General features: G+C 38.7%; 4 protein-coding genes and 1 non-coding gene across 19 annotated transcripts; 1 reads left to right on the top strand and 4 right to left on the bottom strand.

The window, feature by feature from the left end:
* Positions 1-3891: 3891 nt before the first annotated feature.
* Positions 3892-19044, top strand: CCNE2 (cyclin E2). Of its 4 annotated transcripts, none has more exons than XM_078441576.2 (12): positions 3892-5991; positions 7185-7224; positions 7322-7421; positions 7501-7554; positions 8491-8642; positions 9746-9881; positions 12297-12443; positions 13471-13566; positions 14848-14982; positions 16557-16668; positions 17146-17303; positions 17678-19044. In XM_078441576.2, the coding sequence occupies exons 2-12, from the start codon at positions 7211-7213 to the stop codon at positions 17789-17791; spliced, it is 1218 nt and encodes a 405-aa protein (XP_078297702.1). In that variant the 5' UTR covers positions 3892-5991; positions 7185-7210; the 3' UTR covers positions 17792-19044. The 4 variants fall into 4 exon arrangements, with proteins under 4 accessions (XP_078297702.1, XP_060466912.1, XP_078297703.1 ...); XM_060610929.3 differs by having other exon boundaries at positions 7319-7421; XM_078441577.2 differs by lacking the exon at positions 3892-5991 and adding an exon at positions 6061-6236.
* Positions 19045-19077: 33 nt separating this feature from the next.
* On the bottom strand, positions 19078-71533 carry INTS8 (integrator complex subunit 8). Of its 2 annotated transcripts, XM_060610926.3 has the most exons (27): positions 71242-71533; positions 69738-69912; positions 67172-67312; positions 66774-66845; positions 65798-65849; positions 63642-63824; positions 59566-59673; positions 58041-58196; positions 56465-56565; positions 55886-56027; positions 51051-51121; positions 50523-50698; positions 48527-48660; positions 47190-47300; positions 42293-42494; positions 38473-38594; positions 33819-34003; positions 33377-33410; positions 31839-31895; positions 31662-31723; positions 28960-29078; positions 28026-28129; positions 27228-27278; positions 25199-25272; positions 25054-25118; positions 24878-24921; positions 19078-19271 (listed from the first exon to the last, which is right to left on the bottom strand). In XM_060610926.3, exons 1-27 carry the CDS (start codon positions 71369-71371, stop codon positions 19155-19157), a joined length of 2988 nt encoding a protein of 995 aa, XP_060466909.1. In that variant the 5' UTR covers positions 71372-71533; the 3' UTR covers positions 19078-19154. The 2 variants fall into 2 exon arrangements, with proteins under 2 accessions (XP_060466909.1, XP_078297701.1); XM_078441575.2 differs by lacking the exon at positions 59566-59673.
* Positions 71534-92750: 21217 nt separating this feature from the next.
* Positions 92751-160921, bottom strand: DPY19L4 (dpy-19 like 4). Of its 6 annotated transcripts, none has more exons than XM_078441815.2 (19): positions 160806-160921; positions 156465-156575; positions 147915-148039; positions 145618-145708; positions 144665-144786; positions 144416-144561; positions 134539-134662; positions 130752-130886; positions 127686-127817; positions 127491-127589; positions 126982-127055; positions 121083-121241; positions 120302-120421; positions 114488-114608; positions 111920-111976; positions 107819-107901; positions 103748-103880; positions 96611-96769; positions 92751-96350 (listed from the first exon to the last, which is right to left on the bottom strand). In XM_078441815.2, exons 1-19 carry the CDS (start codon positions 160819-160821, stop codon positions 96186-96188), a joined length of 2172 nt encoding a protein of 723 aa, XP_078297941.1. In that variant the 5' UTR covers positions 160822-160921; the 3' UTR covers positions 92751-96185. The 6 variants fall into 6 exon arrangements, with proteins under 6 accessions (XP_078297941.1, XP_078297944.1, XP_078297942.1 ...); XM_078441818.2 differs by having other exon boundaries at positions 145681-145708; XM_078441816.2 differs by lacking the exon at positions 111920-111976.
* Positions 160922-168651: 7730 nt separating this feature from the next.
* On the bottom strand, positions 168652-168841 carry LOC144615149 (U2 spliceosomal RNA). The gene has a single exon (XR_013553635.2). It is a non-coding gene; the product is annotated as a U2 spliceosomal RNA (small nuclear RNA).
* Positions 168842-173136: 4295 nt separating this feature from the next.
* Positions 173137-238251, bottom strand: ESRP1 (epithelial splicing regulatory protein 1). Of its 6 annotated transcripts, none has more exons than XM_078441941.1 (16): positions 237733-238251; positions 237091-237219; positions 235720-235833; positions 232578-232692; positions 219367-219465; positions 219175-219229; positions 217649-217759; positions 217406-217538; positions 217269-217311; positions 214326-214627; positions 211006-211224; positions 208598-208784; positions 204350-204488; positions 188996-189146; positions 184464-184573; positions 173137-174313 (listed from the first exon to the last, which is right to left on the bottom strand). In XM_078441941.1, exons 1-15 carry the CDS (start codon positions 237862-237864, stop codon positions 184499-184501), a joined length of 2004 nt encoding a protein of 667 aa, XP_078298067.1. In that variant the 5' UTR covers positions 237865-238251; the 3' UTR covers positions 173137-174313; positions 184464-184498. The 6 variants fall into 6 exon arrangements, with proteins under 6 accessions (XP_078298067.1, XP_078298066.1, XP_078298071.1 ...); XM_078441940.1 differs by having other exon boundaries at positions 204350-204518; positions 237733-238228; XM_078441945.1 differs by having other exon boundaries at positions 204350-204518; positions 208586-208784; positions 237733-237906.
* Between the last annotated feature and the right edge of the window lie 1164 nt (positions 238252-239415).

Below are 239415 nucleotides of genomic sequence, written 5' to 3'. Positions count from 1 at the left end.
GATACAGTGGAATACTACTCAGCAATAAAAAGAAAGTAATGATATATGCAGTAGCATGGATGAAAGTCAAAAACGTGTTAAATGAAAGGAGTCACACAAGAATATATATGTGTGTTGGGAATGCAAGCTAGTGCGGCCACTCTGGAAAACAATATGGAGGTTCCTCAAAAAACTAAAAATAGAGCTACCCTACGAGCCAGCAATTGCACTACTAGGCATTTACCCAAGGGATACAGATGTGCTTTTTCCAAGGGACACATGCACCCCCATGTTTATAGCAGCACTATCAACAATAGCCAAAGTATGGAAAGAGCCCAAATGTCCATCAATGGATGAATGGATAAAGAAGACGTGGTACATACATGCAATGGACTATTAGTCAGCAATCAAAAAGAATGAAATCTTGCCATTTGCAACTACGTGGATGGAACTGGAGGGTATTATGCTAAGTGAAATTAGAGAAAGACAAAAATCATATGACTTCACTCATATGAGGACTTTAAGAGACAAAACAGATGAGCATAAGGGAAGGGAAACAAAAATAATATAAAAACGGGGACAAAACAGAAGAGACTCATAAATATGGAGAACAAACTGAGGGTTGCTGGAGGGGTCGTGGGAGGGCGGATGGGCTAAATGGGTAAGGGGAACTAAGGAATCTACTCCTGAAGTCATTGTTGTACTATATGCTAACTAATTTGGATGCAAATTTAAAAAAAAATTAATATATATGTGTGATTCCATATGTGTATGTATTTATACACATATAATACAATTTATATATAATATGAAGTTCTATTACAGAGCTAGTAAAACCAATCTATGGTGGAAAAAAATCACAACAGTGGCTCCCTAATGGTGGTAGGTGGAAATGGGCATTGCCAGGGAAAGGAAGCTTCCGGGGGATGATGGTAATGTTTTATAACTTGACAGGAGTTTGTGTAACACAAGTGTATCCATGAAGAATGTATAGTTAGCATTTGTACTTTTCATCGACAGTAAGTTTTATCTCAAAAAACTAAACAAATATTGAATTCTGCTAATGCTATGTATGCATACTAAAGTATTTGAGGGGAAGTATACTGATATCTCCAGTTTTGTTGGAAATGCATGAAAAAATAAGGTGGAATAATGGATGGATAGAGGTATGGACAGACGGAAAGAATCTGTGATAAAGTAAGCGCAGCAAAATATTGATGGGATTTAGGTGGGGGGCATATGGCTATTCATTATAAATTCCTTTCAACTTTAATGGATATTTTTAAATTTCATAATAAAATACAGGGGAAAATTTTAACATTTAACCCGTCCAAAACCAACTCCTAATTTCATCCTGCCCTAAAACTGCTCCTCCCTTCATCTACCCAGCCCAGCACCAGTAAATGACAGTCACTCAGCTAGCTGTTCACTCTTGAGCTGTCCCTGTCCCATTCATCAAATCCATCACTACATCCTTTCTGCTATACTTTCAATATACATCCTGAATGCAACCACCTTTCATCACCTTGCCACCCTAGCCTGTTCCAAGCTGTCACTAGCTCTCACCTGGGTCACTCCAGTCCACTCACTCCTCTCCCTGCTGGCATCTCTTCTCCACACAGCAGTCCCATGGGTCATTTTTAAATGGGAGCATTTAAAATGCTGCCTTTCCTCCCTCTCTCACTACATTCCAGCCATACTCACTTCCTTGTCCATTAAATAAGCCAAGGTCCCCTGGACTTCCTGTTCCCCTGCCTGGAATGTTCTTCCTCCTTACCTGCATGGCTGCTTCTCTCACTTCACAGTTCTCAGATCAAATGTCACACCAAGAAGTGTTCACTGAACTTGTATCTAATGTAGCAACTCACATCACATCCCTTATGCTGTTTTTTTCTTACTTCTTATTACTGCTACGTGTTTGTTTTCTATTCCCCCACCCCTGCCCACACACACACACACACACAACTAGAATTAAGCTCCAAGGGGGCAGTGATTTTTGCTTCACTACTGTGTCCTAGTGTTTGTTGAATTACTGAAATGGATAAAATGTCACCTCCTGAGTCCTTCCCAGATCACTTCCTACCTCCTACAGCTTAATAGTCTCCTCTGTCATATTCTGTTTTTTTCTTTTCTATATTGCTTAATGATAATTATTTGCTACACATTTATTCTGTCCCCCACCCCAGTAGATATATGAGCTCTTACAGATAGGGGCGATTTCTTAATTGTCATGTCCCCAGTAGTTAACAGAACAGTGTCTGGCCCTGAGCAGGCTGATCCACCCTGCATCCACCTGCCAACTTCAACCTCAACCTAGAGCTTCTGGATTTCTAACTGCCCTGTTTATCTCTGTTCTTTCTCTGCACTGTGGAGTATCACAAATCTTGCAGGCCTGAACCGACCATCTCTAAAGGGCTCTAGCTTCCACACCTTAAGATGCCTCTCTTCTCCCCCCAGACCTCTAGCAGGTAGCCAAAGGCAGCTCTCACAGAGCCAGGCTCTCTCTGTCTACTCTCACAGATACCAGATCATGAAGTCAGACACTTAACCCACCAAGCCACCCAGGTGCCCCTGAATCTAAAAACTTCTAAAAAAGAGTTGATTAATTTTCTAAAAACCTTATTATTCATTGGGAACAATTCTACCATCCATCACTCTAGCCTTAGAGAATTAAAGTTCTATAATGGGATATCCTATGCATAACTCAATTCAGTATTTACCAAGGTCCTCTTTGTATGCCTCTGAACTGCTGGGTAGCTGCTAGAAAAAGATGAACAAAACAAAATTCAAGGACTAGTTGGAGATAAAAGACATTTTCATAGGTAATTATTGTCCTGTGAGGTGAGCAGAACTGAAGAGCACAGAGGCAGGGATTTGGAAAGGTTTCACAGAAGGTACGGCAAAGAAAGGCATAGAAGCAAGAAATAAGTGGGCTGGGCCTGATTTTTTTAAACCTGTGCTTCTAAAAACCTTTGTTTTCTCCCTGTTTTTTCCTGAAAATGAAAGCACTGTAGAGGCCACTACTTTATTTACTATGGTATTTTAACTTTGCATGAACCATGGGGGAAAATACTTCAGAAAATGCTCAAATTTCTAAAATTATTACATGTATGTATGAAAGAATTTCATACACTTCAAAGTGAATTTTAAAACTAGGGTCAGTGGGAAAAGAGGGAGCTAAAGGAATGTGTAAAAATATGAAACAAAGAGGGGCACCTGGGTGGCTCAGTCGGTTGGGCTTCCGACTTCAGCTCAGGTCATGATCTCACACTCTGTAAGTTCGAGCCCAGCGTTGGTCTCTGTGCTGACAGCTCAGAGCCTGGAGCCTGCTTCAGATTCTGTGTCTCCCTCTCTCTCTGCTCCTCCCCTGCTCATGCTCTCTCTCTGTCTCAAAAATAAATAAAAAACATTAAAAAAAAATATGAAACAAAGATAACATATTGAAAGATGATGTCTATGGGGCCTGGCTGACTCAGTCAGAAGAGTGTGGGACTCTTGATCTCTGGGTCCTGAGTTCAAGCCCCCCTTGAGTGTAGAGATTAAGTTAATTAATAAAACTAAAAAAAAAAAAAAAAAACAAAAACAAAAACAAAAAAACGATGTCTAAAGTAACTACCTAAAAGGACAACTACATGAACAAAACTCTGGGAAACAGCAATTTTATAATTCAGCTTTCTGTGTTATTCAGGATCCTTCAAACTCAATTTCTACAGGTGTAAACGAGTAAGGGAGGTGGACAGGTGAGCAAAGAGCACTGAGCATGTGCTCTGTGACAGTTACATACACAAGAGAGGGTCTCTAATACATTATCAAACGTAACCTTTAAAAAGAGCCTTGAAATGGGTGCCTTCTATCTTTTCCAGAGAAAATCCATGCTCAGAGGAATTCAGTAACTTGCAACAGAGCAGGGCTGGAATCTGGATCCATCTGAAAGGTAAACTCACCTTCTTTTTAATCCCACTTAACTATTGGTCAGGTACTTGTAACATGGCAGAATTCACCCTGTTGGTTTCCAGACAAAGCAGTCTTGAGATGGCTTCTAATTTCTCCTTTACTATGACTGTACTCTATTCACTTCCTAGTCAAGGGCACTTACCAAAGTACACTTCTAATTACAGTCTTGTTTACGGGTAATATATTAATTAGCCCAGTGCTGAGCATACAATACATACACCAAAGTTAATCCTACAAATATTAATCGACGTACCTAGTTTTCTGTACATTTTATCAAATTCATTCATTTAGGCCACACCAGTTTTGCTTATGTCAAGGTAACACATTTGTTGGAAGACCTCCCCTTTCTTACTATCTCTAAGCTTTACACCGAAAGTGTTTTGAGGTGACTGCGAAAGGGAGGCAACTCCTCCCCTAACGAGAGCGCCATCAGAAGCATTATAAATGGTATCAAGCTTCTGGGCACTGACAAGATTCTGGGCCTCTCCTAATTCTATGGCACCTGAGGCAAGAAAGGCTCTTACTATTTCCTCAGGCATAAAGACGGGAGAAAAAGAATTACTTTGCCGGGGTCCCAAGGCTGTCGCATGAGTAAGAATCCAAAAGGAAAGCGTGAAAAAGAGTTGGCCTTGCGGGCCCAAAACCCCGCAGAGCAGCCGTTATTTCCAGGCTCCGCCGAACAGGCGGAGCGGCACAAAGGGCGCGGGGCGGGGGTGCGGGAGGGGTCCCGGCCGCCGCCTCCTGGTGCATCTCGGGAAGGGCTCCCGCCTGGGCCGCGCCGCAGCGCCAGCCTCGGCACCTGGGTCTCCCCGGCCCTACCCCGGCGGCTCGCGCCGGGCCAGGGCAAAGCACCCAACCTGGTCGCTCAGCGTCCGGCCCGAGCTGCCGCGAGTTCCAAGGAGCCTGCGCTCGGCTCCTCCACCGCGGGGGTCTTTGTTCCCGTAGGCGTCCCCGCCCCACTGCTCCCGCCGCAAAACCTGTTTGCGAAGTATCAACGGCATGTCCTGCTGGGAGATGTCCAGTCTTGGGTCGCGATGGAGCGGGGCGGTAATAAGGGCAACGAGGGTTCCCCCAGGTTTAGCCATGGGGGTAGGTGGGAAGAGAACGAAACGCGTCGGGCCCGCCTCCTGCCATTATAGTACGGAGGCGGGCGGCTCCCTCCCGCGCGGGCAACTCGCGCGGGCTCCGCAGGGCGCGCTGGCGGCGGCGGGGCGGGGCCGGCCGGACGGGCCCCGGGCGGGCACGTGGTGGGGCAGTTTTCCCGGTCAGACCCCAGAGAGCTGTGGGGTGGAATCCCGCCCCCGGCCCTGCTCTTGAGAGACATTTTACTTTTGGGGAACCCCGGAACTGCAGGTCCGGTAGGCAGGAAAGGAGGGTGAAGCCTAGCGCGAGCGTTTCCTGCGCGCGGGGACTTCGCAGTGGGAATCCGCCTGGCAGAGGCAGGGCGGCGGAGTGCAGAGAGACCCACCCCCGGGAGGCAACCGGGTTGGCGGAGCAGGGAGCGGGAAAACAGGGTTGATACGAACCTCTTCCGTCGGCGGGCTGGAGCAAAGTGCAAGACAGACATCCCTGAGTTTGGCTGTCCTGGGGCGCCACGGCTGGCCCCGGTGGTCCCAGACCCGACGGGCGGCGCGGAGACACACGTGGCTAGCCGTGCGCCCGGCTGTGTTTACATTCTGCAGCCTCTCCACGTTGTGCTGCCGTCCTCGCCTCCCATTGGCCAGTTCGGCAGCCAAAGTGGCGCTCCTCCCTCAGGGGCGGGTCCTCCTGGTCCCGGCGTCTCATCCGCAATAACCGGGTTCCTTGAACACTTAGCGGCACAGCCACAGAGCACCACAGGATGGCCACTTCCTGGCTACTCTGTGCTCACCCATGTCGCCTCCACCTGGTCGTAAGCCGGGATTGAGCCGCTGCCCGACACCGAAGGGATCCGGGAGTTGAGGGCGGGAGGGAATTGGAAACTACTGGCGGGAGACGCGGAAGCAGGGCGGTGGGGAGCCGAACCTTGGAGGAGGGCCCTCTGAGAGACTCCCTCCCGCCGCCAGGCATCGCAGGCAGGTGAAGTGGAGAGCAGGTGAACGCGAACTGAGGGCCTAGGCTAGCAGGCCCTTGGCCTCTCGGGGTGGGCGGGCGCGGACTGAGAGCAGGGCGCGGCGCGCGGGCCTGCGGGGCGGGCGCGCGGGAGAGGGGAGCGCGCAGTCCGGAGGTGTCAGTCTGAGGCGCATGCGTGCGGGGCGGGCCCGGCCTGGCCTATATATTGGGTTGGCGCCGGCGCCAGCTGAGGAGCGGTAGCGGGTCTAGCGGTGAGGAGCTGCTGGGCGTAGGGAGGAGTGAGGGAGGAGAGAAAGCCCCCAGGGCCGATTCTTCCCGCGGGCGGGAGCCTGCGGGAGGAAATATGGGAAGGCTGAGAATTAGGCGGCTGGGGGGTCGGGAGGATGGCTCCCCGCGTTCCGTTCCTGTCAGGATCTTTGGCAGGGGGCCGGGGAAGTGGCGGGGGTGGAGGGCTGCCCGAAGGGGAGGCCAAGGAAAATACCCTCATTGCAGGGGCTTCTCCCTCCCACCCTCGTTAGGGGAGCTCTACCGCGCGATAGAGGATCGGGGTCTGGGTCCCCTTCCCGGAGAGAAAACCTCCCCGACCAGCCCAGTTTTCCCCTTTCTTTAACTCGCTTTCCTTCGCTCCCACCCCTTATCTGGAGTCGGGGTCCCAGTGCCCCTCCAAGCGACAGGCAGGGCCCAGTGGGGCTGGGAAGGAGGGAACGGAGACTGAAGGACGTGACACAAGTCTCAGTTCCCTCCTCCCCCTGCTTCCCCGCCACCGCCGCTCTCCAAATTGGCGCGGAACCGGCTTCTCCACAGCGTTTCGCCTCCACAACCCCCTCTCTCTCCGCTGCTTGTCCAGGATGGAAGGGGGGGGACGTGGGGGCGCTGCCCAGGCCCCTCTAGGGGTTATGGGAGAGAGGACGGAGGGCGCAGAAAAGACCCATTTGGGGGAGATCTCCCTCCTTGCTGGGGGTGCTTTGTAAATTCTCAAAGACACTCGCGTCCCGACTGTACGTTCAGTTGAGACGCAGGCATGTGTCCAAAATTAATCCCGTGAAATAACCATTGTAGTGCGTAAGACAGCACGGTGAAATGACTCAGGCCACCTCCTGAAGGACTCAGCTGTAACCCCTGAATGAGCATCTGACTGGCACCTGGGAGAATATGGGTGACAAAATATTTGACTCTCATTTTTCCTCTCTCCTCTCCAGAGCTTTCACACACCTGAAAGAAGAGAATGTCAAGACGCAGGTAACATTATTTGTCTTGTAGATGTGTTTAAAAGTTAGCTGCTGCGTTTGAAACTCTTGACTTATAAAACTTCCTTTTAAAAAATTCACTGTAGTAGCCGTTTACAAGCTAAGCAGCAGCAGCAACCCCAGCCCAGCCAGACGGATTCCCCTCCAGAAGCCCAGATAATTCAGGCCAAGAAGAGAAAAACAGCCCAGGTGAGTTAAGGGGAGAGGGAGGAGAGAAGAACTTCTTTGCTGGGACTTTAGTTTAACAGTGGTCTTTTCTATTTTCCAGGATGTCAAAAAAAGAAAAGAGGAGGTCACCAAGAGACATCAGTATGAGATTAGGGTAATGCAGAACTGGACTGGGGGGGGGGGGGGAGTTGGGTGAAACGAATGCAGGATAAATAAAAATTGAATTGCGTTATTGCTGTGCAACAGAAAGATACCTCTGACACTTACTCGGAATGACCCGAGGTCAGCAGGAAGGTGCTGACCTTTAGGTGGTTTGTATGTGCCTAAATCCTACTACAGCTGCAGAATAAGTTTGCCTTGAAGCAGCTGGTTCCTCTTTGTAAATCCCTCCCTCTTGGAATCGCCTGGTGCACCAGGGCCCGCCTAATCTGTCCAATGTACTGCTCTTTGTTCCCTCTCTGGCTAGTGGAGGGTCCTAATAGCTGCTCCTTTGGGCATGAATAGGATGTGAAGTCACTGACAGACTGGCACCCAGCCCCTTGCTACCCATTCTGTGTGTGGTACAGAGAACACTAGAGACGTGGTTCTCTTTGAAACCAGCATTGGTTGGGGAAAGGGTCCTTTAAATATTAAACTAATTGACTTTGGTTGATTCCATTTTTAAGGTTTTGCCTTATAGTACTCTGAAGTATGGGAGCAGGCTTAAAGGGTTGGGGGGTAGGGATGAGGGAGGAGCTTTTTATAAAACAAGGTGCCCTTGCTACTATTGTAAAAAGGGAAGAACTTCAGTTTTTTAATCTTGAAAGTGATAAGTGACCACAGATGGATTTTTATTCCTCTCCTCCCCCAATGCCGAATGTCTTGTATTTTCAGAATTATATTGTTTTCTAAAACACCCCACCTGTTAAAACTGTTTGAAGATCAGTAGGAGCTGTATGGCTTATTTATAAAATGTCAACTAGATTATCAGCAATGTTAACGATGGTGTTTGGGAAGAACTATAGTCGGTTTAGAGATATTAGCTTCTATTTATGAAAGATCCAAGACAAAAAGGTGATTTTCTATTGCACAAATTCTTCTTTAATGACAGAATTGTTGGCCACCTGTATTATCTGGAGGGATCAGTCCTTGTATAATCATTGAAACACCCCACAAAGAAATAGGAACAAGTGACTTCTCCAGATTTACAAATTACAGATTTAAAAATCTTTTTATTAATCCTTCACCTTTGCCTGATTTAAGGTAAGAATATTTTTTTGAATTTAATGTCAATTAAAATTGTACTAATTTAATATATTGTACTATTTTGAGTCCTATTTTGCCTTCACTATAAAAACATACAAAAATTGCTCTGATATTTATGCATGTATTATTTTGAGAATACTTTGCTGTTCACAAAGGATATGGGTGTTTAAAATACTGATTTTTTTAATTTATTTTCATTTCTTTGAATACCGCAAGCCTCATTAGAAGAGCTGAACACCTTTAAAAAAATTTTTTTAACATTTATTTTTGAGACACAGAAGACAGAGCACAAATGGGGGAGGGGCAGGCAGAGACGGGGGAAGACACAGAATTCGAAGCAGGCTCCTGGCTCTGAGCTGTCAGCACAGAGCCTGATGCGGGGCTCGAACTCACAAACTGTGAGATCATGACCTGAGCCACAGTCACTTAACCAACTGAGCCACCTAGGTGCCCCCTCCCCCACTAAAAAAATCCAAAACTTTTTTTAACATTTATTTTGAGAGCTTGGAGCGAGACTGAGCATGAGTGGGGGAGAGGAGCTGAACACCTTTTAAATGGAGTTTAAATGATTTTTCTAAATTAAGATGGAAGCATTTTAACATACAACATTTTCATTTGATGTATCAACCGTATTTACTTCTTACCAAGCTTAGTAAGGTCTATATGTTTTTTAGTTAATGAATAGGACTAAGAGGTACAGCTTATACAAAGCACATAGTGTAGTATTATTTGGCTCTATATGCAAATTAGTGGACTAAGACATTTAAATTTGCCAACCTTCCCCTTCACTATACTCTGCCAGCCTCCACCACTTTAGGTGATTCTACTATTGATGATCTGTTTGGAGATGATGAGATTTGTCTCTACTGGGATTATATGCTTAAATATTTAAAATTTCAGTGTTGCTCTGGGGAAAGTACTCTTGAAGTCTAGTCTAAGTTCTTGCTGTATAATTTCAAGCCTCTGTTTTTTCATGCTAAAGAACTGGTTTCTAAAGAGCTCCTTTCAAGTTCTAATTGAAAGTTGGATTTCAGTGTCTGAAAATTTATGTTGTATATTATGTAGGTCACATAGTGATTCTTTTCTACCCCTTTCCATAGTTGGGGATGCTCAAATGATGTTTGGCTAAACATGCTAAAAAAAGAGACTAGATATGTTCATGACAAACATTTTGAAGTTCTGCATTCTGACCTGGAACCACAGATGAGGTCAATACTTCTAGACTGGCTTTTAGAGGTATGTTCCATTAATACCTTTCTCTCTGTAGGATGGAAAAATATTTAAGATGTAAATGTGCTTTTCAGGTGCCCTTGGTATATTATTCATGGCCAGCAGCAAATATTTTTGGGGGGTCCTTACTGTAGTTGATGGTACCAAAATGGCAAATGTCTACTTTGTGAGAGTAAAATCCTAACACAGCCACTACATCCCATATAACCCAAACCCAATTAGGAATTCCTGGTACCTGTTAGTATTGCTGTGTACCAGGCACTAGGTGCTGAGGATAATCAAGATGAACAGAATATGTAATTGACAAGGTTTTACATTCTGCTATACAAAGTGAAGAACCAGGACTAAGCTTCAGGGCCCTCAGAAGTCCTTTTCTGCATCACCAGAATCCAAATTATGATTTGGGATCTTGATTTCTAAGTCCTAAATAAGGAGGCTTTAAATATCCAGAAGTACCAAGCCCTCTATGCTCAATTGTTTCCCTTTATTATATACTTTTATTCCTTTCAGAAATACACTGTACCATTAATCTAAAGGAATTACAGTGATTTTGAAGTCCCTAAAGATCTATGCCCAAAACGTTCTCTTGTTTAAGCCCATTCCCATTCTTTGGATAATAATTCCAAGAATTTACTTGTGTTGATAACAAACCTATTTTCCTCCAGCCCTTGGATATTTGTTCTGTAGTCTCCCTGTGTTTAAGATAGAAATGAAGCATTCTAAGGGAGAAATACTCGGCTTTTTGGTGCAACAACGCAAGAGTAAATCTCAGAAGCTATCAGAAAAGTTTTTCAAAAAGGACTATAAAATGGTGTTCTTTGCAGTCAGGTTATCTTATCTCTTACTCTGGAAGACAAGATTATATTTCAATCATATGGGTACAAGAAGGTGGTTGGGTTTTGACTTTTGGGAGTACCTAGTGATCATGGAAGCAACCTAAACACAATCATACAGATTTTTAATTTTTTTCCTTTTTGTTACATTGACTTTTTATCCAATCTGAATTGGATTGGACTGTCCAAACTTATTGCTATTTTCCCTTAAATAGGATTATATGCAAAACTGGGTAGAATAAACAGAGTAGAGCATTACATTCTTTTTCTTAGTATATCTTTTCAGTCTAGAAACATAAAGATAGGTTAAATGTTACCATAATAGTTTAAAGGAGAAAAATCATCAAGTCTCAATAGATGTGAAAGACATTTTTTGAAATTCAGTTTCTATTCCTCATTTCAAAATATGTAGTAAACTAAGAGATTTCCTAAACACATTATTAGAACTCATGTATTTCAGGGCTCCTGAGTGACTCAGTTGGTTATGTATCTGACTCCTAACTTCAGCTCAGGTCATGATCTCACGGTTTGTGAGATTGAGCCCCGAATCGGGCTCTGCACTGACAGCCTGAAGCCTGCTTGGGATCCCTCTCTCTGCCCCTCCCCTGCTCGTACACGTACGTGCTCCTTCTCAAAATAAATGAACATTAAAAACAATAACAAAACCCTCCTGTATTTCTATCCCTGTTTTCTCATCCTCAAAATGGGGATAATGGTCACTTTCTGGAGTTATTTTGAGAATTTAAAGCTTTGCCTTTAATAAGTGTGGAAATGACAGACATTGTTTATTATTAAGAACAGTAGTGAAACATTTGGGAAATTCCCAGTACAGTCAGAAACAAGGGATGTGATCAAGACTTTATATGTCACCAATGTTGTTCATCCAGTTTTTGTCTATAAAAATTCTTAGCCAATGCAGTAAAACATGGAAAAAAGAAGTTAAAAAAATATTAAAGGGAAAGGTTATTTTGTCGTTAAAGGTCTGCCTAGAACAGTGAAGACCATCATTTAGGGCTGTTAGAATTAAAAATATAAACTAAGCATGAGAACTTACCCATTTATCAGCAATAAACAGGAAATTAATAGAAAAGTTTGCTCACGGTCAGTAAAAATGTAAATGAATCTGGGAATAAAGTCCATGTGGGGCAAAAAAATAAAACAATAAAACTAGTAAATGAGGATGGTAATAGATTCTTTTTATCCTATTAGTACATGTTAACATCTGTCTCCCTCCTCGCCCTTGCCCAATCTCAGCTTTGATATCCTAAAAAACAAAGTTGGGCTTAAAATTTCAGGGGCACCTGGGTGGCTCAGTCCGTTAAGCCTCTGACTCTGGATTTTGGCTCAGGTCCTGATTTCACACTTTGTGAGTTCGAGCCCTGCATCAGGCTCTGGCGCTGACAACACAGAGCCTGCTTGGGATTCTCTCTCTACCCACCCTCCCACTCCACTCCTACCCGCTCCCCCCCACCACTAAAATAAACATTTAAAAAAAAAAAGTATTCTAAAGACTGGTATGTTAGGATCTAACTTTCTAATTTGAAGAAATTCATCAAATGATGATGTAAATATTTGGATCCTTCTCTAGGTATGTGAAGTATACACACTTCATAGAGAAACATTTTACCTCGCACAAGACTTTTTTGACAGATTTATGTTGACACAAAAGGATATAAATAAAAATATGCTTCAGCTCATTGGAATTACCTCATTATTCATTGCTTCCAAACTTGAGGTAAGTTCTCAAAGTTTATCCACAGATAGATTTACCTTAAACTCTTTTTACATCACATCAATCCCTACAACTTTGGATATGAACTCTAAGATAAGTGGATTTATTTTTCCCCTAAAACATTTTTTGAACATTCTTGATTTGTATGGAGGGATAAATATACTTCCTTTTGTAGTATCTGAGCCTATTCTAAGTGTCTGGTTTAGATTCTGGAAATGTAATGTAGGCAAATAGTCCATGTCTCATTCTGCCAAACAAAATATACCAGTGTGGTCCCAATACATAATTATGGCACTTGGATTCAATAGAATGGTCTTTGAAAACTAACTGACCAATCAAATGAAATAAATAGCTCTGCTGGGTTAGAATAATGGTCTCTATCTGTGTCTGCTGGCAGTGCCAGGATAGAAAGCAACTCTTTTCTGGCCTGAGGTTTTCCTTCACACAATCTCCATCTGGTTTTCTTAAACAATGTATTTTGGATTATCATAATTTCTTTTGAGATTTTTGAAACCTTTATCATCTTGAGGGCAGGAGGAGGACTGTGAAACATGCCTTAATTTCCTTGAATTTATTTTTTTCTTCCATATTTTTGTTCTGAGCTTTAAGGGCTATCTCCCAATCCTGCCAAATTTGGTGAATAATTTTATATTTAGTCTACCCTTCTCTGGAATTCAACTGTGTTTCAGGTAGCTTTCTAGACTGAAATCTTGATTTTTAGCCTGTTCTCATCTGTAACAGGCCTCTCTTCTACTCTGATCATTCTATTTGTTCTCTGGACTGTTCAGACCGACCTAATATTCTAGTTGCTTATTAACTGAAATTCAAGATCAAGCCTATGAAAATAAGTTTCAATGTAGTTGGCTAATTTCACCTCCTACATCTGAGAAACGTATCATTACTAAGATTTAAAATCACTTTATGAAGCTGTCCTTAAAAACAAAGCCTGTTAAGTGGTTTCTGTAGAATTCTTTTTGTTTTAATCTCGGTCTCAACTACACCTAATGTTTTTTTAAAATCCATTTCAAAGGAAATCTATGCTCCTAAGCTCCAAGAGTTTGCTTATGTCACTGATGGTGCCTGCAGTGAAGAGGATATCTTAAGAATGGAACTTATTATATTAAAGGTATTAAGTGATTCTAGTTGCAGTTTTAGTAACTTAACAGCTACTCAATCTCAAAGAACACACTGTAAGTAGTCAAAACAGATTTCATTCAGCATTAAGATCCAGTTCAAAGAGGTTAATAATGCATCAATATATTGACAATGGTATGGATAAATGGGGGTGGGGGGGAGAATTTACTTAAGCTGTAGACCATTTTTCTGTGTCTTTCAAGTTTTCTATAATGAGAATATACTGCTTTAAAAGTGATTAAGGAAATGCTTTGAAAAGTATAATTACCATACCATGTGTATGTATCAATGAATTCCAACAGTGACACTCAAATATTCTGATTTTCCCCTCTTCCAACAGAGAATGAGAATTATTTCACTGCCTTTTTTCCTTTCTATATGCCAAAAAGGACTATTAAGCAAAATGGTGGAGAAAAAAATCCAAAAGGTGTTTAATCAGGCTCTGAATTAGAGTAAAGGCTGAGTGTTAGCTACTAGAAAGTATGTTATTAAATTTGGACATCATAACTTTGTATACAGGACACACAAGAAAACACGACTTTCATTTACTGTGTTGTAAATTACAAATTTATGTCTTCTAAATTATGCTTACAGTCTGTAAACATTCATATTGATAGCTCTATTAGAATGGGATCTTGCTGGCATGTTGATATTGTTCTAACAATAAACTTACTCAGATTCAGACGTGAAGCACAGTATGAGGATGTAAAGAGAAGACGGAATTCTCTGCAATACTCTCTTGTTCTCCCCTAATTACTTTAGACTGCTTGTAAATGGTAAAGTCCCAAAGCTCATGAAGGAACAGATATGATACATTAAGATTTGCCTTTTTTGTTTTGAACTTTTACATTTTGACCGGAGCCATTAAAGATCATGGAAAGAAAAAGTCTAGATCAGTTTTTGGAAGATCTGAATGGAATTCGCTTTGTTCACTGAATATAATTTTAAAATGGCAGTTTCAATAAAGTAGAGAATAGATTTGGAAGACCAGGGGCTGCAAGAAATGAGAAAAGAAGGAATGAATATTAGGCTCAATGAGCTTATTAAGTTAAGATAGAGAATAAAAAAGGGAACTAGATTAATAAACTGTAAAATATAAGCAGCTTTACATTTTGAAGTATCTATAAGTACTTTTAATAAAATAAGGGTCAGAATAAAATTCCTAGAATAGGCCTAAAGCAGAAAGCTTTTAAAGGACTACTAGTAAATTAGCTATATATTACAGTGTATATATACTTACATTTACTAACAGGTGTTTTCATACTATTAACAGGCTTTAAAATGGGAACTCTGTCCTGTAACAGTCATCTCCTGGCTAAATCTCTTCCTCCAAGTTGATGCTCTTAAAGATGCTCCTAAAGTTCTTCTACCTCAGTATTCTCAGGAAAAGTTCATTCAAATAGCTCAGGTATTTTCACTGCAGATATGCTAATGTTTATTGTAACTGTTTAGTGCATTTACAGTCTTAAATAAATTATACAACAAAAATCGTAATGAATTAAATTCACTCCTTAATTGACTAGAACAAAACTGCTGATGCATAAAATTCTGTTCCCAGTATTTACATTGCTTAATAATTCTAGAGAACAGACTTTAAACTTTCAGTTTAAATGTATTATGAGTACTCTTCATTCTTTAGGGGTTTAAAGTAGAGTGTTAAATACCTCTTTTTGGTATTTAGCAGCCAGCTGTCTTTAGTATGATAGGAAATTATTCTGTATGATAATCTTATCCTCATATTTGAACACACTGTACCTATTTTATACATTAGAATTAAGATTAGTTATAACATTTTTAAAAAATCTAATTTCAAATTATGCTTTTGTAGGCCAACATAGCAAATGTTCTTTCCTGCTTGCTTCTCGTATGTATCTTAAAGGTTGCTGTACTACCATATATAAGTGAGAAAAATCTATGTTCGAATTCTATGTAGAATATGAAAAGCTTACATAAGAAACTGAAGGAACTGTGGTATTTTGGGTTGGGTTTTAAATAACCTAGGTTGAAATTTAATTTGTATTTTAAATCTAGTAAACACCTTATGAACTAAAACTGAATTAGAATTGGTTCATTTTGTAAAACTTTCTAATGAGGGCTTATTTTTTGTCAGAATTGCCAGCATCCTAAAGTATCATAAGCAGCTATCCCCTTTTGATAGAGAACAAAAATTTGATAAGCTAATAATTACTATTTCTACATTGTTTATTTCTAACTCTTCTCATGTTTCTACCTTCTGGACAATGGGAGCAAACATAATTTGTTTATTCCATGGACAGTATTACCTTAGCCTCTGAAATCTAGCCCTTTTACACAATTCTACTATACTCTTTATTACCTAGATTATATTGCCTTTTAAATAATCTCACTGTTTAGATTACAGTAAAGCAGATACACAGAAGGGAACATGTTTCTAAAGGATCATTCTTAAAATGTATCTTTCCTGATTTAAAATGTTCCAATAATTTCAGTAATCAGAACTAAATTTACAGACCCTTTATGATCTAATCTAGGCTAATCTATGATCTAATCTGTGCCTCTCTACCTACGCCCCTCTCCCTTTTAAAATAAGGAATGAAGGAAAGGAATTCCTTTGTTCTGAACTAGAGGTCCCAAGGGAAAGTAATATTTCATTTATCTTTGCAAATGCTATTCCCTACACCTAGAATACTCTCTACCTCCCAATCTTCGTGGCTACTGCGTCTTTTAAGATTTCAGCAGCACAGGTCTTCCCCACTCTGGATTAGGTGCCTTTCCTACTGCTACACACCACGCTGCATCATAACAATCCTTGCCTATTCACTTCCTGGCTTGAGCCACCACTCTGAAGGAAATTATCTTTGGATCCCTGTAGTTTTAGCAATTCTTGGCACATGGGTCCACATCATAAGTACTCTAAAATTATAGCTGACTGATCTTTAGTAGCAACATTGATTACTCATCCTTTCTCCTAATTACATGTACGTTTGCTTTTTCCTTTGCTAGCTTCTAGATCTGTGTATTCTAGCCATCGACTCATTAGAATTCCAGTACAGAATCCTGGCTGCCGCTGCCTTGTGCCATTTTACCTCTATTGAAGTGGTTAAGAAAGCCTCAGGTAAGGCACTATATTTTGTTATCTTCTTACATGTTCACAAGGGACTATTAATTTATCAACTTTAGCTTCCTATTAAACAGTTTAAAATTTTAATGGAAAACATTAGGTTAGCAATTACCTTCTCTTTTGTTAGAAGTCCTTCCTCATCTTCAGTATATATCCATAAACAAAAAATAAGGTCAAATGGAATTTAAATCCGTTTGAAGTCAGTCAGCTTGGTCACTGCCCTGCTTTAAGAGTTCTTTGGGTTTTGACAACTTCAGTTTCATATGTAGAAGGTACGGGTTAAGAAGCTCTAAGTCTTTTTCTCCCACAAAATAAGTCACCTTATGAACAGTTATTAGAAGGCCAAAATCCAATTCTAAGAAGTTAAAGCAGATTAGCACTCTCAAATTATCTTTAAAATCGGAAGGACAAGCCAATATATTGACAATTTCTCTTGTAACCTTCACATTTTCCTAACTTTCCTCTATCTAGGTTTGGAATGGGACAACATTTCTGAATGTGTAGACTGGATGGTGCCTTTTGCCAGTGTAGTAAAAAGTACTAATCCTGTGAAGCTGAAGATTTTTAAGAAGATTTCTATGGAAGACAGACACAATATCCAGACACATACAAATTATCTGGCTATGCTGGTATGTTTCTTGTGGGGCTTTTCATTTTATATCTAGTAAGTTACTGAAACTAATAAGGATACTAGAAATACTTTAGGGCAGTGATACAAGATAGAAAGCTCTAATGGGCACACTGATGTCACAGCAAAATTTGTAGAATGTCTCAAGATTAATGCCAGTAGTCCAAGTAAGAGTTTTTAAAAATACAGCTATATTCAGTTCAAACTGTTGCAACCTCTAGAATAGGACTAGTCATGCTTGCAAAGACATAAAGAGACCATTTCATGAGGTCTAAGTAGTCTCAAATTAATATCCAAGTCTGATTTGACTTTGTTTTACTCTATCAGTGCTTTACCTTACCTGTTAATCTCTGCATGATTTCTTCACATGTATAGGATGAAGTAAATTATGTAAACACCTTTCAAAAGGGGGGACAGTTGTCACCAGTGTGCAGTGGAGGCATTATGACACCACCGAAGAGCACTGAAAAACCACCAGGAAAATACTAACGAAGGTTAACTAAGCAAACAAGTTGGAATTGACCATTGGTAGAATTTCCTAGAACTGAACTACTAAAGTTTTCAGGAAAATAGTGCTATGACTATCCTAGCCAATTCAGAAGTTTCACTGCCATTCTTCGATTTTAAAAAACCACTTAAAATTGGCATTAAGGAAGAAATTCCTACATTAGCTGTTTAAACAGCAGGACTTGTTTACAAAGATGACTTCATTCCCAAGGTGACTGGATAGAAGATAGCCACGCTTTATGCCATAATTTTTTTTTTTTAATCCAGTATTACTGTGTTACCTTGATAAACTAAGAATTTTATCATTGGAGTTTTAGACTAGGTAAGTGCCACCTTAAAGGCGACATTGAGTAATACAATACTTTGAATCTAGTTTTTAGATTCTCAAAATTCATATTGTCTTGACTAGTGCAATTTGGTTTTTGAAAATAAAATTTAAACTTGTTTACAAAGATTTAGTTTTGTAATAAGGTGACTAATTTATCTACAGCTACTGTAGCAAGCTATTATAAAACTTGAATTTTTACAAAAGGTGAACTTTAATCTGTTTTTTATTTCATCTGCCTTGCCATAACATTTTTTAATCAGTAAGGCTTAAATGAACATGGTGTTTAAACTGTGGTCTAAACAGGGGGAATACCAAAGAAATTTTAAACAAGATAAATGTGTAGCTCCTACTTTGGGCTTTGACACAGAGGTTGCTTTATAATGACTTTTTGTACATCACAATTTAAGTGAAAAAGTACACTTTCAACCTATTTATATGAGAAAGTCACTTTACTAACTCCAAGACATCCCTAAGGATTTTTTCTTAATTTAGTGTGACTAAGACTTTATTTATGTTTGCAAAACTGTTAAGGTCGTTTTTAAATTCCTACACTGAGTTAAGGACAAAGTGATAAAGCTTAACACTTGGCCTAAACTTCTGTTTTCATAAGGCAGAAAAAGTAGTAAATGTATACTGACTCCTAGATTATTTATTAAAAACAAAACAAAACCCTGACGTAAGAACTTGCTGTGTATAGACTAGCTACTTCTACATATTTTAGTTTGTTTTTAATGAAATTTCAACCTCGAAAGTGGGTCTAGTTAGAAAACAAAGCATACCAGATTGCTAGTTTATTCTCTTACTGGATACATGAATCTCTTCTTTTGAAGAAATTATAAATTTAAGCTGTGGTTATGGTATGAAGTCTTCTGTACAGTTTTTGTTTTTAAATTGTTTCAGTATTTTGTCTGAAAAGAAAACACCACTAAATGTGTAAATATGTATTATATAATCTAATACTGTTTATTTTTAGCCCATTGTTTAAAAAATAAAAATTAAAAATTTTTAACTAACTGTTTAAAAGTAAAGTTTTGCCATTGCTTGGAGAAACTTTTTTTTCCTTCTCTGCGCTGCCAGCTGTAACACTTCTTCTGGGTTGCTTGCGTTCAATTCTGTCTGACCGATGGCTTTGATCTTCCAAAACAGAAAGGTGATGTTATTACAGGTGTGGTCAAAAACAAAGTCTTGCTAGTATACATAATACAAAACTACCTACATGCTAACAAAGTCAACTGTAAATGATGGGAGGTGTAGAAGAAATTAACAAAGACAGACTCAGAGCCACTCTTAAAGATCAAATGCCTAGCCACTGTTCATGGAATTACAGTAGGTTCCCCCTTATCTGAAGTCCAGCATGGTCCAGAAGATGATCCTCCTCCTAACAGGTCTCAGAGTCCAAAGTAATCTAATGCTTTACCGCAATGCCTACATCATTCACCTCACATCATCCCAAGAAGAGGGAGTACAATATTTTGATATTTGTAATAATATTTGTAACATTTGTAACAATATTTTTAATAATTTATTACATAAATATCTATATATAGGGTTCAGTACTCCCTATGGTTTCAGGCATCCACCTGGGTCTTACAACATATCCCCTGTGGATAAGAAAAGACTATCTACAGGAACATTAATTCATGTAAGTTTATTTGACTAAAAATACCAGCAAATAAGCTCTACATATCATCCAACACATTTTTACAGTTAATTAACGCTCCTACAAAATAGTTTGAAAAATCAAAATTCATGTTCCAGGAAAGGCTTTACTTTTTTAATATGCAAAAACAGGTAGTTGCTCAGCATTATGATAGCCTATATAAGTGGTTCATTTCTTTCATAATTAGAATACCTCAGCCTACTAAAAATCTATAGTATAATCTGCCAAAGAGCATTTTGTTAGAATGTATTTTAGGATCTTAGAATTACCTTTAGATTAAAAGGCAATCTACATCTTTAGATAAAAAAAGAAAGAAGCCCAGGGGTGCCTGGATTGCTCAGATGGTTAAGTATCCAACTCCTGGTGTCAGGTCATTATCTCACAGTTCAGGAGTTCCAACCCCATGTGGGGCTCCACACTGACAATGTGGAGCCTATGGGGATTCTCTCTCAAATAAATCATGTATTTTTTAAAAAGAAACCCTATTATAACTTCTTTAAACAACAAAGACTAACCGTCAACACCGTTTCAACATGAAGGAGTGCATGTGGAAAAACCTAGTCATAGGGTATATGACTAAAGAATGATTTCCAACAGATAAAATAACACAAAGATGACTGGCTATAAAAATCCAAAGTATAAGACAGAAGTTGGAATTGGAGCCAGAGATTTGAGAGAAATAATGTACACTGTGGGTAGTTAAACCCATGAGTGGATGAGACTACCTAGAGAGAACGTAGGGCAATCTGAAAATAACCAAAGGACTAAACTCTGAGGAAACCAAGATTAAGGGGGAGACAGAGGGAGATGCTCATGAAGAAAAGGACAGAAGAAAAGGCAGAAGAGTCAGTGAAAAAAATTGAGAGAAAATAATGTCAGGGAAGCCAAAGGAATAAAGAATTTTAAGAAGTGAGATGTCAACAGGATAAAGACTGAAAAGCATCCACAGACTTTGATATTGGTGATCCTTGAGAGAACTGTTAAGAGTGATAACAGCAGAAGTCAAATTACAATGGGTCGAGAGCTTCACAGAACTGGGCAGAGAAGGGACAAGGGAAGTAGAGGTACAGTCAAGGATGAAATAGTTTATAAGCTATGGGAGAGGCTGACAATACAGGAGAGGAGACAACTAATTAATGGTCACTGAACAGGTTGAATCAAAAGCCTAAAAACTTGCCTTCATCAAGGAGTAACATTACCAACAATAGTCAAACTATGGAGAGGGCCCAAATGTCCATTGACTAATGGACAAAGATAATGGTGTCTGTGTGTGTGTGTGTGTGTGTATACACGTGCACGCACACACACACATACATATATATACATACACACACACACAGATATACATATATACGTACAATGGAATAATCGGCCATCAAAAAGAATGAAATCTTGCTATTTGCAACGACACAGAGCTAAACTGTATTATGCTAAGTGAAATCAGAGGAAAAATGCAACAGGATTTCACTCATATGTGGAATTTAAGAAAAACAGATGAATATAAGGGAGGGGAAGAAAAAAAAGGGAAACCATAAGAGACTCTCTTTTTTTTTTTTTAAGTTTATTTTGAGGGGGGGAGGGGCAGAGAGAGCAAAAGAGAGAATCCCAAGCAGGCTCAACACTGTCCACGCAGAGTCTGATGTAGGGCTCAATCTCATGAGCTGCAAGATCATGACTTGAGCCAAAATCAAGAGGCAGGTGCTTAACCAACTAAGCCATCCAAGCACCCCAACCATAAGAGACTCTTAACAATAGAGAACAAACTAAGGTTTGCTGGAGGGAGGTGGGTGGGAGGTGGGCTTAGATGGGTGATGGGTATTAAGGAGAGCCTTGCTGGGTGTTGTATGTAAGTGATGAATCACTGAATTCTACCCCTGAAACCAATATTGCATGTATGTTAATTAGAATTCAAATAAAAATTTGGGGGGAAAAAATATACGTACCTCTATGTTTATGTTTATAGCAGCATTATCTATAATAGCCCAATTAAGGAAACAGCCCAGTGTCCATTGACTGATGAATGGATAAAGATGATGTGGTATGTGTGCATATGTGTGTGTGTGTGTGTATGTATATGTGTACATACATATACGTATATGTATACATGTGTGTGTGTATATATATATGTATAATACAATGGAATATTAGCCATAAAGAATGAAATCTTGCCATTTGCAATGATGTGGATGCAGCTAGAGAGTAATATGCTTAGTGAAATAAATCAAAGATAAATACCATACGAAATACCTCACATGTGAAATTTAAGATACAAAACAAATGATCAGAGGGAAAATAGGGAAAAGAGAGAGAGGCAAACCAAGACACAGACTCTTAATTATAGCAAACGGATGGCTACCAGAGGAAAGGTGGGTGAGGGATGGGTAAAAAAGATGGGGATTACGGAGTGCACTTACTGTGATGAGTTCATTATACACCTGAAGATAATATTACATTGTATGTTAACTAAGTTGAATTTAAGTAACTTAAAAAACCAAATACCCTTTCCTCCCTTAATAAATTTCCTTTAAAAAAAAAAAAAAAAAGTAACATAACCTCCTACTAAGAGTACACTTAACAATGAGCACAGAGGTAGAATTTTAAGGAGGGATTTGAAGCTGGTACTTATAAGGCCACAATTCCCAAAACTACAACTCCCATGTGGACAGGAGCTGATAGTCTTTTCTGGTCTATTCCAAACACAGGCAAGGAAGTACGGAACAGGGAGAAAGGAGAGGGGGCTGAACACAGGAAATGTCTAAAATAGTCCCTGAAAAGAAAGCAGACCACTGACTGCTGGCCCATAACACAAAAGAGATAAGAAGCCAGCTAAGCTTTGAGACCATGGTTTGGTAATGGCACCACAGTTTATATGGTGGCAGGATTTTTTCCAACCAAACTCAGTGGCTCGGGGAAAAAAGCAAAATTTTTGAGCCGATTCAGGATTGGAATATTTCCAGGTGAAATGAAAGACAAAAATGCAAAGATGCTGAATATACATTTTTTTTCACATTTTACTTATTTAAGTAATCTCTACACCCAGTGTGGGGCTTGAACCCACGACCCCAAGATTAGCACACTCCAAGTGAGCCAGCCAGGTGCCCCAAAATGCTGAAAATATTGACCAAAGGGTAGTTTTGACAGTCAGTCATAGATAAGCAGGGGTTCCCAAACCTGGTTTGTCATAATCAGAACTGGCTGGGAAACTTAAAATTTGGATTCCAAGACCTTATCTCAGACCAGCGGAATCCGCACCTCTTGATAGTGTACACATAGGTATTTGCCATATTCAAAGTGAGTAGGGAAGGAAGGGAAGCTGGGAAGGGGCTGACAGACTGGGGAAAAATTGGTCATTAACCTGAATATCTCACTGACCATGAGGAACATGGGAGCCAGGAAGTAAGAGAAGGATAAATTACTGGCAGATGGATCTTAGGTAGAACAATTCTGACAATAAGACACGGCTATGGGTGTGGGTGGCTGATGCTAAGTAAAGGTAACAATCAAACTTGGAAAGCTATGGATAAGGATGTTGGGTAAATAATCACGTATATTTTGATGCATGTGGAGGAATAACCAGTAGCTTGGTTAGATGACCTACTAAAGAGACAAGTGTAAACTTTTAAGGAGAAAGGGCTTAAAATGATACAAGTAGAGACGGTCTGGAAATAGCACTGGAGACGTGACAACTTCAGTATGCCTACCAGCTGTGGATAAGCTGGAAATGGAGAATGACTTGCCTCCAATCAAGTAGGCTGGCTTCATGTTCTTTTTCCTTTTGATTTTTAAAAAACATACTATTATTTTCCCCCTCCAAATAATGCCCATACAACTTAGTCCATGCAGAAAGCTTTAAAAGATATACAATAGCACATAATTTTGTTAGCATGAGCGAAAGCAACAAGAAAAATTATCTGTGGTGATACTGATGCAGCAAGTATTAGTCAAGTAAAAATGGCCATAAATTTATAATGCTTTGGGGCGCCTGGGTGGCTCAGTCCGTTAAGCACCTGACTCCTGATTTCGGCTCAGGTCATGATCTTACGGTTTGTGAGTTTGAGCCCCGTGTTGGGCTCTGCGCTGACAGTGTGGAGCCTGCTTGGTATTCTTTCTCTCCCTCTCTCTCTAAATAAACACTAAAAAATTTTAGAATACTTTGGCTTATAAGTCAAACTTAAAAACAGATAACTCACCTATCAATAACTACTGAGCATCTATAATGTGCCAGGCACCATTCTAGGTATCAGCTATGACAAAGCCAAGTTTTTGGTGGGGAAACAGCCAATAAATTAGCAAATATATAGTATGTCAGATGTAAATCAGAAGTATAATGGAGGACATTTTCAAAAGGGAAATGAGAAAAAGAGTGTTGGAGGAAAAAGGGTAGAGAAAGACATGGCTATTTTATAAGATGCTCAGGAAATGATCACTAAGATGACATTTTTTTTTTTTTAATTTCTTCTTTTTAAACATTTATTTTTGAGAGAGAGAGAGCGAGCGAGCACGAGCAGGGGAGGGACAGAGAGACAGAGGGAGACACAGAATCTGAAGCCGGTTCCAGACTCTGAGCTGTCAGCACAGAGCCCAACGTGGGGCTCAAACCCATGAACTGTGAGATCATGACCTGAGTGGAAGACTAAGATGACATTCCAGGAGACCTGAGGGAAGTTAAAGAATGTTTATAGAAAATAAAATTTCAAAGGCCCTTCAGGTGGTGAATGTTTTCAGCATGTTCAAAGAACAATAGGGCTAATAGCGTAACAAAAGTTAGCAAGAAAGTCGGATGGACAGCTAGAGGTCATATGCAGGCTTGTAAACTATTATAAAGACTTTGAGATTATAGGAGATGGGAAACCATTCAAAGGTTTGGAGCAGAGAGAGGATGTGATCCAATATTTTAAAATAAAAGAGAGATAAAGCTCTAGATGAAAATAGGTCTGTTAAAAAGCAAACACTGATAACCAAAATCTGGCAGTAACTAGGCATACAAAATCTTTTTTTGGGGGGGTGGGGGGGTCCAAATCTTAACGACAGTTTAAAATCAGGGAAATTAAGTGTATTACTGAAAAAAGGCATAACTTACCGCAATTTGTCTTTTATCAGTTTCTCCTCTTTTATGATGAAGATCTAAACAAATCAGTTAAGAATAAATCTGATATTATTAAGTACCATGACAAAATCTCAACTGTTTATTTACAGTACTTTTTTAATTTACAGAAGTGAACTATCCTAATATCACATATGTTGATGGAAGGATACAGGTCAAGTATTCCAAAATGGTAACGTCCCATATGTAGTCATAGTAGGAGTCCATAGCATCATGACTGAAAAACAGATTTTAGTTACTTCCTCTTTATTAAGCAGAAAAATTTCAACTTCATTTTATTTTAAAAATCATTCATACCTGTTTTGTTCCTGCAATGATTTAAAGGCTGTTTTGTAGTCAATTTCTCTGAGGAACTGACATAAGATTGCCACCTACATAAACAAAGAAAATGATTTAACGTAACCAGTGTCAACAAGGACTCTCCTGATTTGGGAGGCCTAATTTTTTTTTTTTTTTTTAAGTTTATTTCTCTTAGTAATCTGTACACCCAGCATGGGTTTGGCTCTTTTGACTGAGCCAGCCAGGTGCCCCCGGGAAGGGAAATTTTTAATGATTCTTACATCAAGAACACACTAAAGAGGGCTGGCAGATCATACTGAGTAGATCAGCTCATAATTATGGATCCCATCTAATTTTTAATTGCAAAAACCTTTACATATGCATCTGACCATTTAAAAAAATTTTTTAATGTTTATTTTTGAGAGGAAAGAGACAGACTGCAAGTGGGGAAGGAGCAAAGAGAAAGGGAGACACAGAATCTGAAGCAGGCTTCACGCTCTGAGCCGTCAGCACAGAGCCCGACACAGGGCTCGAGCTCACACACCAGGAGATCACGACCTGAGTCAAAATCAGATGCTTAACCGACTGAGCTACCCAGGTGCCCCTGTCTGCCCAAGTTTTAAATGAATGATCTAAATCATAAATTTTTAGAGCTTTGTCCATTTTAAAAGCCCATTCAAAAAACTAAAAGGAATGGAAAACTGCGAAACAAAAGTATTACATAATGCCTTTCAAGGACATACAGAACCTGCAATCAGACCTGTCACAGCTAGTCCATTTCTCCACCCTCAGTCTCTGGCAACTGCTAATCTACATTCTGATTATAGATTTGCCTGTTCTGGACATTTCATATGCATGAAATCATAACAAGGCCATGTGTATCTGGCTTTTTTTCACTCAACCTAATACTTCCAAGATTCACCCCTGTTGTAGCATGTATCGGCACTTCATTTGTTTCTCTGGCTAAATAATATTCCACCGTAGGATCTACCAAATTTTATTTATCCATTCCTCAACTGATGGACATCTGGGTTATTTCAACTTTTTGGCTATTATGAGTAATGCTACTGTGAACATTCGTGTGCAAATTTTTCTGTGGACATGTTTTCAATTTTCTTGGTTACAAACCTAGGGATGGAACTGTTAGGTCTAGGTCACATGGTAATTTTATGCTTAAATTTGAGGAACTGCCAAATCGTTTGGCAGGTCATGCCATTTTATATTCCTACCAGCAACGTATGAAGGTTACAATTTCTCCACACCTTCACCAATACTGGTTACTATTTTTTTTAAGTTTATCTTCAGAGAGAGAGAGAGAGTGTGGCTGCACGAGTCGGGGAGGGGCAGAGGGAGAGACAGAATCCCAAGCCGGCTCTGTGCCATCAGCACAGAGTGCGACATGGGGCTTGAACCCACGAGCCATGATTATCATGACGTGAGCTGAGATCAAGAGTTGGATACTTAAGTGACTGAGCCACCAAGGCGCCTGCCTTTCAATCACAGCCATTCCATTAAGTGTGAAGTAGTACCTCATGTGGTGCTGATTTGTATTTCCCTAGTGACTCACATGCATATCGACTCTTAAATATTAAAAAAAAAAAACCCACACACCTTAAAAATGCTTCTTTTCCATTTAGAAGGTTCTAAGACCAATGTTTTCTAATTCATACTTTCATTTTAGTTAAAATTTCCTAGAAAAAAAATTAAGGGGTGCCTGGGTGGCTCTGTTGGTTAAGCATCCGACTCTTGGTTTTGGCTCTCTGGTCATGATCTCATGGTTTCATAAATTTGAGCCCCACACTGGGCTCTGGGCTGACAGTGTGGAGGCGGCTTGGGATTCTCTCTGCCCCTCCCCTACTCACACTGCTTCTCTCTCAAAATAAATTAAAAAACTAAAAAAAAAAAAAATTTAATATGCCAAATTCTTAAACACCGTAAACTTAAGCAATTATGGTAAAGAAAATAAAGGCGATTTCCCAGTCCAATGCTTTATATTTACTGCAAATTCCAATATACATGAAAATAAACCAACATATCATAAACTAACCTGTGTGTGGCAATTCAGCAAAGAACAGCATTTTATCATTCGTTTTATTACCTACAAAAACAAATCCTGATTATTTTCAAAAACTAGTTAACACCAGTTGTAACCAATGCACTGCTCTGATGTGGAATGGCAACAGTGGTGAAAACTGTGCGTATGTGGGAACAGCAGGTATAAAAAACTCCGCTTTTTGCTCAATTTTGCTGTGAATCTAAAAATGCGCTGAAAAATAGAATTTTTAATTAAAAATAACACATTACTAAAATATTTAAGATCTAACTTAAAAGCCACGTATTATAATCTACCATTTAATAGATTCTGACACCGATGGCATAAAACAGAGGAAAGAGTGATACGTATAAAAGAAAATGAAATAAATTTGAGATTTAGGAGATAGAATCACTGTCTTAAAGGCTGAATGGATTTCAGTGAGAGCCATCATAAAGAAAAGAGGATACTGAGGATTTGGGCTTGGTCAACTTAAATGGCTGAAGAAGGTGTTTGGTATTTTGGCGTGTGTGTGTGTGTGTGTGTGTGTGTGTTTTCACGTATGTGAGAAAAGGGCATCAGGAGGGAGACTGTAAAGTAAAATGCTGAAATCAGTTTTGGACAGGTTGAGTTTTAGGTGTTTTGAGAAATCAAAGCAGCAATGATCTATGGGCACTGGAAATATGGAGAGCAATCAGGTCTAGAGCATTCAATTTACCACATATATGGAAATGAATCAGCTCACCCAAAAGGGGCCTGGGAAAAAGGAACATGTAAAGGTAGACAAGAAAGAGAGCCCACGAGACAACTTACCTGGTCTGTATAAACATCAGGAGGCACAGCCTTATTGAAGAAATCAGAACACACGGCTCCTGCCTGTAGGTAATAGTGAAGAGCTGCCGAATACTGGTTTGTTGCTGAAGAAGAAAATAATAGAGAATGACCTAACATTAGACATAACGGCCGGAAAGACAAACATGGACTCTTTTGTGAAGAGCAGGGTATGATTACTTCATGAGTTGACAAAAGCAGATTCAAACCACAGGGCTAGGGATAACACTTATCTGGGACAACACAGAAAAACCACATTTTTTAAAACTACTTTAAAAGAAGTAATATATTCCTTGCTTTCTAAAACTGATGAGCCAAAAATTTAGCACAGACTTCTTGTCAAACTTAGTACTGGAGGTATTTGTTTCCCAAATGCCCATACTAGAAACATACCTGAATTTTCTGACGTAGTTTAGAATCAGTAAATCTATTTTAAACATAGATATTAAGATCTTGATAACAAATTCTTTGGAGGATCAGGATGAAAATGAGCATTAAAATTGGCAATTTTCAGGGGCACCTAGGTGGCTCAGTCGGTGGAGCATTCGACTATTTTGGCTCAGGTCATCATCTCATGGTTCGTGGAAACAAGCCCCGTGTTGGGCTCTGCACTGAGTGTGGAGCCTGCATGAATTCTCTCTTGCCCTCTCTCTCTCTGCCCTGCCCCTTCCCCACTCACACACACACACTCTCTCAAAATAAATAAACTTAAAAAAAAAAAACGTAGTCAACATAAAAATTCGAAGTATCTGAACCAAAGGCACAATACAGAAAATGAATATATAGCAATGTATCTAGGTAGAATAGACATCAAAAACAAGACCAGTTTAATAACTATTAGGAAAAATATGTATTTATTTTCACTTCTAAAAGTGCTACAAAAACAAAATGCAAAACAACCATACATCTCACTTACCAAAATAAATGTCTGCCTGAATAATTAACCAGGAATGGTTGTTTGGACTTATACTGAGGGCATACCGAACTAGCTCTTTCACTGTGATTGCCACAGCTTCAAAGTCCACTGACTGGAGGCTTAAAAAAAAAAAAAAAAGACAACGAACATTAATCTCTATTTTGCAACTTCAAATTCCATGCACATTTATTAAAAACAAAAAGAGTTAGCCAAAATTTAAGTGACCATAAATATAATGCCAATTATTAGTAAAAGTAGTTTATTAAAACTATAACAGCTGAGTCCAGGAAGTATGAAGTGTGATAAGCTTCACTTTTTATAAGAAGTTGAAAACAAATCTGATTTTTGTTTCCTTTTTTCCACCCAAATGTCACTCTTAAAGGGCCTGAATACTAACAATACTATGCAGCCTCGAGTCCACCTTATGACTTCTAGTGAGAATAACAAAGTCCCCTGGATTAGAGGCTTCACTTGGCCCTCACAGGGTCGGGGGCTACCTGTGGCAAGGGTACCACTTGAGTATATTCAAGTGCCTGTAAAGAAGCAGAGGAGGGGAGGGAACGGGGCCAGCCGCTGTGAGCCTCGTTAAACCTGGAAGTCCTGTGATACAGAAGTAGAGGATGGAGCTGTAAGGATAAAAGCCAGCCCAGCACACAAGAAACAAAGCTCACAGTGCCTATCTCCCAGAAGCAGTAAGGCACAGAGGTAGAGAACGAAGGCTCTGGATTCAGACACATAAAAGGTTCAAGTCCTAGCTCTGTCGCTTACAAGGTGAACTTGGACAAAGTCCTCCTGTTGCCTCAGAGTTAGATCTAACCATAATTCACCAATGTTCCCAGTGTAGTGGGAACAGAACTGTGGTATTATTAGCAAATACTCAATTATTCATTTACAGCTAAATGAGTTAAATTGGTTTGTGATTTTATAGAAATTTATAAAATGTTAACAAGAATTCGATCTACATATCAAACAACTGATCTTAACATAGTAATGCTCAATCCATACCATTCTCACACTATTCTTAGAGTTAATAAAAACTCGTGCTCAAGAGAAATACTTTTTCTTTTCAAACATTTAGTCACATTTTCTCTGTGTCAACTTACATTAAAGTAACTTTATCACGAAGGTAACAGTTAAGCCTATTACAAGCCAGTCCTTATAAACACCTACCTTGGAAACGTATTATTTTATTTAATCCTCACAAATCTGAGGTAGATACTCTTCTTATATCCATTTAATAAATGAGGAAACTAGCAAAGAAAGCAACTTATACAGGGTTTGATAGCAGGTAAGTGAAGAAGAGGCTGGGACTCAAACTCCACCAATCTAGCTCAGAGCCTCTATGGTAAACTATTCTTTTGCCTCATTTATAAACACACACTGAAAATCAACCATTGGGATAAAGAAGCAACACCCCAGAGATGCTACCAACCATCAGTTAGGCAGAAGGATCTCTATCTGATTTTTGGACTGCTATGTAACATACTAAATATTACAGAAAAACCTGCAGTCAGAGAACCTGGCTGGCCCTGTCAGTAGAGCACGTGACTCTTCTCATTTGTAAATTTGAGCCCCATCATGGGTGTAGAGATTACTTAAAAATAAAATCTTAAAAAGAAATCTGCAGTTACAATGTCATTTAGGATGCACATTTGCTTCTGAAGCATGGTGATCCTTTGGGAAACAAGCCTCAATATGAGGTCACTCACTCACTTTTAACCTTCCAAGCCTCTATAGGAGATGCACAACTGCTTTCAATCTCTAGGATTAAGATGAAAGCAAATTTACTCTCATTCTATTGCCTGCTTATCTACCTACTAAAATTTTTTCTTCTTCAAAGATGCCACTAAGGGCAATAAAATAAGGCCTAGTCCTGCCCTTCAGGCACAAAGTAAAAAAAAAAAAAAAATTGGGGGTAGGGAGGATAGGAAAAGTAACTTTTAGGAGGGAAGAAATGGGACTCTTGAATGAGAAGTTGCTATGTGTAGGAAAAGAAATATGTAAATGGTTTCTTCTTCCAGAAAAAGAACGTTTTCTTCTCCCCATATTACTGTGCTTTTCAGGAGATGAAAGAAAGAGGGAATATTTCTTAAAGTATCCAAGAACTTCTTAGTAACTAAAAGGGGTTGGGACCCTCTGACAGTCACAGTGTTAGAAGAGACCTACAAAGAATAATTATAAAGAAGTCATTTTGGGGACGCCTGGGTTAAACAGCCGACTCCTGGTTTTGGCTCAAGTCATGACCTCACAATTCACCAATCCTGCATCAGGCTCCACACTGACCTGTGCTGACAGCACAGAGCCTGCTTGGGATTCTCCCTGCTCTCTGTCCCTCCCCCACATGCACACTATCTCTCAAAATAAACTTTTTTTATTGATGCCCTTTTCATATAGGTATTTATAAAAGAGGTAAGATGAAGGAACCCTAACAGAAGATCGTTTTTGCCTCGATGCTCTAACTCTACCCACTGACAAGTCATCAGGACCACTTAGGGATCTTTTGTTCAACTTAAGGCTGGTGTACCTTAGCTCTTAGAGTTATGCCTTATTCATTTTTAAGAAATAATTACTGCAACAGAGAAATGAAGTTGGCTGTAGAATCCTTATAGATTGCAGCCTTTTAGTGAAATTATTCAAGATTATCTATATCAGGATGATCTCTAAATACATAAAAGATAAATTCAAGCTATAATACTTCTTACTTTGGGATGGAGGATGGCCAAATAGAAATGTGTTCAGCTGTAATATCGTTCACGATGTCCTCCTAAAAAAAAAAAAAAAAAAAAAAAAAAAAAAAAAAAAAAGTGATTTTTAAGTTGATTTTTTTTTAAAGGAAATTTCTTTTTAAAATTTTTTTAATGAAATTATGAAATACTGACCCGAACATTGTGAAGTTTCACAAAGAGTGATAAAATAATAGTCAAAACCAAAGGTTCCTATGAGAAAGAAAATACAGAATCATTAAATATTATATATATTTAACATTCCTCCTGTCAACCTCAGGGATACCAAGGATTTTTTTTTTTTTTTTTTTAATGTTTATTTTTGAGAGAGACAGTGTGAGCGGCGGTGGGGCAGAGAGAGGGGGAGACACAGAATCTGGAAGTAGGCTCCAGAACCTGAGCCAAAGTTAAATGCTTAACCAACTGAGCCCCTCCAGGTGCCCCCACCCCACAAAGTCAAAAGACTTTCTGTCAAAAGACTCTAGGGAGCCTGGGTGGTTCAGTCAGTTAAAAGTCCAACTTCAGCTCAGGTCTTGATCTCACGGTTCAGAAGTTCAAGCCCTGTATCAGGCTCTGTGCTGTCAGCACAGAGCCTGTTTCAGATTCTGTCTCCCTCTCTGTCTCTCCCCCACTTAGCCAGCATGCACACGCACTCACTCTCTCAAAAAGACATTTAAAAAAAGATTCTTTCACTTTTGAAATCTACCATCTGCTTTAGTTTAAAGCGCACACCACAGGGGCGCCTGGGTGGCTCAGTCGGTTGGGCGTCCGACTTCGGCTCAGGTCACGATCTCACGGTCCGTGAGTTCGAGCCCCGCGTCGGGCTCTGGGCTGATGGCTCAGGAGCCTGGAGCCTGCTTCCGATTCTGTGTCTCCCTCTCTCTGCCCCTCCCCCGTTCATGCTGTGTCTCTGTCTCAAAAATAAATTTAAAAAAAACATTAAAGAAAAAAAAAATAAAGCGCACACTACAGGTCAACTTTATTTTTAATCTCATGAAAGAAGTCACAGCACACAATTACACAAAAATTAGCATATTTAGGTGACTGGTTTATGGTGCTCAACTCCTCAAATGACTTTTGAAATTGAGTAAATACATCTCTTTCCAATTAGTACTTCCAGCTAGCTCTAAAAAAATCAAATTTTTATTCCTTAAAATAATACTTAAAGGATGGAATCTAGGTTACGTCAGTAAATAAGTGTAACATTAATCCTATCATCAAAAATTAAGGCTAGGCTTCACACATCCTGCCCTATTATGAAAACTTCCTTAAAATTAAAAAAATACCTCCTTTGGGGCACCTGGGTGCCTCAGTCAAGCGTCTGACTCTTGGTTTCAGCTCAGGTCATGATCTCAGTGTTTCATGAGTTTGAGCCCCGTGTCAGGCTCTGCTCTCACAGTGCAGAGCATGCTTGGGATTCTGTCTCCCTCTCTCTCTGCCCCTCCCCCACTCGTGCAGTCTGTCTCTCTCAAAACAAACTTAAAAAAAAAAAAAACCTAATTATTCACTAACACATGTTAAGATAAATGCAAAATAAACCTCTCCATTTAGACCATCCCATCTTCAGAAATGATCACTGAAGATAATGAGCACATCATACAGAGAGAGCACTTAAACAACCAGCATTTAAGCACTCAATATTTTCAGTCATATTTTACAAAAATGAGAATTAGATAACTTTTAATGAAACTTACCCGTAATTTTTTGATAAAAGAAAGTAGTTCACTCCTACAAAAAACAAATTTTGTACATATTTACTATCAGAAATTAAAAAGAAAGTAAATTACAGGTGAAGGTTTATACCTAACTCTCCAATTCTGCATGTATGAAAGAGTATAACATTCTATTGTCATAATAACCTAATACAATTTCTTCTGTCTTAATCACATATGACTTCTTCAGTACTATGCAATCATAGACATCAACGACTTTGAACTCCAGTAGATATTAAATGGTTAACAATCTCTTAAAATAACATATAAATAAGAGGTATTTCCAAAGGTGGCCATGTTAGTCCATCAGAGATCAGCACCAGAGAACTCTTACACTGTCCATCTTTAGGATATACAAGAATAATGGTAGATGTTCTTGAAACAGTACAAACTGAGTACAAAAAATAAACTGATAGAAACGTACCGGTACATTATACCTAATGTAGATTCCCTCTGCTTTATTAAACTAACTCTGCCATCATTTCCTCGTTTGTGTTGACTGGATACACTACAGATCTGAACAACAACTTCCCAAAGGTCTTTAGCAGTCCGTCTACTTTCTTTAGGGCCTGGAAGTTCTTTGCATGTAGCTGCTAAAAGCTGTCCAAGCTGTAACACGACAAACAGAAAATACACAAAAGATAATCTGTAATATACGTGTAAGTTCTATTTTAAGGTGCACTTGAAGAAAGGATAGTGGCCCAAACATACCAACACGTATGTTATGCTATACCTTCCATCCAACCATGGAGGAATTTAAAGTTCACTGTCTAACAGACTGGAATCTGACTGGGGAAGAGGATGCTCTGGTTCTGCCACATTATAAAGCTGTTTCCTTCAATAAAAGTCTAATCAGGGCAAAAACAAGTATAGTCTAATAAGAACAAAACTGAGACAATGCAAAGAGGTATGTGATTTATTAAGAGTGTGTGTGGGAGGGGCACCTAGCTAGTAAATAGTATGATCCCACTTAAGAAGGGGGCAGGGTATGTGGTGTATGTAATGGGAAGTATATATACACACACAATGTTAACTGTGGTAAAAGCCCAGAGGTGCAATTAAAATAGTGCTTTAACTTTACACACACTGTAATCATTTAAAAAAAAGTTGTGGTGGGGGAGGTGGTGCAGCTGGGTGGCTCAGTCAGTTAAGCATCTGACTTGGGCTCGGGTCATGATCTCACAGTTTGTGAGTTCAAGCCCCACGTCAGGCTCTGTGCTGACAGCTCAGAGTCTGGAGCCTACTTCCGATTCTGTGTCTTATTCTCTCTCTGCCCTTTTCCCACTTGTGCTCTCTCTCAAAAATAAATAAATGTAAAAAAAAAATTTTTTTAATAAAAATAAATTTAAAAAATTCTTTTTTAATGAAAAATAAGGGGAGAAATCTGGAAACTGAAGTTGGCAGAATAAGGGAATAAGATGTGGAACCACCTTTCTCTAAGAAAAATGGGAGCAACTGGGGATGGAGTTACTGATGTGAGGAAGAAGGAAGGAAGGACAGCTTACTGAAAGTGAATGATCTGAATAAAGGCGACTTTAAAAGGACCAAAAATGCTGGAAGAACACACAAATAAAAGAGTGGAAGGGCTAAAAGCAAAAGGCAGAGAAAAGACAGGCCCAAAATGCAGAGGAAAAAAACAGGCTTATGTCAAATTCAGTGTTTCTCTCTGTAATTTCAAAACAAAAGAGGGCCCCTCTATCCTTTGTTCATATTAACTCTTATACATCATTGCTCTTTTCAACAGTGAAGCGGCAAAGATCATTTCAAGTCCATCAGGAAAGCCCAGATCCCTAACTGGACCTAGAAAACATTCATAAGGAGGTCCCCATCACCTCAGGTAACTTCTTTAAGGAGGCAGCAGTATTATGACAAAGATGAAAACTGATACTTTTCCCTATTTTTTATAATAAAAAATTACAAACATGGAAAACTTGAAGAATTCAGTAATATCTGTATATTGGACTTACTGTGAATATTCTACTGTATTTACTTTATATACCTACATATGCTCTTTGTTAATAAGCCGCAGACACCACACCTCATCCCTAAAGACTTTACTATGTATCTTCTAAGGGCTAGAAGATTCTCCTGCGTAACCATAACTCCATGATCACACCTAAGAAAATTTATAACACTCGTGCTTTCTAAAGGTAGTAAAAACAATGTGAAAACCCTAGCTGTGCTATGTGAATGTGTTTTCTGTGCTGACAGCTCAGAGCTGCTGCCTGCTTCAGATTGTCTCTGGCTCTCTCTGCCCCTCCCCCATTGGTGCTCTGTCTCTAAAATAAATAAACATTAAAAAAAAAAAAAAACACAATTAAAAAAAAAAAAATTTCATCTTGCATGCCTACTGAATACAAGTCTGCTCCATCAACTAAGACCACCATATATGCAGCTATTTACTGTAGTGCAATACAGGGCTAGAGTAGCTCCTTGTCTCCATTCATTTTCTGTTGTTAAGAATCACATGCTTGGTTGAGGTCACTGCACTAATTTACTTAAAAGTAAGAATTTTCAGAAGTTTTAGGCCCCAGGGGCATCTGGCCAGCTCAGAAAAAAACCTATGACTTGATCTCAGGGTCCTTGAGTTTGAGCCCCACACGGGGTATAGAGATTACTTTAAAAAAAAGAAAAGAAAAGGAAAGAAAAAAGTCTTAGGCCCCTCGAAGTCAACTGAATTCCACAAACATTCTTAAGCATCTACTATGTGTGGACATCAGATAAAGCACTGAGAATATAAAAAGTAACTGTCCTCAAGAAGCTCACTGTTCTATAAGAAGACAAGTGAAAAATAACTTATTACATAGTGTAAGTGCAACAAAAATATATGCCTCCCCAAAAGTAGCAGGACTACTTAGTAGCACAGTTCAAAGGTAACAAAGGAGAAAGTGATTTACTCCTTTGCAGAGAAAGAAATAAGGCTAAGCTTCCAAGAAACCACACCAACAGGCAAAAGTGGGAAGGGCATCCCGGCTAAGTGATTCACAGGACATGCTCAAGTGCAGAAGCAGAGAAAGCATCCTGCATAGAGAGCTGTGAGTAATGTGGAACCACGAGCACAGAACAGCAGGACAAGGAGGAAGAGAGAGCAAACAGAGGAAGAAGCACCTGCACCTTAAAAGGCCTTGGAGGCTACATTACAAACTTTGGTCTTTATCTGATATTACTACTATTACCACCGAGCTCCATAAATCCTGTGCTTTTTCCGATATGCTAGCTACACTGCCTCCTATCCTGATCCAAAGGGGAGACTATACAGTTCTGTGTTATTTCAAAAGGTCATATTTTAGCTACATGTTTAAGATTTTTCCCTTTCCTTTTGTGATTACAGAATATTCAAATAAGTCAGAAAATAAAATGGAAAATAAACTGATTAAAACCACCTACTATTCCACTATCCAGAGATGGTAACTGTTAACATCCTTATAAACTTTTCCCTATGCATATGTATATGCATTCCACGCCAAATTCCAAGTTTGGAAATTGCTCCAAATTATAGCATTTCCAAAACACGATCCCTTACTCTAGACCTCTTTCTCTGATTCCTTTTTCCCTGACATAAACAAGGGAGCACAGGGCCAAACTAGGAAAGGGGACACATAAACCCTAACCAGATAAGATGATGAAATACTTCAATGACTCTTCAGCAAGGTCACCACATATCCTTCCTCCTTTTGGGCGAGATCAGGGGGCTACAGGAAGCAGTGACATAACCCAGCCAAAGTTCAGGCAACTTCCAGCACAGTATCTCGTACCCTTCCACACTGCAGGCCCTGAAACACGCACCCAGCCCTGCTGGTGCACAGCTCCACAGAATTCATTGCTGAGAAAAGCAAAGAAAAGCTACTGTACGGTCCTAATGCTGAACAACAAGCTATGATCCTAAGTGGAAATTACTGTCTTGGAACAAAATGGTTCTTTCATCTGAGGGTTTAGCAAAGACCAAGACTACTGGGCATAATCAAGACAAGTATCCCAGATAGGAGGAACTCACATTTCAGAAAATTCAGTGAAAAAACAGATCTAATCCAATGTCTAAAATTCCAAAGAGAAGGATGATTCAAGTTATGAGATAAATTTTGTGAACAATTATAGAGAAGACAAAAAGGAGTAAAAATACAAAAGAAATCAGCAAATCTTCAAAGGGCTGAAATGAAATGATCTCATTTTTTTAAAGGACATATAGGAAATTAGGAGGAAAAAACAAATAACCAAAACAAATGTAAAACAGGGAGTCTTGCAAGAGTTCTCAGATAACCATTGACTGAAGAGACTATGTACTAAAGGTAAGAGGAGATAAACATAAAGCATACAAGCAATAAGGAAATCTGAAAAACCAAACGTACACACAAAGAAATGTTAAATCACTACATGTTTTTTTTTGTTTTTTGTTTGTTTTGTTTTGTTTTAACTGAAGACCAGAAAGGGAGAAAAGTCCACTGCTTGTTCAGGTACACATAATATTAACACATGACAAACATAGTCTTAGGGGAAAATTCAAGTTTCTGTTTTTATTTTCTCCATCCAGAAACATTTTCAGTTGCACAAGAGAGATATAATTAAGAAAGGTGAATAAACAACTCACCACCAATTCACTGAATGGATTCTTTCATTTGGGTGTAATTACTAACAAACATTTACATGACCAAGGACCACGCACAAATCGAGAGGAGGAAATAAGCTCTAAGGAAGGGTCAGGTGCTCAGATGGAAAAAAGCTGGAAGTGCACCCCTCACATGCAGGTACACCCATGTATTCCAGAGGTTAACACTAGAGTTTGATTATACTGATCAAAACAAGAAGAGAACTAACCTCTCACTAGCTTACGGTTATACCAAAATGTCCGTTAACTAATTTTTGTTTGCATTCTCATGAACTACTGGACATTGAAAAAAATATCAGAGGGCAAACCCAAGCACCCAAATTATCTCAAACTATACTATTAACCACACACCAACAAACATTTGTCCCATCTTCCATTGTATCATAGAAATTGGACAAGTTGCCTTAGTATAGATCTAAAGAAACAGGTACAATGATCTCATCCTAATAATCCTTTTAGATTAAACACAAATTACCTTTACATATGGATTACTCTGAAGCAGAAATGCGGGAACTTGCAGTGTAAGGTACTCATTTTCCCTCCAGTTTAACATAAAAGCAACACATTCCTCAGCTATAACTTGACGAAGAGGAATATCTAAAAAGACAAAGAAAATAGTTGGAATTACCATCATAACATTAAAACAGAACAAAGCAAACATGTACTCAGATTTCAGTTGAACAAATTAAAAACAACAGTTACAGATGAAACAACAGAAAAATTCTAATGTTTTATACTTTTCTTTAGAAAGTTAAGGTTTCTCAGGGTGCCTGCGTGGTTCAGTCAGTTAAGCATCTGACTTTGCCTCAGGTCAGAGTTTGAGGCCCGTTTGGGATTCTGTGCTGACAGCTCAGAGCCTGGAGCCCGCTTCAGATTCTGTGTCTCCCCTCTCTGTGGCCCTCCCCCACTCTCTCTCTCTCTCAAAAATAAATAAAATGTTAAAAATTTTTTTTAAAAAGTTAAGTTTTCCCAACAACAGACTGAATGGTCCCTACTATTTACTAATTAACAAACTCACCTACTAAGAATACTTTACACTCTCTTGTGGAAGTCCGCGTTACCTGTCCTCTATAAAATTTGTAACCCAAATGAGCAGAGAATAAACACACAAAACAAGTATGATGGTACAGTATAAACTTTTAGCACATTTAGAGCACAGAAATAGCTATACCATATAATAAAACTAACAAATCTGAGTGAATGTATCATTTTAAATATTTCTTCTGATTAAAATGTAATAATAAGCATTCTATGAAATCATTTACTTTCAAAAAATATTTACTGTACCAAAAACATTTTTAGTTTTCAATTTTTTTAACATTTATTTTTGTGAAAGAAAGAGCGCACGCGTGCACGCATGGGGGAGTAGCAGAGAGAGGGAGACAGAGGATCCGAAGCCGACCCAGCACTGTGAGCAAAGAGCCAGATGTGGGGCTTAAAGTCACGAACCTTGAGATCATGACCTGGGCCGAAATCAAGAATCAGCTGCTTAACCGACTAAGCCACCCAGGCACCCCAGAAACAATTTTAAGCAAAAGTAATGAGAAAAAAAAAAAAATCACTCAGAACTTTTGGACCAAAAAAAAAAAAAAAAAAAAAGTTTCGCACATCGTTTCCTTTGAAACAAATAAATATACCTTAGTATTAAATATGTTGCAAATTTTTGTAGCTCAAAGTACATAATATTCAGGTTTAAACATACTTCAGCAAAAAGAAAAATCCCAAAGAATGCTAAATAACAACGTTCACTTGAAATAGGGAGAGCTATTAAACTTCTTAGGTAAATATATTTTGTTTAGTCTTTCTAAAAAAGAAAAAAAAAACTGCCTATGGCTATTTGTTTACATCTCACCTTACCCAAAACAGGATTTGCAACGACAAAGACAGGCATAGGAACACAGCAAAACAAAATATACTATTTGCATCACCTTCAAGAACAAAGACAGAAGTGAAACTGGTATCTCTAACACATGCAGGTCATTGAGTTCTTTACATTTTGCCAAAGGTAGACCACACAGCATTTGACTCCAAGGCTTCATTTATTCACCCACATTCCCCATTAATAATACAGCAATGGTTTGGATTTTTTGTTAATTTTAATTTTTTTCAATCTTTTTTTTTTTTTTCCCCATAAAGTGTATTTTGAGAGAGAGAGCATCAGCAGGGGAGGGGCAGAGAGGGGGGACAGAGTCCCAAGTAGGTTCCATGCTACCAGCGCAGAGTCCCATGCAGGGCTTGATCTCAATGACCGTGAGATCAGACTTGACCCGAAACCAAGTGTTGGAAGCTTAACCAACTGAGTCACCTAGACGCCCTTAATTTTTTTTTTTTTTTTTTAAGAGAGAGAGAGAACGACTGCACCCGTGTGCAGGGGAAGGGCAGAAGGAGAGAGAGAATGTTAGCAGGCTCCACACCCAGCATGGAGCCTGATAGGGGGTTCAATCCCATGAACCATGAGATCATGACTTGAGCTGAAATCAGACACTTAACGAACTGAGCCCCCAGGTGCCCTTTTTTATTTTTTGAGGGAGCATGAGTGGGGGAGGGTACAGCAACAATTCTTAAAGATAAATCAGAATCTAGGGAGAATTCTGATACAGCCTGAGAAGCAATGATTTGGAGATTAAACTTCCCTTTAAGCATCTGCAATATACAATTCATCATCTCTACCAGGCCTAGAATTCAAATTTGCTGAAATCCAAGGAACATAACTAAGACACGTGTCTCAACACAAAGTTACCTTTTAGTACAAAGTATTAAAAGTTAGGGAATTTCTCCCAAAAGACATCAGTGGTTTTAGAATAATCAATCTAAATAATTAATTTAGAAGAAGTAGCCCTTATTTATAAATGAAGGTTGGATTTGTTGTCAATGAAGACCACTTCCTCTTCTTTTGGATGCCTGGGTGGCTCAGTGTTAAGTGTCCAACTTCAGCTCAGGTCATGATCTCATTGTTCATGAGTTCGAGCCCCACATAAAGGACTGCTTGTCGCTGTAAACATGGAGCCTGCTTTGGATCCTCTGTCCCCCTCTCTCTCTGTGCCCACCCCCTCCCTCATGCTCTCTCAAAAATAAACACACACACACAAAAAGATCACTTCCTGTTCCTGATAGTAGAGCCAGACCAAGCCACGTTAACACCCTCTGTCTTTTACAGAACGTATGCATTTAATTTGATCAAAATCAGCCCAGTATCACCAGGGAACAATTTTTTTCCCTAAAAAGAGAGGGAGGAGGTGATGGCAGATAACACCTTTTTGCACCCCTCCCTTATCCTGACCCATGGTTGTAATTTCTGCTAGAAATCAGAATGTATTAACAATTAACTTACTCCAAAAGACCCAAGAGGGCCAGTGGCCATTTCTGCTTTGACACATTACTAGCACCTTCCGCTACACTTCAATTTTACTGCTTACAGCTTTAAATGTGTATAGTATGATTTAATTACTCTAAAACATGTAAAATTAAGAAACTACTTTAAGTAAGATTTACATACAACAGAGATAATTTTTATAAGCCCTTTTCATAATGGCATATTTATACTTAGAGCTGGACACACAAGGTTTGTTCCTGAAGTGACAATTGAGTTCCTGACACAGTGGCAACCATTCTGATTATTTCTATGATAGTAATGAGGAATTAAACTTTCAATCTGTACTTTCAATGACATTTTGATTCTTTAACAAAGTATCTTAAAACTGCAATATAATTTTGTAATGTGTTGAACAGTGTCCCCTCAAAATTCATTTCCACCTAAGACCTCAGAGTTTCCTCACTTGACAACAGGACCTTCACATATCTACTTAGTTAAGATGAAATCATACTGAATTAGCACACACCCTAAATCCAATAACTGGTGCCTTTGTAAGACACACACACACTCACACTCTCACTCCCTGAGAAGGCCACGTAACAAAGGAGGCAGAGATGGGAGTGAATAAAAGATTGCTGGGAGCCACCTGAAGCTAGAAGGCTTCTTCCCCAGAGCCTTCAGAGGGAGCATGGCCATGCTGACACCTTGATTTCAGATCTCTGGCCTTCAAAAGTATAAGAGAATAAATTTCTGCTGTTTTCATCATCTAGCTTGTGGTACTTTGTTATGGAAATTCTTGGAAATGAATAGTTTCCTACATTATCCTCAATGTTCTCAAGTGAACTCCACGACAGATTTCTGTTTTAGGAGAGAGGTAACTTTTTTATAGATGGCAAAAAGTCAAGCAAATGTTTTTTTTAGATTCTTCCCCACAATTACCTGAGTACTGTATTTCTGAACTTTGGCTTTGTGAAAGTCTTACCAGGAAGCCTCATTTCCAGATATCCTCGCACCCTACTAATAAGATCAGAAGGAGGTCTCTCTCCTGACTGCCCTGTTCCAGCTTCATGCGTATGAATATCCAAAAGCAGCATCTCATTCAGCATGACCTGACGGAGTTTTGGCGAGAACTCTGTTACCAACTCCAAACAAGCAGCAAACAACTGTTTGGCGTGGGAAAAGTCCTAGAGAAAGAAAGAAATCACTGGATTGCTTTTCCTCTGGAATCGAAAAATGTGCATCTTTGTGAGAACGGAGCAAAGAGAAGGAGGATTAATTTAAATGGTTAACACCGGATCTTGGAAAGAGGCCAGATTATCTTTATCATCTGTGTCACTGATTTATTCCAATACTTAATTCTTTTGTAGTCTAAAAAAAAAATCCGTGGAATTTAAGAAACAAAAGAGATGAACACAGGGGAAGCGAAGGAAAAATAAGATAAAAACAGAGAGGGAGGCAAACCATATGAGACTCTTAAATACAGAGAACAAACTGAAGGTTGCTGGAAGGGAGGTAGGCAGGGGATGGGTTAAATGGGTGATGGGGATTAAGGAAGGCACTTGCTGGGATGAACATCTGGGGTTATATGGAAGTGATGAATCACTGGGTTCTACTCCTGAAACCAATACTATACGTGAGCCTAGGGGATACGACATTGCTCAATGCCCTCTTAAAAAGTTTTATATAATATTCACTTCCTGATATAAGTGGTATGTTAACTAATTTGAATTTAAATAATTTTTTAAAAATATCCAATAAACAGCATAAAAATATGCTGTATTATCAAACTAGTTTTATATAAATGGTAAAACCAAAAAAACTTTCACATAATTATATACACATCACATACATACATTTTATATAAGCTACACATATTACATATACATAATGTATATTATATACCTATATGCCTATCTTATACATACGAGCCATACGTGTTATATACATATATAGAATACACATAAATTATACATCTTCTATACATACGTATACACAAAATCCATATAGATTCCATGACAAGTACCCTTCTATACCTAACCTATCAAGAATTGGATCTTATACTCTTCAACAAGGTTTTACATTCTAGAAAAATTTTTTAATGTTTATTTTTGAAAGAGAGAGCATGAATGGGGAAGGGCAGAGACAGAGGGAGACACAGAATCTAAAGTAGGCTTCAGGCTCTGAGCTGTCAGCACAGAGCCCAATGCTCGAACCCACAAACCGGGAGATGATGACCTGAGCCAAAGTCAGACGTTTCGCTGACTGAGCCACCCGGGCACCCCAACAAGGTTTTACATTCTAAAATCTCTGTACACGACCTTAGTCCACATAATTGACTAAAAAATCAAACTCACTACAATCCAATCCCTTTCTTACACGTCCGCTTCTAATTTCTCCGAAGAGCAGTCTTTGTTCGTTCTCTCTCCCTCCCCACAGTTTTCTCCTTTACTCCTACCCCCATCACGATGAAGAAATAGCTCCCACTAAACAAAGACCTTCTAACTGTTCAACTGACTAAACACTCTTTAGTTATCTTACAGAACCCAGGGGCTGCATCCCTGTGCTGCCCACTCCCTTGTGCCTGACATTCTCTCTATTCCCCTGGCTATCACGACTCCACCTGTGTCTGGTCCTCATACCCATCCTGCCACTGTTTCTGGGACACAATGTCGTATCCCCTAGGCTCTGTATATTCTCCCTGGGTGATCTCTGATGTCTCCCAAATCTCTATATCTAGCCCAGACCATTTCCCAAGCTTCAGGCTGTTTCCAACTGCAGGCCCAAACTAAACATTTTAAAATGGATAATCAGTCCTTCAAAAATGTTTTTCTACATATTCACAAGCTGGCAGAAACCTAAGCAGAAATCTGAACATCTCTCTCCATTCTTTTCTCCCTCTTGCCTTCCACAGCACATGAGGAAACAATCAATTCTAGATTTTACCTTCTTAACATCTGTCTGTTCACTTCTACCCTAACACTTGTGCCACTTACTAGCTGTGTGACCTCAATTTATTACCTTTGAGTCTCTGATTTTTCACCTATAAAACTGAGCTAACACCTTCTACACAGTTGTGTGTGTGACCAATAAGTCAAAGAATAAATATATAAGAAAACTGCAGAACAGTCTCCATGCTCAATAAATGTTAGTTATTTTAGGGGTGGAAGGAGAAAAGGGGCTAATGGCATGCCCCATTATAAACTTTTCAACAGCTCACTACTGTCTAGAGCTGTACGTTCCAATATGGTAGCCATGAGCTACATGTGCCTACTGAGCATGTGAATTGTGACCAGTCCAAACTGGGAGGTGCTCTGAGCATAAAACACTGGATTTTGAGTGAAAACCTAGCACACCCATTTAAAAAAAAAAAACAAAACTCAATAATTTTTATATTGCTTATTTGTTGAAACAATAGTTTAGATATAGTGAGTTCAAATGTATTAAAATCACTTTTGTACTTCTAAAAATGTGGCTACAAGAAAATCATAAATTACATATGTGGCTTGCATGGCACTTCCACTGGACAGTACTGGTCTAGAAATAGTGCTCAAACTTTAGCATGCATCAGAAATTACCTGGAGGGCTTATTAAAACAAACTGCTGTGCCCCATCTGCAGTTTCTGATTCAGTAGGTCTAAGTGGGGTCCAACATTTTGCGTTTCTAACAAGTTCCCAAATATAGCCAATGCTGCTAGTGTGGGGGTCAGACTTTGAGAACCTCTGGTTTACAGCACTATCTACAAAAGGTTCTTTGTTCAACGCCCTCTCAAAAAGTTTTATATAATATTCACTTCCTGATATAAATTTTTAAGCTTAGAAGTAATTTTGGAGGGATGCCTGGGTGGTTCAGTCATTTAAGCATCCATCTCTTGATTTTGGTTCATGATCTCACGGTTCATGGGATCAAGCCCCATATCGGGCTCCTCGCCAGCAGCTCAGAACTTGCTTGGAATTCTCTCTCTCTGCCCCAACCCCGTACACATGCACTCTCCTGCTGTCTCACAAAATAAACTTTAGAAAATAATAACAATAAATAAAAAGCATTGTTTTAGGAAGAGTTTAAGGAGATGCTAAAGTGTAGTACAAATACTTTTTGAATAATGAACTACATTATTTTTATTTTAAAATACACATGCCTTTAGGGATAGATCTAACAAAATACATGCAAGATTTGTATGCTGAAAATTACCGAACTTAACAAGATAAGGACATAAATAAATAGAGGCCTAAATAAATGAAGACCTATACCAAGTTCATGGACTGAAAGACATAATATTGTTATCAATTGTCTCCAAATTGATTTATAGATTCATTGCGATCTGAATCAAAATCCCAGCAGGCTTTTTTTTTTTTTTTCCCAGTAAATACCGAAAAGCTGATTCTAAAATTTATATTAAAAAAGCCAAGGGGAGGGGCACTTGGCTGGCTCAGTTGGTAGAACATGCCAATCTTCATCTCAAGGTTATAAATTTGTATAAACTCTACACATTTGGTGTAGAGTTTACTTAAATAAAATCTTAAAAATAAATGAGAAAGCAAAAGACCTAGACTAGCCAAAATCATTTGCAAAGGAAGCCTTGACAGCACTTGGTTTCAAAACTTACTATAAAGCTAAAATATGGCCCCCCTTTTTTTTTTAAATATTTAGAGAGAGAGAGAATGAAAAAGAGAATGAGAGAGAATGAGAAAGAGAGAGAATGTGAGAGAGAGCAAGAGCGAGCAGGGAGGGGCAGAGAGATAGAATCCCAAGCAGGCTCCACACTCCATTCGGGGCCAACACAGGGCTCCATCTCAGGACAAGGTCATGACCTGAGCTGAAATCAAGAGTTAGACGCTTAACCGACTGAGACACCCAAGCACCTCTCCCTCCACCTTTTTAAAGTAAGCTAGAAAAGGGCAATTGTGAAAAAAGAACGGAATGTGAAAAGGAAAAACAACAGGACACATGAACCATAAAGAGTTTTTCAGGCAGATCAATTTTAGGAAAGACAAGAAAAAAGGCTGGATACCGCTTCCCTTAAAACTGTAATGTCTAATGGGCACTGAGGAGAGCACTTGTTGGGATGAGCACTTTGTGTTGTATGTATCCCAATTTGACAATAAATTATATCTAACAAAACCAAACAAACTGTGATGTCTACACACTTGACTTCTAGCTAGAAGAGTGCTCATCTAGAAAAACCAACCACCTTAGCAATGCTCACGGGGTCTGTACAGGCTACATCTTATTTCCCCTTCTAGCCTCACTTACCAAATGATACTCTTAACATCAGCTTACTGCTTCCGGTCCCCTTGTATACCATCCTATTTCTTATCTTTGAGCTTTTCCACATGGTGCCATTCCCCCCCTTTACCTCGCTAACTTATTCATGCTTCGGGCTTTAGTGCAGGATTTCTGCTGGAACTAAATTTGGAAATGCTATTAACCTGCCTATAGAATTTACTATACTATTACTCGTGCAATTTTACCATCTTGTATCATTTAACATTTCACTTAGGTCTCAACTTCCCAAACAGTTACAAACTCCTTGTGTAAAATAAACTACAAAAGTAATCTTAAGGGATTTTGTTTTGTTCTTACAGCCTGGAACACAATTTTACTAAGTTAATCCTAAAAGATACACTAAATAATTTTCATGGTCTCAAGGAATGGAGCAGTATCTGTATATCCAAGACCACTTTGGTACAGTTGTGAGGGTAGAGGAAAAAGAACCAAAACACCTTTTAAAATATCCTTTAAGAGCAGGGAGAAAAGACCCTTTAGGCCTAGGGCTGTATTTTTAAGATCAAGGAAAATATAGGAGATTCTGATTCCTGGGTTTCACGATAAAATTGATAAAGCATATTTTAACCAGTAATTGACATATGCTTTTACTCACCTTAACAGTACTGCAGTGTAAACCTTTGGCCAACAGAATGTAAACCAAATCTCTTGTTAAATTGTCTTTAATTCCCAGGATGACCCCACTATAAACAGAAGGTACTTCCCACTAGAAGAAATAAAAATACATAAATACACATGCACACAATACACACACAGAAAGCCAAATCTAGAGAAGAATCTTTCAATCATCTTCAATCACATTTAAAATAATCATGCAAAGATCACTTTCACAGAAAAAGGAAAATGACAGCTCTAATGAAATGTTAATCAAAACAGACATATTCACTATAAGCCAGTAATAAATTAAATGGGTTGGAACTTTCTAAAGGATAGTCCACAGGAAAAAAGAAGGAAAAAAAGCACGAGGACTATATATTAACTTATGTGATCCTCACCACAACACTATGAAGTAGGTACTATTAACCTCATTTTACAGATAAGAAAAGTGAAGCACACAGATGTCAAATTAACTTGCGCAAGATTGATTATACAGCTAATAAGTATAGAGGCTGGGATTGAAACTCAGGCATTCAGATCAGAACTCCCTCTATGCTATTCTACTTCATCTATAAAATGAGCACTAACAATGTCAACACTAATGATGCCCAACACTAATGTTCAGAGAAATTTTTCATTTCACTGCACTTTTGTGTTCAAATCCCATAAAATATACATGAATGCCCGGCTGCTTTTCTCCTACATTTTCAGCAGAGCGGTACGCAGTGAGTTAGAAGTACCGCCATACTTCTCTCCTGCATACACGGACTCTTTCCCTGTAGCTTTAGCTCCGTTCCACTGAAATGGTGTTCGAAAAGCTATCTTCATCCGCACTTTGCATGCAGGAAAGGTTTTAAACACATAACTTCAGAATCAGGTAAATACATTAGCTGGGAATTTTTAAATGAACAGGTAAAGCCAGAAATGCCCTATAAAAAAGTTTTAATGAATCGGTTCCAACCTTTAGGTTTTAGACTTCAAGAGGGCATTAATAAAAACAAAAATACTCTATAAACACATAGGAAGTAGCAGCTACAGACTGCGTAAATATACCTTATACATACACTTACAGCTGTATTTAAAATATATGGAGATGCCACGACAATATAACAAACTTATTTTTAGAGGTTACGGATTTAAAAGTATCCTTTTTGACATTTTGTATTTTCTCCAACAATGGATGTTCAAAGTGTAATTATTGTCATGTAAAGGTCCTAATATTGTTGACAAATAGGGGTCTTTATTCTTAAGAAGTTCAGGGAATAACTCTTCTATTAAATTACATCAGAAAAAAAGAGTAACTTTCTTATCTGCTGTTGACAAAGCGTTTCTAACCTTGTTAGACACTGTCCAGAACTGGCGCTCTGAAGTCATACCATGTAATTCAATTAAAATCTGTCGAATCCTCCAGGGATCCACTGACAATATCAGCTGATGCTCCAACTGACCAATGTTGACACTTGCTGAGGCTAAGAAAGAAAGATTTGTTTCAATATGACAATTCAAAGGAATCCTACAAATATAAGAATAATTTGTTGAAATTGTGTTTAAGTATTTTATCTATAAGTGAAATACCACTCTCATCTTGAGAACTCAATATAGAGAATTTAATATAGTATAAATTATATATTAATTTTATCCTCACATAGAAAAATGTAACAATATGTATTAGGTCTGCATTTAATAAAGATGACACTATAAACGAAGACAAAAATTAGTAGTAACTGGGGGGCGCCTAGGTGGCTCAGCTGGTTACGGGTCTGATTCTTGATTTCAGCTCAGACCATGATCCCAGGGTTGTGGAATCAAGCCTTGCATCGGGCTGTAGGCTGACAGTGCGGGCCTGCTTGGGATTCCCTCTCCCCCTCCCTCTGCCCCTCCCCTGCTCACTCAAAATAAATAAATAAACTTAAAAAAATAAAATCAGTAACTGGCTATAGAAAGAACTAGGTGGGCTACATGGAAAAATTCACTTATGTAGATAGTCTCCTACTTTCAAACATAATGTGTTAACAAAAGCATGTATAAATATATTTTCATTTTAATAAATATTCTCTCAGTCACCCCCCCCCCCCACTCATGCTTGCTCTCAAAAATAACCAAACGTTAAAAAAAAAAAAAAAAATTTTTTTTAAAGGGTGGGGAGGGAACCTCGCGGGCTCAGTCAGTTAAGCGCCTGATTTCGGCTCAGGTCATAATCTCATCGTTTGTGGGTTCGAGCCCCACATTGGTGCTGAAAACTCGGAGCCTAGAGCCTGCTTTGGATTCTGTACCTCCCTCTCTCTGGCTCTCCCCCACGTGCGCTCTGTCTCCCTTCCCCTCCTCAAAAATAAACATTAAAAAAAAATTTTAAACAAACCCTAAAAATGTTTTTTAAAGGGAGAGGAAGAGAAGGAGGGACTGCCTTCCCAGAGAAACCAAAAAGATCATTAAAATCCCTAATTACAACTCAACTTTCAGATAGTCTTCATTAATCCATCCCCAGCATTTTAGGTCTAATGTCATTTTCCTTTACAACTGGTCAACCAGTTTAAATGTAGCGAGGTTCACAGCAGCTACAACTCTGTTTTGTTAAACTGACTGAATTCGGTCTCATTTATATTAAGCTCTAAAGCTTGTGTTTCTTATTAACAAATAGCACTACGTTTTCTACTTGTATTTGTAAAATAAAAGCAAAAAGAAAAAAAAAAATCATCAAAAAAACAAGGTAACAAATGGCAATGTTGCCCAAGTGGAAGCTTAGCCAGCAGATCACAGTGATGCAGGCTCAAATCCATGAAAGCCTGTACTTTCCCTGAGTCTCAGGACTCCCCTCCTAGCTCTTAATTGTTTTTAATTTTGAAAAAAATTTAATGTTTATTTATTTTTGAGAAGGGGGGGGAGGGCAGAGAGAGAGGGAGACACAGAATCTGAAGCAGGCTCCAGGCTGAGCTGTCAGCACAGAGCCCGACAAGGGTCTCAAACTCATAAACCACGAGATCAAGACCTGAGCTGAAATCAGATGTTTAACCAACTGAGCCACCCAGGCACCCCTCCCAGCTCTCATTTTACCTCCAAGAATGTATCAGCAATAGAACCTTGGTCTATTTTCACCAACTAAAACTTTTGTATATCTAGGCCTCAATCTCCATTAAACACAGACTGAGCAGCATCCCAGCACTTCACTGCTTAGACAGAAATAGGACTACAGAAGACTGGTAAATTTCAAATTAATTATGGACATAAACATAAACTAAAACACATGAGAGGGCATCCTCAAATACACTGAGGGGCGAATATAACAGAAGTGCAAAATGTGCCAACATTTTTGCTAGCAGACTAGAGAGCTAACCTGGGATATCATAAAATGAAGTTACAGGTTTAATGCACAGATTTACTCTAGGGGATCGCTTCCTCATCTGATCAACAAGTAGCTTTCGTTCTTCATCTTTCAACAATGTAATGAAAAGCTCATGTGAAGAAATCATGAAAACATACTGCAGATCTTCCAACCCCAGACACACATTCCTAGATCAGTAAAAATAGTGTAAAACAAAAAAAGTTTATAATTTAGTTTGGGAAAAACAATCATATTAACGAATCTTTATTAATAAGCCATTTAACAAGCTACCATTTCATAAACTATGTAACAAAATTTGAAACAGATTTAAAAATTTTTTGGTCCTAAAATTGTGATGTCCATGTCACGATACACAAAAAGAGTAACAGAATTCTAAATTTTGTGTCACTATACAAATCTGAACTTAACTGGCTCTCAAATGACTGCCTATTTATAAGACATGCAGGACAAACACAAAAAGTAACAAAAGTTATTTTTCTCAGAGGACTAAATTCACATTAAGGAGAAAAGGGCACTTACTTTAGAAAAGCAGCCATGTTTCCTTTCAAAGAATCTGAAGCTTTTTCTAAATTTATTGATCTTGAACACACCTAGGAATTTGAGTAATTTTTATTTGAATACTGGCACTTTTAAAAATGCACGCTACAGTCAGAAAAGCTTCGATTTAAAAACAACCAAATATTCCTTCTTCACCCACCTATCAATCACAGATTTAGTTCAGTAATTTAAAAGATGAGACTGTGAATTAAGAATCATCATGGGGAAAGGGAGTGGAATGTGATCATTTCAACAACTGCTGTCATTTCTATGAAATAAAGAAGCAGCTATCTAGAATGGTATAGAGTTCTCCCAGAATGTATAAAGTACACTAACCAATTATATGAGGTGATGAACTCTGCAGCAGCTCCAGTCAGAAAAGTGAGAGAAGATTCATCTTAGAGAACTGAAGGATACGTAATGGCTAATGTACATAGACCCAACAATTAAGAGTAACCAAGGTTTTAAAATAACCAGTGAAATGAAAAGAATAACAGAAACTAGTCATGGAAATATTAGTTATTTACAAATAACAGTCTCGTAATATTCTGAGTTTATTCATCAGATTAGGATTTCTCCCATAGATTACTTACAAGAAGCCAAAATAAAGCAATAAGTATCAAAGTCCCTAACCTAAGGAAATTGTCAAATATTCTCTAACATGTTAACATAAAAAAATAAATCCTAGAATGTTCACAGCCGCATTATTCGTAATAGTCAAGAAGTGGAAATAACCCTAAAGCCCATCAACTGATGGATACACAAAATGAACAATGAATAGTATATCCACTTAATGGAGTATTATTCAGTCATAAAAAATGAAGCACTAATACATGCTATAACACGGATGAACCTTGAAAACATTTAGTAAAGAGCCAGCAAAAACAAAAACAAAAACAAAACACCACCTATATTTTTGTTTATATGAAATGCCCAGCATAGGCAACAGGCAAATCTAGAGACACAAAAGTGGATCCGTAGATGCCTGAGGTTAAGGGACTAGGAGAAAATGAGGGACAACTGCTAACAGGTAAGAGATTTTGTTGTGGGGTAGAAGAGGGAGGATGAAAATGTTCTAAAACTGAGGTGGTGGCTGTACAAATCAAGGCACACACTAAAACATCACTGGATTGTACACTTTATTTTTTTTAATTAAAAACAATTTTTTTAATGTTTATTTGTGAGAGAGAAAGAGAGAGACAACAAACGAACACGGGGGAAAGGCAGAGACCAAGGGAGACACAGAATCTGAAGCAGGCTCCAGGTTCTGAGCCATCAGCACAGAGCCCAATGCAAGGCTCAAACTCACGAACCACGAAATTATGAGCTGAGACAAAATTGGAAATTCAACTGACTGAACCACCTAGGCACCCTGGGTTGTACACTTTAAATGGGTAAACAGTATGATATGTGAACTATACCTCAATGAAACTGTTACTAAAAGGAAAAAAAAATTGTAATTTTTAAATAAAGTACCATACTCAGAAAGAGTATTGTAAAAGTACTATGTTCAAATGAACAGGTTACCCTAATAGCATATATCACATCTGAGCATCTTGATGTATAAAATATTTACACTGTAATAATTGTGCTCCACACTATAAATTAATATTAATGATCGTAATACTAATAAGTAATAATATTAATAATACCCAAATATGCTTTTGTAACAACTTATTCATACATAGTGATGCACTGTAAACATGTCATGAAACAAAGGGAATAGGTGTTACTTTTAATAAGCGATAGAACAAATGTTAATTAAGCTCAATTCTTTACTTAGAACATGAAATAGGGGACATCTTTATGAATGCTGTAAACATTAAAAAAAACTTAATAAATATTTAGATTAAGTGTGCAAATTCTTTTTTTTGATCAGTTATTGTTTTCATTTCTTATGATTTTATTACTTTTCAATTTAATTTATTGTCAAACGGCTAACATACAGTGTGTAACATGTGCTCTTGGTTTTTGGGGTAGATTCCTGTAGTTCATCACTTACAACACCCACTGGCACTTGCTCATCCCAACAAGGGTTCTCCTCACTGCCCAGCACCCATTTTCCTCTCTCTCCTATCCCCCGCATCAACCCTCAGTTTGTTCTCTGTATTTAAGAGTCTCTTATAGTTTGCCTTAAGTGGACAAATTCTTATAAAACCTCTTAAAACTAATCAGGAAAAATATACTACCTCTCTGCCCCTCCCCTGCTTGTGCTCTCTCTCACTCGCTCTCTCAAAAATAAACTTAAAAAAGAAAAAAAAGCTTAGCACAGTAGTTGGAAACAAAATCATTACACAAAATTCAATTCTACCTCTATGCCAATGCATAAATTACTTTCATTTTCAAGTTCATAAACCAAAAAAGACTTCTATGGAAAAAATTCTAAAGCTCTGAAGGACATCAAACAATGTCTAAATAAATGAAGAACTGTACCAGTTCACAAAATTCTCAATACTATGAAGATACTAACTTTTCTCAAACTGGTTTTTAAACATTACATAGCTTCAAACAAAAATCCAACAGGCTTATTTGTGGAACTTGACAATTTGAGTCTATGCAAAGAAAATGCAAAGGATAAGCATAAACCAATACAACTTTGAAAAACAAGGCTTATGTTGTTATCATGACAGGGATGCTGACCTGTGAACAAACAGAAAAGTGGTACAGAACAGATCCCAGTAACAGGCCCACACATGCATGGACACCTGGCATTCCATAGAGGTAAAGCACTGCAGAGCAGTAGGGAAAAAAAAGCCTTCCAAAATAGTGGTACTGGACGGGCCCCTGGGTGGCTCAGTCGCTTACGCGTCCGACTCTTGATTTTGGCTCGGGTTCACAAGATCAAGTCTGCATCGGGCTGTGTGATGACTGTGCGAAGCCTGCTTGGGATTCTCTCCCTCTCTGCCCCTCACCCATGTACGTGCATACTCTCTCTTAAAAATAAACTTAAAACAAAACAAAAAAAACTGGCGCTGGAAGAAATGGATAGTCATAGGAGAAAAAAATGACACCAGACCATCTACTTCACATGATACACAAAAACCAACTATAAGTGGATTAAAGACCTAAATGTGAAAGGAAGGCTAAGCTACAAAGCTTTTAGAAGATATAACACTATCTTCATGACCACAGGATAGGAAGCTTCCTTAAACAAGAGAGAGTTCACTAATCTTTTCCTTTATGGGAAAGACTGATAAATTTTATTATACTAAAATTAAGAGTTTTTAAAGCAATATAAAGAAAGTTAAAAGAGAAGTCAAACTCAGAGAAGATACCTGCAGTATTCAAAATCAGTAAGGGACAAAATACACAAAGAACTTGTACCAAAAAAAGACAAAAACAGACAATCCAAAAGAAAAAACGAGGCATTTCACTTGGAACAGGTACCTCAAAAGACAAAATTCATTATGAGCAAAAAGTGAAAGAAATGCTGCTAAGTTCCTTAGTAATAAGAGAAATGGAATTTGAAATCTTAATGACCTCATAGGTAAATTTGACAATACCAAGTGTTGACAAGGATGGTGACCAATGCATGCTGGCGACAAAAACACTGATATTAAGAAGTAATGTTAGAGATATATTTTCTGTAGACATCTGATACATGTGTACACCAAGATATACATAATGTTCCAAGCAGCAAAATAGCCATTTACATTATGTAAACAACATAAATGTCATAAGAACGGATGAATTGCACAATAGTCATGTTGTAACACAACAATGAAAAAAATCAAACTATAAATGCATACAACTTGGAAAAAAAGCTCATAAACCTGTTTAGTGAAGGAAAATTAAAAAAGTATTTTGTATGCTTTTATATCAAGTTCAAAACAAAGAATATTCCTTAAGGATGCAAAGGTGATACAAGTACAAAGAAAAACAAGGAAATGATCACAAAAGGCAGGACAGTGATTTTCTGAAGCAGAGATGGAGAGGGTTTAGTAAAGAGCATTAAAAAAAAAGGACTTCTAGAGGGTTTCCTGGCTGGCTCAGTCAGTGGAACATGTGACTCTTAGTCTCAGGGATGTAAGTTCGAGCCCCCACATTGGGTATAGTGATTATTTAAAAATAAAATCCTTAAAAAAAAAAAAAAAAAAAAAAGGACTTCTAGAATGTTGACAATATAATATTTTTGAAACTAAGTGATATTAACTATGCTTATGTATTTCTCTCAGTATCTTTTATATTAAAACAGTTAAAGACAGACATCAAAAAACCCAACAGAAACACAGATTCTGGAGCTCACAGGAGAGGTCAGAATTATAATTTGGGAATGTTCAAAAAACAGATGACTGAAGCTTTAATGTTTATTTATTTCTGAGAGAGACTGAGACAGAATGCGAGTAGGGGAGGGGCAGAGAAAGAGGGAGACAGAATCCGAAGCAGGCTCCAGGCTCCGAGCTCCCAGCTGTCAGCACAGAGCCCGATGCGAGGCTCGAACTCATGAGCTGTGAGATCATGACCTGAGCCGAAGTCGGGTGCCCAACCGACTGAGCCACCCAGGCGCCCCTGATGACTGAAGCTTTAAATGAGAATAAAAAATGATATGAGAAGATGAGTGCACCAAAAACAGAACTACTGTAAACAGAAACACTAAAGAGAGAGCAAAAGAGGTCTTGATGAAGGATGAAGGAAAACGCAGTAACAGAGAACGAGCAAAGAGCTCTGGCAGAAGAGAAGGTTGGAGAGTCTGTAAGCAGTATCAACTATTAGCAAGTCAGATGAAGACAGAAAAGAGGGCACTAGATTTGGCAACTAAGAGGTCACTGGTAAGCTTACAGCAAAATTACAAATCAAAAAGGGAAAAAATGTCTTACCTCAAGAAGAAAGTCTATTTTCTCTTTATTAGGTCTAAGAAATAGCTGGTTAAATTGAACACTAATCGTTCTACCTTCCAATATATCACGGACTGTGTTACAGGCACAGACTTTAAAACAGATTTCATCTAGAGCTTCATTTCTGTAGAATACAAAAGTAGATCTACTAATACATTCTCTTTAATAAAAAAAAAAAGTAAGGTACATTTCACAAAACCAAAATCACTCACTAGAATGAGTTATTTATTCTTGAGAGGTAAGAGTTTAGGTTATTCAGGCACACACGGGGTGGGGGGGTAGCGCAGAAAAGGAAAGTTTTTAATCTGTCAAGGGACAATTAAACTCCAGATTAGGTAACAGAATCAAATTCCACTGATTTCTGTCCCCCAAATGCTTTTACTAAGGATCAGATAAACATTAAAGTGGCTCTTCTGGCTATGTTAATTTCCCATATACTAACAAAGATGAAAGTACTGTCACAGATTTACAGGTGATTTGGAGGTCTATTGTTATACACCCAAAATGCATTTGCTCTTTTATTCAAAAATAAGAAGGTAGTTCTTCAATTTACTTACTTACCCCTGTTGAGCTTTCTGAAAGAGTTCCCTTAGTACTGACTGCCGGAACTGGACAGGTAAACTGAAGGTTAAGTTATCTTCAATAAAAATCTTTACTACATCCTACAACACAAGACATAAAATTGTATCCAATTCAAAAATCATGGCGAAGCTTGTTTACTTTAAAAGTCTTCCCAAAAAGAAAAAAAAGTCTTTCTACAATGGAAAATATATATTGAAGAAAATCATGAAAGTAACTTACTACAAAACTCTTTTCTAAAATATTAAAATGAAAATTGAGGGTAAAAATCTCACCTGCCCCCCAACCCTGCCTTTTTAAATTGAAGACCACAGACCAAAAATGAGAGGTGAAGAATCAATCGATAAGAGGAAATTCAAGGGGCGCCTGGGTGGCTCAGTCGGTTAAGCATCCAACTTCAGCTCAGGTCATGATCTCATGGTTCGGGAGTTCAAGACCCTCATCGGGCTCTGTGCTGACAGCTCAGGGCCTGGAGCCTGCTTTGGATTCTGGGTCTTCCTCTCTCTCTGCCCCTACCCCACTCACTCTCTCGCCCAAAAATAAATAAATATTTAAAAATTAAAAAAAAATTTTTTTTTCTTAGAAATAAAGATAGGCTGTAGCTTTGTCATTTCATGACTCCTACTTTGAGTGAAGTAACATGAAGGCACTATTCATTTTCTAGCATGAAGGCTTTCTGATAAAGATTTCAAAAGTACAAGTTTTTTTTTAACATTTAAAAAAATTAAAAACATTTTTTTAATATTTATATATTTTTGAGAGAGAGACAGAGAGAGAGAGAGACAGAGAGAGAGAGAGAGAGAGACAGACATAGAATCTGAAGCAGGCTCCAGGCTCTGAGCTATCAGCACAGAGCCCGACATGAGGCTCAAACTCACGAACCATGAGATCATGACCTGAGCTGAAGTCAAACACTTAACTCACTGAGCCACCCAGGTGCCCCTCAAAAGTACAATTTCTAATTCCCAGTAATTTTCATTACAAACCTAAAAATATATATCCACAGAAGGCAATGAACATAAACAGATTAATTTAAGTGTTTTCCATGGGTAAAAATCGAGACGATAACCAGGCTCACTGGTAAAGCAGTCTCTAGAATAGACCATCCAAACCTACAAATATCGCTTTGCTCATTTTTACCCCCAGTCTTACAGTGGCTAATAAGGCTGGGCTACAAAAGCCACACTTTCAAGTCAGACACCAGACTTAAGGCTCCATAAAACTAACAATTCTTTACCTGTAATTTTAAAAGTTAAAAGTCCTGCTTACAGTTTCTTGAAGAATTTACTTAACACAGGTAAATTCTATACCTTCAAGAAAAATTATCAATAATGACTCAACATCTCTATAGTACACTGCTTAGACTTTATAACTTGTCACTTGATTCTCCTAAGACCTATGAAATGGGGTAATTATTACCATTTTATAGGCCAATCTGACAGTTTTACATGCCCCAAATCACACAACTGGTAAATGGCGATGCCAGAATTTAAAATGAGTTCTGTCTGTCTTCCAAAGCTTTCCAAGCACCCTATTACTTCCCCATCAGATATCTTACCTGATAGTTGCCAGATCTCAAACAAATATGGACTTGACTATATGGTGTCAACTGTTGAGATGTACTATCAGAAGAAGGTACAAGAACATCACACGCTTGACAATAGCCCGCTAACCGCTTCTCATCTATGGTACAATGAAGAGATAATGAACCTATCTGTAAAGTAAGAGGTATACATCATTATCCATCAATGTAACAGAAAACAATAGTATAGTACCCATTCAATGCATTTTAACAGTACAATAAAATGTAATGGAAAATTCAGGGCTGGAAGTACCATAAAAAATGAAAAAGTTGAAAGTTTAGAGCAAGGGTCAGCAAACTATTGTTCACAGGCATTTGGCCTGTGGCCTATTTTTATACAGCCTTTGAGCTGAGAATCATACTTAAGGTTGTAAAGGGGAAAAAACATAGTAACAAATGAGATTATGCAACATAAACTGCATACAGCCCACAAAGCCTAAAATATCTACTATTTGGTCCTTTACCAAAAAGCCTGCAGACTTCAGGCTAACATACAAAAGGTAAACATCATCATCAAAGTATGTATAACAATTTAGACATTAAAAAAGAGTGAACACTGTTTAAAACAAGCTTAAAACATTTAAAAATATGTAAGAACAGAGCAAATCTGATGAGCTGCCTGGGCAAAGTAAAATGTGGATTCCCAAAAAATCTAGAATAGATTTAAAGCAAATCTCTTGAGCATTTAATCAATTTTTCTGAAAAGGAGAGACTGAAGTGGGAGTTTTTCTAGGCACCAAACAAAAACCTAGTTACATATTTTAAAATTCAGTTGTCAGAATCATAAGAAGAAAAATGCAAGTGATAAACATATGAAAAGCTCACCTTTACCAGGAATTAAGGAAATGTAAATGTGTTAAAGTTCGTGTATTTCACCCACCAAATTAGCAATTGGAGGAAAAAAACAAAAACAAAAAAACCCTCACTGCTGATCGGAGTACCGAGAGAAATGTACCTGGAAAGCAATTTGGTTTTATGTTTCACAGCCTTTACAAAATTACTGACATGATGATTACTGACATTACAATTTACTGACATGATGATTCTACTTGTAGGAATTTAACTTGAGAGCATCTTAAAACCAAAAAAAGTCTTACGCTTGGAGACAGAAATATTATAGCTTTATGATAAATAAAAACAGTAAACATAAATGCCCAAACATTAGAGAAATGAAGTAAATCACAGCACATCTACATGAAGATCTTTAAATGTCTATTCAAAGATTTAAGCATGATAACAATATAGTATATATAGTTAATATAACCTTAACTGTATAAAAACAAAGACTGAAACCTGGAAGAAAATAAGCTAAAATGGCAAAAGGGGTAATTACTAGGCAGCAGTAATACAGATTTTCAAAATGCTTTTGGTACTTTCTAAAACTTGCCAAATGTACCACAATGAACATTTGTTTTTTTAATCATCAGAAAAATTAAACCCAAAAACATATATCGACTCTTTTAAGAACTAAATATTATGTGCCTGTTATCACTGTATTTACCTCTGTAATTAGTTCTTTGGTTCTAAAAAATTTTTCTCTGGCATTTTCATAAACAGCTGCATTTGTAGAGCCTTGCTGGAAGTATGCTGCACCCAAATCATAACACACCTAAAATGGTAATGAATACCAATTTGCTTAGTAAATTTTCATGAACTGAAGAGCTAACAAAACTCGAAATTATGTTTATCTCAGCAAAACACTAGTACATATACAGGAAAAAAACTGTATTTCAGCAAGCAATGGAATAGTCAATGTTCTTAGTCACAAGCAACAGAATCCAGTGGACTGATTTAAGGAGAAAACAGATTTAAATGGTAAGATTTAGGGTGGCCCAAGGATCGACCTTTGGAAACAAAAGGGCAAGGGAGGCAAAGAGCCAAGATAAGAGCCAAAACTGACCTAGTGAGTGCTGCGGTCATCTCAACACTGGACTCTTATCACCTGCAGCCACCAGCACTACATGCCAAGAGCAGCAGCTAGCTATACTCTTGCTCAGGCTGCCCCTGTCAACTAGATTTTACTGTCACCGTTGCTGCTACTCAACATCACGACGGATTCTCTATCATCTATGCTTCTTTCAAAGTGGGGGAGAGTAACTGCCTGGCCAGAGTGAACACTGAGAAAAATCTGAATTAATGACAATGAAAGGATAGAAAAAGACAACTAAAAAAGTACTAATAGAATTTGTGAATTTCTGGGACACCTGGTTGGCTCAGTTGATAGGGCATGCGACTCTTGATCTCAGGGTCATGAGTCTGAGCCCCATGATGGGTGTGGAGCCTACTTAAAAAAAAAAAAAATTGTGTATTTCTTCAAGAACCTTCTTCAATCGATGCCTAGACTCACTAAATGCAGAATTCAAGGACTCAGATTGTTTAATTCAACTTGAACATTTTATGGACAGGAATAAAGCTCAGAAGTGACAATGTCTGCTAAAAGGCATATAACCAAGTACTGGCAGAGCCCAGGCTCGAACCCAGATCCCTAAGGCTCCTAATATCCTGCCTCAAAAGTTTATTCTACACAGTGCTGACAGATCTGACTTTCTTAAAAAGTCTTCAAATTATCCCAAGTAGGATAAAATTCAAACCCCTTGGGCCCGATCTTTAACGATCTCAGAATCTGGACTAACTTCTCTCTTCAAAACTCTCTATTCTCCTCTATTTCAACCACACCAGTCTTCTCAATTCCCAATTCTTATCAGATCCTGGAAATAAACTTCACTCCCTATCTCTTATTTCCATCTACATCAAACCAGTCTTAGCAAAAACAGATACTTATTCCTCCTCTAAACTTCTAACCTCTAACAGTCTGATACACATCACAGAACTACTCTTTACTGATATGTATCATATATACACATTCTGTCCTCTTGAGCTAATCAAGATGAATTCTTCTCAGCCTGTAGGATACTGCTTCTTACTATTTAGTCCACATTAAATGTGTGGCTGATTTTCATTCTAGAGTGCTTCCTCCCATCTGGATCAAAGGGTGAGAAAGAAAAGAAAGAAAAGAAAGAAAGGAAGGAAGAAAAGAAAGACAAAGAGAAAAAGAAAAGAAAGAAAGAAAGAAAGAAAAGAAAAGAAAGAAAGAAAAAGAATATACAGGTATTTATACACACACAGACATTACAGTTACATGTAATTCCCCTTTCCAGGCACACAGTACAAGATACCAAAAAGGTATTTTCAAGTATCACTACACTAACATTAAAACAAGGGTTTTTTTTGTGTTTTTTTTTTCAGTTTTTTTTTTTTTAATTTTTTTTTTAACGTTTATTTATTTTTGAGACAGAGAGAGAGACAGAGCATGAACGGGGGAGGATCAGAGAGAGGAAGACACAGAACCTGAAACAGGCTCCAGGCTCTGAGCTGTCAGCACAGAGCCCGACGCGGGGCTCGAACTCACGGACCGTGAGATCATGACCTGAGCCGAAGTCGGCCGCTTAACCGACTGAGCCACCCAGGCGCCCCTCAGATTTCTTTTTTAAGAAATCTCTATACCCAAAGTGGGCCTCCAACTTACAACTCTGAGATCAAGAGTCAAATGCTTTACCAACTGAGCCAGCCAAGCACCCCCATTAAAACAAGTTTAAATTTTAGGCATGCCCGGCTGGCTCCATACAGCATGTAACTCCTGATCTCAGGGTATGAGTTTGAGCCCCACATAAATACATAAAACAAGTTTAAATTCTATAATTAAGAGGTAGTTAATAAGTTAAAACAAACAAAAAGCCTGATAACAAAGTTGCCCTGACAGCAAATATTTTCGCTTTTACTGGGAAAAGAATTCAAAGATTTTCCTTTAGAATCAGGTAAATTTTAGTAATGTAAAGAATGTGCTTTAAATATTAACGTGCTGGGAAATAAGTATTGCTACTAATTTGCCATTCAAGGCACAGAATTAGGACTCAGCTATATAATTAAGAAAGTATTTGAGGGGCGCCTGGGTGGCTCAGTCGGTTAAGCGGCCGACTTCGGCTCAGGTCATGATCTCGCGCTCCGTGAGTTCGAGCTCCGCGTCGGGCTCTGTGCTGACAGCTCAGAGCCTGAAGCCTGTTTCAGATTCTGTGTCTCCCTCTCTCTGACCCTCCCCCATTCATGCTCTGTCTCTCTCTGTCTCAAAAATAAATAAACGTTAAAAAAAAAATTTTTTTTAAATAAAAAAAAAAGAAAGTATTTGATAGTTTACCTAGCACACTGAGATGTTTTATTAACAGCTGTTTTGTTTTTCAGATTGTATCACCCACTAGATAGTGAAAATCAGAAACATCACCAATTATTTTTAAATAGACTCTGTGACTACAATATAGTACCATAAACCCTCTTATACGTAAGTTCCACTATTTAAAGATATTCCCAAATGTCAATTCTCATTACTCCTATTCCAACTGTGACTGCCATCTCATCAGGTACTGAAAAAATGATTATCTTCAACTCTACAACCAGCTAATCTGAAAAGGCACCTCCCAACACGTTGTCATAGCTACTTCTGCCCATTTCAGGAATGGGAAACAGTGACTGAAGAAATCAGCAGGTGCCTGGATGGCTCAGTTAGTTAAGCGTCCTACTCTTGATTCTGGCTCAAGTCATGAACTCACGGTCCGTGGAATCGAGCCCCACAACAGGATCTGTGCTATCAGCGCAGAGCTGATTGGAATTCTCTTTCTCTCACCTGCCCCTCTCCTACATGTGCACTCTCAAAAGAAATAAATACACTTAAAAAAAGAAATCACGCAAGGGGTGCTTGGCTGGCTTAGTCGGTAGAACACGTGACTCTTGATCTCAGGGTTGTGAGCTCAAGCCCCACTTTGGGGGCAGAATTTACTTTAATTATTAATTTACTTAAAAAAAGAACTGCCTGTTTAAAAACAGAAGATGACGCGCCAACTCCCACAAAGAAGAGAATACAGAATATAAAACACACTATCTTCGTGGCCCTTTTTACGCAGTTTTTGAATATTTTAAAATTTGTTGTACCTAAGGTTCTCTGCTAGAAAGTGAGGAAGATGCAAAATACACGTTAAAATAGAGAGAGATTTCAGAGAGTTTACAATCCAGCGGAGAAAAAGACAACACAAATACGCAGTATCTCACAATAATATCAACTGAAAGCTTTCAAAGGAACTAGAGCCCAGAGTTACAGAACCACCTTCAATGAAGACCCTTGAAAAACTAGTTATTTTCTCTAGGGGCCAACATTTTTCAAAGTCTAGCATAGTATTTGTTTTGGGGTTCAGGGGTTTTTTTTGGTTTAATTATCTAACAATATGAATGAACTGTAGAATTGTTTACATACTCACTGCATTCTCAGTATTCAGAGTCTGTCTCTTAAACACAATTGGGAAACTATCTCAGAGACCATAAATCAAATGAAATTTCCCTTCCATTTCTTTCAGGAAAATTTCAAGTGAAGTCATAAAATTTACAAATTAATTATGAGTCAAAATTTTAATAGCATCTTAAGTCAAAAATCAAAAAGACAAAGGGAGGAATTCTAATTAAAAATACTAGAATGACCTCATGTAAGATTTTCCAAAACTTTGCCATGCATTGATTGAATATTGAAATAAGTACCTGGCACTGCATCTCCTCAGTTCTGATTTTCAATCCAGCAGTAGAACTCTCAGTTTCTCCATTTACCATGCCTGGCTCCATTGCCAACAAATCTAGTGTTCTCATTGTGTGGACATAAAGATCCTTGTCTAATTTAAGGGCTGCCTCTAGTACCAAAATAGAATCAGAAGCTTGCTCTTTTAGCTACAAAAATTCAATAAACAAATTATTAAAATACAAACATCACAGAAAACTAACCAAAATATATACACCGGACACTCAATAACTTGGTGTACTAAGCTATTAAAAAAATTTAACACAGCAAGAGTGCAATTAAATCTGTTGAAATAGTTAAATTTTTAAAAATACAGTAAAAGTTCCTATTTAGAAATTAGAAAATACAAAGTAGAAAAGGTACCTTTTTATTTTTTTTACAAAACAAGATAAAAGTGCTCTAAAGATTTGCTTCCACTGATTTATTCAAGAAATGTTTATATGCATCAATGTGTCAGCCACCGTTTAAGTAGGCACTAGTAACAAAAATAAAATGATGCAGGGTTTTTTTTCTCCACATTCAAAATACTACAGCATAATGGGGCGCCTCGGTGGCTCAGTCGGTTAAGGGTCCTGGACTCTCGATTATAGCTCAGGCCATGATCTCGTGGTTGTGAGTCAAGCCCTGCATCAGGCTCTGTGCTGACAGAGGCTCTCTCCCTCTCTCTCTGCCCCTCTACTTGCTCTATGTCTCACAAAAAATATAAATAAGCATTCAAAATACTACAGCACATTAACTTTATATAAATACAGAATGTTTCTCTCCTCTCCCAGCCCCTAGACTTTACACAGTGTTTCTGGTGCACTGTAGGGGTCATGGAATTACAGAGATCATTTTTAAATTATGGAAACTCCCACATTTCCACTTTTATATTAACTACATTAAAAAAATAACTGCTATAGGGGTGCCTGGGTGTCTCAGTCGGTTGGGCGTCCAACTCCCGGTTTTGGCTCAGGTCATAATCTTCCGGGTTTATGAGATCAAGCCCTGTGTGAGGCTCTGCGCTGACAGCATGGAGCCTGCATGGGATTCTCTATCTCCCTCTCTCTGCCCCTCCGTTGCTCACACTTTCTCTCTCAAAACAAGTTAACTTAAAAAAATTCTTTTAAACAATAACTACTGTATTTTTGTGACTGCAAAGTAATTTTTTTTAATTTTTTTTGTGTTTATTTAGTTTTTGAGAGACAGAGAGGATGCGTGGTGGAGAGGCAGAGAGACGGGGAGACACAGAATAGGAAGCAGGCTCCAGGTTCTGAGCTGTCAGCACAGAGCCTGATGCGGGGCTCGAACTCACAGACCAGGAGATCATGACCTGAGCCGAAGTTGGACACTCAACCGACTGAGCCACCCAGGCGCCCCTGCAAAAATAATTTTAAAATATAATACATGTGGGGGGGGGGGGGGGGAGGGGAAAGTGGCTGATGGGCATGGAGGAGGGCACCTGTTGGGATGAGCACTGGGTGTTATATGGAAACCAATTTGACAATAAATTTCATAAAATAAAAAAATAAAATAACATAAAATAGAATAACATAAAATAGAATAACATAACAAAATAAAATAACATAACATAAAATAACATAACATAAAATAACATAAAACAACAAAATAAGATAAAATAACATAACATAAAATAACATAAAATAACGTAAAATAAAATAACGTAAAATAAAATAAAACATAACATAAAGTAAAATAAAACATAACATAAAATAACATAACATAAAATAACATAAAGTAAAATAAAATCACAAAACATAAAACAACAGAACATAAAATAACAACATAAAATAAAATAACATAAAATAAAGTTTTGTTGTAAAGAAAAATAAAATAAAATCTGTTAATTGTAAAATTTTGGGGAAAAAATATGAAGATATCATCTGTAACTGTGATTTCTCTTATCTGCTAAAGTATAAAAATTGAACAACAGAATTGGTGGTAAAGCACTACACTGAAAAGCTGTATGATTTACAATTGTTACCAAACTATGTTCTAACAATAAAAACCTATACATCACTGCTTCCAGACCCTGCCAACTTTTGCATATCTAAGGTTAGAGGAAGCATGTGAACATGCTCTGAATGCACCCAAGAAATGTGTAACTGATGCTGATACTCACTACTTTCAAAATATTTTCTGTTAGTTCTTTCTCCTGTTGCATCTGATTCATGCTAAAAGAGAAAAGATTGAGAAGTATTTAACATTTTTCAAGACTAAAAATTCTTAACTTCAGAGCATCATTCTTCAAAATGAGGCAGAATTTAAATAAAAATGTTAATACTACTTCTTTTCACTCTTGAAAAAACAAAAACTCAATTATGATGTTCATTTACCATTATTTTTTCATTTGCTTTGTGTTGAAAAAACAAAAACAAAACCCTCAATATAAGACTAAACCTTATTGGCAGCAAAAGCTCATTTCTATCAAGTTAGAAACTATGCTCTCTAGCTCCAAATTTGGGTAAGCTGCTAACCTAGAATTTAAGAATTAGGTTTAGGGGTGCCTGAGTGGCTCAGTTGGTTAAGCATCCAACTTTGGCTCAGGTTCACGTCCTCGTGGTCCACGGATTTGAGCCCCATGTCAGACTGTGCTGAAGCTCAGAGCCTGGAGCCTACTTCAAATTCTGTGTCTCCTTTTCTGTCTCTGCTCCTCCCCTGCCCGTGCGCTCTCAAAAATAAACGTTAAAAAAAATTATAAGAATTAGGTTTAAAACTCCACAGATGATAACTCTGGTAATTTTTCGTATTCTAAACTAATTTTACATATTAAAACAATTTCCCTACATACAGAACAAATATATCTTCATGTAAATTAAATGAAAAAAATCGTAATACTTTGGAGCAGGGGAATTAACACTAAGATGAAAGGCACAAGTCACAATGCATTCCTTTTTCCAGAGCTCTCTACTATAGATATCCAGAGCATTGCCTGATTCTGTCACCCTTCTAACTCCCCAAACCTACCTGCACGTAGGCCTTGTGCCCTCCTCTAACTCTACTCCTTCGGTACCAGAGGTTATTAAAAACATGCAAATAAAATTTTTTTAATTCTGATGACAAAAAGTGTCAACCAAGGGTCCCATCTGCCGACTTACACACTTAACTGAGGAGGTCCAGGTTTGGCCTGCTTGACAGGAAAACTGCTTTGAACAATTGTCCTAATTGCCCTGAAGGACAGACAAGAAAAAGAAAATTTAACACACTGCAAATGTCACTTAAATTATTTTTTAAGTACTACTTAGAACATTTGTTATTATAAATTAGCTGAACTTTCAATCGATATGAATAAAACCTTCATAAATCATCCACATTTTTATCAGAATGCTTTTCTCATATATGCAGTCATAATTTTCTCTACCATCAGACTCCCAGTTTCCAAGATCCTCCAAGAGCTCTCCAGGGTATAGGGGACCCTTAAAAGCACATCCCTGAAAGCCAGAGGGCAATTACACACAGGCTGCCCAACACATTTGAGGTCTATGAAAAAATTTACCATCTGTTGTAGAGAAGGATAGCCATGGCAGTGGTCGGAGGTAAAGTGGCCAGATCCATATCCACGTGCTTTGTCCCAGGAGGAACTTTACTGATGCACAGCAGTTCATTTAGCAGCATATTCAATACTGGAACAGACAAACTTAAAGAAACAAAAGGTACACATCTGCATAAGAAGCATAAAATACACAATTCAGTATTTTCACTGAAAATAATTACATTGTTAAAGGACTAAATCTGAGGCTATTTTATTAATCTGTCTCAACAACTTGTATGAAAATATTAAATTTCAGGGGTGCCTGGGTGGCTCAGTTGGTTAAGCATCCAACTCCTGATTTCAGCTCAGGTCATGATCTCAAGCATGGTTCATGAGATCAAGCCCTGCATTGCCTGCTTGGGATTCTTGCTCCCTCTCTGCCTCCAAATGAACCTTTAAAAAAATACTACGTTTTTAAAGATTTTTAAAATTTTCTTTATGAAAACAACTAAAACATACACAAAAGCAGTCAGAATATAATGAACCCCCATGTGCCCATCATCTAGTTTCAACAATTATGGACTGATGGCTAATATGCTTTCATCTCTACTCTTGCTCACTTCCTCCCCTTCCCATACTATCATAAAGCAAATTTTTAACATTAAATCATTTCTTCCCTGTTTCAGAATTGATCTCAAAAAATTAATTCAACAGTGGCACGTGGCTGGCTCAGTCAGAAGGGCATGCAACTTGATCTTGGGGTTGTGAGTTTAAGCCCCACGTTGGGTGCAGAGTTTACTTAAATAAAACTTTTAAAACATTAACTCAATATAGTCACTGTATTAATTTCACATCTAAATATATTTCAGTTGGGGGTGCCTGGGTAGCTCAGTTAAGCTTCTGACTTCAGCACAGATCATGATATCACAGTTTATGAGTTCGAGCCCCACACAGGGCTCTCTGCTGTCAGCACAGAGCCTGCTTCAGATCCTCTGTCCCTTTCTCTCTCTCTCTCCTCTGCTTGTTCTCTCTCTCAAAAAAATAAGTAAAAATAAACTTAGAAAGTCTTATGGGGCATCTGGGTGGCTCAGTTAGTTAAGCGTCCAACTTCAGCTCAGGTCATGATCTCAAGGTTTATGTGTTCAAGCCCTGCATCGGGTTGTCTGCTGTCAGCACAGAGCCAGCTTCAGATCCTGTCCTCCTCTCTATCTGCCCCTCCCCCCACACACACATTCTTTCTCAAAAATAAACATTAAAAAATTTTGAAATACCTTACAAAAAGTTTTCAGTTGCTTATCAAATATCTCAGTGTTCAATTTCCAACTGCATCATATACATCATACTTTTTGGGTCCACATTACTACCTCTTGACAGGCCTCAAGTCTATTAATGTATAGCCTCACCTTAGATTAAAAAATTCTTTAATCTGGAGAAGGGTGGTGAAAACCAAGTGTTTAAACACTACCAGTGAGAACGTGAACTAGTACAACTCTCTTGGAATGCAATCTGGCAGTATACATCATGGGATTTAAAAATGTTTATACCACCTGAGTCAGCAACTTAATAATCTGTACTAAGGATGTAACCAAAAACTCACATGAAATTTAATGACAAAGGTATTTAAGGCTCTGTGATTTATTAAAATTGAAAAGTAGAAACAAACTGAACATCAATGGAAGACAGTTAATTATCCATATGACGGAATTATCTCCAAAAAACAAAATGGGGAAATGTTCATGTTACTGTTATATGGGAAAAAAAGAAACAAAGAAATCACAACAGTGTATATAGGTTAGGGTATGATCACAACTTTGTTTAAAAATATAGGAAGAAGGGTGCCTGGCTGGCTGTCAGTAAAGCATCCAACTACCGATCTCAGGGTTAGGAGTTTGGACCCCACAGTGGGTATAAAGAGTACTTCTAAAAAATAGAGAGAAAAACAACAAAAACTACACAAAAACGTTAAAAATACTTGTCTCCCTCCTCTATTATTTCTGATTTCTGAATTTTACAAGGTACTTTTTTTTTTTGTTTTTTTAAGTAGGCTCCATGCCCAGTGTGGAGCCCAATGTGGGGCTTGAACTCATGACCCTAAAAGCAAGACCTGAGCTGAGATCAAGAGTCAGATGCTTAACCATCTGAGCCACCCAGATGCCCTTACAAGGAGTTCTTTTAAAATTGTGAGGGGGTGCTTGGATGGCTCAGTGTGTTGAGCATCCAACTCGATTTTGGCTCAGGTCATGGTCCCAGCGTCATGGGATCGAGCCCCACATCAGGCTCTGTGCTGACAGCTCGGAGCCTGGAGCCTGCTTCAGATTCTGACTCCGTCTCTCTCTGAGCCTCCCCTGCTTGTGCGCTCTCTCTCAAAAATAAACAAATTAAAAAAAAAAAAAAAAAATGAAAAGGTGATTTAAATTCACATAACATTCAAATACTTTTTTATACCTTTTGAAAAACAGGTGCATATATTACCAGGAACATACAGAAATAGAAGTTGCATTTTAGGGCTGGTATCAGAAAAGCATATATAAAAATAAAACAAAAAATCTAAATAGTATTTCAAAATAAATTTCTTTTAAATCTTGAATACCTTTTCTCTAATATGTCTAAGTCCCACTTCAGATGTGCAGCAACTTTAAGAGCAAGTAGCTTTAAAATACGATTTCTCTTGTTATCAGGTGGAGGCTGCACCTGGTTTTGTTCATTTACTGAAGGTTTGGAAGCCTGTTCCAAAAACTGAACAATAAGTTGAACTGGTGCAGGATCTAGGGTTTAAAAGAAAATAAATTTAACTTTAACTTTCAATTACAAAGATGCGAAAGGTTTCACTATACTGGCTTTTGGCCACAAAAAAAATCCCAACAGCTGTGTAGTTATGATGACTAAGGAATATGATTTATAAGAGTGCTTAGGGATTACATGAAAGATCAGGAAGGGTGGTAAGTAAGGAGGAAGGGTGGTACGTAAGGAGGAAGGGTGGTACGTAAGGAGAAAGGGTTAACAGAATCATGAAGAAGAAAACACTTTAGAAGTAAGAACATGATGACTATAGATTTCCAGTTTAGCAAATAACCAATATCAATTAGAGGAAAGAGAACAGAGATGTCATCTTTGGAATTACTGTTTTAACAATTAGTGCGACCTGCATCAAATTACCTCTCTGCACCTGTTTCCATCAATGCAAATAGAGAATACCACCACCTACCTGTGATTATGAACACCGAATTAAATGAGATAACAGATGTGAAGTATTAAGCATGGCACCCAGAACATTCAATAAATATGAAAAGCAAAGAATTAAAGGAACATAACATCATACAGGTGGTTAAACTGCTTGAATGAAACCACTAAAACTTCTCCCACAGTTGTCTCCATCAGTTAAGGCTAACATAGATTCAACAAGCTACATCTGGATTTGAACTGTATCAGCAAAATACTATTCAAGAAACTTACCTGGTCATACCAGTACCTCTTTCCAGAAATGCCTGCCGTTTCTCTCCTTCTCTAACAGCACCCACTAATTGGGATATTAATCATGATCATCATTAAACAACCATGTTACAAATGTATAACATTCCCTGCTCTCGGAGGTTTTCTCCTTTTAATTTATAGACCAACTTGGGGGAAAAAAATAATTAGGAGTCGGTAAAATCCCCTCGTTGAGAAACAAAACATTTAAATAAGAACCTAAAATATAAAGAATTAGCATCATGATCAGCACTAGAACAGCAATTACTCTCCGTCTCTAAATTGATCACAGCCCGGAGTTCCGTAGGGGTGTGTCAGATCCAGCCTCCCGGACGCACTCAATCTCACAAGACCACCTCAAAGGAGCTAAAACCGCAAACGGTAAAAGGACCAAAGGGGAGGGAAGCGGGAGGGCCTTTGTTTTGCGTTTTTAAACCCTTCCCGGCGGTGCCCCCGCACTGGGAGGCTTAATGTTTAGCGAGGGAACCCCGCCAGAGCTTGGCTCGAATTCGCGCCTCCTGGGCCCCCCAGCTATGTGGCCGAGGAGGCGCGGGTCCTGAGAGCCCGGCGAGCCAGGTGCCGGTGGACGGGTCCCGCTTCCCTCCGGGTGTAGGCGCCGCGCTTACCCGGGCAGGGCTTGCGCAGATGTTTCTCCAGCAGCGACTCCTCTAGCAGGAACTCGAACCAGCAGGTCTGCGGCGGGGTGCAGGGCCGGCTGGAGGTGGCTGCCTCCCGGTCCGCCGCCTCCGCGCTCATCCTGCCCCCGCCGCCGGTACCCCCAGGGACGCTTCCCGGCTCCAACCTGACACTCGGTCGCGTACCACTAGCCGGCGATTTGCGGAACCTCCGCGGGCGAGGCCCAGCTCAGAGCGTCTCGGAAACCCACACAACCCAAAATGGCGGCGGGGCCCAGCCTGAGCTGAGGGGACTAAGCCCGCCTCCTTGCGCCAGCGCCGCGCCTCCGGACCAATCGTTGTTCGATTTGTAGAGAAAGAGGGCGGGGCCAATCCGTAAATAACGCCTCGTCCTGGTTGCCATAGGAGACATCTAGCAAAGAAGCTGGATCGCCAGTGGAGTTTCCCCTTTTCCTGGGGGATTCTCAGCGAGAAAATGGAACAGTCTCATCTAGGATTACAGTGGACCTCGATGTCCTCATAAAAGACAGCGAACACACTACATGTTTAAACGTGATCCAGACAAAGCTTGTCTTCTTCGGTGCTTTAATTTCCCTATTTCCATTTTCTAGATTTCTTTGCACTTAGGTCCTCTAGGCGGAGGCGCCCTGCTGTCTTGGGCACCTGCGCCCCAATCCCCTTCCTCGAAGGATGAGAATGATGGCCCAGCTTTTCTGTTATTTTTCAGGACCATCTCTCAATATTTAGCGCCTAATTAATCCTTTTGATATACCAGCTAGGGATATTGTTAACCCCATTTTACTTTTACCTCCATTTTGTAATGTTCTTGTGTTTTTTAATTACCAATTAAAAGAGGAAAAAGTGTATTCAAAGATGGTGCACACGCCCTAAGAGTGTGGACTCTAGGTTAAGCTATTTAACCTCGCTGGACCTTTGTTTCCATATTTGTGCTTTATTTTAGGATTGATAAGAAAATTCAAGGCGGAGCTTGAGATAATACAGGTAAATGAATTAACATAGTTCAGCTTTTTAGACAAGACCTGGCATCTAGAAGCATTGATAAATATTACCTGATCTCATATAGTGCTGTTTTTGCAAATTATTGCAAATTATAAAAAAATTATACAAGAGTCTAATTTTCTCCCATAAACAAACTCATTACACACCTTTTAACCAATGAAGAAACTGAGGTTTCAGAGTTATCATTTGCCCAAGATTTCCCAACAAAGAAGGGGCTAAACCACAGCTTTGATGAACTTTCAGTTGTACCCAGGCTGCTTCCAGCATAGGATAGCAAGGATAAGATCAATCACTTATGGTCTTTTCCAGAATGAAGAAGGAAGGCATTCACAAGTTTTAAGAAAAATAAATGGAAGTAACTCCTCCCTAAGTGAAAGTAAATCCAAATGCTTCAGTGGCAATCATTGCCTTATTCTCTTCCTGCTCAGTCCTCTTTCTGGGCTGTGTGCTGCGTCTCCTCTTTCATTTTAGTGTTCCCTGGGTCCTGTGCCTTGCCCTCTTCTAACTATAGAAGCCATCCCTGGGTCACTCCCCCCCAACTCCTGCAATTCTGTCCTAGCCTCTAAAGAAATCATGTATTAGACTAATAAAAGCCTGGAGACTAAGAAGATACCAATAGGGAGATTAAAAAGTTATTTTCATGGAAGATTTGGTGTGTTTTACTCAGGCATAAAAAGATGAGGGGAGAAAGGATGGATCCCATGTTCCCCACTCCAGTGAAAAGGGTAGATTACCTATGTCTCGATCCTTTATCAGTATAGTGAATAGCTAAGGGACAGGTTTGAAATTCATGTTGGAAATGTTTGAATATGCATCACTTGCGGGGTGTCAGAATGGAAATGTCCAGAGGGTACTGAATTTTAGATAACTAGTATATAGGAAAAAAAAATCTAAGAGTATCACCCGCTCATTTGTGAACTCAGTATATGTGGACACTGATTTATGCATTGTCTTAGTCTATCTAGGCTGCTATAACAAAATACCATAAACTGAATGGCTTGTAAACAACAGAAATGTATTTCTCACAGTTCTAGAGACTCAGAGTCCAAGATCAGGGTGCCAATATGGTTAAGTTCTAGTAACAACCCTCTTCTGGAGTGTAGACTACCGATTTCTCATGGTATCCTCAATTGGCAAATCAGAAAGGGAGCAAGTTCTTTCAGAAGGGCACTAATCTCACTCACTCATCTCAATCAGATGAACTCATCTAATCCTAATTATTTCCCAAATAAAGGTCCTGCCTACTAATACCATCAGTTAGGTGGTAGAGTTTCAACATTTCAACATATGAATGTTGGGAGCGCAAACATTCAGTCCCTAATATGCATATTCTCTTATTCAAGCCCTGTGAGGTGGGTTTCATTATCATCTTCTTTTTCAGGTGATAAAACAGGCACAGAGATATTTTTTAAAACAGTTCCCAATTTAAGCAGCATGACCTCAGAGACTGAAATCTTACCCCATGCACCAAATATATACCTCTCTAAGAAAAGACCAAAAAAAAAAAAAAAAAAAAAAAAAAAAAAAACCCAAAAACAAAAACCCAGGCCAATAGAAAACTGGGCTGAGGTCAGGAAAATGCAATCTACAAAAGAAGATATATGAATCCCAGATAAACACTGAATGAAATATTCAGGCTCATCAACAATCAATAAGCAGAGTTTGAAAAGTTAATTGACATGATTGCAGATTCCAAACTGCAACTAACCTTCTTTTTTTTTTTTTTTTTTTTTAATGTTTATTTATTTGAGAGAGACACACATACAAGGAGGGGCGGAGAGAGGAAGAGAGAGAATCCCAGGCAGGCTCTGGGCTGACAGCTCAAACCCACAAACCATGAGATCATGACCTGAGCCAAAATCAAGAGTTGGATGCTTAACTGACTAAGCCAAGAAACCACTTTTCTTGAGTTTTGGTGTAGTGTCAAAGAAGAAAATCCATAATTATCTGAAAAGACTCTTTTTTTTTTTAATTAATTTATTTTTTTTAACGTTTATTTATTTTTGAGACAGAGAGAGACAGAGCATGAACGGGGGAGGGTTAGAGAGAGAGGGAGACACAGAATCCGAAACAGGCTCCAGGCTCTGAGCTGTCAGCACAGAGCCCGACGCGGGGCTCGAACCCACGAACTGTGAGATCGTGACCTGAGCTGAAGTCGGACCCTCAGCCGACCGAGCCACCCAGGCGCCCCTGAAAAGACTCTTAATGAGAGTCCATTTTCAAAAAAAAAGTTTTAAGTAAGTTCTGTGTTCAACATGGGGCTCGAACTCATGATCCCAACGTCAAGAGTTGCACGCTCTACCAACTAAACCAGGCAGGCACCCAAAAATATTCCTTTTTCAACTACCTATCTATGTGAAGCTGGATTTTCTTCATATATTTCTACCAAAAGGACACATAGTACTAGTTTGGTACAAAAGCAGATATAAGAACCCACTGATTTCTATACATGAGAAAGAGATTAGCAAAAGTGTAAAACAAAGCCATCTTCTTACCAGATTTTTTAATGAAAATAAAGTTATTTTGTATAAACTTATGTCAACATATAATAGGCTTATTTTTTTCATTATTTTTATTTATTATCCATTATTTATTTATTTTAATTCCATTATTTATTATTTATTATTTATTATATATTTATTATATTAACATTATTTATTTATTTTAATTCCAGTGTAGTTAACACACATTGTTATGTTAATTTCAGGTGTACAAAATTATGATTCAACAGACTTTTTTATCTAAATTTTTAAAAAATGTTTATTTATTTTTGAGAGAGAAGAGACACAGAGTGCCAGAGAGAGGGAGACAGAATTTGAAGCAGGTTCCAGGCTGTGAGCTGTCAGCACATAGCCTGACGTGGACTGGAACTCAAAAATGGTGAGATCAGACCTGAGCCGAAGTTGGACGCTTAACTGACTGAGCTACCCAGGTGCCCCAACAGATTTTTATTTTTAATGAATTCAGGATCCCCAGCTCCATTGGGCCATGCCACCATTTTGGATTGTGTGGGTGTCCAGGATGTCCTAAACCTGGCCTTCATCCCTAGATCCCTGAGGTTTTTAAAGGAATTAAATATATTTTTTAAATATTTATTTTTATTTTTGAGAGAGAGAGAGAGAGAGGGAGAGAGGGTGAGAGTGGGGGAGGGGCAGAGACAAAGGAAGACAGATGATCCAAAGCAGGCTCCATGTTGTCAGCACAAGGGCCAATGCAAGGCTTGAACTCACAAACTGTGAGATCATGACCTGAGCCGAAGTCAGACACTTAACTGACTGAGCCACCCAGGTGCCCCAAGAATTAAATTTTGTTTTAATTTCTCAATTTTAGTTTTTAATATGGTAAATATCAATAGACATAGCTCATAAATAAAGGCTCTTTATCAGTTATGAAACAGGCACTGTGCCAAGTATTTCACACACACCATCTCATCTAAGCCTCATAACAACCACACAATAAAAAGGTACTATTAATAGTACTATGCCCACCTTATAAATGAGAAAACAGTGTCTCAGAGGAGTTAAGTGACTTGCCCAGTATCATACACCTATTTAGTGGTAAAATAGGGATTTGTGTCCCTGTTTTATCTGATCGCAGAGTCCAAACTTACCATTCCATCAAAAAGATATCTTGCTGTTGACTTTTTTGTTTTTTAAATAGTCATAAGCCTACGAAAAAGTTGCAAGAATAATATAAAGAACTCTTACACCCCCTTTGCCCAGATGTCTCAGTTGTTAATATCTTACCACATTTTCTCCATCACCCTCTCTCTACAACCCCTCTGTGTATCACCCTGCTTCCTTAGATACCAACTTATCTTCATTTGGCCAGGCCTGCCCCAGTTTTAACAGTGAAAATCCTACATCCCAGCACCTCCTTCCCCTCCTTCCGGACAAACCCTAGCATTAGGCATGTTGCCTGTGCAACAGCACCCCCTCACTTTGCTTCCGGTTGCTTGGGTGCTGGGGGCTGCCATCTCTACTTGGAGAAGGAAGATGGGAAGTAAAAGGAGGATGGGAAGAGAAGCCTGTAGTTAATTATTAATTAAGCAAAGGGCCTGAAAGGTGCCAGAGTGCTTAACTCTAGCTAGAATAAGGGAAAATCACAAATTCAATGGTTCCAGACTTAGTAATATCATAAGCATGAGTGAAATTCTAGCAAACATTTTTATAATGATCATTATGTAATTACAGAACACCTTGCAAGGTTCATATGCTGTCTGTGTTCAACAATTATTCAAGTAGGAGTCTCTGTTTTATGCTGGTAATAAACTGCAGTACCTGGCCATAGTCTCCTCTTCCTTCCTTAGGAGAGTTTAAAGTATTTTCCCTTACATCCTCCCAGCATTCTGATTCTTCAGGTAGGTCACAAACTCTTCCCTTCTGAAATTTGGGCCACTGACAACACAGCATAGGAAACTAGAGCTGCAATGAAAAAAAAAAATGCATAGAGATATTATTACTGTTATGCAACCTAAAGATGAAGATGTTTTTTACATCATCTGAGAATCACATCAGTAAAAATCAATTTGAATTCAGTTCAGATGTTTAACTTTTTTTTTTTTTTAAATTTTAACGTTTGTTTATTTTTGAAAGACAGAGAGAGACAGATCATCAGCAGGGGAGGGGCAGAGAGAGAGGGAGACATAGAATCCGAAGCAGGCTCCAGGCTCTGAGCTGTCAGTACAGAGCCTGACACGGGGCTTGAACTCATGGACCGGGAGATCATAGCCTGAGCCGAAGTCGGATGCTTTACTGACTGAGCCACCCAGGCGCCCCACATACTTAATATTTTTTAAAAAGCAAATGCACTACAATTCAATATGAGCAGCTAATTTAAAACTTTATTCAATAAGTATCTTGGGGATGGGGCATCTGGATGGCTCAGTCGTAGAATACACAACTCTCATCAAGAGTTCAAGCCCCACGTTGGGCATAGAAGTTACTTTAAAACAGTGTTTTGTTGGTGTAAAGAACTATGTTAATGGTTACACTGCCATCTTGTGGCCTTTGGGGGTAGTGTCCATATCTACCGGTTGTACTAGATCACCTTTTCCTGATACTTCCCAGCGTGAAAGAAAGAAATATGACAGGAGGCTTATGCTTGGAAGTTATCTATTCCTTACATAAGCTGTCTGGCTACATCTAACTGAATCACATCTTCAAAGAAAGATAATGAGTCCTTTAGCTATCAAAAATTACTTCCTTATGCTTCTATTTATTTCCTCTAGGGACTTTGGACCAAGTAGACACCCTATTAGACGCTGCCATAACACTGCATGTCCTCATTCTGGCCCTCAACTCATCTTCTTGCAATTAATTAGCAGCCTAACTTCCCTGTTAGACTCTAAGCTCCTGGGAGGTGGGGCAGGGAGGAGCAGGAGAGTGGTTGCAGTGTTCACCTAGGTCAGTCCTTGGCACATAACAGGCACCCAATAAATACTTACTAAATAAATAGTTTGATTGAACATGTAGCACCTACATTTCACATGCATGCAAACAGTATAAGCCAGAACTATAAACCTTTACTTAATCTCTCCTTTATCTGACCTACACCTTTACTAATTGCTCCTAAGATATGATTCACTGCTGTGGTCTATGTTTTACAAACAGCAGTGAACTTAAAGCTCTTAGAAGGCAGTGTTCATGTCATAAACTTCTGTCTTTGTAATACTCTTACAAAATTTCTAGCTGAATGGATAACTGAATGTAGACCCTATTCACTTAAGAAAAGGAATGGGTTTGGGGCACCTGGGTGGCTCAGTCATTTAAGCGTCCAACTTCGGCCTAGGTCATGATCTCACAGTTTGTGGGTTCAAGCCCTGCATTGGGCTCTGTGCTGACAGCTCATAGCCCGGAGCCTGCTTCAGATTCTGTGTCTCACTCTGTCTCTGCCCCTCCCCTGCTCACACTTTATCTCTCTCTCAAAAAGTAAAATAAACATTAAAAAATTAAAAAAATAAATAAAAATATTAAAAAATAATAAAAAAGAGAAAAAAAGAAAAATATTCTCAGCCACATTCAACAAGCTTGAAGTTCACTGTGCCCAATAAACAACAAAATCCACAATGAACCTTCTACAAAAAAAATAATTCACTTTGTCATTCCAGCAAAACCAGAACTGCCAGAATTCCTTCAGATACTTCTCTGTGTATGGCTTTTCTTGTGTTTTCTAAGTAATCTCTACTCCTTCATATGCTTCTTTGGGAGCCACGTGACCTCGTGACCTCGTGACCTCGGTCTGGAGGCAAGGTCAGCAGTGAGGCAGGAAAGAAGAGTACTCATGCTTTCTCCAAGCCCACACGGTGAAAAGGATTTCGTGTGGCAGACAGAGGAGTAGCAACCAGTTGTGATGTGTACCTGCCCACGCGCTCGGTGAACTCCCAATTCTTGCTGTCCAGAGGCAAGCTCTTTCAGTGAGCTGCACACCATGTGTGCAACTTACATTACAAGAGAAAAACAAAGGGCTGGGGACGAGGATCCACCAGACTGTCATGGGGAACTAGAAACCTCCATGCTGGAATAATTCCAACCCAGCAGCGCTATCACCAAGAGCCATGTCCCTTTTGCAAATCTTGGCCCTAACTAGGAGCAGGGCACGTGTTCTTTTGGTGACTTCTGTGCTGATAATAGAAGCAGGTCACTTCTGGGACCCTGACAGTCCCAGTGGTGTTCCCTCCCAAGAACGCCTGGGAGAACCAGGGACAGTCAAGTCTCCAAAAGCAGGCCGTCCATTGGCTGGTCAGCCGGCTGCCACATGCCTTCAATGCATGCACTAAGAGGCTCAGAGACTAACACTAGCTTGTGGTGGGCACTGAACCTGGAAGATCATAAGGATGAGGGGTTGGAAGCAGTCATCTCTGATCAGAGGAAGCAGGTCTACAGAGAAAATTGAATGCAGCAGACATACAAAGAGAAGCAGAGATAAGACACCAAGTTTAACTCCAATGAGAAAGAGTAGGTAACTGCTTGAAGATTTTTTAAAAAGTTTATTTAAGTAATCTCTACACCCGTGATGCTCAAACTCATGGCCCTAAGATCAAGAGTTGTCTGCTCTTTTTTTATTGTTTTTTTTTGCTTTTAATGTTTATTTCTTGAGAGAGACACACAGACAGAGACAGAGCAGAGCAGGGGAGGGGCAGAGAAAGAGGGAGACACAGAATCTGAAGCAGGCTCCAGGCTCCGAGCTGGCAGACAGAGCCTGATGCGGGCCTCAACCTCAGGAACCACGAGATCATAACTTGAAACAAAGTTGGACCCTCAACGGACTGAGCCCCCAGTTGTCCCAAGAGTCACCCGCTCTTCTGACTGAGCCAGCCAGGTGCACCTTGAAGATTTTTTTAGTATACATTTCAGGCCTATTGCTGGGTATAGAATTAGAGATTCTGAGCAGTTTTGTTCCTACCCTGAGTTTCCTGTCCTCAGATTCCTGGAGATTTGTTTCTTTCCATGACCACGACAGTTTCTGTTCTTTGTAATCCCTAAAACTCTGGCATACCTCACCGTTGCCAACTCCCAGTGTCGGAAATTCCATCATGAGAATCCTGTCACATCTGTCATCCATCTCCACAAGGCATTCATTGGACAATGCTGCCTGTCACAGCACACATGTGCACAACGCGTCTCAACCAATAGGACGGATGGTGTTGCCTCTGAGGACTGTGACGTATTCCTTGTTTTCAAGAGTCCAATTCCTAACTGAATATAAGACTCGTCTTATTGCCACAACATAGCAGTTCCTAAATGCCGATATAATAAACTTAATTAGATAGTATTAATATTACAACAACAAAATTCGCATAGGAATTCCTAGAACAATGGGGCGCCTGGGTGGCTCAGTCAGTTAAGCATCCACATGGGCTCAGGTCATGATCTCATGGTTCCTGAGTTTGAGCCCCACGTCGGGCTTTCTGCTGTCAGCACAGAGCCTGCTTGGCATTCTCTCTCCTCCTCTCTCTCTGCCCCTCCCCTGCTCACTCGAGCTCTCTCTTTCTCTCTAAATAAATAAACAAATCAATCAATAAATAGTAGGAGGTTTTAAATTGTGTTTCCTAGGGTTTGAAGTATGATCCAGCAGGATCTGCCTGGGAATACTCAAATCTCACTGACCAGCTGTGTTCACCTTCTCCTTTAAATGAACACAGTGAAAGAGACTGGCTCTCTAGACTGCATTCTCAAAGGGGTGATATCAGACCCAAAGGGGTGACAACCGGTCTTTGGAGGGGTATCAAGTTCTCTTTTTATGTGAAAACTACAATATACATTTAGCACATAAACAGACATGCAGTTTATGTCTGTTTTTTTGGAATGTAGGAGTTGGAATGCAGTTTTTTTGGAATGGGGCAGGCCATTCCAAAAAAGATACCTAAAAAGGCTTCCTAGAGGGCCATAAAAAGAACAAGAAGTTGAGAAACATTTGTTTAGACTCAAGCTAAATCCTGAGTTTTCCACATGGAATGGGATGGAGTAGAGAACATTAAACGAGATTGAAGCTGAAATTTCAATTCTGGATTCAGTTCTGGCACAGATGTGGAAAGTTGAGCAAATCAATCTCTCTGAACCTCTATTTTGAACCTCTGTTTCTGAACATCATTTCTAAAATGAGGAGAACAATGACTTTTACAGGGGCTCCTGAGTGGCTCAGTCAATTAAGTGTCCGACTTTGGCTCAGGTCATGATCTCACAGTTCATGAATTTGAGCCTGTATCAGGCTCTGTGCTGACAGCCCAGAGCCTGGAGCCTGCTTCCGATTCTGTCTCTATCTCTCTCTGCTCTCTCTCAAATATAAATAAACATTTAAAAAATTTTTTAAAAAGCAATGACTTTTATAGAGTTGTCATCTGGATCAAATAAAATTATGGATATCACTGTGCTTTGCCCTCATTCTTAAGCCCTTTCCTCTACCTTTCTGACATGCCATTGCCCTCAGGATCCATAGTATGGACAGTAACTACTAAGGTATTAGGACCAGCATCTTCTAAAAATATTATATAACTAAAGGAAAGAAGTATGTTTGAATACCATCATGAGTTTTGCAGTAAGGGCAGGAATTAGTCAGTTTCAACTATAAAATGAGCTAATTTACTATTATAGGCTACGTTCCTTTGGGCATTTGAGATTTTTGGAAAAACTATTCTGAGCAGAATTTTACAATTTTATAGAAGTTCTTGTTTAATTACCAATGATACAATTTACAAAGTTCATTCATTCATTCATTCATTCATCCACCTTGTCCTAAAAGGATTTAAAAGTGGCCTCATTCTCCAACATGTCACATATGGTCTGTTCACAAGCCCCTTAAGGCTACTGAGAGTACTAACCCCTTCCATGTACCTGTGGATACAATTCTATATCATCCAAGGACTTCCTGTGCTTAAAAAAGAAGCATTCACTACTATTTGTGCTTTGTTGCTCACACGGTTGAATCTACATATGTAATAAACACATTTGAAAATTAATTTTTCTTAAATACTTAAATATTGGTTACAAGTTCATCTCATCAAAATGTGAACTACAAAATAGGGAAAAAAAGAATGTAAACTACTATTAACAAATTTAGCGTGACTGGTTCAAATATATTAAAAAGCAGTCAAACACACAAGAATTACAAAATGTATTACTCCTTACACTTAAATCTATTCTGAAATATTAGCATCATTCTTCTAATTAATTTCTTCATTTTCCCCCTATATGCCTTCCTAGGGTGACAATACTTGTTTTGCTACCTTGCTGAGTTATAGTAACACTTACTTCACTTTCCTCCTGGGGTTATAGGAATCGAAATACACAGAAGGAAAAGGGAGGTCACAGGTTTGAGGATGGGACCCAGATTGAGTTGCCTTTTCTTAGATGACTGAAATGCAAGCTACAATCATCTGGGTCCATTTTTATATTGGCCTTTGCTTGCTCATAAGACTTTTAAGCTTAATACCTTTCTCACAGGATATGTGTAGATATGTACATATACAACCATTTATTTATTTACACAAACTGATATCTTCCTTGAAATGAGAAGTTTCCAACAAACTTTGCACTATCCACCATTCTGGGTACGCTGTTTGCATCAATGCAAATTTATTTATGCTTCAATAATATCTCATGGTCTGTAGGATTATTTAGACTTCCCCTCCCGGGAGATGTGAATTTGGCACAATTAACGCCCTCTTGCGGACATTAGTTGACCCGTCATCTTTGAACGCTGCCTTCTTTTTGTGACCGCCAGTAAGGATCAGTGCTTCCTTTTCTTGATGTAGGTTCTGCTATTTTCTGGGATTAATCTATATATCAAATCTATGACATCGTTTATTATAAGATGCATCCGACTTTTAGAGAAGTTAAAATGTGGAACAATGTGCATTTTAGAATCATTAAATTATGATCTTGAATTTTTCTAGTTCCTCATATTCATTCTTCTTAACAGAAAGAGTATATAGCTATACATGACAGTCATCAACTTAATAGAAGAAATGGAATACCTGTATATTAACAGTCCCTTATTTATTTAAACAACGCAGGTTATCCTACTACAATCACATCCTGTCACATCCATTTTTCTTTGATATCACAACTGCCAAATTGTACACTTTGTATTGACTTTCCCGTTTGAGGATCATGATGAACTTTGGCCTATTATAGAAGTTTTTCAGCTTACTAAATTTACTATTTTCTTACTGATGTTCAGTAATTTGTGCTGAATTACATTTCTATTAGGCGATGCTAATCTAGCTCCATCTTGATTTTTCCCCCTCCCTCGGGTGTGAAATTAATTACCAGGAGTCCTTATTCCTTTGTTGCAGAAAACATTTTAAAAACCAAATTGGAATGAGGAGTGCCTGGCTGATTCAATTGGTGGAACGTGCAACTCTTGACTTTGGGGCTGTAAGTTCAAGCTCCACATTGGGTGGTAGAGATTACTTAAAAATAAAATCTTAAGGGACACCTGGGTGGCTCAGTCGGTTGAGCGTCTGATTCTTGATTTCAACTCAGGTCATGGTTCATGATCTCATGGTTTGTGCAATCAAGCCCCACATCGGGCTCTGTGCTGAATAAATAAGTAAGCATTAAAAAAATTTTTTTTTAAATATTGGACTGTTGATTCTACTTTTTTTTAGACAACAAGGTTTAATCAGTCATGATACATTTCCATTATCTCAATTGTATTTAGCCAGAAAAGATCAGTGTTAGTTCTTCAGAGCCTCCTCCCCACCTGAAAAAAAATTTTAATGGGCATTTTCAAGTATTGATATCTATAGCAATATTGTACAGTTTTATTTTTCTAAAATTTTTATAATGTTTTGTTGCTTTTTTTAACGTCTTATTTTTTATTTTATTTTATTTTTATTTTATTTATTTTTTTTTTTTTAATTTTTTTTAAAAAAATTTTTTTTTTCAACGTTTATTTTATTTTTGGGACAGAGAGAGACAGAGCATGAACGGGGGAGGGACAGAGAGAGAGGGAGACACAGAATCGGAAACAGGCTCCAGGCTCCGAGCCATCAGCCCAGAGCCCGACGCGGGGCTCGAACTCACGGACCGTGAGATCGTGACCTGGCTGAAGTCGGACGCTTAACCGACTGCGCCACCCAGGTGCCCCTTATTTTTTATTTTTGAGAGAGAGACAGAGCTTGAGCCGGGCAGGGACCCAGATAGGGAGACACAGAATCCAAAGCAGGCTCCAGGCTCTGAGCTGTTAGCACAGAGCCGAATGCAGGGCTCGAACTCATGAACCGTGAGATCATGACCTGGGCCAGAGTTGGACGCTTAACCAACTGAGCCACCCAGGCACCTCTGTTGCTTTTTAAATTACAAAATCAATACATGTTTATGGCATCAAACTTAGCAAACGCAGAGAAGTGAAAAGAAGGAATTACCTATTGCCAATAATTCTACCACTTTGCCATTATCAACATTTTGATGTGCAAGTAGTCTTTGCTTTGCACACTAGTGCAGAACCATAGGTACAAACATGCAAGCTGAAATGATGCAAAAGTGATCTCAACAATCAATGGAAATAGTTACTATTGTTCCATGATCTTTAATTTTTAAAACTTTGAAAAATCTTGCCAGAGCATTAAAAACTCTCTAACTGGTGGTTATAAATGAGCAGGGAAGTAAAAGAATGGAAAAAGTAACATTTATTTAAACATTTAAACTATAAACATTAAAAACATTGGGAATTAAAGCATTTTATTTCTCCATTAAAAAACTTATCAAAAGTAGGGTTGCCTGGGTGGCTCAGTCAGTTAAGCGTCTGACTTCAGCTCAGGTCATGATCTCACGGTTCCTGAGTTTGAGCCCCATATCGAGCTCTGTGCTGACAGCTCAGAGCCTGGAGCCTGCTTCAGATTCTGTGTCTCCCTCTCTCTCTGCCCCTCTCCTGCTCCTGCTCATGCTCTCTCTCTTTCTCAAAAATAAATAAACATTAAAAAAAATAAAAAAACTTATCAAAAGTAGTTTCAGCAGTGCTTGTCTTCTCATCATATAATTCACCATATGGAGCAAGCATGTATTCTATTTTCACTAATTCTCATATCCCTTTCTAAGTTAGGATCAGCTTTTGTAATTTTATCTTTTGTGTTTTCAATGTCATGAACTATCTCTGAGAACTCCTTTAACATTAAGGGTTTGGGTTTTTTTTGTTGTTGTTTTGGGTTTTTTTGGCTACTGTGACTTCCTCTGGGACATCATCATCTTTCTCATTTATATCAATATATTCACGAAGCTCCTTTGGCAGCATATCTGGAGTCTCTGAACAGTGGCAGTGTTGACACAGCCACGTTTAGATATTTATTCTATAACTTTATCTACATTTGGTTCAAATTTCATTCAAACATTATCATTTGGTTTCTTTGGTGTACTTTTAAAAAATATATTTATTTACTTATTTTTGAGAGAGAGAAAGAGATGGGGGTGGGGAGATAGAGAATTCCAAGTGGGCTCCATACTGCCAGTGCAGAGTCCGATGCAGGGCTGGACCTCACAAACCGTAGGATCGTGGCCTATGCCGAAATCAAGAGTCGGTTGCTTAACTGACCAAGCCACCCAAGCAACCCTCTTTGGTGTACCTTTATCTTCGGCCAGTTCCTTCTTTCAATTACCCATTTCTGTAAAATGTCACCTAGGTTTGTCACTGGGAGACAAAGAGGCAACATCATCACATGCTTTGCTGTGTGTAAACTGAAAAACAGATGTGCAGTTACCAGTCACAGATTTCGAAAGAAGTGACTGTGACAGGTATCTCTTATTCACATACCGCCTTGTGGTACTTTATGCAATCAGTTACTATACCATCATGTGAAATTTGAACCGTATTGTTGAAGGACTGGTGCTAACTAAACCATGGTAGTTGACATCACTGCTTATCAGAATGATGCAAAGCAAGGAAAGCCTACATATCGTTCCAGTCTTTTCTATTCAACTGTATGCATACTTTTTAAAAATCGGATCATCTTTGTGGCATATATAATAAATTGGCTCAACATCACTCATCCTAATGACCTACTACTGGCTTCGTAGGAAATCTAAAGTCTACATTTCTCAGATTCCCATCTAGAGCTCTGCATGTGACCTAAGGTCTAAGTAGAGGCTGTAAATTTTGTTCTAGAATAGTTCCATGGTGTGATTTTGTTTTTCCTGCCTATCTTTTTCTCAGTGTTCCTGAAAGCCTCCTTAGGCCGTAACACTACAGTAGTTAATACAGTGTGGTATTGGTGAAAGAATAGACGAATAGATCAATGGGACAGAATAGAGACGCACATATAATATAGTCAACTGCTCTTTGACAAAGAAGCAAAGACAACTCAATAGAGCAAAGATAGGTTTTTCAATAAGTGGTGCTGGAATATCCACATGCAAAGAAACAAACAAAAAACAAATATAGTAACAGACCTTACATACTTCACAAAAATTAACTTGAAATGGATCACAGGCCTAAGTGTAAAACACAGAATTATAAAACATCTAGAAGACAACATAGGAGAATACTAGATGACCTTGGGTATAGTGATGACTTTTTAGATAAAATACCAAAGGCACAATCCATGCAAGTAATAGTTGATAAGCTGAACTTCATTAAAATTAAAAACTTCTGCCCCGTGAAAGGCAATGTCAAGTAAATGAGAAGACAAGCCACAGACTGGGAGGAAATATTTGCAAAAGATGTATTTGATAAAGGACTGTTAATTTATACATGGAATTCTGCCCTCAGGAGAAATGATTTAATCAGAGCCTGACTGATCAGGGAGAAGGGAACTATCCAACCCCAGCCCACTCTAGCCATCCTGTCCCACCTAACTGGGAGTAAAATGAGAAGCACTTGTGAAGTTCACAGTCTAGAGCCACAGGCTCACTAAAAAACCAGGACCTGATCATAGGACTACAGAATGCCCCCCCTTCCCCCACCGTACTACTATACCAAAAGCCTATTTACAGCAATTCCTTTTACCCAGAGTATGCCTGCTTATCAAGAACAAATTACAAGACATACTCAAAGGCAAATAGCACAGTTTGGAGAGACAGAGCAAGCATTAGAACCAGACATAGGAGGGATGTTGGAATTATCTATAACTTAAAGGAATTTAAAACAACTATGATTATTATGCTAAGGGCTCTAGTGGGTAGACAGCATGCAAGAACAGATAAGCAATGTAAGCAGAGAGATGAAAACCCTAAGATAAAAACAAAAGAAATGCTAGAGATCAAAAATACTGTAACAGGGGCCCCTAGGTGGCTCAGTTAAGCGTCGGACTCTTGATTTTGGCTCAGGTCATGATCTCTCAGTTCGTGAAATGGAGCTCCAAGTTGGGCTCTGTGCTGACAATGTGGAATTCTCTCCCTTTCTCTGCTCCTCCCCACCCTTGCATGTGTGTGCACACTCTCAAAATAAATAAACATTTAAAAAATACTGTAACAAAACTGGAGAATGTCTTTGATGGACTTATAGGTCATTACTTGGTCCAATACACTTAGATTTTATTTAATAAGCCGATTTATAGTGTTAACTTTTGCAGAATTAATTTCAAATGCAATATTTAATGGTTTTATTTTAAAATTTTTTAAGTTTATTTATTTTTGAGAGAGAGTGTGTGTGCACAAGTAGGGAGGGGCAGAGAGAAAGAGAGACAGAATCCCAAGCAGGCTCTGCACCATCAGTGCAAAGCCCGATGCGGGGCTCGAATTTATGAACTGCAAGACCTGAGCTAAGATCAAGGGTCAGTCGCTTAACTGACTGCGTCATCCAGGCACCCCAATATTTAATGATTTTAAAGGATAATACTGAATAGGAGCTGTGAAAGTGCTAATATTGCATTGATATTCAGAAAATAATAGCTTAAATTTATAAAACACTTGCTATGTGGCAGGAATTGAAACTTTTACTTTTATATATATATATATATATATATATATATATATATGTATATATATATATATACTTTTTTTAATATACTTTTTTTACTTTTTTTAATATATATATGTATATATATATATATATATATACACACACACACACACATTTTTTTTTTTTTGAGAGAGAGAGGGCACTAGTGATGGAGGGGCAGAGAAAGAAAGAGGGAGAATCCCACGATGGGGGGAGGGAGAGGGAGAGGGAGAGGGAGAGGGAGAGGGAGAGGGAGAGGGAGAGGGAGAGGGAGAGGGAGAGGGAGAGGGAGAGGGAGAGGGAGAGGGAGAGGGAGAGGGAGAGGGAGAGGGAGAGGGAGAGGGAGAGGGAGAGGGAGAGGGAGAGGGAGAGGGAGAGGGAGAGGGAGAGGGAGAGGGAGAGGGAGAGGGAGAGGGAGAGGGAGAGGGAGAGGGAGAGGGAGAGGGAGAGGGAGAGGGAGAGGGAGAGGGAGAGGGAGAGGGAGAGGGAGAGGGAGAGGGAGAGGGAGAGGGAGAGGGAGAGGGAGAGGGAGAGGGAGAGGGAGAGGGAGAGGGAGAGGGAGAGGGAGAGGGAGAGGGAGAGAAAAGCAGGGCTCACCTGATGCAGGGTTTGAGCTCACCGAAGTGGGACTTGAATTCACAAACTGTGAAATCATGACCTGAGCCGAAGTCAAATGCTTAACAACTGAGCCACCCAGGTGCCTAAACATTTTTAAAAGTTTATTTATTTATTTTGAGAGGCGGAGTAGCTCTGTATTCTTGGCTGCACCCACCTGGAGTAGATTTGCCATCATTCTGAGCTGAGAGGAGCAGAGAACAAGGGAGAGAGAGACTCACAAGCAGGCTCTGCACTGCCAGTAGGGACAATTATTTTTTTAAAAAAACAACCATTTAAAATCTCTGGGAATTGGGGGCACCTGGGTGGCTCAGTCAGTTAAGCGTCCGACTTCAGCTCAGGTCACGATCTCGTGGTCCGTGAGTTCGAGCCCCGCGTCAGGATCTGGGCTGATGGCTCAGAGCCTGGAGCCTGCTTCCGATTCTGTGTCTCCCTCTCTCTCTGCCCCTCCCCCGTTCATGCTCTGTCTCTCTCTGTCTCAAAAATAAATAAAACGTTAAAAAAAAAAATTTAAAAAAAAAATAAAATCTCTGGAAATTGACCTAAAGACATATGGCAAATGAAGAAATATTTATTCAAAAAAACCTACTAAAACATGGTAAGAACAGCCACAGTCTGTAGCATTTGAACCCATGGGGCATTTGAACTACCATCCCCCCACTGTCCCCTCCCAGCTCAGAATGATGGCAAATCTACTCCAGGTGGGTACAGCCAAGAACCAGGGCTACCTCTCCCACTCAGTGCCCCATCACCCTGGGAGAGGCAGGCCACCGGAATTTCCCACTTCTCCAAGCCATGTGTTGTAAAGGCTGAATTCCAAGCAAGTGAGGCCGAAAGGTGGGCTACCTTCTTTCACCTGTTGACACAACTTGAACAAACCTTGTAGAATCTCTAAAAGTAAGAAAGAATTTTATCTGAGCCCAAGTTAGGACAGCCGTCCAGGAAACACACTCTTTACAGGGAAGGTGTTCGGGAGAATGAAGTTCACAGGGTTATATACTTTTTCACAACCTGTAAAAGTGCAAAAGACTATATAGATTTGCATATAGGCAGGAATCATAAGTTGCAGTGTAAAGGAATGCAGGAAGTAGAAACACTGATCAATAGATACCTCAAGGACGAGATGGCTTTCCTTTAGGCTACTCATTCACAAAGCAGATGTACAATGCGTGCACGGAAGGCCACAAATCAGGCTTTTGGTTTGAAGAAAGTTTATATACAGTCATGTTTACTTAAAAGGAAATCTAAAATGGCTTCCCTTGTATATCGGGCCTTTAGAGAGTTTTTCTCATGTCACACCTGATCCCCACTCTTAAGAGTAGGGACTCTAACTCAGGCATGACACACTGGCCATTCTCATCCCAGCTAACGTGTAGAGTGGTTTCCAAATTGGGAGTCAAGACCAGAGAGCCTATCATCCCCACCCAGAAGCCTGCTCCTCAAGTAGGAGTACCACACAGACCCACAATTCTGCCTATACTACCAGCTACAGAGCTGTGGCTTAGGGGTTTTTGCCCACGGAGAAAACCAGGATGTAAAACAGAGAACTCCACCGCTATCCCCAAAGGAATACACTTTATGTGAAACAGTGAATGTGAACACTTTATGTGAATACACTTTATGTGAAACTTTATGTGTAGGGAAGTTCAAGCCTAAGGGTACTCAAAACAACAGATTTTGGTAGAAAGCAGTTAAGAAGCCGGTAGCTTCATAAAAGATACAAGCTAAATCAGATCACAAAGTTTACCAGAGGCAAGGAGAGAGACAGCAAACAGCCTTCCTGGCATTAGAACAAACCATAATCATTGACCACCCTCCCCATTACCCCTTCAAAGTAGACAGGATTTAATTAGATCAGGTTGTGGCATAATTTATGCCCCAGGGTATTGTTTTCAACGTTTTTTTTTTTTTTTTTTTTTTTTATTTTTGGGACAGAGAGAGACAGAGCATGAACGGGGGAGGGGCAGAGAGAGAGGGAGACACAGAATCGGAAACAGGCTCCAGGCTCCGAGCCATCAGCCCAGAGCCTGACGCGGGGCTCGAACTCACAGACCGCGAGATCGTGACCTGGCTGAAGTCGGACGCTTAACCGACTGCGCCACCCAGGCGCCCCCCCAGGGTATTGTTTTCAACAATAGAACAATCAGAGGAGAATTAGTGAAGTTTCACAACTGAATAAACATCAAGGAAAGAGACAGTATGGATCCCTGCTAAAACCACCGTCAGGGTGACTACGTATAATCAAGGCAGTGTTGTCCGAGGACCAACATCAGAGGCCCCATAATGTGTAGAAAACAGACATCACTAAAATAGTCCATCCAACACCAAGGAAAACACCAAACCAACTATAAGAACTGGCTCCAGGGGATGGGGGATTAGGGGGTAGGGAAACCAACATCCACTGTTACTATAAACAGAGAATATCAATAGAGATGGAAATTATACACACAAATGGAAATTCAGAAAGGTTCAAAAGTAGATTTGAATTGACAGAATTAGCAGACTTGTAGGTACCTTGATAGAGATTACGCAATTCAAAGAGCAAAGAGAAAACAATGGAAAAAAAAAACAAAACAAAACAAAAAACAAAAAAAACACACAACTGAACAGAACCTCAAAGAAATGTGGGTCATTATTAAACACACCAACACAGGTATAATAGGAATATAAGAAGTTCCAAACTTGATTTAAAGGAAATTCTTTTTTTTTAAATTTTTTAAAAATGTTTATTTATTTTTGAGACAGAGAGAGACAGAGTGCAAGTGGGGGAGGGGCAGAGAGAGAGGGAGACACAGAATCTGAAACAGGCTCCAGGCTCTGAGCGGTCAGCACAGAGCCCGACGCGGGGCTCGAACCCACGGACTGTGAGATCATGACCTGAGCCGAAGTCGGACGCTCAACCGACTGAGCCACCCAGGCGCCCCAAGGAAATTCTTAATGTATACAACCAAGAAGCTCAACAAACTCCAAGTAGGATACATGCAAGAGCTACTTCAAACACATCATAGTAAAAATGCTTTATCAGTATCAAATGTGATTAACAATGCAATCAAAATTAAAAGCATTTGTGCTTCAAAGGACACTATCAAGGAAGTGAGGCAAACCCACTGAATGTAAGGTAATATTTCCAAATCATCTATCTTATGAGGAATTTATATCTAGAATATATAAAGACCTTTACAATTCAATAATATAGACAACCCAATTTAAAAATGGGCAAAGAATCTGAATGAACATTACTCCAAAGAAAATATACATATAGCCAGTAAGCACATGAAAATATGCTCAACTTCATTAGCCATGATGGAAATGTGGGTTAAAACCACAATAATATACCACTTCACATCAAGTAGGATGGCTACAATCAAGAAGCAAGGTAATAAGCAAGTGCTGAAAAGGATAGGAAGAAATTGGAAACCTCACACATTATTGGAGGGATGGTTAAACTGGTACCGCCATTTTGAAAATCACTCTGACAGTTCCTCACTATAGTTCTAATAGAACCCAGAAATTCTCCTAGACATATACTCAAGAAAAATGAAAACATATATCCACCCCCAAATTTTTACACGAGTGTTCACAGTATTGTTCATAATAGCCAAAAAGTGGAAACCCAAATGTCCGACAACCGATGAACGTATGAACAAAATGTGGTATATCCATCCATCTATGTGAAATGTCCAGAATGTACAAATATAGAGACAGAAAGTATATTACTAAGGATTGCCTAAGAATAGAGTGGTTAGGGGTGATAGCCAAAAGGTTTGGGGTTTCTTTCTGAGGTAATAAAAATATTCTAAACCTGTGGCGATAAGTGCACAATTCAATACTAAAAACTGATCAATTATACACTTTAAATGGGTGAACTGTGTGGTACATAAATTATATCCCAATAAAGCTACAACAAAAAAGATAGAAATAAGAGACAACTTAAAATTCTAAAAAGAGTTTTATTATAGAAACAAAACAAGGAGTGTAATTAAGCATGAAATAAATAATTTCGTTCTTGATAAAAGTATATTTAATGTTACAAAATCTGAAGTAAACTAGTTTATAACCCAACTCTTTTAAAGGATTTCTATTTATTGAAATTAACTTTTATTCTTTTGGAAAGATGTAACAGTTACAAGAGGAACACATTTAATCTGGTATACATTGTTATAGGTACTATGACTCAGAAGTCAACATACATAAAAGCAGCTGTATTCATCTTTGCTAAATAGCTGTACAAAGCTATTCACTTAAAATATTAAAAAGTTGTTTATGAGATATTTCAAGTTTGGATAAGTTTGGAATGCATGTTTCTATCTGATACCATTATTCCACTAAATACAGTGGTCAGAAGTTTAGTGTATCTCTTATAGAACTGCACATATGATTACAGAAGCCAAGATTAAAATTTTGCAAATTCTAAGAGACATAAACAAGTGATTCAAAGGTGACTTTATGCTAAATTCAGCAAATCTGATTCTTCATTGCCCCTTTTTTCAACAGAAAACAAGTATAATTTTAGAAACCCTAATAGATGGAAAATAGTTGAGTTAAATATATTCTTTGCAATTTTCACATCTAATTTTACTTAAAGTGTTAACTCTAAACATTCAAAAAGCTAATAACGAGCCATTATTTCAATAAGAATTGTTTAACTTTACTTGCAACTTTTCAAAGTTGTAATTTTAATACATACTGGGATCTAAAACTATTAGCAAATGGCAACAATAGAGACTATATATTTAAAAAGTGGACAATTGAAGTGAGAATATATTGAGATGTACAGGAAGTAGTTATTTGCTTTACAAAAAGTTCTTAAATATACAGAATAATTCATAACACGTGATGTTTAAATATTCATGCATTTAAAATAAATCTACCAAAAAGATTGACCTACATACAACTTTTAGAAACCCCACCAATTTTATAAAGAGAGGCACTACTTTTTATCTATCCACTAAAGGCAATAAAATGTTTTAACAGTTCAAAAACAGGGTGAAAAAACAGTTGATTTCTCAAAAACAAAACAGTTTTAGTAAGATGGCTATCACTGTGCCCTTCAAGAAATTAAGAACCTATTTTTTTAAAGCCTATTTTCCAGCCCCAACTTGTAACACACTTTGACCTCCATTTCTGCTTTTCCTTAAACCAATCTGGAGTGTATGGAAGAGTGCCACAACATTGAGGCTCTGCGCAGTTTGGGTTAATGTTCTGAAGAAATATGCTGTCCATATACACAAAAAGTAATGAAGAAAACAGTCAGTTCTAAAGTATAATGCATACTTCCTAGGCTGTAAAACCCCACCAGTCTAACAAAAAGCACCAAGATGCCAAAGTGGGAAAAAATATAAACCAGCACAGAGTCAATATCATAAACCATATCAATTAAGTTTTATTTGTTAGACTGTTTGGCATTTGGGAAGCTAAATAAATTAATTTAGCAGGCTAAAAATCCCATCGCTACCCTTACCAAAGATTTGCTTATTAACGAATTAAAGTCAATACTAAAAATAGCCTAGTGAGGAATTTTTCTCTGTGCTTAATGATGAGGAAACAGATACGAAATTATAGAAAAAAGTAGATAATATTTTTTGAAAATAAAAAGTAAAGAGAAATAAAGAAGTTAAGGCACTTATTTCCATGGTTTTGCAACATCAAGGGCAAAGTATGTTTTGTATTTCTTTGAGAAATTCCTTTCATCCTAAAACCGTAAACTTTGCTCCTTTCATAGGTTTTTATAACCTATGAAAATCTAACAACTGTAAGTTACCCAAATGGAATTACTTACAGAACTTTTAATCAGTTTTTACCCTACAAATAAGCAAGGAAATTAATAAAATGTTCCTCAAAGTTTCCTACTACTAGTTTTAACTATAATTAAAATAGAAGCTAATCTCTTGTATCCAATATTATTACTTCTATAATAAAGCTCACATTTTCCTTTTCAACTGATGCTGAATGAACAACTTATCATTTAAAAAATTAAATTAAAAGCTTCTCCAAATCAATTTTATTTAAGAAATAAATAAATTTGCTTTGGCAGAATCAAAAGCAACTCACTAATATGTTTATGTCAAAAGCCAAAACAAAGTAAAAAAACACACATCAAAATGAATTCAGCATATTTGATAATATAAATCAATACAAATTCAATTAAATATTTCACGCTACATAGGTTATTCTATTTCCCTTTCAACATATGCAAGCTAACCCTGAAGTTACATTGTTTTACATGCTCTAATCACAAGGACTACCAGGTGACCCTTTGCTATGTACTTAGGTAACCAGAGTAATATTTTCATAAGGCTTGAAGTTCAGTACTAATGACTCACTATTAAGACGTGCAGAGAACCTGAAATGCCCTGCCTTGAAATATGTTAATTGTCAAAAATTATATAAAAGCATGAAATGAGAACCAAATAAAACTAGTACACCAGATATATGACACTGCCATCAAACAATTAATTCTGAAGCTCTAAAAAAGCAAAGCATTCTCAAGCTAGTCTAAGAGTGCATGTGCTTTTGCACTTAAAAAAAAAAAAAAAAAAAAGCCCCACATATATATACCCGAAAATAAGGATAATGAAAAGATGCTCCCTTCTAAAGTAGTAATTCAGAGTATTGAAACTGCAATTTTTACAACACTCTAACAAGTGAAAATTTTAAAAATCTATTCACTAAACATATGCATAAGGTAAAACTAAACATGCATCCCATCTTATTAAAATGATACATCTATCCTGAATCTCTTTATATGCCCCAATGAATCATTTAAGAATTTCTTTTAATAAATGATTAAAAATACAAAACATTTAACCTAAAGGAACGTAGCATTTAGACTGTGAAACTGTGTTGTGAATTTTATTAGAATTGTCATTTTGTTCTTAATGTTGAAGACTGTACTATAGTTTCATAAATAACAGCATTTGTGTTTTATGGTAAACATATCTGCATGCAGAAGTATGTTTAATAGCCTCTGCCCCATCTCAGGAAATTGTTCGTTTTAGTGTTGTCATTTTAGTCATTAATATCAGAATATTCTCATTCTGATAAAAACTTAATTTTTTATTTAATACGTCAGTAGAAAATATGTGAATAGACTGTATACCCCATTGTACCCCTTTAAAAACCTGAACATTCTTTTAAATGTTTCAAAAAATATTTAGGTAACAAGAGTTACACTGTTTTATCATGATTAAATTGGTATTAAATTTATGGGTATAAGTGAAAAAAGCTAACCACTTAATAGTCATAAAATAATAAAATGCAATATTGTGTCCTCTATATTACTAAGAAAGTGCACATTTATATAAGCAGCAGGTGAGGAGAGCAGTATCATGGAAAATCTGGATATATCTTTATATATATCCTTCAAAATCATGTTCCTTTACACAATTTACACATTTTAATTTAAATGTCACATATTTTCAGCTAACATTTAAATTAATTTTTATTGTAATATTTCAATTCTATTATAAACCATGAAATACCTTCAGAAACTGCCTCAAGGGTAAGAAGAGTTCTTTCCTTCTAGTCTATAATTATGACATTAAATGGAATATTTATTAAATGTTATGTCTGAGAAATATACTCTGACCTTGAACATATTCAAATTCAAGACCTATGTTATGACAGAATGAAGATTTATGAGGGCAATTTTATAATAATTGAAAAGATAAAGTATTCAAAGACCATGTAATGATAAGGAAAACACCTGACTGGAATATTGTGGCAGATTTGACATTTTACCAAAGGACAGTAATGCTTGATGTTCTATTCTCGCAGAACTCTGGATCCAGTTAACAGCAGGAGGGGAAAAGCAGCAGCAACATTTCAAATGTCCATCCTCTGATTTCCAAAAGACACCATGTAAGTAGAAGAAAATCACATTTTACTTCAAGTGATATGTCTTTGAAATGAAGACTCTGCTATTTTCAAGACTGAAAGGATATCACAGTGTTGATTTTATATACAAAGTAGGATCTGTTCCAGTATACTCTAGTGAAGTAATTCACATATGGAGAATAGTTAATTTTGACTTCATGACAAAATCGCCCATATTTTGAATAGGTCAACTTGTCACCTTCTTCGCAAACCACCTGTCAAAAGGTATGAAACACCATATTAAAAAGTGTCAGGTCACGATCTCACAGTTTGTGAGTTTGAGCCCTGCATTGGGCTCTGCGCTGATGGCGTGAAACCTGCTTGGGATTTTGTCTCTCCTCTCTGCCCCTCCCCCGCTTGGGCGTGCTTGCTCTCTCTTTCAAAATAAAAAAATAAACTTTAAAAAGAGTAAGATTAAACTAAACTAAAAAGTCATTTTTGTCAAAAATATTTAACTTTTCAAATGATTACTTACGTGGCCATTTGCAATGTCTAATAAATCTTTAACCCTACAGCCTCTCATGGTTCCCACCTCATTGCAGATAGCATCCTCTACAATTAGGTAATTAGCCTTGTAGGATGTCAGTATTTTATAAATATCTTCAGCAGATCGCTTTGAATAGATTTGATAGATCTGGAAGAATATAATTAAAACAGTGATGTCAAAACATTTAAAATGTATTATTTGAAACTACACATTGAGCATCTACTATTATTTGGTATAAAGCACTATCTATGGAAAATAAAGATATTCACTAAGCCTTGATTCCTGCCCTTAGGAAGCTTATATTCATAATTCATTCACTTGCCACTGAATATCTTCTCTGGAGAAATGTCCATTCAAGTCCTTTGGCCATTTCCCCCCAGCTTTATTGAAATATAAGTGACATACAATGTTGTGCAAGTTGAAGGTGTATAACCTGTGGATTTGACCCACTTAAATATTGCAAAATGATTACCATTACAACATTAGCTGCCACCTCCACTGTGTCACATAATTACCATTTCTTTTTTCTGGTGAGAAAATTTAAGATTTACTCTCTCAGCAACTTTCAAGTATGTAATATAGTATTATTAACTATAATCACCATACTGTAACATCAGATCCCCAGAACTTATTCATCTCATGACTGGAAGTTTGTACACTTTGACCAACAACTCCTCCTTCCCCTATCCTCTAGCCCCTGGTAACCACCACTCTACTCTCTATGAGTTTGGCTTGTTTAGATTCCATATGTAAATGATAATCAGAGTATTTGTCTTTATCTGACTTATTTCACTTAGCAATGGGCTTTGCCCATTTCTTAACTGACTTGTCTTTTTATTATTGAATTATAATAGTTCCTTTAATCTTATACCACATACAGTGTATTTTATACTCACTTATACATGAAATAAAGTTAGTAAGGTTAAACATAGTTTGACCACTGTTACAAAATACTAAATAAACAAGAATGCTTAAAACTCCTGTCTTGATTCCATGGTATTTTCCATTACAATTTTGCTGAACTTATAAGATAATAAGTTCTGGATCTATTAAATAATAAGCTTGTTCAGTTTTTCTGAGATGCTAACATTGGACTAGCTCTTGTTACAAAATACAAAATAACAGAATCACAAATGTTAGGCCAAAAGTATCACATGCTATTGTCCTGGAAATACTGAGATTTGATATCTAGATTGGACAAGATCCCAACCTATTTGATACTCAGCAGCCACCTCCTACATGTTATGATTGCTGTCATTCCAGCACCTTCAGGTCCAATGTCCACCAATATGATAGAGGTACTTACTGATATTCCGTGGTACACAGAATGTTAATAAATGCTTCTCTTTGCTAAATAGGTTTCAATGGAAATATTTCTATCCAGCCTATATCTATTTATTGTTTTCCACATACATTTTTTACTTACTTTTAAATTTTAAGAAGCTGTAACACACTCATGGGGCATTAAAAAAAAAAATACTTCTAGGGGCGCCTGGGTGGTTCAGTTGGTTAAGCGTCTGCTTGATTTCAGCTTAGGTCATGATCTCTTGGTTTGTGAGGTAGAGCCCCACATTGGGTTCTGTGCAGACAGCATGGAGCCTGCTTGGGATTCTCTTTCTCCCTCTCTCTGCCCCTCCCCCCCCCCATAATCTCTCTCTCTCTCTCTCTCTCTCTCTCTCTCTCTCTCTCTCAAAATAAATAAATAAACATTTTTTAAACATACACACAAGAAAACCACTTCTATGCAATGGCAACAACACAGGGTTTCTCGATCTAAGTACTATTGACATTTTGGGCTAGAGAATTCTTTGTTGGGACAGAGGATGACTGTTCTGTGTAGTGCTGGATGTTCAGCAGTATTCCTGGTCCCTACCCACTAGATGCCTGAAGAATTCCTCCTACAGTTGTGACAATCAATATGTCTCCAGACATTGCCAAATGTCCCTTAGGAGCATAATAGTCTCAGGTTTGAGAATTACTGGCCTAGGAATTATACAAAGATTAGTCACAGGTCATGAATTATAGATAGAATGCAATTCAAATGATATGGTCTCATTTATGGAGTCTGATTTGAATTTCAGTTTAACAACAAATTTATTCAGTCAGTACTTGCTGTGCACTAGACAGCAAAGAGAAAGACAAAGTTCTGAAAAGAAACATGGTTCCTATTCTCATAGTTAAGTCACATAAAACATAAAACTCTAAAGTGTTTAAATTTAACTAGAACCTAATTAAAAGTCTGACCTAATTATAAGTGATTCTGAAATTCTGTATTAGGAAAAGACCAATCATAAGACAACAAAAAAACGAAAAAAAAAAAAAAAGTTCAGGAATATGCTATATACATCTACATTCTAGGCGACTGTACCTTTTCAAAATGCAGCAAATACTAGACAAAGGCAGCTGTTGTCTCTCAGGTAAATCACACCCAGATAGATCTCCTCATCTCTGAACTCTCCCCTGCTTCAATCTGTTCTTTCTGCTGTGACCATAATTAACTCTCTAAAATAGATCTAAGCATTCCATTCCCAGGCTTATTAAAGGTCTCTGATAACTCCCAAATGCCTCAAGGGTAAGTCTAAATCCTTCAGCACGACATTCCAGGTCCTTTAGAATTTGGCCCTAGTTTATTTTTTTAGTTTCATGGCTATACAAATTTCATGGCTCATGTCATTTTTCATCCTGGAATCAATGCATTCTTTTTCCAACCATGTTTCTACTAGTCCTTCAAAGCCCAGATCAAGCCAATGTCTTTTATGAAGACTTGGATTTGTAGAGGCAGAATGGATTGTTCCTGCCTTTTTTTTTTTTTTTAAAGAAGGCTCCATGCCTAATGTGGAGCTTGACCTCACGACCCTGAGGTCAAGAGTCACATGTTCTACAGACTGAGCCAGACAGGTGCCCCAATTATTCCTGCTTTTGCGCTCCTCTTTGTACTTTCTATGTTTCTATGTGTGTGCAAATACAATTTAATAGTAAATCAGAACATAATAACTAATATTTAAGTCTTACTATGTTTCAGGCATAGTGCATTATCTCATTTAATTGCTAAATAGGTTTCAATGGAAATATTTCTATCCAGCCTGTATCTATTTATTGTTTTTCACATACATTTTTTACTTACTTTAAATTTTAAGAAGCTGTAACACACTCATGGGGCATTAAAAAAAAATACTTCTAGGGGAGGCTGGGTGGCTCAGTAAGTTAAGCATCTGACTTTGGCTCAGGTCATGATCTCACAGCTAGTGGGTTCGAGCCCCACATCAGGTTTTGTACTGACAGCTCAGAGCTTGGAACCTGCTTCAGATTCTGTGTCTCCCTCTCTCTGCCCCTCCCCGGCTCATTATCTATCCCTCTCTCAAAAATAAGTAAACATTAAAAAAAAAGAAATGCCAGGGACCTTGTCTCCACCCCACCTTTAAAATTTTTTTTCTGTATTAGGGCACCTGGGTGGCTCACTCATTTAAGCATCCCGACTCACAACCAGAAGATAAGAACTTATTATAATAACCAGATTCAGAAATTTGCTCAAAATTGAAGAAATTAAAGAAAACACAAATAAAAGGAAAGATATTCTGTGCTCATGAACTGGAAGAATGTTAAAATGTCCATACCACTTAAAGCCACCTACAGATTCAGTGCAATTCCTATCAAAATTCCAATGGCATTTTTCATAGAAATAGAACAAACAATCCTAAAATCTGTATAGAACCACAAAAGACCCTGAATAGTCAGAGCAATCTTGAGAAAAAACAAAGCTGGAAGAATCATGTTTCCTAACTACAAACTATATGACAAAGCTATAGTAATCCAAACAGTATGGTATCAGGATAAAAACAGACATATGGGGCACCTGGGTGGCTGAGTCGGTTAAGTGTCCAACTCTTGATCTCAGCTCAGGTCATGATCTCACAATTCATGAAATTGACTGTGCTGACAGTGCGGAGGCTGCTTAGGGTTCTCTCTCCCTCTACCCCTCCCCCACCCTCTCTCAAAATAAATAAATAAACTTTAAAAACAAAAACAGATACATAGATCAGTGGAAGGAAACAGCCCAGAAATAAACCCACACATACACAGTCAATTAATTTACAACAGAGGAGTCAAAACAATACAATGGGAAAAGGACAATCTCTTCAATAAATGATGTCAGAAAACTGCACAGCCACACGCAAAAGAATGAAACTGCACTACTATCGTACAGCACACACAAAACTTAACTCAAATGGATTAAAGACTTGAATGTAAGACCTGAAACCATAAAACTTCTAGAAGGAAACACAGGTGATAAGCTCTTTGATAATGGTCTTGGCGATTATTTTTTTGGATTTGACAGCAAAAGTGGAGGCAACAAAAGCAAAAATAAACAATTGGGACTACATCAAACTAAAAAACTTCTGCACAGAAAGAAAACCATCAACAAAATGAAGAGGCAACCTACTGAATGGGAGAAAATATTTGCAAAACACATATCTGATAAGAGGTTAACACCCAAAATATATAAAGAGCTCATACAGCTCAATAAGAGAAAAAAAATCTGATTAAAAAGTGGGCAAATTATCTAAATAGACATTGTTCCAAAATAGACATACAGATGGCAAACAGGTACATGAGAGGTGCTCAACATCATTCACCATCACAGAGATGCAAATCAAAACCGTAAAGAGATATTACCTCACAGCTGTTAGAATGGGTACTATCAAAAAGGCAAGAAATGAGAAATGCTGGCGAGAATGTGGAGAAAAGGGAACCCTTGTACTGGGGATGGGAAGGTAAAGTGATATAGCCACTATGGAAAACAGTATGAAGCGTTCATCAAGAACTTAAAAATGAAACTACCATATCATCCAAAAATTCCACTTCTGGGTATTTATCCAAAGGAAATGGAAACACTAATTCAAAGAGATATATGCACATCCATGTTTACTGCAGCATTATTTATAAAAGCCAACATATGGAAACAACCTGAATGTCCATCAGTGGATGAATAGATAAAATGTAGTATATGCGTGTGTGTGTATTTATAAATAGGAAATTATTCAGCCATAAGAAAGGATGAAATCTTGCCATTTGCAACAATATGGATGACCTTGGGATGCCTCGCTGGCTCAGTCAGAAGAACATGTGTCTCTTGATCTTGGGGGTATGAATTCGGGCCCCAGACTGGGTGTAGAGATTAGTACTTAAATGAATAAAGCTTAAACACACACACACACACACACACGGATGGACCTTGAGGATATTATACTAAGTGAAGTAAGTCACACAGAAGGGCAAATACTGTAGGATCTCACTTATATGTGGAATCTGAAAGCAAAACCAAAACCAACCAAACTCACAGATACAGAGAACAGACTGGTGGTTGCCAGAGGTGGGGGTGGGAGGTGGGTAAAATGGGTGAAGGGAGTCAAAAGCTACAAACTTCCAGTTATAAAATGTATGTCATAGAGACCTAATGTAGAGCATAGTGACATAGTTAGTAACACCGTACTGCACATTTAAAAGGTGCTAAGAAAGTAGATCTTAAAAGTTCTCATCATGAGAAAAAATTTTTTATAGCTATGTATGTTGATGGATGTTAACTGGACTTAATGTGGTAATCATTTTGTAATATACAAATATCAAATCATTACATCGTACACATGAAATTAATATAATGTTATATGTCAATTACACCTCAATTATTTATTTATTGTAAAAATTTTTTAACCATATTTTTTAAGGTTTTTTTATTTTGAGAGAGAGTGAGAGAGCAGGGGAGGGGCATAGAGAGAGGGGCACAGGGGATCTGAAGTAGCTCTGTGCTGACAGCAGAGAGTCCAATGTGGGGCCTGAACTTACAAACTGTGAAATCATGGCCTGAGCTGAGTCAGACACTTAACTGACTCAACCACTCAGGCACACCTATACCTCAATTTTTTTAAAAAGGCATTGTGTGGGGCGCCTGGGTGACTCAGTCGGTTCAACATCCGACATCAGCTTAGGTCATGATCTCATGGTTTGTGAGTTCGAGCCCTGCATGGGGGACTGCGCTGACAGTTCAGAGCCTGGAGCCTGCTTCAGATTCTGTGTCTCCTTCTTTCTCTGCCCCTCCCCCACTCATGCTCTGTATCTCTCTGTTCTCAGAAATGAATAAACATTAAAAAAAAAATTTTTTTAAATAAAACAGGAATTGTGGAAATACAAAAAAAAGGGGGGGCGGTGGTTCCTGGCTGGCTCAGTTGGTAAAGCATATGACTCTTGATCTCAGGGTTTTAAGTTTGAGCCCCAAGATAGGTATAGAGATCAGAAGTGTTGAATCACTACATTGTACACTTTAAACTAACATTACACCGTATGTTAACTAACTGGAATTTAAATAAAAACTTAAAAAATAATCTTAAAAAAAAGGAAAACAAACTTGTTCAAGGTCACAGAGCTAGCACATGGCAAGAGTAGCATTTGAATCCAGGTATTCTAATTCCAGAGTCGTCTTCTTACAGTTTAAATTCTATATTGCTATATTACCTCCTTAGCTTACAGCATACTTAAAAACTACATAAAATTCTCTCAAACTGAAAAACAGAATATTTGGAATTTAGGTTCAGTTGGTCACTGCTTCCAGATATGAAGTTAACATTTACATCTGGACCAGTCAAAATAATACATTCTATTGTATTATTAGATATTGTAATGTTATACTAAGTTATTAATAACAGCCCATACTGAAAAATAAACCACAGTGAGACAGAACTTTAGCTTGGAAATACAAAGTGTATCAAGACATTAACTGACAGTCTGCCTGCCTTCGGTAATTTGATTCAGAACAATCATATTTTCCAAAGAATGTTTCTCTTTGTGAAATATTACATATGAGTTCCCTTGAAACTTTGTGGAAAATTAAATGTTTCTCCTAGAAACTTATCAATACCATTCATAAAATAAAGAACTTAGTATTTTAATTTTGGCTCTCCTCTTGGTTAAATATATTACACAGCTTTTCAAAGACTAATGCTAATAATCAACTCTTTCTAAAATTGTTTGGATTTTCCTAGCTAACCAGGAACACATGCATCATTACAGAGCTATACTAAAATAGAAGAGGGATGTTTAAAAGATTTAAATGTGTAATCTAAAATGCCTTACATTTTCATTTCTCTTGAGAAGATCATCATCATTGTAAAGAGGTAAGCTGGTCACCATCCATCCCGTGCATAATTTAATCGCACCCATTAACTGTGGACTCCCTGCAAACACAGCTGCAACTGGAGCTTGCCTTCTGTAAAGAAACATAAAGATTTACACACTGAGAAGGTAAGTGTACTATTTAGATCAATGATTTATATCAACTATGAAACAGCAGGCAACTCAATCATGTATTGTATACTTGAATTTCTAAATCAGCATTTGTTTCATTTATGAATTCAAAAAAAATAAGCACCTACTACGTGCCAGGAACTATTTTGAATGCTGAAAAATGGAAAAAAAATTTTAAGTTTTATTTTCATTTTTAAATTTATTTTGAGAGAGTGAGAAAGAACTTGAGAGCAAGTGGGGGTGAGGCAGAGAGACAGGAAGAGAGAGAATCCCAAGCAGACTCCATGCTGTCTGTGCAGAGCCTGACATGGGGCTCAATCCCATGAACCATGAGATCATGACCTGAGCCAAAATGAAGAGTCGGGATGCTTAAATGAGTGAGCCACCCAGGTGCCCTAACACAGAAAAAAAATTTAAAGGTGGGGTGGAGACAAGGTCCCTGGCATTTCTTTTTTTTTAATTAAAAAAAAATTTTTTTAATGTTTACTTATTTTTGAGAGAGGGATAGATAATGAGCCGGGGAGGGGCAGAGAGAGGGAGACACAGAATCTGAAGCAGGTTCCAAGCTCTGAGTTGTCAGCACAAAACCTGATGCGGGGCTCAAACGCATGAGCTATGAGATCATGACCTGAGCCAAAGTCAGACACTTAACCGACTGAGCCACCCAGGCACCCCAAGGTTCCTGGCTTTTGAGAGAGATGGGAAGGATATAGGCCAGGTGGTAATACTACTACTAAAAAATAATGCAGGGTATATATAATGACAGGAATTTACTACTTTATATAGTGTAATCAATTCAATGGTGACAGTGTGAATTCTCAAATTTATCCTTCTGAAAATATTAACCACCACAACCCAAATCTTTCCCAATCCATCCATCTCCTGCTTCTTCCCTACGTTTACCATGTACCTGTCTGCAGATAACACATGTAGGACTTCTCCACTTTGAACGATGATCCAAAGCCCCAGAAAGATGCCACTTACAAGACTAGGAAACCTAAAAGCAGATCCCAAAGGGTTGCTCCAATGTCTTCACTAACCAATCCAACCAATTCAACATTCAGCATCCACTTACTACATGCCAGAGTCAATGCCAAGCTCTGGAAATAAAAGATGGCACACAGCCACTGTCTTCAGGGAGCACCCAGTAATGGGGAAACAAACATGAAACAGGATGATTATACCACAGTAATATATAGAACTGCCTGATGTACAATGTCCAATGTTCAAGCCCCTATGCTTAAAAATAATGTGATAAATCACACACCCAGATTTAACTTCATCTTTTGTTAATGACAATGCAAAGCTATATAGTCAGTGTCCTACAATGGTAATCACAATTCACAAAAAATATTAATAGGCAATAAAGGTGATCTAAAGAAAACAATTTTTATACATATGAAATGTGTATTTACAGTAACAAAACCTTGTAATAACACCAATTTTCATTTCTATAAACCTATTCCTCATTTATAAAAACATTTTTGTCTCCCCCCCCATATTTTCCTGTTTTTTCATAGTGTTTCATTTTTTCATGTTTTATTTTCTCCTTCTATGTCTTAAACATTTTTCAGTGTAGTTATTTCATAGTGTCTACCCACAGGGTAGACTAGTTGTAAAATGGCTGCAATGATTCTTACCTCATACCTATGCTCTCAGAGCAAACAGTGGTCCTGGTCATGTGACTCGCTTTGGCCAACAGAACAGAAACATAATGTGAGCAGAAACTTTTAAAATGTTTGACATTGAGATTTGTCCTCTCTTGCTACTCTTAAGAACTCTATAACCACTATCTTCTAAATGAGCCCAGGCTACCTGAGCTGGATAATGAGAGGCCTGTGGCCAAGTCAATTCCATTCCCCCAGGTGATACCTACCCAACCTTTAGACATGTGAGAGAGGCCATGCCTGACCACTCAGTCCCAGAGCAGCTAGCCCAGACCAGAAGACTCTTCCCCAACCCCCACTCACTGACTGCCAAAATAGTGAAAAATAAGAAATGTTTATTATTTGCAGCCACTAACTTTTGTGGTAGTCTATTATGCAGCAGAAACCAACTCACATAAATTTTATTATCAGAAATTTCTAGAGCTCTGGAGCACATGGCTGGCATAGTCAGAAGAGCATGTGACTCTTGATGTCAGGGTCATACTGGGTATAGAGTTTACTTCAGTAAGTAAGTAAATAAACTAAAAAAAAAAAAGAAAGAAAAAGAAAAATTGTTAGAGATCTAATTCTGCTGTTTATCACAAACAACAGCTGATCTCACTGTGTTAGACTGTTTTGTCATGTGTTTTTTAATTTTAGAGCTCATCTTCATGAAGTCCTATTTGTGGAAACCTGTGTAGCCTGGGTTGAGAATATATCAGACACTCTAAACCACACAGGACCACTTTTTATGATAATTTTTTGACTGGGAGTTTCTTGGATTAGACAAGTATAATTTCAAACTGCAAACCTGTGTAAATTCAGATCCACTGCTGCAAATTCAGAGGAGAGACTTTTGTTTGACTAATAGCTAAGGCCAAGGAAGATATGCTTTCCCTACTACTGGATGGCTATTTTGTGGGTCTATTCTATCACTGATAGTGTAGTCCTCTGAGTGTCCCTTAGTCATATGTGTGTGTTGAGAGAGGGAAAACGGGGTCTCAATTGCAATTCCCTGTATCCATAGGCCAAAGACCATATCTTCTGTCCTGTGTGGGTTTTAACATACGCATGGCTATTAGGGGCGCCTGGATGGCTCAGTCAGTTGAGTGGCCGGCTTCGGTTCAGATTCATGATCTCACGGTCCGTGGATTTGAGCCCCAGGTTGGGCTCTGAGCTGGCAGCTTGGAGCCTGGAACCTGCTTTGGATTCTGTGTCTCCCTCTCTCTCTGTTCCTTCCCTGCTCACATTCTGTCTCTCTCTCTCTCAAAAATAAATAAAGATTAAAAAATTTAAAAATAAATAAAATAAAATATGTATGGCTATTAAAATTAAAATCTTAAATTTTGGTAAACTTCGTTAACAAGACTAGCAGTCCACCACTTATCCAACCCAGGGTAAAAGAAACAACCTCTTGACTATCTAAATAAAGGAATATTTGTTTCTTTATATTCTACATTTCTAGGTATAGCATAGAAAGAGTCTCAAATCTCAAACTTATCAATGCTATATATATTAGCTTTTTATTTCTTTAAGTAAGGGGCTTGAACTCACAATCCAGAGATCAAGAATCACATGCTCTTTTTTTTAAAGTTTATTTATTTATTTTTGAGAGAGAGAGTGCGCACGCTTGTGAGCAGGGGAGCAGCAGAGAGAGAATCCCAAGCAGGCTCTGTGCTGTCAGTGCAGAACCCAACACTGGGCTCAATCTCATGACTGTGAGATCATGAACTGAGCTGAAATCAAGAGTCAGACACTTAACTGACTGAGCCACCCACGCGCCCTGAGTCACATGCTCTGACTGAGCTAGCCAGGTGCCCCTGAATGCTACTTTCTTTTTTTTTAAGTTTATTTTTGAGACGGAGAGCGAACGTGCACACATGAACAGGGGAGGGGCAGAAAGAGAGAGGGAGCCAGAGAATCCCAAGCAGGCTCCAAACTGTAAGCGCAGAGCCCAATAGCAGGGCTTGAACCCACAAACCATGAGACCATGACCGGAGCTGAAATCAAGAGTCAAATGCTTAACCATCTAAGCTACCCAGGTGACCTAATGCTGTATTTCCAATGGAGAGAAGTTCAATTAGAAAATCAGAATTATAAGTCAATCAAAAACTAAATATCCCTAAAAGCATGGGGCAAAATTCCAAGTTTTATGAGAACAATTTGGAAAAGGATTAATTTATTATTTCCCCTGAATTGATGAGATAGCATGCAACAATTGTTTAACAAAAGTGTTAAGCAGTTCAATTCTTACTTTATCCAGGTCATAAGTTCCACTGTATCTGGGTCATAAAATTCTTGTAGTTCCATTAGTTCTGTCATTAATCTTGGAAAAAACTAAAATGCAAAACAAAATTCCCAAAAAGTATGTGTAAGTACCCAAAAAGTTCAAAACTGCTCCAGAGTATTTACTACGAGACTAACGTAAGACAAACAATATTATAACATCATTCTCATGGAAAAAATATCATGGATCTTTTTACTTTCTTTCATTGAGCTGCTCATTCTTCTCAGTCCAAATAATCTAAATAATCTATTTTATGGTTAATTTACTGCCTAGACTCAATAGTTTTATCATTACCAAACAATCATCAGTTTCATCTTTCAGGAACACACAATTAATTTAACAGGTTTATTGGCAATTAGTTTCGTGTTATACTACAATAAAGGATTTATATTATTTTATAAATATTCATATTTTGGAGTTGCCAAAACACTTTTCTTTTAATTCCAGTGTAGTTAACATACAGTATTATATTCATTTCAGGTGTACAATATACTGATTAAACAATTCCCTATATTACTCAGTGCTCATCAAGATAAGTGCATGTGTGTGTATTATATATATATAATATATATATTATATATATATATTACATATACACACACACACCATATCTTCTTTAGCCAATCATATATCAATGGACAATTCCCTATATTACTCAGTGCTCATCAAGATAAGTGTGTGTGTATATTATACATATATATTATTATATATAATACACACACACACACATACCATATCTTCTTTAGCCATTCATCTATCAATGGACACTTAGGCTGTTTCCATAATTTAGCTATTGTAAATAATGCTACAATAAACATAGGGGTGCATGTATCACTCTGAATTAGTGTTTTTGTATTCTTTGGGTAAATAGCTGGTAGTGCAATTGCTGGATCATAAGGTAGTTCTATTTTTAATTATTTGAGGAACCTCTATACTGTCTTCCACAGTGGCTGTACAATTTGCATTCCCACAAACAGTGCATGAGTGTTTCTATTTCTCCATATCCTCACTAACACTTGGTTTTTTATTTTTGGTTTTTTAGTTTTTTTTTTTTTTATGTTTATTCATTTTTGAAAGACAGAGAGAGAACACAAGCAGGGGTGGGGCAGAGAGAGAGGGACACACAATCTGAAGCAGCACAGAGCCCGATGCGGGGCTCGAACTCACGAACGGTGAGATCATGACCTGAGCCAAAGCCAGACGTTCAACCGACTGAGCCACCCAGGCGCCCCTTTAGTTTTTTTTTTAAGTTTATTTATTTACATTGAGAGAGAGAGAGAGAGAGAGAGAGAGAGAGAGAGAGAGAGAGAAAGGCAGAGAGAGAATCCTAAGCAGGCTCTGCACTGTCAGTGTGGAGCCCAATGTGGAGCTCAAACTCACAAACCGTGAGATCCAGACCTGAGCAGAAGAGTCATGCGCTCAACCGACTGAGCCAACCAGGTGTCTCTGTAATTTTTATTTTAGCTCTTCTGACCAGTGTGAGATGGTATCTCATTATGGTTTTGATTTGCATTTTTCTGATGATGAGTGATGCTAAGCATCTTTTCACGTGTCTATTAGCCATCTGTATATCTTCTTTGGAGAATTATGTCTTCTGCCCATTTTTAAATTGGATTATTTGTTTTTTAGGTGTTGAGTTGTATCAGTTCTTTATATATTTTGGATACGAACCCCTTATCAGATATGTCATTTGCAAACGTCTTCTCCCATTCAGTAGATTGTCCTTTTGTTTTGTTGATTGTTTCTTTTGCTGTTCAGAAGCTCGCTATTTTGGTGTAGTCCCAAATAATTTATTTTTACTTTTGTTTCCTTTGTCTCAGGAAACATACCTAGAAAAATGTTGCTATGGCCAATGTCAGAGTAATTAATACTTGTGTTCTCTTCTAGGATTTTTATGATTTCGGGTCTCACATTTAGGTCCTCAGTCCATTTTGAGTTTATTTTTGTGTATGGTGTAAGAAAGTGGTCCAGTTTCATTGTATTGTATGTAGCTGTCTAGTCTTCCCAACAGCATTTGTTGAAGACTGTCCTTTTCCCATTGCATATGCTTGCCTCCTTTGTTGAAGATTAATTGACCATACAATTGTAGATTTATTTCTAGGCTTTCTATTCTGTTCCATTGATCTATGCGTTTATTTTTGTGCCAGTACCATACTGTTTTGATTACTATAGCTATGTAATATAACTTGAAGTCTGGGGTCATGATACTTTCAGTTTTGCTTTCCAAGATTGCTTTGGCTATTTGGGGTCTTTTTTGGTTCCATACAAATTTTAGGAATGTCTGTTCTAATTCTACTGGTATTTTGATACAGATTGCATTAATTGTGTAGATTGCTTTGGGTAATATAGACATTTTAACAATATTTGTTCTTGTGTTTTTTTTTAATAAGTTTATTTTTATTTTGAGAGAGATAGAGCCAAGCAGGGGAGGGACACAGAAAGAGAGAGAGAGAGAGAGAGAGAGAGAGAGAGAGAGAGAGAGAGAGAGAGAGAGAGAGAATATCTCACACAGGCTTTATGCCATCAGCGCAGAGCCTGATGCAGTGCTCAAACTCACAAACTGTGAGACCATGACCTGAGCCAAACTCAAGTCAGATGCTTAACCCCCTGAGCCGCCCAGGTGCCCCCAATATTTGTTTGTCTAATCCATGAGCATGTGACATCTTTCCATTTCTTTGTGTTGTCTTCAATTTCTTTCATCAGGTTTTATCGTTTTCAGAGTACAGATCTTTCATCTCTTTGGTTAGGTTTATTCCTAGGTATCTTATTATTTTTGGTACAATTGTAAATGGGATTGTTTTCTTAATTTCTTTCTGCTGTTTAACTTCTCTTTCTTTCTCATATTTATTTATTTTGAGAGAGAGAGAGAGGATGAATGAGGGAGGCTCAGACAGAGAGGAAGAGAGAGAATCCCAAGTAGGCTCCGTGCTGACAGCGAGGAGCCCAATGTGGGGCTCAATCCCACAAACCATGAGATCATGACCTGAGCTGAAATCAAGAGTTGGGACGCATAACCAACTACGCCACCCAGGTGTCCCTTTTTTTTTCATTTTCACGAATGTGAAATCATGACCTGAGCCAAATCAAGAGTCAGACACTAAACCCACTGAGCCACCCAGGTGCTCCAATAGAGTTTCCTATATATAATATCACGTCATCTGCAAATAACAAAAGTTTTACTTCTTTACCAATGTGGATGCCTTTTATTCCTTTCTTTGGTCTGACTGCTATGGACTTCTAACTTCCAGTACTATGTTGAATAAAAGTGGTGAGAGTGGATATCCTTCTTTTGGTCCTGACCTTAGAAGAATACCTCTGTTTTTCAATACTGAGTATGATGTTAGTTGTGGGTTTTTCATTACAAAATGCTTTTTAATAAATTTTTTTTTAACATTTATTTATTTTTGAGAGAGACAGAGACAGAGTGTGAGCGGGAGAGGGGCAGAGAGAGAGAGGGAGACACAGAATCTGAAGCAGGTTCCAGGCTCTGAGTTGTCAGCACAGAGCCTGATGCAGGGCTCAAACTCATGAACCGCGAGATCATTACCTGAGCTGAAGTCGAACGCCCAAACTGACAGAGCTACCCAAGCACCCCCCAAATTGCTTTTTAATATTATCACCTATTTATTCAGTAATGTCCTTTGCCAATTATAAACTGAATTAGTAACAGAATTAGACTGTAGAAAACTGAGGGGCGCCTAGGTTTATAGGACTGAGCCCTGCGATGGGCTCCCCACTAAAGGCGTGGAGCTTGCTTGGGATTCTCTCTCTCTGTCTGCCCTATTCGCACACACATGCACATGCTCTCTCTCAAAATAAATAAATAAACATTTAAATATAAATAAATAAATAAATAAATAAGGAAACCACAGAAAATTGCATCATGTGGCATTCTAAAAATGTTTTAACTCTTGTATTGTGTTCCTAATGGTAAAAAATTAGGCATACTAAGAATATCACACTTTATTTGGTTAGAATAGTATCTCAATATAAATATGCTACACACATGTAAATTTATCACTACCTTGTAAAGTACATTTTCATAATATAAAAACCTGTTTTTCTTACCTCTTTCCATAAGCTGAGACCTATTATAGTGGGCACAGCCATGCTCAGAATAAGAGCCTAAAATATTAAAACAAAAATGATTGTGGATACATTTCAGAATGTACTGGAGGTACTAGACATTGACTCCATGATCAATCACAGATTCTTAGAGTTATAAAATTTCAGAGAAACTGAAGTCAATGTGGAACCTAGGTTCACAGAGTGAAATGGGTGAAGATTAACGAATTTAAGACATATTAAGCAGGAGATAAAGTGAGACATACATATTTACTATATAAATTTAAGGCAGAACAGAAAAAAGGTAACACTTATGGTAGTATTTCAAATAATAAATCAATATTTGACAATTCTGCCAGGAATTTAAGTTATGAAGAGCTTAAAAGGACACTGCACTGTGCTACCTAAACAGCTAGCAACAAAAAGGCAATGAATTAACACAAGAAAAACACCAATACATATCAATATGCAAGTATGCTAAAACAAGAACATATAAATTCCTCTGGAAAAAGACCGGCAAAACACAACATGACTATTACTAAAGATAATTATTCATCATCCCTTTGCCAAAACCTGTTCTTCCTATTGTCCTATGTCTGTAACCCTATTTTGGTAACCCTAAAATCCACAGTCACACAAACTAGAGAACTAGGAAATATCTATGATTTCTCTCTCCATACTAATGAAGCACCAAGTCTCACTAACCTTCTTTTCTAATTTTTTTCATTCCAGTATAGCATAGTATTAAGTGAATAGACCCCAGAGTCAGAAAAACCTGGGTGTAAATCATGATTTCCACATTTATAAGCTATGTGATCTCAAGCAAGTTATTTAACCAGATTAACCCTTAGTTTCTTTGTCTATAAAATACAGACAATAAAACTTAGCTGCTAGGGCCTTTGTAAGCATTGAATAGCACATAAAGTATTTTATAACAGTACCCGACACGTGGTGAACACTCAATATATTGAAGCTTTTATCACTTCCATTCACCATGGCCAGTACCTTACCTTCTTGGCTTGAATTTGTCACCCTCAAGTCTATCCTTCAAAGAATTATAAGTGTGAACTGAGAGAAAACAGAAGACTGACTCTCTCACACTCACACATAAACATTTCAATGATTTTTCTACTGCCTATAGGATAAGACCAAGTGTTACAGCATGATATTCAAAGGCCTCCATGACCTTACACGTCTTGAATTCCCCAATCTCATTTCTTGACCACTCTTATCTCACATTTTATGTGCCAAGAAAAGTAATTATATCATGCTTTTTCTTTGCCACTGTTTTTATTCCCTTTGATTACAACATGTTCTTTGCCTATCTATGTTTATTCCTTCTACCATGAATGCCCACCCTTTCCTTCCCATCCATCCAAGTAATAATTTATCATCTTTCAAATTTCAGATTGAAAAGTCTTTGAATCCCTAACAAGACTGAATTAAGTAGCTCTACTCTGTGTTCTAACAGTACCCTGTCAATACTTATTATTTTTATGAATAGGAGACTGTAATCTACCTGATGAAATTAATTTGCATTGTAAGCTCACTGCACATAGCAGGCACAGTGAAAATGTTGTATTCACACTGAAAACATACAATAGTTTGCCTGGGTGGCTCAGGTGGTTAAGCAGTTAAGTGTCCCACTCCTGATTTTGGTTCAGGTCATGATCTCACAATTTGTGGAATTGAGCCCCACATTGGGCTCTATGCTGACAGTGCAAAGCCTGCTTGGGATTCTCTCTCTCCCTCTCTCTGCCCCTCTCCTGCTCGTTCTCTCGCTCTCAAAAATTAAATTAAAAAAACAAAACCAAAAAAAAAATTTGTTTAAACAATAAAAAAGAAAACATATAATAGTTCCACATCAAATCAAGAATGATATTATAAAAATTCTTTTTTTATTTTATTTTTTAATGTTTCATTATTTATTTTTGAGAGACAGAGCACAAACAGGGGAAGGGCAGAGAGAGAGAGGGAGACACAGAATCCGAAGCAGGCTCCAGGCTCTGAGCTGCAAGCACAGAGCCTGACTGGGGGCCAAACTCACAAACGATGAGATCATGACCTGAGCTGAAGTCAGATGCCCAACCGCTCAAAATTAGTTCTTTTTTAATAAATTTTTTAAAAGTTTATTTATTTTGAGAGAGAGAAAGAGTGCATGCAAGCAGGGGAGGGGCAGAGAGAGAGAGAAGGAGAGAGACAGAATACCAAGCAGGTTCCACACTGGCGGCACAAAGCCCAATGTGGGGCTTGATCTCATAAACCGTGAGGTCATGACCTGAACTGAATGAAACCAAGAGTCACACACTCAACCAACTGAACCACCCAGGTGCCCCTAAAAATTAATTCTTGATAGCCTCTAACATTATTGATTCACTCGTATTTTTACCTTCTATTTTACTTATCTGCATTTAAATCAGAAATTCTAAAAAAAATTTTTTCCCCAGGATCTCTTTTTCACTTGTAAGTCATAATATCCTTTACTCACACCATTTCAATTGTATCCAATGTAGTTTCCATTGTGTAATTGAAAGAGAAACAAGTACTTAACACAAAATAACATTGACTCACCAATAATACTGGGTGTACTGTTCGTAATCGAAGCCACTTGAAAAGTGTCATCCAAAGTTCAGGAGAACATACACCAAATGCTGCTAACATGCATACATAAGGAGTCCAGAGGTATTTCAAGCTAGAAAAGAATGGGAGTCACATATCAGATATCCCATGAACATCATTACTATCTAATTTCTCTTTTTTTAAAGATTTCATTTTTTTAAGTAATTTCTGCACCCAATGTGGGGTTCAAACTCATAACCCCAAGATCAAGAGTCACATGCTCCACTGACTGAGCCAGCCAGGCACTCCCATTTCTCTTTTCTCAGTTCTTTCCTACTACCCATGAAAATACCACATGTTAAGGGAAAATGAAAAGCTTAGCCTCTAACTTTCAGCAACAGATTGTTATTCATTTCTTAAATAATCAAGAAAACATGCAGGTTACTAAAATGAAGATGAAATAAGAGCATTAATATAGATGAGAGTGTAGTAAGGTTGTACTCTTGGAGAAAATATAAACTGCTATACTTTTCCAGAAGGCAATTTGGCAAAATCTATAAAAATTTTTTTTTAAGTTTTTAGTTTCGGTTTGTTTCATGTTTATTTATTTTTGAGAGGGAGAGAGCAAGCATGCAAGCAGGAGAGGGGCAGAAAGAAAAAGAGAGAGAGAATCCCAAGCAGGCTGTGCACTGCCAGAGCCCGACAACAGGCTTGAACCCGCAAGACATGACTTGAGCTGAAATCAAGAGTTGGACGCTTAACCGACTGAGCCACCCAGGCACCCCAAAACCTATAAAAATTTTAAGTACTCCAAGACAACCCCATTTCTAGTAAGTTAGTCAACAGATATATTGGTATATGTATATAAAGATACAAAGGTTTTAACTGCAGTATGTTGTTTTAGTAGAAAAAAAACTAGAAACCTGTCCTTCAGTAGGTATTAAATAGTTATGAAAAACATAAAAGCAAAATGTAAAATTGCATTTTACATTTTACTATATACTACTATATACATTTTACTACATACTGCTACCCTAGCTTTTTGGTGATTTAAAAAAACGTAGGGGAACCCGGCTGGCTCAGTTGGTGGAGCATGCAGCTCTTAATCTCAGCGTTGTAAGTTTGAGCCCCATGTTGGGTATAGAGATTACTTAAAAATAAAATCTTAAGAAAAATGAAAACTGACTTGGACTTTGACAGAAGTAGCGTATGTATATATAGAATACATATTGCTAAGACAAAGGAACTGTATTAGTTTCCTCTGGTCAACCAATATTTCCTCCTAATTACCCCCATTCCTGCTATTCTTCAAGTCCCCCAGAATCAAAACTAGAGTCTGGTTTAGAACTCCAGGAGACACCATTCACATTGAATTATATGTACATAACATTCCCTGGAACACCAACTTCCTGCTCTAGAGATTAGACCACTATGTCCAGTCCAATGATTTCTCTGCATCTATCTCTTCCTTACCATTTTATTGCAACAGCCTGATAATTAACATCTCTACCTTTTGTTTGTTTTTTAGTAATCTCTGTATCCTATGTGGGGCTTGAACTTATAGCCCCAAGAACAAGAGTTGAATACTCTTCCCACTGAGTCAGCCAGGTGCCCTAACATCTCTACCTTTAGACTCTCTTTCAGCCAAATGCCAGATGAACCTTCTTCAAACATAATTACAAGACACTTTTTGTTATAGTCTCTAGTGGTTCCCCAGAATCTACTGAAATAAATGAAAACTCATCTAAATTTCAGGCCCCTCAAAAATATGGTGTTGATGCACCTTTTCAGTTTTTCTCCTAGGACTTCCCTAAATATGATTAGTGTTCTAGCCAGAGTTTGCATAACAATCTCAAGTGTTCCATTCCATAATGCACATAAGTTTCTCCTTCTTGATACAAGCCCATCCATCCTCATCTAGTGCTGCCTTAGGCTCTGATACCCTTTATAGCCAGACCCCTTGAGGTCCATGCTTACTACTTCTTCCTGCCTTCTACTCTCTGATTATGTACTCCTTTAAAAACTCCTTTGACTTCTGAGTTGCAATTCCTCCTAAAGTCCCTCTGCCACAGTCCCTACTGCTACTTACTCAGTTTCCAATTCCCAAATATTTTAGTTTTGGCCCCTTTCCTCCATCTCTATGGCTACTCTTTTCTATATTCTATTATGACACCTTCTTAACCAGCTTGTCTTCCTTTAATCTTGTTTTCCTCAATTATTGCTGCCAGAGAGATCTTACTAAAAACAAATCTGATATAACATTTTTGTTTATTTCTGAAAGACAGAGAGAGAGAGAGAGAGAGAGAGAGAGAGAATGAATCCCAAGCAGGCTCTGCACTGTCATTGCAGAGTGCAATGTGGGGCTTGAACCCACGAACTGTGAGATCATGACCTGAGTTGAAACTAGGCATCGGATGCTTAACCAACTGAGCCACCTAAGCACCCCTGACATTTATTCTGTCCAGATTATTACACACACACAAACACACAAGAAAATGAACAGCCTGGCCAACCTCTATTTATCTCTGAAGGCTGTTGCCCCATTTAGGAAATCTTCCTTAAATTGACTTCCTCTGTCCACCCTCTACAACTGAGTTAGTACCTCTCCTCTTGAGTGATTAAAGCACCCTTTGTATACCTTTCTCATAGTACTTACTTTATTCTAACTCTTGGTTTACTTACTCTTTGAAACAAAAGAGTAGATTTTGTATTTCTTTAATCCCTACTGCCTACTTAATAGAGTGCTTGGCACATTCTGGGTGACTATGCTTATTATTTGCATGAACAGGTGGTCACAGTATTACAGGCCTAGTGAATAAATTAAAGAAGTAAAGATGAGTGAAAGAATAATGCATATTACATGTTCAAAAACAGGATCTTGAACTTAAAATGGTAGATCCAACAATGAAGAACGGTGAGGATAATAAAATGTTCTTCTGCAGAGAGAAATAAAACTGAGAGAGTACAAAGGGGGGAAAAAGGTAACCCATGCACCAAAATTCTAGTACTACAAGGCAATGAGATGAGAATCAAAACATGAATCACTTAGAATATTCATGGTTTAACACATTTCTTCATCCTACTTACTAGGCATTATGGAATGCTAACTATTAGTGTGAACCACCATTCTCACTTAATGTTTCAGTAAAAGATTCCCATTGGTCAGGGGTTTGGCAGTCTGATAAAGTGTACGGATGACTTATAAGAAAATGGTTTTATTTTTTTTAAGTTTATTTATTTAAGAGAGAGCATGCATGTGTGCGAGCGGGGAAGAGGCAGAGAGAGAGGGAGAGAGAATCCCAAGCAGGTTCCTTGCCATCAGCGTGGAGCCTAATGCAGGTCTCGAACCCGCAAACCATGAAATCATGACCTGAGCCAAAATCAAGAGTCAGTCGGTTAACCAACTGAGTCTTCCAGATGCCCCAAGAAAATGTTTTTATTTATTTATTTTTTTAATTTTTTTTTTTTTTAACGTTTATTTATTTTTGAGACAGGGAGAGACAGCATGAATGGGGGAGGGTCAGAGAGAGAGGGAGACACAGAATCCGAAACAGGCTGCAGGCTCTGAGCTGTCAGCACAGAGCCCGACGCAGGGTTCAAACTCACGGACCGTGAGATCATGACCTGAGCCGAAGTCGGACGCTTAACCGACTGAGCCACCCAGGCGCCCCAAGAAAATGTTTTTAAATGCATAAAGTACATAGGTCTACAAAGGAAACCAATTATACTGAAATATTGATATCAAATAATAAAAAGATTTATAATATAGCACATTTGTACTTATTAATTAAGATGTTAAATGCAGGCCCAATAATAACTGTAACTTTGAGGTTGTGATGTGTATAGTATTTCAAGATAAAAAATTAATATAATACTTGAAAACAGCTAAGCTTTCTTTTTGGAAAAGCACCATGGGACTGTGATTCAGTATCTATATTCATAATTAAAGAAAATTTAACTTGAGAAATCTCATACTAGGATCAATACTTTTCATCTCTCCCTACTTCCCCTCTTATCCCTCTACCTCAGAATCTTAATGGCTCCTCTTCATGGCAGTGATTTATCTGATTTGTGTATTAAGAGGAAGAATTGAGCATATCCAGCTTAAACATTCTAGGCATCCATATTTTGTATCTTCCTTTTGCAAGGTAGGTGTAGACAGGGGCATAAACTTACCAAGGCTCTACCCATTAAAGAGGGAAAGCCCAAAGTTTGAGGACTAAGGTCAATTTGGGGTGGCAAATAGTAGAAGCCCTTTGTTCACACATGAAGAAGTGGTCTCCAATGCAACCTTTATAGAATCAGAATCATTCAGATGATTGAAATGTATTTCTCATATATTTGGTCTTTGTACAGTCCCTGGCTCACAGCTCCTAAAATTCTTAGAATCTCCTAAGTGATGAAACTGGAAAGGTGTCTTTTTTTATGTTAATGGTAACTTTCTGGAAGACACTCAAGGATGGGGCTGGTTGCCAGTGGAGCCAACCATGTGATTAGGGAGTTGGAACTCAGTCCCACTCCAAACCTCTGGGGAGGGAAAAGGGCCTAGAGGTTGAGTTCAATCACTAATGGCCAATAATTTAATCAATCATGCCTATGTGAGGCTTTTATAAAAACCCCAAAGGACAGGGTTTGGAGAGCTTCTGGGTTGGTGACCACATGTAGACCTGGAGAGAGTGGTACACCTAGAGATAACGGGAGCTCCGGACCCCTTCCTACAAACCTTGCCCTCTGCCGAGCTTCCATCTGGTTGTTCCTGAGTTATATCCTTTTATAATAAACTAGTGATCTAGTAAGTAAAATGTTTCCCTGAGTTCTGTGAGCTGTTCTAGCAAGTTAATTGAACCTGAGGAGGGGGATCTAAGAACTTCTGATTTACAGCCAGTTGGTCAGAAGCACAGGTAATAACCTGGATTTGCAACTGGCACATGAAGTGGGTTGGGGGCAATCTTGAACTGTGGAATCTGATGCAACCTCTAGGTGGACAGTGCCAGAATTAAGTCAAAGTGTAGGACATTCAGTTGGTACCTGGACAATTGCTTGTTGTTACTGTGGGAAAAGCCCCTCCTCAAATTGAAATTGAGTATTCAAAATCATTTTATACCCATGTGTCTTATTTTTCATCTGAGTCCAAACTTTAAAGGGTATCACTTACTGAACTCTTAACCTCACAGCACGATTTACCTCTATTTCATTTAACAAAGTTGTAATTTTATTTTTGTGTGATTAATATCTGTCACCTCCATTAGGCCACAGTCACATAAGGTTAGAAACTGTATGTCCACTTTTGCTTACCAATGTACCTTCAGCACCTAGTACAATGCCTGGTCCTTGGAAAACATTCAATAGTTTTTGAACAAATGAATGAATAAGTAAATGTCAGTTCACTGTACTATAAGCACCTCTGTAAACTCCAGATAAATTAAGAAAGTTTGTAGATTTTGAGTTTTTATAGTTTCATAAATATATTCTTTTTTTTTTTTTTTTAAGTGTTTTTGTTTTTGTTTTGTTTTGAGAGAGAGTGCAAACAGGGTAGGGACAGAGAGAGAGAGAGAGAGAGAGAGAGAGAGAGAGAGAAAGAGAGAAACACACAGACAGACAGACAGAATCCCAAGCAGACTCCACAATGTCAGGGCAGAGCCCAATGCCAGGCTCAAACTCAGGAACCATGAGATCATGACCTGAGCCAAAATCTAGAGTCAGACACATAAACCAACTGAGCTACCCAGGCATCCCTCATAAATATATTCTTGAAAGTATCCATTTATTACCATTAGAAAGGACAACTGTTTGTAAAAACAAATAGCTCCAATAAAGTACACTTACCCTTCTATAACCATTGCAAGAGAGCCCAATAAAATAGTGTGAATCACATGATAAATTATTTCTGGCCTTCCTCCAATTCGTCCATCTTCAAGCGTAATAGTTTCTTTCAAGGACTTGCCACTACACAAAGGAAATGTTTTTTACTATTGAAAAAACATTTTTAAATAATCAAAGATCTTAAATTTTTTCAAAAAAAAAAAAAAAAAAAAAAAAGAAATACAGGTGGTTCTTGAAATCTGAAAGTATATTCTGATAGTGAAATGCCTAACTTATATACATCTCCAAGTCCTTGAAAGGGCTTTTAAGAACCTGAAGAAACTGACTCAGTGAAGACTAAATATGAAAATTCAGGAAATATGACAAAAAAGATTTTTAGGTTCCTTTTCCAAGATTATCACTTAACTAGTTATTGCTTTCAGCCATGACAAAAATATTTTAAAATAGTCTTGATAATTTAAAATCACTTACATTACTAGCTTCATTTAGGTTAAAAAAATTATTCTTACATTCAGTAAAAATATGACTAAATTAGTGAAGGAGTCTAACAGTTTAAATGAATATTATTCCTACATTAAATTTGTACATCATGTATTTAGATGTATAAACAAATTTGAATATTATCTGGTTAAGTTATAACGATATTGTACATGTTCATAACAAGAGAATGGAACTAGAAACTCTAAAACAAATACATAAATATTGGAAGGATACTAAAAATTGATAGTTTACGTATTTCCATAAGGTATTAGTTAGCAATGTGATGATTCTCATAGGTACTTACTTAATTCTCCTAAAAATAACTTGCATCATAGAAAGAAAACAAATAATTAACACTAAAACATAGAAAGGTAATAAAGAAGACTGTGTCAATCGCAAAAAAAAATCTTGGGATGGTGCCTGCAGGGATTCTTGACACAGGAGCCAATTCATTGTAAAATTCCTTGAGAAAACAAAAAGCATGATGTTAAAATCACAGATGTTATAAACTACTGAACATAAAAGTATTATCTCAATAAAAACATAAAACACAAAACACATTTCCTAAATTCACTTGTAACAGTACCCTTTATAAATGAAGATAATAGCATTAGTAACTCTTCTCAACAAATTGCCCTAATAAATGTAAAACTGCTGCTTTGTATTATCCAGTAATGTGACCATCTCTAGAATTCAATATGGTTTCAATAGAGTTTCACTTTCTATTTTTATCTGGAAACAACAAAAAATTCAGCTGTCCAACCCTCCCATCTGCAGCGCTCAACATGGTAGCTACTAGATACAATGGGGCTATTAGCACTTGAAATGCGGCCAATGCAAATGGAGATCTACTTTAAGTATCCCGGATTTCAAACATAAAAAAAAAATGAAAAAGGACAAAAGAATACAAAATAGCTCATTAGTAATGTTTATACTGTTTGCACACTGAAATATTTTAATAAATCAGATTAAATAAATTTATAATTAAAATAAAATTCCCTTGTTTCGTTTTACCTTTTTTAAAATTTATTTTACTTCATTTAAATTTTTAACGTTTATTTATTTTTGAGAGAGGGCAAGAGCGTGAGCCAGGGAGGGGCAGAGAGAGGGAGACACAGAATCAGAAGCAGGCTCCAGGCTCTGAGCTGTCAGCACAGAGTCCGATGTGGGACTCGAACTCACAAACTGTGAGATCATGACCTGAGCTGAAGTTGGATGCTTAACCAACTGAACCACCCAGTACCCCTCTTTTTACTTTTTTTTTTTTTTTTAACATTTATTCATTTTTGAGACAGAGAGAGACAGAGCATGAACGGGGGAAGGTCAGAGAGAGACAGAGACACAGAATCTGAAACAGGCTCCAGCCTCTGAGCCGTCAGCACAGAGCCCGACGCGGGGCTCAAACGCATGGACCGTGAGATCATGACCTGAGCCGAAGTCGGACGCTCAACCGACTGAGCCACCCAGGCGCCCCTCTTTTTACTTTTTTTAATGTGGCTCCTAGAAAATTACATATGTGACTCACATTATATTATTGGACAGTCCTGTTTTATATGGATAAATGTAATTCAACTAGGACCCATTTTGAAAAATATTTCTTTTAAGTTTATTTATTTTTGAGAGAGAGAGCATGCACACGAGTGCGTCGGGGAGGGACAGAGAGACAGGGAGACAGAATCCCAAGCAGGCTCCATGCTGTCAGCTCAGAATTGGACATGGAGCTCAAACTCATGAACCATGAGATCATGACCTGAGCTGAAATCAAGAGCTGGATGCTTAACCCACTGAGTCACCCAGGTGCCCCACAGGACTCATTTGAAGACAGAAGTCATAAGATTTAACACAAAAACATTTCAAGCTATAAGAATCAAGATAAACTTCTTTTGACTCTAAGCTAAATATGATTAACAAGACTCCTGCTTATATATAGTTTTATCTGCATTCTCACATCTGACCCATCTCCAACCACCATTTTATCCTTAATCCTAACCCTGGGAAAGGAGCTAAGAGATGGAGTGATCTTCGGGAGAGCTCATGGGTGGCCTGAGAATGCCTGCTTCACAAATCACTGGGTTTAGAATTAAAGGTCAAAGTTTCACAATGTGTCAAGCAGCAATACAACTGTATCAAAGAGGCTGCTATCCAACTGTCTTGTATATATGATTGTATGATGAATTCATGTCTTTTTTATCTGCCTATTAAAGGTACTAATTCTGTAAGATCCAATTCAAATTTCAATTTCATGAATATTCTTCCATATCACCCAGTCTCAATCTTTCCTTCCCCATATTCCCATGGCACTTTACTTATCCTTCTATTATAGCACTTAATACAATTTGCTAGTTTAAGATTATAGGCATTTTTTAATAGCTCAGAATACCTGGCCTAGTATTGTGCACATCCAATATTTATTAACATTTCTTTACTGGTTCTTGAAAGTCTGTCTCAACAGAAATGTTTCCTCAAAACCTCTTTGATCTTGGCCGCAGCAACATCTTACTCGGCATGTCTCCAGAGGCAAGGGAAACAAAGGCAAAAATGAACTATTGGAACCTCATCAAAATAAAAAGCTTCTGCACAGCGAAGGAAACAATCAACAAAACTAAAAGGCAACTGATGGAATGGGAGAAGATATTTACAAACGACGTATCAGATAAAGGGTTAGTATCCAAAATCTATAAAGAAGTTATCAAACTCAACACCCAAAAAACAAATAAGCCAGTGAAGAAATGGGCAAAAGACATGAATAGACACTTCCTCAAAGAAGATATCCAGATGGCCAACCAACACATGAAAAAATCCTCAACATCGCTCATCATCAGGGAAATACAAATTAAAACCACAATGAGATACCACCTTACACCTGTCAGAATGGCTAATGTTAACAACTCAGGCAACAACAGATGTTGGATGTGGAGAAAGAGCATCTCTTGCACTGCTGGTGGGAATGCAAACTGGTGCAGCCACTCTGGAAAACAGTATCTAGGTTCCTCAAAAAATTATAAATAGAACTACCCTACGACCCAGGAGTTGCACTACTAGGTATTTAACCAAGGCATACAGGTATGCTGTTTTGAAGGGATACATGCACCCCCATGTTTATAGCAGCACTATCAACAATAGCCAAAGTATGGAAAGAGCCCAAATGTCTATCGATGGATGAATGGATAAAGAAGATGTGGTTTATACATACAAGGAAGTATTACTTGGCAATTAAAAAGAACGAAATCTTGCCATTTGCAACTACATGGATGGAACTAAAAGGTATTACGCGAAGCAAAATTAGTCAGAGAAAGGCAAGTATCATATGACTTTACTCATACGAGGACTTTTCGAGACAAAACAGATGAACATAAGGGAAGGGAAACAAAAATAATATAAAAACAGGGAGGGGGATAAAACAGATGAGACTCATAGAGAACAAACAGAGGGTTACTGGAGGGGTTGTTGGAAGGGGGATGGGCTAAATGGGTAAGGGGCATTAAGGAATCTACTCCCGAAACCATTGTTGCACTATATGCTAATTTGGATGTAAATTAAAAAAAAATAAAATTAAAAAAATATATATTAAAAAAAAAAAAAAAGAAATGTTTCCTGACATTCTGGTGAACTACAAATCCTAATACCCAGTTGGTACATGTGAGTGTAAGGCATTTACTATTTATACCACCCATGTTATTAACTATACAAAAACTACCAAGTGAGATGTCAATATTCTTAAGAGACCTTACCTTATTCTTAAAACACCTATTATATTACCCAGTGAAACAAATCTAGTACCTGACATGCTGAACAAAGGGGCACTACATAACATCAACTAAGAAATGCTAGACAAAAGCAGCCCTTAATCCTATTTGTGAATTCTAGAGTTTTCCAAGGTTAAAGAAAAAGTCAGGGGAAAGGCTAGTCAATTATGGAGATCTATAACCAATTTTTCCTAATTGCCTGCTAAGTGTCAGGCCTATAAATATCCCTGAAAAAGACACGATCCCTGCCCTTACGGAGTATATGGCCTCTTATAGGATCATTTTACCTCAGTAGATATCCACACCTGACTTAACAAACTTCAGAAGATTTCTCAAGTGTTTAAACCATGTCAAAAGCTTTATTAACTGTGATGTAACACACATGAAAGAAATTCCATGCACAGCATCTAAAATCCCATGTAATCACAGTGAATTATAAGGTTCTAAGGTATATTAGAAGAACTAGAAAAATGTGTAAATTTTTTTTCTGTTATGCAAGTGGACTCCATCAGTGCATAAGTCATTTATTTCACTTTAGATTTAAAAAATGCATTTAACAAACAAAAGGTACATTATTCTTGAATTTAAAAGCCAGCTTCTGATCTAATCCACTATTATGACCCCAGAATGAGATTCTTTGCTATGAAATAAGTATCTTACTGCCCACCTCTTTTTGATGCAAACATTTTTAGTGGTTACAATTACATTGGTTCTTGGGGCGCCTGGATGGCTCAGTCGGTTAAGTGTCCGACTTCAGTCTAGGTCATGATCTCGCTGTTCCTGAGTTCAAGCCCCGCAGCTCAGAGCCTGGAGCCTGTTTCAGATTCTGTGTCTCCCTCTCTCTCTCTGCCCCTCCCCCACTCATGCTGTCTCTCTCTCTCTCTTTCGCTCGCTCTCTCTCTCTCAAAAATAAACATTTAAAAAAAATTTTTTAATTACATTGGTTCTTTATTTATTTTAAATCTTTAATTTATTCTGACTTTAGACTGTATCATTGTTCTGCATTAAGAGAAAAAATACTCTCAAATGCTGTCACACTATTAGGGTTTAAGTACATCTAATTTATAAAACACCTAAATGAGATTTTTTTAAAATGTTTTTATTTATTTTTGACACAGAGACAGACAGAGCATGAGCAGGGGAGGGGCAGAGACAGAGAGGGAGACACAGAATCCGAAGCAGGCTCCAGGCTCTGAGCTGTCAGCACAGAGCCCGACGTGGGGCTTGAACTCACAAACCGTGAGATCGTGACCTGATCTGAAGTCGGACGCTTAACTGAGTCACCCAGGCGCCCCTAAATGAGATTTTTTTAATGAGAAAAAATATTAATATATTTCTCCTAGATATTATAATTTTCCAAATTATTTATTTTCTAAGTGGTATGTAATTAAGTGTCTACTACCCCTTGGATTATTTTTGCTCTATATTTTCTTTTTTTTTTTTCTTTAAAAATTTTTTTTTAACATTTCTTTATTGTTGAGACAGAGAGAGACAGAACATGAACAGGGGAGGGGCAGAGAGAGAGGGAGACACAGAATCTGAAACGGGCTCCAGGCTCTGAGCTGTCAGCACAGAGCCCGGTGCAGGGCTCGAACCCACGGACCGTGAGATCATGACCTGAGCCGAAGTCGGACGCCCAACCGACTGAGCCACCCAGGCGCCCCTGCTCTATATTTTCTTTTTTCTTTTTTTCTTTTTTTTTTAATTAAAAAAAAAATTTTTTTTAACATTTATTTTATTTTTGAGACAGAGAGAGACAGAGCAGGAATGGGGGAGGGTCAGAGAGAGGGAGACACAGAATCTGAAACAGGCTCCAGGCTCTGGGCTGTCAGCACAGAGCCCGACGCGGGGCTTGAACTCACGGACCGCGAGATCATGACCTGAGCCGAAGTCGGCCACTTAACCGACTGAGCCACCCAGGCGCCCCTATATTTTCTAAGTGGTATAGAGTTAGACAAACTTTTTTTAAAAATTTTTTTAATGTTTATTTTTGAGAAAGAGAGAGAGAGGGAGAGAGAGCACACGTGCATGGGGGGGTGGGGGGGGGGTGAAGAAAGACACAGGGAGACACAGAATCTGAAGCAGGCTCAGGCTCTGAGCTGTCAGCACAGAGCCTGATACAGGGCTTGTACTCACGAGTCAGGAAATCATGACCTGAGCCAAAGTCACATGCTTAACCAACTGAGCCACCCAGGAGCCCCTAGATAAATTTTTATATAATCTAAAACGTATTGGGGTGCCTGAGTGGTTCAGTCAATTTCAGCCGAAATTCCTAGTTTCGGCTCAGGTCATGTACTCACAATTTGTGGGTTTGAGCCCTGTGTCAGTATCTGTGCTAATGGCACCAAGCCTGCCTGGGATTCTCGCTCTCTTCCTCTCTGCCCCTTCCTGACTTGTGCATGCACTCTCTCTCTCTCAAAATAAATAAACTTAAAAAAATTAATAAATAAAACTTACTTAGTCATATTTAATCCAAATTTTACTTCAAGGAATTTCAGCATGTGCCCATTTTCTTTGTGTGGGACAAACATCTGGAAGTAAAAAACACTAGTTACAACAAAGAACTATTAGCTATGCTCACAGCAATATGTTTCTGTCTAGAAACTGAAAACACAGCAAGACTATAAAACAAAAAATATGAATTAAAAAGGAACTAAATAATACATGCTATAACTATGAAACAAGGAGACTTGACATACTCTTTTGAACACTTTTACTCATCTCAATTTACTCCATATATTACTTAATATTTTAAATGAAATGGAAAATAAGGCGTATCTTTTAAGCGTATCTAGAAAAGAATCAGAATCCTATATTCTCATGAAAGAATGATCATTGTTCAACTTGTAATTTTACTGTAAAAACTTTATTACCATGCTATGTTATTATGCTCATTAAAATTTAGCCCCGTACTTTCATTATTCAACTTGCTCTTCTACATGAATTTCAGACCCAGAGTTATTTACCTTCATTATAATATTCAGTGTCACTGTCAGAGTACACACCAAGTAAAAATTAATCACTTTCATTATTTTGGCTATAAAAGTTCCTTTTTTCACATTCAGCTGTGGGGAAAACAACCATGAACAAAGAAGTGAGGCATGAAAAATGAACAATTAAAAAATTTACCACAAGAATGATAAAAAGACAATTCTTATTACCTGAAGGCACTTAGCAAGCATTAAGGCTACTACTAAACTTAATAGAGGAGACACCAATAAAGCTGAATTCTCAAACTGCAGTAAATATCCCAGAAAGAGAGAAAATATATAGATTTTATAAACTTCATGAACCTGTTGAAACAAAATAAGATGAATGAGAATAAAATGAATCTTACTATACATCTTTTCATTGGTTTTGTTTAGAGTAGATTATAAATAATTATTAGTATCCAATTATATTATTATAATCCAATTATAAAATAAATGTTCTACTATAATTTAGAATATATTATACAAATGTTTAATCTGTATTTTTAATGTTATGGTATGAAATGAATTTCTTATTTTCTTAGAAATAACTCTTATAAGCAAAGTAAAAAGCTTTAAAACCAAGGACATCTAAATCAGACTGAAAAAATCTTAGTCCCAGGCTCTGATTTAATTTTACTTGGCTTGCCCTGTTATTAAAATCCATCTATACATCATCAAACTGCATACATCAAAAATTATAACCTTTAGCAGCAGTTCCCAAACACCACCTAGAAAAAACATTGCCATGAAATGTAGCACCAGAGACCAGTATTTTTAGATTTGGTCCATTTAACAGTGAGCATAAGAAAGTCAAATTCAATATCCTAATAGAAGATCTCCCGAGAAAGTTGTTTGTCTTAGAAGATTTCTTTTCTTAAAAAAAAAAAAAAAAAAAGATTTCTTTTCTAAAATTCAATAATATAGTAATTTTCTCTACCATAAGATTAATTCCTTTTGGAAAGGGAAAACTAAGACAAAATATAGACATTAGTTAGGGGAGGAAATCAAAAGACAGAGTATTAAAGGGAAAAGAAAAGAAAAGAAAATGAAAAAGAAAAAGAGAAAGAAAAAGAAAAACAGAACAAAAAATATCTGGCCTTTTAGAAGGCCAGAGCTATTAAGAAAAAGAAATACCTCACTGTAGGAAGGCTGAAACATTGACAGGGAGAAGGCACAATGGGATCTTCCAGGTGTTAAAAATATTCTACTTCCTGATTTGGGATGCTGGTTCTGGAGATGTGTGCTAGTTATTGAGTGACTGTCTCTTAGCTCCAAACCTATCCCTCTACCCACTGTCTTGTAATGCTGGGGTTGAGGACTCTGCTTTCTATGTCTCTGCTTTTCCAGTTGGCTCCCTATTAAACTCTGCCAATATGAAATGCTAGAGAGAGATAATAAGGCTGAAGAAGAAGGGAGGAGCTTGTGGCTTCCTGTCTGCTTTGCAGCTCCTGTGAGTATCATATCAGCAATACTTCTTCACTCCACTAGAGCAATTCCTTCCAGCTAAAGCAGCTAAATGCATGTGCAGCTTCTCCAACACTCGACAGACCAGCTGTAACACATTCTCTTGCCCCGGAGACCCCAGGGCCAGCTGGACAGAGCCCCCATTCTCGGAAGTCTGGGTTCCATTTCTCCAGTTCAGAGACTCCAGCAAAGCTGGGAGGCAGCCCCTCCTTAGAAGCTTAAGTTTCAGCTCCACAGGGGTTCCTCTTCTAAGTTTTGAAGTTTTAAAAACTCCAATTTCTCCCCTTTGCTCCCTCAACTCTAGTGGTGGTAACTGCTTCCTGCAGTTGCTTCCTGTATGATGCTTTTGGGTTCTTACTACCCTTTCAATTAATAAGATAATGGCATTGTATTTGATTAATGACTCTTTATGTTAAACACCCTCAATTCAATTAACCTAAATGTTGGTATTCATCAGGATTCTGGATCATCTAAATATATAGGATGAAGACAAGAAAGAGCAAGAAGACCCAAGAGTTTCTGGCTTGGACAACATATTAAATACTTAATAAATGTTTACAAATAAAAGATAAGAAAAGAGTGAAAAAGATAAAGATAAAAAAAGGAACCAAATATTGATGGGAACCTTTTTTTTTTTTTTTTTTCAACTTTTTTTTTTTTTTATTTATTTTTGGGACAGAGAGAGACAGAGCATGAACGGGGGAGGGGCAGAGAGAGGGAGACACAGAATCGGAAACAGGCTCCAGGCTCCGAGCCATCAGCCCAGATGCCTGACGCGGGGCTCGAACTCACAGACCGCGAGATCGTGACCTGGCTGAAGTCGGACGCTTAACCGACTGCGCCACCCAGGCGCCCCTATTGATGGGAACCTTTAACCACTGTAGGCAGTTATATAAACTGATAGAACCATTCTGGACAAAGACTTGGTATGTGGTTAGGTTGAATATGCATATATCCTTTGACTTGTAATTCCACTATGAAGTGTATACTCTAGTATACACTAGACTCTATACACTTATGTACCAGGTAAGAATGCTTATAGCAGCACTGGTCATATGGACAATAAACTGGAAAAAAACTGAAATGTCCATCAATAGAATGTGTAAATACATAAACATGAAAGAAATACAGGTCTTTACATCATCAAGAATGAATCTCAAAAGCAAATCAGACAAAAGTAAACAATACATTATTTTCAGCATGTTTTAAGGAATATATAGATAGGTGGTAAAAACCACAAGGAAACAGGAGGAAAGGATTAACAAAACTCAGGACAGTGAACCTCTGTTGGGGAGGGAGCAAGATGTGACTGGAAGCAGTTAAAAGCAGGACTTCTGGGTATTCAAATGCTCTATTTCTTGGCCTGGATGGTCAAACAGTCATGTTTTATTCTATATAGTATATTTACACAGCGTATATACACTCTTTTGTGTATATTCTATATTTCACTTTTTTTTTTTTTTTTTTTTAAGAAATAGAAAGGGAAGGAGAAATGGCTCAAAAGAGCAGAAGCACATGGTGACTTTGGGTAAGCAGGCTGTCTTGAAGGGAATTTCGAAGTCCTTAAACGGCTGGGAGAATGAGTTTAACAATCTTTTGAGTACAAGTGTAAGTCAGAGCCTATTAAAACATTTCAAAATAATCCCACCGCTGCCCCCCAAAACAAAACAAACAAAACCCAAACAACAAAAATTTCAAAATAAAGCTTAAAAGCCAAATTACCTAAAGATACAACACTATAAAAATACTTATTCTCCGGATTTAAAACCACAATTTTAAAGTTCAAAATACCTTCTCACTTTGCTCCAGTGAAAAACTATCTAGCAAGAACAGAGATATTGCTTGAAGAAATAAGAGATAGTGGCTGTACTCCCACATCATCATAAACGTGTAAGTTGAAGCACTCATCAACAAGTAGCAAAACCTCTAGGGAAAACAAAAGAAAGAAACTAAATATCAGTAGCTTTATTACTATAAAAATCCATGAGGTTGTTACCTCACAGCTGCAGCCCTGTTACTGGTTCAACTTTAAGCTATATAATTCTAGAAATTTTGTTTTTAAGTCACATAATTATTATTAAATCCTTACATAAACAATAAGATCTTAAATAAAACACAGAGATAAATAAATCCTCAAAATTCAAAACCATATTGAGAATTTCAGGAAGACAAAGGGAAAAAATTCAGTACATTTTTCTTTTTTTTTTTTTTTTAATTTTTTTTTCAACGTTTTTTATTTATTTTTGGGACAGAGAGAGACAGAGCATGAACGGGGGAGGGGCAGAGAGAGAGAGGGAGACACAGAATCGGAAACAGGCTCCAGGCTCCGAGCCATCAGCCCAGAGCCTGACGCGGGGCTCGAACTCACGGACCGCGAGATCGTGACCTGGCTGAAGTCGGACGCTTAACCGACTGCGCCACCCAGGCGCCCCTGTACATTTTTCTTTTATCACAAGAGGTAAAGTAAAAAATATAAGACAACGGTGGCTTTTGCCAGACGTGTCGATGGGCTTTTGTATTGTGAAAGTAACTCCATTCACTCTAAAAAACATGTTCACTTCCAAATTTCCCTAAGAGTTTCCATTTAAACAGTCTGTTTATGTCTCAGCCTATTCCAAGGAAAGGAAAAAAGGAAAAAAGCCCACTGCTCTTTTTTCATTACTTCTCAGCAAATGTGTGCCCTTGCCTTTCCCCAGTGCTTGTACTGTCAATCATATAAAACTCTTTTTCCCTCTGCTAACATACTAAACACAAGGACTTCTTGTCCTTGCCTGGCTAAAATCAATTCTGTCTTTCCAAATGTTATCTCCCAAGTGATCCCTTAGTGAGAAACCCAAGTGTGACAAATCCATTGTTCCTTAGCATATTTCTAACAACCTCTACTTCCTCCAGGGATCTGCATTTTTATTGCCAGTTCCTCCATCAGGCATGGTATCACATGACTTTGTTCTGATAAGAATAGCAAAGGAGAAAGGCAATAAGGGTCTAGTCTAGTCAAGAAACCTAAGATAATAGCCATGCTCTCTTCTAAAACTAAGTCTTTCAGGGCGCCTGGGTGGCTCAGTTGGTTCAGCATTCAACTTTGGCTCAGGTCATGATCTCACAGTTCATGAGTTCGAGCGCCGCATCAGGCTCTGTGCTGACAGCTTGGAGCCTAGTGCTTGCTTCAGATTCTGTGTCTCTCTCTGCCCCTCCCCTGCTCACGCTCTGTCTCTCTCTCTCAAAAAAAAAAAAAACACACTTTTTAAAAATTAAAAAATAATAGATTCCAAAATGAGAAATACTTCAGGCCGTCAGCAGATATAAAGATTTTCCAGTACCCTGAATAAGATTAAGACCAGAAAACAAAGTGTAAGAGATGGAAAAATTCTATCAGTTGGTCGAAGAATACCAACTGCAAGGCCTAGAAGAGCTTAGCACTGATAGAACACATAAGCTTCTGCTCTTCATAGCACCATAGCTTTAAGAGAAAGTGTTCTGGAAACTTCTAATGTGGAACAACCAGAACTCTAATAACCAGACGTGAAACCATCATCCCCTGAGAAAACAGTACCAGAAATCAGGTCTAGATCCGGCCTAACTAACCTACTGGACATGTAGGTCCAGTACATGTAAAGCTACAGTACAATAAAGCAAATTACTCATGCCACGGGTTTACCCTCAAACTACTTTAAAGTATATACAGTGTGAAATAAGATAGAAATATATGGGTGTGTGTGTGGGGGGGGGGGTGTTGCCTGAGTGGCTCAGTCAGTTAAGCCTCCAACTTCAGCTCAGGTCATGATCTCACAGTTCATGAGTTCAGAGCCCCACATCGGGCTCTCCACTGTCAGTGTGGAGCCTGCTTCAGATCCTCTGTCTCCCTCTCTCTGCCTCTCCCTGCTCATGCATGCTCTCTCTCTTAAAAATAAACAAACACTTAAAGATTTTTAAAAAATATATGTCAAACACAATCTGCACAATTAGCTGTTTTTCCTTTCTTTGAACATTTTCAAAATTCTGTGCACTTTTGTCTATCCTTTACCCTGCTCACTTCATTTTCAACTATGCCTTTATTGTTAACTATTTTACACATATTACTTGACACATTAAATGTATTTCAGTAATCAACCACAGATATGTCTACATAGCTCCAAATAACTGCACAAAGATCTGAGCTTGGACAGACTGATGCAACAGGGATCACAAGATCTAGCCTCAAGAATGGGAAGCAAACTACCAAATATGTGATTAAAATACACATCCTATTCCAATACTACTCAGCAATGAAAATAAACAAACTATTGACACAATGCAATAACTTAGGTGGATGTCAAGGGCATTAGGCTAAATGAAAAAAAGCTGATCTTGGGGCACGTGAGTGGCTCCGTAAGTTAAGCTTCCGACTCTTCATTTCGGCTCAGGTCATGATCTCCCAGCTGGTGAGATGGATCCCCATGTCAGGCTTTGTGCTGACAGTACAGAGACCGCTTGGGATTCTCTCTCTTCCTCTCTCTCTGCCCTTCCCCTGCTCATTCTCTTTCTCCCTCTCTCTCTCTCAAAAATAAACATTTAAGGGGCGCCTGGGTGGCGCAGTTGGTTTAGCGTCCGACTTCAGCCAGGTCACGATCTCGCGGTCCGTGAGTTCGAGCCCCGCGTCAGGCTCTGGGCTGATGGCTCAGAGCCTGGAGCCTGCTTCCGGTTCTGTGTCTCCCTCTCTCTCTGCCCCTCCCCCGTTCATGCTCTGTCTCTCTCTGTCCCAAAAATAAAAATAAAATAAATAGAAAGGTTGTAGCTTCTGCAAAAAAAAATAAAAATAAAAATAAAATAAAATAAAAAAAACATTTAAAAAAAAAAGAAAAAAAGCCAATCTTGAAGGATAACATACTATATAATTCCACTTGTATAACCTTTCAAAATGACAAAATCATCGTGATAAAAAATTAGAGCTGTGGTTGCCAGAAAAACAGAAAACATGCGGTGCTACCATAAAAGATAACACTGCTGCCATTTGTAGTCACTATATACATCTTCATTAATATTTTCTTAACTTGCAATGACTAAAAGCTATCAATATTACAGAAAAAAAATGGTAAAATAATGAGAGATTAATTTTCAAAATAATAAACTCTTCATTTATTTGTCAAGTAACTGCACTGAAACAATACAACATCTCCTTTCTCTTAAAAATAATTTACCCGTCAGGGGCACCTAGGTGGCTCAGTGGGTTAAGCATCTGACTGTTGGTTTTGGCTCAGGTCATGACCTCATGGTTTCGTGAGTTCAAGCCCCACATGGGCCTCTGCGCTGGCAACACGAAGCCTGCTTGGGATTCTCACTCTCCATTTCTCTGCCCCTCCCTCACTTGGCACTGTCTCTGCCTCTCTCAAAATAAATAAATAAACTTTAAAAAAATAATAATTTACCCGTCAATCTGACTAGACTAATAGTGTTATAGTAAGACTCTGTAAATATATCCTTTATTATGTAGTAATTAGGCTTCACTGAATATCACTGACCTGTTAATATGACTAACTTTAAAATTATATACATTTGCAATACATCAAAATTAACTGTGACAAATAAGTTTGTATCTTACCTCTCCGTAAGTATTTAGGTTGCTTTTTAAATAGCCTGTAAGTGCAGCAATTTGGCATGCAAAGTATGGCAGTGCCCAGTTTTCTCTTAAAGGAATGGAGTATTCAATTCTTGTTGTATCTACCCTAAAGTAAACCACAGATGAAGAGCAAAATATCAAGACATTATATTTATGTAACACTGTACTTTTCAAAGTACTTTCACACACATGTCATTGTTCTCTGTAACAATCCTGTGAGGTAGACATAGACAGAGCCACTACGGTCTATATAGCACCTGGAGCAAATTAAGCATCTCATTCAACCCCCCTTTCCTCCCTTCCAGGAAGACTCAGTGTGGTTGTACACTGCTTGGTGAATAGATGGGCAACTGTGAAAATTTGAAAAAGGCTTTCTGCTCTGAGCAGATACGCCTCATGTTAAGGCACACAACTTGTCGTAGAGGACACTAGATTTCAGTTCCTACCCTTTCTTCCCTTAATGAGATAGATGGCTACTCTTCTCTAGAATACAATCGCATTACATAATTAGCAGGCCTGACAGGCCCAAGGTTCTTATCCTCCCTTATGTAAAGAATATGAAGTTCAGAGAGGTGATGTGACTTAATCAATGTCATATAGCTGGCACAACTGGGATTACAATGCATCTTCTGATATCTAGTTTAATAATCTTTTCAATCAGCAGTTCCCAGGAATTACCATTACAGTAATCCTTCACGTGATATATCCAGAAACCCTTAAATGCCAAATACAGAATGTCTTTCCAGGCTCTTCCTAGATTTCTTCTCAATCTGCGCTACAGCATGTTGTCTCCTGGGCATATCCTCACACCTCAAGAGAATTACCTTTCCAACAATCACCAAATTTAGGACTCGCGCTCAATGTTTTTTTTCTACACAGAAACAAAGGTGCTACTGCTTTAAAATTTTTGTGAAAATTGTTGTATTAATTCTCCTAAATAATAGAGGTGAATGTATTTGCATGTAAGTTAGTTCCATCAAACTGTGATATAGGATACTTCTTAGCAATGAAAAGGAATGAACTATTGATATGCCCAATATACATGAGTCTCAAAATAATTATGCTGAGTTAAAAAAAAAAAAAAGACCAAAAAGTATATGCTATATGACTTTATTAAGTAAAATTCTGGAAAATGAGGGGTGCCTGGATGGCTCAGTTAGGTTCAGTGTCTGATTCTTCATTTCGGCTAAGATTGATCCTAGGGTCATGAGATTGAGCCCCATGTTGGGCTCCATGCTGAGTGTGGAGCCTGTTTGGGATTCCCTCTCTATCTATGCCCCTCTCCCCCACTCTCGCTCTCTCTCTAAAATAAAAAAATAAAAATAAATTTAAAATTCTATAAAATGAAAACTATAGTGACAGAAAGCAGATTCCTGGTTTTCTGGGGACAATGGAAGTTAGTAGAGGTGAGGTAAGAAGAAGAAAGAAGGAAGCGTTACTGGGAGGCACAAAGAAACTTTTGGAGGTGATAGATATGTTTATTACATTGATTTTATTGATGGTTTCAAGAGTGTGTCTAAATGCCTGAACTGATCAAACTGTATACTTTAAATATGTACATTTTATGACAGTTATACCTCAGTAAAACAGTTAAAAAGTATTATAAGAAAACTTGTCTATGAATATATATGTGATTGAATACATATATATGAAAAAAACAGGATCATACATGAAGATCAAACAAAATAAAAGCTGTAAATATTAACTTAGCAGTATATCTACAGCTTAGTAAACGGTATTAGATCTTGGCTCTTTTATAATTCTGTAATGAACCACTTTTCACTTAATATCTAATGAGCATCTTTCCATAACATATGTATCAATAAATACAGTTCAAGAATATTTAATGGCCAGGACACATTCCCAAAATTGGGAAGCTGGACCCAGCAGTCACCTTTCTGAAGGTTTACTCACTATCCCTGCCTAAATCACAGATCAGTACAGTGAAAATCTTTAAAACTCTGCACTGGAAAAGGGGAGTTGTTGCAACACAGACTGAGTAGGATCTCTGCCAGTTACCCTCTTCACCTACACAAGCCTCCCCACTGCTACCTTGCTGAACACCTGAGCTACTCTCTCTTGCCTTTACCATGTTTGGTCCTTGTGAGGAACAGAAGGCTAATAGTAGGAAGTGACTAAATCAGATGAGACCCACTTTTTCTCCCCCAGTGGCAGAGTCTAGAGCAGCACAAACCAGTAGTTTAAAATAATAACTAGTTAAATCACCTAGGATGCATAGGCCTATTGATACATTCACAGAAACCAGGAAGCCCTGGTTTCATTTTCAATTTTCTTTCTTTTTTTAAAGTAATCGCTACACCCAATGTAGGTCTTGAACTCATGACCCTGAGATTAAGAGTCACATGTTCCACCAACTGATCCAGCCAAGCACCCTTTGAATTTTCATTTTAGACACGTCATGGTATAAGCCTAATCTGGATTTCAGTACTCGCTTCCATGTTTGTGTTAACAATGTAGTTGGCAATAGGGGCGCCTGGGTGGCTCAGTCGGTTAAGCGGCCGACTTCGGCTCAGGTCATGATCTCGCGGTCCGTGGGTTCGAGCCCCGCGTCAGGCTCTGTGCTGACAGCTCAGAGCCTGGAGCCTGTTTCAGATTCTGTGTCCCCCTCTCTCTGACCCTCCCCCATTCATGCTCTGTCTCTATCTGTCTCAAAAATAAATAAACGTTAAAAAAAAAAAAATTAAAAAAAAACCACAAAACAATGTAGTTGGCAATATAGCATTACTTCAATTGGCTTGAGTTAATGGCGGGGGGAGAGATGACTGTAATACTAAATGATGTACTGTCAAATAAAAACAAAACGATGTCATGATCACTATGGTAAAAAAAGAAAAAAAAAAAAAAAGATTCCATAGTAGACAAGAGAGCAACATGATGAGAAGTGAGTCATCTCACAGTACCCAGCTGTGTAGGTTTACCATATTCAAAAGAACCTGCTGGAATGGTACCATATTTACACAGATAGTAGAAATCTGGTTTTAGCAAAATATCATTTTTTATGTTAAATTTATCTTTTCAGTTAATATTTTGCTGGTTCATTATTTCATTAATAGATTAGTTTCAGTTTTATTTATTTAAAAAAATTTTTTTTACATTTATTTATTTTTGAGAAACAGAATGAGACAAAGCGTGAGCGGGGGAGGGGCAGAGAGACAAGGAGACAGAATCTGAAGCAGGCTCCAAGCTGTGAGCAAGCGGTCAGCACAGAGACTGATGTGGGGCTCGAACCCACAAAGTGTGAGATCATGACCTGAGCTGAAGTCAGATGCTCAACTGACTGAGCCACCCAGGTACCACGATTGATTTCAGTTTTATAGTAGCATAAGTGCTTTTAAGTATATGGAGCATTACCTAGTTTTGTTTTATATGTAAGTAGCATTACAGAATTCAAATTATTTATGTCAGTACATGGAATCCATGAGAATTAAGTTTTAAATATACAGAACTGAAGTCCAAGAAATGCTGAGTCGGATAACATATAAAACAGTTTGGTATGTCAATGTATAATGTGTGAAAGATGAAAAACATTTACACAGTATCAGTATAACTTCCAATGGCAGCATATTGCCTTGCACTGATGTATTACAATTTACCTAACCATTCTCCTATATTTAGATGGTTTTCTAATTTTTCATGTTATTTCCCTCCTTTTCTGGATTACTGTCTTGTGATGAAATGGAATTCTTGGGGAAGACTACCACCTAAAATTTAAAAAGCTTGTACCTCCATGAGCATTCTGAGTATACCAATACCATCACAACAGAACCAGCATCATGTGTTACCATTATTTTCCGTTAGCTGTACCTCTACGTCATGGATATTTCCTTGCACCTAACCTCTTTATTATTACCAATGTACAATTACTTTTTTGGGGGCCAAAGACTAACTTTAACATACATTTTTTTTAAAGGTTTATTTATTTTTGAGAGCGACAGAACGTGAGTTGGGAGGGGTAGAGAGAGAAGGAGACAGAATCCAAAGCAGGCTCCAAGCTCTAAACTGTCAGTGCAGAGCCAAATGCGGGGCTCAAATCCACAAACCACAAGATCATAACCCGAGCCGAAGTCGGACACTCAACCGACTGAACCACCCAGTAGTACACTTAATCCTACACATTTCTTCTTTGTTCTTCAAATATAAATATGTTTTCACTGAAAGTGATACCCAGGTATATATTTGTAGATGAGAAGATCAGTAGGACTCTTCCATATTGTTTATGTGTAAAGCCTGGTTTTGGTTACCCTATTTTGGTGATCACGTCTGTTAAGAGGGAGTCATTTGCCACTGAGTTTTCCCTCACTACTGTCTATACAGTGCTGTTTCCTAAAATTTCCTCAAATTTTCTAGTATGCCTACATTTTTTAGTTTTATAATACTGCTTTTCCCTTCTGGTGTTAAGAAACAAGTAACACAAAATACAACTAAGAACACTACGAATAATCATAATATAATGGAATGACTAATACCTTTTTATACTTTTCTAGGTATTCATATATAAACTCTAAAGCTGCTGAATAAAAAAAAAGCAAGTTATCTTTCACAGCATTAAAATATATTTTCCAGTATAAAATATATATCAATAAAAAATGAGCGAAATGCAAAACAAATAAAAGCTACTTGTTAAGAATATTTTAATTGCCAAAAGATACATTTTAGCAGAATATATCACAAATTTTCTACCTAACTCCTGCTCTAGGTACCCAGGATACAATGTATCATTAAATAAGGCAATTTCCTTACAATTCTCACTAAGAGCTCTAAAACACTCTTATTTGGGGGGCACCAGGGTGGTTCAGTCCACGCTGAGACCACAGAGCCTGCTTGGGATTCTCTCTCTCTGCCCCTCCCCTGCTCGCTCTCTCTCTCAAAATAAACAAATGAACTTTAAACATGTGGCAAGGAGTCTTTAATGCCATTATTTTTACAAGGAAAAACTGCCTGGGCTTCCCCTCTTCAAATTTCTGATGAAGATAAAGATAGATCTAGAAATTAAACAAAATGAATATTAAAAGTTCACTGGTGGGTGTCTGGCTGTCTCAGTCCGTAGAGTATACAACTCTTGATCTCAGGGTCATGAGTTTGAGCCCTGTGCTGGGGGTGGAGCCTACTTAAAAAACAAAAAGTTCCCTGCCTATAGTAGCCAGTCTCCAAGATGGTCTGCAATGGTCCCTGCCTCCTAGTATTAACACCCTGTGTAGTTACTTCCCATAATGCACCGGAGTTAGTCTGCATGATCAACAGAATATGGCAGAGTAACGTCCTATCATTTCTGATAATTAAGTTTTAAAAGAGATCTGGAGGGGCGCCTGGGTGGCTCAGTCGGTTGAGCCTCTGACTTCGGCTCAGGTCATGATCTCATGGTCTGTGAGTTTGAGCCCCACGTCGGGCTCTGCGCTGACAGCTCAGAGCCTGGAGCCTGCTTCACATTCTGTGTCTCCCTCTCTCTCTGACCCTCCCCCGTTAATGTTCTATCTCTCTCTGTCTCAAAAATAAATAAACATTAAAAAAAAAAAAAAGAGAGATCTGGCTTCCACTACAGCACACTCACTCCACACTCTTTTTGGATCACTCACTATAAAGAAAGCCAGCAGCCAAGCTGTGAGCAGCCCTATGGTGAGGCTTGTGTGTTGAAAAATTAAAGTCTCCCAGGCCAACAACCAGCTAAAGAACCGAGGTTTCTTGTAAAAAGTCACATGAATGAGCTTGGAAGTAGATGGTCCAGGCCAATCAAACCTTCAAATGTTTATACCCTTAAACAACTCTTGACTGCACCCTCATAACAGGCTCTGAACCAGAACCACCCAGTTAAGCCACTGTGGATTCCTGACCACCAGAAACTGTGACATAATGTTTGTTTTAAGCTGTTAAGTTTTAGGGTGATTTTTTATGCAGCAATAACTAATACATCACATACTGAAGAAAACAATCCTTTTATTATTTTAAATAATGCTAGTTTTATACTAAATACATTTCATTCTAAAAAGCAAGACTTTCTAGACCTAGTCTATGAGTTCTGAAATACTTTGGGCTATTAAATTTCTAACAATGAATTCTAATAGAATGAACTCTAATAGAGAGAATCTTTTTTTATATAGGTTTATTTTATTTTATTTTTATTTTTGAGAGAGAGAGAGAGACAGACACAGAGCGTAAGCAGGGGAGGGGCAGAGAGAGATGGAAACACAGAATCTGAAGCAGGCTCCAGGCTCTGAGCTGTCAACACAGAGCCCGCCCGACATGGGGCTTGAACTCACAAACCATGAGATCATGACCTGAGCCAAAGTCGGCTGCCCAACCGTCCAGGCGCTCCAAGAGAAAGAGAATCTTAAGCATGGAGCCACTCAGCGTGGAGCCCAACCAGGGCTTATGGCCGCTGAGATCATGATCTGAGCTGAAATCAAGAGTCTGACACTTAACTGACTGAGCCACCCAGGTGCCCCCTGACTTTCTAATAGTAACTGTATTTAAAGGTAACCAAAGAACCTTCATTAATCAAGAAAAATTTTACCTTTTGAAGAATTAAGAATCTAGCTAATGAAAATAGAAACATATAATTTAATAAACCCTAATGTAATTACTAATTTCAGCAGATTATCAACTAGAGTTACAACCCTTAGGTAAATGGTTAACATTGAAAAGGGCACAGATTATTTTCTAGTCACACTATTCAATGAAGAAATCTGACTGTCATTCCCCAAAGCAGCAATCTCAGACTCACTAGGGGCAGGCCAAGTAAATACCTTGTAATTTTTAATATCATGGAACACGAAAAACATACCACCTATGATATATTCTAACTAGAACTGTTTACCTTGAACTCATCAAGCCTTTGGATATAACTTCCAGGTTATAGAAACACAAGGAATAGAGGGAAAAGCTAGATGACACCACAGGAAGCAACAAGAGAAATCCATAAGGTGGGATATTCTGTAGGATAACTGACTTGGTCTCTTCAACAGAAAAAAGGGATTATGTTAGATTTAAAGAGAAATAAGGAGGGGCACCTGGCTGGCTCAGTCGGTTAAGCATCTGACCCTGGTTCAAGTCATGATCTCAACAGGTTTGTGAGTTTGAGCCCTGCATCAGTCTCTCCACTCTCAGTGCAGAGCCCACTTGGGATCCTCTGTCTCCCTCTCTCTCTGCCACCCCCTCACTCCGCTCTCTCTCTTTTCTCAAAAATAAATCAACATTTTTTTCTTAAATCTTGAAAAAAAGAATTAAAGAACATAACAACCAGATGAAATATGTGGTCCTGGATTAAATGCTGGTTTGGACAAACCAGCTTTTTGGGGTATTCTGAGGTCAACACGGGTAAGAGGTAAGATAAAAAGTTATTGAGGGGTGCCTGCCTGGATGGTTAGTCAGTACAGCATCTGACTCTTGATCTCAAGGTCCTGAGTTCAAGCCCCACATTGGGTGTGGAGCGTACTGAAAAAAAAAAGTTATTGAAGTGGAGGGGTTCATTCGGTAGAGCACGTGACTCTTGATCTCTGGGTTGTGAGTTCAAGCCCCATGTTGGGCATAGAGTTTACTTTAAAAAAAAAAAAAAGTTCTTGGAAAGGTAGACTGCTGAATAAAGAAAGCAGAATATAAAACAGTATGTGTAATATATTTCATTCTGACAAAAAAAATACACACACAAATACATACACTATATACACATACACATACATACTCACATAGAAAAAGATCCAAAAGTATAAACACCGAGGTATAAACAATGGCGAGTGATCTCCAGGTGGTGGGAATGTAAAGTTATTTTGTTTTTGCTGGTTTTAATTTTCCATAACATACATATACTGTTTTTGTAATAATAAAGTTTGGCTCATTCCTGTTTTTAAGAAGAAATACGTTTAGGGGCACCTGGCTGGCTCAGTCAGTACAGCATATGACTCAATCCTGGGGCTGTGAATTGAAACCCCATGTTGGGTATAGAACTTACTTTAAAAAAATAAAAAATAAAAATAAAAAAAAGAAGAAGAAATAGGTTTAAGCCATAAAGCTGAACAGCTATACTTTAAAACTTCTAAGGAAGATTTTTAAAATATGCTTTATATCAAATTATTGGCAGCATATGACCCTAAATATAAACAAAGCCCAGTAAGAGATATAGCCCTTAATGCCGAGTCTCAATAACTTGAAACGTATCATATTTTTTATTTGGGAATTGCCAAAAGAAAATGTTGTAGCAGAAGAAACGTTTCATTTTTTAGAAATTTAGTCATGATGGGGCGCCTGGGTGGCTCTATCAGTTAAGCATCCAACTTTGGCTCAGGTTATGATCTCATGGTTTGTGAGTTCAAGCCCCACGTCAGGCTCTGTGCTAACAGCCCAGAGCCTACAGCCTGCCTCGGAATCTGTGTCTCCATCTCTCTCTGCTCCTTCCCCGCTCGTGCTCTCTCAAAAATAAATAAATGTTAAAAAAATTTTTAATAATAAAAAAATAAAAATTTAGTCATGATAAATGTTAGGGGAGAAAAGTGCTATGGAGAGAAAAAATACCCATAATTCAGAATTAAATTTTTGACACTGACCAATGCCAAGAGAATTTTTATGTCTCAAATCAGCTCTCCATTTCAAAGAAACCCCATTGCTTATTCTCTTTTTACTTACTATTAAAGAACTGAGACTGCTCTGATCACCAAAAGGGATGGATTTACTAATTCAAAGCACTCTGTGACAGATTAACACAGAATCCTTATCTGTGGTGGTTAACTTAATAGCGATATATCTTGGGTACCCAGGGGGTTTAGTCGGTTAAGCCTCTGACTCTTGATTTTGGCTCAGGTCACAATCTTGAAGTTTGTGAGATCAAGCTCCGTGTTGGGCCCCACGAGGACAGTGTGGAACCTGCTTGGGATTCTCTCTCTCTCTCTCTCTCTCTCTCTCTCTCTCTCACTCTCTCTCCCTCTCTCAAAATAAATAAATGTTGAAAAAAAAAAATAGTGATCTATCTGATGCCTCTTCTTTCTTTTCATGAAATCGTGTCATCAATTTTAAATAAAAGAGGAAAGGGGCACCTGGGTAGCTCAGTCAGTTAAGCATCTGACTTCCGCTAAGGTCATGAACTCAAGGCTCATGACTTTGAGCCCCACACTGGGCTCAGCTCTGCCAGTGTGGAGCCTGCTTAGAATTCTCTCTCTCTCTCTCTCTCTCTCTCTCTCTTTCTCTCTCTTTCTCTCTCTGCCCCTCCACTACTTGCATTCTCTCTCTCTCAAAATAAATAAAAACTTAAAATAAATAAATAAATAAATAAGTAGGGAAAGAAAAGGCACATCCATATATGCCAATGTTACTAAGTCTGAAAATACAGAGATACAAGGTGAGTTTATTCGCCTTCAATTGTTGCATAACAAATGACCACAAATGTATAGGCTTAAAACAACACAAATTAGCTAAAAAACCTACCCCAGTTCCTCTGGATACTTTGCTCAGGGACTCCCTAAGCTAAAATCAAAGCACCTGCCAGGGCTGCCATACTCATACAGGGCTTGTGGTCTTTTCACAGGTTCGCTGGTTGCTGGCAAAATTCATTTCCTCCTCACTTCAATCCAGCAACAGCACGGCAACCTGTCTCATGCTTCAAATATCTCTGACCTCCCCTTCTGCACCAAGTGGAGAAAGATCTCCACTTTTAAGGGCTCATATGATTGTATCAGGTCCACCACGTAATCTTCGTATCTTAAGGTCAACTGTGCCATGTAACATAACATAACCAGGAATGATATCTCATCCCAGGTTGGGATTAGGGTGTAGAATATTTGGGGGATGGCATTTTTAGAACCAAATACCACAGCCATAAAAAACTGTAAAACTTAATTAAGAAAACATCTTTTACCTGTTAATAATGAACCATGCAACAGTAAGCATTCCTGCTAGCCATGTTCCACTCATAAGCCAGCTTGTAACAAATAAAGCAGTAACGTATATTCCTTGCAATCCAAAAACAATGCCAATATAGAAGTATACTGGCTCAATAATCTCCTAATTGGCAAAAAAAAAGAAAAGATAATAGAACAACATGAAATAATTTTAATGATTCATAAACATGTAAGAAAATAAATATTAAAGTCAAAAGAAAACATACATTGCTACCAGTTGCTTGATACAAAACACTGGCGATAAGTTCTGGATATAGAGACATTTGCTGCACTGCATTTATAGTCTTCAGAGATACAGTTTTGTTATTGTGTGTCAATTCATAAACACCTAGAGACAGAAAAATTTTTCTCCAGATTATTTATTCTGCTTTAAAATAATTAAACATGTCAGAGGTCATTAAATATTTTAAGTTATTAAGAAAAATCTCAAAATACAATACACTGTGCCTCATTTTTCCAATGTCTTTATTAAGTATAAAAAAGAGTAATACTTTTTTTAATAATTTTTTTAATATTTATCTAGTTTTGAGAGAGAAAGAGAGCCAAACAGAGAGCAAGCAGGGGAGGGGCAGAGAGAGAGGGAGACACAGAATCCAAAGCAGGCTCCAGGCTCTGAGCTGTCAGCACAGAGCCTGATGCGGGGCTCGAACTCACAAACTATGAGATCATGACCTGAGCTTGAAGTTGGACACTTAACTGACTGAGCCACCCAGGCACCCCTAAAGAGTAATACTTCTATTCTGAGACAATTTTCCACATTCAAGTGCTCACACATAGAGCAATGTTTTATTTTAGAAAAATGTTATTAAAAAAAATTTTTTTTAATGTTTATTTATTTTTGAGAGAAGGAGACAGAGCATGAGCAGGAGAGGGGCAGAGAGAGAGGGAGACACAGAACCTGAGGCAAGCTCCAGGCTTTGAGCTGTCAGCACAGAGCCTGATGTGGGGCTCAAACTCATGGACCGCGAGAAGCCGGGCGCTTAACCAGCTGAGCCACCCGGGCGCCCCTAGAAAACATTGTTATTAAAAATACAAATGTGAGGGGTGCCTGGCTGGCTCAGTTGGTAGAACGTATGACTCTTGATCTCAGGTTCCTGAGTTTGAGCCCCACGTTGGAGGCAGAGTGTAATTTAAAAAGATACAAATGTGGTTATCATACCTCTTTCAAATGAGGGCGCTTTTAACATATCTTTATAATAAGAATAATAAATGGCACTGTCACCTTGAAATGTGATTTCTCGTTCGAGTTCCTAAAAGAAAATGAAATGATTATTTAAATACCAGTATCCTAAATTTCAACTGTAATCTTCTTTTTCTCTCCTTGTCTTCTAAATTAATGCTATGTATTTATCATTTTATTCAAAGACATGTTTGAATTGTCCTTTAATCATTAGTGGTCACATTAAGGAGGTTAAACTTTTCAATAATCTAGCAATCATTTTAATGAAACACCTAAGGTTTAAAATGGATTGTAGGTCATAAGTCATTTACCTATTACATACAAGGAAAAGCAGAAAAATGCCCTAAGGACAGCAAGAATAGTAAGGCAGGTAATAAAAAATGATGGTTAAGGTGTTAAAGTGCAAAAGAAAAAGATAAGTTTAAGAAGAAATCAGTATTTTCTATTGCTATTCCACTTCCTTATGTATCCAGAATTGCAAACTCTTAACTAGTATTTTCAAGAGCAGCAGACACCTAATCAGCGCTTTTCAAATGAACTTCCGGAAATGTAAGTAAATCTTAAATTTCCTAAAATTGGGCTATACAGAGCCAAGAATATAGGTAATTCAAAAACTCTGAAAAATTGTGCATTTCAAGATGAATCAAGGTTTCATAAATCTATAGTCTTTGAAAATGCAACTTCTTTATTTTCATGAATATTTATCAATTAATACAAAAGATATCAGACCAGCTTCCCCAAGATCTGATCAACAGAACTTGCTAAGATATAAATGAGTGTTACGTAAGAGTTCTATAGTTAAAAAAATAAATAAATAAAATAGTTCTATGGTTAAATGAGTTGTGAAAAGGTCGCATGAAAGAAAATTAGTGGGTTTCTTTACTGCAAGACTTTTAAGAGTTTCAGTATATGTTATGCATGGTGAATCTCAAAAGAGAAAACCTTTCCCATATCTATTTGACCAGTGAATTTTTCCCCCTCATTTGGAGTTCATTAAATATATTTCCTTAAAATGATTCTTTATGAATGGAAACAATTTGTTTCTAAGATTTCAAAGATGCAAACTTTTGATCAATGCTTCTCAGATTTAATGTGCATATGAAACTCCTAGAGATCTTATTAAAAGATCTCTGATTAGATTCTGATTCTAAAGTAGGGCCTGAGAATCTGTGATTCTGAAAAAGCTCCCAGGTATTGTCAATGTTCCTGGCTTATATACAATGTTTTAAAAAACAAGGTTCTTGATGTATGCCTTCTATATTTTCAAACCTTTGGTTGTTCTCAATTCTGCCTATAATAACACAACTGCTTGGAAATATTTTGAAATACTGATCCCAGACACTCCCCAGTACCCCACCTAAGAGTCTGTGAGGGAGGTTATGTTTTGAAAGCTCATCAGATGACTTTATTGGTACATCCAGTATTGAGAACTACTAATGGTTAATCTGCATAACATTTTCAAGGAAACAGAGGATATACTACAGTAATAGCTTTTGTCAAGACAATACAAATAATTATTCAGCTAAATGTTTTGGTGGGATTAGGTCAATCAATGGCTTAAAAACATTTAGTCAGTTTGACGAAGGCGACGACTACTACTACTACAAAACAGCTTGGACCAAGAAAGAAAAGTCTCCAGAGTCAAGTGATAACACTGTGAACTTTGTCAACGCATATTAAAGATGTATCTGATTGTGAAGTTAAGTCTGAGAACAAACTTATTCAAAGGCTAAATTATGAATTAAGTAACTATAGGGCCTAAAGAGTCTGTGAAATGCACATGACTTAAAACCAAACATTAATCATACTAATATGTAAGAGACATCTTAATAAATACTGTCATGCATGTTAATCATTTCCAATCCCCCAAAAACATTCTAATCATGTCATCTAAAAATTAAAATATTTTACTGCTGAAACTTCTATAGACTGTTTCTGAAATGTAAACTCCATAAACTAAAAGACTGACTAAACTGTAACATTTCACGGTCTTCAAAAACTCCTGATAAGCTAGTTACATGAAGGAAAGTACCCTTAGTTTAGAAACCCATAGTCTCTATTCTATGGCCTTGAAATATATTGTATTACATTTTTCAAGGTTGACCCTGTGACTATGTTAAAACAGCTTCTACACCATTTTGTTTCTAATGGCTGTAAATAAGAAAGCACTTTTCATACTTATCATACATATATTTTGGCTCCCTGTAAAACACATTACTTAAGTTAAAATTAAATACTAAAACAACTTCCATATGCTCAAAATTCTTTCTTCTTACCTGCCTGTTGGAAAACCAGAATTTCCGTTCATGGTATGCTGATAAATACAGAGCATACATCATACCACTAGTAACTGCTGCAAGACAGCCAATGAAAATCTTTGCAAAGCGCTGAAATAATACATCTGAAAAAGCATATTAAAAGTAATCAGATGTAGATGATATTTATATTTATGCACTTCTATTTTTAAAAAGTAACCAACTCTAACTCTTCTTCCTCCCCCAAACCTAGAACCTTAATCTAATGAGAAAAACAGCAAATTCCAATAGAGGGGCATCCTAAATATACCTGACCAGTACTCTTCAAAACTGTCAAGGTCACTAAAAACAAGGAAAGCCTAAAAAAATTGCCACAGCCAAGAGGAGTCTAAATGTAATGTCAACTAAACGTAATGTAGGATCCTGGAACAGAAAAAGGACATTAGGTAATAACTAAACAAATCTGAATAAAGTGTGGACTTTAGTTAAAAATACTGTATCGGAGCACCTGGGTGGCTCAGTTGGGTAAACCTCTGACTTTGGCTCACATCATGATCTCATGGGTCATGAGTTTGAGACCTGCGTTGGGCTCTGTGCCACAGTGTGGAGCCTGTTTGGGATTCTCATTCTCTCTCTCTCTCTCTCTCTCTCTCTTCCCCCCACCCCCCCGCCCCTCCCCAGCTTGCTTTCTCTCTCTCAAAATAAATAAACTTAAAAATAAAAATAAAATAAAAATAAGTGTATCAACATTGGTTTGTTAATTATAACAAGTATACCATACTAATATAAAATGTTAATAAGAGGGAAAACTGTGTGGGCAGAGGGAGGGTATAACAAGGGAACTCTACACTATCTGTTCAATTCTTCTATAAATCAAAAAAGGTTTCAAAAATTAAAATCTATTAATCAAAAGAAAGAATAAAAATAATGTACTACGAAATATCTACAGGAAAGATAGGGGTTCATTCAGAATTACTATTGATAGCTTTTCCTTATCAAGGAGTTTTTTTTATTGAGGAATAATTTACATATTATATAGCCATTTAAAATATATAATTCAATGATCTTTGATGATTATGTATTTAAAACATCATATACAACTGTTACATATATATATCTACTTCTTGATGAAACAACATAAAACACATTTGGATTTTCTACACACAGGATGATTTGGTCCTGCTATAGCTATTAGGTATAATAAGGCATAAGGGCCCAAAGTCCAGTGTTCTGTTACTGAATGACTGACAGGTCTGTAAAAAACTCAACTTGCTGATTTGTTCGTTTAGCTAAACTAAAATCTTAACCATTTTCAAAATATTATTTACTTATTTAAAAAAAAAATTTTTTTTTAACATTTATTTATTTTTGAGACAGAGAGAGAGCATGAACAGGGGAGGGTCAGAGAGAGAGGGAGATACAGAATCTGAAACAGGCTTCAGGCTCTGAGCTGTCAGCACAGAGCCCGATGCGGGGCTCGAACTCACAGACAGTAAGATCATGACCTGAGCCGAAGTCGGCCGCTTAACCGACTGAGCCACCCAGGAGCCCCCAAAATATTATTTAATAAATACTAGTTTTCATATAATACTAAAGACATTAAGCAGACTAAAATAGTTAGATATCACTAAGTCAAGGCACCTGGCTGGCTCAATCAGTAGAGCATGGGACTCTAGATCTCAGGGCTGTGAGTTCAAGCCCCATGTTAGGTGTAGAGATTACTTTTAAAAAAGATATCAGTAAGTCTATGAGAATTATATTCAAAATGCTTTAGAAACACTACTCAATAAATCAAATATTAGTATCAGTATAACAAAATCATTTTAAAATTACTGTTTTCAGAGGCACCTGGCTGGATCAGTCAGTGAAGCGTCCAACTCTGGATTTTGGCTCAGGTCACGATCTCACAATTCATGAGTTCAAGCCCTATATCAGACTCTATGCTGACAGTGTGGAGGCTGTTTGGGATTCTCTCTCTCCCTCTGTCTCTGCCCCTCCCCTGCTTGCTCTCTGGCCCTCAAAATAAATAAACATTTCAAAATAATAAATAAAATTACTGTTTTCAACAGCATGTGTAAAGCATTTGGCCTGGCACATAGTAAGACCTCAGTAAATACTAGCTATTATTGTTGAAATATATGTGCAAAAATATATAAGATAGTCATTTAAAGCAATGTTGACATAATATGAACTATAAAAAACTGGTAAGGAAACTTATCAATGGTGGCAGTTTAACAAAAGTTCTTCCAAGTTTCTGAACATGTATCTCTTCCTGTTTTTTTCATTAAGTCTTAGATAATGGCAAATTAACCCTAATTATCTGGGGCTATTATAAAAAGTATGTAAACCAAATCCTACATATAAATGTCTTACCTTAATACTAAATATGCTGTTTTCAAAGTTTTTTGTGAAGAGTCAAAGATGGAATAAAAAAAAAAGAGCACTACATAAATGTCTGTATCAGTAACACAGGTCATAGTTAAGTAATATTTAAAGCTAACGAAAAATCTAATGACGTTAGGAAAAGAAATGTAAGATTCAATTTCACGAAAAGTTAAAAAAAAAAAAAAGGAAAGAAAAGGAGAAGTATAACTGCATTGAAAAAAATATAAGCAATACTTGCCAAAACTTTTAAGAGTAGTTCTATCTACTGGCATTATTCATATATTTTATTTTTATTATACTTTTCTCCATTTTCCACATTTTCTGCCCTAAAAATATATTTTTGTAGTCAGGGGGAAATACTATTTTATAGTAGTTATCTCTAGTTATCTCTAGATTGTTTAATTTAATCTTTCTTATATTGTATTTTCCAAAATGGTTTAAATAACCACTCTATTAGTAAGCTTTGCTGTGATTAAAAAAAAAGGTACCTCATATTATTAGTGGCTTACAAAATAAAGGTTTAGTTCTCACTTAGGCTACTTGTTGGTATTGGGTCTGCAGTGACTCTCCACCCAATTCCAGACTTCAGATTAGCTGTGGTTCTTCTTGGATCTTCTTCAGAGTTCCAGATTGGGGTCAATCCCTATTTGAGACACGCTATTCTCATGAGGAAAAGAGCAGAACAGGCAGAGCATACAATGCCTCTTACAGTTTCTGGTCAAAACTAGTACAGTGTTGCTTCCACTCACATCCCATTGGTCCACGTGAGTCACGTGGATAAGCCTGACAATGAGGTAGTGAAGTAAACACTGCTTCAGAGACTGCGCTCCAAATCACATGGCAATGGGAAGGAATGGATAATTCACTTTAGTGAAGGGAGCAAATATGTGGGAACAGTAAAAGAGTCCACCAGGGTCTGCCCCACTCATCACAAACACTCATTTCCTGCCCAAAGGCAAAACACTCTCACTGCTTTTCAAGAAAAACATCCTAAGAGCAGCTTATTCAGCTTGTTTCCTGCATGTATACATCATTTTAGGATCTGAATAGTTGCATCCTCTTAAATTTAGGCTGATAGTTCTTTTAACAGTACATCTCTCTTGGGGTGCCTGGGTGGCTCAGTTAAATGTCCAACTTTGGCTCAGGTCATGGTCTCATGGTCTGTGAGTACAAGTCCCACATCAGGCTCTGTGCTGACAGCTCAGAGTGAGGAGCCTGCTTTGGATTCCGTCTCCCTCTCTCTCTCTGCCCCTCCCCCACTCACATTCTGTCTCTCTCTCTTTCTCTCTCAAAAAACAGATAAACGTTAAAAAAAAAAAAAGCAAACAAAAAAACAAAACAGTACATCTCTCAAAAGCTTAGCAGGCAATTCTCCTAGATATTTACCTAACAGAAAAAAAAGAACAAATGTCCACAAAAATATCTGTAGAACTATGTTCACAGAAGCCTTATTCATAATAGCTAAATACTGAAAACTACTCAAATGTCCAACAAGAACAAAATAGTTAGAAAATTACAGCAACATGAATGAATCTCAAAATGATTATATATATATTTTTTTAATTTTTTTTAACATTTATTTATTTTTGAGACAGAGAGAGAGCATGAACAGGGGAGGGTCAGAGAAAGAGGGAGACACAGAATCTGAAACAGGCTCCAGGTTCTGAGCTGTCAGCACAGAGCCCGACGCAGGGCTCGAACCCACGGACCGCGAGATCGTGACCTGAGCCGAAGTCGGACACTTAACCGACTGAGCCACCCAGGCGCCCCAAAATGATTATATTTTTAAAGGATAAAATGCTAAGTGAAAGAATCCAGACACAAAAGCACACATGTTGTATGATTCCACTTACATGAAATTCTACAACATGCAAAACTAATTAATCAATATTGATAAGTATCCGAAGGGTGGTTGTCTTGGGGGGGTACAGGGAAAATCTACTGGAAGGGATACAAAGAAGCTTTCTGGGATAACGGAAATGTTCTGTATCTTGTTAATTGGACTAAGATGTCAAAACTCATTTAATAAAATACCTAAGATTCTGGGCATTTTTTTTTTTTTTAACGTTTATTTATTTTTGAGACAGGGAAAGACAGCATGAATGGGGGAGGGTCAGAGAGAGAGGGAGACACAGAATCTGAAACAGGCTCCAGGCTCTGAGCTGTCAGCACAGAGCCCGATGCGGGGCTCGAACTCACGGACAGTGAGATCATGACCTGAGCCGAAGTCGGATGCCCAACCGACTGAGCCACCCAGGCGCCCCTCTGGGCATTTTTCTTTTTTTTTTTTTTTTTTTTTTAACGTTTATTTATTTTTGAGACAGAGAGAGACAGAGCATGAACGGGGGAGGGTCAGAGAGAGGGAGACACAGAATCTGAAATAGGCTTCAGGCTCTGAGCTGTCAGCACAGAGCCCGACGCGGGGCTCGAACTCACGGACCGTGAGATCATGACCTGAGCCGAAGTCGGCCACTTAACCGACTGAGCCACCCAGGCGCCCCTGGGCATTTTTCAATATGTTAACTATACAGCTATACCTCAGTGCAGTTCCAGACCACTACAATAAAGTGAATACTGTCATAAAGTGAATCAAATTAATTTTTTTGGTTTCCCAGTATATATAAAAGTTATGTTTACACTATACTGTAGCCTATTACGTGTGCGATAACATTACATCTATAAAAACAACATACCTATCTTAACTAACGCTAAAATAAGCTAACCATCGCCTGAGCTGTCAATGAGTCACAATCACTGATCACAGATCACCACAAGAAATACAATGATAATACACTGCAAGAATTACCAAAATGTGACACAGAGACATAAAGTTAGCAAATGGTGTTGGAAAAATGGAGCCAATAGACTTGCTTGCCACTAACCTTCAATTCATTAAAAAAACAAAAAAACAGGGGCGCCTGGGGGGTTCGGTCGGTTAAGCCTCCAACTTCGGCTCAGGTCATGATCTCAGGTTTGTGGGTTCGAGCCCTGCATCGGGCTCTGTGCTGACAGCTCAGAGCCTGGACCCTGCTTTAGATTCTGTGTCTCCCTCTCTCTCTCTGCTCCTCTCACGCTCTATCTCTCAAAAATAAATAAACATTTAAAAACAAAAAAACAAAAAAACAAAACAGAAAAAAAAGATATCTGCAAAGTACAACATGAAGCACAATTAAAGGCGGTATGCCTGTACCTTAATTTTTAACAGTTAAATCACTTATTTTTGCAAAGAAAAAAACAATTTTGTTAGCTTTTTACCTACTTGATTCTATTCAGTTCCATGTTCCAACAACTACACAGTAGTCCCCCTCCCCACTGTCTGTGGGGGATATATTCCAAGATCCTTAGCAGATGCCTCAAACTGAATTCTAGTAGTGAACCCTAGATATGCTATGTTTTTTCCTATACATACACACCTAGGAAAAAGTTCAATTTATTAATTAGACACAGTAAGAGATTAACAATAATAGCTAATAATAAAATACAACTATAACAATATGCTGTAATAAAAGTTATGTGAACATGGTCTCTCTCTTAAAATATCTTATTGTACTGTACTCACTTTACTTCTTGTGATGATAGGAGATGATAAAATTCCCATGTGATGAGATGAAGTGAGAAGAATGACAAGGCATTGTGAGTGTGACATAGCATTACACTGCTAACAGTACATACTTTGACAATATGTCAGAAAGCAGATCATCTGCTTCCAAACTCTGATTGACCAGATAACTGAATCCATGGAAACTGAAACTACTGGATAAGGTGGGGGACTACTGTAAACACAATTTTATTTCTAGATGAGTCTTGGGAAGGTTTAACTACATGTATTTGAGCTTTTGTAGAACCACACTCTATCTTACTTTATCCAACTGAAAGGATTTACTAGGAAATACCTTAATGCATTCATATATTTTAACAAACTATGTGCTGACAGCCATGCCCCTGATTTAGTCATTGCCCTGAGGATTCATCTTAATCAGCCTTTGTTACTCAAAGTATTTCTCAATTTTCTCGATTTTACTAGCTGAAATAGTTCTAACTCAACACTACAAGTCCCAGAAATTTTGGATTCTCTATTTTTCTCTTCCTTCCCGTTTGCAAATAGGCCAAATCTGTTTTAAATTCATCTTTCTTGTAATCAAATGCAGCTGATAACCAAGGCACTCTAGTAACATTCTGTTTTATAATCTTGTTACCTAAAATAATAAAAAAATTTAGTATTAAAATTGTAACTCTTCACAGGAAACAGATACAAATGTTTTGTCACTGCATAACATGGATTATTATTTTTCCAGCTTCCAAAAAATTTTCTTGCTGCTAGCCCCTAAACTAGTTCTGTAGATGACCCACTGCCTTTACCTTATTTGAGAAAAAATATATAAATGTGCCTTCGACTCTTTATGGGCAAGAAGCAATTTGAGAAGGCATTTCAGTCCCTAAGGATGGCATGTTCTCCAAAGCCATCTTCATATATGGTTCAGCAGGATAACAGAAAAGGAAGGACCTCTAGAGGGTGGACTCAAGGACCACACAGAATAATGAAGCTACTCCCAAGGTAAACAACTAGGGCCTAATCAAGAAACATCTCTACACCAGAGTAAGAAGACCTCATATTTATCTTGTAGGATTTCAAAACTGCTATGAACCAGTGGCTGATGTACGTCTCTCACTCTTCCTCTTTCTGAGGAAAGAAAAGTTAACATAGCATAGCAGCTCTACAATTACTTTGCCAAGAAAGGTCTGCTTGCAAGGTAAACTCTGCTGGAACCTGGGAACTTGGATTTCAGGAGGGTTATCACCATTCTCTCATGTTAGTTTACTGTACCTGACCTGTTTGTATAAACAATGTGGTTCATGCTCATTGCTTTCCTTCTGGGAATCTAGTTTGGGTATGTGGTAGGAAAAGGTATGGCGACCAGCTAACAGTAAAAACTGTGCAGGCGAGCCTGGGTGGCTCAGTCGGTTAAGTGTCCAACTTCAGCCCAGGTCACAATCTCACAGTCCGTGAGTTCAAGCCCTGCATCAGGCTCTGCTCTGACAGTGCAGAGCCTGCTTGGGATTCTCTCTCTCACTCTCTCTATGCCCCTCCCCTACTCGCACTCTATCTCAAAATAAATTAAAACACACACACACACACACACACACACACACACACACACATACAAATTCTGTGCAGAGCCATTAATGAGCTTCCCTGGTAGACAAAACTTTACAAATGTCACAATTTGATGCTTGAAGGAGTTAGCACATCTTGTGTAACTCCATTAGGAAAGGAATCAGGGAAGCTTATGCCTAGATCTTACAGATTTTAGCCCACAGACCTTTTCCCTTTGCTGATTTTGTTTTGTACTGTTCACTGTAATAAATCACAGCTGTAAATATTCTGAGGCTGCAAGTCCTTCTAGCTCATCACCAAATGGGGGTGGCCTTGGAGACCCCTGACACAGAGCACAAAATTTATCTTTTTAATTCATGGGTCTCTGGACTAGAATGAATCATTGCTGGCCCTGAACAAGACCTTGGGCCTCAAGACTGATGCCATGACCGGGTAAGACTGAGTGTCTTCCTGGGTCAGAGAGGTAGTGAGAGTATTTTGTCTGACGGAGAAAAGCAAATATTTATGACTAAAAGGACATAATGTGGTAGACTGTTATTATTATTCCCACTTATTTTGTCCTTTCTTATAGAAAGATTATTCATCTCTGCCCACTACCATGTGACTTGCAATGCATCCCTGTAGTCAGAGTATACTTCTCCATCTCATTGTCTGGATTAATTATGTGACTTATGTGACTTGCTTGGGTCAACAGAATGTGACTACAAGTAACGGTGTGCCAGTTCAACAGAAACTTTAAGAGACACCGAATGATTCTGCCTGTTCTCCCGTTCTTTTCCTCTGCCATAAGAAAACCATATCCCAAATAGGGGCTGTTCCTTCAAGATACATGAAGCTAAACCAGCCAACCTGCAGCCACAACACGTAACATTAGTCAGAAATAAGTGTCTTTTGTAAGCCAGTGAGATTTAGGGCTTGTTCTACAACAAAACCTATGAAAGCTGACTGCCAACACCATACAATTAATCTCAAAATAGGCATAAACATTTAAAACATTAATATAAAATATACTACCTAATGTATAAAAAAACATTTTTATAGTAGCATGAAAACAAATTTATCTAACTTACGTTTTGGAGCTCTTTCAGGCATTGGAGTATCACGAATCTTCTCTTCTTTGGCAGATTCCTTATTTTCTGAAGACTTCAGCTTTCTTCTCTGGCGCAGTTCTACAGTTGGTCCTTAAAATATTTAAGAAGTTATTGCAACATGTGTATCAAGCTGTTCTAATCTGTAATCCAAACGAATTCACTTTTATTATAATAGGGCAATGAGTCACATAGAGATCTTTTAGTATCAAAGATAACTTTTTTCCACAATTATTTTAGCACTTCTTGAAAAACAATCTTTCATACAAAAAAAAAATTTAGGTTCTGTCTGCCATCTGTGCTTTCAGAGTCCTAGTGATAAATCAACAAGCTCTTCTCCTGAGATAATGTTATTTTCAAAATATCCCAAAATAAGTAAACTCCTTTCTAGAATGACTGGGGAACAAGGTATTATTTAATACATTAGCATAATATTCTAGTTACCTGAGAATATCACATTCATCATTCAAGGATTAACTATTTTTTAAAATTTGAATATAATAAAATACATTGATCATAAAATTATACTTCATTTTTAAAATAATCCTGCAAGCTCTGCAGAATTTCACAGTGCTGTGGTATTGTCATTGTAATGGATTGTTTTATAGATTTAGGTATTAGAAATAGGCTGAACCTATAAATATCCCTGTATGTGGGAAGTTGTCAGAAAATTTCCCAATATTAGACTACCCCTTCTATGTCTGACAAAAAATGTAAAGCAGAAAGTACCTCCAAACTAGTGAACTAAATTCCGAATGAAACAAGAATTTACTATATTCGACCTAACTACGTTTCCTTCCTAGAATTATCTTATAGAGTCGACTATGACTGTCGTGTAGGTGCAGACTGTCCTCCCAACCTTATAAGATGGTTCAAGAATTTATTTCCTTCTTAACGGAGCAGAGGAGAGTTTTCTTTTCTCTTAGGAATGACTTTAGGCTATGCAATGTGAGCCTAAAAAGACAAGTCACAAAAGGAAAATGAATCAGCTACTGTTGATCAGATGAAGGGCTCTACCTTTACAGTGGAGGGGCACCAGGTTGGCTCAGTCGGAGGAGCACGTGACTCCTGATCTTGGGGTCATGAGTTTGAACACCATGTGGGGTGCAGATATTACTTAAATAAATAAAACTTTTAAAAATTCCTTTAAAAAGATCCTCTAGCTTTACTGCGGAAAATGAAAAAACAAATACACATTTTCTTAATTTATTTTTTTCTAAATGTCTATACCCAAATGGTGCTTGAACTCATGCCCCTGAGAAACAGAGCTGCATGCTCTTCCAACTGAGTCAGCCAGGTGCCCCTATTGGTTTCTGCTCAGATCATGATGTTCATGGTTCATGCTGACAGCACGGAGCCTGCTTGGGATTCTCCCTCTCCCCCTCTCTCTCAAAATAAATTAAATAAACTAAAAAAAGAATTTGTTTTCCCCTGCTCTGTGATAAAAGAAAAGTTAAAAGCACCCAACAAAGGGCACCTGGGTGGCTCAGTCGGTTAAGCTCTCCCCCACTTGTGCTGTCTCTGTCTCAAAAACATTAGGAACACCTGGGTGGCTCAGTCAAGCATAAAACTTTTTTCTTTTTAAATTCTTAAAACATTTATTCACTTTTGAGAGACAGAGACACAGTGTGAGCAGGGGAGGGGCAGAGACAGAGGGAGACACAGAATCCGAAGCAGGCTCCAGGCTCTGAGCTGTCAGCACAGAGCCCGACGTGGGGCTCAAACCCACAAATCGTGAGATCATGACCTGAGCCGAAGTCAGGCGCTTAACTGAGTGAGCCACCCAGGTGCCCCAAGCATAGAACTCTTGATCTCAGCTCAGGCCATGATCTCATGAACCATGAGCTCTGCGGTCACGGCACAGAGCCTGCTTAAGATTCTTTCTTTCCCTCTCTCTCTCTCTGCCCTTACATGCACTCTCTCTCAAAATAAACAAATACATATTTTTTTTAAGTCAAACTAAATGAAAATGATAACATAAAGGGGCACTTAAGTTGGTTAAGTACCCAACTCAGGCTCAGATTACAATCTCACAGTTAGGGAGTTTGAGCCCTGCATCCAGCGTTGTGCTGACAGTGCAACGCAGAGCCTGCCTCGGGTTCTCTCTTGCTCCCTCTCTCTCGGCCCCTCCCCCATGGTTCGTGCACACACTCTCTCTCTCAAAATAAATAAATAAACTTAAAAAATAAAACAAAAATGACAACATAGCCACAAAAATAACCCAGTATTTCAGTCTCTGGTCCAGCGACCTTCACATGAGATAGTGAGCAGAGCTACAAATAGGCCAGCAAATGTCCATCCAAACTATTCCACATGAAGTGTTAATACTGCTGTATTCAAAGTTGTCACTTGTTTGTTCTAACATTTCTTTCAGGAAGCCTTAAGTATGAACAACCTGAGGCTCTACTGCATCAAGAAAGACATTTTTCATAAGATGAGATTCTCAAAATCATGTACTTGGAGTAACAGTGGGACAATGAAAAGGATCCAAGTGAATGTGAATGATAACAAAAAAGGGATCTAGGGAAGATATGGATACAAGTAAAATACACCATGTAGACTAATTTTAAGATAATATGTATTTTGAAAAAATTTAGAGGGCCAAATAAACGTAAGGCACACAAAATAATGCCTAGCACACAGACATGTTTGCTATAAATATTATCATTACTAGCATTATTTTAATAAATAAGAATATAATTATTCATTGCTGACTATTATATCCCAGCACCTAACATAGTAGGCACCCAAATGTTTACAGAATTGAAAAATTTGTTGAATGAAATTATATTTTAAGAAAACTTCAATCCATTAATTGTTCCATTTAACATGTATTTGCTTATCTGTAATTCTACAATGAAAAATCATTTTTCCTTTTTTATCCCATGAGTAAATTTTACAGAATAGTGTGGTATTGATTTAATTAAGTGTAACTATAATATCCTAAAGCAATTTCTCATTTTGCATGATGCAAACTATTAAAGACTTTTAGTATTGCAGTACTTTTTTCCTGCTTTAGATTAAGCATGAAAGGGCTCATGGAAACATACAAGCTAGCTTATCAACCTACTCCACAGATTTGCAAGTAGTCAGAAAAGGAAAAAAAAAAATCAAGAAATGTTTTAAACTACTGCAACCAAAAATAAAACCAAGGCAACAAATGGAATTACTTATCCCTTATCAACTACAAACAGCACTGGTTTTGAAGTTGTATATTAGGAAGAGTGTGTTAAATTTAGATCAGCTTTAACACTCTGAAAACTCAAAAAAGAGGAGGCAGATAATGAAGTCAGTGTGAGCATAGACAGAGACAAGGCAGAAAGCCAAAGAGCAATAAACAATTTTTTAAATATCACTTTCCACCGAATTCTTGAAATTCCCTCCTTGCACTCTTGGTTCAATAAAGGTTTAAATCTAAATGAGATCACATTCACAACCGCACTCAAGGAAGTAAAAAGGCATGTTTCCCACCAGGATGCAAAATCTAACCGCTCAGTCAAGCGACACCATCAAATAGATCTGTTCCCCACACTAGCACGGGTATTATGAAGTTGTTATGCCATGAATGCTTCCTGTGATATCTATCACTAGCTGATCAATTCCTCCAACTCCCCAATTATCTCTCATACTTATCATTTTAAATATCACTGAAGAGCTTAATTTTCTTAACATTGGCCCTGTGGGGGCATGGAAAGCTTTCTCCGGCCCACCCACTTCCACCCTCAAAGCACTCGTGGCTTCCTAATCCTCCCAAAATACTTACACCCTTCAGCCTTTACCACCTCCCCCTAACCTGTAAGTGACCAGGCCTTCTTCAGTTTCCCCTCCCCAACCCCCGCCTCTTTCTACACCCTAGGCGTGCGGCTCCTCTCGCCCTGTGACTTCATATTTATCAGCGTCCACAGACCTCTGAAGAGGGCACTCAGAATGAGGGGCATTTGGTTAAACACTCTCACTTTCAAATATGCACTCAGTGCCCAAGCCTCCATCTTCTAAACCAAACTATGCTCCCCACCCCATTAATTATCTACTAGTGGCCTCCCCTCTCAAGCACTCCTCCCACCCCCAGCTTTTTCTCTACCAGCCCGATTCCCAACTTTAAGCTCCACCTTTGCTTCCCACTGAGGCGGACAAAACTTCAGGCCACTCACTTCGCTCCCAAATGTCCCCGCGCCGCCGCCACCCCGCTTCTTCCCGCCCCCCACCCCGCGCGGCCGCGGCCACTGACCGCCCGCAGCCCAGGCCTCTGGGCCCCTCGCGCCCCCGCCCCTCCTTCCCGCGACCACGAGCGACAGTTGGCGCGCTGGACCCCGAGGCCGTCACCTTCTTCCTCCGCCATCGTCTCCGCGGAGGTCCGGGCGCCCCTCAGGCTCCCGCGCGGCCCGGAGTCGCCGGTCCTCAGCGTCGCCGAGCCCCTCGGCAGCCCCAGGACAGCTCCCGGCCGCCGCGCCCCCACTTCCTGACCCGCCCCCCTCCGGTGTCGCCGCCAACCGCGTCTCCCCGGGCTGCCCGGGAACCAGAGAGCCGGGAGCGAAGGGCAGCCGGAGCGTTTTGCGGGCGTGCCTGGGCCTGCGCGGGCAGGAAGGGGAGTCGCCGCGGGTGGCACCGCCCACAGCCCTCGCTCCGGGCCCGCTCCAGCAGTTTGCCGAAGCCCCTCCCTTCGCCCGCCCCTTCCGAAAGGTGGGAGCGCAGGGGGCTGGCCGAGGCTTTTGTCTTCCGACTCAGTCGGAGAATAGCGTCGGCCACATCTTCCAGATCCGAACCCCGTCCGCGCCCCATTTTACAGAGAGGAAGCTGAGGCCCCCGAGATGGACTGGAGGCCATCTGGAAGCCAGGGCTCCGAACTCCTCTCGGTACCTGCGCGCCGGGTGATTTCAGGCAGCGGTAAAACGCTCTGGATGGCGCTTCGGTGTAGTAGGCCACGTGCTCATTACAAGAAAGCTTGTGCTTGGAACTTTGTTTTTAACTCCCCAAACTGGTTGGACAAATGCATTTGCGTTTCAAGATATTTAAAGAAACAGTAATACGATGGTCAGTGGGGGGAGCGGATACATTCAGATATTCCACAGCAGCCGAACATAGTTTTAACTTGTTACGCTGTTTATATCTTTGCTTGTATTACGGCTGGCATTCTCCAACAAATGCCAGGAACTTTCCCCCAACAATACCCAGAAGTAGATTTAGATGAGAAAATGCTCATTTTAGAGCGAGAGAAAGAAGCACAAGAACTCACTGAAGTCATGGGGTAATTACGAACATCCCATTTATAGCAGGCATGAAGATTCGCCTAAGAGCGCCTTTGTCAAGTTAGGATATTTGGAGAGAAGCTATCGTTTTTCAGTGCTGTGCAAAAACGGTTCCAAGAACTCTTTTTATGGCTTTGGTTGCCTATACATAAGTTTTGCCCTTAAACAACACTGGACCAGGAGTTAGAAACGCGGTGGAGGTTGCCAGTGGACCAGAAAAGACCCAGATCAAAGGACAGAACAAAATGTATGGTCCTTGAAAACCTGAAGCTATGGCAGGGCCCATGCCATGGACAGCAGATACCAGAGCGCTCTCCTTATTAGATGAGCTTCATTGCAAGAGTTCCATCTCATGGAAAAACAGTTTTTCTGAGAGTCTTGAGGTGATGATGACCATTCTTCCTATAGTTCCTTCATAATCATCTCAAGGTGACTGATGGGCTTAATTACAAATGTGCCTGCTCTAAACAGTAGTGGATAGAAAGGAAAAACAGCTTCTTAAAATGAAATGAAAATATGAAAGAACAAAGATCATTATTCAATCTTTAGATAGATAACCAGTGGAATCATGATTGTGTTTGTTTCCTAGTAGAAACATTGTTCTTCCCTTGAACCCTAAAACCTCCACATAAGGATAATGAGAATGGAGCATTCTATTTCCCCTCCATCTCTCATTTTGCTTTGAGAGAAATGGGCCATTTTGTATTCAAAATATATACATAATCTGAAAAGATAGAACCCAAACTGCTCAAGATATTGCCTTGCAGTAGGCATTATATCTGAGTTTTCAGAAGGCCAATCCATTATTCTCTAATACCAGCTGCTTCCAGATGGCAATGGGCATGGGTATGGATGCATGGTCCAAAGATCACTTCGAGTTCAAGCCCCGCATCAGCCTGCTTAGGATTCTCTCTCTCTCTCTCTCTCTCTCTCTCTCTCTCTGTCTCTCCCCCGTGCCACCTCCTCTGTCTCTCTGCCCCTCCCCTGCTCATGAGCACACTCTCTCCCTCTTTTTCAAAATAAATGAACTTAAAAAAAAAAAAAGCCCCCAAGAACTTAGCTACTTGAAATCAGATACAGGCAAAGTCTATTTCATCAACATTCTTCTGTCAAATGCTTCATCTTATTATTAGGAACAGAACAGAAATAGAAAATCCTTGTGTAAGTTCAGCTTTTCCTCTCCTAAAGATACGGAATTTTGGGGCGCCTGGGTGGCGCAGTCGGTTAAGCGTCCGACTTCAGCCAGGTCACGATCTCACGGTCCGTGAGTTCGAGCCCCGCGTCGGGCTCTGGGCTGATGGCTCGGAGCCTGGAGCCTGTTTCCGATTCTGTGTCTCCCTCTCTCTCTGTCCCTCCCCCGTTCATGCTCTGTCTCTCTCTGTCCCAAAAATAAAAAAATAAACGTTGAAAAAAAAAAAAAAAGATACAGAATTTTGTTTTTATTATATAATAAAGTCTCAACTGCACATTGGTTAACAACATGTTTATATTATTCTCAAACACCATCTCCTTTGTGACCTCTTAACCAAATGGGATCAATTCATTTTTGAAACAGGTAGCACCCTGACCACAGTTATATTCTGGCTTGTATTTTGGTCATGTTTGATCCCCATACTTTCAACTCTTTGAAAACACTTTGTAGACAAATATTTTGGGAATTGACTTAAAAGTTGTTGATAATAGCAAGTATTAGCTGTGGGTGTGACTTAGAAGACCAACATAAATTGTGTATTCTACACTATCCATGAGAACTATCTTTTGATTTGAAGCTGTTTTGTTCACTAGTTCTGATTGTGATTTTGGATTAGTGTGAAATTTTACCCCCTGTACCTCTTCATTAAAAGGGAGTCAGGGTTGAGGTGCCTGTGTGGCTCAGTTGGTTAAGCATCTGACTTTGGTTCAGGTCATGATCTCGCAGTTCATGAGTTCAAGCCCCGCATCGGGCTCTGTGCTGACAGCTCAGAGCCTGGAGCCTGCTTCGGATTCTGTGTCTCCCTCTTTCTGTGCTGCTCCCTTGTTTGTGCCCTGTCTCTGTCTCTGTCTCTCTCTCTCTGTCTCTCAAAAATAAACATTAAAAAAAGTTTTTTTAAAAGGAAAGGGAATCAGGGTTACACTCTCAGTTGCTCCTCAGTTGTTTCTCACAGAGGCCTCACTTATTCCTCATTGTTTGAAGCTGTGCTTCCATGCCTCCTGAATACATTTTCTCTTTTGTCACTCATTGTAAGGATTTGCTGTCTTCCTCTTCCACTGATCAGGAGGGCTACAATCATGCAAACCAACAGAGTCAAACTGTGAACGCTATAGTCCTCCCAAGGGAGATACATTAAACAATCTATATTACATTTAAATATTTTTTGTGGCACCTGGGTGGCTCAGGTTCAGCATCCGACTTTCAATTTCAGCACAGTTCATGATCTCAGGGTTGTGGGATTGAGCCCTGTGTCGAGTCCTGTGTTGAGCCCTACATCAGGCCCTGTGCTGACCACGGAACCTGCTCGGGATTCTCTCTTTCCCTCTGCCCCTCTCCCACACTCATGTGCATACTCTTGCTCTCCCGAAAATAAAATAAGTAAATAAATACATATTTTCAAAATTTTATTTATTTTGAGAGAGAGAGAGAGAGAGAGAGAGAGGGAGTAAGTAGGGGAGGGGCAGAGAGAGAATCCCAAGCAAGCATTGCACTGTCAGCGCAGAACCCTATGTGGAGCTCCAACTCACAAACCATGGGATCATGGCCTGAGCTGGAACCAACAGCTGGCTGCCTAACTGAGCCTCCCAGGTGTTCCAAAGTAAGTAAATATTTTTTAACTAGATATCTTAGGACATTTTCTAAACTTCAGTTTTTTCTAGTGTTAAAACTCCTCTAGAAAGAGGTTTTTAACCAAATTGGTCATATGAAAGAATACTCATAAAGCAAAACATTATTGGCATTTAGTGGTCTATTACTGAAGATTTCTCCAGCAAACTTCTGTTTTAGTAGACACAGTTTGCTGACTTTGTACCAAGATCCATTCCTCTTTTCTTTCAGATAGTATGCTCTCTAAATATTTGTGAAATTGAATTGAATTATATATTAAAGGCGCCAGATAAAATGCAGAACACTTTTGTATAACTATGTCTCATGTATTATTTGGGCCATATTTAATAAAAATTATCTATTTATTTGAAATTCCCATTTAATTATCTGATTTTTTTTTATTCAGTTTGACTTGGTGTTTTGTTTGTTTCCACTAATTCCAGTAGCCCTATTTACATGGATTGAGCCGGCCCCATTTGAAGCCATCTAGCATTGACTGCTTTCAGGCCTCTGGGAACGTGTAATTAACAGATTAAATTCTTTCTTATGATAGAGGGAAGGCAGTTAGATAGCAGGTGGACTCTGAGTACCTCAATTGAACTAATTCAGAAAAAAAAAAAAAAAAAAAATCTGTCATTTCTAAAGTCCCAGCACATGAAGTTGCTCTGCTGTTTTGCCATCCTGGCTCAGGCCAGACCTGGATGGGCCTAGTCCAGTCCTGGAGCTACCACTGAACTACTTCTCAAACAGCCAGTGCAGATGATTTACCAGGCATCTCAAGACCTGCTCTGCTGGGCACTAATCACACTTCCAAATTATACGTATCTTAAATCGAAAAGAGCACAATGATTTTGTGGGGGAAACTGTTTCTCTTCAAAATTATGACTCAGTTGGGGCACCCGAGTGGCTCAGTCAGTTAAGCAGCCGACTCTTGGTTTCGGCTCGGGTCATGGGCTCCCGGATTCATGGGTTCGAGCCCCGCATCGGGCTCTGCGCTACCAGTGCGGAGCCTGCTTGGGATTCTCTCTCTCTCCCTCTCTCTCTGCCCCTCCCCCACTCTTACTGTCTCTGTCTCTCTGAAAATAAATGAATAAACTTTAAAAAAAATTTTAAAAAACAACAAAATTATGACTTAGCAACATAACAATTCATGTGTAATAGAGAAATTGCCAAAACATTTATTTATTTTTTTAATTTGTTAAATGTTTGCTTATTTTGGAGTGAGAGAGACAGAGACAGAGCATGAGTGGGGGAGGGGCAAAGAGAGAGGGAGACCTAGAATCCGAAGTAGGCTCCAGGCTCTGAGCTGTCAGCACAGAGCCCGATGCGATGCGGGGCTCATTGAACTCACCAGAACCGTGAGATCATGAACTGAGCCGAAGTCGGACGCTTAACCAACTGAGCCACCGAGGTGACCCTATATTTTTAAGTACCGTGAAGAAATCAATTATGACATGATTTAAATACAAATATATTTTTAAAATCCTATTGGAATCCTGAATAAACACTCTGGCTGAGAATAGGACTCTGAAGATCCAGTAGCACTATATGTCCAGTAGATGGCAGACGCAGCCGAAAACGTCATGTTTAGATAAATTTTAAACAAAACTCACTTTGGATGTGTACTTTGGATGTGTACAATGTGCAAAGTGACTCTCTGAATTTGTACTTCAAAATAAAAAGCATACCATTAATAACTGCATTAATACTGACGTCTAAACATTTTTAATGATGCTAAAGAAAAACAATTTTTAGGGGCGCCTGGGTGGCGCAGTCGGTTAAGCGTCCGACTTCAGCCAGGTCACGATCTCGCGGTCCGTGAGTTCGAGCCCCGCATCAGGCTCTGGGCTGATGGCTCGGAGCCTGGAGCCTGTTTCCGATTCTGTGTCTCCCTCTCTCTCTGCCCCTCCCCCTCCCCCGTTCATGCTCTGTCTCTCTCTGTCCCAAAAATAAATAAAAAAACGTTGAAAAAAAATTTAAAAAAAAAAAAAGAAAAACAATTTTTACTGTTTTGCAACATTTTATTTTTTTAATGTTTACTTATTTTTGAGAGAGAGAGAGAGAGAGAGTGTGTGTGTGTGTGTGTGTGTGTGTGAACAGGGGACGGGCAGAGAGAGGGGGGACAGAGGATCCAAAGCAGGCTCCATGCCGACAGCAGAGAGTACTCGAACCCACAAACTGTGGGACCTGAGCCGAAGTCAGATGCTTACCTGACTGAGCCACCAGGTGCCGCTGTTTAGCAACACTTCAATTTATAAAAATTCTTAAAACTGTATAGAATTACTTTTTTTAAAAAAGAATCACATTAGTTTTCCTCTTTAGGAATGAACATAAACTTTTTCATTCAACAGTTATTGTGTACATATTTCAAAACTGGCTAGTCACTAACGATACACTGGGAAGATACACACTGCCTCGATGAAAGTTACAATTTAGGCAGTTGATCTCAGTGAATCAGAAAAGACCTCCCTGAGAAAAATATTTCTGAGTAGCAGTTAGTGAAAAGAGGAATAACAGAGGGGGGAAAAAAGGTATTTCAGACAAAACCCACAAAAAGCTAGAAAAAACAACAAAATGTAGCACACGAGGGGAAGAGTGCCCTGAAAAAAAAAAGGCTCAAGAAGTAGCAGGAGGCATCCCATACAATACCATGCAGTCATACATGTGTCGATTTTTTCCAATAGCAAATGGGAACATTTAATCAAAAGATTTTAACGGGGCACCTGGATGGCTCGGTTGGTTTTTTCTTGGTTAAAGACTCTGGGTTTTGGCTCAGGTCATGGTCTCATGGTTTGTGAGTTCGAGCCCCGTGTTGGGCTCCACACTGTCAGTGTGGAGCCTGCTTGGAATTTTCTCTTTCCCTCTGTCTCTGCTGCTCCCCTGCTCATGCTCTCTCTCTCTCTCTCTCTCTCTCTCTCTCTCTCTCTTAAAATAAATAAATAAACTTAAAAAATTATTTATTAAAGATTTTAGGAATATATAATCATTGTGTGTTATCACACACATACAAAAAATAAAGATGCCAGGAGGAACCTGTTGGAGGTGACGGATGTTTGTGACATCAGTTGTGGTGAGTGTGTACTTAATTCCAAACTCATCCAAGTTGTGTACATTAAATATGTACAGCTCTTGTATCTCAATCATACCTCGATAAGTGCTTTTCTAAGGAACATGTAATCAGATCTGTATTTATTTATTTTTAATGTTGATTTTTGAGAGATAGAGCATGAGAGGGGGAGGGGCAGAGATAAAGGGACACACAGAATGTGAAGCAGGCTCCAGGCTCTGAGCTGTCAGCACAGAGCCCGATGCGGGGCTCGAACTCACAAAGAGAGATCATGACCTGAGCTGAAGTTGAACACTTAACTGAGCCATGCAGGTGCCCCAGATCTGTGTTAATTTAAAAGGTGTTTTGTTTTTTTTTTTTTAAACATTCTGCCAAGAGAGGAAAGCAGAATTTGATGCAAGGACTCCAGTATTGAGGCAAAAACACGTGAAAGAGGAAGTTAAAGAATGACTTTTTTTTTTTTTAACGTTTATTTATTTTTGAGACAGAGAGAGACAGAGCATGAACGGGGGAGGGTCAGAGAAAGAGGGAAACACAGAATCTGAAACAGGCTCCAGGCTCTGAGCAGTCAGCACAGAGCCCGACGCGGGGCTCGAACTCACGGACTGCTAGATCATGACCTGAGCCGAATCGGCCGCTTAACCAACTGACCACCCAGGCGCCCCAAGAAGGACTTTCTTAACTTTAACATTTGGTGGTACAATGCATGGCTTCCTGAAGTAAAAAGAATACAAGGAGTATAACCAGAATGCAAGAGTACAAGCAGGTTTTTGGTCATAGATAAGTTCTATTTTAAGCATGTTGAATTTGAATTGCCAGGGGAGATGTCCAAATGGAAATGTCCATTATAGTGTTGAGTATAGAAGTCTGTGGCACACCTGTGTGTGTGTGGAAGAAAATGAGTTTGCTCAGAGAATGAATGGATGGAAAAGGTAGCTGAGGAAGGAACCATGAAAAACACCTCCAGGTAGGGAAGGATGAATCACAAGGGAGGCCAGAAGCAGAGCAAGCCAAGAATTTCACATTGATTTTCTTTTTTTCCCCCTACTGTTGTCCCTGAGGGGGTGCACCGTTCCTGGAAGTACTGCAGTAGCAAGTCGATGGGTGGAGTGGACGGAGCAAGCTCTTATTCCATCTCCCACTCCAAAACCCCATTTAATATATGGTCCTCCGATATAGGACATGCCAGATATTAAACTGATGAAAACAGATACTACATTCGATCTTAGCCAAAAGGCCGAGAAGCAATTCATATTTTTTAAAGATTATTTAAGTAGTCTCCTCCACACCCAACGTGGTGCTCAAACTCACAACTCTGAAATCAAGAGTTGCGTGCTCCACTGACTGAGCCGGCCAGGAACTCCTACATTGATGTTTTTTGTTTTTTTGGTTTTTTTTTATTTTTTTTTAACGTTTATTTATGTTTGAGACAGAGAGAGAGACAGAGCATGAACAGGGGAGGGTCAGAGAGAGGGAGACACAGAATCTGAAACAGGCTCCAGGCTCTGAGCTGTCAGCACAGAGCCCGACGCGGGGCTCGAACTCACGGACCGCGAGATCATGACCTGAGCCAAAGTCGGCTGCTCAACCGACTGAGCCACCCAGGCGCCCCGATGTTTTTTAATTTTTAAAAATTTTTTTGTTTTTTAGTTAAAAAAATTTTTTTAGTGTTTATTTTTGAGACAGAGAGAGACAGAGCATGAACAGGGGAGGGTCAGAGAGAGGGAGTCACAGAATCTGAAACAGGCTCCAGGCTCTGAGCTGTCAGCACAGAGCCCGACGTGGGGCTCAAACTCACGGACTGTGAGATCATGACCTGAGCCAAAGTCAGACGCTTAACCGGCTGAGCCACCCAGGCGCCCCTGTTTTTTATTTTAGAGAGGGGAGGACATGTGAGGAGGGGAGGGAGGGCAGAAAGGAGAGAGAGAGAGAGAGAGAGAGAGAGAAATCTCAAGCAAGTTCCATGCTCAGCAAGGAGCCCAATGCAGGGCTCAGTCCCAACCCTGGGATCATGACCTGCGCTGACATCAAGAGTTGGACACTCAACCGACTGAGCCACTCAGACGCCACTACATTGATTTTTTTTTTTAATGTGTTCTTTGTGGTGTTTAATTCTTTTTTTTTTTTTTTAATGCTTATTTATTTTTGAGTAAGAGAAAGCATGAATGGGGAAAGGGCAGGGAGAGAGGGAGAGAGAATCCCAAGCAGGCTCTGCACTGCCAGCACAGAGCTGGATGCGGGGCTCGAACTCACAAACCGCGAGATCATGACCTGAGCCAAAACCAAGAGTAGGACACTTACCTGACTGAGCCACCCAGGTGCCCCTTAATTCTTTTTATTTTTTATGTTTGTTTATTTATTTTTTTATTAAAAAAAATTTTTTTTAACATTTTATTTATTTTTGAGACAGGGAGGGACAGAGCATGAACGGGGGAGGGTCAGAGAGAGAGGGAGACACAGAATCTGAAACAGGCTCCAGGCTCTGAGCTGTCAGCACAGAGCCTGACGCGGGGCTTGAACTCAAGGACCGCGAGATCATGACCTGAGCCGAAGTCGGCCGCTTAACCGACTGAGCCACCCAGGTGCCCCAATGTTTGTTTATTTTTGAGAGAGAGAGTGTGTGTGAGCAGGACAGGGGCAGAGAAAGAAGGGGTAAAGTATCCAAAGTGGGCTCCGTTCGGACAGTAGTGAGTCCCATGTGGGGTTCAAACTCACAAACTGTGAGATCATGATCTGAGCCACAGTCAGGTGCTCAACTAACTAAGCCTCCCAGGTGCCTGGGTATTTAATTCTACTATCATACAGGTTTCAGTTATAAAACACTAGCTCAAACTCAAGTGTGCAACCAGCAGCTTTGTTACCATTTACATTCACTTTTAGAACAGCAACAATAGGCAGCTACGAATTCAGCTGCTGAATTAATGCATTGCTGGCAATAAAATAAAAAGGCAGACCAAAGGGGGTAAAAAGGTGGACCAAAGGAACATTACGAAGCCCTACTTTGTGACACTGTAAACAATGAACTGTGTTTGTGCAGTGCTAGGAAAAAGCCAAAGTGGATAAAGGAGCAACTATGAGAGTAGTAACCCTATCAACCAGTCTCCAAATCTCACTTAATTTTTCAGATCCCTTCCTTTACTTTCTGTGCAACCATGAAGTTTTTTTACTTGACCTATGCTTCAATTTCCTAGTCTATTAATAATAGTTGTACCTACTATAATAGGTTATTGTGAAGATTCATTTAACCACTATAATGCTTATTATCATTAACAAAATGTGTTCTCAGTGATTGTTTTGTTGTAGTTTATGGTATACTCTTCCAATATAATGAGTCCTAGCTTGGTTTTTGGCTCTAAATATCCCTCCACATTCCACATAATGGAATTGTGCTGAACCACATTGAAATAAAGACAAAAGTGAGGTCTAAGCTTGGGCAAGTCAAGTAGTTTGCTTCTGAACCTTTTTTCCTTAGGTTCACGCCTTGGGATCTTGGCTTTCACGAATTCGCTCAAGACAAAGGAAGCAGTAAAAATGAAAAAAACCAGTTTTCTCCCTATGGCACCCATTTAGTGGTCTTACTTGCGAATTTCATCCCGGTGGCCTTCTGGTCTTGAGTGTAGATCATCTCCTGCCTAGTCTGTTTCCTTGTATTAGCACATAGACTATAACATGAATAGATCATCGATTAGATCCAACCTTGAACCAAAGACATCCATAAACAGATGTCTTCAGTTCAGTTCCAGTCTTCTACTCTTTTCATCAAGAACAGCACCTGCTACAGTGGCTCAATTTAAAAAAAATATTTAATGTTTATTTTTGAGAGAGAGACAAAGTGCGAGTGGGGAAGGGGCAGAGTGAGAGAGGGAGCAGGCCGGAGCAGGCCTGGAGTTCCTAATTGTTGAAGCTGGCTAAAGGGTACAAAGTGTTCATCATTCTACTTTTGCAGGTTACCCACCCCTTCCGACCACTGCTGGGGAAAGCAGGGAAAGGAAGAGAAATTGTGTAATCAACTATGATCCTAAAAGATGAACCTTTAAGGTATTTTATATATTCTGGTCCTCTTTGCCCTCATCTTGTCTTCCTTCCCTTACTCAGTTCGACATCCTATTTTTCTTTTCTGCCATGCGAACGGCAGCTACACGTGGGACAATTTCAAGGAGGTAAACAGACAAATAAGTTCAGCACAGGCAACTTTGTTTTTGAAGGCAGGGAATAGACTGGGCAATGTCAAATGCCTGCCAGAGATCATGAACATGGGTCAGAATCTCAGCTTGTCTAGAGAACTCTACCACCTCCTTACAGATGATGTCAGACACACCCAAGGTGAAGTACAAACCTGAAAACAACAGCTCCATTTTTGTAAATGATATTGGCAAGGACTGGGACTTTCCCACGTGAACTAAACTTCATTCGGTGAATGCTTAATAAGGGCTAATTGAGTGAATAGAAATGTGCTAAACAGAGGGAAACAGAGGCATACTTCCTGTCCACAAGGTTATAACCTAAATTCAGAACTGATACACTTGAGCTCTGTAACAAGATTATATATGTCAAGTGATACTGACAATATATACAGCTCTGAAGTAGCACCACTCAGGAAAGACTTGAAGAATGGATAGAATTTGGTTTGAAGGGGTGCCCTGGTGGCTCAATTAAGAGTCTCCAATTTCGGCCCAGGTCATGATCTCACGATTCTTATGAGATGGAGCCCCGAGATGGGCTCTGCGCCGATAGCAAGGATCCTGCCTGAGATTCTCTCTTCCCCTCCCCTGCTCTCACGTGTGCACACACATGCTCTCAAAATAAACGTTAAAAAAATTTTTTTAACGTTTATTTTTGAAGGAGAGAGAGAGAAAGTGAGAGTGAGTGGGGGAGGGGCAGAGAGCGAGAGGGAGACACAGAATCCGGAGCGGGCTCCAGGCTCTAAGTGGTCAGCACAGTGCATGACACAGGGCTTGAACTCACTAACTGTGAGATCATGACACCTGAGCCAAAGTCGGAGGCTTAACCTCCTGAGCCATCCAGGTGCCCCTAAGCATTTTTTTTTTAAGTTTATTTATTTAGAGAGAGAGAGTGCGAGCAAATCCTTATAGCAAACTTAGGGAAAAACCTTACCACCTCAGGAAAAGATGGCTTACCCACACCCTTTCCATGACCCTAACCGTTTCAGTAATAAAAAAGAACACACACTTTGAGATTAGACAGGCATGTTTTATTATCAAATGTAACAATTCTATGAAAACTCTCAGTAGTATTGTAGTTAAGTATTACTATCTTTAAGGCTTTCAGAGCTTTGGGCAGACAGCATCTTAAGGCATCAAGTATAAACAACTCTTTTTCTGATCCTAAGTGCCAGTTGTCACCAGTTTTCACACAAAAAGTTTTTTTGTTTTTTCTTTTTTCCTACTGCAGTTAAAGGGCCACTGCTGGTCAAGTGAAGAGGGAAGGTTTGGCTCTCCATTCAAGGTGTTAATCAAAGTAATGCAAAGTAAATAAAAAATAGCAGCCACATAAATCTGCATGGCATTGCATCCAAGCCAAGGACAATAGGAGGAACTTAAAGACACATGTGCACTTACTTAATCAAATCCTGTTTTCCTCTTTGGAGTTCCATGAGGCAGCAGTACTAGCTAGCTAGTGTCTAATATTGCACTTTTGTAGCATACACACAGCTAAACACATAGTGCTAAACGCTGACAGCATCAGTAACTGCTCTAACCGCTTCAGTGTTTACCTCTCAGTCCAGCATGCTGACTCTAATCCTATGCTTTTAAAAGTTTTAATTATTTGACAGGTAAGGCATTAGAGAGAAAGGTTTAAGGCTATATCTTAATATATACAAGCATTCACTTCAGTTAGTATATTGCTTTCTAGAATACACTGTTCAAATATTCTCATTTTGCGATATTAAAAACTATGGAATAGCTCTTATTAAAGTCCAAACCATCAGTAATGGGAAAAGTACAATATAAAATAATACATTTGAAGCCACAATGTTCAGTTACAGTTTAAACTAGAAATTACTAGCTACACATAGCTGCTTCATTTTTGGTTTTGCATTTTGGCCCCTAGTTCATTATTTACAACTGGTACCTGCTGAGAAAAAAGATGCAACTTTTAAGCCATGTATGTTTTGCAGTGGGTGTACAGTATCTTCTGATTTATCCCCAAGGTGTTTTAAAAATCATTTTCATTCGTTTTTAACTGTAAGACACCATGATGGCCAAGATAGTGGGAGAATAGTTTTATTCCTTAAGTTTGTGACTCAAGTATTCCAAGATCTTATTCTTGAATTACTTAGTAAGAGGGCACACTCGTGCAGAAGATAGGGAGATGGAGATAGAAAAATGGAAACACACAAATGAAGCTTCCACAACAGAGTTCCTGATGGAGACGGTAGACACTAGTATTTTTTGTCCAAGACTTAAAACTTAGGAAACACCTATGATGCCACGTTAGCTGGAAGTATTAGAGTCACTCAATTTCCAATTCACATTTTAAATGCCTATTTGCAATCAGCAAGGAGCCAGGCATGCTGCTTGCTAGAAGGATTTGGCTTCATTGGCTCAATTTTTTTCCTCTACCAAAAGATAGGGCACAGGCCCACGGTCCAATCACGTTTGCTGAAAATACTGCAGCCTGAGTGTAGACAAACTTCCCCTGAAGTTGCTAGAAGTGGACATATCTGACGGTTTCGGGATCACCATACATCTTTCAAACACTGAAAAAAACAACACAAGACAATAAAAGGAAATATTACAGTCTCTAAATTGTCAATTATTGGCAGCTATAATAAAACGATTTCGAATTACAAAAGGCCCCCCCCAAAAAAAAGCCTTAAGGGAGTCCACAATTTTATTTTACACATAGTTGGGATTCCTTTTTTTTCTTTTTTTTACATTTTTATTTATTTTTGAGACAGAGAGAGACAGAGCATGAACGGGGGAGGGTCAGAGAGAGGGAGACACAGAATCCAAAGCAGGCTCCAGGCTCCGAGCTGTCAGCACAGAGCCTGACGCAGGGCTCGAACTCACGGACCGCGAGATCATGACCTGAGTCGAAGTTGGTCGCTTAACCGACTGAGCCACCCAGGCGCCCTTTTTTTTTTTTCCTTTTTTCTTTTTAATGTTTTATTTATTTTTGAGACAGAGACAGAGCATGAGCAGAGGAGGAGCAGAGAGAAAGGGAGACACAGAATCCGAAGCTGTTATTTTACACATAGTTGGGATTTCTACAGCAAGTTCTCAAGGAGCAGTGTTGGCAGATGAAATTTATGTGGTAACTGGCATTCCCACAGCTCCCTCCCTTGTGTTACCATGTGTTGATGATGTGTATGTTTGCACCTCCATACTTTACTCAGCTCCTTTGTGGAGTGACTATTTTACAATGTCTATACATACAGACATTCCTCAGTCTGGGTCCTCAAGTTACAACAGCATTTTTTTGTTTTGTTGTGTTTTTAATTTTTATTTGGAAGAGAGAGAGAGAGAGAGATAGAGCGTGTGTGCACACATGCAAGCTGGGGAGAGGGACACAGGGAGAGAGAGAGAAACCACAAGCAGACTCTATGCTCAGCACAGAGCCTGACATGGGGCTCGATCCCATGACCCTGGGATCACAACCTGAGCTGAAATCAAGAGCTCAACTGACTGAGCCACTCAGGCACCCCATCATAGCAATTCTTCTGATATTAAGAGGCTTGATACCATTATTAAAACCATTAAGACAATTTTTGAAAATTAAAGTCTAGTATAAGTAATTTCAAATATGAAACAAAAATATTTGAGTCAATAAGAAGCAACAAGGCATGACATTACAGGAAACATCAACTCTTTCAGTGAACAGTTGATAGACAACCTTTATGTGCATTCATCTGTACAACCATCCTATAAAGATTACCATGTTATCCCCATCATACAGATGGAGAAACGGAGGCACAGAGCAGTTAAAGTAGTCATCGGCAGGTCCAGAATTTGAACACAAATTGGTTCTGTTATGCTATTTCACTTATACACCACACAAAAACATACATACATACATTTATTGTGTGAGAGAGAGAGATAGGCGGAGAGAGGGGGAGAGAGAGAAAACAAAGCAGGCTGTGCACCATCAGCACAGAGCCTGACGCGGGACTCGAATTCACGAGCTGCAAGATCATGACCTGAGTAAAATCAAGAGTTGGTTGCCCGACTGACCGAGCCACCCAGGTGCCCCACCACACAAAAACTTTAAAGTGAAAACTTTTGGCATTGTGCATGCTTTCACAAGTAGATGAGAAACTGGACCGCAGATAGACATAAAAATGGTTCTTCAGAGTCCAGATCTGTTCATATGGCCAGTTTGAAATCATGGTCAAGGTTAGATTTACTTTAATAATAGACTCTAAAATTGATACAAATTTAGAATCAGGTATTTATAAAACAGGGAAATACTTGTTAGAAATCATTCTTAAAATGTGGTTTACAAAGTGACTGTAATTTAGTACTTAGTGTAAAACACAGGACATGCAAGTTTCCCCTTGGTTACTAAGTACAAATAAAATCTCTATCAATGATCTACCAACACAGTTGTCCAAGATCTACTATATTCTTCTTTTGGCAATAGCATCTGAATTGTCCTTAAATAACTGACTGTCCCATGACCTAATCTTAAGCCCATAATGAAGCAACTTTACAACGGAACCCAACAAGTGACACAGACATGGCCAATCAGAGCCCTGCATGTTCCTGGCCACAGTGCTTTCTGAAATGGACCTAAGCCAGGCCAAATAACCTCAATTCCTGGCCTGCTTCTGGATTTAAGATGGAAGGATGTAAGCCAAGAGTTGCTGGAGGTACCCTACAGAGACAGTTTGGAAAGAGCAAGCCCTTGGATCCAGTCAAGTCAGTCAAACATGGGCCTGTTATCAGTCAATAAATAAAACCTTTCCCATTCCCAGCTCATATTATCATTCTAATAAGAAACCAATGTAGACGCTGAAAATTATACCTTCATATTCTGTGAAAATGTAGAAAAGTCTGAAAAAAATGAAAAGTTTAGCTTTCTCAAGGCTGTTTTTTTTTTTCAGCTTATTTTGAGAGAGAAAAGCAAGAAAGAGCGCACGTGCATATGGAAGGGGCAGACAGAGAATCCCAAGCAGGCTCTACACCCTCAGTGTGGAGCCTGATATGGGTCTCGAAGTCCCTGAGCTGAAGTCAGATGCTTGACTGAGCGACCCACTCACCTCTGAAGCCTGCCCTTTTTTTTTTTTTTTTTTTAGTGTTTATTCACTTTTAAGACACAGAACATGAGCAGGGGAGGGGCAGAGAGAGAGGGGGACACAGAATCCGAAGCAGGCTCTAGGCCCTGAGCTGTCAGCACAGAACCTGATTCGGAGCTCGAACTAACAAACCGTGACATCATGACCTGAGTGGAAGTCGGACGCTCAGCTGACTGAGCCACCCAGGTGCCCCTTGCTTTTTAATCCCAGTAGTATCCAATGGAACTTTAGTGTTTAGTAATCAAACTTTAGACTTCAAGCTGTTAACAAAAGACAAACCCCACAAAACCTTCAACTCCCCCTCAAAAAAACAAAAACCCCCAAAACAAACAAAAAACAACCAATGTTTCCTATTTTCCCTTAGCTGCAGAAAAAAGTAAAAGTACAAAGAAACTATTATGCAAAGACAATTTTGAAGTTACAACTGCAAATATTCACAAATCTCTTTCCTTTCCAGTAAGATCTGTGTTAAAAAATGTTTTATTTTGTACACGGACATTGAAAGTACCATGTACAAAGAAATCATTTAAGAAAACTGGATTTCACCAACTGGGGTTACGTCTTATGGAATGAAGCTAAACCCCTTAAAAACCCTGCAATTCTGATTAGTTGTAATATTTTATTTCCTTGTAGTAATTTTGACATCTCTTTTCTAAAAAAACTGTCATTTGTGAGATTTCTTTGTTAGGACAAAGAAATAGTTTCTTTTTCCTTATATAATAGGTAAGATAAAACCCATAACTCAGATTCTTTAATCAAAGAAAAATGTTTTGATAGAATTTTTGTCACTTAAATCACTAATTGGCATTTAGGTAGCTGTTGCTGCCCACTATTATAAATACTAGCTGAAAGAGAAAGAAAGTAAAATCTTGTTTCATTTTAAAATCTCATTTACCCAAGAAACATCTTGAATATTTTGGCCAGAAACTAAAATATTAGTCACTATATTGGTCCAAGCAAATAATTATATAATACAAAAGACATATCATTTTTTAAAAATTTAAATCGCAGTTAACATATAGTGTAATAATAATTTCAGAAATAGAATTTAGTGATTCATTAGTTACATACGACACCCAGTGCTCATCCCATCTCAAATCCTCCTTAATGCCCATCACCCATTTAGTCCATCCCCCACCTCCCACCCCGCCAGCAACTCTCAGTTTGTTCTCTATATTTGAGTCTTTTATGGTTTATCTCCCTGTTTTTATATTATTTTTGCTTCCTTTCCTTTATGTTCATCTGTTTGTATCTTAAATTCATCATAGGAGTGAAATCATGTTTGTCGTTCTCTGACTTATTTTACTTAGCATAATACACTCTAGTTCCATCTGTGTTGTTGCAAATGGCCAGATTTCATTCTTTTTGATCACCGAGTAATATTCCAGTACACACACACACACACACACACACACACACACACACACACACACACACACACACAGCCCATCTTTTTTATCCATTCGTCAGTCGATGGACATTTGAGCTCTTTCCATAATTTGGCTATTGTTGATAGTGCAAGACAGGTAATTTTCGAACTACAAAGTAATCTAAACTATATACTTAAGAGGCCAGGTATAAAAGATACTCTCCAAATGAAAGCTGCATGGTTTTTGATTGTTGGGTATTCTTTTGTTTTTTCTTAAAACCTAGCTGTTGTGAAAATACCAGGCTTAACACATCACAAGAACTTCCAAAAATACCCAGTATAGACAAAAGTTCTCACAAAAAAGCAAAGGAAAATGTTAACACTTCATCTTGGACCTCCCTGCCTCTAGAACTGTGAGAAATTAGAGGTTTGTTATTTATAAAACACCCAGTCCATGGAATTGTGTTACGGCAGCCAGGATGAACTAAGACATTCAGCAAATGATCAAGATTACACCGCCAGTAATGTTATGTAGGTAATAGCATCCCAGATATTATGTGATAGGATGCGCACTTCACCTCCATGGTATTATTCTTTCCCAATACCCATTACCCCAGTATTATTGCCAAAAAACATTTAACAAATTCAAAATCAAGGATAGCCCACAAAATACCTCAAAAGCAGAATACCTCAAAACTGTCAAGGTCATGAAAAATAAGCAAAGACTGAGAAACTAACATGGACTAGAGGATACTAAGGAGACAGGCCAAATAACTGCAACATGGATTCATAGATTGGATCACGGAAGTAGATCATGGAAATGAAAAAGAACATTAATGGAAAAATTGGTGAAATCTGAACAATGTCTGGAGCATAGATAATAGTCATCAACATTGCTTCTGTATTGATTATTATAATCATAGAAATAAAGTAGTTATTTGTCTATATGCATAACTTTATAGTTTGTAAAACTTGCTTACGCTCATTAACCCACCTGATTCTTACCTAGAAAAGTTGAGTCACATATGAAGAAGTGATGTTATGTGCATTTTACAGAATAGGGAAATGTTACCTCTGAAGAACTGTCTCTCCATATGTATGCAAAATATGTTTATAGCTAAGCATTTGTTGACAAATTTATGAGCTCGTCCTGCCCCCCCCCCCCCCCCCAACACTCTAGGAGAGTTACACTTGGAGCTTATGGTGAGGGAGTTGGGGGTACAAACAAGAACTCTGGCCTTTTGAGGAGGCATTTTTTTCCAGACAGCCATCAAACCTCCTTCCCAAGAGGGCATCTTCAACAGCTTGTGAGCAGTCGTTGGGGATCTTTTATGATAAAAAAAAGAGGCATACCTAGAGTAATTCTTGGGTTAGCTGACAAATGTTGGCTATACAAGAAGGCAGAATATTGAAACTTCTTTATCAGACCTTATCATGGGCTTTGGCTACCTTTATCTGACTCCATAACCAGTAATGGCATCATGCTTTCAATAAATTTTTCAAGTACTGTTACTAGTTTCCTGTCATTGCTGTAAAAAATAATGTAATTTGATGACTTAAAACAGAAACTTCTCTCACATATCTGGCAGCCAGAATGTACATCCTCCAGAGGCCCTAGGGAACAATTCTTTGCCTTCTCCACCTTTCAATGGTTGCAGGTGATCCCTGGCTTATGTCTGTATTATTTAAATCTCTGCCTCTATGGTCATATTGCCTCCTCTTCTCCTGTGTCCATCTGGTGTCCTCCCCATTGCCCTTTTTAAGTAGGCTCCATACCCAGTATGAAAGCTTGAACTCATGACCCTGAGATCAAGAGTCATATGCTCCACTGACTGTGCCGCCCAGGTGCCCCTATTTCTGCCTCTTTTATAATTGCATTAAGGGCCCACCCACATAATCCAGGATAAACTCCCCTCAAGATCCTTACCTTTTTTTTTTTTTTTTTTTTGCCAGATAAGCTAATAGTCACAGGTTCCAGGGATTAGGATGTGGACATTTATTTGGGGCCACCATCCATCCCACTAGAAGTACTTACTCTGCCATGCTCTTATTTGCTTAGTAGAAAAGAGCACCAAGACTGAAACTCAAAGTGATGTATCTTTAGTCAGCTTGGTCATTAACTGTAGGACTCAGAAAGTTACCCAGCCTCTCTGGGTTTCATTTCCTCATCTGTCACATGGAGCCATGGGTACCTGCCCTGATGCCTCATGGTGCTGCAATGAGACTTAAATGGCACTGGAGATATAAAATTGCTTACAGAGCATAAGGCATTCTAGTGATATTTAAGAGATGACTAGTGATGATAAATTTGATTATTAATATAGATGATGAGAAAAAATATATAGCCACACGAGAAGGTTAAAGGGAAATAAATGGGGTCCAAATTGCATAAGGATGTACAAAAAAGAATCTGAAAGAAAATATTCATTATGGTTATTTCTGGAGGGTGGAATTATTAGTGACTTCTTTGCACCTGTCTGTATGTTCCAAATTCTTTCCAATAAGCACACAATACTTTTATGATCCTTACCTCCCAGGATCGCTGAGATCATTAAATAACTGATAACTTAGCCAGGTGTTTCATCCAGTACTCCATGTGAATTTTTAAAAATTTCAATATAAAAGTAGATCAATCTGATTTTATAATAATAAATGCAAACACCTGGATTTTAACAGAGCACCTGATATTCTATCATGACTTCAAATATATAAACATAAGATAGAATCAGAGTTGAGTAATGGTTATAGTCAAGTTAGGACATTTCTCATATAATAACAAAAAGCTCTGAGGTGCCTGGGTGGCTCAGTTGGTTAAGCATCCTACTCTTGATCTCAGATCAGGTCATGACCTTGCCATTGGTGAGATAGAGCCCTGTATGGGGCTCTGCACTGACAGCCCATAAGACTACTTGGGATTCTCTCTCTCCCTCTCTCTCCCCCTCCCTGTCTTGTATGTGTGTCCATGCACACACGCTCTCTCAAAGTAAGTAACATTTTTAAAAAAGAACAAAGTTCCACGTCTAGTCATTTCTTCTTTTTCTTTTTAAAAATTTTAATGTTTATTTATTTTTGAGAGCATGTGTGCAAGCAGGGGAGGAGCAGAGAGAGAAGGAAGGAGACGATCTTAAGCAGGCTCCCCACTGTCAGCACAAAGTCCCACGAGGGGCTTGAACCCAGGAACCCCAAGATCATGACCTTGGGAGTGCCTGAAGTCAGACACTCAACTGACTGAACCACCCAGTCATGCCTCTAGTCATTTCTCATTCAATACATTCATTTTATGATATAGAAGAGTATGCTTATCATGTTCATAAACAGCATTAAGAAGTTGAATAAAGAACATTTCAAATGACGAAGTATGGATCAAAAAGACTATCAAAAAGCTAGAATAATGTGCTCTCATTCCTGTGAACTAAACTAGAAAATACTCCATACCCACTGCAAAGTATCTGGGCACAATGTTCTTTAGTACCCAAGATATCTTGAAATCTCACAGAAAATAGCAGAGAATCATCATTTCCATCCCAGAACTGGGGTTTCTACAACTTCAGAATGAGAGCCTAAGACCCCAATTGTCATTTCTCAAGGACAATATTGTACTATTGGCAACCACACTTTCCAATTTAGAACTCATATAGTTAAGGCCCATAGGGTCCTCAGCCATGAAAATGGTAACAAAATTTTATTTTATTTTAATGTTTAATTTATTCTTGAGAGAGAGAGAGAGAGAGAGACAGGGAGAGAGGGAGACACAGAATCCGAAACAGGCTCCAGGCTCCTAGGTGTCAGCACAGAGCCCAACACGGGGCTTGAACTCACGAGCCATGAGATCATGATCTGAGCCAAAGTCGGACGCTCAACTGACTGAGCCACCCAGGTGCCCCAGTAACAAAATTTTAAAGTGGCATGCCAGGAAACCAAATCCAACAACAACAACAACAAAAAATGAAGGAATTAAGTTACAGCAATTCCTGACCATGTCCCCACAATGCCATCTCTAGAGCAAGCTCACACAGAAACCCAGTATCCTCTTTTTCCCTTCCAAGTATGTATGTATGTGTGTATTTTTAAAATGTTTATCTTTGGGGCGCCTGGGTGGCTCAGTCGGTTAAGCGTCCGACTTCAGCTCAGGTCATGATCTCACAGTCCGTGAGTTCGAGCCCCGCATCAGGCTCTGTGCTGACAGCTCAGAGCCTGGAGCCCATTTCAGATTCTGTGTCTCCCTCTCTCTCTGCCCCTCCCCTGTTCATGCTCTGTCTCTCTCTGTCTCAAAAATAAATAAACGTTAAAAAAAATTTTTTTAAATGTTTATCTTTGAGACAGAGAGAGAGAGAGAGGGAGGGAGGGAGGGAGGGAGGACGCATGCAAGTAGGGTAGGGGCAGAGCAAGAGGGAGACAGAGGATCTGAAGTGGGCTCTGTGCTGACAGCAGAGAGCTTGATGTGGGACTCGTACTTATAAACTATGAGATCTGACCTGAGTGGAAGTTAGACGCTTAACCCACTGAGCCACCCGTGTGCCCCACCCCCCCGCCAGAAGTTTTTATTTAAGTTCAAGTTAGTTAATGAAAGCCAATATCCTTTAAGAAAACGTTACCAATTAAAAAACTATTTTCAAAAACTATCAGGATTCCTTTACTCTAGATTTAGACAATGAACCTTAAAAACATTATGCTAATGGGGGTGCATGGGTGGCTCAGTAAGTTGAGCGTCCGACTTCGGCTCAGGTCATGATCTCGTGGTTGACAAGTTCAAGCCTCGCGTCAGGCTCTATGCTGACAGCTCAGAGCCTGGAGCCTGCCTCGGATTCTGTGTCTCCTTCTCTCTCCACCCCTCTTCTGCTCATGCTCTGTCTCAAAAATAAACATTAAAAAAAAATTATGCTAATGGAAATAAGCTAATCATGAAAGACAAATATTAGGTTATTCCATTTTTGAGTTACCTAGAATAGTCAAATGTATAGAAACAGGAAGTAGAAAGGTAGTTGCCAGGGTATGAGGGAAGAGGGGAGTGTCAGTTTGAGATGATGACAATAGATGGTGGTGATGGTTACAAAATAATGTGACTGTACTTAATGCCACTGAACCATACACTTAAAAATGGTTAATTTTATGTTATGTATACTTTACCACCATTAAAAAAAATGAAATGGGAAAAAAGTCCACTCAACAGAATTACCATAGGATTCTGTGATTCCACTCCTAGATACATACCCAAGAGAATTAAAAAACAGGTACTCAAATCTTTGTACGTAAATGTTCATATCAGCACTATTTACAATAGCAAGAAGGCAGAAACAACTCAAATGTCTATCAAAAGAGGAATAAATAAAAAATGCGGTCTATCCATACAGTGGAATGTTATTAACTATGAAAAGAAAGGAAGTACTGATACAGGCTCCAACAAGGATGAACCTCAAAAACCTGTGAAGTGAAAGAAGCCAGACACAAAAGGGCCACATATTGTAGGATTCCATTTTTATGAAATATGCACTAAAGGCAAATCCATGCAGACAGGAATGGTGTTTCCAGGGTCTATGGGGAAGGAAAATAGGGAGATATGCTTAATGGGTTTGGGGTTTTCTTTTGGGGTGATGAAAGTGTTTTGGAACTAGATAGACGTGGTGGTTGCACATGTTATGAATATACTAACTGCCACTGAATTGTATACTTAAAAATAATGATAGATTTTAGGGGTGGCGCCTGGGTGGCTCAGTCAGTTAAGCGTCCGACTTCGGCTCAGGTCATGGTCTCACTGTTCGTGTGTTAGAGCCCTGCATCAGGCTCTGTGCTGACAGCTCAGAGCCTGGAGCCTGCTTCTGATTCTGTGTCTCCCTCCCTCTGCCCCTCCCCCACTCGTGTTCTGTCTTTCTCTCAAAAGTAAAAACATGTTAAAAAAAATTTTTTTTAAATGGTAGATTTTGTTATGATTTTTACCTAAATTAAAACAACAAAAAAGCATACCCAAACTGTATTCCACATAAATCTAGCAAATGAATTTCTAAATTGACAAGTTTTCCCTTACCCCCAAATAACATACAACTATGATCCATAAATGTTTCTAAGATACTGTCTCCTTGGATGACACACTGAATTCCAGTCTCCCATTTCTTCCAGGATCTCTGTCACTCCTACAGCATACTAAAGAAAAGGGGGAACTTCTTACGCAACTCATAAAAAATACATTCAGATTCTCGATCTCTGTTTGGCCCTTTATGATTGAGCTTTCACATCATAGCGCCTTACCTTCTTTTCTGAGGATGGTCTAACTGCTGGGGCCCTTAAATACAAACCCATTCTTTGGGTAGAGTCCTGGCCTGGTCATTTGTGTGTACAAGTCCATCATCGGCTGCGTACTACAATGCAAGTTAGAACAAACAGGATCGTAAGATGGACAAACTGCCACTATGGACGATTAGCATTTCAACTGAATAGATCTACGGACAGTACTATACGACATTTAGAATGTAGGAAACAAGCTCAAATGCTGGTAAGAGCCACATATGTAACAACTAATCCCAAGTCACCACTTCCTACTTAATAAAACCTTCTTTTAGGGAAGGGGTTAGTTAGAGTGAACACACGGATAAAGAACCCATAACACAATAAACAACAAACACATCAGATCGTGCTAACAGTACAGTTTCCATGATATCACAGGTGTGACTAGATATAAAATAGTTTGAGTACCAACTATTTGCAAAGTATTGTCCAATAAGCCCAGCATCTGCAAGCAACTCTGTGAACTTTAAATATTGTATTTGTAATATCAACCTAATTCTCTCAGGCAGACAGCAGATAAACATAATAGCGGCCAGAGGCTTAAAGAGATACTGATTAAAGTCAGTATTCTGAGAAAAAACAAAAACTAAAACCATTAAAAATGCAAAGCATTAACAGTAAAGGATAAAGCAAATGGCAAATCAAGTTATAAGAATTATGTAAGGAGACCAGAGAGTCCAGAATAAGAGGCCCATCAAATATAGATACAGGTTTATTTTCACGACCAGAATGACATTCTCCTGATCAAATATTTTCATGGTAGTTTGTCTTCACGTATTCAGTCCTCATTCTATAAATCTCATTTACCAAAATGGGCCCAACCCAGGCACTTTAACTTTATAAAATCACAGATTTTTTAAAAGTTTACCTATTTATTTTAGTATTCCCTACACCCAACGTGGGGCTCGAACTCACAAATCTGAGATCAAGGGTAGCATGCTCTTCTGACTGAGCCAGACAGGTGCCCCTACAAAATTACAAAATTGATAGCAGAACCCATGTCCTGCATTTTGTTTTGGACATCAGAATTCTTCCCTTTTTGTAAATCCTTACCCTCTCTGGCTTCATACCCCCTTCCCCACTACCACCAAGTGTGAAGTATAGAAAAATTACGTCGAAGTAGAAGGAATTTTGCTAAGGGTAGGAGAAACATATATCCAAAAATTATGTTTAAATATAATGTTTATAGGAAATGGCATATGCCATTATTATCTTGAGATGTTTTTTAGAAGGCAGAATCGGAAACTATCAAGAGATTTCACTCAACCAATTATTACTAAGTATTTGCTTAATTATATGAATATATTACATAACCAGAAATAAAATGAAAACCTCCCAATACATCAACAGCAGTGAATACACTGTAAATAAAGATAAATACAAAATATACTTAAGAGAACACAGTTTTAAGTCACACTCTACTGATTTTGTCTTATGGTAAATCTATACCCAATCCGGATTCCTATAGCTAGGGACTATTACCAAAATAATTGAGGACAGAAAAAAATAAGAAGACACAGACTCTTGGGGCACCTGGGTGGCTCAGTCTCATTAAGTATCCGACCCTTGATCTCAGCTCAGGTCATGATCTCAGAGTCACGGTTTCAAGCCCTGTGTGATTCATTCAATCAAGCTTGTGATTCATTCTCTCTCTTTCTCTCTTTCAAAAATAAATAAAAACTTAAAAAACAAAACCATTAAAAAACAAACAAACAAAAAAATAGACATGGACTCTCAAAGACTGAATGTATGAGCCTTCATGTAAGAGTGATATAAAATTAGGATACAAAAGATTGTGGATTTTGTAACTGCCTTAAAACTCAAATTACTAAAGACATTGGAATAATTTGATATACTTAATTTGATAAGTGAGGTTTATATATAATCTTTTTCTTTTCTTTTTTTTCAAGGAAGCTTTATGCTCAATGTGGGGCTTGAACTCACAACCCTGGGATCAACAGTCGCATGGTCTACTGATTGAACCAGACAGGTGCTCCTAGTTCCTACGTAATCCTAATTGGTTGATCCAGGTCGTGAACTCCAAGCACTTCAGCAATGAAGGCCAAATTCCTTGAGATCAAATAATTTTGTACGATCTTCTTACTTCTGATTATACCAGATAACTCTACTCCAGCCTTCAATGATTGCCTAGAAGATACTAGAAGATAAACTGCTATAAACTGAAGTTATTTTATCTCAATTTTGAAGCACATCAATCTTGTAGCTATAAATCTAGAAATAACTGCTTTTACTTGTTTCTGGTAGAATATCCACAAAAGCCAGCCAGAGAACACTTCATAATAAGAGCAATTTTGCTTAATCTCACAACCAATTTATGTGTATGACCTCTTAATTCTAGTCATTGCAAAGCTAAATGTTGACCGGTCAAAACAAAATAGAAAGTTAATTGACTTCAAAATAGAAAATCAGCTGACTTTTAGAACCTGAAACTTTGCTTGTACTTTCCAGAATTGGAAAACACTGGGAGAAAACACAAACTCAAAAGTTTATTAAGCAACCTCCTCAATAGCCTTCAGTAAAATTCTCTATTCCTTTCAGAATCTCATGAATCTTATGTGAAGTTTAGAGTAACTGTTTCCCCCCCTGCAAGAGCTCCCAATAGGCAGCATAATGGTTTAGGGAAGAAGCAAAGTATGTACAATAGTTCCTCTTATCAGCAGTTTCAGTTACCCTTGACTGACCAGAAGCAAATGATCCTAACACAATCCTAACACTACATCACGATGCATACGTCATTCACCTCACTTCATCTTACCACACAGGCATTTTATCTTTTCACATCATCACAACAAGGGTAAATGCAGTACAGTAAGATATTTTGAGAGAGAATGACCACATTCGCATCCCTTTTATTACAGTTCTGCTTTATTATTGTTAATCTCTGTCTTTGAATTAGAATTTATCACAGGTAGGTAGGGATAGGAAAAAAGAAATTACAGGGTTTGATTCTATCTGCAATTTCAGGCATCCACTGGGTGTCTTGGAATGTTTTCTCCCATAGATAAGGGGAAAAGATCTACTGATCTCTAAAGACCTCTTACTTCCGGTATGAATGTGTTAAGCCAGGCAATAACAAAAAATAACTTTTGTCTAACCTTCATTAGATATTCTTCATTTGCCAGAAAATACACTTTTAATTTTAAAAGCCCATAAGAACATTACAGTAACTTGGTAGGCTTGGGGCATCCCCACGGAGATAATTTTAGACGAGCTCCACAATCCTCCAGGATTCATGGACGCCAAGCTTGTAAACCCATTCCAATGGTGAAACAGACTCTGTAGGCATAATCCTTACAACTCTGTACTGTAAATGCTCAAGGCATATTTTAGGTTTGATGATTATGTCCATAAATACTTCTCATCTCTAGAGACTCAAGCAAAGTTCAGCTTCAAGAAGAAAGATAATTTTTGCTATTAATACAATAAAAGAGTTTCAAGATACTGATTTTTAGGTATTGCAAGAAAGGAATTTGGGTTCTAGGTAATTATGTGATTCAAGGAAAGAAAGGTCTCTGCTCAGAGGAGATGGCAATGAGGAGATTTTGCTGACTCTTACAGAGCTCTTATAGAGTTTAGCAAGAAACATCTCATTTCATAACTTGAGTCGGAAAACAATTGATGGACATAGGCAGTGGCAGAAAAAGTTGGTAAGAGCCAACATTCGTTTCACAAGAATTATCACAGATCATTTCATATAAGGCTCACCAAATATCCTACAGCTCATTTTAATGACTTAGCATCTAAAGATTCATAGAGTCTCCTTTGTTTTTTCCAGGTTAGGTAGAGAGGCCTTGACTACTTTTTACATACTCAAATTGCATGTTTAAGTACTTTTTTTTTTTTCTTTTTTGGGTAGTCAAGAATTAGAGGAAAACTCCTTCTTAGCCAATCCTATTCTAGATGAAAAGACCCACATTGCTGTGTGCCCTGAAGAGCTTTCCCAAAGTAGCCCAATTTTCAAAAAGAGCACCAACAGATTATGTTGAGACAATTAGAGTAGCCTGGAAAAGTCCTAATCTTGTCAAATGGGTGAGTTTGAAAATAGCACTCAAGGGGCGCCTGGGTGGCTCAGTCGGTTGGGTGTCTGACTTCGGCTCAGGTCATGCTCTCACAGTCCGTGAGTTCGAGCCCCGCGTCGGGCTCTGTGCTGACAGCTCGGAGCCTGGAGCCTGCTTCAGATTCTGTGTCTCCCTCTCTCTCTGGCCCTCCCCCATTCATGCTCTCTCTCTGTCTCAAAAATAAATAAACATTAAAAACAAAAAAATTAAAAAAAAAAAAAAAAAAAAAGGAAAAGAAAATAGCACTCAAAACTAGTCCCCCTGACTTTGCCTCTGGTTCTTTTTGCCTCTATAAGCAAACCTATTAGCATATGTACACATGAGGTTCAGAAAATCTGCTCTTTCCTGGCTGCATTCTTTAGGCAAATCAACTTAAGTAATAAGGGCACTGTGTATTTTCTTCTTCAAGCTACTGACCTGGTAACCTTGGAAGAAGTTAAGAATTTCCTTAACTCCAGTATTGTAGGCCAGGCCCTGCATTCTGACCACCGTGCCAGGCTGTGGAGGGACACCGCTAAGATTAGCAGCTGTAGGGAAGTAGCCAAGACTATTGGGCGAACCTGGGGGGCTAAAGGGAGAGAAAGCACAGTGAACCAATAGGAATAGACAATGTCCAATATTTATTCTAAAAGCATCAGTTATGTAAGGAAACAGACTTCCTCAAGGTGATCTTTCTTAGAATTCTCAGTTATCTCTCCCAAGACAGGTAAGAATACCATAGCTAGTCTGTCCCACGTTTCCACAAAAGTCCAAAGTTGAAAAGCAAAAGGGTTAATATAGACTTAAGTGCAAGTCTTCCCCAGAGATCCAGTTCTGAGATTCTTAAAGGGACAGGAAAGAGAGAATTAAGCCTTCGTAGTCACTCAACCACAAAGCACCACTTCCAAAGCCCAGCTCATTGATGATTAACTGGGTAGTTGCCAGGAATAGTTAGGCATGAAAATGCATGAATTCAAAGCACTAATAGGAACCACAGCCACAGTGACCAAAAGGAAAAGAAAAAGAAAAAAATCCAAAGTTATTGCTCCAAGGAATAGACGGTTCTACCCACATATACAAGCAATTGTACAGCATAAAACACAAAGTACTATAGCACTCATGAATTAGCTCTTCCAACCTTGATTGGAAAAAAAGGTAGCGAAGTGGGTAAATTGGAAGGGATGCATAATAAGTTAAATCAATCACCATTAACACAGAGGGAAAATTAATGCTTGTGTCCTCTCCATGCTATCTGCAGCAATTACCTCCAAGAAGAACAAGCCAAGTGAATACATAATTATTCTTTATGTGGCAACGCAAGTGATTACCATATTTTGAAATTAGTTTCACCCTACCCAATTTGTTTTTCATCACAGTGGCCAGATACCCATAATTGAAAATACATAGAGAAAAATTATAAAGATGTTAGTAGCTTAAGGATCAATAAAGACCCACAGCTTTAGATTATTCAATCTTCTAAATCTAAGTAGGTAATTATCCAACTTCAAAGACCAGTAAACACATAATGGAAGGGCTAAGAATCTTTGAGATTATTTATCCTACATAATCCTAACTGATGGGTTAATAGGAATGGTGCCAGATGTGCATATAGTTCCAGACTCCATTTTTTTTTTTATTAGTACAGAAACTTTGAGCAAGTCACTTAATTTCTCTTCAATTTCAGCATTTGCTAAATGGGAATAATAGCACTTTCCTAGTTTCACAGAATTGTTCTTCGGATTCAATAATGTAACATACCAAGTTACTCCATAAATCATAAAATAATTTGTTACCTCATTCTTGTTATTTCCATAACCATCATTCCATTTCATCATTTTTAAAATATCAGAGCATGAAAAAATATTAAAGATAGTTGGGAGATGTTTCTACCTTTGTGTGGGGAAAGTCTATTTAGAGACTAACAGTCAATCTATATGCAACTATAAGAGCAGATACAGAGGGAATGCTGAAATTTATGCCTGAGTAGAACTTTAGCAATCACTCAGACATACCTCATCGTTTTTACAGAGGTAGAAACAGAAAATAAGAGTTAAATTATTTCCCAAAGGTGACACAACTAGTTAGCTCTTCACCAAAACAGAACCACCCAGAGTTTTTAACCACCATTCATTCAAAGACCATATTTGCTCATGTCAAATGCCTGATAACTAATTCTCAAAAACCACCAAGACTTCTCTATGTATTTAATTGAGTAACGAGGTTTTTCCTACTAACTAGTAGAGTCAGATTGTTCCCACAGTATACAACTTACTTCCATGACTCTGTCCTGGCATATTCTATACCTTTGGCTAAAGATCTCCTATAAATTAAATCCAGGTGTCTAGTACCTTCAAAATACAAACAAGACAAAATAGATAAAAATTATCCAACTAGAAATGTAACATTATAAGTGACACTTATGTTCAGTATCTATAAGGTAACACCTACTTTCAGGAAGCCTAAATTCGGAATCACATCCTTATTTTTGCACTAGGATTTCTGCTGTACACAAGGCATCTTAAGGAAAATTAAATAATTGTGTATGTACCTGACAGGAAATGAGAATAAGAATTTTCTATCAACCTAAATGCAAAGGTCTTTCAGATTATTGAAATCAGAATCAACAAAAATAATTTATTAAAAAATGACAAGATATTGACAAGGTAAACCTTTATGTAGAAAATAAAAAAGAATTTACTAAAAACAAGGTAGAAAAAAACAGTCCAGCAAGGTAACAAAATACAAGATCGACACATATAATAGATCAATTGCATTTCTATACACTACAGTGAAAACACAAAAATGAAATTAAGAAAGCAATTCTATTCACAATAGCATCAAAAAAAAAAAAACCACTTAGGAAAAAAATTTAAAAAGGAATAGTTAGACTTACTGAAAACTAAAAGACATTATTTGAAAACAAAAGATGATCTAAACACAAGGAAAGACGGTCATGTTCATAAACAAAGGACTTAATATGGTTAAAATGGCAATCTTGTCTAAATTGACCTACAGATTCAATTCACAAGCTATCAAAATCTCAACTGTTTTTTTTTTTTTTTTTTAACAAAAATCAACAAAACTGAACCTAAAATGTGCACAGAAATGCAAAGGACCCAGAAGAGCCATACTCTCTTGAAAAAGAATAAAGCAGGAGTTATGTTTGCTAAATTTAAAACTTGTTATAAAACTACAGTGATCAAAATGGTGTGATACTCCCATAAGGGTAGGCAATGATCAGTGGAATTGAATTGGGTGGCCAGAAATAAACCCTTACATTTATGGTCATTTGAATTTTGACAAAGATTCCAAGACAATTTGGTGAGGAAAGAATACAAGCAAACCTTGAAGATGCTGTGGGTTTGGTTCCAGACCACTGCAATAAAGTAAACATCACAATAAATAGAGTCAAATGAATATTTTGGTTCCCCAGTGCACATACAAGTTTTGTCTAGACTATGCGGCAGTCTACTAAGTGTGTGCAATGCCATGAGGTCTAAAAACACACCTTAATTTAAAAATAACTATTTTGGGGGGCATCTGGATGGTTCAGTTGGTTAAGCGTCTGACTTTGGCTCAGGTCATGATCTCTTGGTTCATGAGTTCGAGCCCCACATCAGGCTCTGTGTTGACAGCTCAGAGCCTGGAACCTGCTTCAGATTCTGTCTCCCTCTCTCTGCCTCTCCCCTACTCACACCGTCTTTCTCTCTCAAAAATAAACAAACATTAAAAAGTTTTTTTTAATAACTATTTTTTAGAAGTTTTAAATTTTTATTTACTTATTTTTTACCTTAGAGAGGGAGCATGAGTTGGCAGAGAGAGAGAGAGAGAGAGAGAGAGAGAGAGAGAGAGAGAATATCTTAAGCAGGCTCCATGCTAAGCATGGAGCCCAACTTGGGGCTTGATCCCACCAACCCAGAATCATGACCCAAGCCAAAATCAAGAGTTGGATACTCAACCGACTGAGCCACTCAGACGTCCCTAAAAATACTTTGTTGCTAAAAAATGCTAGGTATCACCTGAACTTTCAGCTAGTTATAATTACTGATCACAGATCATAACAAATAAAATTATAGAAAACTACAAAATATTTCAAAAATCGCCAAAATGTGACAGAAACGAAGTGAGAAAATGCTGTTGAGAAAATGGTGCCAACAGACTTGCTTGATGCAGGATTGCCATACACCTTCAATTTGTTAAAAACAAAAACAAAACAAAACAAAAACAACACAGTACCTAGGGGCACCTGGGTGACTTTTTCAGTTGGGCATTCAACTCGATTTTGGCTCAGGTCATGGTCTCCCAGTTTGAGCCCCACGTTGGGCTCTGCACTGACAGCATGGAGCCTGCTTTGGATTCTCTGTCTCCCTCCTCTCTCTGCCCTTCCTCTGCTCGTGCTCTTTCTCTCTTTCAAAAATAAATAAACATTAAAAAAGAAATACACAGGGGCGCTTGGGTGGCTCAGTCAGTTGATTGTCTGACTTCGGCTCAGGTCATGATCTCGCAGTCTGTGAGTTCGAGCCCCACATCAGGCTCTGTGCCGACAGCTCGGAGCTCGGAGCCTGGAGCCTGCTTTGGATTCTGTGTCTCTCCCTCTCTGTCTCCAGCCCTCCCCCACTGATGCTCTGTCTCTCTGTCAAAAATAAATAAACATTAAAAAAAATTAAAAAAAAAAAAAAAAAAAGAAATACACAGTATCTACACAGTGCAAGAGAGCAAAACACAATAAAACAAAGTATGTCTGTTGTCTTTCCAATACATGGTGCTGAAATAATGTAATACCCACATGCAAAAGAATGAATTTAGGCCTCTACCTCATGTCATATAAAAAAATTAATCCAAGTTGAATAAGACACCTAAATTAAGAGCAAAGATTACAGAACTCTGGGGCCCCTAGGTGGCTCTGTCAGTTGAGTGACTGACTCTTGATTTTGGCTCAGGTCATGATCTCACGGTTCATGGGATGGAGCCCTGCATTGGGCTCTGTGCTGAGAGCACAGAGCCTGTTTGGGATTCTCTCACTCACTCTCAAAATAAATGAATAAACTTAAAAAAATAAAGTAAAATTACAGAACTCTTGCAAGAATATGTAGTAAATCTCCTGAAACTTGGGTGATATATTACAACAAAACTGTAAGTGAGAAAATAAGACACTGATAAATTGTACTTCATCAAAATTTAAAACTTTTGTGCTTTAAAAGACATCATTAAGAAAATGAAGATAAACCACAGACTGAGAAAAAGTATTTGTAAATCACACCTTAATAAGGTCTCTCATCTAGAATATATAAAGAAATCTTACCACTGAAAAACAGTAAGGAGACTAATCCAGTTTTAAAATGCACAAGAGATTTGAACATTTCTCCAAAGAAAATATACAAAAGGATAATAAGCACATATGAAGATGCTCAAAATCAATAGCCATTAAGGAAATGTAAATCAAAACTATAATGAGAAAGCAAATCCACACCTATAAAAATGACTAAAATAAAATCAAGTTTAAAAGGTTGTGGAGAGGGGCGCCTGGGTGGCTCAGTTGGTTAAGCGGCCGACTTCGGCTCAGGTCGTGATCTCGCAGTCTGTGAGTTCAAGCCCCGTGTCGGGCTCTGTGCTGACAGGTCAGAGCCTGGAGCCTGTTTCACTCTCTCTCTCTGACCCTCCCCCGTTCATGCTCTGTCTCTATCTCAAAAATAAATAAACATTAAAAAAAAAAATTAAAAGGTTGTGGAGAAACTGAACTCTCACACATTGCTGGTTAGAAATGTAAAATGGTAGGGCACCTGGCTGGTTCAGTTGGTGGAACATTAGACTCTTGGTCTTGGGTTGTGGGTTTCAGTCCGAAGTTGGGTATAGAGACTGCTTAAAAATAAAGTCTTAAGGGGTGCCTGGGTGGCTCAGGTTGTGATCTCATTGTTTGTAAGTTTTAGTCCCCCCCTCAGGCTCTCTGCTGTTGGTGCAGAGGCCGCTTCAGATCCTCTGTTTCTCTTGCTCTCTGCCCTTCTCCCACTCGTGTGTGCTCACACACTCTCTCAAAATAAATAACATTAAAAAATTTAAACATCATAAAAAAAAAAACCAGAAATCTAAAATGGTGAAGCTCCTTTGGACAACAGTTTCGCTCTTTCTCAAAAGTTAAACTTAGAATTAATGTATGACACAGCAATCCCACTCCTAGGTGTAAACCTTATACTAGAAATCTGAAAATTTATATACATGCAAAAATTTGAATGTAGAGGTACACAGTACCATTATACTTAATAGTCAAAACACCTTCAAATGTCCAACAAGTGATAAATGGACAAACTAAATGTCGTAAATCCCTACAATATTATTAGCCATAATATTATTTAGCCATAAAAAAGAATAATGTACTGACCCATGCTACAGTATGAATGAACTTCAAAACATGCTCCATAAAAGAAGCCAGGCACAAAGACCACATGTGGTATGACTTCATTTATATGAAGTATCTGGAAGAGGCAAATCCATAGAAACCAAAAATAAGTTGGTAGTTCTTTAGGGATGGGGTTACGGGAGAGAGTGAAGGGGGTAGAAGGGAGGTAAATAGGAGTTTCTACTAATGGTCACCAGGTTTCTTTTTGGAGTGATAGGTTATTCTAAAATTAGAATGTTATATTATCTAAAAATTGGATTATAAAACTTGTAAAATTAGCAGCACAACTCTGTAAATACACTAAAAATTGAATCACACATTTAAAATGAGTCAATTTTCAAAGCAAGAAAGAGTATCCAATGGAAAAAAGACAGTCTCTTCAGCACATGGTGCTGGGAAAGCTGGAGAGCAACACGCAGAAGAATGAAACCACTTTCTTACACCATACACAAAAATAAACTCAAAATGGATGAAAGACTTAAATGTGAGACAGGAAACTATCAAAATCGTAGAGGAGAAAACAGGCAACAACCTCTTTGACCTCAGCTGTAGCAACTCCTTACTAGACCTGTCTTGGAGGCAAGGGAAATAAAAGCAAAAGTGAACTATTGGGACTTCATCAAGATAGAAAGCTTCTGGACAGCAAAGGAAACAATCAACAAAACTAAAAGGCAATCGACAGAATGGGAGAAGATATTTGCAAATGACATACCACATAAAGGGTCAGTATCCGAAATCTATAAAGAACTATTCAAACTCAACACCCAAAAAACAAATAATCCAGTGAAGAAATGGGCAGAAGACATGAATAGATACTTCTCCAAAGAAAACATCCAGATGGCTAACAGACACATGAAAACATGCTCCACATCACTCATCATCGGGGAAATACAAATCAAAACCACAATGAGATACCACCTCACACCTGTCAGAATGGCTAAAATGAACAACTCAGGCAACAACAGATGTTGGAGAAGATGTGGAGAAAGGGGAACCCTTTTCCACTGTTGGTGGGAAAGCAAACTGGGTACAGCCACTCTGGAAAACAGTATGGAGGTTTCTCAAAAAATTAAAAATAGAATTACCCTCTGATCCATCTGTTGCACTACTGGGTATTTATCCAAATGAGACAAAGATGCTGAATTAAAGGGGCACATGCATCCGAATGTTTATAGCAGCACTATCAACAATAGCCAAATTATGCAAAGAGTCCAAATGTCCATCAACTGACAAATGAAGATGTGTTACATATACACAATGGAATACTACTCAGCAATCAAAAGGAATGAAATCTTGCCATTTGCAACAACATGGATGCTGAGTGAAATCAGTCAGAGAGAGAAATATATGATTTCACTCATATATGGAATTAAAAAAAATTTTTTTTAATGTTTATTTATTTCTGAGAGAGAGAGACAGAGTGTGAACAGGGGAGGAGCAGAGAGAGGGAGGCACAGAATCCAAAACAGGCTCCAGGCTCCGAGCTATCAGAGCCTGATGTGGGGCTCGAACTCACAAGCCATGAGATCATGACCTGAGCTGAAGTCGGACGCTCCACCGACTGAGCCACCCAGGTGCCCCACTCATATATGGAATTTAAGAAACACAACAGATGAACATAGAGGAAGGGAAGGAAAAATAAGATAAAAACAAAGATGGAGGCAAACCATAAGAGATTTTTAAAAATATTTTTTTAATGTTTATTTATTTTTGAGAGAGAGAGAAGGAGACAGAGAATCTGAAACAGGCACCAGGCTCTGAGCTGTCAGCACAGAGCCCAACATGGGGCTCAGACTCAGGAACTGTGAGATCATGACCTGAGCTGAAGTTGGATGCTTAACAGACTGAGTCACCTAGGTGCCCCATAAAAGACTCTACTGCATCGTATGTTAATTTGAATTTGAATAAATTTTAAAAAATAATAAAATGGGTCAATTTTATAGTATATAAAGTGCCTCAATAAATATGAAAAATCATAGCATTAACTTTTCAGCTAATTGAATTAAAGACCAATTTACAGTCAATGTCTGAGATATTCAATGCCTTTCATGGAACATAAATTACTGAGTTATAAAAAAATCTTAGGATGTGCCTGGCTGGCTTATTTGGAAGAGCATGAGACTTTTAATATTGGGGTTGTAAATTCGAGCCTCACATGGGGTGTTAGAGATTACTTAAGTAAATAAAACTTTAAAAAATTCTAAGTCTTTTATCAGATTCTGTGTAGATTAAAAAACATGAAAGATAAGAGAAACAAATTTCAACATAAGAATAGCTTCAAAATATGTATGGATTTCTCTGCCACAACAGAATAAGGAGAACATAGAAATTATGTGCATTTGGTTTATGGTAGTAATTTAGAAAAAGACAAGAAATTCAAGCAGGAAATTTTCTAACCACTCCAATTAAGAACATAAAGGAGATGGACGCCTGGGTGGCTCAGTCGGTTGAGTGTCCGACTTCAGCTCACGTCATGATCTCGTGGCCCGTGAGTTTGAGCCCGCGTCGGGCTCTGTACTGGCAGCTCAGTGCCTGGAGCCTGTTTGAGATTCTGTGTCCCCCTCTCTCTGCCCCTCCCCCACTCACACTCTGTCTCTCTCAAAAACGAATAAACGTTAAAACAAACAAACCATAAACAAGAGCTACCCCTCAAAAGCAGATTATACTAGTAACTCATCTTAATCTTTACGTTCAATCGTTACTGTTTTGGGTTCTTGCTGCCATTATACCATTAGTGAGGTTTCAGATTCTCAAGTGCAAGTGTTTATCAATGTCTCATGCGTATAGGAGGTCCACAATGTAACTTCTACTCAGAAGCCACAAAGGTTAAAAAAAACTGATAGGACTAAAAAGGTAACACTGAACTCAAAGGTCCTGTGGTTGGAAAGATTGTACCGTAGGCACATAAGAAGGTTGCACTTGAGGGGCATCTGAGTGGCTCAGTTAAGCGTCCAACTCTTGCTTTTGCCTCAGGTCATGACCTCAGTTTGTGGGATCAAGCCCTGCGTTGGACTCTACTTTGACAGGGTGGAGCCTGCTTGGCATTCTCTCTACCCCCCTCAAAATAAATAATATTAAAAGAAAAAAAAAAGAGGGAGAGACTGCACTTGAGCTGGGTGCAACCCCAAAAAGAATGAGGGGAGGCAGAGGAAATGAAGGGAAAAAGAACACAAGAAGTAAAGACATTATTTATGACCACTTGCTGGGACAAGCTGCACTGAGACAGTGTTAAGAAACTGCTTAATGAAACACATGAATAAGTATATTATAAAGCTGTTGAAGATTCCCTCCACTGCAGTACTCCATGTCTTCTCTGTTCAGTTAAAACCTTTTTCAAACCCAATGTAGAGAAAACCTATATTTCTCTGAGAAGTTATGACTTCCTTTCCTTTGAAGTTAGGAGTTTTGAATACAGGTTTCCTTTCATCTGACTACCTGCTCAGAGTTCAAGATTGTTATTCCCATATCAATAGCCTAAGAGTCTATTGTCAAGACTACCCAAACATTTCTTTTCTACCCTTTATTTTCCCAGATTCGAATTTATATCTAATTTTGTAATACTCAATGTATTTGAGTAAGCCTTACAAAAATTCTTGCAGAACAGGGAATGATATATGAAAATACTGGGGGCTGGGGCGCCTGGGTGGCTCAGTCGGTTGAGTGTCCGACTTCAGCTCAGGTCATGGTCTCGCGGTTTGTGGGTTTGAGCCCCGCGTCGAGCTCTGTGCTGACAGCTTGGAGCCTGGAGCCTGGAGCCTGGAGCCTGGAGCCTGCTTCGGACTCTGTGTGTCTCTCTCTCTGCCCCTCCCCTGCTCATGCTCTGTCTCTGTCTCAAAAATAAATATAAACATTAAAAAAAAATTAAAAGAAAAAAAAAGAAAGAAAATATTGGGGCCAGGATGCCTACCACATCAGAACACTCATAATACACAACTCTGTTGAAAACAAGCCTCATAATACCCTTCCTCATTTACTAATTACAAACTACTAAACATTGGTAACACAAATTAATGTCATCAGAGGACATTCAAAATCAAGGTAGTCATAGTGTGACAATATTCTTAATTTGAAGACTTGCCAGATTTCTCTGGAAAAGAGAAATCAAAGCATTATGTAGTCTGTTAGAGAAATAGGTTAAGTGAAAAGATTCATGAAATATTCTCCCCTCTGATGAGTTACAACACATTAACCTAGGAAATATTCCCTTGCCAAAATTATTGCACAACCTTTGTAACAACATTCATCAACACCACAGTGTTACAAAGACCATGTATTCGGAAGTGACTCTTTGAATTCCAGCAAGGGTGAAGTCTGGAGTCAATTTTCATGTAGGAAATTTTTGATCTGACTTGACTTTTTCATCTGAAATCAATAATCTCAAGGTTAATTTTCAGCACTGTTTATGAATTTTGTGTGGCAGTTGCCCATACTCTGATTATTACACCTGGGCTCTTCTTAAAGACTAGAAGGTAAATGTTACTACTGGGAGAAACTAGGTAGGGTGTATAGGAGATCTCTCCCTACTATTTATTACAATTGCATGTGAATTAAATTATACTTCTCTCAAAAGCTAAGTTTGAAAATATGAAATATAGGCATCTCCCAGAGGCTTGGTATTTTTTTTTTTTTTTTTCGGTTCAAATGCAAAGAATTCCAGAATAGAATACAATAATGCTGTACAACAAAGCAAACAGTGCAGAATGCCTCAATATTACTAAATCTACATTGCTTAGGTAGAAATAAGCTGATTGTATAACAAATGGTTATCCCAGGAAAGAAATAATCTCTACCACCCCCAATCTTTCACATGGGCATGCAAATGAAGCACACTCATGAATAAAATAAAATATCCCTTGTCCTCTTTCTTGGTCCAAGGAATATGTTACTTTTTTAGTGTCCTACAAAAGGTGAGGTGATGCATACAAAGACATTTATGTTAATCTGGCTTTTCTTAAATTAGATGGCATTGAGTTAAAAAGCAGATTTTTCACCGGTGCTACAGCTTTGATGCAAAGGAGAATATGCTTTTCCTAGAAAACTGAAAGATCAGAATAAAAGGTGGGACTTCATGTAACTGGAGAGGAAAAGGTGTGATCTAACAGAGTTGTGAGTGGTAAACAGGGTGGGCGCGAACATATTGGCCTTTCTAACTTCTTTGTACCCTTGGCTAAGCTCTAGGATACTAAGGAACTGGAACTGTCTTCCAAAAAGAGGGGAATTGGGGGTGCCTGGGTGGCTCAGTAGGTTAAGTGTTGGACTCTTGATCTCAGCTCAAGTCATGATCTCACTGTTTGGTTCATGAGATCGAACCAGGCGTGGGGCTCTGCACTGACAGTGTGGAGCCTGCTTGGGATTCTCTCTTTCCCCTCTCTCTGTCCTCCCCTGTGTGCTCGCTCGCATTCTCTCTCTCAAAATAAACAAACTTAAAAAAAAGGAGGAGAAAGAATGTCCATAAACAGAAAATAAAAACCACATATGCCTTTATTTCACTTACTCTTCATGATGTTATTGTCACAGCCACACATTTAAACTGCCAAAAACTTATTTAGTATTAAGTGGTTCATGGGGCCTCTGGATGGCTCATTTGGTTAAATGTCCGACTTCAGCTCAGGTCATGATCTCGAGGTTCGTGAGTTTGAGTTTGTGTATGCTGTCAGCACAAAGCCCACCTCGGATCCTGTGTCTCCCTCTTTCTCGGCCCCTCCCCAGCTCAAGCGTGGGCACGCTCACACTCTCTCTCAAAAATAAACATTAAATAAACAAACAATTCATGTTTTCTCCTTAAATTGTTGCTCAAGAAACCCAAATCCTTATGATAAAAGATGCCATATCTCAGAACAGTAGCCACTGGAGAGTTTATCTTCAAATTTTTAAAGAGAGCAAGTTAGAGACAAAATAAAGACAAATGCTCTCGAGCTGAAGGAGACCACTGACAGCGCTGACTTTGCACAGGGTTACATACATACTCCATCAGCTGCTCTATACCAGAAAGAGTCCAGGTTTTGTTATGTTCCCAACAGATATCACACAGAGGTACTAAGTAATAGTTTGCTCAGTTAAATTGAAAGTCAAAAACAGTTAAAACCAGAGTGCCTGGCTGGCTCAGTCAGTAGAGCATGCAACTCTTGTTCTCATGGTCATAGGTTCGAGGCCCATGTCAGGGGCAGAGAATAGTCAAAATAAAATAAAAATAAAAATAATAAAATCTTAAACAGTTAAAACCAATCACTTCTTTTTGAGGGACATGCTTTAAAAATTCTGCAAAATACTTGGCATCTTAAACTCTTAAAGTAATGAACACATTAAATTAATTTCAAGTCAAACTGACATATTTTATAAAAAAGTAGGGAATTTAAAAATCTTTAAAAAGAGACACAAACTCCAACACTTCTAATTAATATCCTTTTTTAGCCTCACAGGTGCTCTCTTAAGACTTCCTCCATTTATCAGGGAATATGGTCAAAATATACATGAAAGCTTACGCAGCAATTTTTCAATAACCTCAAATGCTTTATAGTCATGTCAGATTAGAGTTTAGTGGTATTATTCCAAAACTGTGAACTATTTTATAGTTTTTTGGAATTCATTTTTAAAAATTGTTCTAGATTTTGCAGTATAAATAAGAGGACATTCCCATGTTTCAACACCTTGTTTATGTGGGCAATTTCATTACAATTAGGGAAATGTCAATTAAAATAATGAAATATATTAGGGGTTATTTGAAAGTATTAACTTAAATTTAATACACATGATCTTTCATTAAAAATTTCATTTCTGTGAAATTGTCCTACAGAAATAGATGTACTTAAAGATCAATACAAACTTTAATAGAGAACAAATTTTTTTAAATTTTTTTTTAAATTTTTTTTTTTTTTTTTTTTTTTTGAGAGAGAGTACAAGCAGTGAAGGGCAGCGAGGAAGGGGGACAGAGGATCTGAAGCAGGATCTATGCTGATAGCAGCGAGCCCAATATGGGGTGTGAACTCACGAACTGTGAGATCATGACCTGAGTCAAAGTCAGATGCTCAACTGATTGAGCCACCGAGGTGCCCTGAGAAAAATTTTTTTAAATTAGAGGTCTAAAAATAAAGGAATTGTTAAATTCTCATGTATTCTCACCCTTGTGACATCATGCAGAAGTTATAAGAATGAGGTAAATATATAAATATTGCTTAGGGAAAATGTAAAGGACATAATGGCAGGTTTAAAAAAAAAAAAAGGAAAGAAACAGGTGCCTGAGTTGCTCAGTCGGTTGACTGTACTGTCTCTTGATGTTAGCTCAGGTCATGATCCCAGGGTTGTGGGATCAAGCCCCCCAATCAGGCTCTCTCTCCTTCTGCTCCTCTTCCCCACTCTCTCTCCCAAAAATAAAAAAGGAACAAATGAGCAGTACATGTTAAGTATGCCACACTATTTAGAAATGCAAACATATGTGTGTATTCTCAAACCAATAAGAGTGATTGCTTCTGGACTTAGAGGTTTATAAAATGGGAGTCTACTTGTACTCACTATATTTCTATACTCTTAGACTTAACAAGAGGACCTTACCAACTTTAAAACTACTAGAAAAAAATTAACCTACAGGCAAGGGCATGAAACTACAGGAGCTATCAAGCCATAAATGTCAGTTCCTTCTGCCTTTGAGGTTTCCATTCAAGACTTAAGTTCCCATCTTACCACGATAGCTAGCTATTTCTAAGGGATTCCTTCTTTTCATAGGATCCAGCTTACAAGTCAACAGTGGAATCGAATACTCTGCAAATGTATTCTAGAGTTGAGAAATAGCACCCAAAGGAACAATGCTTTTTCACTCCTGACATTCTGATGGTGTAGACAAAGATCTTCTTATAACCAGAACCCACTACTACCCAAGTGATTGTCACAGGGTCCAGAGAAGGTGACAGACTGGGACTCGGCTGGGCACCTGACACAGTACTCAACCATGAACAATCATTCATTCTTCTGAGCTTCTTCAAACCTTCAAAAGATGGCCAACTGACTATTATTGCTTCCTCCCTATTCTTCCCCACTAGAATAAAGAATAGCTGTGGGGCACCTGGGTGGCTCAGTCGGGTGAACGTCTGACTCTTGATTTTTGGCTCAGGTCATGACCCTGGGGTTATGGGATGGAGCCCCATGTTGGGATCTGAACTGAGCATGGTTCTCCTTAAGGCTCTATTTCTCCTTCTCTCTCTCTCTCTCTCTCTCAATCCCCCTCTGCCCCTCTCCCCTGTTCATGTGCTCTCTTAAAAAAAAGAAAGAAAAGAACATGTATAATAACATTAGTGAATATTTTTAAAATGCCTAATTAAGTAACAAATGTAATGAACTGTGGTTACAAGCTTCACCGCTAGAGATTCTACAGTTTCTGCTCCATTCTCAAAAACTAGATGGAGAAGGAAGAAAACTACAATGTGACATGGCAACTATGGGGATCGGATAGGTAACTTCCAGATCACTTATCAAAAAACTTCACTTACATATTGGTGGACGTACTCAAAACATGCAGTCAAATAGCTTGGGAAGGGAAAATAAGGCCTGGGATAAGTTAAAAATTTTTGAGCAATATTGCTTGCACCAAAGTAAAATTTTATTCTAATAACGTGAACCGGTTACTGGCTAAACAGTTTTTTTGAAAAGAAAATTTAACAAAATTTTGAGATGTCATTATACATCCAAGTTAGATTCACAAGCAATCAGACGTGAAAGGGACTTCAAAAATTTGGTCAATCTTATCATATTTTAAGAACCAGAAAACTTAAGTGACTTGCCCCAGTTAGAGTAAGAGCTGAGACTAAATCTCAGGTCTCCTAACTTCCAGACCAACAGCTTTCTCTCCATTATACCTCCTGCCTTCCAGAAATTGAACAGAACTCAAAAGAATGAACTGGATTAAAAATATGTTGATTCCAAGAAAAGTACTGACGAATCTCATCTTGGACTTGTTAGTACTGGTTTGGGGTGGGGGTGGGGCGAACAAAATACAAGTTCTGTAAAATTTAAAAGTTTTTATTTATTATGGGCCGACATATGAATTGATGCTAATTAAAAAATATAATTGTTCTTATGGATTTTCCTGTTTTAAAATCCAGTTACATGATATTGCCACGCTGTTGCGATACTTACAGTGCTACTTACTTATGGTCCTAAGACAGGAGCAGGAAACAAAGGAAATTTGTCTCCGTGAGTAACCTAAAAGATCCTGCTGTCAATACGTGGTGAAAAAATAAACTTATTTTGGTCTCGAAACAACCTCTGTGGTCAGAGAGATAGGACAGAGGCTGCTGCCCGCCATCCTAACCTTCAATGGCAGACAATATTCTTTTGTGAACCAGGCACTGGCCATCAAAGGAGTCCTTTGTTTCTGTCCTTCGCTTCCACTTCCACCCGAGCCTCACCTGGGGTAGTACGCAGTGTAGTTCATGAAGAGCTGGGTGCCCGCCGGATAGTATGCCGTGGAGGGCTGTAGTGCTCGTGGATTCAAAAGCACAGAGGGCTGATAAATGGCAGCTTCGGTAGGAATAACCGCTGCAGGAGCTGGAAATGTGTAGGAGGGAGGAGACAGGCCTAAATAAGCAAAGAGAGAGACTTTAAGACCTATTTGTCACAACTGACACATGTGCTAACACTAAAGCCATAAGGTCAGCGTTCCACACATCCATACATTTTGAAGAGACTAGCTCTTTGTTATCCCAAGCAGCTTTTTTTTTTTATTATTGCATAGATTTAATATTTTCTGAATTCTTTATAACAACGTGAACTTTCTCAAATGTGTAATCTTCTACAAATCTGTAAAAACATTTTTAAGGTTGGTAATTTTTTGGTGAATCTTCAACTCATCAATCATTGAAACCTGATCCTTCATACAAAATTTGATTAAAATGTCCAAATAACTTCCTTTTGATTACACAGATAACACCTAAAAATAATCTCAAAACCCGAATACCTGGAAATTGGGAGAAACCAATTAGCAAGTGAACTTTTACGTCTTTTCAACGATTTCATGACATGATTTTTTTTAAATGTTTGTCTATTTTTGAAAGAGAGAGAGAGAGAAGAGAGAGAGAGAGAGAAAGAGAGAAAGAAAGAAAGAAAGAAAGCAAGAAAGCAAGCGAGCAGGAGAGGGGCAGATAGAGAGGGAGACACAGAATCCGAAGCAGGCTCCAGGCTCTGAGCTGTCAGCACAGAAGCCGATATGGGGCTTGAACCCACAAACCACGAGATCATGACCTGAGCCCAAGTCAGATGCTTAACCGACTGAGTCACCCAGGCACCCGATTTTTATTTTCTACTCTTGAGTGCCAGTTACTACAAACTAACCCTTTGAGGAAACAAACACAGGACTCACATCTAGCATAACTTCAAATTAAAAGCTGGGTCGTTGTTGCCCTTTTGAGAGCTATGCTGTTCTTTCATCTTATTAACTACTCTGTAGTAAGCATGAGATGCAAATTGTTATGATAAAAACAACTTAACCAGTTCCATGCATTATGCCCAAGCATAGAGGACACCAGAGTGAATGGATCTAAGAATAGATTAACTGCATTATTTCCACCTAAACAAAACCCAGAAGGTGGGATTTGAAGCTATCTAACTTTTTGGACCTGTTTTTAAAAAACAGACAACAGAGGTGCCTGGGTGGCTCAGCTGGTTGAGCATCTGACTCTTGATTTTGGGTCAGGTCATGATCCCAGGGTCCTGGGATGGAGCCCCACATCAGGGTCTGTGCTGAGTAAGGAGTCTACTTAAGATTCTCTCTCTCTCTCTCTCTCTCTCTCTCTCTCACTCACTCACTCTCCCCCTCTGTCCCTCTCCTCTGTTCACGCATGCTCTCTCTAAAATAATAATTAAGTGGGGAGAGGGGAAAGTGGGTGACGGGCATTGAGGAGGACACCTGTTGGGATGAGCACTGGGTGTTGTATGGAAACCAATTTGACAATAAATCATATTTAATATAAAAAAATAATAATTAAAAAAAAGAACAAAAGACCACATGTAACCTGAAAAATAACTCTCAAGAAATATATGTTCAAGGCTTCCAAGCATCAGCTGATAAAAAGCTCAGTTTAAACAGAAAATAGAAAAGGATGAAATTCTATTAACTTCCAGTTATTCAACATCTTCCAGGCCCCATAACCCTTTTAAATCAGACTCATTACTAGACAGTGGCTTTATCAAGCGGGATGAATATAACTATCCAGGCCATCTGCACCCGACAGAAGAGATAACTGAGGGGTGGCCTGAATTTGGAATTCCTGACTTTAATTTCTACACCAGGAACTATCTAATATAGTTTGTAAATAACAGAGGCCCAAGGGATACCTTTTCACAGGAAAATCTCTATTGTCTTATGCTTTTCTTAAAAGTTTCTACACGTGTATGGTGATGAGTAAGAGTCTGAGTGGGGGTACATAAACCAAAGACCAACATATCGATCTCCTATTCAACTTTGAGGTATCTCCTTCATAATTCAACAAAAACCGTGATGCATGTTTGGTCCTTAATGTACATAAATTTTAAAATTATGATTCCTGGCCTTCAAGACTCCACAAAAGGGCAAACAGAACAAATTGAGGCACTAAGTCATACAGAAAATTATAAAGCTTATGCCTATATCTTGCTTTTGAACTATCAAGTAATTCATTATGTGACAATATAAAGAAAGGTAGAAATTTTTGATAACAAAACAGATTAGGCTGCCCGGATTTGGATTTTCCTCAATTGAAAAGAGCTATTCTTATACCCCTAAGAGAAAATCAGATGTATACATTCATAGATTAGAAAAGTGGAATTCACCTTCCAATGTTCAACTTTTTGCAAAAGTTAAAATTTCAATGAACAAATTAATGTTTTAAACTTTAAACCACTGAGACTGTAGCAGCATTTCTTTCCACATTGAACAAGAAACTCCTCAGTGGGGAATTTCCAATCACTATTTTAACTTCTTTAGTCATTGAGAGTAGATAAAAAATATATGCAATTTCCCTAAGTTTTTTGGTTGCTGTAAAAATAGGAAATCACCTAGAGTTGGCAGGGAAAAAAAACTCCAGTAGAACAGGCATAATATTACAATGTATTGATTAGAATTCTTTTATTTTTTATTTTTATTTTTTAAATGAGTATGTCTTCCACTTGTAAGTAGTTAATTTGGGTTAAAATTTTTGAAGAATATTAAAATACATGGAAATCCATTTTTACAAAAAAAATTTAAATTTTTTTCTATTATTTTAGGACTTGTAGGAGGAAAGGGGGAAAAATGAAGTCTTAAGAAGAAAGTCTGTATTGACCAGTTTTCCACTAGGAAGAGAGAAGTAAAAGCAGAATAACCACAGCAGAATAACTTGGGTTATACACCACGAAGAAATTCCCTTATCTCACAATGTTTGATAACATTATCACTAAAGGAAATTTAAAGTTACTGATATTATCAGTGGTTTATGGACAGGATACATAGGACTAAGATTACTTTAAGATACTGCTTAAACCCAATCATAAGTTTTCAAAACTTGATAGCCATTAGTCATCAACTCCTATTCACCAACAGCAAGCAGCAGGTAAATGGAATATTATTAGCATTTAGGAAGTCCAAGGGGGAAAAAAAGGATTAAGCCCCACCAAATCTTCTATGAAAAATACTTTATCAAATAGTTTCATTGGTAAAGATACTCTTTATTAGAAAGCGATGTCCTAACACTCCTCATTTTATTGGGATCAAGCACGTAATCCAGTTTGCTTTCTCAGTCATCTTTGAACTACATTCCAAGTGCTACATTCTTTGAACATACCCAGTATGACTCCTAACAAGGTATGTCTTATTCAAAAGTGAAAACTGTGTCAAAAAGATTCAAGTTTTAACATAAGATCCCCAAATGTCCCTCACTATCCAGAACATGGTTTCCAGACTAAAGGGCTTATTCCTCTCAAACAGGATTCCAGATGGCTTGCACCCAGGTGCCAATGAGCAAGAGCATGGCTTGAAATTAAGCACTGATCCTGCGATCCAATGGAAACTTTGGCTAATTTATTTACGCATTTATGTGTATATATATATATGTGTGTGTGTGTATATATACATATATATATATATGTTTTTTGTTTTTGTTTTTGTTTTTGTTTTTACTAACTTAGTCATTACAGATATCCTGGAAAGCAAGAGAAATGCTCCCCAGGTTGTCCTTTCCAAAGACATACTTAATGCTCAAAAAATTAAAAATGCAAAATGGGCATCAATCACCCTTCTAAAAAAAAAAAAAAAAAAAAAAAGCAGAAGGAAAAGAAAAAGGATCCAGCCATATTTATTTTACCTTTAAATGCGTATTAAAATATCTACATAGCCAGGTTGCCTCTCAGAGTCAGTGCTTATCTTGAGCACACTAAGCTTCAGAAATCAAGTGCTTATCACTGGAAAAGCAAGAATATAATTTGAAAGGAGGTATTCGTAGCATCTCTAATTATGGGTGTCCACAACCAAGGTCTTAAATGATTACCAGATACTACCGATTTCAGATGGGAAAGCCTTATGTAACCATCTCACCTGCCTTAGAAAGAACCAGGGGCACAGAAAGTTATGAAAGCAGCTTAAGCACCTACCAGCATATAGCGTAGAATAGCGCCAAGACCCAAGAAAAACTTACATGGTAACTTACATGGCGGTGGGGATAAGCCATTTCGATTTAAAGTGCCCCCCATTAACACAAAGTTCATCTCCTCAGCTGAACACTGAAAGACTTCAACATATCTGTCCTTCATGGTTTTTTTATGACACTTCTGTGCAGCCATAAATGCTCTGTCCGCAGACTTCATCTGGATAAAGGCATCTCCTGATGGGCGGCCCTGAGCGTGTGGGGGAAGAATAAAAACAAAAGGAGACTGTCTCCTTCAACAAGGAAATGGTTGCTTACAAAACATGCAAAGTGACAATCACCCATAGTACAGACGTTTTAGCCACAAAATCTGGGTGACAAGTGTTGTCTACTGAAATCTGATTCGCATTTCATCACCTAATCACCAGAATGGCCCATAAAACCTTGGAAACAGTTTTGAGGGCTTGTAGCTAAAAGTGATCCTTTCTCATTCCTATTAGTATCAGATTTACAGGGTTTTGAAAGGGTCTCCTTGTAACTGTGGTTTCAAAGTATAGGATCGTATATTGGGTTTTGCATTTCTGAAAAACCTCATTAAATCTTATTTGATTGAGAAAAGCTAGGAATAGAACCAGTTTAAGAGCTTTATGTATCCTCCTACAAGAAGCTGACTAAACCAGTGTTCTCTTTTGGCTCTCAGTTGTCTATCATTGACCTGCAACATCCCTTTCCCTTCTCCCTGAAGCCTAGGTTGTGATGTGGGCTTAGGAATAGAGAAGGGGGATAAGGAAACGGGAGATGCAAAGCACCGTGGGGGTTGGTGAAAGCTGTACTAAAAGTCTTGCGTGGGAGCCCTTCTTTCATCTCTTCCCTGGCACCTCCATCTTAAACCTTGGTCAGACAGGTGTTTATAGATACTTCCTCTATTACTAATAGCTTGCTAAAAATCCTGTTTAAAACCACACTAGATTTCTGTTTCACAGAACCAGAACACCTTGGCTTTATTTAATGTGGACATTTTGTGGGGGAGAAAGAGACACAATCAGTTTTTAAGATTCCTTTTTTATGGATTTCTTTAAAAATCTCTAAGGGACTATGTGGTGCAAATTATAACCATGCAAGTTACCATAAGAGTTACCATACCAGGGAAATTAGGGATACCATGGAAACCCAGTCCAAGATGGAAACCTAACATCTTTGAGGCAGCTAAAAGCTTGTCCATCATTAAAGAAGCATTTCTCCCAAGTGCAATCATAATAGGTCATGTGGGTCAATAAGAGACAAATAGGTCTACTGTGGTTAATCAAAGAATTATAATAGCCCCTAGGTTATTAGAAATGGTGCTCAAAGAGAAACAAAATAATCCCCTGGTGATGCTGAATTGTGGGGAGGTTTTATTTAAAACGACTCCCCCCAGTGAAGCATGCTGAGGGTGTGTAAGATAAAAAGTTGCGTAGCTTAATATTGACATACGAGTAAGAATGAGCATGTGCTGGTGTGGAAACCCAAGCCAGAGGCTCAGGATGTTTTCTGATTCCTCATCCCCAGAGGGATGTACTTTCCAGTGGGACAGGATTATGGTTATGAATATGACCAAATCTCCACATGAGAAGAGAAAGCCAGAGACTAGCAATTTAGAAAAATGTTGGAACTTCCAATACAAATCTAGATTTAAACCATAATACTAAGAAAACATTTTCAAAAATTCAACTTTGCTTTTAATAGAGAGTTCCAAAATTTTAATTAGAATTACTTGGCTTAGGGGTTTTTAGAAATTTTGTCCTGCTTATAATAGCACACAATGCTGGTAAATTATTCAGCAACAAATAGGACTAATTTTATTTAACCAAAAATCAAAGGACACCAAGCCAGGAACTACTGCTAATATACTCATAAGTATACTTGTATACAGTTAGAATTTGGTTCCACTTTGATGGAGACTTCTCCACAATTCATTAATACATTTGAGCACCTGTTATGATCATATACTGTTCCAGGTGGTACATATACAAATCCTTACTAACTTCGCATTTTACTAAATGTCATTTGAGGTCATACATATAAAATAAGCCATTTCTAAACAGTCTATAAATATAAAATACTCTGATGCACAGACATGCTCATTGGTTTATATACAGTCTATAATCGCTTTCACACTACAACAGCAGAGCTCAGAAAAATGTTGTATTAGACTAATAATGTATTTGTCTCCTTCCTGAGGCAAATAATTTGACCGATATAAATAATGATGGAATCAGAGCTGAATTTAAATTACCAGGCTAATGATAGCATTCTTTCTGGAGTCCATTTTAAAGACCTCCTCCATTTACAGTTAAATCTTTCCTTAAAGACTTACTACACAGCTGATGAACATTTGTACATTTTTTCTTTTTTTTTTTTTTTTTTTTACTGGAAGAGAGCCTTTGATCATAAAAATAAGCAAGTCAGCGTTCGATAAGTAACTTTCTTACCTGGTGATTCAATACCATGTGAACCCCATGAGTTCGAATATCTGTGGAAAACTCCCCCAGAAAGTCCAGGATGTCCTCAATTGTAGCCGCATAGGGAAGACCTCGAAGGCGTATACAGTCTCTAACATTTGTAGGGGGCACAAATTGCTGAGGTAGTACTGGAATAATGGGAGGGGTTGGAAGTGGAATAAGAGGGGCCGAAGAGAATCGATTCAGCACCTATACTCAAAGCAAAAGAGAAGTGATTTAGAGCCTTACTCTTCCAACATGGTCTGCAAACCAGCACCAGCAGCGCTGTGGAGTCTGTTAGAAATGTGTCTCCTCAGCTCCAACCCAGACCTCATAAATATGAACCTGCATTTTAACAAGATCCCCAGGTAATTCATAAGCATATTAAAGCTTGAGAAGCACTTATGGAGAAAGGGATCCATGCTTTTCAGCTGGGAAAGCATGATCCCTACTTTTGTCAGATGTCTGCTGAGGCATGTGCCACACACAACACGCTTAGATTAAGGACTTGTCTACTGGACAAGTACATCACTGTCTCAGGACACATATCCTGAGAGTATGCTGCTTTTATAAAAACCAGACATATTGCTAAATGTGGACATTTGTAGCAATCTATTAGATTTCATTTCACCAGGCACAGTGTTTCCCTTAATATTGTTACCACATTCTACCTCCAAACTCAAGCAAGAGAATGACATAATAAAGGAACCACAGGTCAAACAATGACTCTGGATTATATAACGCCACATTTATAATAATGTATAAAGCCCAAAACAGAATAACTGGTAATGTAAAAATGAAAGAAAAAAAATCATTTGGTGACCATCAAAATAATCAGTTGTCATGTGAATTTGTGATAGTAGCAAGACAGAACATCTTGACTATCTTTTTTTTTTTTTTTTGATGTTTATTTTTGAGAGAGAGTGCATGCGAGTGAGAGCAAGCGGGGGTGGGGAAGGAGAGAGGTGGACAGAGGATCTGAAGCAGGCTCTGCATGGACAGCAGTGAGCCCGATGCAGGACTTGAACTCATGAACTGCGAGATCATGACCTGAGCCAAAGTCAGATGCTCAACTGACTGAGCCACTCAGGTGCCCCTTGACTATCTTTTAAAGTCATGGAATTCAGCTATCTTGACAATGAATGAGAGGTCAGGTATATTTAGGAGAAAGGATTACTGCCAGGCAAAACCTTATTGTAAGGTTCTGGTCTACTTTTGTTTTAGTTTAGAACATGCCTACTTGTTTATAATACTAGAAGGTCCTTGTGCAACAATGTGTGACATCCCTAGGTTTTCTGAACTTACTACGGTAGCCTTCATCATCCTATAAACTGGAAATATAGAATCAAAACCCTCCCCAAAAAATTGTTCTGATTTTCTCACTCACACCCTGTCTGGTTGCTATCTAAGTAAGAGGTGACATAAATACAAACACAGCCAAATAAACTTTAAAGAGACAGCAAGATTTAAAAAGAAAAAAAAATAAAAAGAAATTATACAAATAATGTAACAAACATTACAGGATGAACATGAAAATAAATATAGTTGTAGACAAACTCAGGACAGGACATGGTCAGGCACCTTCCAATAACTGCCAAATAGGAGGTGAGCAAATAGTTATTGAATGAAATGATTACTTGTATGAGTAATGAGAAGATGACAGTGCAGAGCATATGATTACCTCAGCATTTCTTAAATAAGTCAGTAGGATGGGGTTAGAGAGGAAGCTCATCTATAACCAAAACCACATTAAAGTCATACAGAGGCAGCATACTCTATACCCAAACCAATCAACATACAGTAGCCAAGGCCCTGGAGTAGTCTGTTCTAGGCCAAGATTTCCATGAAACTTTTCTTCCAATTAAAGATCTAAAGTCTCATTTTCACCTCCTCTGGTTTGGCACTGATGGATGTAATATGTGAAGCCTCAAGCACATTTAGTATATTTTAGAAATTCAGAGTTTATGATACTAATTTTCAACAAGGTACAGAATTACTTAAAGTAGAAGTATGTTCATAGATTAGGGTTCAAGAACAGGAGGACATCAGGATGCAGAACTAGCTCGGAATGTCACCTCTGTTCACTGTAGGTATAAAAACATGTTGGTATTCTACCAGGTGAAATGTTCTTTTCAACTTTGGGCAATGATGTCAAACCACAATACACAATGGGCTTTGCAGAAAAAAGCTAGACAAAATCATTTTATGAACTCATAGAAATAATAGTGGAGTCAGTGTCCTAATTGCTTGTGAAGAGGACAAAAATGAATCATTAAAGTGACTCTGTTCTACTATGGGACCCAAGTAAAAGAAATTGGAAGAGCCACATGTGAGGCAGTCCACATGATCTCAGATACAAGGAAAAATGAACAGACCCTTGAAGACCATTCAGCTGGTAAGTCAAGAATAGTCAAAACGCTTGAAACCCTGCAGATGGCTTCATGCCTGGACCATGTGGGGCAAACGATTGTCCCATCTGTGCCTCAAAAACAACTCTGAATTCTGGAAGGCAATAACAGGACAAAAGGGCACTTCATGCTGTCACCAGCAGTATGGAACTGAGTAAGCCTTTTGGGAAATAAATTTGGTAAGTTATTAAAAACATTAAAAGCTCACACCATCCAGTTCTAAAGAAATCAACCAGAAGTTGAGTTTTATAAGCATGTTTATCTAGAAATTTCTTATAGGAGAAAAAAACCCCAACCTAAATGTACAGTGGGTTCTCTAAATAAATCATGTACCTTTGAGACATATTAAAAATGGAACTTTTTAGACATGGGTAAACTTCCAAGATATGGAAGTGTTTTTTTTTTCTTTTTTTTATTGGTAAGAGACTTTTCGTTTTTTTTTTAAGCTTATTTATTTTGAGACAGAGAGGGAGAGCACACGTGTGAGAGGGGGAAGGGCAGAGAGAGAGGGAGAGAGAATCCCAAGCAGGCTCTGACTTGTCAGCACAGAGCCTGACTTGGGGGGCTAAATTCCATGGACCGGAAGATCATGACCCGAGCCAAAATTCAGAGTTGGACACTTAACCAACTGAGCCACTCAGACTCCTCAAGATACGTAGGTTTTAAACAGAATATAAAGTTTATCTATAGCAGTATTCTAATTATATAAAAACATAGTATTTTTCCTATGCATATAGAAAATAACAGTGGTTATCTTTTAATTATGGAATGAAAAATTTTAAAAATGCACTTACACTTTCTGTATTTCTCAGGTTTTATTTTAGCACAATAAATAATGTAGTCTTGTTCTTGGAAATAAATAATAAATCACACTAAGCACCAAAATGTTCTTAAAAAACCAACCTGCTGGACTTCAGCTGCTGTGCTTCTGAAGAGTTCAATGTATCTTTTACCCAACAAGTCCTTATGCTTCCTCAATGCATTCTGTGCATATTCCTCACAGGCAAAGAGGACAAAAGCATCCCCTGTTGGCCTACCATCTGGGTAGGTAACGAAAAGGATGCCTTCCTTCCCCCCAGTGATGGGGCAATGCTGTCCAAAGAAGGCCACCACTTCATCAGCTGTGGCCGTGAAAGGGAGCCCCCGCATGCGGACAATGACTTGATTTTCCTTGGAGAGAAATTGAGCTACCTCATTGGACGTACCTAGGGAACACAAATACCAGGAAACATGGGGAGAAATGGTTAAGACATCAACTTTACCAAATTTAAAATGGCAAAATTCTTGGCAATGTCTTGAGTTTTTAATTAAAATTCACACTCCCACTGAATTCATGACAACATCCCAGGAATCAGAATTCTCTTCCCACAAGTTTGAAACTTTTCCCCTACCGTTTTCATAAAACACCTGTTAACTTAGGAAGGTGGCCAGACAGTTAAATCATGCACCAACCACTGTATTCTTCTCACAGAGAGGCAGTAAGTCATTATGATAGGTAAGGGCATTGGTCAGGGAGCTAGAATGTCTGGGCCCAATCTTGACTTTGCCATTTACTAGGTTATGACTTTAGTCAAGTTTAACCCCTATCTTTTAGTATCCTCATCTAAAAGTGGAGGTAAAATTACCTACTTCATAAATTATGATAATTAAATAAGTTACTATACATGAAGCACTTTGGTGACTTTTGTTATTATTTTCCTGACTATGTTTTATTAAGAAAGTTTCAAAAATAATCAAGTTAAGGGAAGTATAATGAACATACATGGCAGCTAATTTCAAGATTTATCAACATTCTGCCTGACATAAAGCATTTTGTACAATATTGCCACATAGCAAATATTCAAATGCACATCTACCACCAACATGGAGCTTTAATTCACAAGCCCTAGAACAAGAGTCACATGCTTTACTGGCTGAGCCAGCCAGGCACCCCAGGAACATTTTCCTTTAAGAGCAAACTATCATACTACCTACAAGCCATGAAATCCCAGGCATGAACGTATTAGTTAACTTTGCTTCTTCAATTTACAATATTAGCTATCATGGAACCTCAGAGCCATAGCAACTCCAAATGTATTTTATCACCAACCAATATCAAACATCACTTTGGGATTCTGGAAGCACTATTAAATTTGAAGCTCTGAATTTGGAAGCCTTCGTTTATCTAAAGGAATAAGTGCCAGAATAGAAATATACTAGCAAATTGAAAACAGGATGTTTTTACTACAAGTTCAACAGTTGCAAGGATTTTAACCAGGGCTATATAATGCAGAGATACAAAAGTTCTCTATATTTAAGTAAAAGTCATCCTAGTATATATTTGGCAATAGAAGATTTTCAAAAGCCTCTTAAAAGGTCTACCTACATTCTTTGATTCAACTATCCTAATTTTAGAGAGGTATCCTAATGAGTGGTATATTCAGAGACAAAAATATTCACTGCAACATACTTAGCATGAAAAATTGGAAATAAGCTTTTAATGCCCAACAGGGGTGTTTTTAAAATAATGTATGGTACTTAATACTGTATAGTAATTTTTTTTTTTTTTTTTATTGTTTCTATTTACTTTTGAGACAGAGAGAGACAGATCATGAGCAGGGGAGGGGCAGAGAGAGAGGGAGACACAGAATCCGAAGCAGGCTCCAGGCTCTGAGCTGTCAGCACAGAGCCCGACGCGGGGCTTGAACCCACGGACTGTGAGATCATGACCTGAGCCGAAGTCGGACGCCCAACCGACTGAGCCACCCAGGCGCCCCAATACTGTATAGTAATTAACATATAATAGTTACATGGGAAAATATTTATAATATACTAAAAGGAGAAAGTTATAAAGCTGTATGAACAGAGCAATAAAAACTTACAAAGTAGTTTTATGTATAGAAAAAATCTGTCAGACAAACCATAGTTAACATTTTTTATCCATTACTTACAGCTTTTAAAGTAACAAATTACTCAATAATTAGATAAATATCTGTTCCCATTTCTTTTTGACCATAGTACTGCAAACAAAACACTACATATTCAAACATATTAGAGCAAGAAAAGTACTATGTTTTTGGTCATTGATGAGTTAAGGAAGCTTGAGAGAAAAACTATAAGCAGATATACAACAATTCCAGGTATTCTGGTGTGGTATTCTGTGATTGTTTCAAAGTAGTTTTCAGACTATTTAATTTCTTTCAAGAACTACTCTCTTCCTTTGTACAAGACTTTACAATGACCCTTTCACCTTTTTATGATACTATTTTGTTTTTAAAGGTTTTATTTTTAAATGATCTCTACACCCAAGATGGGGCTTGAACTCACAGCCCCAAGATCAAGAGTCACATGGTCGGGGCGCCTGGGTGGCGCAGTAGGTTAAGCGTCCGACTTCAGCCAGGTCACGATCTCGCGGTCCGTGAGTTCGAGCCCCGCGTCGGGCTCTGGGCTGATGGCTCGGAGCCTGGAGCCTGTTTCCGATTCTGTGTCTCCCTCTCTCTCTCTGCCCCTCCCCCGTTCATGCTCTGTCTCTCTCTGTCCCAAAAATAAATAGAAAACGTTGAAAAAAAAATTAAAAAAAAAAAAAAGAGTCACATGGTCTACTGAGTCAGCCAGACTCTCCCATATGTTACTATTGTTAATGGCTGTTTAACTACAGTTGGTTGACTCAAGCCTTAGGGTGAGTGTATACATTTAGTCACTGATACCATATGGGTCTTGTTTCCAACTTATAAAAAAAAAAAAAAAAAAAAAAAGGTCAATTCCTTTGTTTCTTTAAGCAATAAATTCATGACCCTACTTATTTATTCTAGTATATAAATAAATTTTAGATTCTTCTTATAGCCACATTATATAAAAAGCACTCACCACCAGCAATTTTAAGAAAATCTTCACCTGTTGCTTTGTAAACCTAAGAAAAGAAAAGGGAATTAAATACAGTTTCTGAGCCTTCCAACATTAATATTCATTCAAGATGCCAAGGATCTCAGATTGTGAGGACGTACCTCAATGTACCGGGTCCCCATGTGATGTTTGTGCCTCTGTAATGCTAGGTCTCTGTGTTCCTCACTTACAAACCTAACCAGAGCTTCTCCATTCCTTCGACCCTGGGCATTCAGACAAAGTGCTGCACCTCCCCTTTGAAAAGGACAGACAGCAGTGGGGGAAAAACACAGTGAGGAAAAATGGTAGGACACCCATTATCCCTTTGGGATTACTAAACAAAATAGAGATTAAAGAAAACCAACTTGGCAATATTGAGTCCTTTGAAGAATCTTGCAATGTCTTGATCTGAAGACTGCCATGGTAAACCTCTCGCCCGGACTATGGTGTTGTCATCAATAAGTTCCATCTTGCTGCTGTGGGTCAAGCAAAACTTCAGTTTGCATAATTAGCACTAGGGAGTCCAAACTATTCCCTCCTACCATTTTCCTAGTTACACATAAGGTATTGTTTGGTGTTCAGACAGACTTGTAATACTGCCTCATTTATTTCAGAACCTCAAAAATTATCTGGGCACTCAGGGCGCCTGGGTGGCTCAGTCGGTTAAGCATCCAACTTCAGCTCAGGTCATGATCGAGCCCCGCGTCAGGCTCTGTGCTGACAGCTCAGAGCCTGGAGCCTGCTTCAGATTCTGTGTCCCCCTCTCTTTGTGCCCCTCCCCTGCTCATGCTCTTTTTGTCTCAAAAATAAAGATATTAAAAACAAATTATCTGGGCACAAAGTATTCTTTAGGTGGTTCACTATAGAAAGGAAAGTGCCAAAGCAGGTCCCACACGGGTAGCTCACTCAACAAACCATCTATCAGTGGAGTTGCTTGCCTGCTTGCCATAAACTCAAAAGGACCTAGGATCAAGTCACAGAAAGCAAAGTTCTCCCGATACCCTGATAGCCAGTAAGTTCCTAGAACCAAGAAGAATACGTTTAAATTTATTATGAGATCTGGCCAGTATACCAGTGGAGTTTAAATCCAGTTTGACAGCAAAAGTTAAGATCTGCATAAAGCTGACAATTAACCCACATCAGGAATGTGTGCATGCAGTCAGAACACTGCCATTAAAACATCTCCCCTATCAAACAGGGGAGCCATCAGAGTGTTTATGGAAATGCATGGGAGTTCCCACACCTTAATGAGTCATTTGCAAATCACCTATTATATATTTTAACACCTTTTGATGTGCTATTCCTCCCATATTCATATTTCTAATAGTCCTAGGACACTTTCAGAATGAGTCACTTTCTCCCCAACTAAATAGGCCTCAAAGTCTCTCGCTGGGCAAAGATGTCCAAAGTTTTTGCTCACTTCAGGCAGCAGGCAATCTCAGGGATTCGCTGCTGTGATTTACAAACCGTTCTGTCATCAGAATGAGATACCACCATTTCATACTTCTTGCCAGTTATTTCCTTTGCTTTAAAGTAGAAGTTGATAGAACATACTTAAAATTATCTCCGTAAGGGCCCTGTGAACTCTTTTAAAGCCTATGATTTTTCCTTTGGAAGTTCTCTGGTGAGAGGATGAATAGTTCTGAGAGGCTAAAGCAAGAGTCACAGATACAACACCTATGGGTCATAGTGACTAGAGATACAAATATTCCACTTAAGTTTAATGCCAACATCCAAGCTCACTTTAAGATACAACTTTCTTTTATAAATAACGTAATATTTTTAACAATGGATAGCCAAAAGGTTTAGTGAAGTTACAAGAAGAGTTAAATATCACAATATGAATAAAACAAATTAAAAGGCTCAAACCGAATACCACTCTAGTACTTACCAAGTGCCACTTTCAAATTTGTAATTTACTCTCTCTGGATCTGAAAACCTATGATCTAAAAATGAGAAAACAGAAGTCATCATTTTACCTATTAGGAAGACAAAGATATGGCAGGAGATTTAAAAGTATACATGAGGGAAAAATGGCAGGATCAAACTCTACGTCTGCAACTGTTAAAACAGCAATACTTACTATAAGGCTCTGAAATCATTGCTAAAATTATATTCCCCATATCTTCAACTTGAGAGGCTCCATACCGGGAGACTGAACTATTCTTCTCAAGGTTTAAACCTGGGATATTAAGTTAAGGAAACATTTTGAGGAAGTAACGTGAGGTTGCTTCTAACCCCAAATTAAACTTACACAGAGCCAAGAAGCCAAGTAAAATACATCTGAGATCAAGAATTATTTGAAATGACAGAATAGATGCTTCCTATCAGTCTGGACTTCACCCACACTTTTTGGAGTCTCCAATTTCCCTCTTGGGCAAATATATAAAAAAATGGCCTGGGGCGCCTGGGTGGCGCAGTCGGTTGGGCGTCCGACTTCAGCCAGATCACGATCTCGCGGTCCGTGAGTTCGAGCCCCGCGTCAGGCTCTGGGCTGATGGCTCAGAGCCTGGAGCCTGTTTCCAATTCTGTGTCTCCCTCTCTCTCTGCCCCTCCCCCGTTCATGCTCTGTCTCTCTCTGTCCCAAAAATAAATAAATGTTGAAAAAAAAAATTAAAAAAAAATAAATAAATAAATAAATAAATGGCCTAATCAATCCTATCCTGAGGCACGACTAGTAATAAAATTTCTATTTATCGAGTAGTAGCAAAGGCATGAATACTAAGCACTTTCGTTTAGTTTCAAACTACCTAGTATACACCAAAGTTAGTAAACCTCTTCATCCTATTATCTTTATAGCACATCCAAGGCAGTGATCATACTGACTTAAAGATATGGTTACATCTAGAGATGCCTGGGTGGCTCAGTTGGTTAAGCATCTAGCTTCGGCTCAGGTCATGATCTCATGGTTCGTGAGTTCGAGCCCTGTGTCCAGCTCTGTGCTGACAGCTCAAAGGTTGGAGCTTGCTTTGGATTCTGTGTCTCCCTCTCTCTTTGCCCCTCCCCCACCTGAGCTCTGTTTTTCTCTCAAATAAACATTAAAAAAAATTTAAAGATATGGTTACATCTCTCTCTCAATAAATAAATATCCCCCACTCTCTCTCAAATGAATGGATGGATGGGTAGGTAGGCAGGTAGGTAGGTAGATAGATAGGCAGGTGCCTGGGTGGCTCAGTCAGTTAAGTGTCTGACTCAATTTCAGCTCAGGTCATGATCTCATGGTTGTGAGATCAAGCTCCACATCAGGCTCTGCACGGGGCATGGAGCCTGCTAGATTCTTTCTCCCTCTCAAAGGAAAAAAAAAAAAAAGATAGTTACATCAGTCAAGATCATGAGGCATCAAAAGGCTTTTTAAGGCTGTTTGAAAAAAAAAAAAACAACTTCAGATTAGTGATGACACTATTTCTATGCCACCTTTACTCAGAACTTCCCTACCAGATTTATAGAGCCATATAGTATAGCCTTCTTAGATGGCAGCAAATGCTTGTCCTTTGAGAGTAAATTTGTAGAAAGAATTCAAATACTCAGAGCTAACAACAATGGCTAATATGCCTCTCAATCAAGTGAATACATGCTTTGAGCAAGCCAGGATACATGGATTTTGAGAAATGCATGGCTTAAGTTGGGTTGGAGAGTGGGACCAGAAGAGATTTACATCAAGTTTTACAAATTTATAATCTCTCTAAAAGAAGCATGTATCTTTGACAAAATGGTTGCTTAAGAAGTCATTAAAATGTTTAATTTTGTTATTTCTAAGTTTCAATACTACAGTCATACTTTGTATTATGTATAAATTTGCATAAATTTCATAATATAGTATACAACGTATACAACAGATAACACTGTGGGACCTATCTTTCCTCCAATTTGAAACGAAAACAGCAATCTGGGTGGTTGTTTGCCTTTATTTTAGTTTTCTAACTGGTATTTTATAATAAGGGTAAAAAACGAAGACAGACATTAAGAAAAACTTCAAAGCACTACTTCACAGCAATCAAAGAGGATACAAGATTCAAACAGTTCAGAGAGCCTAACTTCCACCAAGCATTATAACCAATCTTCTGAGGAGTTAATTCAATGAGCAATAAGTATTCTTTTCCATTCAGTTAAAAATCCCTTTCCATTTCATCCTTCCACAAGCTCCACCCCCCCTTCCTCCTTTCTTTCTCCACTAAAGAGACGTTGTTTTCCCACGGTGCTGTGCAAATTCACTTTGTGTTGCCCCTCATCCGGCTACATTTCTCTGCAGTTAAATATACTACATGTAGAAATGCAGGCATATGTTCCTTGGCAAATTACTTAACCCTACTAAACTTCAGCTTATCTGAAAAGCCAAAGCTGTGATAATCTTTACCTCCCTGGGCATTTTTGTGAAGATTAAATGAGATAAAACAAGTCCAAGGCACAAAGCAGGCATTATAAAAAGCGATGTCCTCCCCCTCATCCTAGAACCCTTGGGTAACCAACTTTCATAACCCATAATAATCACACTTTGAGAGTCACATTTATGACCAAAATTCTGAACTCACCAGATGCCTATTTGTATACTCACAGGATAATCATCAAGCTGAAATGGTAATTTCTATACTCCCCACCCCCTAATCCCACCATTTACATCATCTAGTGATGAAATAAATGTGCTGACCCCTCAGGAATTAGAAAATCAATCCCAGGAGATGGATGCTTCCACCTGAGCAATGACCATGGAACGGGTCATTAAAATGATTATCAGGGCATCTGCTTGGCTCAGTAGAGCATGTGACACTTGATCGTGGGGCTGTAAGTTGGAGCCCCATGTTGGGTGTAGAGATTACTTAAAAATAAAATCTTAAAAATAAAATGAAATGATTATCCATGGAAGGTATACAGTAAGTATTAATCCAGTGTTGTTTTCAAAAAGTACGACAGGACAGAAACAGTAGAAACAAATGATGAAGATACTCTGGGGAGACAACTGCCCTAAATTTTCTGGGAAGGCAAGGGAGGGGGTGAGGAGGGGTACTTTAAGAATCCTTACAGAGCTAAGAAGGACTAGCTGTGACTAGCCATAGTTTACCACGCAAACCCTGCCACTGAGCAGTCCCTTGAAACCTTGCAATTCTTTTTTAATATTTAAGTTTATTTATTCATTTCAAGAGAGACAGAGAGAATGAGAGGGGGAGGGGCAGAGAGAAAGGGAGAGAGATGATCTCAAGCAGGCTCTGCACTGAGTGCATGGAGCCCAGATCCCAGATGCGGGGCTTGAACTCATGAAATGCGAGACCACGACCTGAGCCAAAACCAAGAGTTGGATGTTTAACCGACTGAGCCACCCAGGCACCCCTACAATTTCTTTTTTTTTTTTTTTAAACGTTTATTTATTTTGAGAGAGAGCACACATGTGCGAACGGGGGCAGGGAAGATGAAGAGGAGAGAGAGAATCCCAACTCAGGGCTTGATCCCATGAACTGTGAGATCATGGACCTGAGCCAAACTCAAGAATTAGACACTTAACCAACTGAGCCACCCAGGCACCCCTGGAACCCTGCAATTCGAATAATTGCTTTTGGCCTTGTCAGGGGCTACGATGGAATCAAGAGAAAAGTATCCAAGAAATGGAGACCAATCCCACTGTATAAATCACTTTTATTTCAACCTTGGCACTATTGGCCAAGACAATTCTTTGTTTGGGGTGGGTGGGTGGTGGTGCATAGGGTGGGGATCCTGTGTACTATAGGATTTTTACTAGCATGCTGGCCTCTACCCACCTGAGTTCTGGCTAAAGATATCTCCAGGCATTGCCAAATGTCCCCAAGTGGGCAAAAATCACTCCAGGTTGGGAACCACTCGTATAGGCTAATGGTTCCCAATTGTTCCAACTTCACCCCTCACCATCCACTGAATGATCAGAGAAAGTTGTTTTTTTTTAATTTTTTTAAACATTTATTTTTAAGAAAGAGACAGAACGTGACCAGAGGAGGGGCAGGGAGGGAGACACAGAATCTAAAGCCAGTTCCAGGCTCCGAGCTGTCAGCACAGAGCCTGATGTTGGGCTTGAACCCAAAAACTCTGAGATTATAACCTGAGCCAAAGTTGGACACTTAACCGACTGAGCCACACAGGCACCCCTAGAAAATTTTTATAATATAGGAGACCATTACTGAACAGAGTTTCAAGAAAATTGGCTAAAAAAACCCCATGTAAGGACCTGTACAGTGCTGTATCAAAACCCCTATCAGTAAATACACACACACACACACACACACACACACACACACACACACACCCTATCTTAGGAAATGAAAGAAAAACATTGCAAGAGTCAACCCTTGATGGTCAGCCTGTTTTTGGACGATCAAAAACAGAAAAATGGATTTTACATTTTTAGGATTATAAAAAGAAAAATATGAGCAGAGACCATATGTGGCCTACAAAAAGTATAAACTATTGACTATCTGGACCTTTACTGGAAAAGTTTGCTGACCTCTGGCCTAAACGAAGAGCGATTGCTTGAAGATGGCCAAAAAGCAGAACAGCACAGGAACGTTTACCACATCACAACATTCTATCCCCAAACAGAATATTGGTTGAAATCAAGCTTTGAAGGAATAGGAATGGGGAGAGTATATTCCATTCAAACCACTGTTTTCTCTCTCCTATAAAGAGGTTTCTAGCCTTCTCACCTTTCCTCAGTTAACTAGTCTATGAAGCTCTCTTATCTTTCTAATCCCCTAACCAAATTAGACCATAGGTAACTCCTACCCAGCAACAATACCCTCCCTAACTGCTCTAGGCTGCAACCGTCAATTTAAGAGTTGATTAGATATTACCATTCTCATAAAATATTTCTGTCCTCAACTGTACTGTATATTTCCTAAGCACAGGCCCCTACCTCCTTCTGTTCTCTATCCATCTATCACAGCACCTATCATTTCCCAGAATCTAGTGACATAAATGATGACATTTATTAAACATTTCACGCCCTACACACACTGACTGTTTCCTCCAGTTTTTGCAATAGCCCTACCAGATAGATAAGAGTAAAACCAAACAGATGAAGAAACTAGGATTTAGAGAAGTTCCATAACTTACCCAGTCCACTAGCTCGTCTGTAAGAGAGCTGGGATTACAATACAGCTCTGATCTATGTGTGCATAATTCCCTGAACCAAGAGAAGCAGCTTTGCTTAATTCATTTTAAGCAATACTTTATGAGAGATTTTCTAAATGTATATATCAAAGTCAAGTGAAAAATGATCAAAAGTAAAAATGTAAAGTATCCTGTCTGTGTAGACAAAGATTGGTGGATGAAGGATTATTTACTGAATTCTACATTTAAAGTAGGAATATGTTCTAGACATTTGGCTAACTTGGTTCTACATAACACGTCCCAACATGTTTCCCTTCAAGACATCACACACCAAGGATCAGCAGCTCTAAGCTCCTGACAACTTTTAAAAGTCACCCAACCTCCTGCATGCCCAAACCTAAACCAAAACTCACACACTTACACACACAGACACCCTCTCTTCAAAAGGCTTGCTCAATCCATAATCCTTACCAGAATTTAACATGAATAACAAATAAAGAATAGCAAAAAAAAAAAAAAAAAAAAAAAAAAAAAAAAAAGTTTTAGTACCAATTCTTTCCTCTATCAATTCATAATTATATATTGAATTACTTGCTGCACGTCTGATCTTGAGGAAAGGAAAGATGAGTCTATGCCCCTTGATTTATGGCTCATCATGCAACTTACTCACTCTGCCCTCGAGGCAACCACAACAGCACGAACAGGCTCAGCCAGCTTTACAAATGAGAAATGCCATGAGGAAATGAGGAAGGGTAAAGCCAGACATGGTGGGAACAAAACTAACATTTCAGGCTACAACTGAGCAAAGTGCTGCATTTACACTGAGCTTACAGAAGTCCAGCTGTTGCCTTCATCTGAGTAGGGGGAACATTTTCCTTAGCACTCTTTTCAGTGAAACAGATTTCAGGATTTGACCCAAACTTATACCATAGCTGAAGGTGGAATTCAGAGTGTGAGATTTTAGAGTTCATCAATATTAGCTAACTCTCTCGGGGTGGGGTGAATCACCAAAAACTCGCCACTATTAGCTTATCCAGCCAAAAAGTTACCTTTTCTGACTGCTTAAAAATACACATTTGGTTATTAATTTTCACTTTTAAGTAACCTCTTTTTTAAGCTAAAGCTACATTATAATCGCATCCCAATTAGAAATTCCAACCCCATGCCATTTTTTCCTGTCATAGGCCCTTCAGAAGACAAGTTTGTTTCCTCCCATTCTATTCTTACTCTTTGATTTAAAACACCAATTGCCTAATTGCCAGACATGTTACAATAAAATACCTATGCTAATGAACAAAAATAATAACAAACAATATGGCAAGAGAAAAGTTGGATTAGTATTCCAACAAAGAACTGAATTTCCTACAATTATGTGAAGGAAAGAAGGGAAAAAGCAAGTGATAAATTACCCTTGAGTTCCATAATTAAAAAAAAAATAGGTTCTGTAAGTAACCTTTCATACTAAAGTAGGCTTTGAAAAAAGCAAATCAATGGGGCGCCTGGGTGGCTCAGTCGACTTCGGCTCAGGTCATGATTTTGTGGTCCGTGAGTTCGAGCCCCGCGTCGGGCTCTGTGCTGACAGCTCAGAGCCTGGAGCCTGTTTCAGATTCTTTGTCTCCCTCTCTCTGACCCTCCCCCATTCATGCTCTGTCTCAAAAATAAATAAACGTAAAAAAAAAAAAAAATTGAAAAAAGCAAATCAAGAATGCCACTGTCAAACAGAACTAACAGCCAAGGCAACAAAAACTTTTTCATACCAGTAATAAAATGCTGGAAAAAGAATCTAAAAACCCATAGTTTTCTAACTGTATTTCCCAGAAGCTTACTCTTTCCAAGAAGGGAAAAAATAAGACCGATCCTAACGAATATTACTTCAGGAGGTATTATTTTGACAAAACACAAAACTGATGACTCAATTGTAATCTCAAAGAAATAAAATAGAAGTATGGGCTGATGCCACAAAAGAGTGAAAATGTCTACTTTAGAAAAAGACACATATGTGGGATAAACAAATTAGGAAAAGAGAGACTCTATGGTAACAAAGTCTTCTAACGCCATCTAAAACAAACCAAAAAAATTATCCTGAAATTCCCAAACTCCGATTTTAAAAGTAAATTATTTTATAATTAAAATAACCACACAAAATTAACATAACTCTGAGTGCTGGCCAAGAATATACAGTATTTCTAGTCACTTACTACAGACCACAAACCAGAGTATTTGCGGATTTGGCTCATATCATGCCGATGAGATGCCAAAGATAATTTTCCCCCTCCGGTGAACAAGGTCAACTACTAACCTAGCTTAACTGTACACTTGGCGATATTTAAAATCCTTTTCATACGCAAAAAAGTACCAAGGAGGATTTGGTACTTCCCTCCCCCTTTTAAGAAGGGCAATGAAAGTTTATGCAATTGGATTTATCAGAATAAGCGAGTAAGTGCAGAATGAACCACACACACTATTTACAACTGGAGAAGCTAAGTTAACCTTGAAGATTAGCTGTACTAACATGTACCTGAGGCTTTAAAAGGTCTATATCCAAACTCGCTCAAAGTTAAAAAAAAATTTCAAGTGTAAAATAGTTTAAATAAGGTCTTAAATCAACAAGGAAGTCCTTTGAAGCTGTTTTTCTTCATCCCCAACAACCTGGTGAGGTTTGAATAATCACAGCAACATTGGAAAGTGTGTGGGAGGCCAGGCACTGGCTACGTATTTGCATATACTATCTTCTTCTTTTTTTTTTAATGTTTATTTATTTTGAGAGAGAGAGAGCATGAGCAGGATAGGGTCAGAGGTGGGGGGGGGGGAAGGAGGGAAGGAGGGAAGGAGGGAAGGAGGGGGGAGAGGGGGAGCGAGAGAGAGGATATCCCAAGAAGACTCTCTGCCACCAGCACAGAGCCTGACACAGAGCTCAATCCCCTGAACCAGGAGGTCATGACCTGAGCAGAAACCAAGAGTCAGACACTCATCCAACTGAGCCATCCAGGTGCCCCTCTTATTATTCCTTATAATAGGCATGGCCATTTTAAGATGGGGAAAATGAAGCTAAGAGGTATAGTAAATTCACCCCCAATAAATCTGACTTGAGAGCTTGTGTTCTCAACCATTCTGCTGGTAAGGCTTTATCTTGATCTTTAATATATGGGAAAACAGGCCAATATCACTGTGTTAGCACATGCATACACACATACAATCCTTCACCCTCATCAAGAAGTAGTGAAACAGGGGCACCCGGGTGGCTCAGTTGGTTAAGCATCTTGGGGTTCATGAGTTCAAGCCAGCACTGGACTCCGTGCTGACAGCTCAGAGCCTAGAACCTGTTTTGGATTCTGTGTCTCCCTCTCTCTCTGCCTCTCCCCTGCTTGTGCTCTGTGTCTCTTTCTCTCTCTAAAATAAACAAACATTAAAAAAAAAAGTGATTGGGAGAACATGAGTATGACACATTTATTAAAAAAATAAATAAGTGGTGAAACACACACACCCCTACTAACCCTTGGACAGGCAGACAAGAGTGGTTTAGTGACTTTTTTTTTTTTTATCCTGATAATAGAAAGCTGTACTAGTGAAATGGCATTTGCTAATAATAAACAGCACCTACGGATCCAACTGGATAAAAATTTTACAAAATTTCTATTCACTCCTCTTTCTTGCTGAATAGTTCAACACGTGCTCAGGAAACACAGAATATAAACTTACAAGGGAGATCATCTATTTTAACATGTAACACCACCCTCAAGTGAGCTCTGTAAATTCTAGAATATTACCCCCTAGTTAAGGAGCACGGTTTTTACCTCAGAAGGACTCTGGCTCAAATGCTGACACTTCTAACTCTAAGCCTCAGTTTTCCCAGCTGTAAAAAGGGGGCAACACTCCCCCACTGGTTATGAGGCTGCTGGAGGCACATACAGTAAGCACTTAACTCACAAGTGCTCACTGCTCTCCTTACAAGGCCAGACTTCATTAAAAAGTTCTTGCCAAAGGCTAAGTACAATAAACAAAATGGAAGAGGTCTTGATTAATGAAAATAAATTAGTTCATGAACAACAAAGCAAAGAAAAAATAGGTTAAGAAACCAAGAGGAAGTAATTCCATCCACCACTGGGGGGAAAATAGGGTTCTTTTTTTTAAATGGATAAAAGAAGTCATTTATACAAATAGTCCCATAATCGAAAGGTCTTTTCCACAGGAGAAAACTATTTGTTTCCAAAAAAATCTAAGATAATTTCTTCCAAAAATAAAAAATAAAAATTGAGGCCTCAATCCCTATTTCACACCCTCACCACCTCACCTGATTAAATAAAAAGCTTACAAAATGCTACCCATCGTTCATCTGCTAAATGAGGTCTTCTTGTCTGCTGAGACTGCATAATTTAAAAAGCAGGTAACAAAACTGCAACTTGAAGAACTCAGAGAGACCCAACAACTAACACCAGAAGTGGTCTCAGAACCAACACAAAGACAAAAGAGGGAAATAAGCACTAAAATAAGGACGAGAACCGCACTCAAGAAATTCCTAAACCCTTTCTTTTATCAAAGTGGTCATACTTTTTCATTTACATAGCTCCTAGTGGTTTACAAAGCTTTCATTTGGGAATACCTGAGATCAAAGTAAAGCTTGGAGAAGGTAAGTAACTTTCCCAGGAAAGTAAAGCTACATATTCTCTTACTTGTTCCTTTCCAAGGGTTGGCAAGAGCCTCTCCCTCCCTTGCTGGTTTACCTGGTCCAACAGGTATTCATTCCCTCAGGAGCAAATGACTCTCCATTTACTTGGCAAAACCATCAAGGATGTGTAATGACCATCTTTAGGTTTCCAAATTCAGTGTCATTTCCATATTAGAAAGGGAAATATTTAGTGAACTGAAAGAACTCTTTGGTCCAGACATTGTAGAAATCCTATGCATAGATAAGGACAAGTAGATAGTCATATTTTGTATGATTGTTTGTGTTTTTTAGTTTATTTATTTGAGAGAGAGAGCATGAGCAGTGCAAGGGCAAAGAGAAAGAGAGAGAGAAACCCAAGCAGGCTCTGTGCTATTAGCACAGAGCCTGATGTGGGGCTCAACTCACGAACCATGAGATCATGACCTGAATCAAAATCAAGAGGGGCGCCTGGGTGGCGCAGTCGGTTAAGCGTCCGACTTCAGCCAGGTCACGATCTCGCGGTCCGTGAGTTCGAGCCCCGCGTCAGGCTCTGGGCTGATGGCTCGGAGCCTGGAGCCTGTTTCCGATTCTGTGTCTCCCTCTCTCTCTGCCCCTCCCCCGTTCATGCTCTGTCTCTCTCTGTCCCAAAAGTAAATAAAAAACGTTGAAAAAAAAAAAAAAAAAAAAAAAAAAATCAAGAGTCGATGCTTAACCAACGGAGCTACCCAGAAGCCCCATTATGACTTTTTGAGCTGGGAACTTTGGTGGTCTAGTCAAGGAAATAATGATTCCTCTGAATAGGAGTCATAAAATAACTCATCACAGCTGCAATGTAAAATAAAAACCACTGTTAGGAAAGCTTAAGATTTCTTACCCATTAAGTGGGGAAAAAATATGCAGATAAAACATTAATAAGAACATTTAAGATTAAAATCAATTTTCTGATTGGTAATAAAACTATAAATCTAAGACTTTTCCAATGTAAGCCCAAAGGAAGTAGGATATAATTAAGCTATTTAAGAAACAGAAAATAGTGGGGTGCCTGGGTGACTCAGTTGGTTGAGCTGACTCTGTTTTGGCTCAGGTCATGATCTCACGACTTATGGGATCGAGCCCAGCATCAGGCTCTGTGCTGACAGTGTGGCGCCTACTTGGGATTCTCTCTCTCCCTCTTTCTCTGCTTCTCCCCTGCTCATGCACTTGAACATACTCTCTCTCAAAATAAATAAACTTAAAAAAAGAAAAAAAGGAAATACCTTAGTTTTTCCAATGAATGCATTACTAAAGGGCCATGAGATCATACTCCAAGTGTGATATGTCTGAAATGGAGTCCAAGTTTGCTTTATGCACAATTTCTTTGTTTACTATAGTCAAATATTTCTGATTTTCATCTTCATGGCACTTGAAAAAGAACCACCAACAATAGTTTTAGAGCTAGGATTAACATGAATGACAAGAAAACAACAATAATTGTCATAGCATCCTATATCTATTTACTTAAATGTCAGATAATTCAGGGGTGCCCGAGTGGCTCAGTTGGTTGAGCATCCAACTTCGGCCCAGGTCATGATCTTCAGGTTGGTGGGTTCGAGCCCCACAGAGGGCTCTGTGCTAACAGCTCAGAGCCTAGAGCCAGGTTTGGATTCTGTGTTTCCCTCTCTCTCTCTCTCTCTGTCCCTCCCCTGCTCATGCTCTCTCTAATATAAAAACGAAAAAAAATTTAATGTCAGATAATTCAATTTTATTTTATAAAGTACTATATACCAGTGCAAAGCAGAGAGCAAGTAAAAAGTCCAGATCACCACAATGAAAATGCTTACTAATAGCCCCAAATTTTATACACGTGAAGGTCACAAGAAGCCAAGGAGAAAAAAAAAAAAAAAAAAAAAGGATGAACTTTTAATAAATTTTCCCTGAACTGTCAACACACTGAGAAAAACCAAAAAACCCAAATATAAGCATCTCTTGCTTGTAGCTGTGGAAATTTTTACTACCATGTGACCTATAATCACTAGGGAAAGATTTTCTTTGCTAAAAGAGGATACTGAATTGTCAAGGATAAACAATTCTTAATATACTGCCTTTTCTACTCAAATTGTCTTTTTCTAAATTAAGATAACTTTATTAGACTTTCCCTCCATCTATTGATTTTTTGGATCTCTTTTTGTCTACCTTAGACTTCCCAAACTCCAAAACTGTGAGCAAATAAAATTTCTGTTGTTTAAGCCACATAGCCTATATAGTATTTGTCATGGTAGCCCTAGCAGGCTAATACAGCATTCAAACCAACAAAACAATCAGTAAGAATTTTTCTGGTGTCCAAACCTTTTAATTCTTATAAAAGTTCCCTCAAAATGAGCTTACTACATCCATCTCCCAGCACTACTAGGGACGCTAAAGCAAATTTCCAGCTAACTACTTCCAGAAAGAAGGTAGACATAATGGGTTTGACCTGCTTACAAGGGGTTAAGAAAAACATGCAAACACTTTCCAATCAGGAAAGGAAATTCTGAAATAAAACAAGAATCAGGCTTTGGCTCCTAAAAAGTGAGAAAGTTTAAGAATAAACATCTATGACCCACCGGTTCCTGAAAGAACTTAAATGCAATTTTAAGTTTGTTCTCATAGTGGCTTTGGGTAAGTTGCCCAACCCTTCTATTACTCAATTTCACATCTGATGTTAGCACATGACTGCTTATTAGTTAGCACTTTTAAAACTTACTGGATGGAAGATGACGAGTCAGTCATTCATGACTACAAGATTTGTGATTATAAAATTTACTTTTAGGATACATATTGCATCAAATATGCTATTTTGGTAATGAAAGGATTTTGGGGTAAAGTCCCCACCTCATTGTACCATCTCAAAAGAGGACTCATTATAATCACCATATGTATTTGAGAAACCCAAGGAGGGTTAAAAGAAATACCAATGAAACATTTGTAAAGAGCATATATTCCGCTATTTAAAAAAATGCATATCCATTTGAAAGGTGTCAAAATAAGCCCTAAAACAAAGATAATCAAGAATAAGTGGCCTTGGAATCCGTTATCAAAGAAGGTAGTCTTCACATTCTTCATCAACCAAAAAACCAAAAACACTCCCATAATGTGAAATGGAAATCTATTTTAGATATGTTCAACTCACAAAAATCCAACTCTAAATCCATCACACTAAATCAGTATTTAAATTAATTAAATCATAACTTTGAGGGACGCCTGGGTGACTCAGCTGGTTGAGCATCAGGGTCTTGATTTCAGCTCAGGTCATGATCCCAGGGTCATGGGATCGAGCCCTGTATCAGGCTCCGTGCATAAGAATAAGATTCTTATTCTCTCTTTCCCTCTGCCCCTCTCCCCTGCTCATGCAGGCGCTCCCTCTAAAATAAAAAAAATAAGCATAAAAGCTACTTTGAAAGATGCCTATAACTGTACTATTAGTTCTTCCTAGCACAGTAGACAAATTTTGGACAGGTCAATTTCATTCATACACTAACAAAAGGATTTTAAAGTTTCCTGAATTGCCATTTTATCTGGAGCTACCTTTTCAAAGGATTCTTGGGTAATCACTTAAAGGATACACTCTGTCATTGCTGCAACATCCAGTTTATCAATATCAGGTGAACCAGGGCAACACTTCTTGAATTCTTTTCGAAGATCAAAAAAGGAATAGAAGCATTCAGGCAATAATACATTCTGAGGAAGGACAAGGTAGACACTGTTAACTCAATGAATTTAATGTTTTTCTAATAATTAGGAACCTAAGAATGGCATGGAGTATATTTTACCAAAATTAATTTTTAAAATTAAATATAAGAGTGACTATTTTCTAGTACTGTATTATATCCTATATACAAGTGTCATGGAAAAAAATTATCTTATTTTAAGACAATAGATTACATTTGTGTTCCATTACACATTCCATTCAAAACACTTCTGAAGCTATATTTGGGCTGTCATACATTTTCTAATTGATAAAATTACACTCTTTTCAGCCATAATCATTTCATACAGTCTATATTTTCAGGCAGCAACATTAGCCCTCTCAGTTCTCATAAAGATGCTTATATTTACAGTGTCTACCCAGATATAGGATTCAGTTACAAAACATAGTTAAATACTAGGCTCATATAACACTCATATTTTTATACTAAAATCAGAGCAAGATAGTAAATTCCTGATTACCTAAAAAGCATGATTTTGTGCCAAATTATAGTCCCACATTAGTTTTGTGACCAATATTCTAGCACCTGAGAACTCAAATTAGACTCAAAAACAAACAAAAAAAAGATATCACAAATCTCAAGGGTAAAGAAGAAATAGTTACCTACTGTTCTTAGCTACTAGTACTACTCTCGTACTTATTAAGCAAGTTCAACTGTCTGGGCAAATATTGTACTAATGCATTTTTGTTTCCCTTTGTAGGAAAAAACCCCATCAAATAACTGTCAAAGATGAATTTTTTAAAACTGAATTTAGATTTTTCTTACAATTTCAAAATAGTCTGCTGATTTACTGGGAATTTCTACCTACTTATACATTAGAAAGTCAAGGAAATAAAGACTTAATGTTTGCAACCATAACATTTATACAATGTCTCTTTCTATTCAGATTTCCTCATTGGATCTATCAGATGTACACCTGCTCATTAAATTAAATAATTAAATATAATTATTTAATTAAAATAGATGTCTGGCAGGGGCACCTGGCTGATTCAGTTGGTAGAGCCTACAACTCGATCTCGAGATTGTGAGTTCAAGCCCCATGTTGGGTGTAGAGATTCACAAAAAAATAAATAAAATCTTAAAAAAAATGAAATAGATATCATTGTACCATGGTCAGAGTTTTCAAAACAGTTACTTAAAAAAATGGTGAAACCTTCAGGATTATCTACAAAAATGTTCATTTAAAACCTGTTGATAACTCACATTTTACAATAAAAGATTTTAAATAGCTGTATCCACTTAAAAATACTTAACATTTAATTCCTACAAAAGATATTGATGTTATACTAATTATAAAATAGCTAAAAAGTGTGTGTAGTATGAATGCTCCTTATAAAAATGAGGCTTTTCTACAAAAACCTGGAAGAATATTTTCAAATATGTTCATATTAGAGAAAAATAATAATATTGTTTTCTGAATGGCAGGATTATTTTGTTTTACCATTTTTTCTCCCCCTTCCCCCCTGCCATGAATAGAATTCCTTTATGATACTAAATTAGTTTCTGGTTTTAGGATACTAAGTTGGTTCAGGTTTCTTTATGAAAATCCTAATAGAAGTGATTCAGGAAAATGTCTCAATTGTTCTCTGGAGGTTTCTCCACATTTTAAAGCAGCCCATCTAAAATAACAAAAACAGCTGTTTTCCTCAAGCCAAATAGGGAAAGTATTAAGTTTTATCCCTCTCCAAAAGAATTTGAAAGGGGAAAAAAAAATCCTCATATATCTATTTCTGGATCAAGGGGATAGCAACTGGTCTAACATTTAATTAACAAAAAACACTCCCCGTGGCCACCCCTTTAGCCAAGTTATTACAAAAGTTGCTATAAGAGGAGTGATTTTCTCAACCTTTAAGATCTAGGAACTTGAGTTTCTCCCTTGAATTTTTGAAATTGTCATCATATATTTAACTCCTTTCTTTCCATTTCCCTAGTGAGGTAAAAAGAAAAATCTGTACTGACTAGTCACTATACTTGGGACATCAATTGTCAGTCTGAATCTTTCTTTGAAGACTTGCTTCATCCAGTTTCCTGAAAATACTTCATCTTTTCAAGTTCAGTATTTGCCTACCACAATAAAAAGTTACAGCTCAAACTAATTAAGTTGATAAGATCAACTATATTAGCAATGATTGGCTACATTGGGGCTGCCCTCTGCTGTCTCCATTTCCCCACAGCCCCTCAGTATTCTTCCCAGAGAGGAGTCACATTTTTACAGTAAGATTATGTTTTTTTCACTCCATACCCTTTTCTATGTCAGAAAGACCAGCAAAGGTAAAAGATGAAGGCTGATCCTACTGTTATGATACAGTATTTAATTAGTTTTGAATATTTACTTTAAGTCAAAGTGCAGTATGCTATAATTAATGTTTCACTAGTTATATGACTAGGTCTTTACACAGTACAAAGCTCTTTAATGAAATTAGTTACGATTAACAAGGTTTAATTAAACTATTTTTCTTTGCTCCTTCCTTTCTAGCATTTTCTACAGAAGGGAATATTACAATGTCTTAAAATTTAAAAGTAAATGTTCTCTCCTGCCTACCTGCTGTTACTTTACATGTCAAAATTCAGCTAATATGCTTAGAAAAGGGGGAATGTCAACCATCTCAAAAACAACATAAAACAAAAAGAGAAACTTTTGTTAAGTCACCAGAAGGTATCTATAAAATTACTGCAATCTCAAAGATCTCTATTAAAGGGTCATGATTTTTTTGTGGTAAAATATACATAACACAATATTTACCATTTTAACATTCAATAATATACACAACACAATATTTACAGTTCAGTGGCATTAACTACATTTCACACTGTTGTGAAACCATTACCACTATTCCTCTGTTATCTTCTCAAACTGAAATTCTGCCAGGAAACAATAACTCCCGACACACATCTTTTTAAAATGGAGAAACTTGGATAAACCATGGGGGGGAAAAAAAAGCCTCCAGTCACCCCCAAAGGAAGGTCCAATCATTCTCCGAGAAGCCAGCACTCTTACCTTCTTGGAAGCCTCGGGATGCAAGATTTGCCTGACATGAAGCTGCCCGTCAGTACACAGACAGAAGGAAGTTCCAACCCCAATATTCAGTTCATTGCTTACTGACTGGTTAAACTGTAAACAAGACACAGGGATGCAACTTAAGCAGGATTTACAAACTCTGGCAAAGTGGCCCCACGTGTTGGTAACCAACGAAAACCACGCTGCCATAAAAGAGGACACCAGTGCTGGGGCAACATTAGAAAGAAAGGCTCCGTTCCCACAAGCTATCTAGAATCCTTTGGATTGGCAAGCTTTCCAATCAACCCACAGTTCACCCGCAGGAGAATTTAGTATAGACATTCTCCCTTCAGTGCCCCCGTCTACTTTTGCGCTAAATCCACATTCAAGACTTTTAAGTCGGGTCTCGTTTCATCAGCAGGTTGCCTTCAGATTACATCATTCCCTGGTGTTATTTTATGTTCGGATGTTTCAAGATTAAGAAAGATGCCAGTTTCTGATAAGCAAAGGTGGTTAATGGGTATACAGACCTCTGGGAAGTCTGACAACACTTTCCCTGGAACACAATCCCAAATGATAACTTTCCCCTATTAATTCGCACCTCGTGTCCTGGCGCACAGGCCAAGAGAGCACCGGACACGCACCTGTGCACAGGTGTTTAGCGCCCCGCCCTATCCCTGATCCAGTACCCGTCAGAACCAGGAAGCAGCAGGTTTTTAGGTCACCTCAATTCTGTTAAGGGGGTTCCACCAGTTTCACAGTGACCCAACGATCAGCCCTACGTCTTCGGGTCTGCAAGCCCTCCCCAGCTAGGATCAAAGCCACTGAAGAAGTAATAAGGGAACCCAAACCGTGCCTTTAGGAGTTCAGAAGCTTGAAGCCAAGCAGGCACCCTCAGCTTCCCACCGAACTGGGGCCGCCTCTGGCACGCCTCGCGGGGCCCACCCGCTCATCTACACTACAGCGCCCTCTGTCCTAGCGTTGAGCCACACACCCAAAGCCCCGCAGAGGACGGGCGCGTCGGGCGTCTGGGCCTCGGGATGGGGGCGCTAGGATTCAACCACTGCTCCTCATTCAATTGGTAAAACCCGACTGCTCCTGAAGCCCCAGGAAAGACTCGAAAACTAGCGAGTTTGGGCCCACGACGCTAGGGGCTGGGAGGCTTGGAGGAGCAGCGACCTCCTCCCAAGAGGTCCACCTCGGCCTCCAAGGCCGGGTTTCCACCCACGCGGTTGGGCGTCTTGCCACTCTGCCCCGGGGATGTGCGTGGACCGGCCGGCGAGGGCGTGGGACCTGGTGTGGCTGGGCTGCCTTGCGGGGGACGCCGGGGTGGCCTGGATAAAGGTGGACCGCGCGGCCCAAGGCTGTCACCTGTCGAAGGGCTTGGTCCAGCTGCGGCGCGGAGGACAGGCTTTCCGCGTCGATCTTCGTTTCTTCTTTACAATCCTCCGTCAGCTCCAACTGATCCGGTCTAACTAGCACTTCATGCAACTGTCCCACCTCCAGGGCGGAAAGAAACTGGGGTCAGTTTCCCCCTTCCTCAATTTGGAAGCCTCCATATTCACCCTCCTTCCTCGCTCCCCTGCTGGGGCGGCCAGCGCGGCTGCAGGGGTCTGGCCACAGAATCAAAGCTCACTCGTCGCGAGCGGCTCCGGTGGCAGAGAGGTCGGCACGGCCCTGCCTCCGGCCCCACCCCCACCCGGATCAGGTCGGAAAGGCCCAGAAGTGGGAACCCGAGCCCCAAGGATCTCACCCCGGCTCCGCGGGGCGTCCCCCGACGGGCAGAGAACCTGGCTCGGCTGCGCCCGGCCGCTCCACCTGAGCCAGATTTCAGATTACTGAAACGGTTCCCAGGCCGTTGGCCAACAAGTTTGGTTTTACTCTGGATTCTGTAGGCCTCGGGTCCAGCCTCATAAGTGGCTAAACGAGAGCACTTGTTTACCGACTCTCCAAACTTCTACAATAAACTTCTTGCCCCACTCCTATCAATTGGACAGAAATCTGGAGGAATACCTTCTTGTTGGCCAGATCCACGACTTTCCATAACAGCAGGATCAGCTCCTTCTCATCCGAGCCCAGCTTGGCCCCGGTGGCCCCAGCAGTGATCCCAAAAAGCACCACCAAGTAATCCGGAGACGCCGTCATGACGATAGGTGGGGAGGGGGAGAGGGGGGTCGGGAGGCGGTGAGGCGGGGTGGAAGTGAGAACGAGAAAACCCGTGCTAAAACCTCTTCCAAGAGAAAAAGAAGAAAGAGCGCCCGCCCCCCCCTCCTCGCCGCCGCCGGTGCAAAAGGCGGTAACCAACCACCCTAGCCCACACCTGGTCGGTGCTCCACACCCTGGGCAGGAAGGGGGTGGGAAGGAGGGCGCAGGAGGCCTGCCCTTTTTGTATTCAATTGCCCGTGCGTCTATGCAAAAAGCCAGGAGCTGGGCTGCACCCCGGGTGGAGCGCGCAATGGCTGAAAGCTTTTCTGTTTTGGGATGTGGCTCTACCTGCCCGCCCCTTCCCCCTCCCCCACGTGGTGCAGGTAAGAGACACCTGGCGGCGCCGGCCCATTGGCTCCTTCAAACTACGACGTGGCAGCGGTGGGGGTGGAGGCCGCCTGGGGAAAGGGGAGGAGGGGGCGGGAGACAATGGCTGGATGAATGGAGACAGGAGGGCGAGAAGGAAGGAGGGGGAGACGTGAGGGGCGGGGAAGAGACGGTTGCCACCCGAAGGGTAGCCGAGGCCAGACGGGAAAAGGGTGAGGGGTGAAGGGCGCGGAAGGGAGGGCCGGAGTCGCTTGTGGGGGTCACCCCTTTGGAGGTAATCGAGAGGGATGGGGGGCATGGAAAAATGTCGACTGTGGGGGAACTAAGCCGGGGGTTCTAAAGGGTCAAGGGAAAAGGCCTGGCGCAGGGAGGAGAAAAGAGGCCAGAGGTGAAGCCTGGGGTGCGGAGCTGCTCAGGGCGCGGCGCCCCAAGAGGGCGAACCGCGGAGGGAGGCACCGGCCAACCATAGCCGGGAAGCGGCAGGGGCAATTGCCAAGCACCGGGAAAGCCGCTCCCGAGCCCAACACACCTTTAAGTGCAAACAGTAGGTGAAACCTTGTGGGCCCTCCCTTTCTCCCGGCCAGAGCCCAGGCCCGAGCTCCTCCAAACTCCGGGACGCTACCCACCTTCTGGAGACACAGCCAGACGCCCGGGGCAGCACACCCAGCCACCAAGTTTCGCCCAAAGGCGCAGACGCTGCGCGCTACGGAGCAGGGAGTCCCCGCGAGGAAATTTAGGCACAATGGACCCCGCTTCCTTGTCTCTCTTCTACTTCTTAATTGCCACGTCTTGTTTGGTTCTGGCTGCTAGCTTGAGACTAGAACCTTCTCCATGGCTGGGCCCACAAACTTTGTTTTGCTCTGGGCCCTAAATAAAGCATACACACTAATGTTTTCCTAAATCAGGCCAAAGCAAATTTTCCCTCAGTTCCCAGCTCTGACCCCTACGTCCCTCCTCATACCTTTGCCTTTGTACTTATGTGTCGATTTGGCCAACTTTGCGAGCAGTTTCCCTTCTCTAGCTAAGCTAGGTCTGCACAGAGGCTTATGCGCCCACTATCGCCACCCAGCCACCAAGTCAGAAGGCAATGTGGTTGGGACCTGTTGACGTGGGAGAGGAAAGAGCCAGAGGTGACGTTTCCTGGAGTTTTATGTTTCCAACTTC

Source organism: Panthera onca, chromosome F2, assembly GCF_046562875.1.
Source record: "Panthera onca isolate mPanOnc1 chromosome F2, mPanOnc1 haplotype 2, whole genome shotgun sequence".
Classification (NCBI taxonomy): Eukaryota; Metazoa; Chordata; class Mammalia; order Carnivora; family Felidae; genus Panthera; species Panthera onca.
Note: the sequence above shows the minus strand (reverse complement) of the source record. Positions and strands in the feature narration are given on the sequence as shown.

What these genes read in the sequence shown, in the direction of transcription:
- INTS8 (XM_060610926.3), bottom strand. Translation starts at nt 71,371, where the DNA reads ATGAGCGCGGAGGCGGCGGACCGGGAGGCAGCCACCTCCAGCCGGCCC. An exon ending in CAGAAAATATTTTGAAAGTA is followed by an intron (nt 63,825 to 65,797) that starts GTGAGTATCAGC and finishes GAATTTTTGTAG; the next exon opens with CTAAAAGAGCAAGCTTCTGA. An exon ending in TCATTGCAGGAACAAAACAG is followed by an intron (nt 25,119 to 25,198) that starts GTATGAATGATT and finishes TCTGTTTTTCAG; the next exon opens with TCATGATGCTATGGACTCCT.
- DPY19L4 (XM_078441815.2), bottom strand. An exon ending in GTTATTTTTAGGAGAATTAA is followed by an intron (nt 120,422 to 121,082) that starts GTAAGTACCTAT and finishes TCCTTTGTGTAG; the next exon opens with TGGCAAGTCCTTGAAAGAAA. An exon ending in TAGACATTGCAAATGGCCAC is followed by an intron (nt 96,351 to 96,610) that starts GTAAGTAATCAT and finishes ACCTTTTGACAG; the next exon opens with GTGGTTTGCGAAGAAGGTGA.
- ESRP1 (XM_078441945.1), bottom strand. Translation starts at nt 237,864, where the DNA reads ATGACGGCGTCTCCGGATTACTTGGTGGTGCTTTTTGGGATCACTGCT. An exon ending in AAATTTGAAAGTGGCACTTG is followed by an intron (nt 217,760 to 219,174) that starts GTAAGTACTAGA and finishes CTTGACCCACAG; the next exon opens with CAGCAAGATGGAACTTATTG. An exon ending in TACACTGCGTACTACCCCAG is followed by an intron (nt 189,147 to 204,349) that starts GTGAGGCTCGGG and finishes CTCTCCCTTTAG; the next exon opens with CCCCCCAGGTTCGCCCAATA.
- CCNE2 (XM_060610929.3), top strand. An exon ending in AGTTCATTCAAATAGCTCAG is followed by an intron (nt 14,983 to 16,556) that starts GTATTTTCACTG and finishes TTCCTTTGCTAG; the next exon opens with CTTCTAGATCTGTGTATTCT. An exon ending in AGTGGTTAAGAAAGCCTCAG is followed by an intron (nt 16,669 to 17,145) that starts GTAAGGCACTAT and finishes TCCTCTATCTAG; the next exon opens with GTTTGGAATGGGACAACATT.